Source organism: Anabrus simplex, chromosome 6 (assembly GCF_040414725.1).
Source record: "Anabrus simplex isolate iqAnaSimp1 chromosome 6, ASM4041472v1, whole genome shotgun sequence".
Classification (NCBI taxonomy): domain Eukaryota; kingdom Metazoa; phylum Arthropoda; class Insecta; order Orthoptera; family Tettigoniidae; genus Anabrus; species Anabrus simplex.
The window spans coordinates 249,862,954-250,151,311 of NC_090270.1; the positions used below are offsets into that span (position 1 = coordinate 249,862,954).

The window sequence follows — 288,358 nt, forward strand, 5'->3', positions numbered from 1 at the left end:
CGTCTCCCGAATACAGAGGCGTAGAGCTGTGGCCATCCCTCCTCTGCGTGGTTGGTCGGACGGAATGCAGACCTGTCGACCCCAGGATGAGGCTGAAACCTACTCTGCATCTGCCAATGTTTCTAAACATAAATATCCACAGCCTGTTTCCAGTCATTTGACAGGGTGAGGAATGAAGCAAGCCCCCATATAGCGGCAAAGAGAGGAATTGTGCTGGCTGCTGAAGCCTGTCTCGCTCCTCTGGGGCAATGATTAATGACTTGACAGGTGAAATGAAATGATATTGGAGAGTGTTGCTGGAATGAAAGATGACAGGGAAAAGCGGGGTACCCAGAGAAAAACCTCTCCCGCCTCCTCTTTGTCCAGCACAAATCCTAAGTGAAATGACAGACCAACGTTCTTCTGTAGCGAGTGTTAAGAAAAATGTGCTTCCTGTTAATACTTGAACCAAGCTCGACAGCTGCAGTCGCTTAAGTGCAGCCAGTATTCGGGAGTTAGTGGGTTCGAACCACACTGTCGGCAGCCCTGAAGATGGTTTTTCATGGATTTCCATTTTTACACCAGGCAAATGCTGGGGCTCTACCTCAATTATGGCCACGGCTGCTTTGTTCCCACTCCTAGCCCTCTCCTGTCTCATCGTCACCGTTGAGACCTATCTGTTGATATAGATGTTGATTCCCATAGGGGACCTGAAATATTTGTCCCGAATGAGTAAATTTATAATACCAATATAAATGGTCCGTTATTGAACATATAAATTTTCCAGCTAAGTCATTCTTGGTTGCCAGCGTTTCACCTCTGTGTGCTAAGTTGGGCTCATCAGTTGGTACCTAGCACACCCACCAAGATGCATGGCTAGTGCATACTGTGGAGGTCACTGCGTAGGCTACTTGGAGCTACCGGCAGTACCAATGCACTATGAGAGACTGATGAGCCCAACTTAGCATACGGGGGTGAAACGCTGGCAGCCAGGAATGAGTTAGCTGGAAAATTTGTAATGTCCAATAACAGACCATTTATATTGGTATTATAAATTTACTCATTCGGGACAAATATTTCAGGTTCCCTATGGGGATCAACATCTATATCATCTGATGGCCAAGCAGGCATCAATTTATGGTAACGAGACAAAGTCTGTCGTAGTGCATTGGCCCTGCCGGTGGCTCCAAGTAGCCTACACAGTATGCACTAGCCATGCATCTTGGTGGATGTGCTAGGTACCAACTGATGAGCCCAACTTAGCACACGGGAGCAAAACGCTGGCAACCAGGAAAGAGTTAGCTGGAAAATTTACAATGTCCAATAACGGACCATTTATGTTGGTTATAGACCTATCTGTGTCAGTGTGACGTAAAGCAAATTGTAAAATGTTAAGACTTAAGAATGGCAAACTGTAATTTTATTCACCAATCTGATAAGGTTCCTGCCTTTCATTCTTTTTTACTTGTAATAGACACCTTTGTATTCTAAATTTTTATGAACACCAATGTGAAAGGATGCATATCCTGTATGGAAGTTTATCTGGAGACTTATCGTAATTGGGAATTTGATCTTTTTACTTCCCAAAATATTTCAGTCAATATTGTAAGATACGTCTTTTGTAAATGCGGCCTGGATGAAGTGGCGGCAAACTACTGGTGTTCTCTGTGATCTTTGGATACCAATCCACTTGAAGTCCAAGGTTTACAGGACTGTTGTTTGCCCAGTCGCTCTGTATGACTCTAAATGCTGGCCAGCAACTGTCAAGCACAAGCAAGCACTTCATGCCATGGAGATGCGCATGCTTCACTGGTCACTTGGAATGACCCGACTAGATCATGTCACCAACCTAGAAATCCAGAAAATTGTCGGAGTTTCTCTGATTGCAGACAAGATGCGCGGGATCCGACTTTGGTGGTAAGGCCACGTAATGCGTAGAGAAGGTTCATCTATTCGCATCACACCATCTGGAAATAGGCCATGTGGTCGCCCCAAGAAACGCTGGCTTGATTACCTTAAAGAAGACATTCACCTAGTTCATTTTGTTCCAAATGATGCCTTAATAGAACAAAGTGTTTTGCAAAACAGTGGAACCTGCTTCACTGTGGGACAAACGCGAAGATGTTGGTTGTGTCTTTTGTATGTGATGTCATGATGATGCATATCTTCCTTCAGCATCTTTTCCTCTCTTATCTTCTTTTCCTGCCGCTTTTTCCCACACCTGTGGATTTGGCCCTGTTTTACGGCCGGATGCCCTTCCTGACGCCAACCCTCTATGGAGGGATGTAAGCACTATTGCGTGTTTCTGTGGTGGTTGGTAGTGTAGTGTGTTGTCTGAATATGATGAGGAGAGTGTTGGGACGGACATATACACCCAGTCCCCGAGCCAGAAGAATTAATCAGAAGCGATTAAAATCCCCGACCCGGCCGGGAATCGAACCCGGGACCCTCTGAACCGAAGGCCAGTACGCTGACCATTCAGCCAATGAGTCGGACATCTTTTCCTCTCTTATCTGGAATTTAATTTATTTTTGTATGCCCTAGATTAATTGTGATCTGTATGAAAATGCTATGTGTAAGTTAACCATAATTGCGTAAACATTATTGGTTGAGGGAAAATTTCTTGAAATATTTGTCTTAAAATATAAAAGCTCATTGAGCTATTGATCCTTTAAACGAGAAGGTGTAATATTCCCATGTTATGCACATACTTTGTACTTGATTGCACATAATTATTCTTTTTCACTAGTTACTCCTTTCCTGGGATTACTCTTTTCCTCTTGGGGGAAATTTATGTAGTCATTTTTATGAAACCCGTCTGTTTGTTGATTCTGATTTGCCAGTCTACGCTGTGTTTCGAATCAGTTCGGTTGTACAGTGTGCACGGTATTTACTTGATGGTCGCGAGGAGTTTGTTCGTGCTTTGTGTCTTGTGAAGTTAGCGTGTGATGGCTGCCACCAGTGATGGGAGGTCCCTTCTGGATATCTCCAAGATACCAGTTGAAAAGGAGATTGAGGTGGAAATGGACAATGTTTCTATAAATAGTCAATCTAATAATCAAAGTTCTCAAGATCCAATACATAGTAAACAAACCACTCAGAATACTCAAAAGTCGACATCTTTGATTAGTTCGGACGAATACACTCGAGAACATTCTGGTCCTTACATTGTTCTAGTAGAATCTGTAATGGACAAATATGTTGGAGAGCTGCATCCTATGACCTTAGGTCGTTTATTTTATGATCGAAATTTACCAGTAAAATCCATTATACGTAAGGGCAGAAATCGTCTTCAGGTGCAATTTGAGCATGCTACCCAAGCAAATAAATTTTTGAGTCACCCGTTATTAGAATCTATTTGTGCACGTGCATATATTCCAAGCACAAGCATATTCCGTGTTGGTATCATAAGAGGGGTTGATAAAAATTCGACTGAGGAATCTATACTCCAACATCTCAAATCTGACTACATTGTTAAATCTGTCCAGAGATTAAAACGAAAAGCGGTTGTTAATGAGGCTATCGAATACCTTCCTACTGGATCAGTAAAAGTAGTTTTTCGATCCCAGCAGTTGCCATGATATGTCTCTCTATATAGTGTTTTTCTGGAGGTGGAACCATGTATATTTAATCCCATAATTTGTAAAAAAATGCCAGCGATACGGCCATACAGTATGACAGTGTCGTTCGCAAACGTTCCGATGCGGCAAATGTACCTTGTCGCATGCTACGGATAAGTGTACGGAGCAGTATACCAAATGTGTTCATTGTAATGGGGACCATCCCACAGTACATGAGTCATGCCCCGAGCACAAACAACAACAGCTTATTAAGAAAATAATGAGCACCGAGCATGTATCTTTTCTTGAGGCCAAGTCCAAGAATTCACCACCTAGCTATTGCCCCCAACAATTTCCCCCTGTTGCTGCTGAACACTCCCCTCCTCCTATTTCAAATACGAGAAAACGAAAGTTTACTCAGATTATTACTCAATCACCCAGACCGCAACCCGCTCAGGGGTATGATCGAGCTGCACACATGGCTATCCTTCGGGATACCCCTAATTCACTTACTGTTCCTATGAACATTAATGCTCCTCCCCCACCCCTTTCACAGCTGCAATTCCCAGCTCCTTTAGCAAATGTAATTTCCCCCCTTCCATCTTCTGACCAGCCACAACGTCCCGTTTATCGCCAAAAAGACGACTTACAACAGGACATACATAAAATTCTTACCCTACTACTGCAGGCGGTCACCCTTCTTTACAGCATGTTATTTACCAATTACGTGACCGGCTAAGTGATATTTTTTCTTTATATGATCAATATCGTCCAATGGAATGCTAGGAGTGTCCTTCATAAGAAGAGTGATATTCAGTTAATAATTAATGAAACTCATGCACATGTTATTGCTTTACAGGAAACATGGTTTTCCGAACAAACAAATTTTCTACTTCCAGGATATGATCTTGTGCGGCATGATGGCCCGGGGTATGGAGGGGCGGCATTTCTTATTCATTTTACGATCTCATATCAATCATTACCTATACAGTATTACATTGCACATACTTTTCTTGTCGCCATTTCTTATCGGCAACTACACCTTATTAACCTTTATTGCCCCCCTGATATTTATATTTCGAGTTCGAGTTCGAGTTGGTCTCGCTTTTTCCAACAATTTCATCATTTGTCACATATTATTATCTTCGTGGACTTCAATCTCCACCATACAGCATGGGGTGGCATTAATGATACCCCACGAGGCTCATATCTCCTCACAGCGTCTCAGCAGCATGACCTAACTCTTCTTAATGATGGATCCCCCACTCGCTTCACTGTACCTGGATCTCCACCTAGTGCAGTTGATTTAACATTCTGTCGATCAATCTTGACCCCTATTATTATGTGGTCACGACTCTCAGATACCTACACTAACGACCATTATCCTATATGGATTACGTATGGGGTTGGTAGAACCATACAAGACCAGCCCACTTCAATGTCATACAGCAATGTACGTTCTATACGATCATTTGATGACCAAACATATATATCTTATATGCAATATCATCTTCGTCATAGCTCTGAGCGCATCAACACGTGCTCTTCCCTTGTGTCACTGCTTCATCAGTATCTTGATATCTATCATCCTCCCAAACCATTCGCCTCTTCTACTCCTCGCCCGTTCCAATATATCCATTGGTGGGATAAGGAATATCACCAATTAATATTAACCCGCAAGGCTTTATTCCGCACATATCGTCGTACTCTAACGCGAGATAATTATTTACGTTTAAAGAATCATATTGCCAAAACTAAACTTATCTTTAATCAGAAAAAACGTGCTGCGTGGAAGTCGTTCATCTCCTCTCTCAATTCTCATATGTCAGCTCTGCATTTATGGAACGCTATTTGTATGTTGTCGCGTGCCTCTCAACATCAAGTACATCGAATCATCCCACGTGATATCATCAATAAGTTTCTGCATTCTCTGACCCCAGACTATGTGATACCTTATTTTGAACTTCCCTCTTATAATGTTCACTCACAGTACTCCACTCTAATTCAACCCATTCAATTAAGTGAAATATCAGCTGTCCTCCATTCCGCCTCTAAATCCACCCCAGGCCCGGACTATATTTCATACACTATGCTCCGGCTCTTACCCTTGCGAGCACAAAATGCACTTCTAAATTTTTATAATGATATTTTATTGAATATGCAGTCTGGCTCCATGGCTAAATGGTTAGCGTGCTGGCCTTTGGTCACAGAGGTCCCGGGTTCGATTCCCGGCAGGGTCGGGAATTTTAACCATCATTGGTTAATTTCACTGGCACTGGGGTTGGGTGTATGTGTCGTCTTCATCATCATTTCATCCTCATTACGACGCGCAGGTCACCTATGGGTGTCAAATCAAAAGACCTGCACCTGGCGAGCCGAACATGTCCTCGGACACTCCCGGCACTAAAAGCCATACGCCATTTCATTTTCATTGAATATGCATATTCCACCACATTGGACTGAATTTCTTCTGATACCGATCCTCAAACTACACAAATCCCCAACAGATCCAAACAGTTATCGTGGTATTGTACTTGGATCTTGTATTCGTAAGACATTCTTAAAAGTATTATTACAAAGACTATTATGGACTATTGAGTATTATCAGTTAATACCTAAATAACAATATGCTTTCCTTAAAGGTAAAGGCACCCAAGATCCTATTAATATTTTTACTATTGACCTGCTCCTAGCCAAACATCGAAAGCAAAGTACTCTTTCTATATTTTTAGCTATCAAAGGTGCATATGACTCGGTTTTACTCCACTGTCTTTGGGAAAAATTAGCGGCGAAAGGCATACCTCCCGCCTTTATTGTTATCCTGCAAAAATTATATACATATCGCTCATTAAATATTAAATCATCGTATCATCACGTACCCAGCCGCTCTGCTTGTAATGGTTTGCCTCAGGGTGATATATTAAGCGGAATTTTATTTGCCCTTTATATCAGTGAATTGGAACATCTCATTTCACAATATGCCCGAGTACTTATTTATGCAGATGATATAGTTCTTTACACATCACAAGACAACATTGATGTTGCCCGACAGCTGATGAGCCAGGTCATAAGTCACGTGCATATCTGGTTTCAAGATAATGGCCTTCAACTATCCATCGAAAAATGTGCGGCAATGATATTTACTCACAAGCGTTCATATGATCACTCTCCCTTTACTTTTGAGGGATATAGTATCCCTCTCACTACTCATCAAAAATACCTTGGTATAATCTTTGATCACAAACTCACCTGGCAACGACATATTACAATGATACGTCAAAAAGTTGATGGATTTATCAAAATTCTTAAAACTGCAGTTCGTCGTAACTGGGGCGCCAACCCCAATACTGCTCTTTCCTTATACAAAGCATCTATACGCTCCATTCTTGATTATTCAGCTCACATAATAGACATCGCTTCAGTTACCTCGCTTATTCCACTCAATACCCTTCAATTTAAAGCTTTACGCCTTTGTATTGGAGCACTTAAGACTACCCCAACCAATGCATTATTAGTGGAAACGAGTGAAGTCCCACTTGTGATAAGGCGTTTACTACTCTCACAAAAATATCTGATTAAAAGGTTTGCTTTTTCATCTTCCCCGTTAATTCCAAAGCTACAGCTCTTACATGACTACTATCAACAATGTCCGCCTAGATTGGGACGCGTGCCAGCTATATATACTGCATATATCATTATCAACAGATCTTGCACTTCGATCCTTAGAACTCCTTCCATAACCATGTATTCTACTCCATTTGCAAACTTACACTACACACCCACAATAATTTTCTCTCATACATCTTTATTAACAGGATCGTCAGCTATCGCTGATCGCTCCTACCCCATGTCAAAAAGAATGTGCATATCCCCCTCTGTTATCGGTGTAGACTTTAAACACAGATGGGGCAAAACACCCCCAAGGAGTTGGTGCTGCTTTTGTTATTAGAGGCTCCAACACAATTGAACGTTTTCATCTTCCGACTACTTTCTCCATCTTTTTTGCAGAGCTATTTGCCATTCAACAAGCATTAATTTACATACAACAACATTCCTTGCCAAAAGCTACTATTTATACCGACAGTCACGCAGTGATAGTGGTACGGTACACTACTCTGCTTGTGCGAGTCAGTGGTGCGCGGTAGTGGTAATCACTTGTGTTTTCGTTCAAGTGTGGTGCGGGAGTGACAAGCAATGGAGACCGACAGTGGAGGAATGTCGGCGGTAACCGGGAATTCCTTACGAGTGGAGCGTGAAATTGTCGTACCTATGGAAGAGGAACCCATCACTAATTCATCTAGTAATACGACACGACAGCAAGGTTCTCAGTCAACTGAGTCTGATGTACAGAGGCATAATACGGAAGTGGTAGACCGTTCTAATTCCGAACAATCTAACAATCAATCCGAGGCGTCCCAAGTGGCTTCTACCCCGGAATATTATAATCGCTTTCATCATGGACCTTTCTTTGTATTTGTTGAATCTATAAACGAGCAAAACATCGGCAATTTACACCCTATGGCACTTGGTCGCCGATTTTATGAAACTAAACTCAATGTCAAATCGATCCAACGTAAAGGACGTAATCGACTACAAGTTACTTTCCATACGGCTTCTCAAGCAAACGCATTTTTGAGTAATCCTATGCTTGAAACCCTCAAAATTAAAGCTTACATTCCATCCTCACAAGTGTTAAGAGTAGGCATTATTCGTGGAGTTGAAAAAGGTTTATCGAATGATGACATATTACAGTACCTGGAATCCGAGGCACCAGTTAAAAGCGTGCAACGACTTAATCGCCGTGCAATTCAAGATGGAGAAACCCAATACCTTCCTACGGGTTCAGTAAAAATTGTTTTCAGATCACAAACATTACCCTCCCATGTCACCTTATATAAGGTGTGCATGGAAGTTGAACCTTACATCTTTTCACCCATTCGCTGTCGCAAATGCCAGCGCTATGGGCATACAATTCGGCAATGTCAAGCGAAAAACGCTCGTTGTGGGAAATGTGTGCAACAACATGAAACCCAGGTGTGTACTGAGCAATTTACACAATGTGCGTACTGTAAGAAAAACCATGTCACAGGTTCCTCAATTTGTCCTGAACATAAGTATCAGGTCACCATTAAAAGATTAATGAGTACTGAACACATATCTTTTCCCGAAGCTAAAGCCCGAATCGCCCTTCCAATTTATCATCCCTTTACATGAAAGAGCTCGAATCTCTTGCGATTCCACACGCTCGAATTCTAGCTTACGCGGATGATTATGTTATTTATTGTTCTGACTCCCACATTGACCTTTGTAGAGCCACAATATCTCGGGTTTTAAGTTTAGTCTTTCAGTGGCTAACGGCCCATGGACTTTCACTTTCTATACCTAAATGTGCAGCGATGATCTTTACACATAAACGAACCTTTGATAAAAGCCCTATTAACTTTGACACTTATAGCATTCCCTTGGTTTCACAACACTTATATTTAGGAATATATATCGATCAAAAACTCACATGGCAAACTCATATACGGCATCTTATTAGGAAATCTGATCGTTATATCACCATCTTATGAACGGTAACGAAACGTGCATGGGGTGCTGACCCCTTGTCAGCACTACAGCTATATCATGCAACCATTCGGTCCATACTTGATTATAGCGCCCACATTATTGATTTAACCTCTAAACATAGTTTATTAGCTTTGGATCGTCTCCAATTTTCAGCACTACGTATCAGTGTGGGTGCCCTCCGCACAACACCAACTAACGCTTTATTAGTAGAAACTACGGAAGAACCACTGTATATTCGCAGGATAAAACTTTCCAAAAAATTCCTACTTAAACATATTAGTAGAACGAACTCCCTTATTGTCCCTAAATTACAATTATTATATGAATATTATCAACAGCGTCCTCCCCCCAGTCATCGGTATCCCGCCATATAAATGGCTTATGCTGAAATCCACCATCTTACTGAGACTATACTTCGTACACCACGCGTTAATACGTATTCATACCACTATGATATTCAAACCTTCCGTCCTTCTATTATCATTGCCCCTTCTGATGCATCAAACCAATCAATGTCTGCACCTTATCCCACATTACACGCTCATAAGAAATTTAAAAGTCCCATAACCTCATCAGATTACCACCTATTTACCGATGGTTCAAAATCAAATACTGGAGTCGGAGCAGCATTTTACGATCCACAACTACACACTAGCTTTAAATATCCATTACCTAATAATTTAACTATCTTTACAGCAGAATTATATACCATATACCAAGCCCTCGTATATGTTCAACAGTTGCAATCCAAAAAAATAAACATATTCAGCGATTCTCAAAGTGTTTTACAAGCTCTGCAATCACTCGCCCCTCATACAAATACATATGTCTACGAAGTTAAGTCTCTTCTATTTCGACTTGAAACATCCGGTTTTGTTATAACGCTAATATGGATTAAAGGGCATAATCGGCACGTAGGCAACGATATGGCCGATATAGCAGCGAAAGACGCCAGTGCAGATACCGCGAATATATTACAAATCAAAATTCCGATTCCCGACTTCTTTCCACATATCAAAACTGCAGCTCAACACACATGGTGCACACAATGGCGATTATCTGCTCGTACGGAAGGCCAACATTACTATCAAATTCAACCGAGTATTCCCACACTGCCGTGGTTTGCAAATGGTACGCATACATGACGTCACATTACCAATATCATCCGACTATGTTTTAATCATGCCTTAACCCCAGTATATTTAACTCGATTTCACATTACGAACGACCCAACTTGTTCCTGCGGAAAATCTCAGGGTGATAGTGACCACTTGTTTTTTCATTGCCCCCAATATGCACATCACCAGGCCATTTTAATGCAGAAATTACTTAAAGTTCACGTACCTTTCCCTACACGACTTTCAGTTTTGTTGCACCAACCTTCGCCTACGATCATTACTATTTTAAACGAATACCTTGATAACACTCACATCAAATTGTAATTATGATCTAGTTTTTCAGTTGTTTTGTTCCGACATGTTTGTGAGGTGGCACTTCTATATGTTCCTGGTGAGTGGCTACTGTATCAAGGTTTTTATTACTTTCCGATCTTGTACAGTGTAACACGTTACTCCTATTCCAGCTTACTAAGTTATTTGTGTCTCTGCTCAGTACCGAATGTAATACTTCCATGAACCTACTTATACCCGATATAATATTGCTTCTTTAAGTGCATCTATCTACGTGTGATCATGCTAAAATCGGCCATTAGTGATGCAATCGTGTGCTTTTGTGATATAAGTGTAATATATTAATGGTCTCGTGACTGGGAAAGAATTTATTGAATCCCAAATAAATATCCGCAAGACAAGACAAGATTTATACCGACGCTAAAAGTGTATTACAGGCACTATCCTCTGTTACTCCATCCTTAAATTTATATATTTATACTGTTAAATCCCTACTGTATCACCTTGAACAAAATGGCATATATATTACACTCGTATGGATACCGGGACATTCCAATATTCTTGGTAATGATCTAGCGGACACTGCTGCTAAAGAAGCTAGTCGACTCCCCATGCCTCCTCTCACAGTAGCTATACCCCCTCTTGATTTCTATCCCAGTCTTAAGGACACCGCCTTCAGCTCCTGGCAAGATGACTGGAATCAAACTGCGCGTTCTAGAGGCACGTATTCTTATCAACTACAACCACATATTACTACAAAACCCTGGTTTGCCAAAGGTTCATACACACGTCGACACATCACTAACATAATTCGCTTATGTTTCAATCATTCCCTTACGCCGCAATACAAGTTTCGTTTTCATTTAGTTAATCAGCCTAACTGTGTATGTGGTGAATTAGAAGGGGACAGTAACCATCTATTTTTTTCAATGTCCTGTCTATTCTGCACCCCGGCGTAAGCTACTCGCTAGCCTGACACGAATGAAAATTCCTTTTCCTACAAGTCTTACTTGTCTATTAGTTGATCTCTCATCTGATATCATTGCAGTTCTCAATCAATTTATAGACGATGCTCATTTGATCCTATAATCATTCCACGCTTATGGTCATTTAATTAATTATTTCACTGGTATATACATTTATTCACTCATTTTCATTTGATCTTAGTTTTCTTTTGACTCCCGTTATACTTCACTTTAGTCGCTAATGTTTGTCTCGCTACTTTCCACAGCTACAGTCTTTTGTTACTCCCGTCACTCGAGCTCCAAACAGTATTATACGTAATTCCGGTACATTCATCTTTCACCAACTAAATCAGAGCATTGTGCATTACTGTTTTTAGGTTAGTACTCTCATTTCTGCACTAAATTCTTTGGTATATACCTCAACTCCTCCATATTCCTTCAATTAATACTCCTATTAGCTTTCATTTTTCCCTTTCTCCCTACTACATTTTTCATAAGTGTTTGTCTATCCCAATTGTGGGCCCAGTGTTGTTTTTGAGTAGTAGACAAGTTGCCAAGACGGGCCACTTCGGCGTGAAGTTTAGTACCTTTGTGTCCCTGTGCTTTATTCTGTGACACACACCCTTATTTCCCCCCTTCTCAACTGCTTTACATTGTTACATTCCATACGAGAATTTACATGACATTTCCGCAGCTCGATCATATTTACTGGTGCTCCATATATTTTGCTCTCTCCACAAGTTTATACCTATCATTATTGCTTTCTGTTCTGACTTCCATCTTTGAATCCAGTGCAAATTTTTGGTTGTATGTGAACAGTGAACCCTCAGACTGCTTTCAAAGACATAAGTTTTTTCAACCCTCTATAATATGTGCAAAATGCACTTATCCTATGTTTTTTGGGCTCTATTTGGAGTGTGATCTCCTTTTTATACGCATAGTGGCTGGACGACAGTATAAAAAGTCCATAAGTATCAAGAAGAAGAAGAATTTTTATGAAACCATATTATACCTTTCAGTCAAGAAACCCAAGAATAAAAGCTGAAAGGATTCACTGCGCTGACCACACACTACCGCCTGATCTGCAGGCCTTCGGGCTGAGCAACGGCCACTTGGTAGGCCTAGATCCTTTGGGGCTGTTGAGTCGTGGGGTTTGGTTTGGTATGTTATGCTTTGTTTTCTTCTACTGATCCTTGAAAAAGATCGAGTTGTGCAGTCTGAAATTTAGATGTTAACAAATTCCTGTATATTCATCATCATCATCATCATCATCATCATCATCATCAATGTCCCACTCCAGTCGCTCGGGTGTGGTTAACAAGCCTCCTCCAATTCTTTCTGTCCTTCCACTATTCCTGCTCCAATTTCAGTGCCACTGAACACCTCTGAGACCACCTTGATTGTTGTGTTTGCCGTCTGTCTCCTTCACCACACACCCTTCAACAGCTGTTGGATGCACTGCAGACAATGGCTCTAGCACATCTACCTGGTTACTCTGGGTATTAACAGGTGGTCAGACAAGTTTACAGGCCTGGGTTCAGGATACAGGAGCTGTACTGCAAAATCTGCCATTCTGCTCACTTTGGAACCATATATTTTATATAAATGGAGTTGGAACCATTAAAATTATTCAATAAATAAGGATTTCATTGAGGGAAAAGAAGTTGCTGGGACAGAAGGACTAAGTGAATCAACAAACACATCTGCTATCACCACTTTTATCACAAAGCATTATTACATTTAAGGACAGAACATAAATGACAAACACACTGAGGAAGACACAAAATGGAGAGAAAACATCGTTGTCTTTTCAAATGCTTTCATTGAGCAAATAAATACTGACTGAAGAATGTGGACATTGGTGTTTTGACACTACATAGTTGGTGTTCCTGTAGACTTGTGCAAAGGAAGATAATTTTAACAGTGTTATAAAAAAGACATCAAAAATACATTAAGTGACTAGCATAGGAAGATAGAGATATTTATTCTGTTTAACAAGATATGTACAATATTAAACTCTGTAGATTAGCAAGCTAGCAATAGCTTAACATACTTCATCGGCAAGCCTCGTCCAGGGAGAGGGGGCCTTGTATCTAGAATGGCCGTCCAAAGAAGATACAGTACTCAATCTGTAATATTGAAGAAACTAAGTCTGTCTCTTCCACACCCATTGAAGATAAAATAATTTAATATACTGTACAGTGGAACACAGACTATCCGAACTACTTGGGACCAGCTTTAGATTGGATACTCGATTGTTTTGATAAACAAACATAGAAGCCATACAGTAAAATAGAGTTGTCTTACAATGCAGTACATGCAGAATACAATACTTGATAAAAATTACACAGACCTTTACTGCATGAAGTAATAATTTATTTTTTGTTCTCTGAACGTAGACCTCAGTTTTGTAGTAACAAGATCTCAAGAACTTGCTTCTTATAAGTTTTCTAGCAGCGAGATTTGAGAGCTTTGCTCCTTACACAGTTTTTACAGTTTTCAATTATAGATTGAATTAAGGCAATGAAATTTGGTGGAAAGTACGTACCTTGAAGTCATCACCTGTATTCAAAATTTCAATTTGATGGATGACAGTTCTTTGTCAAGAATTAGCTGTTAACACTAGGTATGAAATCTTTTGCACACCATTCACAGAAATGCCATAATTTTACTTTGTACTTAGTGGGTATGAAAGCCAAGTTTTTATAAATATCAAGGTTTTCACTGTGTATGCCTACTGTAAATTTATTTTCTGTTCAGGAAATTTCAAACAAAGAAAATATATCAATATAAAATGTAAAGGCCAAAGGCAGGCATTTATACAAGTGGAGGCACATGCTTCCCCTAGTGCACCATCACCACATTGTCCTACATTGGAGGCTTGCAGTGGTGTCTCAATGGTGCAGGATCTTGGAATGGTGATGAGCCCACTGTTACACCGGGGCAAAACGCTAGTAATTGAAAAAGCCTAAAGAGCTTAAATGTTTTTAAAGAAAATATAAGTTTGGATATTGAAGTTCCTCTGTATTACAATGCCATTCTCAAATAAGAATAATATCATAAGCGGACATGTTTTAAACCAAATTATTGAAATAACATTTCTGGATGTTACATACAACTTTGGTCAGTGAACTGCTTAAAAAAAAAAAAAAAAAAAACATACCAAAAGTCATGGGATAACAGAATTTAAAGGTAATAGTTAATGGCGCTACTGTGCTGTGACGTCTTTGAAGTGCCCAGACCTGTATCAAGTGTTATCTGACATCTCGAGAATGAATGCATACCTGGCAACTTTCAAAAAGAGAAATCCGGAAGATCCTAAAGCAGATTTTTTCTTTTTTAACAACCTGCATGTGCTGCAAAGTCTTGAGACATAGTGAGAGAAGGACGGCAAGGAGGGAAATTACAAACAATACTAAGACAAGTCAATATATGTTATGATCACCCCTGAAATTAAATACTTACAGAATGTTACATTTTGATGAGTGCTCATGTGTTTTCACTTAACACTGGAAACACTTTTCTGTGATCATATAAAACAAGGAAATTAAGCAGATTATGCCTCCCTAAAAGACTGATAATATTGTTTCTTAGTTGAACTCATTACAAACACCACTAAAAATAACTAAATCGTTTACAAATTCGTCACACAATTCCACAAGTTTCAGAACTACCGCCAATGTTATTCACACCCACACACAAAGCCTTTCAGCTGCTACAAAGCACGACACAGTTACCAAAGTTGTTATATATAAATTCACAGCCTGCTACTTTTCATGCCAAGCTGAATGGCTCAGACGGTTGAGGCACTGGCCTTCTGACTCTGACTTGGCAGGTTCGATCCTGGCTCACTGCGGCGGTATTTGAAGGTGCTCAAATACGTCAGCCTCGTGTCGGTAGATTTACTGGCACATAAAAGAACTCATGCAGGACTAAATTCCAGCACCTCAGCGTCTCCGTAAACTGTAAAAGTAGTTAGTGGGACATAAAGCAAATATCATCATCATTATTATTATTATTATGCTACTTCTCACGGATTTCTTTTCTTCAAAATCACAGCCTGCTACTTGTTTTGGACCATCTCAGTGAATGAAGTACAGTTGAGGTTGAAAAGGTGACAAAAGCACGGTGATAATCGATAATGTGATTATTGATACATTTACCGGTAAAATTTCAAACACTGCATCTTTAAAATAACATTTTCTTAGGATTTCGCCAAAACTGATCTTTGCTTCAATACGGCTGATGATGATGACCCCTAGATGGGTTGAAACTAGTACCGTGTAATTTATAATTTTGTGAATATATTTTAGTATTGAAAAGGTGGAAACGTTTACGTTATTATTATTACTTATATATTATTCTCAGTTCAATACGGACCAAAAACATGAAATTCATAACCATTACCGGCTACTATCGAAAGTCAAACAAATCCGCTTTGACTGCAGAAAGTGAAAACAAGCATGGATATTAAAAATCCGTACATGTTACGGAAAAAAACAGAATACTTGGCAGGTATGGTGAATGTAAACACCATCTGTGCTGGTCGTGGCAAGGCGACATAAATTATCATCTTTCAAACAGGGTGTTATAATAGAGGCTAGATTGATGTAACATTCCTCGATGGACATTGTTACATGTATAAGCAATGGACTTCATTTTTAAGGCCTGTATTGATGGATATGACTTATTTCTTATCGAAAGGAATTTGTTATCCACCTAATCAATATGTTGACTCTTTTTTGGTAGTGATGAAGTGATAATAAAATCCTTTCAATAAGAACTAAGTCAGTGTTACATGTGTATGGGGAATACTTCATGGAAGGTATTCACAGTAAACAACGCAGTGGCCGACCACGAATGCTTAATGATTGTAATTAGCGGTGTCTGGTTTAAGTTGTCCATGGTAACAGATAACCCACATCCAGATTCATGCAGGAGGTACCAGGCACATATCCAGCAGGTCAGTGCAGCGTTCCTTAATGTCAGTGGGATATGGAAGCAGAAGACCTACCAGAGTGCCCTTGTTAACACCACGATACTGGGCACAGCGTCTCACTTGGGCATGTGATGTTAATAATTGATCCCTGGAGGACTGGCAACATGTTGCTTGATCTAATGAGTCACTGTTCCAGGTGTTTCAAGCTGATGGTATGGTTCGGATATGGCGCAGGCCCCATGAAACTGTGGATCCCAGTTGTCAATGAGGTCCCATATACAGTAGGCTGGTGGTAGCTCCATAATTGTATGGGGTGTGTTCACGTGGCATGGGCTGGATCCACTGATTCACCTGAACAGGTCATTGACCAGTGATTGCTACGCTGAACTGCTTGGTGATTACTTGCAGCTCGTCATGGACTTCACACATCCTTACAATGAGATATTCCAAGCTGGATAATGCACCATGTCATTGGGTCCAAGATGTCCAAAATTGGTTTAAGGGGTGTTCTGGAGCATTTCAACAACTGCTGTAGCTACCTCCTTCGCCTGATATGAACCCTGCCAAGCATTTAAGACATGGTAATTAAATAAATCCAATCACAACCAAGACCCTGCACCTAAAAATAGCAGGAAGCTGAGGGGAGCTATTCGAACGCCGGCTCCATGGCTAAATGGTTAGCATGCTGGCCTTTGGTCACAGGGATCCCGGGTTTGATTCCCAGCAGGGTCGGGAATTTTAACCATCATTGGTTAATTCCGCTGGCACAACTGGGTGTATGTGTCGTCTTCATCATCATTTCATCCTCATCACGACGCGCAGGTCGCCTACAGGCATCAAATCAAAAGACCTGCACCTGGCGAGCCGAACATGTCCTCGGACACTCCTAGCACTAAAAGCCATACGCCATTTCCTTTCATTTCTCCACTGTTGTTTCTTCCACTTGTGGAATCGATGCCATGATGAGTTGCTGCACTTGGCCAAGCTAGAGGATGGCCTACAAGATACCAGACCCTTATCCCATGACTTTTGGCATGTCACTGTAAGGAACAATAGTTTTCTGATGAAGCACACAGCTATCGGTTATTTGTTTCTAGCACACTGCAGAGGAGGAGAACAGACTATAATAATACTCATATTCTTCAGAGGCCAAACCTGTCTACCTGTTATATCCCATTGTCCTAGTTGACTAATGAATTTTCAAGAGTAGCCCCAATTCAACCATTAATTTTCTTCTCTTATTACAGACTCTGATTAGACTTCATCTAAAATGGGAGATAGAGTTTTATAGGTTAAAAAAAAGTCCTTTTACAGAATACATATTCCTCTTCAATCTGGTAAAAAAATATACATATCTCCATTACTTGAAAATATGTAAATATCCATATGTGTCACCTGTTCTTTTCCATATGTTTAAAATAATCAGAAATATTCAAAGATTTGTACTGTTTACAGTAAAAATCTTGTTTAGTTGCAAAAATAAATATATGCACAAATTTGTTTTTAAAATGTATGTATGTTTGGTATTCAGTCCGAAGGCTGGTTTGATCCTCGGCAGCTCTGCCAACAGCTGTCATAAATAGCCTAGGCATCACTGAAGAGGCATACTAGGGAAATTAGGAGTGAGGTAGTTTTCCGTTGATTTCCTCAACTAGCCAGCAGTTGCTAAAACATATCAGTCTGCCAAGCCCACTGAAATGCATGCACCAACCGACCCTATGAGTGATATTTTCACACCATTCATAACAGGGACTGGCTGCATAAGGAATGGTATTACTGGCATCACTCATACCTCAGTCACTTTCATATTGTCAAAGCCAAGGATGAGACTGAGACAGGTCAATGAAAGTAACAAATTTGATATAGCCCATACCAGAAGACACAGTGCACTGTAACCACTACATCTCGCCAGCAAAGGCAGGTAATTACTCTGATTACTTGCAACATTCAGACCAAAGTAGGGGAGAGATAAGAATTTGAAGTTAGAAAGTGAAATGGGAGTGTGTTGAACCTCTCCTATTTGTTATCACAATGGATGGAATACTCAAAGAAATCAAGAGAAGAGAGTGGGGGAGGAAACACTTAAAGCATGGTTATTTGCTGATGACATTGTGCTGTTGGGTGAAAGTGAAAAGGAAGTTCAAGAACAGGTGAACATACAGAACGAAGTTATTGAAGAGTATGGAATATAAATTAACAAGGTAAACAGCAAAACTGTCGTTCTTACAAGGATCAAGGATCAAGGAATGGAAGAGGTTGCCTAGATTGTTGAAGCTTAGAGTAAAATTAGCTTAACCCTTTGTTCACCGAGTTATTAATTTTTTTTTTCTGAACAAATATTTTAATATGGTTTACTGATTTGAAGACTTAGATATACAAACATGTATAAAACTATAAATATGCAAAATATTAATCATTTGAACCTAAATGTAACTTAGGACTTTAAAGTCACGACAGAATTGACGGGAATATTTTCAAGGTGCATATAAATAACAAACTACTTCACTATCGTGGAAGCCAAAAATGAATTGTAAGCCTAAAAATGAGTAAATTTCATTTCACCGTTGTGTCCGGCTACATAGCTAAATGGTTAGCATGCTAGCTGTTAGTCGAAGGGGTTCCAGGTTCAATTCCCAGCCAGGTCGGAGATTTTAACTTCCACTTCCTCTGGCTTGGGGGCTGGGTACTGGTGCGGTCTTCATCATTAGAATTCATTTTAGGTAGGATCCTATCCTTGTGGACATGCAGGTCGCCTATAGGGTGTCAACTCGAAAGACTTGTACCAGGCCATTGCTGTGGCCCACGCCATTATTTTTCTTAAATTATTCTTGATAGTAACAGTACTACAGTAGTTACTGTAGTAGTAATTATTTAGCCTTATTCCAGCAGCTGAATGATTAGACATAGATTGCCATTCTTATGAAATCTACTGTAAAAATCCTGTTTTGCTTTTCAGCATTATGGATGTCTACAGAAAAATGCCTCCTCACAACCATTACTAAATTCACTAGGAGTCAAGGGCGCCTATACCCGGGGGCAAGGTGGGGCTTGCCCCCCCGCCAAGTTTTCAGGGAAAGGCAAAAATCTAGTGAAGTCAGGAGTTTTCCTTTCAAGAAAATGATTTAAAAGTCGGTATTACGTAGAAGCGGTAGTGCCGTCCCCCACCAACAAGAAGGGGATACCGTGGGTTATTCTACCGCAGAATACAAGTCACCATTTATCTTCCAAAATACCCCTTACAAACTGTCATATGGGCGCCCATGCTAGGAGTACCTTTGTCCTCAAATATATTTTCCAGCTCATATGCTATATCAGTTACTTTGAGGCCTTTTCTGCAGAGAGCCATAACGCTGAAAAGTAAGAAACGATTTTTACTGTGGACTTCATTAGAGTGGTAATAAATCTCTATACCTAAACACTCACTGCTGCAATAAAGCTAAAGAGTAATTTGTATTTGGCATTGATGCTATTTGCATCAACAGGATGTCCAACATAATGAGAATACTAATGTAGTTAGCAAATTACAAACATAACCTCAACCACTAATTGTTGTCTCTAGTACCTGACATGACTTTGAAGTCCCCAGTATTTCATAACACCAGAATTGCACAATGCTACATAAAGGCTAGCTGCCTCTGTGGATCAGTGGTAGAGTGTCAGCCTCCGGATCCCAAGATAGCAGGTTCAAACCCTGCAGAGGTAGTCGGATTTTTGAAGGGCGGAAAAAAGTCCATTCGACACTCCATGTTGTACGATGTCGGCATGTAAAAGATCTCTGGTGACACATTTGGTGTTTACCCAACAAAATTAATTAAATCTCAGCCATAGACGCCCAAGAGATTTTCGGTTTACTCGGTCTGGCATCTAGTGGGCCTAGAGTAAAAACGGAACGTCGAAATTGATGAGCAGACAGCCAGATGGCGTCCAATTGAAATGTCTGCACACGGCAGCTGAGGCCACATGATTATTATTATTATTATTATTATTATTATTACATAAAGGCTAAGTTCATAAAAAATTTGTAAGTTTAGGTATTCCTTTAGTGGAAAAAAAAATGTTACCTTGCCATCTGAGCAGTAGAAATGCTAATGAAATGAAAATCCACAACCTGTTTCCAGTCATTCGACCGGGTCAGGAATGGAATGAATGAAGCACCGATCAAGCGGCAAGGATAGGAAATGTGCCGGCTGCCGAAGCCTGTCGCATTGCTCTGGGGCAATGATAAATGACTAATAGATGAAATGAAATGTTAATGGAGTGTGTTGCTGGAATGAAATATGACAGGGAAAACCGGAGTACCCGGAGATAAACCTGTCCTGCCTCCGCTTTGTCCAGCACAAATCTCACATGGAGTGACCGGGATTTGAACCACGGAACCCAGCGGTGAGAAGCCAGCGTGCTGCTGCCTGAGCCATGGAGGCTCACAGAAATGCTACTAAAAAATCGAATGATGTTTGCACTTAAGTATTCACCAAAAGGGCTTCACCACTACTGTGTAGTGCCACACATTTCAGCCAGATAGCTGCTGTATATTGTGTGTGATCAATGCTGCCATCTCTTACTATATTCCAAAATTATTTCTAAAGATGACTGAGAAGTCCCATCGGGTTTCCAGATAACGTGCAGTTCCTGCAGTGATTTTTAAAATGTGGGACTTTAAAGTCCCATTAGTAAACAAAGGGTTAAGATATGAAATGAGATTTTAAAGAGCACATTATAAAAGTACCAGTAATAGAAGAGTTATAACAAAAAATAACTAATTTAAAATAACAGTTTAAATTAAATAGTTGTACAGAAATAATATTAAAACTACAATAAATTACATTTGTAGAACATAATGCTCATAGCTTTTACATTACCTACATAAATGGTTCCTAGGAATACGTATAGAACCTTTTTTTAATAGCTTTGAAGATTTTCTGTCTGTCTGTCTGTCAAAACTAATACGAGATCAATCTTTCAGGTATATTCTGCAGTTAATTAAATGTTTTCTTCATGTTTTCTTTCTCAGGTATTCTCTAGTTTTATTGATCATGCATTAGTTTCAATAGACTGAAAAACTTCAGTTATATATATCAACAAAGTCAAACCTGAAAAGAAAATGGCATCCACAAAAAAAAAAAACAGAAACTTTGACAGCATATATACACCATGAATCAAAGTGTATCTTATAGCTTAACACACACACATGCCTTTAACCACTAGATGCCAGCGGAACATGAACGACTTGCTCAAGAAGGCTGCTAAAAATTTCTCTCAAGTGTGAAATGCCTTTGTCTTACATGAGGAGATACATGAATGTTCTAAGCAAGACAGGGAGTTGCTCTATTTCTGTGCAGAATGTAGTTGTAACTTTGCTATTTTCCAACCAGTTAAGACTCCTGTTATTTTTTACATATTAGAAATCACCCAACAATCCTGAGATTATGGAATGCCCAAAATACAAGAATGCCCTTGGAAGCAAAGATTCTTGCTCCATTCAGACTTGTTACGAATACCGTTAAAAGCTCTTCTGCAGTGGAAGGTTATAGACAAGTGTGTAGGATAAATACTTATTGCTATTTTATTTATGTTCAGCATGATTCACCCTTGTAGAGGCTTAAAAAGTAAAAAGTAAGACATCTATTAAATAATTCTCTAAACAAGATCTTAAACTGAAACACTCCAGCATGTCACACAGAAACAACAATAAATCGCACAAATGGAACAAAAATAAATAATTTTATAAATAAAATATATGAAAAACGTCAACATGAAAACAAGCAAAATAGTGTAATTAACACAATTAAACAACAAACTTCACTAATCATACTATAAACCACTATAGAAACACACAATAGTGAATACATCCCTCCACGTACGGTTGGCATCACAAAGGGCATCTGGCTGTGAAACTGGGCTAACTCCATACACAGGTAATCACAAGTAATTGGGAAAAGGTCAGGAAGAAGAAACAACAAATGTCTCTCAGAAAAGGCCAGGACAAAGCAGAAGAAGAAAAAACAAATGTGTCTTTGTAGTAGCATTACTACGTGCATCAGTTACTGCATTTATGGGTAATAACTTACAACAGTTAACCCTTCCACTGCAAAGCCTCCTAGAGATGGCCATTAGTAAATTAAAAGTAGTGATTATCTATTGCATTACCTTTTAAATTAAGTCTCATTAGAAATTAGTTCAACATGGACTGTTTGAAGATGGCAGGGTATGAAGATGTGAATATTGTCCTTGTTGCTTTATATTTACATATTTATGCTTCTCTCTTCATGCTCTTGTTGCTCCCCTCCCCACAATAATCTAAGGATCTCTCTCTCTCTCTCTCACATTATCCTATTGTATGATCATTTTCATGTTCCTTTCTAAACATTACATGATTTGTCACTTGTTTATTCCCTTTCAGCAGAGATAATAAATTAAGGTGTCTCTAATTTTTGGACTACTAATTTCAAGACACAGAATAATTGACGTGGTAATCTTTTGGGTTTATGCAGTGTGAGAAACTCCAGGGAAGATTAATGCTTTGCAAAGATCACGATTGTTGTAATAATGCTGAAAGTTTTACATTTTACCATTGCTCTATGGATGAAATGGTACCTTGTTCATCACCAGATGGTTCTCTATAGGTTATATACACGTTAGTCCATGTTGCCATATTTGCAAAGATGTCTGATGTTTTCTCAGCAGCGAGTAAGGAAAATAGAATTATTCATCGAAAATAGAATATATCAAGATCATCAGGCTGATAATGAGGGGATAAAAATCAGGAGATGTGAAAGGCAGGTGAAGAATGACAAAGAAGCCTTGAATCTAGTTTCTAATTTGCTGGCTGGCTGATTGATTGATTGATTGATTGATTGATTGATTGATTGATTGATTGATTGATTGATTGATTGATTGATTGATTGATTACTACTTACTGTAAATAAGATGTGCATATCAGAATAAAATGTTTTTTTGAATATGACAAAACTTGAAAGTGAATGCAAAGATAGTAACACTATATATACAGTACTTAGCAACATGAAGCATCTCTATCATGGTGCAGTTGAAGGATTATGAACTTAACACTGTTATAAGTAGAAAAGTTATCATTTTCTTCCAGAACTTAAGATATGCCTCTATATGTAATGAGGGCAAGTCAAAGAATTAAGTTTCCCTACCATATTGTAGGTGAACAGTGAAAGACAGGTCAGATCAGATAAAGGCCACTGCTTATCGTTCTTTTTTTCTTTACATAACCACCAAAGTTATCAAACACTTTGCATAACGTAACACGTGGGTTCTGTTTGTTGAACATCTATAACTTATTCGGCGTTCTCCTGCACCATTTCATCAGTGGCATTAACGAACGCATCTGATGTTAATAGACGACCACTTTGTTCTTCGTCTTTCACAGATGTTTGGCTCTCTGCAAATTTACCGCACCATATATAAAGATCACAATGCGACTAAGAACGCAATTTTCCAACCACCCTGAGCCAAGAAAAAGTTACTCTACAAAACTGATGACAACTTTTTTTCTTGGAAACATAAAATTCTGAAATTGATGAACAATGTATAAAACATCTCAAAATTTTGATTCGATCAGATGATGGGATTTGGAGAAACTTCATCTTACAGTTGAAACACTCTTAAAAACGGGCACTTTTTGCATTCCACCTGTGTTAAAAAATAATAAAATATAAATTAAAAATTTGAAAACTACATTACCTAACAAGAAAAATGATGGTACTATTACATTTTCTGTAGGCCTACTGGTTATTTAATAAACAATCTCCAAACTCAAGTACACACAATATTTTGTTCAACAGCAGTGCAAGATTAATAAAAATTAGCAATTACTTGTAGAATAAAACAAGAAATAACAGAATAAATCTAAAAAAAAAAAAAAGAAGGCATTTAATTAACAGACTGATAGGTTTCATCCTTGAAAGAACATCAAAAGATTCTGTCAAATCACACTGTTTTCAACTGTGGAGAAAGGCTTTTTTTTTTTTTTTTTCTTTTTCCATGTGGCCTCCTCGTAGCACATCAATTGTATCACCAACGTTTTGAGGTAGATTGCAGCACGAGGGGTACGACGCTTCCCTTGTTAGATACAAAGATTTTCATCTAAAATGTCAGTAAGTTTTCTTCATTCCTCCTTGTCCATTCCTCAAGCTCACAAAATTAGATCTGGTCTCAACATCATCTTAAACAGATTATATATTTGCTGTACAATACGATCCGATCACAAAACATTTCCTAAAAATTTTGTCAATTTAATAGTGTACACAAAAGAAGATTACCACTTAACTAACGACTTAAGTCCCAACTGAAAAATTCAAAAAACATATTATTTTTATAAATTCAATTAATGTTATTGGTTTTTATGTCCAACAACTTTGAGATGAGGTGCCAGAATTTTGTTCTTTAATGTGTCACTAAATCTATTGACATGATGTTGACATATATGAGCACCTTAAAACACAACTGTATGTTTATAAATGTTGCCAGTCATCTCCTAACACAGCCAAGGGATTTCCTTTTCCAAGATGTTACACAGCCAAAGACTTAAAAGTGGTAACTCTACAGGGTGAAACATGTTTGACTTATTTAAATATTGTTAAAATTAATTAATTTGATACTAGACAATTATATTATGTGTTGCTTCTTTTAGCACCAAGTCCATTTCCATGAGAAGAGGTGAATACTTAAAGATAAAAATTTCATTGTTCCGATTGAAAGTATTAACGTTAAAAATTAAATAATTGAAAGAGGTTCAACCTATTCAATACATAGGAAAGAAATGTAGTGATTACATTTTATTTAATAGTAAAAATAAATGGGACCGGTTTCGACCCTAGTCCAGGTCATTGTCAGCCGTAAAAACATGTAAAACAATGTATATGAAAAAGAAAAAGAAAAAGATTAATTAAACTCTGGATCGGTATAAGATGAAACAGTACGTAATATTAAGAATGGTAGTATGGCACACGCAATGATAGGCGAAGATTCACAATGTTTATGAATATTGGAGAACAGTCAAAAGGGTCAGTTTCCACACTCTGTCAGGCACAAAGTCACAACACTATCAAATAATATATGAATATCATAAATAATTTGAAGTCGCAGACGAATAGATTTGTAGAAGCAAACCGCCAGCTCCCGGTGATCAGCGCGGCACATTCAAGGTCATGCGCTGCGGTTTCGAACGCCAAAGTAGAATGGAGAATATCCTGAAGGTCCAGTATTTGTCTCGGTTGCGGGAAGTTAAGTACGTGTATATAGAAATATACAATGCAAATCAGTATAATTGAATGAGTATTGAATGAGTATTGAAAAAACATTGTTTTTTCAAGTCAACTGTTTTCCAAGAACTTAGCAGGAGCACAAATACTCATTCAATTATACTGATTTGCATTGTATATTTCTATATACACGTACTTAACTTCCCGCAACCAAGACAAATACTGGACCTTCAGGATATTCTCCATTCTACTTTGGCGTTCGAGACCGCAGCGCATGACCTTGAATGTGCCGCGCTGATCACCGGGAGCTGGCGGTTTGCTTCTACAAATCTATTCGTCTGCGACTTCAAATTATTTATGATATTCATATATTATTTGATAGTGTTGTGACTTTGTGCCTGACAGAGTGTGGAAACTGACCCTTTTGACTGTTCTCCAATATTCATAAACATTGTGAATCTTCGCCTATCATTGCGTGTGCCATACTACCATTCTTAATATTACGTACTGTTTCATCTTATACCGATCCAGAGTTTAATTAATCTTTTTCTTTTTCTTTTTCATATACATTGTTTTACATGTTTTTACGGCTGACGATGACCTGGACTAGGGTCGAAACCGGTCCCATTTATTTTTACTATTAAATAAAATGTAATCACTACATTTCTTTCCTATGTATTGAATAGGTTGAACCTCTTTCAATTATTTAATTTTTAAGAGGTGAACACATCAGACTGTGTTCTGGTCTAGGGCCTAAAGAAATACAAAAAGAAGTTCCATAATGAATAGCCTCAGTACTCTAGGTACCAAGCACTGGCAAAGTCCATACATGGAATCTGTAACATGGCAGAGAGAAAACAAGCCTTCTGCGCAGCCACATAACAGATGGGTGGTCCAGTGAGTAGTCAGCAACGAAAGGAATAGAGTGTGAAAGGGAACATAACACATTGATGCTGCACAATTAGCTGTTAGTCTTGTAGCAGGAAATATGTCAAAATGTGAAAATGAAAGATGTGAAGCAATATACAATAACCTTTATATAAAGATAGCCTAAGAGAATTCAGGTGCATCACACCAGAGTTTAAGTATGTGTTATGCAGGTCTGCACTATGAACAAAAGCAATATGTGGGACTTTCATAGGTGTCTCAATTCACCTGCTTCCTTCTTGAGACAAGCTGGGAGGAATTAAAAGGAATATGTGCTATCAGAATCCACCTTCCCTCAAGTGATGTTATATTTGACCATACTTCACAGATTCCATGAACAGATTTTCAATATCGTTGCAGAAACTACCATCAATATATATTCCATATTTTAAGGCAAGATGAGGTCTATTTCTACATGGTAACGACAACTTTCCAACTCCCTGGAGCAGAGTGTTCTATGAGAAGCTTAATATAAGCAATCTATGTTATATCACTATCAATAAGCTATTGCTCGAGAGAGAGGCACAAGGAACACAAGCAGGACCACATTTCACGAAACTTCTCACACGTCCACGGTATGTACCCATCAAACAAGAAGTGGAACACAAATTAAGGAAATGATGGACGGATTTCTACTTTCTTAGAGAAGATCTATCAAACAAAGTCTGCTTATGTTCTGTGCCCAATCTATTAAAGGAAAGCAAGCAATGAGAATAACAGGACAAATGTACAGAATTGGAAGCATTAGAGCTCAAGTTTACCACTCACACCACCTCTGGAAACTCAGCCGCTTGAGGACAGTAGACCATGTGCTAACTAACATGTTCTCTCATCTATAAAAGTATTGCTGCATAAAATACTCAGCACTGCATAGGACATCATTTATTTTTACCACATCAATAACACTGTTTAATGGTTAATAGTCATGGATGATAAATTTCAGATTGTAGTTTATTTCAGTGCCATGGTTAAACAAATGTCATGTTGCAAATTATTGTCGTCAATTGGTAACATAATTTATCACTCTTCTCCTTCAAGTGCCCCCCAGATGTTGGCATCACCCTGGAGAAAGCACCCCTTTCTTTAGCTAACCTGAAGAGTTGTTTGGTGTTGTTGATACAAGTCCAGCCTGTGATGGTTTGGTGCAGTTTGAATTAACAGAGAAAGAGGTCAGGTTCAATAAAAGTGTAGCTACCAAAATTATTACATTTCCGTAGCCCATTGCAAGTAATTCCCCTGTAACCTTAATCATGTAGTTTAACCCAACAGCATGTCCCCATTAGCAGGTGGACTGCCGTATTTAAATGCAACGTGCAGTCTCTGCATTGTACTACTATCCGTCGTAGGAATTGTGAACAAAGTCAAACTTTCTTTTACATGGGTATAATGCATTGTTTCCACTTCCTTATGGTGGATATATCAACTCTATTGAACATTGCCTTCTCTTCGAGGAACTTGCAAGTCATGAATTTTAGTGCTGTGATAACTGAACCAGATGGGGAGCTGTAATGTATAGCTCTGTGATAAAAGTAGTTCTTTGTTGTTGAAGAATAGTTACAATGACACAGGTGATGGTAATCTTAATTCTAATGATAGCTCATAGAGAAATGATATTACTATGATGGAAATTAAGGAGGAAAGTGGAGGCAATAGCGTGGTGCACAATGTTGAGCCATGTACGTCAGGTGCTTATGTATTCCAGTAGAAGGTATGTCTGCTCAAGTGGTTCAGAGGTAGGTATTTTGTGATCAAAAATAGAAAGAGTGTATTATATAGCACCTAACTTTTATGTATATTTGTGGTAAAACTACCAAATTAGAGCAGTTCCAATATTACACATTTTACACTTCTAACTTGTGATGAGTAGCAGCCTGCTCCTACACGAACGAGTAGCATGCGGTGTGACTGCTCCCGTGCCAAGGAGTTAAGATTTATTTTGTATGGTATGCTTTATCATAATGGCAATCCATAAAGTGGTAACTAATAAAATTTTAAAATACACTGCTGGCCAAAACTGCACAATGCTTAGGAAAATATAAGTTTCTGAAATGTATTCCACACTTACAGTAGAACACCAATAATCCAATCTCGATGGTTCAACTCTCTACATAATCCAACCACGATGTAGGTCCAGACATGTACTGTGTGTACGTACACTGTAGGCATGCTGGCACTTGCAACGTTATGTACAATACATTGTTGAGTCAGTCGGCTGGCGATACATGACCTACAAGTGCATTCTGACACTTTGCTTAGGGGGTGTTTATCGTAAAGGCAGTGCTTCTTGACAAGGTCAACAGATTTTGTATTTGACAGTAAAAATTTTATTTTGGTTTGTGTACCCGCCACTAAGCAAATGATTACAGGCCAGTCAGCATGATATTTGTTGGTTGTAAGCTTTGGGAAAGCATTCTTTCTGATTACAACATTAGACATGATTGCAAAATTACTAGTTTGATAGAAGGTAGTTCAGGTTTAGGAAAGGGAGACTCAACTTGTAGAACATGAGAAAGATACAGCAGATATTTTACATTCAGGAGATCAAATGGACTGTATCACTATTGATGTATGCAAAGCTTTTTGTAGGGTATATCTTGGGATACTACTGATAGAAATGAGGTCTATTGGACTAGACAAAGGAGTGGTTCAATGGGTGGCTAAACTTCTACAAAAATGAATTTGGACAATTAGAATAGGTGAGACATTATTTGATCCTTGTAACGTTTAAGAGGGGGTCCCCACATGGTAGTATTATTGGACTTTTATGTTTTCTTAAGTATGTAAATGATATGGAAGCACAGATAAGGCTTTTTGTAGATGATATAATGGTACACTGTAAGGAGTAACGTAGATTGGTATGATGGTAAACGGGATGAAAAGTCAGGTTGAAAGTTTTACCAAGAGGAGAAGTCCTCTCAATTATAAGTACTGTGTTGTGATGGGGTTACAGTACCTCATGGGGATCACTTTTAAGTACTTAAGAGTCAAAACAATGGGCTCTGGTTAATTCGACATGGAACAATTCAAATAAAAGTTATTCCCCTCAAAATTCCTATTCTAATCAATGCAAAAAAATTGTATAATTCAAATTATCGAAGCTTAAATTTGGATAATTTGAAGTCAGGATTTTAACACAAGTTACATTCATAATGACACTGTATAGGCTTTTGGGCTTATGCCGTGTCAAGAAAATAAGGTGAAATTCGTTTCGCAGAGAACTGTGCTCTGCATCAACAGAAGAAAATCTTGACTGTCCACGAGGGCTTCTCGTGGACAGTCGAGATTTCTCGTGGACAATTAGATTTTCTTCTGATGACGCAGAGCTCAGTTCTCTGCGAAACGTAAAGAATTTCACCTTATTTTCTTGACACGGCACAAGCCCAAAAGCCTATATAGTATCATGTCTATAAGTACGGGTCGTGATCAATGGCTACATTCATAATGGTTCCACGAATTGAAGCTCTCAAATATTTCCCAAGAATTCTCTATTTGTATTGTAGCTTCCTAGTTATGGTCAGGTAGTCGCTGTTGTCAACAGACTTAACCTTTATCTCTGTGACTGTCAATGAGCATAGGATCGGCATGGCCTTGATCATCGCTTCTCTATCGGCATCTGTACTGGTCCACCAGAATTCTTCCCCTTCCCCCACCCCGAAGTCGTCAACCTTGGAATGTGAGCAAACATTGAAAAAATGTTTCCATAAGGTTTCAAAAATTAAGAAACCAATGCAGAAATTGTTCCAGAAGAACTAGAAATGCATGTGGAACCTGGGCAATGGCAGGAAGTAGTGACTTAGGTCAGTTATGACATGTATTTAGCTGTTGATACTGAAGTTGCAATATGTGGAGATCATACAGGAGCAAGATTCTGCAAGAAATGCTAGAAAATTCCAATCCATCCCATGATGAAGAGGAGAGCAGTCATGACATCATAGAAGAGCCTGTACTGACCATGTCTGAAGCTTTCAAACTGGTAGGAAGTTTTAAAATATTTGTTGAAGCTCAGTTAAATATTTATGATGACATGTTTCAAGCTTCAAATGGAATTGAAGATTTTGTCTATCATGTAACTAAAGAAACCAAACAAACAAAAATCACTAGATTTTTAAGTGAGCAATGGAATGATTGTATTGTTACATGCCCCAAATTATGTGTTAAATGTAGTTGTTCTACTAGTGTTTATATAGTACCGGTACATTTTCATGTGAAAACTTTTATCTAAAGTACAGGAGAACATGGCAGCTGTTAAGGTACGATAGAATGCAAAATACTGTAATAATTATTTATTACAATGAATTTTGTTCAATTTTATGTATTTATACAACAATGTATTAAAATTGTTATTCTTGGTTAATTAGAATTTTGGATAATTCTTAATTTTTTTTTATTCCCCTTGGAGTTCAAATTGTAAAAAGTCCAGTATGCAAGTTGTTGTTGTTGTTGTAGTAGTAGTTGTTGTTGTTGTTGTTGTTGTTGTTGAGACTGGTTTGATGCAGCTCTCCAAGCACACCCTATCCTGTGCTAAACTTTTCATTTTTACCTAACTACAACATCCTACATCTGCTAACATAATGTAAGTAAATAAGTACCTATTCAAAGTACATATCTTCATTCAGGTAATCACTTAAATGAGATTGTAAATAAAGTTACAGATCTCTTCATATAGTTATGAGGGTATTTAGGGCTTGTAGTGAAGATGTAAAGGAGAGAGCATATAAGTCTCTGGTAAAATCCCAATTAGAGCAAGGTTCTAGTGTATCAGGCCCTGTATGCGACGCATGGGTGATAACAGATTACCAAAAAATATGTACGATCTAAAACTTGAAGACAAAAGACCAAGAGGGCGACCAAGACTCAGGTACAAGGACATGGTGAAGATTGACATTCAACAGAGAGGAGATACTTTGAAAAGCATTGAAGAAGGAGAGAAGTTCAGGGACCGCAACTGGTGGAGAAGCCTCGTTTGCCGACCCATCGCTTAAGATGGAACGACATGGGATATGTATGTATGTACAGTATGTATGTATGTATGTATGTATGTATGTATGTATGTATGTATGTATGTATGTATGTATGTATGTATGTATGTAGAAATGGTGTGGAATGACATTAGTAGAAGAATAAGCTTAAAATGGCAAAATCCCAAAAGCTTATATATTTGTCTACAATTATGAGCTGTGAAAGCATCAATCTACTGTAAACATAAGGAATGATCTTTACTGGGGTACTCTTCACATGGTTATGAGAGTACTTATGGGTTGTAGTAAGGATGTAAAGGAGAGAGCATATAAGTCTCTGGTAAGAACCCAATTAGAGTTTAGTTCCAGTGTATGGGACTCTCACCAGGACTACTTGATACAAGAACTGGAAAAGATGCAAAGGAAAGCAGCACTTTTTGTTCTGGATGATTTCCAACAAAGGAGTAGAATTATGAAATTGTTACAAACTCTGGGCTGGGAAGATTTGGGATGAAGGAGATGAAATGCTCCACTATGTGGTATGTTTCTATCTATCAGTGGAGAGATAGCGTGGAATGGCATTAGTAGAAAAATTAACTTGAGTGGAGCTTTTAAAAGTAAGATATGAAGTTAAAGTTGGAATTCAAGCAGGCAAATTGGGGCAAATATTCTGTTATAGGACGAGGAGTAAGTTATTGGAATAAATTATCATGGGAAATATTCAATAAATTTCCTAGTTCTTTGAAAACGTTTGAGAACATGCCAGGTACTGATAGGGAATTTGCACCTGGGCGACAGCACTAAATGCAGATCATTGATGATTAATTGATTTGACCCTTGTATACTTTTTGTAGAGCTTTATGTCCTCAATAATTCTTCCACATATATTTGGGGCCTATCGTTGAGAGTTTGGGCTGCATAAGCCAAGAAAATGCTCAGATGGCTCTTTTTCTCTGAAATCTGCCACTAATCAGCTCCCTTTTGTCACAGATTAATGTTACATGCACGTAAACCTTCCTTGATAAATGCTCTACACAGCAGTGCAAACCACATCAAAATCTGTTTGGTGATTCTAGAATAATCTTACTGAAGGCAACGTGGAAGGGTCTGCAATTGAATCTTGAGGGCACCAAATACTGTCTGTTCAACTATACTCTATGAAAACTAAGTTACTAGCAATAACAACATGTGTATACGAGATCAAGTATTAATTACACATTTATTTATTTAAAGACTTTTAAATATGTGGTTTCACCTTGACATTACCACATATTTAAAGGAGTTTAAATAAATAAATGTGTAATTTATTTTAAGTCAATATGGGCCTTAACCATTATGGTTAAAATAAAATTCTGAGATCAAGTATGTTGAGTTCTGCATGTTATGCAGTTTGTTATTCACTAATGTGACTACAAAAACAGATCTTTCCTGAAGGGAGAATTCATCTGAGCCAGCACCGTGGTGTAGGGGTAGCGTGCCTGCCTCTTACCCGGGGGCCCCAGGTTTGATTTCCAGCCAGGTCAGGGATTTTTACCTGGACCTATGGGTTGATTCGAGGTCCACTCAGCCTATGTGATTAGAATTGAGGAGCTATCCGACGGTGAGATAGCGGCTCCGGTCTAGAAAGCCAAGAATAACAACCATGTGGATTCGTCATGCTGAGCACACGGCACGTTGTAATCTGCAGGCTTTCGGGCTGAGTGGCAGTCTCTTGGTAGGCCAAGGCCCTTCAAGGGCTGTAGTGCCATGGGCGGGGGTTAGAATTCATCTGAAGTTTTTGTTCAAAATTACAAACAGGTTTTGATGCTCTATTTACTTTACTGGATAGTATTAATAAATTCAGACGTTATACTCTTCTTTTTATAATCGGTGCTCGTTATCGTATTTATTATTGTAGTCACTTATTACTTTAGTTATAACTTTGTTTTAATTCCTGTTTCATAGTAAGGAAATATACTTGATGTACTTTAGATCATTATTTTCTCTGTATATGTATTTTTTTCTTCTTTTCATTCTTTTTCCTTGTCCTTAACTTCATTATTTTTATTTACATATGTATTATAAGTATTGGTGTGTTAAGAAGGTACTGTATTGGACCTACTGCCTGTGCACTTTCAAAAGAGACAAATAATATAAAATAAAATGAAATAAAATAAATAAATAACACCGCATAAAGGTGGTAATAGAATACTGAATATTTCAGGATTTTACTGTATGTGTGTTTGGTTTTGGAAAAGCCTTCCAGCTGCAAATTGTTCCTACCCAAGTTCTGTTCCAAAGTGAGGACTATGAGGTGATAAAACTTATGGAGTGATATAGAATATGTTTTATGTATGTGAGTAATAAGAGATTGAGAGAGAATGTATAGCAAGATCAATTTATTGTACATACTGCAAATATTAATAACCATGAAAAAGGTGTATAATACTGTATTGACCTAGAACTATCCCAACTTAATTTTCGACTATTATCAGAGAGAAAATAATTAGGTAAGAGGTAGGGACCCTCTTAGAGGCAGCCCTGCCCAGGGAGTGGCGCCCCTGCCTATGCGAGTCCCAGAGCACACTGACCCAGTGTGCAACATCTGGTACAGGGTCCCACCTCAGGGTAACGGAGCAAAGACCTCAACGGCAGCAAAAGCGGAGAACATGGTTTGGTACAGTGGAACTAGCGGAGGAGGCAACCCATTCCTCTGAGGGTAGTACAGATGAAACCCACTGCCTTGTGGGATGAGGAGGGATCCTCAGAGGCTAAGGGAGTAAACCCCGAAAGAAAATCCTCAATTATGTTAGGCCTAGCAAGCCAGTAAAAGAACTTATTTGCAGTTGCTTTCAAAACACATAAGAACCTCAAAATGCATTTATCAACTAAATTAAGACACCATCATGACCAGACTCATGTCAGGGATGATGGTTTATGGACTGATGATAGACAGAGTCATGCAAAAATCCTGGAGGAGACTAACACGGATTGGGGCCATCAACTTACTCAGTCTCACAGGAAAATGTGAAGAACTAGTGGACCTCATGGAAAGGAGGAAATTAATGATACTGGGGCTGAGTGAAACCAAATGGAGAAGGAAAGGAATGAAGAAATTAAGAAAACAGTACACACTTTATTGGAATGGAAATGACAAAGAGATGAGGAGCAGTGTTGGTTTCATCATGAGTAAAGATCTAGAAGGAGTCGCTGACATTCAGCATGTTAGTGAGAGAATAATAATAAAGGTGACTGTGCATTTAGGGAAAGAAAAACTAACTTTGGTACAGGTGCCTGCACCTCAAACTGGATGTTGTCAAGAGGATAAGAACCAGTTTCTTGATAATTTGGAAAAGTTATCAGTAAAGAGAGAATAATCATTACAGGAGATCTGAATGCACAGATTGGGACAGATAGAACAGAATATGAGAACGTAATGGGACCTCATGGATATGGCAAAGAAATATAGAAGGTGAACATCTCCTTGACATCTGTATGAGGAATGGGTGGTAAAAAATAGTTGGTTCAAGAAGAGACAGAGCCATAAGATAATACGATGGACTACAAAAGACTGTAATTGATTATGTCATCTCAGATGAAGAAAGGAGCAGAATGGTCAGATGTCAGAGTAATACCCAGTGAGAGTCTTGACAGTGATCACCGTATATTAGTAGCGGTTCTGAGAAACTTCTATGTGCCTAAAGTACAGAACAGGAAAATGCCAAAATTCAAAGTATGGGAACTCCAGAAAACAGATAAGAGAACAGAGTATCAGAACCAGATAAAAACCGTTACCAAGAGATGAAAGGAAAAATGGAGAGGCAGAATGGACCAAACTAAGGGACACATTGGTTAAGGAAGCAACTGAAGTTTGTGGAAAGACAAGTATGAAAACAAGGGAGAAGGAAACACTTTCGTGGAATGAAAGAGTGAGAGCAGCAATCAGGGAAAGAAAGGGATCGGGATAAAATAAACCGGATCTTACTAGAGATGAGGCAAAGGTCAGAAACCTCAAACAATTATACCGAAACAAAGAACTAGATGTTAAAAGAACAGTTACAGAAGAAAAGACCAAGGCATGGAATATATTCACTCAGAAACTGGAGGAAGACAGTGGAGGCAATAAGAAACTACTGTACAGTGTTATCAGAGGTAAAAGGAAGCCAATGAAAAGGCACTCGGAGATGAAAATGGAAATCTGCTTACAACAGAAAGTGACAAGAGAGAAGTCCTGAAGAACCATTTCGACCACCTACTGAATAGACCACTTCAAGAACAAAATACAGAACAGGAAATCCAAGCATACAATGAGGAACCTCCATCACCTGGACAGAAACTGAGACAGCCTTAAAATCTATGCCTAAAGGAAAATCTTCAGGTGCAGATGAAGTGAATACAGATATGATAAAGGCATCCAGGGTATACAATGGCTGCACAGAGTACTAAATGCTGTATGGACAGACAACAAAATACCTGTAGAATGGAGCAGGGGCATTATAATTCCCTTGTTTAAGAAAGGCAGCAGACGGAAACTCACCAACTATAGAGGAATAACACTGCTGTCTCATGGGCTAAAAATTTTAGAGATCATAGAAAAAAGATTGAGAACCATCAATGAACCACAGTTAGAGAAGGAGCAATATGGATTCAGAAGTAACAGATTAACAGTGAATCTAATTTTTAGCACCCACATGCTGATAGAAAAAAACTGGGAGAAAGGCAAGAACCTGGTCATTGTATTCCCAGATATAGGAAAGGTCTATGATAGAGTTATAAGAGATAACATCTGGGAGTGCCTGAGGAAAAAAATGTGCCTGAAGGACTGGTTAAAAAATTCAGATGTTGTACAAAGACTGTACTAGCTGTGTAAAAAATTGGGGAAGGTCGATCATCATGGTTTGAGACCGAGAGTGGAGTTCAGCAAGGAAGTGCACTGTCCCCACTACTGTTCATCACTATTATGGACAATATAATGAAGAATGTCAAGGAAAAGTTAGGTGAACTGAATGCAGTGGCCTTTGCTGATGATATAATTTGGGGTGAAACAGAAGAGGAAGTACAGACCAGACTCAACGTATGGAAATCCCAGTTCCAGAAATATAACCTCAACATCAGCGAGACCAAGACAGTGGTGATGGCAGTCAACAGAGAAGGGCGTCCAGCAAGTGTAAAACTAGGAAACCACCAGCTACAGTGTGTGGATAGTTTTCCTTACCTTGGAAGTGTAATCTCCAGTGATAATTTGGTCAGAAAGGAAATTACAAACAGAGTGCAAAAGGGATCAGAATTCTACCAACAAGTAAGAACACTTATGGGATGACATGATTCTAAAACCGACCAAACTGATAATGTTTAACAGCTATTTCATACCAATATTGACCTATGGTATTGAACCAAACTGGTTGATCTCATTGGCATATAAATGTTGTAGATGGACAAAAGTAATATTATATGAGGTAGAGTTTCTATGTGAAACAGGATGTATGTTGCAATCTGGCTTGCTAAATTATATCTTTAACAGCGCACTTGTAAAGAAGTAGCAGATATTGCATCAGAAAGAGGGTAATGGAACTTTTCGCTCTAGAGAGGGAAGAAATGAGGCAGCAATAAGTGTAAATCCAGAAGTAGTGATTATTAAAGACAAATAAGACTATTACGTGTTTACAAAAATGCAACTGAGATATCCTAGCAAACTTTGATTAGAGATGTGGCTACTGTAGCCTGGATATGATTAAACTGGTCTGGGGAATCCCGAGATGATTGTTCCACGAGGCACGCGGACAGGTGGACGCCAAGCGGTGGAGAGAAGCATTCTACTCGCAATTTCGGGACTGAATGGTTCGGACGCGTATTGTGATCACAGCCGGAAAAACATTTAGACTGAGCATTTATCGATGTAAAGGAAAAATAATTTGTTTAATCCTGGATTTAATCTGCAGGGATTTTTCCCATAAGGGAATTAATTATATTAACTCATCTAAGATTGAATTGTAATGTGCCAATAGACTTGTTCGTGACGCAGCATTAAACCTAGTTATAAATTAAGTTGCGGCGCATGTTGGAGCTTGATTTACTATTGAATCACAGATTCTTGCTGAAATAGGATATTAATCAGACTGTTCCAGGAACTGAACGTGAGAGACAGAGAGAAGAATGTATTTTTGTGTTTGTAATTTGTATCATAATTAATTTGTATTTTTTGTACGCTCAGTGATTAACAAGTGTGTGCGGATACGTGTGTGCCGTACGTAAATTGTGATAAGAACATAGACCTCAAGAGGAGAATTTTTACTGACGGTTGTGTTTCCATCATGATGGAGTGAGCACCGCATCGATGGGCCGACCCGATGGGTGAGATGGTGCATGGCTGAATCATGGAGCGAACCGGACAGAGATGAGTACATCTAATTTTATCTAACTTCACTATGCATGATCAGCTAATTGTGTAAATTTGCAAATAATAACTTCTTGCACGTGATGGTTAAGTTTTGTTTTCTTTCAAAATGCAGCAAGGGTCAGGTAGATTTAGATAGTTAATTTTGTAGTACTAATGCCTTGGGGGTGTGTATTTTATATATATAATCTGCGTGTGTTAATGTTATTTTGGTCCTTAGAATATATTCCGAAGCGTGTGTTATGTTATATGATCTTCTGAAATAATATCTGTGTGCGTTAATATTTTAATAAGGATAGATGGCATTTAATACATTTCAGTAGTTCTTGGGGCATGTTAGTAGTAGTGGCATGTTGCATGATTATTTCCACTCGTCAAGAGAAATTAATTTATACAGTAGAATCTCGTTAATCCGAACTAATTGGGACCGGAGTCTGTTCGGATTAAGAAATTTTCGGATTAACCGGAAAATATTTTCTAATAATAATCTTATTGTTTTTACATCCCGCTAACTACTCTTACGGTTTCCGGCGACGCCTAGGTGTCGGGATTTTCTCCCGAAGGAGTTCTTTTACGTACCAGCAAATGTACTTGCACGAGGCTGACGCTGCGACGCCCACTGATGTGATGTTTGAGACACTGGTTTAACACTGAAACTTCGAGTAGGTTCAATCACTACGGCAAAAGAAACTAACAGACTTTGTAAAAATAAACAACCTGTGATTGATGGTTTATATTTACATTAAGTTATTCTAGTAAAATATGACTAATAAAATGCAAGTAAATCTTCATTCTACAGTATAATATGTTCTTTCACTTCAATAAGGAGAATTTTAAAAAAAATTGGAATATTTCAGTTCGGATTAACCAGACTTTCGGATTAACGGGGTTCGGATTAACGGGACTCTAGTGTATTGAGCTATGGATTTGAACCAGCGACCATCAGTGAACATTACAGTGTATATCTAGAGTCTTTGTTCATCGATAAGTGATTAGATTTTTGTCAGGTTAATGCTATGTGCTGTGAGTTAATTCATATTTTTCAATATTTCATTATTGAGTTTATTTTTGTGCCTTGTTTGAGATAGGATACTTTAACACTCAGAACGCTAGTGAGAGAAAGAGAACCAATGATAATGTGGAATGGACTGTGTCGAAGTTGATTTGAATGACAAGAGATTAAGTGTTCTCGATGAATAATAGTTGTGAATCCTAGTGGGGTTTGAACCAGTGGATATGATAATAGAAGGCAAGGTATTGTGTATTCCTGAATGTAGATAGCAAGGAATATTTTGTTACAGGCCCAGTGAAGGCTGGATTATTTGGAAGAGACTGAATGAGATTGCCTTGAGCATGGAGATATCGTCAAGTGATGACAGTTATATAGCCAAAGTGCGAAGGAAATAGATGTGTTTACGTTTCAAGTCAAGACTTCTCCACAGCACTGCGTTCTCATGTTAAAGAATAAACTCTGTTGAAATGTGGTCATCAAAGACTAGTCACGATGTCATTCTTATATAATTCTAATTGATCAGGTAGACCACAGAACACAGATATTTAAAAAGTTAACATCATTTGAGTATCACTTTAGTTAAAGGTAGGAATTTTTCAAGGCCACTGTAATGAAACATCTTGATGGATGCCACTTCGACTCTTGACCAGGTCAATGGACTTGGGATTTACTGATGACTATTACTGCTGGATTTATTTTGTTGTTGTGTGTGAATTATATTTGATTGTATTTTTGGCAACGCAAATTTTGATTTGTGGTTGTAGTAATTTTTTATTTGTGGATTCAGTTCCATGTGGTTTCTATGTTTGAGGCAGGGGTTCTACTCCCACTGCAGTAGAGTCAGTGTAGATGTAAGTTTTGGGGGAGATTTTGTGTAATTCATATTATGTAGGGCCCTTTGCTGCAGATTGTGTTTTTTTTAGTGTAACTATAAATATAAAAACAGCTAGTTATGTATGTGTAAAGTTTGTAATTTTTTAAATTCAGATTTTCTCATGTAGTAGTCGTATCCGATGTACTCGTCAGTCTGCGTTTGTTTCATTATAGTTGTTGTAGATGAGATGTAGTAAGCCATAATAGATGACGACTTAATGGACAACGATTAACGAATTAATGTACAGTGAATAAATGTACCTTAATGTGTTTAATGAAATGTCACTGAAATTAATTGATAAAGATAATACAGGTCAACTATATTTTGGAAATAATGTTTAATAAATTAATAATGAAACCCAATAAGAGGTAATTAAAATAAAATAAATTAATTAATAATTGACGTCAGCAAAATCTTGTTGCAATGAAGTCGTAAATATGGATCAACCACTCAATATGTATTACTTTGGAGTTCAAGTTTATGCAGAGAATTGTTTCTCTGTCAGTAATTTCAAGAGTGGGATTAGTTTAAATTTGAACCAGGCCGACTTATTAAACTTAACAAATAAAGCATTGGTGCTTAATGGAAAATAATATTAAATGGATGTAATCGACTTGTAACGCTGATCAATTATTTTTATGGGTTTCAGTTGATCTAGTGAGAGTAATATTTTTTCAAGTGTTATCATTTTATTTTCGTTATCACTTTACCAAAGTTTTCTTTTAAATAAATTTGTTTGCAAAAAGGTTCTCATTTTTAATCTTTTTTTTCTCTCTTATCTGTCCTGCTTAGTAATTTAAGATTAGTTTATTTTATTCGAAAATATCACCAGGATCACCCGTGTACGACCCTGGGATTATAGCCGGCACCCAAAATCAGAGGCTGGAAGGGTGAAGTATTGAAGCGTGCACCCTCACAAAAAGAGATTCATCAAGACTGCAAGCATCAGAGATGAAATTTCTTAGATCCACCATCCAGAAGATCAAGATGGACAAGTTAAGAAATGAGGAGGGGAGGAAAGAAGGCGGAATAAAGACATCCCTATTAGACAGAATCGGCACATCCAGACTACGGTGGTATGGGCATGTGACGAGGATGAAGCCTACAAGAACAGCCAGAATATATTTGGAAAGACAGGTGGAGGGGAAAAGACTTGCAGGAAGACCTAAAACCCGATGGATGGACATGATCAAGGTTGATCTAGTTACCAGAGGATGGACAGTGGTTGATGTTCTCCATGACAAGTTGTATATGGACAGGAAGAAGTGGAAGAGGCTCATTAACAGTACCCAGGAAACAAACTGTACAATGATGATGATGATGATGATGATGATGATCAGGTGGGAAATAACCAGAAAATAAAAAGAAAGATTTGCAAAAAAATTTCAAGTGGCCGGGCAGCATGTGCAACATTTCAGTTAACGGTAACACCCACGCTTCCGCACCACCTGTGCATTGGCCTTGGCTAGTCTCTCCCCTTACCCTAGATATCTCAATGCCCTTCCATCTTCTGAACTCTGCATTCCCTCACGGTGGCATGTACACCGTGTAATTGTAGTGTGTAATTAGGAAGATCCAGTACACAAGAGCCACGAGTTGTAAATATGAAGTGCTGTCGTGTACGACCGATTCATTATCGGCATAACCAGAGAGAAATTATTGGGAACAAAATTTTTTTAGAAATCCTAATTCCTTCCACAGCAAGAAGATTGGAAAATATGAAAATGTGGACCTAAAAGTTTTGCAGTGGTTTAGAGAAGCAAGAGACAACAGCATGCTGTAAATAATGAAATGATGCTGTTTAAACCACATGCAATTACGCAAAATCTTGGTATTGCGGGGAAGCATTTAAAAGCAAGCAGAGGTTGGTTAGAATGCTTTATGTCCTGAAATGGACTAACTTTGCAGAGAAGGACATCACTGTGCCAGCAGCTTTCATCAGATTATACCGACAAAGCGATTAAATCTCACTGCTTTATTGCAAGACTCTAGACATTGCAAAGACTCTGAACTCTGCGCAGTGTTCAGTCATATGACCAGTCAGCTGTGGGGGCTGATACAAAACTGTCTAAATGTGCTAATATCACATATTGTACAAAAAAAAGTATAGATTTAAGTAACTATTTTACAGTATATTTTGATTTAAAGATGCTAGGTGTTCCTTTTTCCGCTTTTAAGCCATACCAACCTAACCTATATTATGAAACATTTTCACCTCACAGAGCCAGCAGCCACTCTTCTTGGGCAAAAAGCCTGAAGAGCTTCAATACTCTAACATTCACATAACTAACAGATCCCTTTCCTTGTTCTTCACCATGTGACACTTATCATTCTATGGAAGTATCATCTTTCCTCTACTACATTACCTTTAAACTATAGTAGGATCCTGTAATTGTACTCAAGACAGAGAATTAGCCAAGAAAATAATCTTAGGGAAGTTGATAGTTTTAAAGAATAAATCATTTGTTAAACAGGAATACAACAGATGGTTAAGACTCTGTCAAGTCGAGTATTACAGGTCCCAAACCCATTTACTGTTCCCAAGAGGCTGGTTCCAGAGGGCTATGGCCACAGCTCGTTGCTTGTTAATATGAGGTATGAAGATCACTTCTTAGCTCTGGTCAATACTTCCTTGAGGAGAACACTCGTCTTCCACCTCAGGTATAACAGAGTCTTCCTCAAGCCTCTGTCTCTCTAGTAGTAGCTCCCGTCGCCTCTGCGAACAAACAGCAGCAAAGTAATACACTTAACAACTCTCTATTCCCTTTACACTGAGCTATACACTATGTAAATCACTTCCTTCCACATTAAAACATATACAGCCTCATGTGAATTAATCGGAACATGACAATAACATTCACAATTTATGTTTCTTAACATGTCTTTTCAGGGTATCTACTTGGTCCAGAGTATTATCAAGAGCCATACAGCACATACATGTGCTCTGCTGTGCTCACAGTTACCATAAACCACAGTTAAGTAGAACTTCAGAGTGTAAAATATAAGCCTATTTATATACTACATGTTTCATTTATCTATATGTGCATTTTAAACACTGTTCGGGCAAATAATAATGATCTGTATCCATGTCCAACGAATGTCTGACGCTTGTCCTGTTTCGCTATAGGGTCGGGTATGAAGTAAGATGAATGTCTGTAGCAGGTTTTTACAACTGGATGTCCTTCCTGATGCCAACCTCATCAGAGGAAGATTAAACGTCTTAATAATTGAGTAACTCCACCTTTAGAATACTGTACAATATTATTCTTTTTGATTTTATTTTAGAAAGGGACATGTTTCATCTCTTCCTTGTGAGACATGTTCAGCCTTAAAATATTATTATAATAAACACATGATATTCTTGGTCACCCAAAACAATGACTTATCCTTAAATTTATTGTTTTAAGAGTCAAGATGATTCAGTCTATCATATGTGAACAAGGTTAAAAAAACATTGAAGGATAAGTCATTGTTTTAAGTGTCAGTGGGGAGATGGCTTGAAATGACATTAGTAAACAAATAAGTCTGAGTGGTTTTTAAAAGGAGGAATATGAAATTGGAATTCAAGAGAACAAATTGGGGCAAATATTCATTTATAGGAAGAGGAATTCGGGATTTGAATATTTTTCCAAGGGAGACGTTTTATAAATTTCAAGAATTCTTTCAAATCATTTAAGAAAAGACTAGGTAAACAGCTAATAGAGAATCTGCCACCTGGGTGACAGCCCTAAATGCAGATCAGTGGTGACTGATCAATTTATTGATTGATTGATTGATTGGACTGAACGAGTTGGCTAGGTGGTTTGGGTCACATAGCTGTGAGCTTGCATTTGAGGGACAGTAGGTTTGAACCCCATTCCACAGTTTTCCATTTTTACACCAGGAAAATGCCAGGGCTGTACCTTGATGAAGGCCATGGTCACTTCCTTACCAATCCTAGCCCTGATCTATCCCATCATCGCCAAAAAACCTGTCCAAATTGGTGCGAAGTAAAACAAATAGGAAAAAAAATAGGGAGTCTTATGTGTATTTACGCGCAACAGTCAGTTTTGAGAGTCTCCTTTTGCGCATAGCCCAAATGCTTTTTATGGGATTAATGTCAGGGGAGCGTATGGGTCACACTACAACAAAAATATTATCACTAAAGAATTTATTTTAAGTGTGGCAAGGAGTAATTTTTTTGGTGAAAAATTATATCACCATCTGGACACCTTTCCTCCTTTCCAATATTTTGATGTTCTGGTCACTTTTAATCACAACATCGACTGGCACTATGAGTTTCTATAGAACACTTCCCCGCCTTGTCAATACTTTACATATTTTATTATACCTAATTCCCATACATGTTTTGAGAGCCAATTGGCTCAAAGCACCAGCACAAGGCGGGAAAGTGTTCTATAGAAATTTGAATATGTCAATACGGACAGGATTAACCAACATGGTGAAAATAATCAATTCTGGCACTATGAGTCTCATACCTTCAAACATGAAACCCCCAAAACATGCACTTCGAAGTTTCTTTCATCAGAAACCAGAGCTTCCTTCCAATGTTCCATTGTCCAATCCCGATGATTATGAGTAGGGAAAAGATTTTAAGGTGGAAAGTATGATCAGAAAAGGGGGGGAAATGTTCCGAAAATAAATACAAAAAGGTTCAAAAAAGATGTTGATGTAATCACGTTATTAAGGTTTAAAAGAGTTACATGAACTTTTCTTATCCCATTTACTGGGTTCTAATAATTAATAAACTGGTTATATTGGATTGCACACATTTCAATGTTTTTGACAGTAAGTCGCTGGTGCTTTGAACTCAGTAGATTCTTACACATAGAGAGAAACTCTGTTCAACATCTACAAAAACGAATGAAGTATATCTTGTCAGCACTCATAGAGGGAGTTCAGTCAAAGTTGCAAAAGTTTCCACATCTGGATTGTCCTTTAAAATTAATTTGAATTTGTCTTTAGCAAATCCATCAAGGTTCTCCTTTACACTCATCAACTTCTTCCAAACTCTGAATCACATTAGGCAAATACTTGTAGCCACACAGTGCATAAAGTTCCAACTCTAGGTCTTTGTTGATGATTAATTGTTGGGCCTGATTGATGGCTTCTGTGTCCGATGAGTCTAGGGCACATATGAAGCATTTGATTTTATCACAATATTTGCCCAAGAAAATCTGTTGAAACACAGAAAAAAGATTGTCTAATCTTTTCAAAACGCAGAGAAAAATGGGGGGGTTAAAAGTGCTGAAGCATGACATAGAAGGGAGAAGGTGGCAACATGTAGTAATCTCACAAAAAGAAGGTGCAACAAATTGTGTTTATTTCACTTCATTTCATGTCTCCAAATACAAACATTGAGCTATCTGTACAAAAGGTGCTGCACCTTAAAACCCTCTCACTAATTATGAGTCTGCAAGAAATTACATTGCGTCTGATGTTCTAAGTTGTGCATGTGAATCCAACATGAACTAGCCTATTATATATATTATTCGAACATGCCACTATTCTATTTACCTGGTATTATCCTAATAAATTTACAATCTGAAAGAAAAAGAAAATATTAATCAATTTCACTGCGACAGTGACTTTTACGACACAGCATTATAAATGTTCAAGTTTTCCAGTCTGTCGAAAGACCAATCTGTTTCTCAACCTGTGGATGTAATACTGTATACGGAAATGATAACGATCAAGATGTAAACGTATCAACTACTACAAGTTACAAAAAGCAGTGTAAACCTACTTTTCCAAATCATTCAACAATATTGCCATATAATTTTCCCATTCAGAAGTTGAAAGGTCGAACTCTTCAATTTCAGTTTTTTGGACTTGAAATGGTTACATGTTAATCCAGATGTAAATGGAATTACATATTTTTCCTGGAATCGTTATTGTCATCTAAATTCAAACAAGCTGCTTCCAAGATAAATGGAACCTTCATTTCCAACAGAATGTTTCAAAAGCTGGAGGAAAGGTCTAGATAAATTTCATGCAGATGAGAAATCTGATTCTTGTATTAGTTTTGACAGACTGAAAAAAAAATTATATAGAGTATTTTCTGTATGAAACTTGACCGCTTGCACACAGCTGAGGCAAGGCCAGCCGGACAGCTGGCTTCCCCTCCCACCACACACAGCCCACCTAGCCACAGACAGCCTGTAATCAGCCTTCGCTTCTTAAATTTGTAAGTCTGCATACACAGTATATAAACTAAACTAAACATCATAGCAAATGCTGGAAACGTCATTTTTCCACAGCTAAACAGACACTGTGCTAGGTAAACACATTTCGACTGACATGATTGAACATAATTTAACAATTTCATCTCCGTGTTGATGATTTACAATGACAAAGAAGAAATGCAAAAATTGTTCCTCCTGATCAACACAATTCTATTTACATGAATAAACTTTATTCAGTACTAGTTTTGGCCCTTTTTTGGGCCATCTTCAGCTTAATAGATAATCGTAAATAAAAATTTTCCATTGGGAGAACATATGATTGAAAATAATAAAAAATTTAGACATTTCTAACAACATGGAATTAATTCATTTGGTCACAAAGGGAAAATTCATTAACGTTTTAGAAAGTTCAGAAATTTATCTTGCTCAAAAAAAAAAAAAAATCACTTTGAATCAAGTTTGAATGAAAGAAGTACAGATGAGAACCCGTTGTATAAACTAGTGTTTAATCGTTTAAGGAAGAAAAGAAGAAATGAAGAAAAAGATATAATTTGAAGATCTTATATTTATTTAGGTATTCTTGTTCAACAGCATCTAAACATTAAAATTTTATGTAATGATAATTTTCCTAATACATCACTAATGTTTGTTTATTAGTTGATATGGCGAATTATGATATAATACTTCTTTAGATTTGGGCTAAACAAAAGAAAGTATTATATTGTTTTTATTCTTTGACTGTACTTCACTGATGAAGGGAATGTACTATGTTCCTGAAACATGTCTGAATAAATGATTTTCAATTATAAACGTGTATTGACAAGGTGGACCAAACACATTATTTTAAATAATTTTAATAGCATTAGACAAGTCAGTCCAGGAACAAATACAAATACCTATTATCAGTGGCGAAACTACTTGGAGTCATTTGAGGCAATGCCTACCCTAAGACATATGATTAAACATAAATATCGTAACAAATTTATCTGCTGTTGTTATTGTGTTACATCACCAATAATCTATTTTTGATATGTGCTACATGATGACAGCAGATGATGTGCTTCACTGATCGCCCTGCTAGATGGCGACAGCAGACTACTTGTTCTGACAGGGAGGCAGTCTGTAACTTGTCTCACCCAGGACTTTTTGTTTTGTTTCCCTTCCGTCAGCTTGGGGATTGGCGCGGGGTGGTGGAGAAAAGATAGGCTACCGCCCGCACTCCTCTCTCCGCAAGATCTAGACCCCAGAGAGGCATGCCTCCTGTGCTATTTGAAAGCGTAGAAACTCTCCGCGCGAAAGGTGACAGTGAAGTACCATATTGTTAAGTGTGTGTTTTTCTTTTCAATTAGTAGGCAATCCATGCATTATTGGCTTTATTTGTGGCAATTCAGACATGGACCGTTAATTGTGTAAAACGTGATTGACATCATCCGGTTGAAAATCATGTCGAAATAATGTGTGAAGTAGGCTCCTTCGGGTACTTAATGTGTCTTTTGAACTCTTTAAAACGTAAACTGTTCTCATCTTGGACTTACGACGAGAAGTGTGAAGCCAAAAACAAAAGATGTATGCCTAATTTGGATATTATTTTGGAGGTAAAGTAGTGAGAAAATGTCAATTTTCTTGGTATACACAATATTCGTTGTTAACAGCCTGTTCCAAAAGCAAGAAGCATTTTTGTTATACGTGTGTTTTGTTTGGTGGTGAAAAGGAATGGTCTTAAAATGGGTTGTTTGTTACAAAAAACTTTCTTAGAAAAGCAGAGAAGCATCAAAATTCAAATAAACATATTCAGAATAAAGAGAGATTCCATTTACTGGGGTGCGGGAGGACATAACATTCTTTATCTGAAGGTGCAAGAATTCAAGCCGTTAAATATAACAAAGCCGTGAAACAAAATAGGCTTGTTGTTGAGAGACTTGTTGACATTGTGTGTTTTCTTTGGAAACAGGAGCTTGGATTTTGAGGTTCATTTTGAAGGGGAAGACTCGATCAACAGGGGCAATTACCTAGAGTTGTTGGATCTTCTTTCAAAACAGGAACAGTACATTCAAGATCATCTCCAGTTCACATTGGGCTTTAAAGGCACATCAAGCGAAATACAGAATTAATTAATTAATTGAGTCTGTAACTGCCGTAATTCAGGATACAATCAAAGCAAAGTTAGATTCTTGTGATTTCATTGGTATTCAGGCAGATGAGACCTTAGATGTATCAAACAGATCTCAAGTTAGTGTAATATTCTGGTTCTGCTCAAAACAGGGTCCCACAGAAAGATTCATAGGCTTTTATGATGTTTTGATTGATAAGACTGCAGCAGGCTTAGAATTAATTGCTGATATTGTGCAAAAGTGGGGAGTGATTGATAAAGTCGTATGTCAAACATATGATGGGTGCTCCACAATGGTAGGAAGGTATGGGGTTGTTCAGCATTACGTTAAGCAAGTTTGCCCAAGGGCAATATTTCTACACTGTTAAGCCCACAAGTTAAACCTCGTTCTTCTTCATTGCCCCAAAACGATAAAATCAGTCAGGCTCTTCATTCATAATCTGACAGCGTTTAATTCATTTTTTAGTAGATCCTTTAAAAGAGCTCATCTTCTGAAATCCAAAGGATTCAGGCTTCCACAAGCATGCGTTTACCCATTGGAGCTTTCATTGGAGAGCAGTCCACACAATAATTTCACACTAAGATGATCTAAGACAGGTTTTTGAAGACACTCCACAGAATGATGGAGGTTGGGACAGTGAGTCATACAATTCAGCTGTCGGGTTGCTTGCCATACTCAAAAAGGCCCAATTCATTTATTTGCTCTGTCCCTATAGAGAAATTTTTATTTATACAAACCATCTCTTTGCTCTACTGTAATATAAAAGCACATCTGATGTAATTCTGTGCAATACTGAAGTTAGAAAAACTAAAAACTAAACATAAATTTGAAATAATTGATTATAAAATTTAACTCGATTAAACCAAACAAGCTTTTTTATAAATCGACCTGGATTATTTTATGGTCAATGTTCAGAAATCTGCGGATTGGTATCCTCAAGGACATGCGATCAGATAATACAGTATCCTCTTGCATTCTAAAATGTGGCAAAATAAATAACGAGATAAATGTATATGACAGGACATTCCAAATGCTCAAAATGTTAACATATGAAGTTATTGACACCTTAATTATGCAAATGGAAATACGGTTTGGCGATTTTGAAAGCATCCAGTTTGTTGAGTTGTTCGATCCAACACAGTTCATAGTTTACACAGAGAGCTTCCCTGCTATTAAAATGAACAGTCTTATGAACATTTACCCTCTTTTAATAGGGAAAGATTAGAAAATGAATTGATTAACATTTATTCTGATATAGAAAAACATTTGTCCCCTCAAAAACTTTTACATTATATTGTCCTCAATGACCTCGAACCAGTGTATGCAGAAGTGTCAAAATTGATTAGTTTAATATTAACACCGATGCACCATTGCACCGATCCAGAAGAAAATACAGGAAAACCATCTGCACTGGTTTAGGCAAGTGTTACGTGCAGAAGACAATACATTGGCAAAGTCATCGTATACACTGGAAGTCGCTGGAAAGAGGCCCAAGGGACGACCAAGCCAGAAATGGACCGATACAGTGCACAATGACCTGAAAGCTGTAAGACTATATCCAGACATAGCCTGAGATCAAATTAAATGGAGACAACAAATCCACACAGCGGACCCTGCCACCAGGCGGGACAAACACTAAAAAAGAAGAAGGATATCAACATTTCCTGTGACCACAACTTCATCTGAAAGGAGTACAAGCACTCTGAAGAGGATAAAAACATACTTGCATAATTCAATGAACAATGAAAGACTCAGCAGTCTTAGTACAATTTCTATCGAGAAAATGCTTGTGAAGGAATTGATGAGTGATCAAGTAATGAAGGACCGTGTGAGTGACCATTTTGCAACCAAGAAAACTCAACAATTGGAACTACTCTACAAGAAACTTTAAGGTAAGATTTTCTGTCTACCCATTAATTAACTAATAACTTTGCCACTGCCTATTATGGTTAAGCCATTATATGGTAGCAGTGGCATTTAGCAATTAAGTACCGAGCTCGATAGCTGCAGTCGCTTAAGTGCGGCCAGTATCCAGTATTCGGGAGATAGTAGGTTCGAACCCCACTATCGGCAGCCCTGAAGATGGTTTTCCGTGGTTTCCCATTTTCACGCCAGGCAAATGCTGGGGCTGTAACTTAATTAAGGCGACGGCCACTTCCTTCCCACTCCTAGCCCTTTCCTGTCCCATCCTCGCCATAAGAGCTATTTGTGTCGGTGCGACGTATGACGTAAAGAAAAAAAAAAAGAAATTAAGTTATGCACATGCAGTGAATAATGTAAGAAACATGTTACATTGATGCCATTCAAAGAGCTTCTAGTTTGATGTCCTTAAAAACTGAAGGCAAAAGTTGCGCATGAAGGTCAAATTATTTCTATGAAGTAGGTGGTGAAGATTCAAAGTTCAATGCGGAAACAAGTGGACTGATAAATAATAATAATAAAAGCCAAATTAGTACAAGGGCTGTTGAAAAAGGGGCCAATCAAATTACAGTATAATATGTGACAATATAACATTTTTCTACATTATTCACTGCATGTGCATAACTTAATTTCTAAATGCCACTGCTACCATATAATGACTTACAGCTATCAGAACTTTGTAACGAATGACATGCAAGTTTTAAGAATCTTCAGCATCCAGATTAATCAACTTGAATCATCCTTCAATGGCAGTTAAGTGCCTTATTTTTATGCATTTTATGCATACTTTAAACTTTTATTACCGTTGTGACTATTTTTCATCTTCAACATATAACTTTTAGCGTCAACCCACAATATTTTTACAGCATATGTACATTGTTTATGGACCCTTTGATATGTTGTGCAATTTGTGTTATTGGCTTAGGTCGAAACTAGTACCAAATAAACGTTTCATTTGTAATGTAAACCACATTGCAAAAAAAAAGAAATTTATTGAAAAGGTGGAACTGTGAAACTAAAACTTTTAATTTTCTATTTAACTACTTAATAGTGATGAATCATCATCAGTGTTCTGCCATATGGTGGCAGGTCTTCACATGGCAGCTCTCCATGCAATCCTGTCTCTTGTCACCTTCTTCGTTTCCTCATACTTGTATTGTATCCTGATACTGTCCAGCATCTGATATCTTGTCAGTCCTCTTTGTCTTTTTCCATTTACCATTCCTTCTATAGCATCTATAAGCAAGCAATCTCTCCTCATCCAATGACCAGTCCAATTGTGCTTTCTCTTCTTGATTACTTTTAATATATTTCTGTCTTCTCCCACTCTTCTCAAGACTTCTTCATTCTTTACTTTTTCTATCCATTGTACACTTTCCATTCTCCTCATCTTCTTTTCTCAATGTCCATGTCTCAGCTCCATACAGTGCCACACTCCATACAAAGCACTTCACGAATAGCTTCCTCAAGTCTCTATCCATGCCCCCACCAAAAAGTTTACTCTTCTTATTAAATGCTTCCTTCGCAATCGCAATATGAGTTTTCACCTCTTGACTGCACCTCATGTCCTCTGTTATTACACTTCCCAAGTATTTGAAAGCATCCACCTGTTTTATTATTTCCTGGCCTAACTTTAAGGTTGTCATCACTTTTCTTGTGCTTATCACCATACATTTTGTCTTTTTCTTATTAATTCTCATTCCAAATTCTTCACAGACAGCATTTAGATCTGTTAGCATCGTCATCATAGCTCATTCACTCTCTGCCAGTGGGACCATGTCATCAGCAAATCTAATACATTCTATTCTCCTACCATCAACTTTCACTTCTCTTTTTCCATTCATGTATTTCTGGATAATCTCTTCCAAATACATGTTAAAAATTTGTGGGGGAGAGACAGCAGCCTTGTCTTACTTCCCTTCCAATTGTGGCTTCTCCTACATCTCATTCCCTATCTGCACTCTTATCTTCTCCTGTAGATATAGATTCTTAATCAGCCTTCTCTCCTTCCAGTCGACTCTGTTCCTACTTAGAATGTCCATTAACTTTTTCCACTGTACTCTGTCAAAAGCTTTTTCCAGGTCAATGAACACAGCATATATTTTCCTTCCTCTTTCAATGTATCTCTCACCTAATGTTCTTAACAGTTCAAATTGCATCCCTTGTTCCTTTACCTCTCATGAAGCCATACTGTTCCTCAGAGATACAGTTGTCTAGCCTTCCATGAAGTCTTCTGTTCAGTACTCTCAATAATATTTTGGCTGCATGTGTGATCAGACTGATGGTTCTAAAATCTTCACATTTCTTTGAATTCTTTTTCTTTTCAATCGGTACCATTACTACTGAAAGAAAATCATCTGCCCATTTGCCGGTTTCAAATATCTTATTACAGAGATATGTTAGCTCTTTCACTCCTTTATTTCCAAGACTCTTAAAAAGCTCTACCGATAATCCACCAATCCCACTTGCTTTGCAATTCTTCATTTCTTTCAGAGTTTTTCCTACCTCCCCTTCCAGAATGCTGTATCCTTTTTCATCCTCTATTACTCTTGTCTCATCTATTTCTATATCATTTGTTCTTTGACCATATTCATATAGGCACTCCACATACTCTTTCCACCTTTCCCTTACTTCTTCAGGTTTATACACCAATGTACCATCATTTCTTTCTATTTCCGTATGGGTCCTGCTTTTCCTCCCTTCAAATACCAGTTCTGAAGCTAATTTATACATAATTTCATATTTCTCTTCCTTTTCTAGTTTCTCTATTTCCTCACATCTCTCTTTCATCCATGTCTTCCTTGCTTGATCTGTTTCTCTACTTAATTCGTTGTTCAGTTTTCTGTACATTCATTTCCCATCCTCAGATCTTACATTCTTCCATTTCCTTCTTTCCTCCATCTTGCTCAGCATTCCATTTGTGACCTATTCTTGCAGATGTCCCTTTCCCAACTACTTTTTCTGCAGAATCTGTGAGGTTTCCTCTCATCCTCTTCCATGTCTCATTTGCACTTTCTTCTTTAGGACCTCTACTCCATTTTGACATAAATATGTCTTCCAGCTCCTTATCTTTACCATTTTTCTTAAGAATTTCTAGGTCAAAATATTCTCTTGGTTTACCCTTTCTCTCTTTTTTCAACTGCATTTGCAAATCTCCCACCACCAAGTTGTGGTCTGAATCTCTATCTGCTCCAGGGTATGCTTTTGCTTCTTTAGACAGTTTCTGTACCTGTTCTGTATCATGATATAATCAATCTGATACCTCTCACCATTCAACCTCGATGTCCATACGTAACGCCGTCTCTTGTGATGTTCGAACAAAGTGTTCCCAATCACAAATGAGTTTTCTTTGCAGAAATTAACCAACATTTCACCCCTGTTGTTCCTTGTACCCGGTCCGAATTTTCCAACTATTTCTTTTCTTCCTTCACCAACCACTGCATTACAATCCCCCATTACAATAATGCAGACATTACTCTTCTCCTTTACCATAAGTTCTTCAATCTTTTTGTAGTATTTTTCTACTTCCTCATCCTTGTGTTGGCATGTTGATCATCATCAATATATCATCTATATAGTCCACCTTTAATACTTTGTTCTTCAGCCGTTTTCCTATCATAATTGCCATGCCATTACTACCACCAGTTTCATTTCCTGAATAAAACAACCTGTAGTCTCCACTTTCTACCTCACCACAGCTTCTCCGTCTTACTTCACACATTCCTAAGGCATCCAGTCAATTTTTCTTCATTCCTTGTTTTGCATTTTCCAGCCCTCCACCTTGTAGCAGTGTTAGAACTCCATGTTTCAATCCTTATCTTCCTTCTTTCTAACCTGCTTTGACCTTCCTTTCTGATCTTCCTTCAACTTATCTTTGGTTCGTCTCATTGTTATCCCCTCTCAGAGTTCCGATTGAGGGGAAGTTTTACTTTCGGAATCATTTACACAAAGAGCCTTACCATGTGTTTCCTGGGAAATATAATGTGGTAGTATCCCGTTACTTTCCACATAGGCAAGAAGTTGCCCAACCTAACGGGCGATTATCCCATTACGACCAAAGATGTTCACGCCCATTGTAATGGTGCCAACAAGAGCAGACTCCAATTCCTAAGCAACGCCGGTGAGAGCATGCAGAGTGCCTATCTTTATCATGGTTTCCATGGCATTGATGGCAAATAAAATAAAATGGCTGGCACTTAGGGCAAATGCAAATACAGTAAATAAATATATCGAGTGTCTCTCTTAGGGGGTATAGTAGTGTTATCTATGGATTGGAGACAAGATAAGACGACTAACGCCTATGGCATAAAAGACGCAGAAGACTTATCTTAAAAACCAATATCAAACGATCACAAATACAGCAGTCAACACCAACACACACTCAATACATGCCACAAACACTGCCAGGAAGCTGCTAACGAAGCACAGTTCCCCCTTATAGATGGATATATGATACACTAACATCACAGATGATCCTGCATTTGGCCTGAAGATTATTTTGAATTTCATCCGTATCTCAGAAGTAAAACACCTCTGGAAAAGATCATACCACCGGTTTACAATGAAGTGCATGGAGCTATTGATTCACTTAAAAAATTTAAAGCGGCAGGAGAGAATCAACAAGTATCGGAACTTTGGAAGAATGCAAATGTACAGACTATTCAGAATTTACATAAACATCTCCTTGACATATGGAATACCGAAAAATTGCCTGAAGAATGGAATGTTGCGATTATACACCCACTACACAAAACGGGTGATAGATCAGATCCTAGTAATTATCGCGGAATTTCTTTGCTGGAATCACTTATAAGATTTTTTCTAAGATTTTATATTCCAGAATTCATGAACAGCTTGATAGTGAATCTGGTGAATATCAGGGTGGTTTTCGTCCAGGACAAAGCTGTCCAGATCAAATCATCAGTCTCAAATGGATTATAAAACATCAAAGGATTAGGAGCAAAAATTTAGTGATCATTGTTGATTTTCAAAAAGCTTATGATAGTATCCAACATGAATCATTATTGCATATCCTTACTGAATTTGGTTTACATCGGAAACTTGTTGCTAGTTGTTTTATGTCGCACCGACACAGATAGGAAAGGCCTAGGAATGGGAAGGGAGCAGCCGTGGCCTTAATCAAGGTACAGCCCCAGCATTTTCCTGGTGTGAAAATGGGAAACCACGGAAAACCTTTCTCTGGGCTGCCGACAGTGGGATTTGAACCCACTATCTCCTGGATGCGAGCTCGCAGCTGCGCGCTCCTAACCGCATGGCCAACCTTACGGCAGTCACTCTTAGAAATACAGGTTTAGAAATGAAATCTCTGAGCCATCTGAAATTCATACTGGTCTTCGACACGGAGATGGATTATCTCCGTTGTTGGTCAATTGTGTGCTGGAAAAACTTGAACTGTCTGTTAAGATTGGAAGAAATATTCGACTAAATTGTCTTGCATTTGCTGATGATCTAGCATTATTAGCAAATAGTATTGAAGAAGCTAAATTTCAAATAGAGGCATTGGAACGATTAGCAACGAAGGTTGGGTTGAAAATTTATTTTGAAAAAAAAACAGAAATTGTGTGGTCTTTTCAAGTGGAGACTTCACATATTATGTTAGATAATACTCAGAAAATAAAGGTTGTAGACAAATTTAAATATCTTGGTGAGATTATAACTTGGAATGCTAATGAAAAAGCATCCATAGATAGTAGAACACAAAAACTGAGATGAGCGCAACAACAAATTACATACCGAGTTGCAAGAAACAGTCTCTTTCGATTAATGCTAAATTTCAACATTATTACTCCGTCGTTAAGCCAGAAGCAACATATGCAAGTGAAACATTATTTAAACTCAATACCCAATGATAGAAGAATTATTTGGATAATTATTAATTAAAAACACCAGATTGATGACCAGTGGAGATTTTAACCAAATTCAGCACTTTATAAAGAAAGTGAATCGATCACTGACACAATGCAAAAACTGAAGATTGCATTCTTTGGACACATATACCGCTTACCAAATACTAGACTCTTAAAACAACTTTTTTATTAGAATGAAATATTAAAAAAAACATGGTTTAAGGAAATACAAATTGATGTACATGAACTGAAAGTTACTAAAGATCAAATTGAAAATAGAGAAATGGATTCTAAATAACAAGTACACAAGACTATCACTAAAAATATTGCAGCGTAAGCAGTATGTTATATCTGCAGAAAAAGATCATCCAGAATGAAGAAGTTTTGGGAAAGGGAAAAAATTGTCAAGTGTTAAAAGTTGAACTTATTCTTTGAAGACTTCTTGTCGTATAAGGTTTGATTTTGATGCTCCAATATGGAAAGAAAGAAAGAAAGAAAGAAAGAAAGAAAGAAAGAAAGAAAGAAATAAATAAATAAATAAATAAATAAACAAACAAACAAATAAATAAATAAATAAATAAATAAATAAATGAGTGGTGTTACAAAAATGTTGGTAACTTTGAAATGGTAAGACTTGGGAGAAAGGAGACAAGTAGCTCAACTAAGTGGGATGTTCCAAGGTGTTGGTGGAGAGAGGGCACTGAATGACATCAGTAGACAAATAAGGTTTAGTGGTATTTTTAAAAGTAGGAAGGATCATAATCCATATATATAAAATAAGAGTTTTGTCTGTACATTGCTCAAAATTTGAAAAGAATGGTATTTCTGTATCGGTCATGTCCACAGCAACAAGTAAATGTAGTTTTTACTTTTCCGTAATTTCTGGTCTGTCTGTCTGTCTGTATGTATGTACACCCATCACGAGAAAACGGCTGAAGAGAATTTAATGAAAATCAGAATGTAAAGTCGAGTGATGAACCACTGCAATCTAGGCTATAAATTATTTTATTCACACTGAGTGAAATGGTAGTTTAGGGGAAGGCCTGAAATTTAATTCTCAAATATTTATGTTATTAGTGGTCGTGTCTTAACAAAAATCGGTATGCAAAGTCAGGGTAATAAGTCTATATAATCTAGGCCATAAATAATTGTATTCACACTGAGTTAAATGGCAGTTTAGGGGAATGCCTAAATTTTAATGTTCAAATATTTATATTATTAGTGGTCGTATCTTAATGGAAATTGGTAGACAAAGATGGGAAATAAGTCGCTACAATATAGGCTATAAATTATTTTATTCACTCTGAATGAAATGGCAGTTTAGGGGAAGGCCTGAAATTTAATTCTCAAATATTTATGTTATTAATGGTCGTGTCTTAATGAAAATCGGTATGCAAAGTCGGGGAATAAGTCATTATAATCTAGGCCATCAATTATTTTATTCATGCTGACTGAAATGGTAGTTTCGGGGAAGGCCTGAAATGTAATTCTCAAATAAGTTATTTATGTTATTAGTGGTTGTATCGATAAATACTACATAACATAACTAACATAACTTTAGTTATGTCGTAAGTTAGTAGTAGTTATGTAAGAAGTTATTAAATTTCCGATCACTTATGTCTTATACATTGTTACCGCACCGCATATAATCACAGAGATATTCATGAATTTTTGGAGTTTTGTTACTACGTTCGTATCACCGCCGAGTCACGAGAAAATGGGTAAACAGAATTTAGTTAAAATAGCTATGTAAAGTCTGAGAATAAGGAACTACAGTCTATGATATAAATAATTTTGCAAGACGCCCTAATATCACAGAGTCGAAAGAAAAATAATGTGAAGGCCTGCAATATAGAAGGCTCATAAACTTTATCAACAATAACATTACATTGTCCATTGTTTGTTGTGATGTGCCTTTTGTCTTCTATTTCCACTCATCCCCGATAGATAGGATTACTGCAGCGTACCAAGGTTTTTTTAAAATTTGCTTTACGTTGCACAGACACAGGTAGGTCTTATGTCGAAGATGGGATAGGAAAGGAATAGGGGTGTGAAGGAAGCGGCCTAGGCTTTAATTAAGGTAGTTTGGTGTGACTGGTGTGAAAATGGGAAACTACGGAATACAATCTTCAGGGATGCCAGCAGTGGGGTTCGAATCGAACTATCTCCCGGATGCAAGCTCACAGCTGCGTGCCTCTAACCACACGGCCAACACACCTGGTCGTACCGAGTGTAACAGCCTGCCTGTATATTGGCGGGAAGTAGCTGGGGAGTTAGATAACTTTCTTCTTTAGCATGCCATTCCTCTGGTTCATACATTTTCTGATATTACTGGTACGTAACACACTGGTTCATCATAGCATTCGAGCTATTCAATCCCTACTCCGAGGCACTGATCGGAATGAGTAGTGTGCATATTTACCGGAATAATGACAGAGGAGTGTTCACGGCAGTGACGACCTGGTTATTCCAGCTCTGGAACTTTGGACTGTTAGATTGGCACCGTAGTACTGTTCGTTGAAAGTGAGAAAGTGTGCGGTTTTTCATTTGATCGAGTATTTTATATGATAACATTGCTTTCAATCGCTACATACCTACTGACGTTTTTGTAATGACCTATGCTGAATTCAGTTAGGAAAACCACCAAGTCAGTCTTTCTGAGAATCCCGTAGTGAAGCACAGGTACATCAGCTAGTATGAAGATAAAATTGGAATTCAAGAGGACAAATTGAGCTAAATATTTGTTTAGAGGAAGAGGAGTTAGGGATTGGAATAATTTACCATGGGAGATGTTCAATAAATCTCCAACTCCTTTGAAATTACTTAAGAAAAGACTAGGTAAACAACTGATAGGGAATCTGCCACCTGGGAACTTCTCTAAATGCATGATCAGGGGAGATTGTGAAGCTGAACATACTTTCAGTTCTCTCCAATGTCTCAAAACATTCATAAGGAACAGCACAACACAGAAATGACAGAATAATGTTATGGTTTGTCACATACATTAGAATTTACCTGTCTTACTCAATCCAAACTATTACTGCAACCAGTAGTCATAGCAGAACAATCTTTGGCCTAATGAACTTAAAGAAAGAAATAGGTAAGCAGATATACCAATTACAGTACATTTTCATATGTGTATATTCATATAGATTTATAAAAGGCTACTGAACATATCACTTTTCTATTTTGTTAATAATAACATTATGAACAGGCTGAAACAAATAAAATATTTTAATTTGAAGAAATCAATGTTTAGTATAAATTATAAGCATAATATGGCATTATGTAGTTGCAGGCTTCCTTTCACCACATCCCCCACCCCCTTCTTCCCCCAATTTTAATATACCAGAGACACTTCCACTTGTTAGAAGTCTATGACCAACATTAATCACGAGTAGAATCACTCCCCTAAGTCAAGCCCACAGTGGTGAACCTGGGAGTTAATTAGCTACTTCTAAGGGGAAAACAGTCATCAATAGTCACAGTTTTCTTTTTCCTGCTGAGTGTTTTCTTTTCTTGGGTGAAAGTAGCCAGTCTGTTCATGCTGTTGAATAGGATTTAGATTTACAGTGTCTACACAGACACAAAATTTAGTAGCTATCTCTCTTTGTGTTATAGGAGCATTCTGCGATAATGCTTCAACTACACAATGCTTCCTGGGAGAGCAACCCATTAAAATCTCACAAGATAACCTCGAAATTTCATGAAAATACAACATGTGCAAATAAATACACTCTTAGTAAATACTATTCAATTAATGAACAAACAATACCTAGACAGTGTGGAATCTAAGAATAAGCAAAGGGAAAAATTACTAAAAAGAAACTTTGTTCCGATTAATTTGCATAGGACTGTATAAACCTTTGCAATAACAACAAGACTTGAGTATGCCCTACAACATACCTCATCATCAAGCACCACAATGCGCCCTTCGATTCGAGGAGTCAGTTGACAGGATTCATTTTCTAGGTCATCAAGGCTTGCTCTCCGCGTTAAACGACTTCTATGGTGAGGTGGTGATGGACTGGGTGAATGACGATTATCAGCATCCATCGTGCTGGACCTCCGTAGTGGAGGCGGGCCATCATGATCTCCAATGTCCAGCATCTTCACCAAGCTGTGTCTGTAATTTACAAAGTACTGAAAGTAAATTCCAAGTTATAAGAGCCATTATGATTTGTTTATTATAGTTGCTTCTGGAGAGTATACTGAATTATAATTCACAAGAGATTACAACAATTTCATTAGAAAAATAAGAGATAAAGAATTCCAGAACTGAAACCTTAATCTAAAATGTGGTCTCATTTCACAGTACTGATGAATGAACAAAGTGAACCCATATACTGGTGCAGGCTTTCATGACTGATCTCAACTGACAGCAATCCTCTTGTACTTCAATCAATCAATCAATCAATCAATCAATCAATCAATCAATCAATCAATCAATCAATCAATCAATCAATCAATCAATCAATCAATCAATCAATCAATCAATCAATCACCATTGATCTGCATTTAGGGCTGTCACCCAGGTAACAGATTCCTTATACAGAAAAACCTCGATTATCCGCTCTAATGCCCGGGAAGGGGTGAACGGTTCATAAAATTTAAAAAAAGATAATCCATACTACTAATTTTAATGGACTTTAAAGTACATAAAATACATACCATATAACCTTAAAATGCAGTGCATTAAACCCTCTTTAAAACCAAAATGTAGTCAAAGCTACAACAATACATACTAAATATTCACCTAAATTACCAGCATATTAAATGTCAAGATTTCATTTTGGTCCGTACTGAATCAAAATTTACAGTTACAGATAAGGATAAAGGTTTCCACCTGTTCAATACAATAAAATAGTGAAATTACTAAAATATCACATATTCATTATCTGTCATTTAGGGACCGGTTTCGGCACCTTCCTGTGCCATCATCAGCCTAGGAAATTTTGCAAGGCTTTTTAAATAGCTACATGAAATACTTGTACCAGTGTAAGAATATGAACAGAGCTTTCTAAACTAAGTTGTAAATTTTTACCAATACGTATGTGACTTAAAGTATATGTGATTAAAATATAGAGACTAGATTAATCTTTGTGGGATAATAGACAAGTCATGAGACATTTATATACATTTTAAAATTTAGAGCTCTTTGCGTTATCGATTTGATAAAATTAATTATAACACCCAGTTTTGGATAAAATCTTTCTTGTAGGGCAAAACTTATACATCTATACAGTATGTACGACTGGCCTTAAATAGTGAAAAGCATTCATTTATGTCTTTAGGCACTTTGTAAAATACTAAACAAAGAGCTGATTTCTAGAACAGTGTTCTCTTCATGTGGGTAGAATAACTTATCATTGTCCATTTTCCAATATGAAACGGTTCCTCTTAATATGCGATCTAAGAATCAACTATAATGTGCCAACTTTCTTCCGTATGAATAAAAGATCTAATGTCACAGTCTTAGTACAGTTGCTATAAAACAGCTTAATTTGATGATGTGCTATATGTATTAGCTCTGTATTTCAATGTTGATCCAATAATAAATGTAGGGCTGAGGCCGTACGTTGATTGACAAGAATATCTTGAAAATTTCAATTTTCAGGTGGATCTGATTGAGTTTAGAGTGATCTCGAACCAACACGGACCTAAAAGGAGAGACGAATTTCTGAGCTACAGTATATGTTAGCATTGCAAAATCGGAGATAGAGAAAGCGATTTGTAAAAATACTAGTAAGGACGGAAACTCACCTCGAGCGCCAAGTTGACAAGTGTCAAGTTAGTGAGGAACTGCGATGCAGAGTGTCAAGAGGCAGCCCGCATGCATCAGCTGTTAGGTGGGGCAGGTTAGGTGCGGGGAGGGGAGGTTGCGGTAGAAGGAGAATGTAGGTCAGGAAGGTGTGGATTCCAATGGGGGTAGTAAGCCAGTGTGTTATGTATTGTTTTGTGAACCGATTGATCTCTAGGTATTTTTCAATTATTTATAACCAAAATAAGCATGTCAAATAAAATTGTGGGTTTCTCGGACAGATCATTGAGATTGTAGCTGAAGTTATAATACTGATCCAATAAAATAAAACATTGCTCAGTAAGGTCAAGTAGTAGACCTTTGTTCATTGTTTCAATGATGTCCAAATCATTATTGATGCCATGAAAGCCCTGTTTATAGTCCTGTATATGCTGACTTATTGCCCAAAATCTCCTGTATTTAATAGCATTTACATGCTCGTTGTATTTAATTTTGAAAGATCTCCCTGTTTGCCCAATGTATATGCAAGAGCAGTCGTTACAGTGAAACCTATAAACACCCGGCTAATATAACCTGGAAATGGGCTAGTTACATAATATTATATATATTTCAGTCATAAAGTGTTCCAAATTAAAATTTCAATACTATAAAACCATTTATTTAAATGATAACTCTTCATTATTGTCAGCATAATTGTATCAATTACATCGGAGTTTAAACATTTAGCTTGACTATCGTGTAGTGTCGTGTGCAAGCAATGTCTGGATTAGCGTAGAATCGTATGCGAGCACTCGATTGTGCATGATGTAACAAAACCGCATGGCACTCCACAGCAACCGAGTGGTAAGCCCCGGTGTTACATGATTGTGAATAAGAAGGAGAACACTAGGAGTTCAAAATACTCTGTTATGTCTTGTTTGTGATAATAACACTAAAATAGAAGTCTTCGTCGTGAAAAGTCAAGATTTTCTTCTGAAGACGCGAAGCAAAGCTCTCTGCGAAACTTAAAGAATTTCACCTTGTCTTATTGACACAACATAAGCCCAAAAGCCTATATCATGTCTACACTCAAGCAGTCAATTTTGCAGTTAATGCTTATCTGTCTGGTATTATTAGTAATGCCCTTAAGGGAATAAGCTCAAATTATAATATTCATCTTTTACATTGTATTCCCCGCCCGGTTACTCATTCTTGCCACCCGGTTGACGAATATTTCTGGGGAAAATACTATATTTGATTCTTAGATAACATATTAAGAGGAACTGTTTCATGTTAGAAAATGGACAAGAAAATGGACAATGATAAGTTATTCTACCCATATGAACAGAACAATGTTCTAGAAATCAGCTCTTTGTTTATTATTTTACAAAGTGCCTAAAGACATAAACTTTTAAATGAATGCTTTTTACTATTTAAGGCCAGTCGTACATACTGTATAGCTGTACGAGTTTTGCCCTACAAGCAAGATTTTATAAAAAACTGGGTGTTACAATTAGTTTTATAATAGTTATATCAAATTGATAACGCAAAGAGCTCTAAATTTAAAAATATATATAAATGTCTCATGACGTGTCTCTTATCCCACAAAGATTAATCTAGTCTCTGTATTTTAATCACATAGACTTTAAGTCACATACGTATTGGTAAAAATTTACAACTTAGTTTAGAATGCTCTGTTCATATTCTTACACTGGTACAAGTACTTCATGTAGCTATTTAAAAAGCTTTGCAAAATTTCCTAGGCTGATGACGGCACAGGAAAGTGCTGAAACCAGTCCCTAAATGACAGATAATAAATATGTGATATTTTAGTAATTTCACTATTTTATTGAATTGAACAGGTGGAAACCTTTATCCTTATCTGTAACTGTAAATTATCAGCAGACCATAAATAATTGGCTGGTGTCATTTAAGTTGCTTTAAAAAATCAGTTACTTTTTTTTGCAGTCTCCTACAACTTATTTTCTTCTTTAGTCCATTCTGAGCCTTCTAATTACAAGAAGGTCCGAAAAATCCGTATCGTCCTCTTGCTCCAAGAATTCCATTAACGTTTCAGCCGACTCCAGTGCAGTCTGAAGCGGTACGCAATTGTGACGCACTCTTCTTCCCCATCCCCCTCACTTTCACTCATCACTTTGCAGCTGACTGCCGAGTTCCCGTTTGCGCTTTTATTTACTATTTCGTCATCAGTTAAAATGTGATGCCCAGACATTACATAGTCGAAACCACTCCTCAATGTTACTTTCATCCACTTCTCCAAAATGAATGTTATTTTCAATAGTCTTCAGGATATCTTTGATCATTAATCCCTCATTTTCATCAGTGAACCCATGAAAATAGTCAGCGAGCTCTTCGACTCAACATACAATTTTCTCCACAATCGAGTGATGTTCTGAGCGGTTACTAGATCCCATGATTTCTGGGCAAGATAAAGCGCTTCTTTAAGATTGAGTTTTTTCCAAAACTCAACCATCGAAGTTTCTTCTGAAAGTAAGAAGCCTAGCAATTCCCGCTTATAATGCGCCTTAAAGGTTGCGATGACACCTTAGTCCATCGGCTGAATTAATGAAGTTACATTAGGTGGCAAATAGGAAACAAAAATGTTTCCATCCTCTGATTTCAACTCTGTATCAACAGGGTGAGAGGGTGCATTATCAAGAAAAACGACGGCCTTTAATGGTAAGCCTTTGGACGCCAAGAAATCTCAAACCCACGCAGCAAACTTATTATCCACCTCTCAATACATTTACAGTAATTGCGATGTTTATAAGAACATTACAATATATTAAGAGGTACTAGTTTCGACCCTGTGTGGGTCATCATCAGCCTAGCCAAGATGCATGAACTTATTATGGAACAAAGTCCTGAAAATATTGCGTGTCATCTATGCAGATTTATTACAACAATAATTTACTGGGAAATATTTCATCACTGTTCCTTCGAAAGAACGCAGATTTTTTGCTTTACCAACAACAGCTAATTTTAATTTATGGTCACCACTAGCGTTCGCACAGCACAAGATGGTAACGCTCTCTTTACTAGATTTGTGACCAGGAGCTGATTTCTCTTCAGCAGCTGCTAGTGTTTTACTGGGCAAGCACTTCCAATAAAGTCCAGCTTCATCGGCATTGTATACTTGACTTAGAACGAAATTGTATCTCTCAATTATACGCTTAAACTCGTATCTAAAGTTTTCTGCTGCACTGCTGTCACCACTTAGTTTTTCTTCTTCGATGTTTAATTCTCGAATGCCACGTCTGTCCTTAAATATCTGTAGCCAACCATTGAACGCTGGTGAGGACCCCGAGAGCCCCATCTTTTCGTGAAAAATTCGTGCCTGACTTGTTATCATAGGACCATTAATAGGTGCACCTTCGCCTCTCTTTTGCTGAAACCACGTGAATAACGCAGCATCCAGTTCTTTTACAGATTATGCTTTCATTGTTTTTCTTTTAGCAAGTCCATGCGAACTGTCAGAACTCGCCACAAACAGCAACACTTTGTCTTTCTTTATTCTTCATTAGGTTCAGCACTGTTGTCACACCCACACTGAACTCTGATGCTAATTTTGAGACTAATTCACCTTTCTTTAACCGTTCGATTATATTAACTTTATTTTGTATGGTTAAAACTACACGTTTTCTTTTTACTGCAGATTTCGATCTCAACATTTCTCGGCTATTAGAATGGAAAATAAATATTCAACTTTATCAGTCACTCTCACATTTCCTTACTTTGCACTACAGTACAGGATGTATCCTACTTGTCTACTAATAGCGGAGGTTGACTATGACGGACCGCTAGGCTGGTTTCCAATTCCTGTGCATTGTGAAATATTTACGATACGGTAGCCTGTGGTGAAAATATTTAACCTTAACAGAGAATATGAAAGATCTATGTACAGTACTCGGAGATGTTACACGTTACCAAATAAGTTGTAGGTATCATTCTGAAGTAGAAATGACCAGCATACCGCACTCTACGCTCCTTGGGCTGGGAGAGGGCACATTACAGTACATTATTTGTCAACAATGGAATGGATAATAAAGTTTGTGACTGTTGAATTTGAATAGTATCCCTTTTCTTTCGCAACAGTTAAAAGTTAAATAATTTTACACAATATAAAATTAAGGAGTAAAAAAATTTATGAAGTCATGTCTCCAATGTCGATTGTCAGTCTATGCGCGTGTACGTACAGTAGTTACTGTGCGTTATGATCGTGGACTCAGGAGTCGGAGAGTCAATGTACAGTCGCTCCAAAACAGAATACTGTATCAAGATACCTCGACGTCAAGAGCCGGGCTGAGTGGCTCAGACGGTTGAGGCGATGGTCTTGTGACCCCAACTTGGCAGGTTCGATCCTAGCTCAGTCCGGTGGTATTTGAAGGTGTTCAAATACGTCAGCCTCATGTCAGTAGATTTACTGGCACGTAAAAGAACTGTGAGACAAAATTTCAGCACCTCGGCATCTCCGAAAACCGTCAAAGTGGTTAGTGGGACGTAAAACCAATAAAATAATAATAATAATAATAATAATAATAATAATAATATATAACTCGATATATAATAATATATATTATTATTATTGTTGACATCAAGAGTATGCTCAATTCAGTATTGGAGCAACGGTACATTGCTTTTAAAAAATAAAAAAATTTTGGCGACGGATAATCCGCAGAACGGTTGATCGAGGGGCGGACAATTGAGGTTTTACTGTATATTGTTTACCTAGTCTTTAATCAAATGATGTCAAACATCTCCCTTAGTAAATTATTCCAATATGTATCCCTTAAACAAATAACTTATTTGCCCCACATGTTCTCTTGAATTACAACTTTATCTTCTTATTATGATCTTTCCCACTTTTGAAAACTCCACTCAAGCTTACTTGACTATTAATGTCATTCCACACAATCTCTCCACTGATAGCTTGGAACATACCACTTAGTTGAGCAGCTTGTCTTCTTACTTCCAAGTCTTACCAGCCCAAAGTTTTCACCATTTTTGTAACGCTACTCTTTTGTCGGAAATCACCCAGAACAAAATCATGCTGGTTTCCTTTATATCTTTACCAATTCTCAAACAAAGTAGGCTAATACTGGCAAAGCTTCCATGGCTTCCATACACCAGAACCATACTCTAATAATTGGAGTCTTACAAGTGATTTATATGCCCTGTCCTTTACATCTATGATGAACCATATCTTGTAAACATTTTGTTTTGTTTCTACTATGGAAGTAGTCAGATTTTTCATATACCAGGGGTATGTATTCCTTAGATTGTGATAGCAATCTAACCTTTTCATTTCTGACAAGAATTTTTTTTTTTATCAAGGCCTCAAGCTGAATTATTTTTAATAAATGACATGAATACATAAAAGTTGAAAATAACATGGGAAAACCAGAGAGGATCTTGCCTTCTTGTCTTAAAATTGTTACAGTGCCTATGGAAGGTCCTAAACTGATCACTTTCTAAAACAAAATATAACTACATTATGTATAGCAAATTCAAGGTTGTCCAATATAAAAGGACAACAATTAGACAAACATCAAAATAACAATGAACGAGTAATAGAGAGTTCAAATTACATGTTTTTGGTGGTTACAGAAGATTCTGACTGGCCACTTTCAAACACCAATATACAAAGTGTAACCGTGATGATCTTACAAACTTTCAGGGATGATGGAGGACTGCAAATGGATCAATTTAAGATAAGGAGCCATATTCCGGAAACAATCGTGTCAGAAGTTAAGCAAAACTCTACTCATTTAAGTTTGTTTACCTGCACAAGGTTCACAAGCTGTTCCATTTACAACAAATTTTCAAAATGGCATCCCCTGTGTCAATGCAGGCATGGCATTGTCACACAAAGTTCTGTCATACCCGTTCGAATATCCCCAGAATCGTTTGAACAGCATCGCAGGGAGCGAGAATTCTTGCCAAGAGATTCCCTTCAGTATCGACAGGTGTCTCATACACAAGGCTTTTCACGTGGCCCCACAAGAAGGAATCAAGCGGGGTGAGATCAGGTGAAAGAGCAGACCACGAAACAAGACCTCCTCTTCCTATCCACTTTGCAGGGAATGTCTCATCCAGGTGTTCACAAACCCTCAGTTCATCAAAGTGAGGTGGGGCTCCATCATGTTGGAACCACATCCGTTAACGAAGGGCAAGTGGGATGTGTTCCAAGAATGTGGGTAGTACATCTTTGAGCACCACTGTGTACACTGCTGCATTTATGCAAGGAGGAAGAAGAAATGGGCCTATTACGTAATCATTGACTATGACTGCCCATACGTTGGCTAAAAGTTTGTGCAGATGGCTCTTCGTAACTGTAACGTGGGATTTCTCATCAGCCCAAACATGACTATTGTGACTATTTAACATTCTCTCTCTGGTGAAACAGGCTTCATCTACAGGAAAGAGTATCGACTGCAAGGCGCTGCAAGATCCACTGGCTGAACACCACTCAAGATGCAAAGTCAGCAGCACTCAAAGCCTGCACTTTCTGTGGATGGTAGGGGTGTAGCTGCATTTCATAATACTCACCACACAGTCATATGTGAAATATTCATTTCACGCGCAACTACTCGAGTGCTGATTGTAGGCGCTTCATCCACGTGAGCAAGTACTGCATTTTCTAAGTCGAGAGTCCGTGTAATTCATTGTCCTTCTTGGTCATTGTACTGTGCTACCATATGCCATGTTTGCAACAGTCGTAGAAACATGGTGTGAGCCGGATGTCTCCTACGTGGATATTTGGTCCTATACAACCGTTCGGCTTCTCTGCTGTTTCCATCTGCTTGCTCATATATGAACACCATACCTGCACATTCCGTAATTAGGTACAACTCCATTTGGATAGGGCTAATCAACGTACCACTTCAATCCATAAACATGGACTGAAGCCTACAGTACAGACATCGCACACCAATCACGTCAGTACACAGTACGCCATCTGCATTGGAGTCATTGAGTTATTACCATAGCCTCTTCTGCTCATCGGGATTGTCTCCCCTATTATACTCTTTAGCACATGTAGTGTATGGTACAGTCGCAGGTATCAAAGCGATTTTTGCTTTAACTTTTGACTGCAGGCTACAGTGGTGTAGTGGATACGGCGTTGGTCTACTAATCCCAAGTTAATGGGTTCAAACCCGACTGAGGTCAGTGGCTTTTAAGGGTGTTTAAAGGTGACAACCCCACGTCGCTGGCTTCCAGCACGTTAAAGAACTACTGCGGGATGAAATTCCGACACCCTGGCATCTGTTAAGAACAGACGGACCTTAAACAAATTATTAATAACTTTTGACTCGAATGTTTCCAGACTATGGTTCCTTATCTCAAATTGATCCAGTTCCCGTCTTCCATCACCCCTGAAAGTTTGTAACATCATCACGGACACACCCTGTATGACTACAATGAAAACCATAACTTCAGGGCTGTTCAATTTCAATAAAAATATTTCCAAATTATCGAAAAATATTATTCATGATAAACAGTTGCTATTTCTTGCATAACAACTGGTGAAAATAAAACTAAAAAATGTCCACAACCACTGTTTCATTCTGTGAGAGACCTAGAGTAATAACACTATTTGTGTCACCAAAAGAGTGCACAACTGGACTAAACACATTACCATACGAATGGAACACCAGAGGATAGGTACGACTTCTTTTTCTCAGACTTTGTGCACTTGATTGGTCAACATCTGCACTTTCATTATAATCACTCTCATTACGATTATCATTATTCTGGAAATAACTAAAATTGGAATATTCATCTTTGGATTCCAATGTGGTTGAGGTCCTTATAACCTTGGATTTGGCAAGAATGCGCTCTTTGCTGGCGGAACATAGCTTACTCGTCCCTGAAGCGGGCCTCTCTGCTAGCTTGCGTGCTGGACATCCTACAGCTGATAAAGCAAAGTATTATATTTGTAGTAATAACTCATGAATGAATCAATGGATGATCATTGGTTAACTTTCTATCTACTGCAGATGTATGTCTCACTCATAATATTATGGCAACAGCAATATTACGAGTGCAGCAATGTAAAGATTAAAAAAGTATGTTTGCTGTTTCATATGAATATTAAAACTGTTTAAACACATGTGATTTACATTAAATTGGAAGTTCATTTCGGCCAGAAAGAGTGTTTTCTACACTACAATGACCCTGATGTGATTGAAGTAATTCCTACCTCATCGATGAGGTTTGCAAGTTGTTAAGCAACTGGATAGCATGAGCAATTAGAGGTAAGCCTTGATCCATTATTTTGATAATGGTGATTGTAAACATGGAGTGTTAACGGGAAATAGAAAGCAACTAGGATGTCATTTTCAAAAATATACAGTACCTTCATGACATTACTGAACGAAGAAGACTGTTCTGTGGACTCTTTGAAGGCCAAGTACAGCAATCTTGAATAGCTTGCTAAAAAATTGTGTAAAGCAATTACGGGAAAGAGTGATGCCACAAGTAAGGAGGCTAAAGACAACGAGTTTGAGAAAGAATATACAGCTACTCAAAAGTACAAAGAGAAATTTGATGAGGTGCAGGTTATGTATGGGAACTTTCTCAGCCAAACAGACGTGTAAAACAATTCTAATTCAGTACACTCCTCGCCCAGTTCTTGCAGTAAACTGAAATTACTGAAGATAGAGTTGAAGCACTTTGAGGTGAGGTTAAAAGATTGGCTGGGTTTCTGGAGCCAGTTCAGCAGAATACACAATGATGAATCTACAAGAGGGAAGTAGTTATATGTGTAATTTATTGCCATACATTAAATAAATAAATAGCAATGTTTTCAATGTCTTACCTGCGAGACAGTGTAACAAGAGATTGACGATGCTTCGAGTGCCGTTTGGTCTTCCCAAGCCGCACGTTAATGGCCTGAAAAAAGTTCTGGATGGCCAGGCCCAGTTCAGGACATACCTCCTCGTCAACCTACCATCAATAATGTAAGAATTAGAGGCAGTTAACTGGTTTAAAACATTATACAGGAGATACTTTGTTGCAACCAAACTGTGAATAAAAATTTCCAGGATTAAAACAACAGACTTAGCATTTCTGCTTGGTTAATAATGAACAAAAAACCACAAAGTACTTGCAATTAATTCTAATGGTTGTGAAAATCTAAGGATGAATACTAATACTACAACTACTTCAGTAGAAGAACACTACAGCGAGTACTGCATATAACGAGAACTCTATTGCAATGGCAGTTTTTTAATGTCCCATGAAAATTCCTATATTACACTATGTATTATCCTTCGGTTACGAGATCAATATTATTGATTTATCTGTTATTACGAGTGACTCGGTGTACGTTAATTTTTTCTGTTATCAATATTAATGTATATTAACGTACACCAGCATTTATATTGAATGTAATAGGTCATCGTCAGTATCGATTTCTCGCTATGTGCACTAATGAGCTCTCTTGCTGACATTCAAAGGCAATGTTGAGGTCGATTAGTAATATCCAGCAACTTGCGTAAAACTGTAAAGAAACCAAACATTTAAATTTGAAATGAAAAGGGAAAACATGGTTTTGTAATAAATGCATAAATAACGTGATCGATAGCAGTTGTTAACTCGTTGGAAATCAAGGCTGAAGTAAATGACCGCTAATTTTAATACTAGACACTGAAATTAGTTTACATATTCTCATGCCTGGTTAAATTTTGGAAAGGCTATTGCCATGTAAAAATATAACCAAAAAGTTGTCATTACTCAACTGGGGCTTGAAATATGTTTTCATGATACATATACTCTTAGGTTAGAAAGGAACAAACAAGTGTCAATTATAAGTAAGACTTAGGTTAGGTGACTCTGTTTCAGTAAGAAAACTACCGAGCTCGATAGCTGCAGTCGCTTAAGTGCGGCCAGTATCCAGTAATCGGGAGATAGTGGGTTCGAGTCCCACTGTCGGCAGCCCTGAAGATGGTTTTCCGTGGTTTCCCATTTTCACACCAGACAAATGCCGGGGCTGTACCTTAATTAAGGCCACGGCCGCTTCCTTCCAATTCCTAGGCCTTTCCTATCCCATCGTCGCCATAAGACATATCTGTGTTGGTGCGATGTAAGCAAATAGCAAAAAAGTAAGAAAACTGAAGTGTTTGCCACAGAAGCCTCTGGAGTGATATTATTTTCATTCTTTAATTTTTAAAAAATAAAAAGTCGCACCAACACAGGCAGGTCTTATGGCGACGACGGGGTAGGAAAGGGCTAGGAGTGGGAAGGAAGCGGCCGTACAGCCGCTAAGGTACAGCCCCAGAATTTGCTTGGTGTGAAAATGGGAAACTACTGAGAACCATCTTCAGGGCTGCCACCAGTGGAGTTCGAACCCACTATCTCCCGAATGCAAACTCACAGTTGTGTGCCCCTAACCGCACAGCAAATTCTCTCAGTTGGAGTGATACTAATACAATTTTTAAGAATGAAATTGAACGTGCGCGATCATGTAGCGTTGGAAATTTCTAACGAGTAAGCCGCTGTATGGAAATCGTAGGTATTGAACAAACTATTTGCTATTTCATACTGATTTTAATTTTTTGGTATCTTTTCTGACTCTTATGAAATATCAGAGATGATAGCCATCTGCGACAGCAAGTACATTTTTGTCATTATGAATTTCCGCTACTACTACTACTACTACTACTACTACTACTACTACCACCACCGGGCGAGTTGGCCGTGCGGTTAGGAGCGTGCAGCTGTGAGCTCGCATCCGGAAGATCGTGGGTTCGAACCCCACTGTCGGCAGCCCTGAAGATGGTTTTCCGAGGTTTCCCATGTTCACACCAGGCAAATGCTGGGGCTGTACCTTAATTAAGGCCATGGCCGCTTCCTTCCCATTCCTAGGCCTTTCCTGTCCCATCGTCACCATAAGACCTATCTGTGTTGGTGTGACGTAAAACAAATAGCAAAAAAAATACTGCTGCTGCTACTACTACTACTACTACTACTACATTTGTTAAATGGTTTGGCTGGTGAGCAGGTAGGCTTCCTCCGCTTCGACAATTTACAAGAAGAAGAGCAAATGAAGAGGAGCTAATTTGGAATAAAATTAATGTAGATTTAATAAAAGTGAAGTGGAAGAAGCTTTTCTTAAGAAACGGCTCTTTTCAGGGTTGAATTTTGAATTATTTAGTGAATTGTGGTGCTATAACTTGGAATAGGCCTAAATCATAATTCTAGACCAGGTCATACTACTACTAAGTGAGCCTCAGCCTTAAATGTGCACACTCCTCATTCAAAATAGCCCGTCAGAGCAGGGATCGAATAGCTGGAATACTATGATAAACCAGTGTGTTACGTACCAGCAGCATCAGGAAATGCATGAAGCAGAGGAATGGAATGCTGAAGTTTTCTAACTCCCAAAGCTATCTCCCACCAATATTCAGTTAGGCTGTTATACTCGGTACACAGCAGTAATCCATGCAGTGGTGGTTCTCTTTTTTTTTTTTTTTTGCTAGGGGCTTTACGTTGCACCGACACAGATAGGTCTTATGGCGACGATGGGATAGGAAAGGCTTAGGAGTTGGAAGGAAGCGGCCATGGCCTTAATTAAGGTACAGCCCCAGCATTTGCCTGGTGTGAAAATGGGAAACCACGGAAAACCATTTTCAGGGCTGCCGATAGTGGGATTCGAACCTACTATCTCCCGGATGCAAGCTCACAGCCGCGCGCCTCTACGCGCGGCCAACTCGCCCGGTGGTTCTCATCTTGGGTTTTTCAACAAAATGGTGTTTGTTCACCAACGTTCTAAAGTTAGGCCTGTCCCATATAATTTCATCTGTTATGCTGATTTCCTGAAGGTCTTTTTCAATTTTGATTATCCAATTATTCTTGAATTTTAGGGAGGACGCATAATTAAATATCCTCTCAGTAAATCTTTCATTGTCCATTCTTTGAATATGGCCACAAAATTTCAACTGGTTTTTTTTTTTTTTTTGTAACAGTGTCTGATATTTTCTCAAAATGCTGGTATAACTCAGGAGACATTATTATTATTATTATCGTCGTCGTCGTCGTCACGGAGATACCGTGGTTTACAGAGGTGAAAGAAGGTCCGGGCATGAATGGGTGGATATATGAAAATTGAAGGATTGATTTAAAACTTTAAAATTAGAGCTATATTTCTTTCTCCATTTTTGGGGTGAGGAGGGGATCTCTTTTCAGATGTTAAATTTTAACAAAACAATTTGCTAAGTGAAAAACAAGATTTCAAGTACAACAATGAGATATAGAAGTAATATAATAAATGACAATAGCACCTTTGCTCCAGGAAACTATCTAGGAGACAAATCTCCAAACATTACACCATTCCAGCCTTCCAAAGGCACCATTTAACCTTTACATTAACACCTTTACATTAATAGGAATAGCATTATTGCTCTATCAAATTACACTTAGGAATCTATTTTCAAAAATTTCCAGGCCTATCAGAGGCACATCCTACATTTTACAAAATCAAACAGTATTCACTGTCTAAAATGCTCAACAGTCTGATATCTTTACCATGAAAAGAATGACTTAGAGTTTAACAGGGGTAGTGAGTACCCATTCTACAAGGCCTTCGGTGAAAACAAAAGGTTAAATTACTGGCCCAAAAACCAAAATGGAAAGGAGGCGAACCCTTGCAATCCTAGAAATTTACAGTACATGCATAAAACCCTATTGGGCTCATGGCCCGACGTTACAGAGGCCAAGCCTATACTATTGAGGTGACTAGATAAAAAGGTTAAGTTACAGAAATTACAAGATAGATTTTAAAGGTTACAAAATCATAGTCACCTCAAGATCAAGTTGAGAGGGAATACGAGAGGGGTACCACAATCTCTATTCCCTGATTTCGGTTAAGTTCTTTTGGCTTGTTGAAATTTACATTTAAGTTTGAAATTTACATTTTAGAAATTAAAGTTACATTACTAAAGATTTGAAACCTTCCCCTTGAGCTAGCTTTCAAAGACTATCACATAGTTAAGCCAGAACTGCCGTTACCTTGAGCTGGTGGATCTCTCGAACATGGACGAAGCGTCCCGCCTCCTTTATAAACACACACCCTATACTGGAGCAATCAATAAGACAACTTGGTCTCAAAAGTGCCAGCTTTTATAGCTGAGATGATAAATAAATTTGGGCACAACTCTCAATAATTGATTAGAAAAATTTATTAAAAACCTTCTGTCTCAACTCAACACTTAACAATACGTTGCGCAATCACTCGGAACAAAAAGACAAAAGAATCATAGTTTAAGTCATAGAGTAATAATTTAGCACGGTTCCGGTGCGAGAAGGTTGGAGAGACAATCTCTGGATAAAACAATTGAATAATATTTTAAAAAACACTACCATAGATATGAAAAATACTACATACACTACGAACTATTTTTCTCATCATGTCAAATTTTTAACAACACTAAGTACAGAAGAAAAATTATTAATACCTATACCTCCCCTTGTCATAAAAATTTCACCACAAACACAAATTTAAAAAATAAGCAACACACGTAGATAAACATGCAGATGCTAATCAACAAGTCCTAACAAGTTCCTAAATTTAGAAGTTCCCTCCCCTGACAATGCCTTTGTGAGAACGTCTGCCACATTTTCATCTGATGGTACATACATAAACTTTACCAATCCCTTGGCCACAACGTCCTTTACAAACAAATAGCGAACATCCATATGTTTAGTTTTCTCAGACACAGCATGAGTTGAGCTCACATGTATAGCACCTTGATTATCACAAAAAATTTGAATTGGCACTTTAATGTAATTACAATCATCAAACTCATTGAAAAAATTATGCAACCAACACATTTCCTTTGTGCACACCACCACTGATACAAACTCAGCCTCCACAGTTGAAGTAGCAACAATCTATTGTTTCTTGCTAGCCATATAACCAGACAACCAGCAAATTTGCACACATACCCAGAAATAGATTTCCTGTCCTCAGAGTTAGCATAATCAGCATCACAATAAACACTCATTGAATCATTACTAGCTTTGTAGCATAACTTCAAATCTCTTATTTTCTTCAGATATCTAAACACCTTCTTTATTCTTTGTCAGTCTTTTACACTAGGGTTCTTAGAGTACTGACTCAGCTTGCAGACCGCAAAGGATATGTCCGGTCTTGTATTGTTGGCTATATAAAGTAGATTGTCTACAACCTTTTGATACAAAGTCTGATTACAACTATCGGGCCTCCTCTGAAATCCTCTTGTCCCTTACATCCAACGGAGCAACACATCCTTCGGCATTTTCTAAGTTATACTCATGTATCAGATTATCAATGTATTTGCATTGATCAACATACACCGCATCTTTGGTTACAGTCATAGACATCGATAAAAAACTCTTAATTTGCCCCAGATCCTTGAAGTCTAGATAGCGACACAACCTGACTTAAACCACATGGTTCACAAACAGTACTTTTAAGACTGACTGACTTCAAGACACCATCAAAAACAAATGTTCCAGTCCTTTGAACTTCAGTATAAACCATAACTTACATACTTTTCTTTAACTTGTAGACACAGTTGGGTTTTCTTTCAAAACCACTTGGTTGCTCCACAAACACTTCCTCCTTAATGTTACTCTTTAGAAATGCTGCATCTGCATCATAATGTTGAATATTCCAACCTTTGCCAACCTTTGACAACCGCAAGAGCAATCAAGATTGTGACAATCTGACGCCTCAAAACAGGACTATAAGTATCATTATAATCAACACCTTCTACCTGCTTATAAACTAAAGCTACATGTCTAGCCCTGTAAATGTTCTCATTACAATCAAGTCCTTCTTTGATTCTGAACACCCATTTTGTCCCAGTAATATTCTTTCCTTTTGGTCTCTCTACCTATTTCCAACACTCATTTTTCTCAAAATTACTTAGCTCCTTCTCCATTGCTGATTTCCATTTTTCACATTCAGGACCAGTCAAAGCTTCCTTGGCACTCTTCGGTAAACTGTCAATTACAGCAGACACAACATACAAATGACATCCAATGCAACCCACACACTCTCGTCTGTTTCTGATTCTCTGTGACCTACGTAGTTCAGGAATTATGGGTTCTCCCTGCACTTCAGCATTGATGTTATTCACACTGATTTCAGGACCTCTATCTGGCTCATCTATTATTTGCTCATCAATTTTGCGCACCAAGTCAGATTCATTATCAGAATCAAACAAACTTAAATCTATGACCAATGGTTTCTCACAAGACTTAACAGGCAACACAGTAGCAGGTCCTTCCTTAGTTTTCATGGGAAACACTCTCCCCTCAAATACTGTATTTCTGGACAAAACAACACACTTGTTTTTCAAGTCCCACAGCCTATAACCTCTTCTATTGTCAGGATAGCCCAAAAAGACACATTACCGGGTGAGTTGGCCGTACGCGTAGAGGCGCGCGGCTGTGAGCTTGCATCCGGGAGATAGTAGGTTCGAATCCCACTATCGGCAGCCCTGAAAATGGTTTTCCGTGGTTTCCCATTTTCACACCAGGCAAATGCTGGGGCTGTACCTTAATTGAGGCCACGGCCGCTTCCTTCCAACTCCTAGGCCTTTCCTATCCCATCGTCGCCATAAGACCTATCTGTGTTGGTGCGACGTAAAGCCCATAGCAAAAAAAAAAAAAAAAAGACACATTCCTTTGCTCTAGACTCTAATTTCTCAGCTTTGTTATGTTCCTCACATGCCCAGGCATGACGTCCATATACTCTCATTCTACAAATTTCCTCATTAGACAATTTTTTGTTAAACCACAACTCATAGGGTACATTGTTTTCAATAGCAGATGCCTTATAGCTATTCTTAATGTAACAGGCAGTATAGAGCGCCTCGCCCCAAAAATTCACAGGCATACCACCATTCAATAACATGCACTGAACTAAAGTCAGAAGCTGTTGATTCAACCTCTCTGCTACTCCCATTTGCTGGTGTTCTGGTAAAGACAGCCTGTGAACAATACAACTGTCAACAAAGAACTGTTTCAAGTCATCATTATTACAATATTCTTCTCCCCCATCCGTTTGAACACTTTTCAGTTTTTTATCTTGAATATTCTCAGCCATTTTTTGAATGTAATTATTTTTTCACAAGCCTCATTTTTATGCTTTAACACACTCGCTTCACTGTACCTGGAATAGTCATCTGTCAATGTTAGGAAATATTTCCGCCCTCCCACGGTTTCAGGCTTTACATAACTAACATCAGAGTAAACAAGATCTAAGGGAGCTGGTGATTTCACTAGTCTATCTGGGAAAGGAGCCCTTTTAGCTTTGCCTTTCATGCACACTTCACACTTCTCATTACCTTTTTGCTTTCCAATCAAATTACTGTCAGGCTAATTTCCAGTGTGCCCAAAACAGTCATGCCATATTCCTCTTGTTACCATCTTGCAAGCAACTGCACACACAGATTCCTGTTCACCATCACTATCTTGACAGTCAGATTTCTCTAGTTCATACCAATCACATTTGATGATATACATGCCATCTTCTTCTCTTGCATAGGCACTGAACAAGTCTTCATCTCCATTCCCTTTGTCATAAGGAGTCATCCTTCCATTGTCTATCTCAAAACGCACATTAGTTTTTCCAAGTTGCCTCACCGACAAAATATTAGCAGATGCATCTGGAACCCACAGCACTTTGGTTAGTTTCAAAGTCCATCCACCACACTGATCACTTATTTTCAGCACTATGGACCTACTGCCTTTCACATCACATACAACACTTTTCTTTCCCACCTGCACTGAACCTGACACATTTCTTGCAAAGTTGTTCAACAATTCACGGTGAGGTGTAATGTGGTGGTTACAACCATTGTCCACAGTTCAAGTATTTGCATCACTTGACTTTTCGTCCTGTTTACATTCTTTGTCCTCAGGTCCTCTCATCAAATGCACAGCATATTTCACTTCCACAGTGCTATTTCCAATCTTCTTTTCTTCTATCTCCAGTTCTTTCTTCTCTTCATAAGTGGCAACTTTATTTTTGAATTCTCTCTATGGCTTCTTGTTGTCATGGGCATTCCCATCTGAGCCCCTATTGTCACTTGTACTAACCTCAGAGTTTCTACACTTAAACAAAGGATGTCCCTCCTTGCCACAAGTGTAACAAATCACATTTCCTCTTGACTTGGCTTCTCTTACTTTTGGACACTCTCTTGCAAAATGCCCAAGTTGACCACAACAGTGACAGGAACTATCAGAAGAGCTGAATTTTTCATCAGAAAAAATTTGTTTTTTTCTCAAAATCATGGAATTTTCCTTTGTTCTTCATAACATAGCTTCTCAATTCTTGATTTTTCTTCTCACGTCCATCCTTCTCTCTCTCTGGTCAATCTTCTTCCAGCAGCAATTTACTCTTTACATTTACTGACAATAGTTTTTCTTCATTTAACTCCATCACATGGGCAATGTGTTTGTAATTTTCTTGCTTCAAACTGTAACATGAAAATGCAAACAAGCATTTATTTGGGGATTTCCGCTTATGTATTGGAATGTTATCTCCCATTATCATACATTGTTTCGAACGCTCATCTATTTGCGCAGTCTACAATGCAAATTTATTTTTAAAACTGTTATCTGCAATTATTACAACATTGCTGGATCCTTCCTTATATGCTCAATTTGTGGATCGATAAGTGGTACGCATGCGCATCTCGGACTTCTACTCTGTGCGCGCTGGTCGCTGGGAGTAGCGAGCAGCACTTCTGTAACGGCAGTTGTACAAGATGGCTGTGTCAACCTGTGTGCTCTGGAAGACATATTGGTATAGTTGGAGCATGTTAAAGATGGAGTGGGACACTGGGTTAAACTGTGGGAGAATTAAGGCTATGCCTTAATATTATTTTGTATGCTCCAACCTGGTTTTAATTTATTAGAGTAGGAAAAAAACATTGTGTGAGATTGATCGTTACTGGCATGGCTAGCTTATAAATATGGCGTAAGTTGTGAAATTGGATATTCTACACAAATATGTAAGTACTGGAAAATCAAATATGTTTGGGAGCTCTTCTAAGGCCGTGGATTATTTGAAGTAAAAGAGCTTATCGTAAATCTCGCCTACATATTAATGGACATTTTCGACAACCGTTTGCTTACGTAATTGAACAGTATTCATGTCTGGTGGTGAAATTTCATTAAAAGGGACCACTTCACCATAAAGATTAAATTTTTAAATATATAATTACCTTGTAAATGTTTTGATTATTGCATAAAATTGCATGTTCGAATTGTAATTAAATTGTGAGGGAATTTGGAATTGCTAGTTATACGCTTATGAGGTTGTGTATTGTTATATTTGTTGAAACTTATTATCTTATCATTCGTGCTGAATCTTCAATTCATTCTTTGGGATGATTATTATTATTATTATTATTATTATTATTATTATTATTAATTAATAATAATTAATGTTATTTGCTTTATGTCCCACTAACTACTTTTTAATGTCTTCGGAGCCGCCGAGGTGCCGGAATTTAGTCCCGCAGGAGTTCTTTTACGTGCCAGTAAGTCTACCGACACGGGGCTGTCGTATTTGAGCACCTTCAAATACCACCGGACTGAGCCAGGATCGAACCTGCCAAGCTGGGGTTAGAAGGCCAGCGCCTTAACCGTCTGAGGCACTCAGCCCGGCATTATTATTATTATTATTATTATTAAATTTTTGGCCTGTATATTCCTTTCTAATTTTCTTCGTTCTTTGTACTTGCTTTCTAACGGTGCTGTTATTGCGTGTGTTACCTGATGTTTTGTTATGGGATTGTTATTTGTATTTTTCAGGGATCTAAATTATATGATATCTCATGCAAGCATCTGGCCTTCTCCAAAGCCAAAATGAACAAAGCTTTTGGGTGAACTGTTTAATGAAATGTAAATGTAATTTCGTACTGTCATCCATGACAGTAATAATAATTTTTTTTTTTTTTTTTTTTTTCTATAACTGCAAGCCTGTGAAGAATTCTGCTGGTCGCCTTTTAAATTTATATATGCCATTCGGTTAACTTTCGATTAAATAATACTAGTATGTGTTTATTTTCCACCCACCTATTCAATACAATATAATCTTAAAAATTAGGACTTTGTCCTTATTAAAAATGTTAACATAAAATTAATACATTGGATGGTACATGTTTCGCCTATCAATAGTAGGCATCATCAGCCATATTTTACCTTAGGAATAGATCAGGTACCTGATTGGAAATGACTTATGAATACTGTTAAAAACTATGCCTTGTAAAATGGATTAGAGATCGTTAAATGACTATTACAATATAAAATGTAGTATACTTTTCCTTAACAATATTTGTGTTATTATTTGAGTCTAAAAACAAAGGTGGTTGGTTCTTGATATTTAAAGATATTACCATAAAGATAAAAATCAGAAAGCGCATTCCATTTAATTGTCAAATGGCGTGTTGTTAAAAACTTGAGGAAAGTTAAGCGTTGTATTCTCCACTCACTGTACGCTGCCGCTATCTAACGATCGCGCTACTTCGAATGCCGTCACTTGTCGAGTTCAACTGTCTGTGACAATGAACTGAGATTCAACTGTCCTTCAGAGAAGAAGCATCAAGCGTCTGCTGCAGTTGCAAGTTTTTAATGAAATTTCAACTTAAAAAGGGGAGACACGGTGTGGGATTACGATCCTGGGTGAATAAATCACCATCCGGCTAAAGACTGTGGAATTTTTTTTAAAGATTTCTTGTTCTAGTTTGGAGAATATGTAAGTAACATCATCAGTCTATCCTTGGTCTCTGGGCTGAACTCAAGTAAGATCTACATACAAAATTTTGGACTATCGTTATAATGTTAGAATTGTGTTTGTCAGGATTGTAATTGTGTAATCAATTTTACATTGTTTATCAAGAAATTGCAGTAGGCAGAAAATAGTGAGTGTGTTTAAATTGCCTAAGTCTTTTGGAAGATAACTGTATTATTAGAAATGAACTTTGGGGGCTTTCCTTATAATTGCTAAACAAGTTGGATAAGATATATATACATATATATAAAAGATATATATATAAGATAAATATTATATGAGGTTGTATTTGTAGATATTACTTGTTTACTGTTTTACCTGGGAATGTCTTTTATTTTAATTCTACGGTGGTTTAGCTTGCTTAATTCTCTTTTATAATTATATTCAACTACTTTAATTCCGTATCATTACCTCAAACGGCTGATGATGCCTCATAGGAAAGGGCGAAACATGTTCCAATTCTTATTTTAATGAGGATTTAACTCTAACTTTAACATACTGAGTTGTATTGAATAGGTGGAAGAGAAATAAATTTCTTACTTTTATCATAAGTGGTATGTTACGAGCTGTCAGTGGAGAGATGGTGTGGAATCACATTAGTAGACGAATAAGTTTGAGTGGTGTCTTCAAAAGTAGGAAAGATCACAATATGAAGATAGAGATGGAATTCAAGAGGACAAATATTTGTTTATAGGAAGGGGAGTTAGGATTGGAATAACTTACGAAGGGAGATGTTCAATAAATTTCCAATTTCTTTGAAATCATTTTAAAAAAGGATAGGAAAACAACAGACAGGGAATCTGCCACCTAGGCGACTGCCCTAAATGCGTATCAGTAGTGACTGATTGATATTTTGAGAATTCTAGTTCGGTACTTGATCACGACTTTCAGCTTCTGATGTGCTTGTTTGTTTTTACAGGGTGTCCACCAAATCCAGATTTTAAAATTCCCTGACATTTCCCTGTTTTCCAGACATAAAAACCAGTTTTTTCCCTGACACAAAATGACAAAAAACAAAATTATAAAGGAAGTATCAGTAATATTAAAATACATTTTAAAAAAAAGCAATTAATGTGCATATTAAATTTCAAAAGTGGCCTTTCTCTTTTTTTTTTTTTTTTTTTTTTGCAAAGAATCTTCTACTTCCAATGCTTCACATTTCTCCTTTAGATTTTGCTACAAGGGATACTTGTAGCATGTTCTCAACTTTACTGTTGGAAAAACAGTGCGAAGCCAAAAGTGATCTAACCTCTCGTCTTTAGAAGTCAAAGAATTCACTTCTTTCAAAGTATCATTCTCACAAACAGAAGTGAACCCCCTTCGTACATGATCGGCTTCATTACCCGAGATCCATTTGTTTTCAACAAAGGCATTTAAAACTATCCTTAGCAGCCTGCTGCTTACAGGCTACTTGGCTACACTTAGATCGAAACAAGAAATTAATTTAGTCAGTTTATATGCCAGCGATGAGCAGACCCAGCCAACAGCTGGAAACTGCAGATGATGACGATGACTATGACAAGCCAGTGGTAACCTTTCCAGTAACTTCTGGCATAAAGCTACCATTCCTCTTAGACAATCTGTGTGAAACACTAACATATCTCTATCATTTAATCTAGGAGTGCCATGAAGTGCTGCTTTAGCAGCAGAACCTATGTCAATTTTAGATGCAGGCAGAAGATTTTCTTTACTGTCTAAATTCGTTTTAGGACATTTTCTGAAGACTGCAGCAACTCAGACTTAAAAAACCTTGTCATGACATTTATCATTAATAAAAGATTCATAAAGGAGTGATGCAAATGGAAGATCTGTCTGAAACTTTTATGATTTCTTTTACTGCCATTTTATATGAATTGTGCACAGTATGGAAGCCACAAGATCCAATGTTCAACAAAATAGGAGATTCTAGATCATAATTTAATAAATTACTAAAATTCTGAAGGAACTTTTTATTAACATTTGGACCATCCATTGAAATTTGTGAGTTTTTTTTAGATAGAGTCCTTGCTGTGCTTCCAAAAAAACCATTTAACAAATTTGAGGAGGTAGAGTGACCAAGAAGCATGGAATCAAAATAAGAAGTGCATACTTCATTAGAATCAGGATTTAAACTACGAACTACAAGATCCATTTGGTCCATCTGAGAAACTTTATTCAGTGACTCGTCAAACCCAACGATGAAATGTGTGCACTTACTCAAGAACTTGTTTATGGAAATAGAGAGCTAAACCATGAGTGATTCTATATGCAACTTTTGTTCTGTGCAGTTGAACTTTCGAAGTTGTTTCAGAGTCTGGAAACATTACTGGAAACAAACGTACACTAGCTTCACTGGCACGTAAAGAATGGTGTTGCATGACAGTATGCATGCACCATATAATCTCAGCTTTGGTTACTTGCTCTCCTGAAAGATAATTCTGTAGACATCTCGTCTCTGGTGAACCTTCCTTAATGGAAGAAGAAGAAGTGGAGTCATATCTGATAAAGTTCGTTGTGGTAGCTGTGACAGGCAGAGGGCAACTTGTGCGCGGCCAGGTATTATCTACTGAGTTTAAGTCTCTTGTTACTTCACTATTCGAATGTTCCTTTTTAAAATAACTTGAAAGGGATGACGAGAACTGGCTGAACTTGATACTACTGTCATGATCTTTCCTCCCATGTGACTTTTTAATGCCTGCTTCCCAATCTTGCTAACAGTAAATGATGTTTTACATATTATGCAGATTACAATATTATGCAATATGCTGAAAATTTGTCTTGAGGCATAGATTTCAACCATGTTCTGAAAGTACCATCAAGCAGCCACCTTTCATTAAACAAAGTTTTCCTTGGCTTTGATGAAGATATTGTTAGCTTAAAAAAAAGAAGAAAGATACGGATATTGTAAAAATCTTTTAAATAGTCCTAAATTCCGCACAGCTTTCTTCTAAATTGACAGTTCGTAAAACCTGTGAGCACTGCCTTATCTATGCTGCCAGCACTCTACTGCTTCAATAACAGCTGATGCAATATAACTGCGGCACACAGCCCTCGTAAAATGTAATACTGTACTACAAAAATCACACGCGAATCACTAGTGAAAACAAATTCGCAAAACCTAAGATAGTGCATGCACTTCCTAACAATATCTGACACAAACAAGAATAGGTACATTATTAATAAGAATAAAAGAAATAAATTATTTGCAGTTAATGACTGGCATAGGAAGGATGTTATTTGGCTGATCGAGACCACGGTGCCAATTTTTGCTGAGTCACATTCTTGCCACTTGTCTTTCATGAACTATACTGAGGTATGATTACACAGACTAACTATATACTAACCCACACACAGATGTAAATACAATTCCATCTACACTGAACACTATTAAACCTATACCACACACACCGAGTGAGGTAGCTTAACCACATGATGATGTAGACAATACAATTGTCAGCCAGGTTTCGAAACTGCACTCAACTGATATAAATCGATATGAATGGCAGCTTGGGATTGGCTGGATCAAGACCGAATACATCCAAACATACTTCACAAACTCAAAATCTCTTAACCAACAAACAACCTTTCATGTCGCACCGACACAGCTAGGTCTTATGGCGACGATGGGACAGGAAATTCCTAGGAATGGGAAGGAAGCGGCTGTGGTCTTAAGGTACAGCCCCAGCATTTGCCTGGAGTGAAAATGAGAAACCACGGAAAACCATCTTCATGATCATAAGTACTCGAATGAGTATTAAGTTTAAGAGAATTTCACACTTTTCTGCATTCAGTCAGAGTTTTATGTCTGTTTTTACATTTTACGAGGTAGTAGCTATCGTACAAGTCATTACATAGTAAACAAACACAGTCATCCGTTGGGTTGTGGAATTTTGTCTATATGCATATATTGTTGTGGAAGCCATGCATTTAAGCGATTAGAAAAACTGAGAACGCAATATAGGCCAAATTCATCAAGCTCGCCATTCCTCAACAACACAGAATATTCAATAGTAAGCAGATCAAAACATTGAAAATTCGATCAATCTATCATATAGCTATTGATATTATTGGTTACTTCACATTCAAGATCACACTTTATTAACTTCTCATTATGATTTAATTCCTGGCATAAAAGGAAGGCCCTAGAGTAATGTTATAAAAGCTGAAAAATGTGTTTATATTACATGGATCTGGCAGAAGAATTAATTTTCAGAATTTTTCCTGAATTCCCTGACATTTCCAGGTTTTCCCGTTATTTTTCGAATTCCCTGACATTTCCCTGTTTTCCAGGTTTTCCATACGGGTGGACACTCTGTTTTAAGATGAAAAGCATGAACTTAGGTCTTTGTAGGATTAGGTCTAAGCTGGTTTGCAGCATAGTAGTTCAATATTTTTTTGTGGGTCGTATAACATTTCTTTCCACTGTTTCAAAACTGGAGCTAAGCAGTGAAACATTGTACATTTTTCATTTAATTGGATATAACCTTACAATGTTTGTAATTCAGTGTAAAGTAATTCACTCCCTCATGCAACTCATGCAATGGTCACAATGTAAACATAAGACTTACCAGAACCTTGGCATCCCTAAACATGGTATAACCATCACAGCCCGAGTACAGGTAAGTCTTAGTGGCAAGGCGGTAACGTTGGTCAGGTACAAGGTACTCGTCCCCTATCCTCACCAACTGTGGGTCTACTCGCTGTCCTGGAGGCTTACGAGGATCAAAGGCAAAGCTGATACCTGCTACTTGCGGGAACCTCCCCTCCAACTTAGGGTAGCAATATACCCCATTCTCCAAAGCCGCTAGAATATCTTTACCTATAATATCATTACACATATTGGTCATTCAATTCACATGAAGTAAGAAAACAATTATTGTTGGTAGTACAACGTTTAAAGAAATAGCAAAAATACTGGAAAAAGACCTTGAAGCCAACATAAATATCAACCATTATCTACTAGTAACTGCCTACATTTGTCCACTACAAGTTTAGTGGCTAATGAATGTCGAACTCCAAAAATGACTCTGAAAATGCTCAGGGTAAAAATTTTTAAGGGTATCAGAGTAAGAATATGCAAGGCTGGATTTTGAAATAATTATTAAAGAGAAATAACTGGTACCCTGCCAATTGGTCTACTGGTAATGGCACTCCCTCATCCTATCACATCTTATTGGTTTTTTTTTAACAATACTGTACCTGAATAAAAATATTGCTGAGTAGTGGAGGAGAGCTTCGTAGTCGCAAATGAACACCACTGCTTCGCTTCCCTGCCAAGTGTGTTCGCTCTCTCACTTTACTGTGATGTATGCATGCTACGTAAGCTGCCCGCATTTACATTAGGCCAGCCTGGCCACAATGTGCTATCCTCAAAGAGCACTCAGCTGGGCACCTCTGCTCTACAGCAACGGTTCTCAACATTCGAGAGATCGCGGCTTGGTAAATCCTTTTCTTACAAGACGAGGGCCCAGTTCCAACAAATTTACTTGTAAATACATTTCCAAATTCTTTAATGTTCATACATTGAACTTGTAAAATTTTAAATTGTAAAATTAAAAAAAAAAAAAACACCGTTGTTTCCACGGACTTAAACACTCACTGAGAGGCCATCATTCCTGATATGGAAAGAGTGGATTAAGAAGAAAGCTGGATAAACACAAAGATCCTTTTCTCCTTCTATGTTTGTCCTGTGTTCCTGTCTGGCTCCATGGCTAAATGGTTAGCGTGCTGGCTTTTGGTCAGAGGGGTCCCGGGTTCGATTCCCGGCAGGGTCGGGAATTTTAACCATAATTGGTTAATTTCGCTGGCATGGTGGCTGGGTGCATGTGTCGTCTTCATCATCATTTCATCCTCATCACGACGCGCAGATTGCCTACGGATGTCGATTCAAAAGCTCTGCACCTGGCGAGTCAAACTTGGCCTCGGACACTCCCGGCACTAAAAGGCATACGCCATTTCATTTTCCTGTGTTCCTTTCTTTCACAAAATGTATTCATCTTTATTCATTTCTCTCATCCCTTTTCCTGTGTTTATCTGGCTTTCATCTTATCCTACACTTCCACATCTAATTTCATGTAAAATTACATTTAGAAAGCAATCGCATCTTCCTAACTAATATCAGACAGAAATGGGGTCTTTTGAAAACCACCTGGTTTATACAAATCACCCTGTATTAATACTTCAATATTGCATGATCTTAAAATGAACACCATGAATACAATGAAACATGTTGGAGAAAAAAAAAAAATCTATCAATAGATGAATAAACTTTTCTGTAGTTCCTTCAATTTGTACTAGTTTTCGTTAACATATTATCGCAGTCTGACCACCAAATTGTTGTACAACTTATAATGCTGATCGCTGTATTATTATATTGATTTTAATGATGTTAATTTGAAAAAGGAAGGTACTGGGAAAAATTATTCTACACTGCACTTCTTCATAGCAATCACTAGAGCAGGAGCAGCAGCTAAAGGATGTCAACTTAATGGCAAAACACTTGTCACATGTACATATACCAAAAGTTTTTTTACATGCAATGCATGTAATTTTATAAGTAACAACATATGAATCAATTCTGAACATAAACACAAAAATTACTCTGCTAAGAACATTTCCACCATACAATATTTATTTGTAAAAAGTGCTTAAAAAGTAAAAATATTCTAGAAGAATATCTTGTGGCACAGTAATTGATGCCAGGGCTCGGTACCAGGTCATGGCCTCGCGGCTGAGAAAAACAGCTCCTCTTCTTCTCTTCTCTCTGTGCCTATCCATTTTGGATGTTGGCAATCATGATGGCTATTTTCGTCTTGTTTGTGGCAGCGCGGAACAGTTCAACTGATGACATATTGCACCAGCTTCTAAGACTGTCAAGCCAAGATATTTGTCTTCTTCCAGGACCTCTACAGGTGATTATATTTACAACAGTACCAGTCACAACTCAAAATATGAGGTATTCTACATCCATTTCTTCTCAAACTCTGGTGAGCTTGTTACTGCTTCCAGCTTCATTGGGAAAGCAGGCATCAACACTCGTTAAGGGGCCACCTTGACAGATCTTCAGTCTAGATGTGGAAGTGTAGAATAAGATGAAAGCCAGATAAACAAAGGACAAACATAGAAGGAGAAAAGGATCTTCATGTGTTTATCCAGCTTTCTTTTTAATCCACTCTTTCCATATCAGGAATGATGGCCCCTCAGTGAGTGTTTAAATTTGCCCTTCTGATGAAGCTGGAAGCAGAAATGACCTCATCAGGGACTGAAAGGAAATAATGAAGACGAATGAAATTGCTGAACGAGTAGCCGTGTGCTTCGGTCACATAACTATCAGCTTGCATTCGAGATACAGTGGGCCCTGAAGATGATTTTCCTTGGTTTCTCATTTTCACACCATGCAAATGCTGGGGCTGTACCTTAATTAAGGCCACAGTCACTTCCTTTCCTCTCCCATCATCGCCATAAGACCAATCTGTGTCAGTGCAACATTAAAAAATAAATAAAAAGCATATGAATTGACAGATGAGGAGAAAAGCAAAGCTAATCTGAAGACAGTGTATGAAGTGTGAAAAGTGTCCTTGTCCTTTTGTGTCTTCATGCTTGCTCCTGTTTCCTATTTCTATTTTTTTTCTGCTTCCCACTCTGACCTCTCATTGTGTTTATCGTATTACTATAGTCGTAAGTAATGCGAGGGGTAAGCATTGTTGCCACGCATGCGCCTATCTCAAGTCTCAAGGCCTGACAGTAAACATCGGTTTCATTCGTGATAACTCTTGTGAATTGAGGTGGTGTCGTGAAGTTTCTAAGTGGTAGTGCAACTGTGTTATAGTTACACATCTACTATAATTAATAAATGCTGCATAATGAACAGTTTAATAAGGAATATGAAGGAGCTCACATTGTCTTCTTGACTAATGCTTGCAGCTAAAAGTGTAGTATCTCTTACATGTGCCATACCTACAAACTGCCGCGACTTCTCGACAGACGCAGATAGTACGTGTTACTTTTTATGTTCTGATCCTGATTTGTCACTTGTTTGTTCCTTTCCATTACCCTATCCAGTAGTATGTTTTATTTACATACATCTGTGTATATACACTGAATGGCCAAAAGTCACGGGAAGTGGTGTCCCATTAGAAAATGTGCCGTGTATGACCCCTGAGTGTTGCGGCTAGCTGCGGTATAGCTGAGCAGTCTGTCACAGACACCAGTGTTATGAAAACGGGAACACGTCGCGAGTTAACCGACTTTGAATGTGGGATGATTATCGGCGCGGGGTGCATGGATCATAGCATTGTGGATATTACACACGAATTCAGATTTCCGAGGTCAACAGTGTCAAGGGTGGATCTTCGATATCACAGAGAGAATGTCAACACACGCATAAACTGCTGCACGGGAAGATCACGCGTGTTTAACGAACAGACATCACGTTGCTTCCACAGAACCATACTGGGCGCTCGACGGGCTACTGTGAGTCAGATCACCGTCCAATTGAACGTTGGGAGTCAGGAACCCATTTCTACGAGGACTGTAAGGAGGTAACTGCACCACATAGGCTTCACCAGCCGGTGGCCAACTCGTGTCCCTTTGCTGACACCTTGACACAGAGCTCAACGACGTACATGGGCCCACGAACATTGGCAATGGATCATGGAACAGTGGCGGCGTGTGGTATGGGCCGATGAATCCCAGTTCCAGTTGAATCGAGATGATGGGCACATGACAGTGTGGTGTATGCCCCATGAAGCTATGGATTCTGCATGTCAACAAGGTTGTGTCCAGGCAGGAGGTGGCTCAGTTCTGGTCTGGGCGGCGATCTCATGGTCGCACTTAGGCCCCACTGTCTGGCTGCAGGGAGCGCTGACAGGTGCACGTTATGTGGACATTCTTTCAGACCATCTGCATCCCTTTCTAGCCCTAGAGTACCCTGATGGAGATCCCATGTTTCAACAGGACAATGCACCATGTCACTGCTCTGTGGTGGCACGCAGGTGGTTGGAGGAGCACTCCAGTGAAGTTACGACGGATTGGCCCTCCAGATCCCCCAATCTTAATCCAATTGAGCATTTATGGGATGTTGTCGATGCTGGTGTACGCCCCATGAACCCCACACCAACTACACAAGACCAATTGTGGGTAGCAGTGCAAGATGCATGGGTCCAGATTCCTCCAGAACGATTCCAACACCTTGTACTTCACCGTATTGCTGCTGTTTACAGGGATCGCGGAGGAGCAATTTGTTATTAACATCACATTCAGTGTCTTCCCATGACTTCTGGTCACTCAGTGTATTTTTCACTGTTATAAATAGGTCAGTTTTTCTATGGATCCAATAAAACACTAATGAATGAAAGTTATTCTGTGCTAATATCTGCTTTACAAACAAATCTGATATCTTGCCAAGCAAAGGAGTTATTAAACTAGAAATATCTTCAATTCACATCCTAGTGGGGTTGAGTACCTCAAGCTTAAATAAGAAAACAGTGGAAGAATATGAACCTGTAACTTGGATGACAACAATAGGATCCATCATGGGTACGACAGTCATAAGGTCCCTCATAACAAATGGTCCAGCGGGATGAACCATGTCGGACCGGAAAGTGCCGGAGTTGAGTATCACCAGATCTGCACCCGTAGCAGCCAGCACTACGTCGCACACCCAGTTGCCCAGGTTGGACTCCCCAGTTCGTATTTTTTCAAAGCGGCCATCCAAGGGAACAGCAAAGGAGCCCAGTACCTCGTCCATTTTTCCTTCCATAACGCCTATGTAACACAGTCAAAATAAAATACTGGGGACAGTAAGCACATCATACAAAAAATTAACTTAAAAGTAGAATTAACTGAAATGACAAGTAATATAAACTTATTACAACACACAAAACACTCTTGGGTAGTAAGTACTAACAAGTGGAAATGTATGGTTTTCTTATCTTGCACGTTATACACATTTGTTTAAAGTTTAGCATTATTCAGACTTTTTTTTTCAATTCAGAATACTGCGCATTTTAAGGAAAAATTGTAACTCATTCTGGTCAAAAATTCCAATAGTTTACTTTGTGTTTATTGATAGTATAAAGCCTACTGAACAATTCTGTGTATTATTTTCTGTTAATGTGCTTATTAAAAGCGATTTAAACCCATCTGAATGTCTAGTATGAATTGAGCCATGCCCAACTCGACTCAGAAATTTCTCTGAAACTATAATATTGATTTTACGGATCTACAGATTATTTCTTCCACTAAAAGTTTGTTGGCTGGACTGTGTTGCACTGTCTACTGTCACCCTCAGACATGTTTGTTTATACCACCGCTTAAGTTATTGTACAAGGTTAGGATATGAGGGACAAAAAGTGCGGTGCTGTACTGTATATAGTTATCAGTTCTCCCACTAGAAGCACTGATCTAAGACAAGTTTTAATGAACGTCTTCATGGAGTACTGATGATCATTTCTGAATATTTGCTAATAAAGCATTAATTATGATACTCACAAAGAAACTACATGTTCTGAACATTTCTTGTGATCTGTTTTTGGTGTGGTGCAAATAATTCCTCAATATCATGCTAAAATTTCTCACTGCCAACTTATTTTACTTCAGTACAGTTATGACCAAATGACCCAGTGTCAACTCATACAAATATACAAATATTTTCTTTGAAGTATTCAGAAAATAGGTAGTCTATTTATGGAAACATATTAACACTATTCATTAATACTTACAAAAAATTCTCCATAAAGAAATGGTCACCCAATAAATATCATATCACTTCCCAGCTTAGTTTTACACAATTCTGTTCAAAGGTTTTTTGATCATTTTGGCAATATTTTTGCACTTCAATGACATATTTCTTGTAATATTGTCCAACAAAGGCTTTAATAATTTCTGTAGCAACAATAGTAGCAATATCCAGAGGAGTGTGACAGGCTTCAGCAGTCAGCACAATTCCTATCCTTGCTGCTAAACAGGGGTTCATTAATTCCATTCTTGACCTGGTCGAATGACTAGAAACAGGCTGTGGATTTTTCAGTAGTGGCAATGTCTTGTTCTGCCAGATCTTGTATATACGTTCATTTAAAAACCTACCTTTCAGATACAAATTGATAAACAGTGTTTTCTTGGAAGACAACAACAACAAAAAGGCACTTATATAAAAGCCCTGAAGAAGCATTAGGGTACCTATCCTGAAAATGGATTAAATATACTGCAGACTCTTAGTTGAAGGTTAAGGATATTTTCTGAACATAAGGGTAATGGCTAGTTTCTTCTTCTGCTACTTTAACCATTTTTTTCTTTTTAAGTTTCAGGTCGTCTACTATATAGTTGCTTTATCGCAATTGACCTATGTCAGGCATTTGACAGGGTAGATCACGGGAGACTACTGGCAAAAATGAGTACAACTGGATTAGACAAAAGAGTGACTGAAGGGGTGGCTATATTTCTAGAAAATAGAACTCAGAAAGTTAGAGTACGCGAAGTTTATCCGATGCTGTAATAAGAGGAGAATTCCTCAAGGCAGTATTATTGGACCTTTATGTTTTCTTATGTATATATATAAATGATATGAGTAAAGAAGTGGAATCAGAGATAGGGCTTTTTGCTGATGATGTTATTCTGTATAGAGTAATAAGTTACAAGATTGTGAGCAACTGCAAAATGACCTCTAATGTTGTGAGATGGACAGCAGGCAATGGTATGTTGATAAACGGGGTTAAAAGTCAGGTTGTGCGTTTCACAAATAGGAAAAGTCCTCTCAGTTTTAATCACTGCGGTAAGGAGTAAAAGTTCCTTTTGGGGATCATTGTAAGTACCCAGGTGTTAATATAAGGAAAGATCTTCATTGGGGTAATCACATAAATAGGATTGTAAATAAAGGGTACAGATCTCTGCACATGGTTATGAGGGTATTTATGGCTTGTAGTAAGGATGTAAAGGAGAGGGCATATAAGTCTCTGGTAAAACACCAAATAAAGTATGGTTCCAGTGTATGGGACCCTCACCAGGATTTCTTGATTCAAGAACTGGAAAAAATTCAAAGAAAAGCAGCTTGATTTGTTCTGGGTGATTTCAAACAAAAGAGTAACATTACAAAAAAGTTGCAAAGTTTGGGGTGGGAAGACTTGGGAGATAGGAGACAAGCTGCTCGACTAAGTGGTATGCGATACAAATTCTTATAATTTTGTTAATTACCACCTATTCAATACAATAAAAACGTAATAAAAACTTACAAATTTATTAAGTTGTTGATATGGTATGTAAGTTTTCATTATGTTTTATTGTACTGAATAGATGGTAATTAACAAAATTATAAGAATTTGTATCACAAGTAGATCTTCAATACGGACAAAAAATGAAATTTATAACCTGCAAATAAGTGGTATGTTCCAAGCTGTCAGTGGAGAGATGGCATGAATGGCATTAGTAGACGAATAAATTTGAGTGGTGTCTTTAAAAGTATGAAAGACGACAATATGAAGATAAAGTTTGATTTTTTTTTTTTTGCGTCGCACCGACACAGATATGTCTTATGGCGACGATGGGATAGGAAAGGCCTAGGAATTGGAAGCGGCCGTGGCCTTAATTAAGGTACAGCCCCGGCATTTGCCTGGTGTGAAAATGGGAAACCACGGAAAACCATCTTCGGGACTGCCGACAGTGGGGCTCAAACCCACTATCTCCCGATTACTGGATACTGGCCGCACTTAAGCGACTGCAGCCATCGAGCTCGGTAAAGTTTGAATTCAATAGGACAAATTGGAGCAAATATTTGTTTATAACAAGTGTTGTTAGGGACTGGAATAACTTACCAGGGAATATGTTCAATAAATTTCCAATTTCTTTGCAATGATTTAAGAAAAGGCTAGGAAAATAAGACAGGGAATCTGCAATCTGGGCAACTGCCCTAAATGCAGATCAGCAGTGATTGATTGATTGATTGATTGATTAGTTCAATAGAACATTACGTGCCGCAGAGGGTAATTCTCAAATGCAATGAGAAGAAGGCTTCCACCTAATCATTACTTATTAAATTAAATTTTTAATTTAATAATAATTTTAATTTAATAATTTAATAATAAGTATTGATTAGGTGGAAGCCTTCTTCTCATTGCATTTGAGTACAATATCAATATGGAATGAAACTTATAGATTACGAGGATAATTTTCTTCACTGATGGTAGATGTGGTTAGCTTCCCCGTGATATTAATTTTTAAATTTTTTTAAATATGATCTTCTTGTATGTACACGTCGGTTTATACTACAGAAAATCTTCAAATACAGACGGAATGACATTTGGAAGTAGTGTTTATGTCGCAACGCTGACACTGGGGTCCGAGTTCTTAAAGTGCCTGCTGCAAACAATGGAATATACGCTTGATACTACCGAGTGGGTTGGCTGCACAGTATGGGCCACATAGCTGGAAACTTGTATTTAGGGTGTAATGAGTTCAAACCCCACCTTCAGCCAGCAGTCCCGAAGTGATGAAGTCTTGTGACTGTAGGCTCTAGAAATTTTGCAAGATCTTCCGCCTATAAAGGGTGATTTCTGTGCATCTCGTGCACGGATTGATCGATTCAAGAAAAAAAAAAAACAGAATTAGTAGCAGGAAGATAACTAAATTTGTTTCACGATCCCAAGTAAATGACGATGTCGAAATTGACAAAGCAGCAAAGGAATTTGTGAAGATAGCAATTTATTAATTATACCCCCTCCACATTTGAAAACATAGACCAGCATGGATTTGAGCGAAAAACGCAGTCTAAAAGGACCCAATCTTTTGTTGGTGAAAGACACATGCACAATGTAGCACAATCTATCCGCGCACCAACTCAGTCGTACACTATTATGCCTACGATCAGCATAAATGGTTACCTGTTGACAAAATTATTTACAGTATTGTGTTGCAGAAGCCTGCAGGAAGCTTCAGCCCAATAGTTTTGAAAAAGAAGTTTAAAGCTGATAATATTATTGTAACAGCTACAAAATGGGAAGCTTTCTTCCCATATTCAAGTAACTGTTATGCTCCAATTCTTGACTCCTGGACCACAAAAATACTGATACAGCATGTCTTTGTGAAAATCCACCCACCAGGAAAATCCCTCAAGTTACTTCAAATTCCTTTGTTTCACTGGAAAATCAAACCCTGGACAAGTTGTTCTTCCAACAATGGAAATCTTTATAACCACATATTGACAGAGCTTATGATATTTAGTCTGATGTTTTTACAGCCCGTAATTTTAGACAGGGTAATAACCTTTTTGATTTTTGTCGTGTCAGAAAACTAGCCAAAATTCTTCACGTTTTGTAGAGAAATTTCCTCTGCCCCTTCAGAAGAAAATCTTGTCTGTTCAAAAGCAAGACTTCTCTAATAATGAATGTTTTAATTAAGGAATACTTTACCGTTGGTCTATTGTAAGTGGTCCTCTCGTTCGCTACCAGATGACTCACTGTGTGCTAGCCTTCAAAGAGTTGGAGGTGACAACACCATGCTAACTCCAATTAAGATGTTTGTTCGATCGTATGTGCGTTTCAAAGTAAAGAGCAAGGTCATTGCATAAATGATTTATTTCTTCTATCACATTCGTTGAAGAAACTGGGCCTAACACATATTTATCACTAGTATTGGGAACTGACCATCCCTGCCCCTCCTATAACATCCCTCTCCCTCCTGTAACACTAATGAAGTAAATGTACTCTCCTAAATGTTGCTGTTGTTTGAGTCATCAGTCTATAGACTAGTTTGATGCAGATCTCCATGCACCCTATCTTGAGCTAACATTTTCATTTCTACGTAACTACTGCATCCTACATCTGCTCTAATCTGCTTGTCATATTCATACCTTGGTCCATTCTTACCACCTACACTTCCCTCAAGAACCAGCTTTAATAAGTCCTGGGTGTCTTAAGATGTGTCCTCTCATTTTATCTCTTCTTCTCATCAAATTTAGCCAAATAGTTCTCATCTCTGCCTGCTGTCATTTCTTGATGCATGCAGTACTTTTGCATCCATCTCTTGGCACAGGCCAGAGCAAAGTGTAGCTTCCACTAGTCTCATCAATGGCTGTGACAATATGGAAGCTGCTAGGGTATGAGTAATGACATTTGGAGCACATCCAGTGCGTCTGAGGGTTGTGAAAGGTGTTGCTCATAGCGTTAGTCATGCTACAATAGCACTCTCTGGCCCAGTGAGGAAAGCAATGGCAAACTATGTCACACCTCATCTTGCCTAGTATGCTTCATTTTGGTGCTGTCATTGGTTTTTGTGGTTTTCCTATAGCTGCATAGCCTTTGGTGGCACTATTTCAGGATCCAACCAGCCTCTGGGCTGATGACCTGACAGACAGACAGACAGACAGACAGACAGACAGACAGACAGACAGACAGACAGACAGACAGACAGACAGACAGACAGACAGACAGACAGACAGACAGACAGACAGACAGACAGACAGACAGACAGACAGACAGACAGACAGACAATTCTCATCTCACCAATTTGATTCATTATCTCTTTAATCATCATTCAATCTACCCATCTCACCTTTAGCATTCTTCTTAAACACCACATTTCAAAAGCTTCAATTCTCGTCCTTTTTAAGCTACGTATCGTCCATGTCCATACAATGCCACGTTCCAAACAAGTCTTCAAAAAGAACTTTCTAATTCCTATATGAATGTTCGAAGTGAGTAAATTTCTTTTCTTAAAAAGGCCTTCCTTGCTTGTGCTAGTATGCTTTTTACCTATGCCCTCCTTACTTCTGCCATCGTTAGTTATTTTACTGCCCAAGTAACAATATTCATCTACTTCTCTTAAGACTTCGTTTCCTAATCTAATATTTCCTGTATCACCTGACTTTGGTCAACTGCACTCCATTACTTTTGTTTTGGATTTATTTATTTTTATCTACATTCCTGACCCAGTCGAATGACTGGAAACAGGCTGTGGATTTTCATTTTCACTTCTTCCCCAAGACACTGTTCATACCATTCAGCAATTTCTCAGAGAATCTTCTGCTAAAATAACAAATATCATTGACAAATCTCACAGTTTAGATTTCCACTCCATGGCTTTTGATTCCCTTTCCAAATTCCTCTTTGATTTCTTTAACTGCCTGTTCTATATAGACATTGAAAAAGAGAGGGGACAAACTGCATCCTTGCCTCACTCCTTTCTGGACTGCTGCTGCTTTTTCAAAGCCTTACATTCTTATCACTGCAGACTGATTTTATAGATTGTAGATAATTCTTATTTCTCAAAATCTGATCCCAATCAGAATCTCAAATTGCTTGGTCCAATTAACATTATTGAATGTCTTTTCTAGATCTACAAATGCCATGTATGTGGATTTGTCCTTAATTCGATCTTCTAAGATCAGACGTAAAGTCAGGATTGGTTCATGTGTTCCTTAACTTCTTGTAAAGTGAAATTGATCTTCTCCCAGCTCAATTTCAACTTATCTTTCCATTCTTCTGTAAGTAACACATTTATTTTGCAGGCGTGAGATACTAAACTAATGGTGCGGTAGTTTTCACACTTGTCAGCACATGCTTTCCTGGGAATAGGTATAACAACATTGTCCTTAAAATTGGATGGATCGGGCGAGTTGGCCGTGCAGTTAGGGGCGCACGGCTGTGAGCTTGTATCCGGGAGATAGTGAGTTTGAATCCCACTGTCGGCAGCCCTGAAGAGGGTTTTCCGTGGTTTCCCATTTTCACATCAGGCAAATGCTGGGGCTGTACCTTAATTAAGACTAAGGCTGCTTCCTCCCAACTCCTAGGCCTTTCCTATACCATCGTCGACATAAGACCTGCCTGTGTTGGTGCAACGTAAAGCCACTAGCAAAAAAAAAAAAATATATATATATATATTAAAATTTTTTGTTTTTAAATGGATGGCACTTCTCCAGTATCATATATCTTACACACTAAATGGAATAACCTTGCCATGCTGGTTTCTCCTAAGGCAGTCGGTAATTCTGAGGGTATGTAATCAATTCCAGGTGCCTAGTTCCTATTTAAGTCTCTGTTGAATTCTGGCCTCAAAATTTGGTGTCCCATTTATAGCTAAATCTAATAGTCCCATCTAAATCCTACATAAACAGAGTATTTAAAATATTGCTTAGTACGACATCGCTTATTATGACATATCATATAAAACGACGTATTTTTATTACATTTTCAGAGAAATGTATCAGCTATTTTTGTTTGTTATATATTTGGGATTTGCTATAAAGCTTATTTTCAAACTCTTTTGTTCAGTAGATTGTAGATTTCAAATCAGTCCATCTGGCAAGCATCGCTGTGAAGATGTTGCAAAAGAAAGGGAAAGTGTTTAATATTGCAGAAAAATCACACATAATATGTCAATTAGAAAATGGGGAAACAAACATCAGCATTGTGAAGGAATTGGGTGCATCACACTCAACTATTTCTATGATTTGGAAGAACAGAGAGAACATCTCATTTATTAGCTAAGACCGTGTGTGACATTATTGATCAATCTGCATTGTTGCTAATTATTTCCTCACTTATTAGTGTATATTTTGCTGGCATATTATTGCTGTTCATAATGCGTAAACATTAGAAGAAAAATTCCTTTCAGTTCCACAGTCCAAAAATACTGTATTGCAAATACAAGAATTACTTCACTTATGTTTTTTGAAGTTTTCACTTTATTCTGTTAATTAACCATGTAAGTGTGCAATCTAAAACATACAGATATGACAACCTTAGCAACAACAAAAAACCAGTATGTGCAACTATCGCCTATAATGACCGTTAATTGGCAGTCCCTTCGGAGTAGTTATAGTCTGTTTCGACTGTACTACTTTATGTTGATACAACTGTTGGATACATTACTGCTATCTTTGTGCCTTGTCTTCTTTCACTAGAAGTGGTTTTCCATCTGGCTTGCCTTCTTTCACTAGAAGTGGTTTTCCATCTGAGCTCATAATATTCATACATCTAGTTTTCCTTTTACCAAAGGTTCCCTTGATTTTCCTGTATAATGCATCTACCTTTCCTAAGATCAAACAACCTTCAACATCCTTGCACTTCTCTCTCAGCCATTCTTCCTTAGTTGTCCTGCACTTTCTATCTATTTCATTCTTTTATCACCTATGTTCTTCTCTGCCCTCCTCATTTTTGGCATTCTTGTACTTTTGTTATTCGTCAATCAGGTTTAGTATCTCCTGAGTTATCCATGGATTCTTAGTTGATCTTTCCAATCTTCCTCGCATTTCTTCAGCAGCCCTACTGACCTCATTCTTCACGACTGCCCATTCTTCCTCTATTGTGTTTCTTTCAGTCTTTAGTCCTTGTGCAACATGTTCCTTCGAATAATCCCTCACACTCTTTTCTTTCAACTTGTCTGAATCCTATCACCTTGAATTCCTTTCTTCAATTTCTTCAACTTCAGATGGCATTTCAAAACAACAACTTGTGCTTGGAGTTCATGACTGCTCCTGGTTTCTGAATCTCTGCCTAACCATAATGAAGTCTATTTGATACCTTCCAGAGTATCCAGGTCTCGTCCACACATACAGCCATCGTTTGTAGTGTCTGAACCAAGTATTAGCGAGGATTAAATTACGATCGGCGCAGGATTCAACCAGGCAACTTCCTCCTTCATTTCTTTCTCCCATTCTAAATTCTTCTATAGCATTACCTTCTCTTCCTTGGCCTACCACTGCACTGCAGTCTCCCATCACAATTAGATTCTCGTCACCTTTTACATATTGTATTACATTTTCTATCTCTTCATATATTATTAATATTTCATCATCATCCACTGAACTAGTAGGCATATAGAACTGAACTATTATGGTGAGCATTGGTTTTGTGTCTTTTTTTACAACAACAATAATAATAATAATAATAATAATAATAATAATAATAATAATAATAATAATAATAATAATAATAATAATAATAATAATATTATGATGCTGGTTGTAGCAGCTTACCCGCCGGCATGTTTTCATATTCATTATTAAACCAACTCCTGCATTTCCCCCGCTTGATTTTGTGTTGATAATTCTGTAGTCGCCAGAACAATAATCCTGATATTCCTGCTAACGTACTTCACTTACACCAACTACATCGAACTTTAGTCTATCCATTTCCCTTTTCAGATTATCTAACCTACCACAATGATTCTAAATTCTAACATTTCACGCTCTGACTTGCAGATGTCAGTATCCATCTTCCTGATGATTACCTCCTCTCATGTAGTCCCCACTCGGAGATCCGGATGGGAGACTATTTTAACACATAAAGTAAATACAAAAAATTATTTCCACCTTCTCAATACATATCAATCCTGCAATGTTTACAGCAACATTACAATATTATTAGGTACTAGTTTCGGTTCTGTTGAGAACCATCCAGCCAAGCCAAGACAAGTGTAAATTATATTGCTAAAACAGATTGATGTAGTGAAATGAAATATGAAATGATGGCCTAAAAATGGGGTGAAAATGATATACATATATAAGAGAAACAGTAGTATGCGACAAAATAATTTAAAAAGTGACAATAAAATCTTTAAAAACATAGTAGTATCAACTATTACCTCAAATAGAATAAACAGCTTTAGTTGACGGAGTTGCACATTTAAATTGGTTGAATCAGATATGAACAAAGTCCAGAGTATCCTTTAAATTCTAGAAGATGTGGGTCGACATTGCGCAGAGGGAGTTTTTGTTCAAAAGTCCAGAGCGGAGGTTAAAAGATGTCAGAGCTGTAGAATGTATCTTGAGGTAAATTGAATCTTCTTGTGGTGCAAAGGAGTAATCCTGATTCAAAATGAACCTGAAGAAAAGAAAGTTTGAGTTAACGCGAGAAAAAGTAAAGTGAAGGAAAGAGGCTAGCGGGAAAAAGGAATAAACATTGAAGACTCACCTTGCGCAATGTAGAGCGAGCTTGCTGGTTGAGTGCAAATACCAGAGTGAGAACGGCATGAAGCAGAAGGGAAGTGACAGAGGCGGAGGGGAGGGGCGTAGAGAGACTTGAGTGGGGAAAGGCGGGGAATAGGAGGTGGCTAAGGTGAGGTGGTCGGGAGGGAAGATGGCGGTGTTTGTGTCGGCGGGGGACCCTTAATTGACTTGAAAAAAGAATTTTGGTCTACTGACTTGCTTTTTCTGAAATAAGTGATGTAAAGGTCAAACAAAATATTAGGTTTCTCGGTTATTTCATCGAGATTGTAATTAGCGTTGAAGTATTGGTCCAAATGGATGTAAAAATTTTCAATTATGTTAAGAAGAGGGCCTTTATTAGCTATTTGGAGGATATCCATATCTGAATCAATGTTCATAAATTTATGATTATAGTCGACCATATGTTGGCCGATAGCAGAAAATTTGTTGTATTTGACCGCATTAAAGTGTTCCAAGTATCTTATATTAAAGCTTCTACCGGTCTGCCCTATATAAGAAATATTTGAACAGGAGTTGCATTTAAACCTGTATACGCCTGATTTTGTGTACTTATTAATCTTGTTAATGTGTGACGTATTATGTAGAATGTGTGAACTGTTGTTGTTAGTTTTAAAAGCTATTTTAACGCCTTTTTTCTTTAAGATATTAGTAATCTTGTGAATTTCGTTGGTGTAGATGAAAGTAGAGAAAGACTCGTGTTTAGGTACTTCTTTTTTTTTAAAGTCTTTCTCTACTTTCACCTACACCAACGAAATTCACAAGATTACTAATATCTTCAAGAAAAAAGGCGTTAAAATAGCTTTTAAAACTAACAACAACAGTTCACACATTCTACATAATACGTCACACATTAACAAGGTTAATAAGTACAAAAAATCAGGCGTATACAGGCTTAAATGTAACTCCTGTTCGAATATTTCTTATATAGGGCAGACCGGTACAAGCTTTAATATAAGAAACTTGGAACACTTTAATGCGGTCAAATACAACAAATTTTCCGCTATCGGCCAACATATGGTCGACTATAATCACAAATTTACGAACATCGATTCAGACATGGATATCCTCCAAATAGCTAATAAAGGCCCTCTTCTTAACATAATTGAAAATTTTTACATCCATTTGGACCAATACTTCAACGCTAATTACGATCTCAATGAAATAACCGAGAAACCTAATATTTTGTTTGACCTTTTCATCACTTATTTAAGAAAAAGCAAATCAGTAGACCAAAATTCTTTTTTCAAGTCAATTAAGGGTCCCCCGCCGACACAAACACCGCCATCTTCCCTCCCGACCACCTCACCTTAGCCACCTCCTATTCCCCGCCTTTCCCCACTCAAGTCTCTCTACGCCCCTCCCCTCTGCCTCTGTCACTTCCCTTCTGCTTCATGCCATTCTCACTCTGGTATTTGCACTCAACCAGCAAGCTCGCTCTACATTGCGCAAGGTGAGTCTTCAATGTTTATTCCTTTTTCCCGCTAGCCTCTTTCCTTCACTTTACTTTTTCTCGCGTTAACTCAACCTCTCTTTTCTTCAGGTTCCTTTTGGTTCCCTTTTGAATTGGGATTACTCCTTTGCACTACAAGAAGATTCAATTTACCTCAAGATACATTCTACAGCTCTGACATCTTTTAACCTCCGCTCTGGACTTTTGAACAAAAACTCCCTCTGCGCAATGTCGATCCACATCTTCTAGAACTTAAAGGATACTCTGGACTTTCTTCATATCTGATTCAACCAATTTAAATGTGCAACTCCGTCAACTAAAGCTGTTTATTCTATTTGAGGTAATAGTTGATACTACTATATTTTTAAAGATTTTAATGTCACTTTTTAAATTATTTTGTCGCATACTACTGTTTCTCTTATATATGTATATCATTTTCACCCCATTTTTAGGCCATCATTTCATATTTCATTTCACTACATCAATCTGTTTTAGCAATATAATTTACACTTGTCTTGGCTTGGCTGGATGGTTCTCAACAGAACCGAAACTAGTACCTAATAATATAGTAATGTTATTGTAAACATTGCAGGATTGATATGTATTGAGAAAGTGGAAATAATAATTTTTTGTATTTACTTTATGTGTAATTTCAACTCAATACGGAACCAATTATGAAGTTTATAACCTTTATTTTAACTCTGGTAAATTTTACCCAGGAAGAAGCAACCATCAGTACATCATTCATACAGAGAGAGCTGCATGCCCTCGAGAGTTGGTTACAGCTGTAGTTTTCCGTTGTTTTGACATGTGTAGCAGTATCAACATAGCTAAGCCATGCTAAGTATTATTATAAGGCCATATCAGTCAATCATCTTGACTGCTACCCTTGCAACTTCTGAAAGGTTGCTACCCCCCTTTCAATGATCCATTTGTTAGTCTGGTCTCTCAAGAGATACCCATCTGATATGGTTGCACCTACAACTTGGCTATCTGCTTCACTGGGACGCACAAACCTTTCCACTGCAGTAAGGTCATGTGATTCACAGGAGAAGCTCCTAAATGTAATCTATATATATAGAACAAGAGTTTTGTCCGTACATTGCTCAGAATTTGAAAAGAATGGTATTTATGTAATCGGTCATGTCCACAGTAACAAGGAAATGAACTTTTTACTTTTCCGTAATGTCTGTCTGTCTGTCTGTCTGTCTGTCTGTCTGTCTGTCTGTACATGCATCACTAGAAAACGGCTAAAGAGAATTTAATGAAAATTGGTATGAAAAGTCGGGAAAAAAGTCGTTACAATCTAAGCCATAAATAATTTTTTTCACCCTAATAGAAATGGTAGTTTAGAGGAAGGTCTAAAATTTAATTTTCAAATATTTATGTTATTAGTGGTCCTATCTTAATAAAAATTAGTATGCAAAGTCAAAACATAAGTCTCTACAATCTAGGCTATAAATAATTTTATTCACGCTGAGTAAAATGGTAGTTTAGGGAAGGCCTAAAATTTAATTCTTAAATATTTACGTCATTAGTGGTCCTATTTCGTTGAAAACTGGTATACAAAGTCGGAAAATGAGCCACTATAATCTAGACTATAAATAACTTTATCCACGCTGAATGAAATGGTATTTTAGGGGAAGGCCTAAAATGTAATTCTCAAATATTTATATTATTAGTGGTCGTATCGATAAATACTAAATAACCAAAGTTATATAGAATTAAATTTCTGACCAATTATGTCTTATACATTTTTACCGTACCAGCTATAACAACACAGATATTCATGAATTTGTATTTTTGTTGCTAAGTCCATATCGACGCCGAGCCACAAGAAAATGGGTTAACAGAACTTAATGAAAATCGGTATATATAGTCGGGGAATAAGAAACTACAGTCTAAGCTATAAACAATTTTATTTGCCCTGGATGAAATTGTAGTTTAGGGGAAGGCGCCTAAAATTTAATTTTTAAATACTATGTTTTTGATCCTATCGAAAAAGTTACAGAGAATACAATTTCCGATCATTTATGTTTTATTCAGTTTTAATGTACCGACTATGATGAGTGATATTTCAGAGTCGGAAGAAAACTAAATGTGAAGGCCTACAATATCGAAAGCGCATAACATTGATCAACAATAACATTACATTGACCATTGTTTGTTGTGATGTTATTTTTCTCTTATGCAGCCTCTCAACTCCGATAGATGGAATTACTGCTGCGTACCGTGTATAATAGCTTGACTGAATATTGGCAGGAAAGAGCCAGGAAGTTAGAAAACTTTCTTCTTTAGCATGCCATTCCTCTGGTTCATAGATTTTCTGATACAGCTGGTACGTAACACATTGGTTCTTCATAGTATTCCAGTTATTCGATCCCTACTCTGACGCACTGTTTTGATTGAGCAGTGTGCATACTTAAGGCAGAGGTTGTCTTAGTAGTAGTAGGGCCTGGTCTAGAATAACAATTTAGGCCTATTCCAAATTATAGCATCACAATTCACACAATTAAACACTGAAAAGAGCTGTTTCTTAAGAAAAGCTTCTTCCTCTTCACTTTTATTACATTCTACATTCATTTTATTCTAAATTATCAGTGAAGGTGTTTCTCCTCTGGCTTGGAGGAAAAATTTGCCTCCAAGTCAGATAGATTTTTCTGCCGCCAGTGTAGTGAATTGATATTTTCCAACTCATTGGGTACTCCTAGGAAACAGATTAGTAAAAGGGCATAGTTTTTGCCCTGGGAGTCTCCACTATTCGACCCTTTCCCCGCCGAAAAAAGACGAAGAGTGTTCACGAATCATGGTTCTCTGCAGCTTGGTCATTCCAGCTCTGGAACGTTGGATTGTTAGATCGGCAGTGTAGTCCTGTTCGTTAAAAGTGAGAAGATGTGTGGTGTTTCATTTGATCGAGTATTTCATATGAAAGCATTGCTTTTAGGGCCATTTTCTCCAAATCGAGTTAAACCTGGTATAAATTAAACCCGTTCAACTTTAGAACCTTGTGTAAACTTGCGTCCATTTTCTCCACCAATTTCTGACACTCGTTTAGTTTAAACGACAGCTCGCCCGTTTAAATTAATGATGTCAAGTTTGCGCTAGCGTTGGCTGCACTGAAGGAATAGTCGAAGGCATGGTCGATAGAATTGGCCAATCAGAGCGAAGTAATTCAATGACCGACATTTTTGTATTAATATCAGCTGTTTGTGGCGAATTAATGCTGTCGTACGTAGTGAATAAAGAAGAAATTCGGCGGGATATTAGCTTTACTGTAAATAAATTGTTTACATTTGTGTGAAGTGTTGTGTCTTATAATTTTAGCCATTGCTGTCTACAATTTCTTGGAACGCACTTTTATATCTTATTTTTCTCTGTCATGCTTTAGGCCTACCGTGGGCCTAATATGTGTCTTTTGATGTCTGTATTGTCTTACAGAACACACGGGAATGTTGAGATATTAAAATCCTAGTCTTTCTGCAATACGGTATTCCTTTCCTCAGACAATCAAAATTTATGTGAATTTCAAGTAAACAAATTCCAAGCATGCTCGGGATCTATCTCCTATTAAAATCCATCGCCCTTGGCCGGGATCAATCTCACAAACCTCGGATCCAGCAGACAGACCACTGAGGATGTATTATTTGGAGATGTATTACTTGATTCTATATTCGTTTATAACATAACCAAGTTCGCGGTATGTCGTACTGTTTGCATAATACTCTTCTCCCTATAGCAACAATATGAAACATTTTATTACTTTTCTGATCCTATAAATATATGATCTAGTCATTAGAAATTGTATACCACCACCTCTCCTACCGTGCCAGCCAACATTCTTATGGTAAAAATGTTTTTGACGAACTGGATTCGAACCGTCTAATCACAGCTTTGGACGTTGCTGACCTAACGCTTTAACGATCACAGCCACCATACACTGCACGGGGAGCGGACGTATTACAGCTCTTATGTACGAATATTTTTATGCTTCACATTACAGTATTTATATCACCAACAGTATTTTATATAATATTATAAAAATACTGCAATTTAAGGCCTGTGGTCCCCGTTGTTAATGAGAAAATTGCCTGCTGCATAATATCTTAAAGCAACCATAATCATTGCTTCTAGCGGAATAGCATTATTTCGTGCAGTTGACGTTTTAAAAGAATCCTTTGATACTAGACAATCCTTGCTGTTCGCTTATGAATTATAAATCCATCAAAATACTCCGTTACATCCGATTTTCCAAGATTGTAGACTTTTGTTGGAATGCGGCTTCTTAACCTCACTTGAATATCAAAATTATTTCCTATTTAACCAAAGACTTCAATAAATTCTTCCTTTTTTCTAATGCTAATACTACGTTCTAATTTTAGTACGTTTTCTGTTAAAGTGCTGCAGTACTGGTATTCAAAACTAACCCTTCTACTAGGAAAATCACAGATACGTTAATAAAATGTCAAGAAGGTTGAATATAAACTTAAGTTTAAACCTACAATATAGTAGGTTTAACTTTGAACCAAGTTTAAACTTGAAACAAAGTTTAAACTAATATGGGGAAAATGAATGTTAGTTTAAACTCAGACTTCAACCAGATTAAAATAAACCTAGTTTAAACTCATTTGGGGAAAACGGCCCTTAATCGCACTATTCTTACTGACATCATTGTAATATATGTCCATTTCAGTTGGGAGAACCACTAAGAGTCTTTCTGAGGATGTAAAAAGGCAAGTGGAGAGTGAGTGTCTACCACTATAATGAAAACTCTCCAACCTGATTGTGACTGATGGTATGCAAGCGGGTCTACCATTACAATGAAAATTCCCTAACTCAGTGTTCACGTGAGAAAAGATGTTTAGTGATTTCCCAGTCGCATTTCTAGGCTAACGTTAAAATCTTGCTCACAACGTGTACACTAGAACTCCGCATACAGTGTAGAGTTCTGTAGCGAAGCACTGATACATCAGCTAGTATAGAGAGAAAATTTCTATCATTCACCTTCCAAAACTACATAATTTACGCTGAGGAGCTGTTCTCAGGTTTTATCCATTACAATTACAGCCAAATTTTATTTGTATGAAGGTAATCCCAAAAATAAGGTCTCCTAATTTTTATAAATACATAGACCTGTTTATTTCTACAATGGTTTACATCATTTTACAGCTTGAACATTTAGCTATTTTTCTACATAATCTCCATTTTGGTTGATGCATTTTTGTACATGCCGTGACAGTTTTTGTATGTCCATGTCATAACAGCTCGCCGCCACGCTGTTCAGGAAGTTGTGAGCGGCACTTCGGGAAACCTCAGGAACCAAAGTGCAGAGATCATCCAGGGTGATCCGCCGATCTTCACGCATGATTTGCTCAAATTTCACAAGTGTCTCGACGGAACTTGACGGTCTCCCGCTCCTTTGTTCGTTCGTCGTGACTTTCAGTCCAACTGGCTGCAAACTCTCTACACCACTTACGAACATTTTTGACATCCATGCACAAATCACCATACACTTCCGTCAACTGGCAATGGATTTCAATCGGTTCAGTACCTTTTGGTTTCAAAAATCGAATAACTACGCGCACTTCGCACTTGGCGGTAACATCCAACGGGAGCTCCATTCTCAACGGCTGCCAAGCGAAGACTGAGTGCCTCAGCGTGGCGTGTGCATGTTTATATGCGAGCGCAGGAAACACTCTTCACAATATTGTGACCAACAGCCACAGGAACAGAATTCTGTATTTATAAAAATATAGGAGACCTTATTTTTGGGATTACCCTCGTATATGCGAAGATATTCCAGTGGAAAATCTACATGTCCATAGATGATTTAATATGAAGGAGATAGGCATTCTAGTCCATCACAACCTCATCATAATTATCTACAAAACTGATATATGGTATGAATAACTTGGGTCAATAACTTAAGAAAGGTTCCTCAAGGTACCAATGAAGCACTCTCATTGATTCAGGAGACTAAAAAGTTCTCTATTTCATTTACAGTAATATTTACTTAAATAATAAATAGTTAAATTTGCTCATCACACAACAGAAGACTTTGTAACTAGCTTTGTACTTACTGTCATACTTTTCGAGCATTCCTTTAAGTGTTGGATCCTCTTCGTATGACGATGTCACACTGATCTCCTCAACTGAGACTTCCACTGATGTTTTCTCAAAGGAGAGAGTGACTTTGGAAAATTGGCGAAAGTCTGTTCCACTCTTGATAATGTACTTCCCATTAACCTGTAGGTACCAAATGTAGTAAAATTATCACAGAACAAAAGAACACGTACAGAGTTGAGAGGAGAACACATGCTCACCTGCTTAACCTCATAGATATGATCGTGGCCCGCCAGGATCAAGTCAATTTCCTCACAGTTCTCTGCTAATTTTATGTCATTGGGCAATCTCATGTGCGTCATAGCAATCACATAGTCACAACCCTACAGAAAGAGAAACAAAAAGAAAGCTCTTTCAAAACTACTGAGTAAATTGCATTATTATATCAACAAGGCATCAGTTTGAGAATGATTATGATTACTTTTTAAACTAAGAATAGGGGAGAGAGATAGAGCTATTGCACTGAGCTGGGAAATTTACAAATCAAAATCCTAGAGCTAGGAATTTTAGGTGCTGCACCTTAATAATTTTTTGCTATTAAAATATTCAAATTGACTTGCCTTACGAGGAAGACATGACATAAACAATCTTAACTGTGTTCTGGTTGCACCTTTTTTGCACCTTTTCTCAATGCCAGCACCTTTTTGCACCTTAACTCAATGTCAGCACCTTTTAGCACTTTCCCTGCCTCATGTTCATGCTCCTTTGCTGTGTTTTGTTCCCATAAAATTCCTACAAAGGAAATCAAACATCTGCAGTTTTATCTACATTTCTCACATCAATTTTTTTTTATAAATAGACAAATCTACTTTCTATAAGGTTTTCTTTTTTAGAATTTACTGTCTTCATAGTGGTATCAGCGCGGTCATGTCAGATGATAGCTTTCTTATTAGTTTGCACCTCAATAAACTCAGCAAACCGGGCGAGTTGGCCATATGGTTAGCGGTGCGCAGCTGTGAGCTTGCATCCGGGAGATAGTGGGTTCGAATCCTACTGTTGGCAGCCCTGAAGATGGTTTCCTGTGGTTTCCCATTTTTACACCAGGCAAATGCTGGGACTGTACCTTATTAAAAAGGCCAAGGCCGCTTCCTTCCTATTTCTAGGCCTTTCCTATCCCATCATCGCCAGAAGACCTATCAGTGTCGGTGTGACGTAAAGCAAATAGAAAAAGAAACTGAACTCAGCAACAAAAGAGGAAGGAAAAATTTTCTCTATTACTCTTCTTGTTTCAACATAGCAATTTACTGTAGACCTCACTTGAAGTGAGCAATGTATTAATGCACCATTTGGAATTGTCAGCTACATTTTATTCATTAATGTGTTAATCAATATGTTTAGGATCTATTAGTTTTCTATTACGCCCTCAGCCTCCACAGGACACCTATTTGCTATATTTAAACAAGGACTTTCAGGAGGGTGTATAAATTTTACGACTATCCATATTTTAATCTTTAAACTATTGTCAACCATTTCAATCACCATTTGTAACATCATCTTCACATTTATATTTAATTTAATTACAATCAGGTACCTGATTATTTACCTTTCAGTTGTTGTTTTTTCTGCTAGTTGCTTTACGTCGCACCGAAACAGATAGGTCTTATGGCGATGATGGGACAGGAAAGGGCTAGGAGTGGAAAGGAAGCGGCCGTGGCCTTAATTAAGGTACAGCCCCAGCATTTGCCTGGTGTGAAAATGGGAAACCACGGAAAACCATTTTCAGGGCTGCCGACAGTGGGGTTCGAACCTACTATCTCCCGAATACTGGATACTGGCCGCACTTAAGCGATTGCAGCTATCAAGGTCGGTACCTTTCAGTTTGAGATATAGGCTAATGATGTTCTTGATTGAAGAGCGAAACATGTCCCTACAGTTTTAATTTTTTTAAAAATTCTTTTTATGTATTGCAAAGGTGGAACAAATAAACTTTCATATTTATTTGACTTTAAGTGGTATGTTCCGAGCTGTCAGAGGAGAGATGGCGTGGAATAACATTAGTAGACGAATAAGTTTGAGTGGCGACTTAAAAAGTAGGAAAGATCACAATATGAAGATAAAGTTGGAATTCAAGAGGACAAATTGGGGCAAATATTCATTCAGAGGAAGGGGAGTTAGGGATTGAAATAACTTACCAAGGGAGATGTTCAATAAATTTCCAATTTCTTTGAAACCATTTAAGAAAAGGCTAGGAAAAAACAGATATGGAATCTGCCACCTGGGCGACTGCCCTAAATGCAGATCAGTATTGATTGATTGATTGATTGATTGATAATGGAATCAATAAGAATGGGCAAGGCTTACTTTGAAAGAAAGATTACTGGAAAAAGACAGTGAGCTGGTCAGGAAGGTCCCAAACTGGGAGAAGATTCTGTAAGAGAAGAGGTAGCAAGACAGACGTTTATGCAGGACGCTCGTTCATTCTTACATTGGCCTGCTGGAGCAGAGAATCGATGATGATGATGATGATGATGATGATGATGATTATGGGTTATACCTTCCATAATTTGCATCTTTATATAAAATACTATTTTACATTTAATAACTAAAATAATCTTAATTCAAACATTCTTACAGCACCCGAACTTCACTCTGTACTTTGCACATTCACTTTTAGCCTTGATTTCATGACCTGACGCACATTTCCTTTATTTTTGTCTGCATGGTAAGTTTGTATATTCTCAGTTCAGTCCAACACTTCCACTCCATTTTGTTCAAAATTGCTAATTACAATCTTCACTATGTGACACAGAAAACATACCCTTAGTTGAAGAATCACAAAAATATCTAGTGCTAGAAATACTGCTCTTTCCTCATTGTACCTTGAACAATAGAGCCATTGTAATCATTTTCCTGAAATCACACTGCTTACTATTATTTTACAATTTCTGTTAGATATTCTTGCAGACCTGGCAGGAGCTTGATTCTTGCAGTACCTACTCCCCAGACCTACATTTAAAAAAAAAAATGCAATTAGTACATTTGATAATGATTGATTATTGTTTTAAGGGGCCTAACATCTAGGTCACCAGCCCAATATGTACATTTAGTAGGTGTGACTAGCTCACCCAACTTGATCTTATCTTTAATTCTTTTCAGATTTTGAGTGATATTTTACATATTCTTATGATTTCACAAGCTTCTAGTGGTGTGTTTTCTAGCATTATTTCACCTCTACATTTACATACAACACACAATATGTACAATATGTCAATAGATGAGAACACTTGCATGCACAGAAGGGGAAAAGCACAGTGGTAGTAGGGGACAAGCACATGGTAAGAGGTGATACAAGCAAGTGTAGTAGAGTGTGCTTATGTGCTGAAGTGCTCCAGCACACTGCCTGTTGGAAAAATAAATTAGTTTAAAAATATTATCTACATTCAAATACAGTGCATTGAAAAAGACGTCAGCCAAAGAATAGGAAATTATTCAACTCCCCTCACAACCAGTTAACTACTGGTGCGCTCCACGCCGGGTGCTGTGCGACCACAGCTCAGCGAGAATTTCTAAGCTTTTAGCCGGAAACCAGGAACTCTGCCTTTTGCGCATGCATGCCCAACGTTTCCGATAAAAGGAGAATGTGTTCCGATAGGCTGTGGACACAACAGCCAAGACATCACTTCACAGAGATTCTTCGTTCGACCACAGAGAGGCAGCACTAGCACTAGTCACACTTACATTACGACCGATATGAGAAGGTGGCAGGTGGCACCCTCTTGACTCAGCGGTAGTATTTCAGAGGGGATCGCTCAAAGCAAATGGGAAAACAAAATACTGTAGAGCTGTTCCCGCCAAGTCTTAATACCAAAGAGGATAGAATACTACCAACTTGCCTAGTCCATAGCCACATTTGTAAATCGATGAACTATAAAAATTGTACTTTTCATGTTGTCAAAATAAGGACATGATATTGTGATTTGCTTTAATTAAAAATGTTGTGTTTATAAATGTCACTATAAAAACATAACATTTCATTTTGCATTACGCCGTTGCTGGTTTATTACAATGATGTTGGTGGCATTGGGAAGTTCTGTTTTTGCGCGCTCACGCTAAGTGTTTGAGTTCGTGAATATTTTGCCATTGCAGTGTTATTGTGTGTTTAATTATATAGTTTTTTATGAGAAATGTGTATATGTGTTGGGGTTGTTTGCGTGTTTGTTCAGTGTGGAAAACTCAGTGGAGAGCCTCTTGAAAACCACATACCGGTATGTTTCTAAATATTTTTATTTTTTGGAGTGGGGATGGATTACAGCACACAACTGATTTTCTGCACCAGCCGCCACTGAGTAGAGTGTAAACAAGAATGCCATGTTCAGTTAAAATATATTTTATGAGTGCACTGGATTGGTTTGTTCATTTCTAATTACTGAATACAACTGGGGTCTCAGCATTCCTAGGAATTCTCTTTGTTGTTAACCAGGGCATCATTTTTCTTCTCGTGGAGTTTGATGTGGAAGCACGAGATGACTGCTTGTAGAGGTAAGGAGAGTTTTCTATAACGAGGACAGTATAAGGTAGTAAATTGCCCTGACTCCCTTTGGATGATTTGTTAAGTCCATGGTATTATGACAACACCGTGTTTTCTGGTCTGATTTAGATCTTACGCAGGCATTCGGTATGAAACCATCCTCTCCACCAGCATGGACGATGACAATTCCGTTTCTTTCTGAAATAGATTTAAAACTGGCCCTGCAGTGTATCACTCTATCCATATGGTGCAGTATTATAAGTATGTTTTTTTCTTTCAGTGGTTTAATGTTGCACTAATACACTAAAAGGTTTTCAGTGATGCAAGGATAGGGAAAAGGCTAGGAATGGGAAGGTAGTGGCCGTGGCCTTAATTAAGGTACAGCCCAGGTATTTGCGTCGTGTGAAAATGGGAAACCACAGAAAACCATCTTCAAGGCTGCCGACGGCGAGATTCGAACCCACCATCTCCCTAAATGCAAGCTCACTATTACGTGACCCTAACCGCACGGCCAACTCACTCGGTAATATGAATGTAAGTCCATACAGACAATTGGATGACACTCATTCCTGTATTTCTGGATAATTCATAAGTAAGCCATTCATTTTGTCCTGATACTGCCTTGCTCCTGGAGTACTTTTCAGTTATTTTTTTCTTCTTCCACCTGAATCCTAGAATCAAAGAATTTTGTGGAGCGCATTTATAGTTTCTTTGAAATATTTTGATTTTGCACAAATGTTTAAAGTGGGCATTCTTTCCTCTGTAACATTGGATCACATAACACTTGGCAAACTACTTGCTTATTAATAGTGTCTAAAGTGGCCTTCCAAGACCTTCTGGGCATTTCCTTGCGAGGTGTTGAAAATGACTGACTCATCTGCCTGGACTCATTCCAGTTCATTTTTGATTCACCTGAAGGGAAAATACTATTATATGCCAGTTGCTTCGGCCATTCATTTCAGTGTTTATTTGAGTTTCAATGGATAACCATGCACAGATTCTTTCTTCATAAACTGATAAGACATTAGCAGCAAACACTTCACAGGTTTGACGGTGAAGAAATTTGCCCTTCAACTTGCTTTGTACTGGTGGCATCTTCAACTCTGCATGCATTCACACAGCTGAGCACTCTGTCTGACATGACCAGAACACATCTGCTCCTGGCAACTGACTGAGTGGGGAGAACCAGACCTATAGGCCAGGCCCACTGCACATCTTGTTCTCCTCTATTTGCATGAGCTGTAATAGTTAAATACATTCCTCCACATTGGATTGGCATTAGAAAGGGGCATCTGACCATAAAACTGGGCCAATTTGAGGGATACAAGAAAAGCAGCAGAGAAAGAATTCTTGTAGCATAAACTCAATTTCCTTCCTCTTTTCTGGGCTAATGTCACTATTATATATGAATCAATGCTTCTAATAAGAAGCTCTACTGTTTTTATTTACAGGTAATCAAGGAACTCGCTAATTTACTGAAATTAATCAAGTGGAGGCAAACATTCACATTGATAGTAGACAATGGATCAAATACCTTTTACACTCTTGTCAATGGTCTTGTTCAGTGAACCACATGCTCAGCAGCTAGTCCCCACCCCCACCCTCAATTTTCTTTAAGTTGCATTGACACAGATAGGTCAACACTTTTCAAATTGCTTCACGTCGCAAACATGTCTAATATAATCAGAAATAATGCCTTCCCAAAGCTTAAATGCAATGCATGACAAACTTACTGGCCTTTAATTTTCAGCTTTATGTCTATCACCCTTTCCTTTATACACAGGGGCTACTATAGCAACTCTCCATTCATTTGGTATAGCTCCTTCGTACAAACAATAATCAAATAAGTACTTCACCTATGGTACTATATCCCAACCCATTGTCTTTAGCATATCCCCAGAAATCTTATCATTCCAGCCACTTTTCTAGTTTTCAACTTTTGTATCTTATTGTAAATGTCATTGTTATCATATGCAAATTTTAATACTTCTTAAGCATTAGTCACCTCCTCTATCTGGACATTACCCTTGTAACCAACAATCTTTACATACTGCTGACTGAACACTTCTGTCTTTTGAAGACCCCCCCCCACACACACACACACACACACACACACCCTTGTTCATTAATGTTTCTTGGAATGTCCTTCTTGGAACATGTTTTTGCCTTAAAGTACCCTTCCCCTCCATTTTTCAATGAAATTTGTATGACGGCAATTATGCTTGTCATCATGTTATCCTTAACCGACTTCTTTGCTAGATTCAGTTTCCTCGTAAGTTCCTTCAATTTCTCCTTACTCCCACAGCCATTTCTAACTATTACTTTCCAATCTACACCTCCTTTTTAGTATCTTTATTTCTCTATTATAATAAGGTGAGTCTCTTCCATTCCCTACCACCTTTAAAGATACAAACCTGTTTTCACATTCCTTAACAATTGCTTTAAACCCATTCCAGAGTCTGTTTACATTTTCATTTACCGTTTTCCACCGACATAGTTACTTTTTTTAACTCCCTCATGCCTGCTTTATCAGCCGTCGCCCTCAGCCCAGCCACCGAACACCAACACACTGAGTCTCACAGTGACTTCACCATGGAGTCCAAACAATAACTCTGTGTCCAGCACCAACATTGACTAACTCTCCGCGGCTCGCCTCCCTTTTTTATAGCTCGGGTGATGTGAACCAGAATATTCACACTGTGGCTAGAGGTGGAACATTCTTGTTGCATCTCGCAGAAACTCACAGGTAAACCAGCCGACGAGAACAATACATGGAAAACAGGCCCCGTCCTCCCGGCTAGCTAGGAGATCCCTGGTCGTGTGACTCACTAGCCCTATCCAGGAAGTACTGAAAGGGGCTACCACAGGGCTGGCATGTAGCAATAGGCACAGCCTCATCCATTACCAAATTCATTCCTCACTTAGCGTTTATCTTCTCATTCCAAGTACTCTCCCGGCATTGTTCCTCCATATTCATATCAGTATTCATTCTTGCTATCTTCATGTTTCCTTTTTACACATAATTTGTTGTTATACATTTTCTTTTTCAGGTATTTCCTCAATTTTTTAAATTCTTAAATTAGTTCTGACAATCTGAAGAACCTAAGAGTTATAAATTAACTGAGTCGAAACTAAAGAAATCGCTTCCACTACATCAAACTATGTTAGCGTACGAACCTCCTGCTTGAGCTGGGCTCCAAGTTTTCGGCCAGCCTCAACGAAGTCCAGGAAGGTCACCTCCTCAGGATTGATGGTCGCCAGTGTGTCCAGCCACTCTTGTTCTACCAGCCCCACCTGAGAGCAGACACAGGACAACTACTTCCACATTCAGAACAAACAATTAGTGAGGGGGGAAAAAAAATCATCATAGATACATTTTTATTGCTTTAGCTGTGGCAGATGCAGACAGCCAATCAAATAATAGAAACAATGTATAAGGCTTTTTTTTTTTTTTTGACACAAGCTGCAAAATTAGCAAACGAATAGTTAAGATAAAACTTGACCATAAAATGCAGAATCAAAGTATCTCAGTAGAATGCTACAGAACTGAAAAAGAAATAGAAATTAATACATACAGGAAGTGAAGGTGAAAATGTCAGGTAGTAAAATGAAAAACAGACATGAGCATGTGTGGTGTCATCTGTGTAGGGTACTCTGCGTAGTTGTGGTGGAAAAACACACTGGATGCAAGTTCCATCATGAAAATGTTATCTCCTTATAGTTTGTTACGCCTTCAGCATTCAATCTGCAAGTCTATGTGAATTAATTATGCGACTCCACATCCTTTATTTGCAGCCAACTCTATAGCTTTGTTTTTTCTTACACCTCTCATTTTTTAAACTTATAGCCACAGTTGCCCTGGTCTCCCTCTGCTTCTCTCGGCCTTCATGTCCAAGTCCATTACTCACCTGAGTAAAATATCCTCCTCCAATCACGTCGCATGATCCCACCACCACTGCCAGTTTATATGCACAGCTTCATTCATTATAAGTTCATTCCTAACTTAGCCTTTATCTCCTCATTCTGCATACCCTCCTGCCATTGTTCCCCAGATTTGTATCAGTAATCATTCTTGTTAAGTATCCTGAGGGCATCCAACTATACAACAAAGTCGTTTGAAAAATAGATAAAGTTGAGACCAGTTTATAAATTAACTAATTTCTGCATAATTCTTTATTATACATACATTTCTGTAGGTCCTTGTAAAATATAATTTAAAATTATGTTAGTTAAAACTCATTTGCATGTAGGCTACCTCATTTATACGTACCTTGGTGTTATACGTATTAATTTTTGTTAAATGCAGTTACTTGTACCCAAAGTTAATGTCCCTGACATATGCAGATCCCCTTATCAAAACATAAGTGAGTTAGAAATGTGATACAATAGTCTGTTCTGTTGGCAACGGGACTTAAGCTGCAGATATTGGAGGGATGCAGTGGTCTAGTGAAGGTCATGGGAAGTGACCACGCAGCATTTAATTAAAAGAGAAAGATTATGAGACAACTGACTTGGATGTAACAGAGTTAAAATAATGCCATAGACTTATGAATTCCTGCAGTTGCCGAAATACAGGTAAATTAGAAAAGTGATACATTAGAGTTCAATCAATCAATCAATCAATCAATCAATCAATCAATCAATCAATCAATCAATCAATACTGATCTGCATTTAGGGCAGTCGCCCAGGTGGCAGATTCCCTATCTGTTGTTTTCCTTAGCCTTTTCTCAAATGATTTCAAAGAAATTGGAAATTTATTAAACATCTCCCTTGGTAAGTTATTCCAATCCCTAAATCCCCTTCCTATAAATGAATATTTGCCCCAATTTGTCCTCTTGAATTCCAACTTTGTCTTCATATTGTGATCTTTCCTACTTTTAAAGACGCCACTCAAACTTATTCGTCTACTAATGCCATTCCACGCCATCTCTTCGCTGACAGCTCGGAACATACCACTTAAAAATGTCAAAAACATATCAGATGTAAGGCTTTTCAGGCGTTTGCTCTATTAATCAGCGTTTCGTCTTAGGCCTGACACTAGACTCATCAGAGTGGGATGTGTCAGAACCTACCCACTGACGCTGGGGTGTATGCAAGTGAAGGCACTCATTTTTGCCAGTAGTCTCCGATGATCCACCCTATCAAATGCTTTAGACAGGTCAATCGCAATACAGTCCATTTGACCTCCTGAATCCAAGATATCTGCTATATCTTGCTGGAATCCTACAAGTTGAGCTTCAGTGGAATAACCTTTCCTAAAACCGAACTGCCTTCTATCGAACCAGTTATTTCACAAACATGTCTAATATAATCAGAAAGAAGCTTACATGCAACACATGTCAAACTTACTGGCCTGTAATTTTCAGCTTTATGTCTATCACCCCCTTCCTTTATACACAGGGGCTACTATAGCAACTCGCCATTCATCTGGTATAGCTCCTTCAAGCAAACAATAATTAAATAAGTACTTCAGATATGGTACTATATCCCAATCCATTGTCTTTAGTATATCCCCAGAAATCTTATCAATTCCAGCCGCTTTTCTAGTTTTCAACTTTTGTATCTTATTGTAAATATCATTGTTATCATATGTAAATTTTAATACTTCTTAAGCATTAGTCTCCTCCTCTATCTGGACATTATCATTGTAACCAACAATCCCTGCATACTGCTGACTGAATATTTCTGCCTTTTGAAGATCCTCACATACACACTCCCCTTGTTCAATAATTATTCCTGGAATGTCCTTCTTGGAACCTGTCTCTGCCTTAAAATACCATTGTTGGCAGTGGGACTTTAGTTGCAGATACTGAAGGGGTACAGTAGTCTAGCGAATGTCATGGAAAGTGACCGCACAGCATAAAGCTAAAGTAGAGAGATTACGACAAATACAGTAGAGACAATACTCGACACTGAGCAATATTACAGTTAAAATTGAAATAATTGATAAAGAGATTCAACCTATTCAATACAAAAGAATAAGAAATGTAGTGAATTACATTCTTATTTAATAATAAATAGAAGTGGTTCCAGATAAATGTGCAATGTATCGCATAACTTCAAACCACGCACTTATCTAGTTGTCGTAGTACAGACCCTTATTAAATGATCCATGAAAATTGATTTTAAATGTAGGCTATGAAAGATGAACCATTACAAACCTAAATTCAATTTTCACAGATAAATTCAAATTATAAAAATGACTAGTTAAGATTACATTCCTCAGATACCTAGAAAATAATGCCTCGTACTGCATTTTGTCTCCAAAATTAAATATATTTTAAAGATCCTTGTGATCAAACTTGTGAATCAATAGTGGCATCAATGAGTAAACACATAAAAGGAAAGAAATTTACAAAGTTCTGTTGAACAGAAGAGTTTTAAAAACTAGTTACAAACAGATGTAAGTGCTGCACTGAAAAATGGAGAGAACACTTCACATCCAATTTAACATACCAATCATAATAGAAACATAAACCAACAAACTGACCAGTCCTATTCTCTTGCCGCTCCAATCCACAACATGAGTGATGCGCCCGTCCCCCAGAGGACGCCCTGTCTCCTGGTCTATCACGTTAGACATGAGCCATGGGAACTGTGTCTGTGATACCCATTCGTTGAGTACCTCCAGTCCGAAGTCTGCAGTATACAAGCACAATTTAATGAAAAGTTAATGGAACTCACGAAGGAGCAGAATTTCAGTCTGTTCAATACCCACCGAAATCATGGTTGCCAAATACTGCACAGTGAGTGCCACATTCATTCAGCACAGGAACCATCTGCTCTCCCTTGGTGAATGAGCTCACTGCAACAAGAGCACCATTTCATTAAAATTTGAACACTCAATACATTAGGACACAATTATTTATATAAAAGGTTTCTCAAATCTAAATCTGCACAATGTTTATATAAAAATAAGGTTCAATTTTGTCAACTCTTAGAGAATATCAAATCTGTTCAAACAGCTATTTTAAAATGTGGCATGAATCAATCAATCAATCAATCAATCAATCAATCAATCAATCAATCAATACTGATCTGCATTTAGGGCAGGCGCCCAGGTGGCAGATTCCCTATCTGTTGTTTTCATAGCCTTGTCTTATATGAGTTCAAAGAAATTGGAAATTTATTGAACATCTTCCTTGGTAAATTATTCCAATACCTAACTCCCCTTCTTATAAACAAATATTTACCCCAATTTGTCCTCTTGAATTCCAACTTTATATTCATACTGTGATCTTTCCTACTCTTAAAGACACTACTCAAACTTATTCGTCTACTAATGTCATTCCACGCCATCTCTCCGCTGAGAGCTTGGAACATACCACTTATAATACCAATATAGTTGGTCCGTTACTGGACATTATAAATTTTCCAGCTAACTCATTTCCGGTTGCTAGTGTTGCCACTTAGTCAAGCAGCTCGTCTTCTTTCTCCCAAGTCTTTCCAGCCCAAACTCTGCAACATTTTTGTAACGCTACTCTTTTGTCAGAAATCACCCAGAACAAATCAAGCTTCCTTCCTTTGGATTTTTTCCAGTTCTTGAATCAAGTAATCCTGGTGAGGGCCCCGTACACTGGAACCATACTGTAGTTGAGGTCTTAACGGAGACTTATATGCCCTCTCCTTTACATCCTTACTACAACCCCTAAACACCCTCATAACCATGTGCAGAGATCTGTACCCTTTATTTACAATCCCATTTATGTGATTACCCCAATGAAGATCTTACACCTAGGTACTTACAGTGATCCCCATAAGGAACTTTCACCCCATCAATGCAGTAATTAAAACTGAGAGGACTTTTTCTATTTGTGAAACTCACAACCTGAATTTTAACCCCGTTTATCATCATACCATTGCCTGCTGTCCATCTTGCATCATTATCGAGATCATTTTGCAGTTGCTCACAATTTTGTAACTTATTTATTACTCTATATTAGAATAACATCATCTGCAAAAAGCCTTATCTCTGATTCCACGTCGTAACTCATATCATTTATATATATAAGAAAACATTAAGGTCCAATAATAATGCCTTGAGGAATTCCCCTCTTAATTATTACAGGAGTAAACAGGTAAGATGTAATAATTTTACAAAGATCTGTTGAAGAGAGTTTTTAAAACTAGTAACAAAAGACATGTAAGTGCAGTATTGAGAAAATGGAGAGGTCATTTCACATCTAATCCATTGCAGTGTAAAGCAGCTTCTTCTTCTTCTTCTTCTTCTTCTTCCCCCGGCCACATATGTGCCTGCAGTGTGGGCATTTCATTATTCATCATCGGCTCTTCTGATCCCTGGAGTATTTGCTTCTGCATCTGGGGAACAGGGATATCTTTTCACTAATATTTAATGGTTGTAGCTGTGATGTTGTGGTATTTACTCATAATATTATGGGTTTTAGATGTAGTTTTATTGCAGGTACTCTTAATTTAAACTTTATTCAAAGTCATCTTCAGCCTTCTGTAATATGAACATTGTGAAAAAAATTGGCACTAGGCTGTCGCTATTGTAATGGCCGCAGGGTTTCGTACACTTATTTATTAGGAATAAAAGACAAATATTACATGGAGAACAAATTTTATTCAACAGAATGTGGTACACTTGGAATATGGGTAATAACTCTGTGTAGTATGGGTCTGTGATATGAGAAATATGAGACTTTTTGTTTTCTGCTATTTTGCTTTACGTCGCACCGACACAGATATGTCTTATGGCGACGATGGGACAGGAAAGGCCTAGGAATGGGAAGGAAGTGGCCTTAATTAAGGTACAGCCCCAGCATTTGCCTGGTGTGAAAATGGGAAACCACGGAAAACCATCTTCAGGGCTGCCGACAGTGGGGTTCGAACCCACTATCTTCCGATTACTGGATACTGGCCGCACTTAAGCGACTGCAGCTATCGAGCTCGGTAGACATAATTTTAAGAGTTCAGGGGTAATATTATGAGTAAAAGCAAGATTCAATTATTAAATTTGTTATTCTATACAACTGACCACGATGTATTCACAACTGAGCACGCGAGTCAACACAGCGTACCGTATATAACAGTATGTGTGTGACAAATGTTGCCTTATTTTGAAGGGCTATTTCTTGAAAACTACGTTTCACAGTTTTTTTTTTTTTTTTTTTTTTTTTTTTTTTTTTTTTTTTTTTTTTTTTTGCAACAGGTAGCCTCCTCTTTTATCTGTCAATTGAGACATTAAACATAACAGTAAGTTAAATTACTCTTGGTGATATACGAACACTAAAAGCATCTTAATTTTTTCGTACCCATTGTCGAGGAACATAAGTCTATGTCAAAAATTTGAAACTTGCGTAACTGACATGGAGTAATTCGTGGTAAAAACTGTATCTAAAACCCATCAATCTCTTTCTCCATGATGATGGTTTCAGCTTTTCACTACCATGTTGCTCCCAGGAGTCCTCACTCTCTCCTTGGATCTGTGATAGCAAGAGCTTTCTGTACAGGATGACCGCTTGACGTGCCCACACCAACAGAATTGTCTCGGCCAAACAATCCTGGCACTGTGAAGTTGAAGAACATGTCTTTTGTCTCCTTACGGCTGATCCCGCGTCCGTTCATCTCCAGTGATGTGTCTTCACGGATTTCACTAGAACAGTATCATCCGTGTATAGCAAGATTCAAGAGGGTGCCTAGCCGAAGTGGTAAAAGTGTGCTAGGTCCACCCAGAAGGACGTGAGCTCGATTCCCTATCAGAAACAATATCACAACACTGAAACATAGGACATGATATGAATCCCCAAAAGAGACCAATAAAAATGGTCAAATTAATAAATTCCCCGTTAGAGGTTGAAAAATGTTAAGAAATGACATTTCATTCTAGGCACATCACCCAGCCTGCACCAAAAATAAGTTTAACTCCTGAGGGACAAAGGCCGTCATGAAAAGTCAAGGTCTTTTTGCAGTTGCTTGCAATCTTGTAATTTATTTATTACTCTGTACAGTATAACATCATCTGCACAAAGCCTTATCTCTCATTCTGGTTCTTTAATCATCAAGACTGAAGATCTGTCAAGATGGCCCCTGAATAACTGTTCATGTTTAACAAGACCCTTGCTTTTGTTCCCATACCATAACAGTTTCTTCAAAACTACCTCATGCCCATCTTTGAGCAGAAGGGAGATGTCTGAGAATGTGGCAACTACAGCGGCATCAAACTGACTTCACACACCCTCAAAAATTGGGAGAGCATGTCACTGTAAACAGCATTAGGAATAACAATATACATCAGTGCGATTTCACGTCTGTTATGTAAACAGATAATGCTTTTCAGACCCTGATGCATACCAACTTCAACAGGAAAACTTGAAGACACACCTGAACTAGTTTTCAATTTGGTAGAGGGATGAACATGCACGTGGCCAGCCCTACGGTGTAGGGGTAGCGTGCCTGCCTCTTACCTGGCGGCCTTGGGTTCGATTCCCGGCCAGAACAGGGATTTTCTCCTGCATCTGAGGGCTGGTTCAAGGTTCACTCAGTCTATGTGATTAAAATTGAGGAGCTATCTGATGGTGAGATGGCGGCCCCGGTCTAGAAACCCATTATTAACGGGCAAGAGGATTTGTTGTGCTGACCACAAGACACCACCACAGCGGTCGCTTGCAGGCCAAGGCCCTTCAGGGCTGTTGCACCATGGGGTTTGGGGGGGGTTATGAATTCGCACATCCTGGATGAGCCTCACATACTCCTCGGGGACATTCTGGAATTGCAACACCTCCCAGACAATCTCTCTATAATACACAGTCAAAGGCTTTCTCCAAGTCGATCAACACCATGTGGAGTTCCTTAGGTAGTACATAATGCTCTTCCATCAAGATTCATTGTGAGATGGACAGCAGACAATAGTATATTGTTGTATGTTGGGTATTCAGCCCGAAGGCTGGTTTGATCTTCTACAGCTCCACCAACAGCTGTCATAGAGAGCTTAGGCGTCACTGAAGAGGCATACTATCAAATCAAAAATCAAATCAAAATCTCTTTATTTGCAAATGAGGTGTCTACCTCGGTGGCAAATGGTACACTAAAATACATTATTGTCAAGCACTAAATATTAAATTAACAAGAGAAGAAAATTTTTCCTATAATACAATATTATACAATTTATGCCAACAATGTTTTCTATTAAACACACAGCTCATCCTTAATAAATTTATATTGTTTACAAAATTCTAATTATAATATCTCCTGTACTACTTACAAATATAGTCAACTGATATACAGTATGTGGAATTGCTTCAAATGATACTATAAAACTGGTATAACATTAATATTTACATTGCATTTATTTATTTACTTTTTTTTTTACCCGTTCTGGATCCTAAGTAGCATAACGACCTGCTGCGTCTTAACCAGAGCCCCTTTTGCCACCACTTTTCAGAGTTCCTGAAGGGCCTTCACAGCTACCGTAGCGGTCCCAGGGCCCTCGAAGTCCCCACTGTACTTCACCCCTACAGGCAGTCCCCTACTTTGGCTGTCCAAACTCCTTAGACCAGGGGATGGAATTAATTTATTCACACACATTTTTTTTTTTTTTTTTTTACAATAACCTGCACTGGTCGAATGCCCTCTAACACTTCATTTATTTTCTCTGTTGCTGTTTATTCTCTTCTTGAATATCTGTACAGATTTTGGAAAAGGATCAAACACTACCCCTGGTAAACTGTTCCACTCCTTCACACCCTTCCCAATGAATGAAAATTTACCCCAATCGCTTCTGCTAAAATTCCTTCTAATTTTATATTTGTGGTCAGTCCTGCCGATATAATTATTTTCCATCTGAAGCCTCTCACGGATATCTCCCCATGCTTCTTCTCCTGTATAGGCTCTATATAATCCTGTAAGTCTAGTTTTCTCCCTTCTCTTACTTAAAGTTTCCCACCCAAGTTCCTTTAGCATTTCTGATACACTACTCTTTCTCCTGAAATCCCCTGTTACAAATCTTGCTGCTTTCCTCTGCACACTATCTATTTCTTTTATTAGGTATTCTTGGTGAGGATCCCAAACACTGTTTGCATATTCCAATAATGGACGAACCATACTCAAGTAACTTTTTTCTTTTAATTCTTTGTTGCATCCTTTAAGTAGCCTCATTATGACATGTAATGATCTGTATGCTTTCCCAACAATGTCATCAATATGACCCTTCCAGTGCAAATTACTTTCAAATCTCACACCTAAGTATTTGCACTTGCCATCTTTTGGGATAACTACCTCATCCAAAGTATATTCAAATTCAGTTTTAAAGCTCCTGTTTGTAAAAGTTGTAACAGTTGATTTGCCTCCATTAACCTTCATATTATTTTCTTCAACCCATTGTTGGATACTTTCAAGGTCCCTTTGTAATTCTGAACAATCCTCAATGTTGTTTATTTCTCTATAAACAATTATGTCATCTGCATACAATCTTATTTTTGATGTTATATTGTTCCCTAAATCATTTGCGTATATTAAGAAAAGTAACGGACCGATTATACTACCCTGTGCAATTCCCTTCCAAACTTTCTCTTCCTGCGATACATTATTTCCTACTTTGACATTCTGAACCCTTGAATTTAGAAATGCTTTTATCCAACGTGTAACCCTTACGTCCAATCCTATTCCCTCCAATTTCTTTAATAATATTCCATGTTCCACTCTATCAAAGGCTTTGGAAAGATCTATGGCTACCTATGCAATCTAACTGACCTCCTGAATCCAACTGATCTGATATGTCCTGCTGAAATCCCACCAGTTGTGCCTCACAAGAAAATTTCTTTCTAAATCCATACTGGCTCCTCATGAACCAATTTTTATCATCACATATCCCTCTGATGTACTTCGATATTAAACTCTCCAGAATTTTACAAACTATACTGGTCAGGCTGATTGGTCTGTAGTTCTCTGGTTTCCTTTTATCACCCTTTCCTTTATAAATTGGTATTATTATAGATTCCTTCCATTCCTTTGGTATTACACTATTATTTATGACATAGTCAAAGAGAAATTTTAAATAAGGCACTATGTACCACCCCATTGTCTTTAATACCTCCCCAGTAATTTGATCACTTCCTGCAGCTTTTCCTTGCTGAAGCAGTTGGATTTCTCTGAAAATATCTTCGTTTGTGAATGAGAAGCTTCTTGTTTCCCTCTGTCTCTCTCCCTCTCTATCTTCTGTTTCGGTTTCCAACTCTTGACAATCATCTACTGAATCTCTAAATTCCCTACTAAATAGGTTTGCTTTCTCAGTATCTGTTAAATAGTGTTCACCCCCTTCTCCCACCATTGTAGGAATTTGGACTCCTTTTCCTTTTTGATTCCTGATATATGAATACAGCTTTTTCCATTTCCCTTTGTGGTCATTACCCTCTTGAAGTATGCCATTCATATAATTCTCTTTTGCTTCCTTTTTCACTCTATTCAGTTCCCTCATTAGCTGTTTTCTAGTTTCTCTACTCTCCCTACCCTCTTTGATTTTCCTGTTTACTATTCTACATTTTCTTTTTAATTTTCTTATTTCCCTTGTATAATAAACAGGGTCTGAGGTCATTTTACCCTTCTTAACAGGTACAAATCTCTTCTCTCCTTCCCAAATAATTCCTTTAAGTTTAGCCCAAAGTGTATCCACGTTACTCCCTTCACTTATCCAACAACTGAATTGTGATTTAAGGTAAGTCCCAAATTCATCAACTTTAGTATTTCTGTACAATTTCTTGTCTTGTGTAACCCTCTTATTAAGCCTTTTTGGTACGAGTCCTACATCCATTATTACAGCCTTATGGTCTCCTATTCCTTCAATTACCTCAGTTTTATCAACAATTTCCCATGGTTTAACCAAGAATACATCTAGTAAGTTATTGAGACGAGTCGGTTCTTGTACTACTTGTGTAAATCCTCCCTCCCAAATTAACTTATTTGCCAGTTTCTGTTCATGGGCTTCACTTGCAGCTCCTTTCCATTCAACTTCAGGCAAATTTAGATCTCCCCCAATTATTACCATATCATTATTATTGTTTTTATGAGTATAATCTATTATTTTTTCAAAGATTTCCATGTCTCTTTCCTCTCTTCCAGGCCTGTATGTTCCTATAATTCCCACCTCCTTCATATTATCACAAACTAATTTTATCCCTAATATTTCATCCCTTTCATCGGTAAACCATTCATGTGAACAGTAATTTTCCTTCACCAGAATAAACACCCCCCCTCCCTTTTTATCTCCTCGGTCTCTACGATGGACTGTGTACCCTTCTGGAAATACTTCTCTATTACCCACCCCTTCTTTCAACCACGATTCCACTCCTATCACCACATCAGTCTCATAAGATTCCATCAATGTACCGAATTTTAATTGTTTATTTACTACACTTTGACAGTTTACCAAGAGCAATCTCAGACCCCCTTCCTCCCTAAAACTTGACTGTTGCAATTGGGTAACTTGAAATTCCTTACTATCCTGAGTTTCTTTTTCTAGTTGACTGAGCCAGCTTGAAGTACAGCTGGCTCTTTCTACTAGTTTTCCTGGTCAGTATTATAACTCAAGGGAGTTGCCTGTTTTACAGTACATATCTTAAGATTAATAAAATCTAGAACAATATTTGCTATCTTTTGTTTACCTGAATTGTTTAGATGGAGGCCATGTTTTGTATAACAGTATCTCTCAAAACTGCTGCATTCAATAACCTGAGTATTCCGAAAATGTTTACAAATTTTAACAATATCTGTATTGACCTTGTCCACTTCAATGTTCACACACGAGTCTCTACTCAAATCATGCCTGTGGGGCACGTTCACTACAAAAACGTTAGTGTGGGTCAGCTTCCCTAGTGTATGTTTAAGTTGTGATCTTACATTCTTGGCGTCGTCACGAGCTACGTCGTTCGTCCCACCGATGATAAGCACTGCATCGCCGCTCCCGAAGTTCCTAGTTGCTGCTTCTACGTTTTCTACAACACTGCTGATAGAAGCTCCTGGATATATTTCTCTGGTTGCTGCTATATTCTCGTCGTTAATAACTCCCGCAATTCCCCTTCCTTGGCTATCACCAAACACAGCTACCTTCGCTGATTTAGGCCTAACTGGGTCTTGAATCTGAATTCTAGGCCTAAATTTTAAACTCGGCACGGCAACGGATCGCGATGATTTGGTTTCACGCGCGCGATCACTTTCTTCCAGGATTAGATTATTTAGGGCAGAAAACCTATTTCTAATGTTTATTTCCGGAAATTCAGTTGTAGATTTCTTCTTAGCCGGCCATCCACGAACTACTTGACACCACGTGCTCGAGTTTGTTACTTGTACCGGTATATCACTCGAAGAATGGTCAGTCCCAAATTCTAGCGATCGCAGTCTTTCTTTTAATTCTTGATTTTCAACTTTAAGAGTCTCATTGTCCTTTTTTAGAATGTTTATAATTTCTAATGCACTTTTATATTCCTCATCGACTGTTTTCGGTGCTTCGTCAACGCCGTCCCCAACAACAACATTCCGAACACACTGCTCACAAATCCAGTCAACATTTTCATTAGTTTTTACGTCTCTAGGGCAATTTCCGCACTTATAATGCCACCATCGATCACATGAATCACACAACATTCCATTTTTCACTAATTTTCGACATTTTCCGCACTTTTCGTCACATTTTACGGTTAATTTACTCGGAGAATAAAACACTACGTCGTCATTACCGGGCGCCATTTTGAAAAAAAAATGAGGGAAATGAGGAGTGATGTAGTTTCCCTGTTGCTTTCCTCACTGAACCAGAAGTTTCTATTATATATCAGTCTGCCAAGCCGACGGAAATGCATTCACCAACCGACCCTATGAGCGATATTTTCACATCATTCATTGATTCATAGCAGGGACTGGCTGCATAAGCAATGGTATTAATAACATCGTTCATACCTCAGTCACTTTCATATTGTCAAAGCCAAGGATGAGACTGAGACAGGTCAATGAAAGTAACAAATTGCTCTAGCCCATACCAGAAGACACAGTGCACTGTAAATACTACATCATGATGGTAAATGGAGTGAAAAGTCAGGTTATGAGTTTCACAAAGAGGAAAACTCCTCTCAGTTTTAATTACTGTATTGATGGGGTGAACATTCCTCATGAGGATCACTGCAAGTATCTAGGTGTTAATACAACGAAAGCTTTTCATAGGGGTAATCACATAAATGGGATTGTAATTAAAGGTTACAGATCTCTTTATATGATTATGACGGTATTTAGGGGTTGTAGTAAGGATGTAAAAGAGAGGGTGTGTAAGTCTCTGGTAAGACCCCAATCAGAGTGTGGTTCCAGTGTATGGGACCCTCACCAGGATTAGTTAATTAGAGAAGTGGAAAAAATAAAATAAAAATATAAATGCTGTATTTGTTCTGGGCGATATCTGACAAAAGAGAAGCATTACATAAATGTTGCAAACTTTGGGCTAGGAAGACTTGGGAGGAAAGAGATGGAGCTGCTCGACTAAGCAGTATGTTTAACAATAATAAAGGTGTTTTAATTTGTTCCACCTATTCAATACTTATATTTTCACTTATAGTGGTTACATAAATAGATTCTTAGTTACATGGGACATGTTTCGCCCTCAATTAAGGGCATCTTCAGCCTAAAAAAAATCATCAACAATACAACTAAATTAAAAGTGGAAGTTAAAAGTTTAGTCAGTTATTAAAATTCGTAACATAAAAATGTGAAAAGTGATACAATATATAAAGATGCTAATGGAAAACTGTCTTATGATTAAACCATAATCTTGTCGGAGACTAAAACTTCTTCTATTAAAATTCTAATTAAAAACAGTTTATATAAAATATTAGTGGAAAACCAAGGTGGTAATAATATAAAGCCAACGACATGAGGGCGTGAACACAAGCATAAACTTGATTGTCATGAATACAATCTTTCCAAGGCCGCTGATGAAATTCGTCAGCAAGTGAGACAGAAGCATCTGTTGAAAAATTATAAGTGGCCCTTAGCACCGGTAGGTAATAAAAATGGCTGAAACCTTGCCAGAAAATGTCAGTAGATGTAGAAATAATGTTTTCTGTAAGAGAAGGAAAAGAAGAAATAAGAAATTGAACGTAAGGAGAGAATTCGGTTTACATAAAATTGAAACAGATGAGGACTTACATGTAAGTGGAAGTTGTTATTTGTTATCTACTGTTGTGTTGATTGCTGCCCGTCTGTTGGCTCTGAGTCTGGTGTTGTAACTGTGCTGCAGAGGCGGCAGTGAACTCGGAGGGGAAGGAATAGGGGAGTGTGGAAGGGAGGAGAGGATGGGTGGAGTCAATTGTGACGAGGCTGACAAAGGGGCGGAGTCAACTGTATTGCTGGAAGTAGGCCTAATATCTGTCACAGATTTGAATCCATAGAGAAAGACTTAGCGATAATTAGAAACATACAAAAAAGGAGAATGCTGAACGAATTAGAAAGTTTATACATCTATTTAGATCAGACGTACAATAAGCAACAGAATCTTAATGAAACCACGGACAATAAAACTATGTTACATGAATTAATGTTGAAATTATTAGTCAGTTAGTTCGAATAAATTTAGGATACCTAATATATTTAATTCTTCAAACTCTAATAATCCTCCCATACCCACAGATATTAGGCCTACTTCCAGCAATACGGTTGACTCCGCCCCTTTGTCAGCCTCGTCACAATTGACTCCACCCATCCTCTCCTCCCTTCCACACTCCCCTATTCCTTCCCCTCCGAGTTCACTGCCGCCTCTGCAGCACAGTTACAACACCAGACTCAGAGCCAACAGACGGGCAGCAACCAACACAACAGTAGATAACAAATAACAACTTCCACTTACATGTAAGTCCTCATCTGTTTCAATTTTATGTAAACCGAATTCTCTCCTTACGTTCAATTTCTTATTTCTTCTTTTCCTTCTCTTACAGAAAACATTATTTCTACATCTACTGACATTTTCTGGCAAGGTTTCAGCCATTTTTATTACCTACCGGTGCTAAGGGCCACTTATAATTTTTCAACAGATGCTTCTGTCTCACTTGCTGACGAATTTCATCAGCGGCCTTGGAAAGATTGTATTCATGACAATCAAGTTTATGCTTGTGTTCACGCCCTCATGTCGTTGGCTTTATATTATTACCACCTTGGTTTTCCACTAATATTTTATATGAACTGTTTTTAATTAGAATTTTAATAGAAGAAGTTTTAGTCTCCGACAAGATTATGGTTTAATCATAAGACAGTTTTTCATTAGCATCTTTATATATTGTATCACTTTTCACATTTTTATGTTACGAATTTTAATAACTGACTAAACTTTTAACTTCCACTTTTAATTTAGTTGTATTGTTGATGATTTTTTTAGGCTGAAGATGCCCTTAATTGAGGGCGAAACATGTCCCATGAAACTAAGAATCTATTTATGTAACCACTATAAGTGAAAATATAAGTATTGAATAGGTGGAACAAATTAAAACACCTTTATTATTGTTGAACCGTAAAATTTTCAATACGGACCTAAAATGAGGTTTATAACATGTAATAAGCAGTATGTTCCAAGCTGTCAGTGGAGAGATGACGTGAAATGACAGTAGGCTAATAAGTTTGAGTGGTGTTTTTAAAAGAAGGAAAGATCAAGATCACAATATGAAGATAAGAGTTGGAATTCAAGAGAAGAAATTAGGGAAAATATTCATTTATAGGAAGAAGAGTTAGGGATTGGAATAATTTACCAATAAATTTGATAAATGTTTAAATTATTTGAAATCATTTAAGAAAAGACTAGGCTAACAACAGATAGGGATTCTGCTACCTAGGCGACTGCCCTAAATGTAGGTCACTGATTGATTGATTGATTGATTTGCAACAATTTCATAACACTAATTTTTTGTCAGAAATCACCAAGAACAAAACGTGCTGCTTTCATTTAGATATTTTCCAGTTTTTGTATGAAGTAATCCTAGAAAATTAAAAGTTTTAGTTTAACAGTTCCACCTTTTCAATACAAAATTTTTGTAATGCGGTTTACATTACAAATGAAACATTTATTTGGTACTAGTTTCGACCCAAGGTCAAGGTCATCATCAGCCAATGACACAAATTGCACTACAATATCAAAAGGTCCATAAACAATGTACATATGCCAATCAACATGAAATTTTTATTTCTTGATGAAATAATCCTGATGAGGATCCCATACTCATACACTGGAACCACATTCTAATATGCCCTCTCCTTTACCTTCTTACTGCAGCACTTAAATACCCTCATAACCATGTGAAGAGATCTGTAACCTTTCTTTACAGCCTTATTAATGTTATTACCCCAACAAGGTATTTCCTTATATTAACACCTAGGTACTTACAGTGATAGGCACTACACATTATCAACACAGTAACTAAAACTGACAGGACCTTTCCACTTGGTGATACTAATAACCTGACTTTTCATCCTGTTTACCATCGTTTCATTGTCTGCTGTTCATCTCAAAACATTGTCAAGGTCTTTTTCGAGTTGCTGACAATCCTGTAACTAATAAACTTCTGTGTACAATATAACATCATCTGCAAATAATCTTATCTTTGATTCCAGTTCTTTACTCATATCATTCTGTGGGACACCCCTTTTTACAGGATCAGATAACTCTTCACATACTCTTAATTCTCATTCTCTTACCACATTGATCTGTCATTGTGCTTATCTATTATGTGTTCCATTTCATATTTCTTTCTATACATGACTTAAATCACACGTGGAAATAAGGGCATTAGAATAAGACTCACACATGCTAGGAGAGAAGATGTCTCCACTGAACAACACCAGGGGGTTTAGATGGGAGAAAGATTTGATGGCCGCACAAAACCGAGCTGCTCCCCCAACAGGTTCAGTGTTCCTCGAGTCGATGTTGTAGACATCATTGTAATGAAGAATGGTAACAGTTGAACCACCCATGGTGCCACCTGACAGAGTATTCAGAGTCCGGCGCCCCGCTTGCCGTACTTCTAAGGATGCCTGAAACATTAAGTAACAACGGTCATGATATGATAAGAGAGAAAGCCTCAAAGAATGGTTTCATCCTTTAAGTAGGCCTTGAACATTTTCTTACAACACAGGTTCAAACTGAATAACATCTGAAGTGGACTGAAATTACTGGCACGAAATCTGCTGCAATACTCATAATATTTTCAACTAATGTACTATAAATTACAAGCTTGTTGACTCCTTGAACATTTAACCTACAGATCAAATGTGAAATAAGAGTCACTTAATGACACAGGTTGTGAAGGAAAGTTCTGTTTAGAGAGAAATACTTTCAAATACACAATCATTCCCAGAATATCTGCCCATCTTCCCAATTCTTGACAAGTCATGGTAGTGTCTCACTACTTCTCCTTGACTTGGTGTTTCCCTGCAGTGTCTGCACATCAGAGCTATAACCGTAATTTTATGAAATCATATGCAGCATTCAATTTAAGCCAAATGATCTTAATGTCAGTGACTAGTGTCTCTGAACACAGTTGACTTGGCCTTTTGCAAGGGCACTCACCTTTAACAGTGAAGTTTTAGATACTGTCTTCACCTCACTATTGTTCTAAACACTACAAGATCTTAAAGCAAACAAGTATGTGAGAAAACGCAAAATAACTAATCATTTGAGGTTTCCTTTTAATCTCCTCTAGATTTTGGATGAAACTCCATTATACACTTGGGCCCCAATACAAGAGGAATCTAGTTCCCAGAACTACTTAAATTTGATTTGATTATATATCAACAGAATCAATCCACCTGGTGGCCATGATCATAAAGGCATCAAGTCTATATTGTCTGACACTGTGGGTAGTCGATTCGAGTCCCATTGGTGGAAATAATTGTCACCATCAGAAGTTGGCCACCAGGATAGGAGATGATGGTATACAATTTTTAATCAATAGACTGCATGCCAAACACCTGGGTTCAATTCCAAACCTCCCCAGTGTTCACATGGAGTGAGGGCATACAACGCTAGTTATATATGTCCATCGGATGGACAGACCCTCAGCAGACCCCTTGGAGTTATTCAACAGGAGTAGCCTAAGTACCGACAGAGAGTTTCACCCTCTCCCTACCCCATTATCATCATCATCCCAAATGCAGACATGGAGGTCACCCATGGGAGTCAAATGGACATGCTGTACCTGCACCAGACAAGCCGTATATGTCCTCAGACACGCCTGGCACTAAAAGACATATTATGATAAATATATTTTTATTTTTTTTACAATTTGCTTTATGTCACAGACACAGATAGGTCTTATGGTGATGATGGGATAGGAAAGGCCTCGGAGTGGCCTTAATTAAGGTACAGCCCCGGCATTTGCCTGGTATGAAAATGGGAAACTAAGGAAAACTGCCAACAGTGGGGTTCAAACCCACTATCTCCCAGATGCAAGCTTACAGCTGCACGCCCCTAACCGCATGGCCAATTCACCCAGTTGATAAATAAATAAATGAATAAATAAATAAGAGTCAATACTTTTCCATTAATAATAATAATAAAAATAATAATAATAAAAGGTGATACACTGTACAATATATATACATTCACAAAATACACATGGATGATGCTGATATACATTTCAAACGACAGACTGACAAGAGCAGGAAATATGTTTCTTCAATTTCTAAATACACACAGCAGGTAACTGGGATGTCTTACAAATTTATGTCCTCCATTAAGTTTTACGGCATATTTTAATTTCTCAGGGTGTTGCTGTTGACCCTGACAGGGTTTCTGCCATTCATAAGGTACCACCCCCTAAACATTTAAAGCAACTATGCTCCTTTCTTGGTATGGTTGGATTTTATGGTAAATATATTCCAAATTAAAATCTGAACTGTTTAGTACACAAACACTTTGCACCAATCCAGTCAGAGAATCTAATCTGCACTCACTCCAGGCATTTATTAAGCATTCCTGTAAAGGAGTCCACACCTCACAACAGTATCCTATAGTCTTGATAATAAGAGTGACCAATATACTGTAGCTTTCAATGACAGAATGTATACAAAACAGCTGCAATAAAAAATTTAAAAAAAACCCACAACATATGTTGATCACCTTAAGCAGGGCCATCTACACAGCGCTCTGGCCGCGCTCTAAGCCAGTGCTCCAAGCGCTTCTGTGGAAGATAGTTTTGGTAGTGGTGGGAGGAGCTTGGCTGGATGAGCATGCGGTCTGCCCGCCGCGCCAAAGCGAGCAGCCAATCCATCAGTTGCTATTCTAGTCCAATGCGCTTTGATCACAGCATGTAACTAAATCAGTTTTGCAGTTGTCATGACTGAATATCATACAAAGAAACGAAAAAAGGAGTGGTGAAGCAGCAGCAAACACAATTGGGAACGGCGCAACAGTGCCAACTACAGGGATGATTACAGTGATTTGACAGGCACCAGTCACCAATCGAAGTTAGAAGAACTGAAAGAAAATTTCAAGCTGCATTATTCTGTAAGAATTGTTTTAATTTTAAAATTATTTTTTACAAACAGGAATGAAGAAATTATTTAATTATCTGAAGAACACTAAAATTGTGACTTGCCATATTTTTGTCTGGCAGGAGATAGAGGAGAGTGAGGTTGGTGGACCTATTTTACGAGCAAGCTACAAATGTTCGACTCGAACTGCCAAAGCTGGGAAACCCTTTGAGGAAGGGAATTTAATCAAGGAGTGCCTAATGGATGCGGCGGCATGTATTTGTCCTACGGAGCTAGTTGAGAATTTGACTAACTCACTCTTTCTCAAACTGTGGCTCGCAGAATAGACGATATGCCCATTGATATGGAACACCAATTCATGGAGAAGGAAGCAAATTTTGTATCATTTTCCATCGCCCATGACAAATCAACCGACATTGCAGACACAGCTCAGCTAGTTATTTTTATTCGAGGGGTGGATTACGATCTTCGGGTCACGGAGGATTTCCTAGACTTGGTAGTTCTCAAAGACACCACTATCGGTTTTGATATTTTACAAGCTGTGGAGGGTGTTTTTGAGTCAATGGTATTAAAATAGGAGCGGTTGACAAGTGTTACAACAGATGGAGCACCTGCTTTACGTGGTCTATACACGGGATTCCTCAGCTATGTAAAATTAATATGGATGAGAGCGGTAGCAGCCTAATGATGGTGATCCATTGCTTGATACACCAGGAGGCAATCTGTGCAAAAGTCACCAAGCTTAAAGACGTAATGGGAACAGTTGTGCAAATGGTACGCAGTCAATTCAAAGAGATCTTGGATGACAACGAAGCAGAGTATCCGGATATCCAGTACCATGCAGAAGTAAGATGGCCGAGCAAGGCGAAGGTGCTTCGTGATTTTCGCTTACAGAACGCAACAGATACCTTTTGTGACATGAAAGGGCAGCCCGAAGTTCTTTTGCGTAATCCTAAGTGGGTGGCGGACTTGGCATTTTTAAGTGACATTACTGCCCATCTGAATACTTTAAACACTTCGCTTCAGGGCAAAAAGCACAATATCTGCGATTTGGTGGAAAAATTCAAGCGTTCAAAAGATAATTCATTTTGTGGGAAATCCAGTTGCGTACAAGGAACACAGGACATTTTCCGTTGCTTGAAACAGTGAAAGAAGGTGTCAACTTTGGTGAGTACTTGCAAGTAATTTGCCAATTACAAGAATGAAAAGAGATTTTCAGAATTATCAGAACTCCCAGCAGTGTCAGATGTATTTGTTCGACCATTTTCTCTTAGTGCAGACAGTGTTCCACAGCTATTTACATTAGAGCTGATTGAACTGCAGTGCAATATTCATCTTAAAGACTGGTTTCTAATGTCACAAAGTTTAGAAGAATTTTACAGTGGCTTTCCGCAAGAAGAATGCCCTCTTTTGTATAAACATGTATGTAAAGTTCTGTCAATGTTCAGCTCAAAACACATTTGTGAGCGTTTCTTTTTGGTTCTTAAGCTTACCAAAAGTAAACATCATGCAACGATGGGTGATAGAAACTTGCACAATTGTTTAAGAATAGCTGCGTCCAGAAATATTCTACCCAATTTGGAGAAGATCGATTGGTCCAAAACTAAAAGCTCGTAAAAACGACTGAGCAAAAGTCACTCGAGGTCTGTACTATCTGTTCATATTGGTAAAATTTTGTTGAATTTTCCTCTCAGATATGTTCAAATTTCAGTTTTGAAAAACTTAACACTTGAGTTTGTATCCTGCACATTTCATACATCGAAGTACCATTCAATTTGTATATTTGGTATATTTGTTATGGCAAAACAGCCCTATCAATAAAAGGTCATCAATCCCACAAAAGCCTTCGGCCGCACGACTGTACGTACGTATCTAGTCAGCGTGGTCTGAACATCGTCTGTCTCAGGTCCCCTCGCTGCCACAGTGTAGTGGTGGTATGGGAAGGAGCGCTAGTCTGACTGCCCAGTGCTCCCCGAGCGCAATGACTGGATGGCCCTGCCCTAAAGCAACTGCAATATTCAGCAAAGTCTGTCGACGGCATCTCAGTATCTTTCCTTATGAGCCCCAGGAGATAGTTTTTCTTACCTTGTTAAACTGAGGTAGCCTGAGACCAACGGTAGTATAGAACAGGTTGTCTCATTCTGTTTGCATATGCATCATTCCCGCATTTGATGACTTATTCAGGAGACATGGTGACAGCTTAAAGTCCAGCTGGCGACTCATGCAATAATACTGACAATCGTGTTTTGTGATTGAAGTCAGTCTGTAATCATCCCAACTTACAGTGTAGTTTACCAGTTTAATTATGTGTTATACAAATGTCATATGCTGTAGGAATAAGTCTTTGTAACTGTTAAATGGAATACTCTTAGTATATTAGGGATCTTGTTGTGAAATATGTAGCAAGATCTTAAGCTTATTCATTTATATTGCAGTAATCTGCAATGGCAGCAACGAGATGTATTGTGGCTTTGTGCACAAGCAGTCACAATGAAGTGAAGTGAATACACTGACTGACAGTGACAATGCAACACCAAGGAGGAGTGGTTCGAAAGGGATGAAAGTTGGGGAAAAAACAGAGATGGCACGGATGAATAATTGATGTTTATTTCAAACCGATATGCAGGTTACACAATGCGCACGGCATCGACTCAGTAGGATGTAGGACCACCGCGAGCGGCGATGCACGCAGAAACACGTCGAGGTACAGAGTCAATAAGAGTGCGGATGGTGTCCTGAGGGATGGTTCTCCATTCTCTGTCAACCATTTGCCACAGTTGGTCGTCCGTACGAGGCTGGGGCAGAGTTTGCAAACGGTGTCCAATGAGATCCCACACGTGTTCGATTGGTGAGAGATCCGGAGAGTACGCTGGCTACGGAAGCATCTGTACACCTCGTAGAGCCTGTTGGGAGATGCGAGCAGTGTGTGGGCGGGCATTATCCTGCTGAAACAGAGCATTGGGCAGCCCCTGAAGGTACGGGAGTGCCACCGGCCGCAGCACATGCTGCACGTAGCGGTGGGCATTTAACGTGCCTTGAATACGCACTAGAGGTGACGTGGAATCATACGCAATAGCGCCCCAAACCATGATGCCGCGTTGTCTAGCGGTAGGGCGCTCCACAGTTACTGCCGGATTTGACCTTTCTCCACGCCGACGCCACACTCGTCTGCGGTGACTATCACTGACAGAACAGAAGCGTGACTCATTGGAGAACACGACGTTCCGCCATTCCCTCATCCAAGTCGCTCTAGCCCGGCACCATGCCAGGCGTGCACGTCTATGCTGTGGAGTCAATGGTAGTCTTCTGAGCGGACACCGGGAGTGCAGGCCTCCTTCAACCAATCGACGGGAAATTGTTCTGGTCGATATTGGAACAGCCAGGATGTCTTGCACATGCTGAAGAATGGCGGTTGACGTGGCGTGCGGGGCTGCCACCGCTTGGCGGCGGATGCGCCGATCCTCGCGTGCTGACGTCACTCGGGCTGCGCCTGGACTCCTCGCACGTGCCACATGTCCCTGCGCCAACCATCTTCGCCACAGGCGCTGCACCGTGGACACATCCCTATGGGTATCGGCTGCGATTTGACGAAGCGACCAACCTGCCCTTCTCAGCCCTATCACCATACCCCTCGTAAAGTCGTCTGTCTGCTGGAAATGCCTCCGTTGACGGCGGCCTGGCATTCTTAGCTATACACGTGTCCTGTGGCACACGACAACACGTTCTACAATGACTGTCGGCTGAGAAATCACGGTACGAAGTAGGCCATTCGCCAACGCCGTGTCCCATTTATCGTTTGCTACGTGCGCAGCACAGCGCGCATTTCACATCATGAGCATACCTCAGAGACGTCAGTCTACCCTGCAATTGGCATAAAGTTCTGACTACTCCTTCTTGGTGTTGCATTTGCTCTGTCAGTCAGTGTAACAAAAGTGGGCAAATAAAATGCCACACTTTCCCAAACGACATTTTAATTCGGTGTTCCAGAAGAGAATCCTAGAAATTCATTCATATACTCCAAACATAACATTATTTACAGCGACAGAGACCTATCAGCAGAACTGATGAAATTAGTTCCTAAGAAAACTGAAATTGGCTGCTACGCTCTCACATTAGTTAGGGATAACCACAAAAAGAGAGCAAATAATGAACTGTCAGTCATCATTTAGAAAGCACGTTCATAATCCAAGAAGTGTACAATTATGATCAAGCTCCAACAGAAGAAAAATGTAACTTATGTTGGCAAGGGGAAGAATGGATATTTATGGCAAAAAATTTTAAAGCTAGAGAAAAAAAGGCCTGCAATGGGAGAGAAATCATTCTTATCCTTCTTCTTCCAGAAATGTTTCTGTTTATGCAGGTTGTTCACAGAGCCTCTTCCAATCTATTTTTTTCCCCACAGTCTATCGTTCATCACTGTCTCCCATTGCAATCCTCTCCAATTTAAGTCATCCTCCACCTGATCCCACCATCTTGTTGATGGTCTTCCAATTGGTCTTCTTCCAGATTCTGTCCATTCCAGAGCTCTTCTTGGTAATCTTTCTTGTCCCATTCTTTTGACACACCATTTCAGCCTATTTCTCTCCATAGTTTCTTTTAGAGGGTTGATCTGCAGCGTGTTTTGTATTGTTTCATTTCTTACCTTGTCCCTCCTCGTTTTACCCAAGATCCCTCACAGAAAGTGCATCTCTGTTGCTTGTAATCTAATCAGATCCTCTTTGTCCAAGTCCAACATTCGATCCCTAGGTCAATATTGGCAAATAATATGACTAAAAGGGGAAAATTCTTAAACTAAAACACGAAAGACCTGATGAAACCAGAGTGTTTGAAAGAGATCGTGAAATACTTAGTACAGTTTTTACTGAAAATCAAATAAATAATCTTCTGTGCGAGAAAAAGAAAGTTAAATGGACAGACAAAGAAATATACTTTAACACTTTCCCAGAGATACATTGCCGCTTTTGTCACGGCTGTCTACACTGCAAAGGGACATCTTCCAAGGACATGAACTATTGAATCCTCCAAGATGATTTTAAAATTTTGACCATTGCTAGTTCATCCATAAGAAGAAAAGAATTTTTTAAATGTTCTGTTTTACAAAATGAAAGAAAGAAATGTAATGGAATATGATTATTTACGAAGAAGAAGTTATCAACCCACATTTATATGTGTAAGTTACAATGGTTCAGGGACTTTTTGCGCAGTGGATGTTAACTTTTTTTATGTTGGTTTTGATGTGAAAATGTGCAGCGACCTTTGAAATACTGTATTCATATTTGTAAAAAGGGGAAGATCGGTTATAGAAAATTTACTACAGTGAACTGGGGGCAGCTACAAGGCAGGTCACGAATATTCCAATTTTCATAATAAAATGTCCAAAAAATTAAAAATATTATGTTAAGTTCTGAGCAGTTTGTACTGAGGCCCACAAACAATAACCATATTAATTAGGAACTCATTATTTCTCACATTTTGCTTACAGAATCAGTATGTTTAAATCTACGGAACATGAACTGTGCTATATCTTGTTCTATCATGTGTTACTTTACATTTTATTAAAAATGAAACTAAGATGTGGCTGTACTACGTAAAGCCACTAGAGTTATTTCCTGAAAGGTCTACAAATGTCTGGTAAATGTACTTCTGAACCCATGGCTTTCTACTTTCAATTCTCCATGGCTACGAACTGCTGATCTCCATCTACAGAGCTTACCTGTTCTTTGTCGTTTGCCTTTACAAGAGCCCAGCATTGCAGGCTCAAGTTTGTGATACTCCCGTAACTGTCTCATTCCTTGTGCAGATGTACTTTTGGTCTTACTTGATCCCTTATCGAGTCCATTCCGTGTGAACACTGTTTCTATGAACTGCTTATTAGTCTTATATTTGGACATTTTTGTAAATAATGCCAAAATTAGTCAATTTTACAACTTGCTATATATGACACAGACAGTTTTTATGGAGACAATGGGACAAGAAAGGGCTAGGAGTGGGAAGGAAACAGCCATAGCCTTAAGTAAGGTACAGCCCCAACATTTACCCGATGTAAAAATGGGGAAACCATGGAAAACTATCTTCAGGGCTGCCAACAGTGGGCTTCGAGAATCCACTATCTCTCGAATGCAAGCTGGCAGCTACGTGAACCAAACCACGCAGCCACTCGAATTAGTCCATTTTCAGTAACAAAACCTTCAGTATTCCAATGACTTACAGTCACATTTTAATTTTTCTGGTGTATTCCGACAGATATCGACGAAAAACAAGTTACACCTCATTCATCCCAACGCGAAATCAGCACAACAAGCTGCAATTCACAGTCACTGGCTTTCGACCACCAGAAACATACTTTAAATGGGCGCCATACTGCGATGTCATCATGTGCATAATATCAGCGAACACGGTGGAACCTTGTGCAATCATCATCTTATTGTACGCCTCCATAACGTAATGGTTAGCACTATTAGCTCCCAACCTCGGGAAGGGGAGTCTGGGTTCGATTCCTGGTACTGCCAGAAATTTAGGAATGGCAGGAGGGCTGGCATGTGATTGAAATCATACATGCAGCTCGTCTCCATTGAGGATGTACCTGATAAGAGTTGCACCACCTCGGGATGAGGACACGAGTTTACTTATCTTCGCATTTTAAAATAAAATATCCCAGTAAGGTACTACTTTTTTGTTTTTATTGTTTAACATAGCACTAACACTTCAAAGGTTTTCGGTGATGCAAGGATCAAAATGGGCTAGGCTGGGAAGGTAGCGGCCATGGCCTTAATTAAGGTCCAGCCTCAGCATTTGCCTAGTATGAAAATGGAAAACCATTTTCAGGGATGCCGACAGTGGGATTCAAACCCGGCATCTCCCAAATGTAAACTCACAGCTAAGCAACCCTAACCGCACAACCAACACTTTCTGTGTTGCATGAGAAGTGAAGCATCAGTTCTTTTGCTGAAGACCCTCAACCCAAGTTTGAAACACGCTTCACTCCTTGGCTCCTTATGTAGTGGGTGAATGTATTAGTTTTTCATTTCCTAGTGAAGAACATTGCACTAAATTTTGAAATATTTGGGGTTAAATACCATTTTTCATACCAATCACTAATATGGTTTATATCCGACTGTAGCAGTACGCAGTCATCTATGTTTTTAATTTCCCTGAAAACTTCAAGGTCATCAGCACGAGCAGTTAATGCTGAAGTGAATTTGTGATGGCAAATCATTAACAAATTCATAAAACAAAACAAAAGGATTCCAGTAATGACACTTGTGGACTCTAGACAGGCTGGTAAGGAAAAAAATAAAACTGTCACATTTAACTGAGTACCTTCCATTATGAAGATAACAATTTAAACCTTTCAAGCAAACTTCCATTAATGCTGTATTCTAATAACTTAGAAAACCACTACGTGGCACACAGTCAAAAGCTTTGGAAATACTGATGGACACAGCATCATCCTGCTAGGAACTCTCCTGTGCTCTAGGTATGAAGTGAGAGTAAATAGCAAGACTGGTGGTTGCAGATTTTTTCTGGACAAAACCATACTGGTTAACACTCATTAAATGAACGTGAGAACTACTGGCTTCTTATTGGCAAATGAAGACCTGTCACCTTTCTTACGTACTGGAATAACATATCCTTTCTTTTCTTCATTTGGACAGGAAATTGCAAGGTCAAAGAGACCAATTGGCTACTGGGATTTCTAGCTCCTCAGCACACTCATGTAGCACAATTCCTGGAATGTGGTCAGGATCACATAACCTTTGTATCCATCAACTTCAAGATTACGCAGACCTCCGAAGCCATAGTTACCACTGATGCTAAGTTATAATTTCTCCTAAATGTGTGGAAGAAAGTTCTGAATGTTTGGGTTAGGATCCACTGTACGACTCCACCATCTCCAATCATTCAGATGGAGACCATTGCTGGGTGTACATTTATGCTCTTGGTATAGTTATGCAGCATACTGTCCCATCACTGATAACATTTCTTGGGTATATCTACAATGATCTCCAGTACATAACCCATCTTTGCAATTGATTTCACTTCTGCTTGTAGTATATGTCCAAATCACCGTAGTTGACATTTGCATAATTTCGATTGGATTACTGCAATATAGAATTGTTTCCTTGTACCAGCATTGGAAATATTCTCCAATCTAGTGAGATCAGCTTACCACTGCAGCATCATTGTCTCTACAATGCTTAGGCGACATTCAGTCCCTTTGGTCACCCAATGTTCAGTACTATAGGCTGTGACAGGACAGATGATGATGCAATAAATTTCTTCTTCAGGTGGCCTTCCAACCAGAATTTACAGGTGATCCCTGTTCTTGATTACCACTTCATTCAGGCTGCAACTAAACCTAGTGTTCACCTTTTCAATAAGCCAGCCATCATAGGAACTCAACACCAAGATATTTAAACTTCATCACTCTCATCAGGTCTTTTTTGGAGTGACCTGACTTTTTGAGGGGCCTGATGTCATATATACATGCTGGTGTTTATTTTTGATGAGTTAAGACTCTTAACTCAGGAAGTAGAACTCTGGATTCCTGAGCTCAAGCTGACAGGTTTGATCCTGGAGGTATGTGAAGGTATTCAAATTTGTCAGCCTTATGTCTGAGATTTACCAGCATGTAAAAGATCTTCTACAGAACAAAATTCTAGCACCCTGGCATCTCCAAAAAATGTGAAATATCGCGCCAATCAATTATTTCATTCTTGGGTTTGGTGATCAAGTTTGTTTCAGCAAGTAGTATGACGTTGCCAGCTGAGAAAAAGGGGTAGGATATAGATCGGTGCAGATCTGCCATAACACCATCCACGACGAACAGAGGTGCTTATAGCACTTGTTATGGTGGACACCAACTTAACTCCACAATCAAAGCCATTGAACACCTACTGCTGTGGCAGTTTCATTGAAAGCCTTAAACTTCAGACCTGGACTCCAATAACATTCGGTCATAGCATTGACCAAAAGTATAGAACCTTTTTAAGCATTTTTTTAACGGAATTTGAATTACACTTTCCAAAAAAACTTGCAGTAATTAATGAATCTTCAAAAAAGCCATGGATCACGAAGGGTATACGGATCTCAAGTCAAAAATGTAAATTACTAAGTAGATTAGCACAGCAAAGTTGTGACCAGGTTTTTTGTAAGTATGTTAAAAACTACAAATCAGTCTATCGAAGAGTTCTTAGGATGGCTAAGATAATGCACAATAACAAGAAAGTTAAAGAGTCGTGCAATAAATCACGAACCATATGGAAGGTAATCAAGGGAGAAACCAACAGACATGCAGTTGGAAATAAAGTTGCTGCCATGAAAAATGATAAGGGAATACAAATGAATGACCCTCATCATTTGGCTAATTATATAAATGATTTCTTTCTATCCCTACCATACAAACTTGAAAATGCAAATAAATCAGATGTATTACCAGAACTCCCAACCTTTGTGCAAAACTCTATGCAGTTAACTCCAGTAACAGAACTGGAAGTTTTTAAAATCATACAATCTTTGAACAACAAAACTTCCACAGGTGTAGATGAAGTTCCCACAAAACTCATTAAAAAATGTGCTCCCTATCTGGTACAGCCTTTAACTTATCTCATCAATGAATCATTTTCTAGTGGTCAGTTCCCTAATCTCCTAAAAATAGCTAAAGTTATCCCAGTCTTTAAAAGTGGAAACTTACACGATTTACATAACTACAGACCAATATCAATACTTACTGTTATTTCAAAAATATTTGAATGTGCCATGAAAGATCGGCTTACTAAATTTTTAATCAAATATAACTTGTTAAATAATGCACAACATGGGTTCAGAGCTGGCAGAAGTACTTTGTCTGCTTTATCACATTTTACACAGTTGGTCGTAAATGCTCTTGACAATGATGAAACTGTGATAGGACTATTTCTTGACCTTTCAAAGGCATTTGATACTGTTGATCATGAAATATTGTTGCACAAATTATATCAGATTGGAGTTAGAGGAATTGTTAATGACTGGTTTAGATCATACCTGAATTAACGATCCCAGTTTGTTGAAATTACACATTGTAACAGTAAAGGGCATAATGAGACATATCACTCTCAGGTAAAAAGCATAGACTTAGGTATTCCGCAGGGTAGTATTTTGGGGCCTGTTCTTTTCTTGATCTATGTGAATGATCTTCCTCACAATAATCAAGTAGAAACAGCAGTTCTGTATGCTGATGATACAAACATAATTATTAATAATCCTGACCCTACGTCTATAGAAACTACAGCAAATACAGTCCTGTCTAGGTTAGAATCATGGTTCAGGAAAAACAAATTAACATTGAACTTTAAAAAGACCCAATACATGGAATTCAAAGCATCTAACTACCATGACAAAACTGCAAAAAAACACAACCTTATATTAAATGCAAATGCAATTGAAAATACGTTGACCACAAAATTTTTAGGTGTCCATATAGATGAAAAATTAAGATGGGATTGTCATATTTAAAAAATAGGGAAGTCTCTGAGTTCTGTTTGTTTTGCCTTAAGGATTTTGTCTAATAGTTGTAGTGAAGAATATGTTAGAATGGCATATTTTGGATATTTCCATTCTGTCATCACTTATGCTATTGGTCTCTGGGGCTGTTACAAATCAAATCTTGATGTTATTTTTCGAATACAGAAATGAGCTATCAGAATTATATTGAGACGTAACAGGTTAGATCATTGCAGACCATTATTTAAGAGACTAAGGATACTCCCAGTACCAAGTATATACATCATGCAATGCATTCTACACGTGAAAAAAAATATAGATCACTTCAGAAAGAATTTTGACAATCACAATTACCAGACGCGAACAAGAAATAATATTTTTATCGAACACAAGAGTAAAACCATTGCCTTGAGACATGTAGACTCTGTTGGAATCAGATTGTATAATAAGCTTCCAAATACGATTAAAGATATTAGTCCCGTCAGTTCATTTACCACAGCTTTAAAAAATCTCCTGCTGAGTAGCTGCTTCTACAGTACAGAAGAATACATGATGAAGTGCTGGTAATGATGCTACTACTTATTAACTTGTAATCTAGTATATAGCCTTAAAAATGTGTTAATGTCACATTGACTATGTTCACATTATTAACACCACACCAATATATTTTTATTTTGTCTTGTAAATATTGATTATTAATATTATTTTAAAAAATTAAGATGTGCTGTCCTAACATTGAGGTATGTGGTGTTTCTGTTCTTCTTCTTTTTCAAAATGTTCATTGTTGTGCATATATTATTGTTAGTATTAGGAAATCACTTGACAACTCCTATACTGTTGGCATATTTCAAAATATGTAATTGTACAGTCTATGGAAGCTAAATAAATGAATGAATGAATGAATAGCTTCATGACACCGCATAAAGCTGATGCACTCGGCTGACAAGGGGGTTCACTGTACTGTTTAAGTGGTAACCATATTAGGTCATGTGGCATGGTATTGAAGGCTTTGTCGAGGTTCAGGAAACTGAGGGAGCAATTTCTTCTTCTTGCAAGGTTTCTAAACTAAGAGTTGTGCAGCATGGATTGCGTTGGCTGTGCTGCAATTTTACACAAATCGGACTGGTTCTTGGTCATTTTTATTATTTAGTGAAGTGGGATCAGACAGTAAATAGCACACTCGGCCAGACTTGCCTTCTTTTCAAAGATTGATGTAGTGATGGTTTGGATCAAAGTATACTGCACTTTGACACTGAAGGAGTGAAATCAATTACAACAGTGTTAACTTGAAAGCCTTTGTCTAGTGATTCACTGTATCCCAAAAGAATGACAACATCTGATTCTTATAAGCAAACCCTTTCCTAAAAAATGTTGCTTGATGTTAAACCATGAAGTTTTATCTTGTAGGCATTCTGAGATAATTTCATCTGTTTACATATGGTGGCTACCAAACAAACAGGCTAATTGCTGTTTATATGCAGTTTGCCCTCTGATGATGATGATTATTATTATTTTTATTATTATTATTATTATTTTACATTCCACTAACTACTTTTTACAATTTTTGGAGACGCCAAGGAGCCAGATTTTTGTTCCACAGGAGTTCTTTTACGTGCCGGTAAATCTACCAACATAGGGCTGACGTATTAGAGTGTCTTCAAATATCACCAGAACCTGCAAACTTGGGCTCAGAAACCCAACACCTTAACCATATCTGAGCCACTCAGCTCAGCTTTGGCATCTCCCCAGTGAGAAAAGCAACAAGAAACTACCTCACTCCTCATTTCCATAGTAAATTTTTCAATGCAACCACAATATGAAAATCCACAGCCTGTTTCCAGTCATTCGACCGGGTCAGGAATGGGATGAATGAAGCCCCATCTAACGGCAAGGATAGAAATTGTGCCGGCTGCCGAAGCCTGTCGCACTCCTCTGGGGCAATGATTAATGAATGACAGATGAAATGAAGTGATATTGGAGAGTGCTGCTGGAATGAATGACAGGGAAAACCGGAGTACCCGGAGAAAAACCTGTCCCGCCTCTGCTTTGTCCAGCACAAATCTCACATGGAGTGACCAGGATTTGAACCACGGAACCTAGCGGTGGGAGGCCGGCACGCTGCCGCCTGAGCCAAGGAGGCTCTTTTTTTTTTTTTTGCTAGGGGCTTTACGTCGCACCGACACAGATAGGTCTTATGGCGACGATGGGATAGGAAAGGCCTAGGAGTTGGAAGGAAGCGGCCGTGGCCTTAATTAAGGTACAGCCCCAGCATTTGCCTGGTGTGAAAATGGGAAACCACGGAAAACCATTTTCAGGGCTGCCGATAGTGGGATTCGAACCTACTATCTCCCGGATGCAAGCTCACAGCCGCGCGCCTCTACGCGCACGGAAGGAGGCTCTCAATGCAACCACAATGACAATGGAATTGTTGGAAATTTAACCAGCTTTCAGGCTGAGCACTAAGCCAATCTGCCTCTGGGCCTAATCTCTCGCACACAGTGGATGCAACAACAAAGTAGGCCAAACTTATCAGACGCATTTCTCACATGTAGAAGAAGAAAATCTATATTTATAAAATAAGAGTTTTGTCTGTACATTGCTTAGAATTTGAAAAGAATGTGAAAAGAATGGTATTTCTGTATCAGTCATGTCCATAATAACAAGAAAATGCACTTTTTACTTTTCCGTAATTTCTGTCTGTCTGTCTGTCTGTCTGTCTGTCTGTCTGTCTGTCTGTACACGCATCACAAGAAAACAGCTGAAGAGAATTTAATGAAAATTGGTATGTGAAGTCAGGGGATGAGCCACTACAATCTAAGCTATAAATCATTTTACTCACGCTGAGTGAAATGCTAGTTCACGGGAAGGCCTAAAATTGAATTCTCAAATATTTATATTATTAGTGGTCCTATCGATAAGTACTACGTAACTAAAGTTATATAGAATTAAATTTCCAATCATTTATGCCATACATTGTTACCGTACTGCCATTGATAACACAGATATTCATGAATTTGTATTTTTGTTGCCAAGTCCATATCAACGCCGAGCCACGAGAAAATGGGTTAACAGAATTTCATGAAAGTCGGTATATAGAGTCTGGGAATAAGAAACTACAGTCTAAGTTATAAACAATTTTATTCACCCTGTATGAAATTGTTGTTTAGGAGAAGGCGCCTAAAATTTAATTTTTAAATATGTATGTTATTGGTCCTATCGAAAAGTACTACATAACAAAAGTTATAGAGAATACTATTTTACCGTACCGACCGTGATGAGTGGTATTTCAGAGTCGAAAAAGAACTAAATGTATGTGAAGGCCTACAACATTGAAAGCGCATAACACTGATCAACAATAACATTACATTGACCATTGTTTATGGTGGTGTTCTTTGTCTCTTGTGCTGCCGCTCAACGTCGATAGATGGGATTACTGATGCATACCGAGTATAACAGCCAGACAGAGTATAGGTGGGAAATAGCTGGGGAGTTAGAAAACTTTCTTCTTTAGCATGTCATTCCTCTGGTTTATATTTTTTCTGATACAGCTGGTACGTAACTCACTGGTTCATCATAGAATTCCAGATATTCGATCCCTACTCTGGGGCACTGTTTTGAATAAGCAGTGTGCACTCTTAAGGCAGAGGCTCACTTAGTACTAGTAGTAGTAGTAGTAGTAGTAGTAGTAGTATGACCTGGTCTAGAATTACAATTTAGGCATATTCCAAATTATAGCATAACAATTCACTAAATAACTCAAAATTCAACCCTGAAAAGAACTGTTTCTTTAAAAGAGCTTCTTCCTCTTACTTTTATTAAATTCTACATTCATTTTATTCAAAATTATCAGTGAAGAGGGGGTTTCTCCTCTGGCTTGGAGGAAAAAATTGCCTCCAAGTCAGATAGATGTTTCCGCCGCCAGCGTAGTAAATTGAGATTTTCCGACTCATTGGGTACTTCTAAGAAACAGATTAGTAAAAGGGCATAGGTTTTGCCCTGGGACTCTCCACTATTCGACCCCCCTCCCGAAAAAAAAAGTAAGAGTGTTCACTGATCATGGCTGTCTGCGGCCTGGTCATTCGAGCTCTAGAACTTTGGACTGTTAGATCGGCAGCGTAGTACTGTTCGTTAAAAGTGAGAACACGTGTGGTTTTTCATTTGATCAAGTATTTCATGTGAAATCATTGCCCTTACGCTATTCCCACTGACATCATAGTAATGACCTCTGTTTATTTCAGTTGGGAAAACCACTAAGACAGTCTTTCTGAGGATGTAAAAAGGCAGGTGGAGAGTGAGTGTCTGCCATTATAAGGCAACTCCCCAACCTGATTGTGACTGATGGTAGGCAAGCAGGCCTATTATTACAATGAAAATTCCCTAACGCAGTCTTCATATCAGAAAAGGCTTTTGGTGATTTCTCCGTCGCGTTTCTAGGGTAACAGTAAGAGCTATGCAATTTAATACACTCTTGCTCACAACGTGTACTCTACCTAACCTACAATTCTGTATACAATGTGGAATTCCGTAGCGAAGCACAGGTACATCAGCTAGTATTTTATATGGACATTGGTCTGGAAATGCTTTATATCCATGTTAGAACTCATTTTCTACAACTCTATACAGTGCATTAATCATGGGAAACACACAGGAAAATATCATACCAGCATACCACATGAAACTCACTCTTGCGTAAAATGTTCAAAATGCCCTCCGTTAGCACTGATACACGCATCAACACACCTTCACATTGAATTTCTGATGCGGTGATGTGGTGGATGTGGGATGATGATGTACGGTGAGGGTGAAACCCAGTGTTGGCACGTAACCTACTCCCGTTGAATAACAACCATCTGATGGACAAATCACTATCAACTGTGTCATATACCCTCTCTCTATATGAACACTACAGAGATGTTTGGAATTGAATTCAGGCTTTTGGCACTCAACCTGGTGATTTTTTTTTTTTTTCTAGTTGCTTTACGTCGCACCGACACAGAGAGGTCTTATGGCGACGATGGGACAGGAAAGGGCTAGGAGTGGTAGGAGTGGGAAGGAAGCGGCCGTGGCCTTAATTAAGGTACAGCCCCAGCATTTGCCTGGTGTGAAAATGGGAAACCATGGAAAACCATTTTCAGGGCCGCCGACAGTGGGGTTCGAACCTACTGTCTCCCGAATACTGGATACTGGCCACACTTAAACAACTGCAGCTATCGAGCTCGGTAACCTGGTGATTAGAAATTGTGTAAGTTACCAAGTACAGCCAAGACAGAGGTATCTTATTTCAACTTTAATCACAAAACTGAACATCAGCTTTTTCTGATAGAGTTCTTAATCACACAACAGGTTTCCAAAATGACTTCATGTTACCTTACACCAGGCTATCATTCAAACATCTCTTGATCTTATAAAAAAATTAATGGCAAACTAGAAATAATGTCATTCAGAAGCCGTGAGGTAGTGGTGGGCAGTCTGAGAAGGGATCTCGAGATTTCTCGAGACTAGCGCAGGCACTCTTTCTCGCAATAAATCTGCGATATCTCAACAGCGTAGTCCCCACATTGTGCGGCAAGCAGCGTGTCATAGGCCTAAAAGTATATGGAGCTGAATGTTGTTTGTGCAAATTATGCAAGTAGCTAACTACGAGCCTTCTCCATTCCGTAAATACGAGTCAACAAGCAACTAGAGCGTTCATTTCAACCGAGGTCTGTTTTGAGGCTAGTATAATTATAAAGGTTATGCATTCTGGTATTGTATGCAGTGATAAGTAAGTGAACGAGTAGTACAGAAACTGATGGCTACTGTATATTGTTATCACTTATAATTTATCAGACCCCACATTTAATATCCATTTGACGAAGGAAATAATTCCTTACAATGTTATAGAGTATTCGCGTCATAATTAGGTACTTCGGTATATGACAGTGCAATATGCAAGAGAGTGTAATTATACGCGACAACTTTACAATGATGTCTGAAACGCCATAAGTCGTGGGCGTGGAATTATTTTGACGATATGTCAGCCCACTGTGTTTTTTGGTCAAAAGAAGTAAAATATGTCAGCAGAAATACTTTTGGAAAGATGTGGCACTAAAAAAAACTCATGTCACTGAAGGGGAATCGTCACAGAGAACACCTCCGGCCCGGACTGTATCACAAGAAGCTACCCTGTTGACAACAATTGCAAGGTATTGTTATTAACAAATTATACAGGGTTATTCAGCTAAGATGTCCACCGTGTGGTACTACCTGGGATTCTGCTGCAAGCATCCTGCACTCGTCAGCCTTAGAACTGGTTTCCTCTACTGCCAAGTATTGTGCTCTGATGTGGCTTAACACCCCATATACAAAGTACACTGACCCACAACTGAATACCATAATGCTCTTGTCTGAGAGTGTAAGAAAACCTGCAGAATCCTCAGCCGGGCTGAGGTTGGATGGTAGAGCACTGGCCTTCTGAGCCCAACATGGAAGATTTGATCCACACTCAGTCCGATGGTATTTGAAGGTGCTCAAATATGTCAGCCTCATGTCAGTAGATTTACTGGCATGTGAAAGAACTCCTGCAGGACAAACTTCTGGCACCTCAGTGTCTCCAAAAACAAAACAAAATTAGTTAGTGGAACGTAAAAACAAATAACATTATTATTTATCATTATTAGCAATCCTCAGCTACCTGTTCAAGACAACATACCTGCCGTCAGTCTCCAAAGACTGCAACCACAACCACCACCCACGCGTGTGAAGACATCAATCAACTTCCATGTTTTGGAGGAGTGGAAGGACTGCTGGAAGAACTCTATAGACTTAGCCTTGCACATCATCTTCACTGGAGAGCAAATTGCTAATAGTTCCCAACTGCCAGGACCATCAGGAAAGGTCATGGAAGGAGCAGGGATTCTCTCTACAAATGAAACATTGTTCCATCTCCAAGACTGCAGTTGTAGAAGCTCTGGTCTACCAAGTTGCAGGTACCACGTTTAACAGCGAATGGTAATGGTAAAATGGAAATGCCCTGGAGTTATAAAAATTCCATCTCAACCCAGCAAGCCAAAACAATTAACAGATCAATGGCTTTGATGTGTGGTGAAGTCAAACCTAAAGTTTCGTTAGAAACCGTGCCCACACACTTTGGATTGACATCTGGAACTGATGCCAGTAGTTGTATCATTCATTCATTCATTCATATCTGTATTTTTGCCATCTGGTAGGTTAAATAGAACATCAAAATCAACATGCAGGCATTCCAAATAGCATCAAATCAAATTGCCTGCGCACAACAGCAGAAGCCATAAAATTATTATTATTTCCTCTATGGCTTCCATATAATGGTGAGAGTGATTGAACGGGTAAAACAATTATGTACATACTGAGACTATCCTGAATTACTTTGATATGTTCATGGAATACAGTTCTAAAAAATTCCAAAACTCTATAATTTTGTTCTGTATACTCCAATAATTAACCTACAGTACTCTTACCTTTGTATTCTATTTTGCATTGTTGCTCATTGTGCATCGTTCATCCCATTCAGCAACCCACATCTGGTTCTTGTATTCTTCATAGTCACCAGCCCAACACCATAATCCTTATTTAATAATATACATTTCTCATCACTTTTATGTCCACAATATTGAGCAGGAACTTGAATTTCCCAGAATGATAAAAATCCTTCACCACCTTCTCATGAACAGACTTCATCCAACATTCGTGCTCAGTATCTTAAACCTTTTTATCATATTACGGTGTAGAGAGCCAAGAATAACAGCCATGAGAATTTGTCGTGCTGACCACACGACACCACGTAGTCTGCAGGCCTTCGGGCTGAGCAGTGGTCGCTTGGTAGGCCATGGTCCTTTAGAGTGTTGTTGCACCATGGGGTTTGGTTTTTAAAATTATATTACTGTATCTCTCGCATAGTTAATGCTTCCATGAAAAGTAACTAGAGTGGGTTGGAGGACACAAAGGAAAGGGCCACACTAGCCTACAAGAATTGGTACAGCACTACTCAGAGCAATATATCTCTCGGCAAATGAGTCACCCAGCTATTGCCTTTCGTGCGTGTTCCCCTGACACACAGAGCAAGCCATAAAAAAAGACCCTGTATAAGGTCAAGGAGGAATCCAAGAATCTAAATTTTATATCCCATGTTTCAGTGAGCTTCACAGGTTCAGACCAGTATTGGAAGATACAACTTCTGGCTCCACAAGTAGGGGAAAAATTCCTCGCCTTCAGTGCGACACAGTCCACCTTCTTGTGGTGGCATGCCCGCTTTAGAGCTTCCAGGGGGGATACGAAGAGCTCCATGCAGCTTGTGAAGAGACTAAATTCTCTGGACATTAAAGTGCGACTGAAATTTACCATCCAATGACCCTTATGTCCGATTGTTATCTGCATTTAGTGTACATAGTTTTATTATTAATTTTCTATTCCGGTATCATCCATATGACATACAAAAAAATACCAGGTGGTTATAATGAAACTGACAGGTATTAGATTGACGGGTGTGATGATCGTAGAAGTCTGACATTTTGTAGATAAGCTAATTAAGGAATGCACCTCCAAATCATGTAAAACAAATAACTGGGTCCAATGAAGTTAACTTTCACTTTTCTCATCTATCCTCCTTTCTAATACCCTTTCCATTATCTCAACCACCTGGGACATCCTTTCCTATATCCTTAAAATTAAAGTTTGAATCATGTGAATATCAGTTATTACATTATGTGACCTGTAAGAAAATTATTTTATAAAGTCATAATTTTTGTGCAAATTCTGATGCAATTGTTTGTACTTATTGTTACACTACTTTTAAGTGTTCTTTAATGTTCATGTTTTCCTTTTTTCCTTCTTTCTTTATGTAATTTGTCAGTTTTTGTTAATGTGTCCTATTTTGTTTTCTTGGATGTCCTCTAGTGTATGTTGAAACCAAAACAGTTAGCTCTCATCCACTTTCTCCTAAAACGGAGCAATGTCAAATCACTTTGCTATGTACATTGGAGACGTGATCCATCTAGCGATACTGGCTGACAATCTGAGCGCCTTTGTGATGCTTAGTCTACATTCTACCTCTCATGTACTTGCCCAACACTATACTGTAGAATCTAACAAGAGGAACGACATGATAATAAATCTTCTATTACGGATGGTCTTAAATCTGGCAACTGCAGGCAACATCTCTTGCTGTTCGTCACTTCATCCATGCTGCATTAATTCTTGCATTCACCTCTTTATAAGTAGGACACTGCCAGTAAAATAAAATCCAAGATACTATCATTCGTGGCAGCACCTCACTGTGCACCTGGCTCTGACGTCTACATTCAGTTTTCGTTTTGTTGAGTTACAGGGCATATTGTCAACTGATTGATTCTTCCATTTTTGGGTGAATAATGAGTAAATTCTGCAGCCTCCATGGCTCAGACGGCCTCTCACCGCTTGATACCGTGGTTCAAATCCCGGTCACTCCATGCAAGATTTGTGCTGTACAAGGTGGAGGCGGAACAGGTTTTTCTCCGGGCACTCTGGTTTTCCCTGTCATCTTTCATTCCAGCTACACTCTCCATTAACATTTCATTTCATCTGTCAGTCATTTATCATTGCCCCAGAGGAGTGTGACAGGCTTCGGCAGATGGCATATTTCCTAGTGTCGCCGCTAGATAGGGGCTTCATTCATTCCATCCCTGGCCCGGTCGAATGACTGGAAACAGGTTGTGGATTTTCAATTATTAATATCATAATAAGGAGTCAAATATGTCTGGATGGCAAAGGCAGACAGTCTCAGAGGTGGGCATCAGTAGTGTGAATCTCAGAAGAGATGGGGAGAACCTGACATCTTGGGTAAATTATAACATGCCATTTTAAACAATATCAAAATTGTTTTCTATTCCTACAGATTAAAAAACACACACAAACACAATTGTTACTTTTTTTGCAGCATCTTCACAGTTGCTTTTTTGACCTCATGGAGATCCTTCCCAGTAAAGGGATTTTGATAGCAGATTTCAGAGCATGAAAATATCTTTGTTCTTTCCAACAGAAGAGCACTAAAGAGCATCCTTGTACTGTTATTTGACTGAATATCAGTATAATTCCTCGAACAATACTGGATATTTGCTCACCTTAAGCATAACCAGTACCGCTTCCGTATTGCTGTAGTACACGTGAGAAATCCATAGAAATTGTGGAAAATCCATAGTAGTTGGCATATCTGCATGTATGCGCACTCTCTCTCTCTCTCTCTCTCTCTCTCTCTCTCCCCCTCTCTTTTTCGTTCCCTTCCTCTCTCACTAGTTATCTTGGTTAATATTTATCTACTGTAAATTTCTGAGCAATGTCCGACTCGTTGGCTGAACGGTCAGCATACTGGCCTCCGGTTCAGAGGGTCCCGGGTTCGATTCCTGGCCGGGTCGGGGATTTTAACCTTAATTCCAATGGCACGGGGGCTGGGTGTATGTGTTGTCTTCATCATCATTTCATCCTCATCACGACGCGCAGGTCGCCTACGGGCGTCAACTCGAAAGACCTGCACCTGGCGAGCCGAACATGTCTTCGGACACTCCCGGCACTAAAAGCCATAAGCCATTTCATTTCTGAGCAATTTGTTTACATAAGCAAACCCTAAGCAGTCCAACAGTTGAACAAAAAGATACTGAACCGTGGGGCCACTTGCTCAGTCATGACAATTTGCATCTACCGATTTGGCTGCTCCTACTTTCCTTCTAGTGTTCTCTCCCTAATACAGTATCATCTCATGGTCTTATTACCCTAATTTATCATATGGCTAGTACACAATATTACAATTTACAATTCACATTATTAATCCACTGAATTAATGGTGGAGTAGCCTTTAGGAAATCTCCAATATCTCCATGCTAGGATCATTCAGGACATTTTGTGATTACATGGAAGATGGTGGGGGTGATTTTTTTTTATGAAGTATTAAAGTAGATAAACATTGTTGCTTGGATATTAGAATGACTAATGATGACAGAAGGATGACATAAAATGCAGACTAACACAAGCAAGGAAAGCCTGTATTAAGAAAAAGAATTTGCACACTTCAAACATTCATGTACGAATTAGAAAGATGTTTTTGAATACATTTGTCTGGAGCGTGGCATTGTATGGAAGTGAAACATGGACAATAAATGGCACAGAAAGAAAGAGAATAGAAACTTTTGAAATATGGTGTTAGAGAAGAATGCTAAAAGTGAAAAAATGGGCAATCACAAATGAAGTAATACTGGATCAAATTACTGAGAGGAGAATGATTTGGCTATATATGACAAGAAGAAAAAAGAGAATGATAGGACACATCTTGAGACACCCTTGTTCAGTTAATTTTTGAGGGAAGTGTAGGCAGTAAAAATGGTAGAGTTGGACCAAGGCATGAATATGACAAACAGATCAGGGAAGTAATAGCTATGTAGAAATGAAAAGGTTAGCACAGGATAGGATGGCATGAAGGGCTACATCGAAGCAGTCTTGTACTGATGACCCAAACAACACAACAACTTACAGATGAGTAGAGGCACTTGTTTGTTGTAAGTTATTTTGATATATTTACACCACTTTTATTTTATCAATAATCTTGCCAGTTTTATTTCCACTTTTCATCAATAAAAGCTGAACCAAAACATAGATGATAGCATATCTGCAGTAAAACATTTTATTTTTACTTTTACACAAGAAATACCTTATGTATATTGAAGCATGGATGTTTGGAAAATGTTTATCCTGCCACTTTAACAAGTAGGGCCTAAAAAGAAAGACATTCCATGACTTCCAGATTTCTGGGAGATAGACCTGTTCTCATATCAGACATTAAGTTAAAATACATTTCAAAATGACCTCTCACTATCAAAACTAGTGACTGGGATTCATGAAACCTTCACTGCAGCTTCCACAAAATGCCCATAATCTGATTTCAAGGAAAGAAGAATGGTAATCACAATATATTTACCTGCTCTACATGAACTACCAACTAGATTGAGTGCTGTTCAAGATACTTTGATGTTGAAAGTTCTTGTAAGGTGGGAATTTGTTTTATTAGATGAGACACTTGAGCAGTTTCTAAATCACCTTTCATTGTGTTGCTTCTTGAATCACAGAGTGATTCCACATAATTTCATAAATTATTTGATGATTTTTCTTTAAGGTAAATACGCTCGTGTTTGGAGCCAAATTTGCAAAAACAGGTGCCTCTATACGCGAGACATTCTGAATCAATTCACTCTGCTCCTGTCCAGTAAAGTTAATGAAGGATGTAGGAAATTTCATATGGTAGGCAACTTGCAGCTTTAAAAATATAACTGATCACACCTAATAGTTCGCAAAACTGCCTTTGCTACACTTTCAAGTTCTTTCCCCACTAGACTATCACCCTTGGAGTATGCACACACATCAACAGTCCATCTAGTGTAGGCATTTCCAACTTAAAATTCAATCTAAGTCTCTTTCAATTAGATATGACTTCCTAAAACTTGATTTTCATGCAGTATAAGTTCTGTTTCAATGATTCAGTATAGACAATTTTTTAACTCTGCCTGAAGATCAGCAGCATATACGTAGGTGCTTTGAAAAGTTCTCGGAATATACTAGAATTAAGTATCTTACCTCGGTGGAACTGCTTTTATTTTTCAACATAGTTTCCCTGTAGACTAATGCATTTGGTCCAGCGATGTTCCAATGCTTTGATCCCATCTCGAAAATGAGATTCCTCCAGGCCTGCAAAATACCTCTCCAATTCGGCTGTCAGTTCTTCCCTTGTAGAAAATCTCCATCCACCGAGGAAAATTTTCAGCTTGGGCAATAGATGAAAGTCTGATGGTGCCAAATCAGGTGAATAAGGTGGATGTGGCAACAATTCGTACCCCAGTTCATGAAGTTTTGCTATGGCAATAACACTTGTGTGCGGCGGAGCGTTGTCCTGATGAAAGATGACCATTTTCCTTGCCAAACCAGGCCTTGTTTCACGTATCTTTTCCTGTAGTTGGTCTAGGAGGTTTGCATAGTATTGCCCCATAACTGTTTGGCCACTAGGAAGATAATTTATCAGCACAATGCCTTTTGCATCCCAGAAAACTGAGGCCATGACCTTTCTGGCCGAACACACTGCCTTTGCTTTCTTTGGTGGTGGTGAATCAGCATGTTTCCACTGCTTTGACTGCTGTTTTGTCTCTGGGGTATAGTAGTGGACCCAAGTTTCATCTGTAGTCACAAACCAGCACAAAAAATCTTGTTGGTTGCACTGAAAACGGGCCAGACTTTGTTCGGACATTTCCAATCTGGTGCGTTTATTGTGCAATGTGGATAATTTTTTCATACCCAATTCTTCGGTTAAAATATAATATACCCTTCAGAAGACATCCCTACAGCTTCAGCAATCTCCCGCACTTTCAGTCGACGATCCTCCATGACCATTTTATGCACTTTTGCGATAAATTCTGGGGTCGTAACACTTTTTGGCCGTCCACTACGCGGATCATCATCCAAGCTCTCCTGACCAAATTTAAACTCGTTGGTCCACTTGGCAAGAGTTGAAAATGAAGGAGCAGAGTCCCCCAGTGTGTTCTGAAAGTCTGCATGAATTTCCTTTGCTTTCATACCTTTCTTTACAAAGTATTTAATCACTGCTCGAATCTCAGTTTTTTCCATTGTCACAAATCACTACGCGGGAACAACAACAAAGAGTCGTCACTACCACACTCCTGCAGCTAGAGCACTGACACGCCACGTGTTCACTCACAAAGGATGTGAGATTATTGCGCTGGAACCTCGTTGCTCTAGCACTGACATCTAGCGGTGATTCCGAGAACTTCTCACACCGTCCTTGTACTTACCAGTACATAATTTCTACCTATCTGAATTCAATAATTTCAGAAAACAGTAAATGCATAGAGATGGTCAATAATGGTGGAAATATACATCTCTGGAAACTACAACTACAACTAACAACTCATTCTACCAAAGACTCCTGGTGGCAGAAAACTTTTATTCTTATTCATTGTATTAATTGTGTTTATCATTTTTATTTATTCACTCTGACCCAAACTAGGTTTGCATAAGGACAAAGAATGATAAGATTTTTTCTTTTTACATGGTTAGTTAGTTAATAATGGCTATTCTAGCCTATCTGTCATGATGAAATTCATACAAATGATTTTGAAGAATAGCTACTAAATATTTAATTATATTAGTTACAATATTTTCTTGAACTCTCTTTTATGACAGTAGATCTTGCCATTCCAATTACAGACTTAAACATAAATGGATGGAGAACGTCATGAGCTTCTGCACGCAGATGATGTTTATATCAGTGGCAGCTCTAAAGTTTGGTGACGAGGGTTCGCATATACCATGAATATAGGTAGTTGCTTCCTTCAATTACAATGGCTATTAATTCATTCCGAGCAAAATCAGACTATAAGGATAAAATAAACACTTGCCTAAGCCAGGAATGTGGATGTTGGTGTTGCAGCTGAATGTTTGTTATGAAAATAAATTTGAGACTTTAATACTAGTATCCTATAAAAAAAGAAAAAATCTATTTACCATTACAAAATTGATCCAGTGAAGTGTTCAGAAGGGGTAGGGGGCTTCCCAAAGCCTTGATTTTAAGCTTATTCTATTGGAAGACTTGAAAATTTAGTTTCCTGCAGAACACCAACACTGCCTACCTTTATGCAAAACACATTTTAAGCTGTTACTGTTACAAACATATGCAAAACATCTTCCTCATAACACCAGTTTTCATGAGTAAACAGAAATCCACTCCACAGGAAAGCAACCTTTTTAACTACTAGTGTGAACAGTTTTCTTAGAAATACATTGTCCAATTCTCACCCACACTGTCTTCCAGGTGTACTGTAAAGTAGGCCAAATGTTTCACCCCAGCAGCCACTACTGACATGAGCCAGTGGTTACAAGTCTCTTACAGGCTGAAAAGTAAAATAATGCATCAAGATGATATACTGAATGTACCGTAGCTACTGTAGCTTCACCTTCGCCTTCATTATAGATTGTTATGCCTTTCAGCATTCAGTCTCCAAGTCTCTCCACAATCCAACATCTGCAATTAGTTCCACCGTGTTACTCAGCTCTGCTTCTCTTACCCTCTATGGCTTAGTCCATTACTCCACTAGGTAGCCTATACTCCTCCATCTCTCGTGCATGACCCCACCATGCAGCCAATTTATACGCACAGCTTCATTCATCAATTTAATTCCCAACTCAGCCTTTATCTCCTCAATGAGTACATTCCACTCATTGTTCCCACATGCGTGTACCAGCAATCATTCACGCTATCTTCATGTCCGTTACTTCAAAGTTATGAATATGATATCTCAAGTCCAGCCAACTGTCATTCCCAGATAGCAAAGTTAGTCTAAAAAACTGATGTAAATTTAATTTCATCCAAGAGCTCACTGTTTACTTAAAAAGGTACATGGATCACAACTGCAAGTCACTGGATTAGCCTTGTTACACCTTGATTTGATTTCAATTGCTATAGTTCCATCAAGAGTGAATGTATTTTATCCTAAATACAGTGAAATCTCCATTCAATGATAACCAGGCAGACCAGAGAAAAATATTGTTGTAGACAGAGTTATCACTATATCACGGATTGAGCTGTAATTCGTTCTTGCATTAACAGGTGCATACACATCCTACAACTGAACAATATTAATTACCTCACATTCATAAAATTTAATTCTGACAAGGACGAGAGTTGAGAGCACAAAAGATGAAAGATATGCAAAAATTAAAACTAGAATAGCTTACCTCATGGTCAGATGGTAACAATACACTGTACACTGTTATACTATGTTAACTAATTTTTGTTCTGATCAAACATGTTTGTTTTTACGTTATTATTTATAGAATATCCAAATAGTGTGAACCGTATTTTACACGAGTATATTAGGATTACAGTTTTGATCAGTTAATTAATTATTGTTCCTTAACACAAAATTAGGAGACTAAACTATTGAAGATGTGATGAACTTAAGGAACTGTTTGTAGCAGCAGGATTTTTTAAACAGATGGTATAATGGCTTTGAGAGTTCCACACGACAACTGTTTAGGTGACACTCAAGATCGAATCTTGTCCTTCCAAACATGGCACAGTCAAACAGTAAATGGTTTGAGAAAATCTAAAAAAGCACAAATATTCGTCTGCAATATTCATTTTAAAGCATTCAAAGTACCACTTAAATTTTTCATGACCAGAGAGAAACTGAGTGAGAATGAATTCGGGCACTAATGATTTGCACTGGAGTCGGCTATATACAGTATGTTGGCAAAAAATAATTCTCCTGTGACTGACCCCATTATACTTGATGTTCAGAGGTTGTTTCACTGACTTATTAGATATGTTTTGATTTGGGTTTTTGCATAGCTTGGGGGTGATTTGTTGTAGGTAATTTCTATGTTGAACGAGGAAGCTGTGATTACGCGGATGTCTGCCTTTTCATTTTCAGGAAAACTGGTGTGCCCTCGGATCCAGGAATGACAGATGTGGAGGCACTGATGTGCTCTAAATCTTATAGTAGCAGCAACTGAGTTGCCACTGTCCTTGTCGATTGTGTTCAATGCAGCTTGTGAGTCACTTAGTATCGAGCACTACCGTTGGTGTGTTTACAGTACCCCACAGCAGACTTGATGGCCCACAGCTCGGCTTGAAATACTGAACAGCTGGATGACAATTTATACTGGGCTGTGAACACTTCGCTGTTATTCTCGCAGACAACAAATGTGCATCCCACTTTGTCAGCTTTAGCGATATTAGGTGTGCGAGAGCCGTCTGTGTAAATGTAGTAGTCATGGTTGAACGAGCAGCTATTGCAACTTTACAAAGGAAAAAATTAAATGTATCCTCCTAATTCAATACAAAACACAATTCCATCATTAGATGGAGCAATAAAATTCAAACATGTTTCGACTCGTTTGAGCCATTTTCAGGGCTGCTGAAGGTGGGATTCGAACCCATCTCCCAAAAACAAGTTCATAGCTATGCAACCCTAACCGCACGGCCAAATCACTCTGTATGCTTTTGGCAGTCTGCCATGAAAAGCAAGTAACTATAACTTTTTATCAATATTATTTTCCAAACACTGACGTACAATTCGAGAATGGCGGCTAACAGAAAGGGCAAGTAGCACATACATGTGCGTTTCCATTAACTAGAAAAATATCAATGATGAAATGTAAGAAAATAATTCAACAAGTCATGCCACATCTATAAAAAATAATACATATTAACCAAATAATACATTACACAGGCACATGCATGCAGACATATAGAGGAATTAAATACTGCACATCAAATTTACACAGAATATATAGGACTACATTCCATCAGCTTTCCATGTCACAACGGTAGCTTTGCAACAAAATTTGCACAGATGTAGTAGTTTCCATGCAGTAAGCTTGTAAAAGGAATCCTGTAGCTTTGGAGAAATAATGTTTTCTATTCAAGCTGATGGTTCTAGACATTTTATTTTATTTTCTTGCTACACAAAACTACCATTTTATATTATTCTATATTTAACAGATTTGGACTTGCTTCAATCCTATAATTTTTGGTAGCCATAAGTAATATTTTGTGTCAATGTTGAGTTTGTGGTACTGCAGGTGCCCTCCAAAATTTTGGTTATTTTTAGAATCCCATACCCCTCAGCTTTTCTTTTTTTTTTCTTTGCTAGTGGCTTTACATCGCACTGACACAGATAGATCTTATGGCGACGATGGGCTAGGAAAGGCCTAGGAGTTGGAAGGACGTGGCCTTAATTAAGGTACAGCCCCAGCATTTGCCTGGTGTGAAAATGGGAAACCATGGAAAACCATCTTCAGGGCTGCCGACAGTGGGATTCGAACCCCCTATCTCCCAGATGCAAGCTCACAGTTGCGCGTCTCTAACCGCACGGCCAACTCGCCCAGTCCCTCGGCATTTTGGAAGATCTGTTTTATTTAAATTTTGACATCTAATTCCGCTTTAGATACCAAAGGAAACAGCATATTAATGACAGTGTACAATTATTTTGGAATAAAATAGTGAAGAGACATCAAACCCATCCTATTTAACCTTGCAGTTAAAAAATAAATAAAAATATATATTATGTAATGTCCATTTAAAATGACTGTATTCTAATAATCTTTATGGTCTGATCATTTACAGTGTTAATGGTTCATATGTGATGTTCATCTAAAGCAGGCATTATCAACTGGCCTGTAGTTTTCTTTTGCGCACCACGTCGACGGCTGAGCAGCAGTGTTTGTGCAGTGAGCAGTGACGGTTCATTCACTGCAGTGCACAGAGACAGGTTACTTGACAGAGCACCAAGATGAGACTTATTGCGACAACAAAAATTTCTGTTACAATAAGCAAAGAATTAGGTTGTGTAACTGGGACAATAGAGGAGGGTCTGTTCAAAAGGTCGTGAGAAAATGAAAGAAAAAATAAAAGGTACATGGAACGTACCCATGATTGGGTATTGTACAACTTTTATGTAAATATATCTTTCAGGTCTGTATTGCCCATGGCTTTCGATAGTATTCAGCTACTGTAATGGATGTGAACGATATACCAAATTTTTTTCTTGAAGTGGTATAACACCTTTTGAACAGTCCTCGAGTTTAGACTAATGGCAGTTTATTAATTTTTAAGAGTTTTATCATTTTTGTATATAATTTCATATTATAATTTAGTTCGCTATTGCTATTAAGTGATTGAATGTGTGACTTTATTTCTAGAAAACAGATCAGAGAGAAATAGAAAGAAGCATTATCTGATCCTACAATGATGAAGAAGGGGTTCCACAAGCAGCGTTATTGATTTGAAAGTTTTCTTATATTATACACAGTATATAAATGAGATGAGTAAGGAACTGGAATCGCAGATAAGGCTTTTTGTGGATAATGGTATACTACTCTACTATAATGTAATTAATAAGTTATAGGATTGTGAGCAACTGCAAAAAGATCTTGACAATGTTATGAGATGGACAGGAGATAGCGGTATAATGAAAATGGGGTGAACAGTCAGGTAAGTTTCACCAAGAGAAAAAGTCTTTTCAGTTTTACCTACAATCTTGATGGAGTGGCAGTACCTCCTGTGGATCACTGTCCGGCTCCATGGTTAAATGGATAGCATGCTGGCCTTTGGTCACAGGCTGCCCAGGTTTGATTTCCAGCAGGGTTGGGAATTTAAACCATAATTGGTTAATTCCGGTGGCACAGAGGTTTAGTGTATGCATCATCTTAATCATCATTTCATCCTCATCATGACGTGCAGGTTACCTACGGGTGTCAATTCAAAAGACCTGCACCTGGCAAGCTGAACTTGTCTTCAAGACACTCCTAGCACTAGAGCCATTTAATTTTCATGTGGATCACTGTAAGTACCTAGGTGTTAATATACGGAAATATCTTTTTCTTTCTTTTTTTTTCTACATTTGACTTTACATTGCACTGACACAGATAGGTCTTATGGTGATGAATGTATAGGAAAGGACTACGAGTGGGAAGGAAGTGGCCATGGCGTTAAGGTACAGCCCCAGCATTTACTTGTGAAAATAGGAAACCACGGAAAACCATCTTCAGGGCTGCCGTCACTGGGATAGAGCTGGGAACAGAGCAGTTGCTCCTATGTTTGCAATCGGTAGTGCAAGTGCAGCGGTACATCTGGTATTCTCCGGTAGTAAATTGTGGCTCAGGAACCAATTGCTGCTCCAGTGAGTGAGCGGAGGATGGCGGAACAATACTGCGCGTGTGCACGCTCGCAGTTGCAGCAGTGGTGCGCAGTGGATGCGCCAGCGACGTGGTAAATATTGCTTTATAAATATGAAGAAGGCGAATATATGAAATATGAAAATATATACATTCTCATTTGTCATTCGTGTTTAATTTTTTGATTACTATTTTAACAATTTGCTTTACGTCACACCGTCTTATGGCAACGTCTTACAGCAGACTGCCTGGAGTGTAGAAGGTGTGGTAGAACTGAGATTGCTACTGTACAGCAAACCCCAACTCGCTAGAAAACAAATTTGCAATGATCCGGAGTTTGCTAGATCTCAAAAAACCAATTATAGTAGCGCTGTCCGAACTTACAAATGGCCCTCGATTAATTACAGGTGGGGAAAAAGTATTATTGTGAGCAAAAAAGATATTAAGTTTGTGGCATTTTAAAGCAGTTTCCTGTACTGTTTCAGCAGAAAATGGAAAGTTCTAAGAGAAGTGTGCTCCTTCCTCTGCCCTTTCGAAAAGATGACTGTGATGTTGTTAGGGCGATATTATATCACTTCATCAAAAATAATTCCTATGGTTCATGAGTAACCACTTACATGGTTTTCTGAGGTGTCGTGATGATGGAATTTTGTCCCACAAGAGTTTTTTTTATGTGCCAGTAAATCTGCCGACATGAGGCTGTCGTATTTGAGCACTTTCAAGTGCCACTGAACTGAGTTGGAATTGAAATTGAAACTGAAAACTTGAGCTCAGAAGGCCAGTGCTCTAATATCTGAACTACTCAGACCGGTACAGCATATAACAAAATTTCAATCAGTTCTTACCCTTCAATAATAAATAAGCTATAACTAATATAAGAGTATCATATACGTAGGTGCTTTCAAAAGTTCTCGGAATGTGCTAGAATTAAGTATCTAGGAACTGATTTTATTTTTCAACACAGTCTCCCTGTAGACTAATGCATTTGGTCCAACGATGTTCCAATGCCTTGATCCCATCTCGAAAATGAGATTCCTCCAGACCTGCAAAATACCTCTCCAATTCGGCTGCCAGTTCTTCCCTTGTAGAAAATCTCCATCCACCGAGGAAAATTTTCAGCTTGGGAAATAGATGAAAGTCTGATGGTGCCATATCAGGTGAATAAGGTGGATGTGGCAACAATTCGTACCCCAGTTCATGAAGTTTTGCTATGGCAATAACACTTGTGTGCGGCGGAGCGTTGTGCTGATGAAAGATGACCGTTTTCCTTGCCAAACCAGGCCTTGTTTCACGTATCATTTCCTGTAGTTGGTCTAGGAGGTTTGCATAGTATTGCCCCGTAATTTTTTGGCCAGTAGGAAGATAATTTATCAGCACAATGCCTTTTCCATCCCAGAAAACTGAGGCCATGACCTTTCCGGCTGAACACACTGCCTTTGCTTTCTTTGGTGGTGGTGAATCAGCATGTTTCCACTGCTTTGACTGCTGTTTTGTCTCTGGAGTATAGTAGTGGACCCAAGTTTCATCTATAGTCACAAACCGGCGCAAAAAATATTGTTGATTGCACTGAAAACGGGCCAGACTTTGTTCGGACATTTCCAATCTGGTGCGTTTATTGTCCAATGTCAAGAGCCGCGGCACCCATCTTGCGGATAATTTTTTCATACCCAATTCTTCGGTTAAAATATAATATACCCGTTCAGAAGACATCCCTACAGCTTCAGCAATCTCCCGCACTTTCAGTCGACGATCCTCCATGACCATTTTATGCACTTTTGCGATAAATTCTGGGGTCGTTACACTTTTTGGCCGTCCACTATGCGCATCATCATCCAAGCTCTCCTGACCAAATTTAAACTCGCTGGTCCACTTGGCAACAGTTGAAAATGTTGGAGCAGAGTCACCCAGTGTGTTCTGAAAGTCTGCATGAATTTCCTTTGCTTTCATACCTTTCTTTACAAAGTATTTAATCACTGCTCGAATCTCAGTTTTTTCTATTAGTCACAAATCACTACGCGGGAACAACAAAGAGTCGTCACTACCACACTCCTGCAGCTAGAGCACTGACGCGCCACATGTTCACTCACAAAGAATGTGTGATTATTGCGCGGGAACCTCGTTGCTCTAACACTGACATCTAGCGGCGATTCCGAGAACTTTTCAAACCGTTCTCGTATAATACATGTTTATATGCATGGAATGTAATTATTATCTAAACTTTGTTACCATTATTGTAAATGCATTTACAAGGACAAATATTAAATCTACATTATTCTATCCACCTCAATCTACTGCAAAATGAATTTCAGCAGATCGAAACTTTTATTCATAGCATAATGAATAATGCATCAATCTTGACACAGCTGCAGCATTTGAATGACATACGAAGGAAGACACATTCATTTGTGGAATTTGTAGTAAAACCTAAATTTTAATTCCTCCTAAGATCACCGTTACACCATTGTCCATATTAGGCCTAACACATTTGAATTTTCCACCAGTGAATTAAATTGGAGGACTACCGGAGGTCTCCTGAGACATAGCGAAAACAACTGCTCCGCTCCTACCAATCCCAGAACTACAGTGGAGTTCAAACCCACTATTTCTCAAATGCAAGCTCACAGCTGCACACTCCTAACTGCATGGCCAACTCGTTTGGTGCAAAGATCTTCATTAGGGTAATCACATTAACGAGGTTGAAAATTAAGGTTGCAGATCTCTTCATACAGTTATGACGGTATTTAGTAGGTTATAGAAAGGATGTAAAGGAGAGGGTGTATAAGTCATTGGTAAGATCCCAGTTACAGATTAGAGCATGTTTTTTTTGCTTTACGTCGCACCGACACAGATAGGTCTTATGGCGACGATGGGACAGGAAAGAGCTAGGAGTGGGAAGGAAGCGGCCATGGCCTTAATTAAGGTACAGCCCCAGCATTTGCCTGGTGTGAAAATGGGAAACCACGGAAAACCATTTTCAGGGCTGCCGACAGTGGGGTTCGAACTTACTATCTCCCGAATACCGGATACTGGCCACACTTAAGTGACTGCAGCTATCGAGCTCGGCAGAGCATGGTTCTAATCAGAGTTGGGTGGTAATTGAGAAAAATAAATCGAGTTACTTGTAAAGACTACTTTTTTATACTCCAACCAACCAGACGAAGTGGACCGAGAGAACAAGTCTATCTACCTGCCTATAGTGCCGTATTATAAGAATAAATACGAACTGGACGACATAGAAGTGAGGGGTCCCATGATCGGTGCGAGAGGGACAGTCCCTAAGAAGACTATAGAACTGATGAAGACCTTTAACATCAGTACCAAGGAGTTCATCGACTGGGGGCTGAAAGCGCTCAGGGGTTCTCTTTCAATACTCAGACACCACTTATACTTGCCAGACTGAGACATAATTTACTTATTTTTGAATGAAATTGTTTGTGTATTCTTTGTCTTTGGCAGCCTCCAAGTGGAGGAAGATTTTGAAAATGAAAATTACTTGTAATCATTACTTTTTACTTATAATTTACTCCTTGAAATAAGACTATAATCATTAAATTCTAGTAACTGATATTACAGTAGATTGCATGGAAGCAGAAATGGGAAAAATTAAAGTGGTGATGAAGTTAACTTTTCTGTTCTATTACAGCAGAGCCAATAGCTTCACCAGTGCTGGATGAGGTACTTTGTTACTTTTCCAGTCCTTGAAGAAGCATCAAACATATCCTATGATATCCGTCACTGCTGGGGATTCTCTTAAAATTAAACACATCATTAAAAGAGTCATTTCAACAAATGGAAAGACATACTTCCCCCATCGGTCGAGGCTTAACAGTGAAAATTTCAAGAACTGATTATTTTGTAAAGTAAATGGGAAATTATTTGATTAAAAATTATGGGAAAAACATGTTAAAGTTCAAGGGCTCGCTTATTGTCTCTACCAAATTAAGTAATGTCTTTCTCTTCGCAAACTTTCTTATTTCAGCCCCCATACGAAAAAAATGTCAGTGGTTTCCTCAAGATTGATTTTCTGCAAAGTAATTGTAATTTTACTGATTGCTTGTTGAAAAAATAATTTGTAAATTGTAATTGAGTAAAATATTTCTCATGTAACTAATTCATCCCAATTATTTTTTTCTTCTATTCTTCCCACCACTGGTTCTAGTATATGGGATCCTTACCAAGAATACTTGATTTAAGAGCTGGAAAAAGTCTAAAGGAAAGCAGTACAATTTGTTTCACGTGATATCAGTCAAAAGAGTAGTGTTACAAAAATGTTGCAAACTTTGGGCTGGGAAGACTTGGAAGCAAGGAGACAAGCTGCTCGACTACGTAGTATGTACATATTATAATCACATTAGCGATTAAATTACATTACTCTCTTCTGACATATCACCCGGAACAAATCTTGCTGCTTTCCTTTGGACTTTTTCCTGCTCTTGAATCAATTGATAGTGATTAAATTAATCACTATTGTGATTATAATATGCATTGAAAAGGTGGAAACTTCAAGTCTTTTTAATATGAAGTATTTTATTGTCAATACAAACCAACAATTAAGTTTTTAACTTGTAATAAGCAGTAAGTTCCAAGCTGTCTGCAGAGATAGTGTGAAATTACATTATTAGACGAATAAGCTTGAACCAAGGTTTTAAAAGTAGGAAAGATAATAGTATGAAGAATTCAACTGGCATTCAAGAGATAATTTGGGGCAAATATTAATTTATAGGAAGAGGCATTAGAGGCTAGGAATAGTTTACCAAGGGAATGTTCGATAAATTTCCAACTTCTTTGAAATCATTTAAGAAAAGACTAGGTAAACAACTGATGACAGGAAATCTGCTATTTGGGTGATAACCCTAAATGCAGATCATTGGTGTTTGATTGATTTGATTAGTAAACTAGAAGTGTCCTCATATTTCTTCAAGGTGGTATTGCTCTTTGCAGGCACAACGCCCAATGTAGGTGATCTGCACATACCTTTTTAACTGAGGAACCCTACAGATATTTATAAAAAGTCATTATTACATTTTGTCTAATAAATTAAATTATTAAACACAAGAATAATATAACCCAAACATACCAAACTTTTGGGTACTATTTAAAATATTATGCTGCTGAGAAAATCAGTGTTTTCATGTTCACAATTACTTTAAAATAAAAACTATTTCGTTTTCAACTATTTTATTTTGATTATAATTCCTGTCCCAAAATGAAAAATAACTTCTGATATATTTTCTTTTAAAATAAAACTAATTTGCCTTAATTCTTCCTCTTCCTCTTCATCTCAGCCTTTTGCCATATCACATAGGGTATCTATTAAATTGTATCTATTAAAATTATGATACCAATTCAGTGGTTGACTGCCTGACAGGATGCTACCGTTACCACCTGCTTCATTCCTCCCATCCCCTGCTACAGATATGCCGCTAAAAGACAGGCTTGTCGAGGTGAGTAACTTCAGCCTACAAGAAAGTGCACCAAGTTGCTGGCTCTTGATCTGAAGAATCAAATTGAGGATGCTTTTGGAGAGGGTAACAATGCACACAATATATGAAAACAAAAATTACGAAGTATTGATTGGTGGATTAACTGTTTAACTTTATTAATATGTATTGTAGTAAGAACCGCCAAAAGTTATAGAGAAGCATTTCAAAGTCAAAAATGTCAGATGATATAACTGTAATACTTAATGGAAAATGTTTCATGTATTTATTTCCCCTTTCCTAAAATAAAATGTACTATTTTAAAAAAAGTAGACCTTTTTGAGAAGCATGAGTCAAAAAGAAACCATATTTCATGTGCAAAATTCAATATAGGCCTACTACTCTCCACATATTTTGTTGATTTCTTTATATACAAGACAACAAATAAATTACACTACAGAATCTTGATCATCTGTTCACCTACTTCAAACTTAGCACCAGACAGATCCTCTATGAGCACAAACAAGTTCAATGCCAAAGGAAGCATATTAAACATAAGCATGTGAAGGTCGCATTGCATTATTCAAACATGATCTCTGAAGATTTCCTGCTACATGCTCAAACTATTTAAGTAAGAACTTGGGGCTCGACTAATTTTATTTTAACAATTGTAAAGTACGTCTTTGTGACACCCATACATGTAACTTGACAGTCATTCACAAAGGATGAAGGACACAATGTATGTAGCAGGCACCATATACTCTTCCACACTGAGGTTAATGCAAGCCCTACTGACAAGAATATTGTAACAATGACAAGTAATGTTCAATGTGGCATCTGTACAAGTGAACACACTGATCAGAATATTTTTATTTACTATGATACTCCCTCCAAACCAAGGTAGTCCTAAAGACTCTGTATATTCTCCTATAATCTTGTAAGTGTAATGTCTAACTATACGAGAAATTAAGTTTTTATAGGTAAATGACATGTAGCTGAGCACTAGATGATGAAATACGATCTGGTATGACAAAGATGCCATCTCTTAAGGCTCATAGGTAGTCCGTAGTTGTGACAAAACTTCTCAAATTACTTCAGTTTAACACCACGTGCACCAGTAAGGAGACCAATCACATTTAGGCCTATACTTTCCAGGTTGTACTCCTCCACGAAGTAAGGAATTGCTGGGCCACACACCACCTTTTCATTGCTGGTAGCCACCTCTGTTGATACCTTGTTCAAGCCAGACCGAAGGATGGATTATTAGCCCACATTGGAAGTTTTAGTGTAGGCAATTATGTCCAAATGACACATAGAGCCTCTGCACTAGGCCAACAATCTCTTTGTGAAAATTTAAAAAAAGGGAGAAAATCAAAATATGATAGCAGCCCCCAACCAGGGGTTCCCAAGATATTAGCCTACTAATATGTCCATAAAAACATCCAATTTAATCTGTTTGAATTATTTTTGAAGTAGGAAACATAAAATATGTATATTACAGTATATCAACCTTCTTAGTACCATGCCTATTTACATTTCCTATGTTAAGAATGCCACCTGATTTAGAGCCCAATTTTCAAGGCTGAAGAGGAGGAATAATATCACCCCCCAATTATAAAGTCAGGTATTTGAACACGACTCCAAATAGTTCAGAAAGGATAGATTTATTGATATTGATAATGAATAATGTCAGTTAAAATCTGAATTGAGGAAGAAAATATATTTTCTGGAAATTAACTTGAAGCATATTGGAATTTTTCAGCATAGGATCTACTGCTACATACAATGTGTCATTTTAGATTAAGTCCTGGAAGTTCATCCAGCAGCACTCCCAGAGGATTTGGATCCATTGGATGTTATGCCGGACGTGAAAGCTTTTTTTCTCAACATTCATTCACCTTAGAGAGTTTCAATAACTGAGAATGGAAATGTTAGTCTTGTTAATATTTTACTATCGGATGCACCATCAGTATCACCTCTTCTTGCCATTTCACAAGCCTGACACTTGGTTACGTACACACCAAGTTTGAACACTGGTAACTCCTTGTCTGAACATACTAACAACTACTGTAAATAATAAAGGATTAATATATGTTCCAAAATAAAATGATAAAAGTAAATTAATGCTATATTCTTTAAACGTAGTGACAAGCAATAGGCAATACTGGAAATTGCACCCCTTTCTTGACCTTAAACTACTAGCTTTAGCTTTGACTCCATTATTGGAGACAATACTCAGCAATTAGTCGTTAATTAGGCACTTGCAACAAGAACACGATTGTGCTTCCCGACACTCTAAGGATTAATTGAAGGAAATGTAATTTTAACTCCACTCAGGTGGAATGCAGTGATACCAGGACCCAGGATGTGGTTGACCAGAGGACCTTTTCAACATGATCTAGGAAATTTCTGTCATCATTCAGTTAGGTTCCAAATTGCCGCTGCATTACTGTATTATTAACTGATTTTGTGTTTAATTTTTAAAATTAAAAAAAAAATACAATTTGCTTTATGTCGCATTGACACAGATAGGTCTTATGGCAATGATGGGACAAGGAGGGGTTAGGAGTGGGAAAGAAGCGGCCGTAGCCTTAAAGTACAGCCCCAGCATTTGCCTGGTGTGAAAATGGAAAACCACAGAAAACCATCTTCAGGGCTGCCGACAGTGGGGTTCGAACCCACGATCTCCCGAATACTGGATACTGACCGCACTTAAGCGACTGCAGCTATCGAGCTCGGTGTGTGTTAAAATTACAGTTATTAGGGAATATCAATGTTGTCTGATTAGAGATGAGAACATTTAAAACAGTACAGGAAAATTTACACGAAAGGTATTTGTTGATTATGAAGAAATATTGTCAAGATTCTAGAGTATGTTGTTTTTATCTTTAAATCATTTCAGGAAAAAAAAACATGTAAATAATGAAAAGGCCTAAAGAGATTGAATGTTTTCACATAAATACTGTTTATATTGAACGTCCGACTCCTTGGTTGAATGGTCAGCATTGAGGCCTTCAGTTCAAGGGTCCCAGGTTCGATTCCCGGCCGGGTCAGACATTTTAATCGCGTCTGATTAATTCTTCTGGCTCGGGGACTGGGTGTTTGTGTTTTTCCCAACACTCTCCTCTTCATATTCTGACAACATACTACACTACCAACCACCACAGAATCACGCAATAGTGATTACCTCCCTCCATATAGGACTGGCATCAGGAAGGGCATCCAGCCGTAAAACAGGGCCAAACCACCATGTGCGACACAGTTCGCAACCATGACTCTACAAGTGTGGGCAAAAAGTGGTAATAGAAGTAGAAGATTGTTTATGATGCACATCTCATTTAGCAACAAATAATATAATAATAATAATAACATACATACATACATTATCATTATAGACTGTTATGCCTTTCAGCGTTCAGTCTGCAAGCCTCTGTGAATTTACTAAACGTCGCCACAATCCTCGATTTGCAACTAGTGTTGTGGCCTCATTTAGTTCTATACCTCTTATCTTTAAATCATTAGAAACCGAGTCTAACCATCGTCGCCTTGGTCTACCTCTACTTCTCTTACCCTCCATAGCAGAGTCCATTATTCTCCTAGGTAACCTATCCTCCTCCATTCGCCTCACATGACCCCACCACCGAAGCCGGTTTATGCGTACAGCTTCATCCATCGAGTTCAATCCTAAATTAGCCTTTATCTCCTCATTCCGAGTACCCTCCTGCCATTGTTCCTACCTGTTTGTACCAGCAATCATTCTTGCTACTTTCATGTCTGTTACTTCTAACTTATGAATAAGATATCCTGAGTCCACCCAGCTTTCGCTCCCGTAAAGCAAAGTTGGTCTGAAAACAGACCGATGTAAAGATAGTTTCGTCTGGGAGCTGACTTCCTTCTTACAGAATACAGTCGATCGCAACTGCGAGCTCACTGCATTAGCTTTACGGCACCTTGATTCAATCTCACTTGCTATATTACCATCCTGGGAGAACACACAACCTAAATACTTGAAATTATCGACCTGTTCTAGCTTTGTATCACCAATCTGACATTCAATTCTGTTGAATTTCTTACCTACTGACATCAATTTAGTCTTCGAGAGGCTAATTTTCATACCAAACTCATTGCACCTATTTTCAATAATAATAATAATAATAATAATAATAATAATGCTATTTGCTTTACGTCCCACTAACTACTCTGACGGTTTTCAGAGACGCCAAGGTGCCGGAATTTATTCCCGCAGGAGTTCTTTTACGTGCCAGTAAATCTACCGACACGAGGCTGACGTATTTGAGCACCTTCAAATACCACCGGACTGAGCCAGGATCAAACCTGCCAAGTTGGGGTCGGAAGGCCAGCGCCTCAACCGTCTGAGCCACTCAACCCGGCAAAAAAAATTAATGTTCACATTTGATAAAAATAAGTTACAGGTTATTACTAGACTTTTTCAAAATCTGAACATTTCATGAATGGTAATGAATGAATGTTAAGCATGCAAAATTACAAGGAACCAATTTTTTCTTCAAGTATTCATATCTTTCAATATGTTTGATATTTTGGCATTTTTCATATACCCTAACCATCTTGTAATATAAACCACCTCTATTCTCACACACCTATTAGAAGACTTGATAGGGAAAAAAAAAATACAAGCTCTGGTGTAAATATATTTTCTTATTCAGCAACAAGTCTTTTTCATATTATTTTCATCATTTCTCTTTCCCTATTCCCACACTGACCTGACATTGTGTTTTTCCTATTGTGTGTTCCATTTGATGTTCCTATCCATACCGTATATGATTTGATTTGCACTTACTTGTTCCTTTCCATTACTTATATTGATTGACCTGTTGGATTAGTCTTCTCCTTTTGGGTTTGTCCATGCTCCAAGTCTTTTATCACCTGTATTGTCTCTTCTCTTTCTCTATGTCCCTAGCTATCTTCTTATCCTACATTTCCCACATCGAGAAAAGACCTGAATGATGGCCCCTCAATGAGAGTTGAACCCTACACTCCTGATGAAGCTGAGAAGCAGAAACAATCTTATCTAGGTTGAGAAGAAATGGATAAACTGGGAATGTGGAGATTATCCTTGTTCTTTTGAGTTTTCTTCCTATTTCTCCCTTGTCCTATACCGTCCTGTGTTTTTTCTGTTACGTGTTCCTTTCCATATTCCTATCTTTCTATATATCACTAGATTTACATCTGTTTATTCTCTTCCATTACTTCTGTCTTTATTCTTATATAGCACATTATGTAAACTGACTTCCAAACATTATTCTCCAGATCTACTTGAACAATGACTATAACATGCTTTCTGTTGAGCTTCATACTAACATCACACAGAATTCATACTTATTACATGATGTTTATTATGATTGTTGTTTAAAGGAGCCGAACATTGAGGTATTCAGCTCCTAATGATAAATGATGAAACAAAATGAAATAGACTAAAATTTAAAATATACCCACTGAATAGATTTTTTTTTAAATTATGAGAATGATTATGAATTTAAAAATAGTCATTGGATCTAATATGAATGCCTTATTTTCTATATAATGATTAATATTATTCAACATAAAAGCTAGAAACATATTCAAACAAACATAGTCAAAAGGTTAAAAGTGTAATTCACAATAAAAGAAAAATTGAAACAAATAATGAATAAAAAGACCACTTCACTTTTAAAAACCATATAACACAGATGACAAGGTCTACTGATTGCCCATCATCTCATAGAACGAGTGAAATGGTACTGTGAAGTTTTAGATTATGGCCCAGGTTGGCCAGGTCGACACACTCCGTAAGGACGTGTATTGCAGTGAGATGGCCACCGCAAGTACACACTGGTAGGGGGACATCTCCCTTCAGTAAATAGGACTGTGTTGCTATTCCATGGCTGATCCTAAGAATACACAATACCACTGCTTCTCTCTGGCAGACCAAAAGAGAAGTCATACATGCCTTTGTTGTTCCTTTAATTGTTCTCAGCTCATTGGAAAGAGGGATGGCCTACCACTCCTCCTCCCAGTGGGACATTAACAGCTGAGAATTTATATCCCTGGCAGAAACCTTGTAAGACAACGAGGACAATATGACTGCCTCCTTGGCAGCCTAGTCAGCTAATTCATTCCCTGCTATACCCGCATGGCATGGAAGCCACACAAATATGACTGTAGTACTTACTTCCCACAATCCAGCTGGCAGATCGAAGATATGCTGCACCAGGGGGTACTGCAGGAAGCAAGTATCAATACAATGCAATGTGCTCAAGGAGTCAGTGCACACAAGATAATGTCCATTGGACAGCATGTACCACCCAGCTTCGAAGATGGCATAAAGCTCTGCTGAGTATACACTGCAGGTTTTGGGTAGAAATAAAGAGAAACCTATCATCGTTAACAATGAATGAATAGTCCTCTCTCCCTGCCACCTTTCAGCCATCTGTATGCAGCACACTTGATCCTGGATACCAGCTCACAATGGACCTCAAAAGCCTCCAGTATATGAAGGTGTCCGAGTTTCTTTTTGGGCAATTTCAAGATAATGTCAGGTCGGCTCATTGTCCACAGAGGCACCTTACTAGACACTCTGACAAGACAAGGAACCAAAGGTGATCATGCTTGCTGTTTATAAGGGCCTAACATCTAGGTCATCAGCCCGGAACCAGAGGTACTTTAAACATTGTGTAAATGCCATCCACATATATTCCAACTGACTGTGTTACCCATAGATTAAGCAGGATACAGCTGGCAATTCTGGTTTTAAAAATATGCAAGAATAGCTTGGGTGAAGTGGCATCTGCCACAGGTTTGCAGCATACGATAGCAGCACTTACTTGCGTCTCAGGTGTAAAAGAGGTACACCACATTCAGCGAGCAGACTGACTATGGGACTATGCTTAATACACTTGTAGCAAATTAATTCAAGAGTAAAATAGACAACTCTCTCTCATGTATTTATTGTGAAACTTAACGACTTTCCAGACATTCTGGATTGCAGTTTAACATCAAGAAAACAAGCAAACAAACAAAAATGAATTTGAACATATAGGCTAATACGCTTCATTTCATTTCTTACTCTCCATTGTCAGGTAACAATGCATGTATCAAGGTATTCATTGAGACTAAATTTACCACTGTGTTAAATTCAAATTAGGAAAGATTCCTTTATACTCTTGAGAATTAACTTGAAATCATAGGGAAGCAGGCCAAGTTAGAATATCATTTTAATTCTGCAATGTGAATTTTTATGAAATATCCATAGGAAGCTGGTAAAGGAATTGTATAGCCAAGAAAAAAATGATTGGCCGCACTACTGTCATTAATAATACTTTGTTATGAAAGCATGAAAAGCATTAGGAAATATCAAATTTTTCATAGTTTTTCCTGATATTGTTTGCGTTTCACATAAATGCCAGAACTCGGGCAGTGAGGTCAATAATGTTTTCCTTGCCTGTAACTACTATTGCAAAGAAAAAATAATATCTGTACCAAAATAAAATTTATTGAATATGCTGCAAAGCAGATTAATATTACATTCTTTTAACAATGTACTTTGTTATTTTAATATAGGCTATACTAAATATTAAATTATTACATTTTCTCCTTAATTATTATTCCTAAACTGCAGTTTTGAATGTATTTCTATATCTTAGTCATGCTTGAGTGAACCAAATTTGAAATTTATAATTTAAAAATTTTAACTACCACACTGAACTTTAATTTGTTTATCAAGTTCTTTCTAATGTTTTTCGAATTGTAACAGTTTCTGAGGACAGTAAATCTAGCAGAGCAACTTTATTAAACAGATCTTAACATTATACAAATACCATCTTTATTATCTTAATGAACTACAGTAAAAACTCATTAATTCAAGCAACCAAAAAAAGAGAAAAAGGGGGAGAAAAAAAAGAAGCAAAGTTTTAAAAGTGACTGGAAATCAACAATCACATTCATGACATTTAAGAATGTGTCCAGTGTCGTGAGTTCACACCAGTCAGTTTCTATTAAGCTTTAGTATCAAACACATCTCATTGTACAGTTCTGTATTTTACTGAACTTCAGCAAATTAAGTCACTAAGTAAGCCCTTTCCTGGAGAGAAAAAAAAAAAATGATGATGATGCTTGTTTCAAGGGGCCTAACATCTAGGTCATCAGCCCCTAATGATACTAAATGAGACAGAATGTAATGACATCTCGTAGACCAGAATGCAAAACGTGACAATGATGAATGAATGGATAAATATGAATGGTTCAACTCGCAATACTGAAAGTTAAAAATAACTCTTAAAATTAATCATCCGACTAGAATTCAAAAGAAGAGATGAATAATGATTATGAACTTAAAACAATCAGTGGATTCAACCCGCAATGCCCCACCTTCCCAGAAACTCTCATAAAACAATAGTATTACTGACCAAGGGACTGCTTCTAATGCACAATACTGAATCGATGATGCATGTTGTCTAAAGGGGTCCAAAATCCAGGTCAACACCCCCTCATAATGAATGGTACTTATCGCTAGGAAAGTAAGAACCATGGTATTTCTCATGTAGCGGTACTAATCGAGAGTAACGTAGACCTACGGTGTTCCACACACTGCGGTACTACTTGCAGGTAATGCAATATGTACAGGTAACTCAGATCTATGGTGTTGTGCACATTACGGCACAACTCATAGGCAACGCAAACCCATGGTGTTCCTCGCATAGGTGTACTAATCACAGGGGCTTGTACTATACTGTGGTATTTCTCACACAGTGGATACTAATCACAGGCTATGAAGACCCACAGTGTCGCTCATATAATGATTCTAATCAGAGATAACATCCAGACACTTGGTGTTTCTCACAATGGTACTAATCACAGGCAATGTAAGCCAGTGTGGTGTTCTGTATATACAGTAGTGGTACTAATCACAGGTACTATGAAACCCATACTGATTCATCCTCTGTTGCTACTAATCACAAACCTATTGTGTACCTAACATAGTGATAATACTTGCAAGTAAAGGCAACCCATGGTGTTCCTCGTGTGATGGTACTAATTACAAGTAGTTTCATGGTTCTAATTCAATCATCCCTTGGTCGCCCCTTTTGACAGGCAGGGGATACCGTGCGTGTATTCTTCGTCTGCATCCCCCACCCATAGGGGTTGTGTGTACGGTCCCGCGAGAGCTATTTTATTTCGCTCAAGTCCACTGGCAAGCCAGTTAGGACCCCCCCTCCCTTTCCGCCACCTCGGATGTACCACCTGGGAGTATCACCTCTCCCCCTGCTACACCAGTGTAGTAGGTTCGAGGGAGGGAAAAAATCTAGGATCAGTGTTCTCCCTAAAAAATTTCATCAGCCGGGTGGCAGGAATGAGTTGCCGGGCAGGGAACACCACGTAAAACTTCAATATGAAAAATTTCAATTCCTTCCCCTCAGGGCATTAACAATATCAGACAGGTAAACATTAACTGTAAAATTGAGCTATTTTAGTGTTATTATCACGAACAAGACATAACAGAGTATTTTGAACTTCTAGTGTTCTACTTCTCCTTTCGAATCATGTAACAGTGGGCTTAGGCCTATCACTCAGTTGCTGTTGATTCCACGCTAATCCAGACCCCCCGTCGCACACAACACTTCGTGGTGGACAAGCTAAACATATGATCTCCTGTGTAATCGATACTATTTTGCTGATAATGACAATTTATAATTTAAATTAACAGTTTTACAGTATTTGCATGTTAATTTGGAGCACCCAATGACTCAAATATGTATTAATATTATGTAATCCACACATATCTAGGTTAGGCCTATATTAGCCGGGCAGTCTGTAAAAACGGCAGGGTGGTGCGCCCATTAAAAAGGTCCTAGGGAGAACACTGTAGGATCTTTCTATTCATGAAAAATTAGAAAAAATGAAAAGGGTGCATCAGTGGCTAATATTTGTGCACAGTACAGAATGAGGAAACAATCTGTTCCCAAATTAGAAAGAAAAAGAGTTAACATTTGACATTTGTGTTAAAATATAAAATGGTGGAAGAAACATGATATGTGAATGAGAAAGCCTGCAGAACAAACCTAGATGATGCTGTGTACACAACTATGTTCTAGTGGATTGTCAGTCAGAGGAACTGAAATTCAAGCTGTCGTGGAAAGGTTGTCAAAGCAATTAGTAATAAATTTTACAGAGAGTTCAGGCTGACTTTTCAAATTTTGAAGATGCCATTACTATTAGACCCTCTGAATATACCATATTTTGTTGCTGTAAACAGTTACAATACACTTTATATTGTACTTCTAGGTTATTTCCGTTAACGTGGACTTTCGTTAATCCGGTCAACCTATCCCCCCCAATCAGTCCAGATTAATGAGGTTCTAAAGAATTATTTGTTTTCCCTTTCGTACTGAAGCTCCAATAAGAAATAAAGGCAAACAGCATAGTGATTCACCAAAATACTGTTCATATGATGACAAAGGACACCTTTAGAAGAGAAAATTATACCAAAAAATCTGAATCTGTTGAATGTGTTTTCTCATGCCCTCATTCGCATATGAAACTGACAAAACTTAACATGACTAGTAATTCAATATTGGAATTGGTGAAAACTTAGCTCTACGAACATAACAGATTTAAAATACCCATGGTACATACCTCCTTATTCATTTATAAATTTTAAACAGATTGTAACTTATCATCATCATCATCATCATCATCATCACAGAACCCTCCAGCGTGCCGGTTAGGGTGGTGCTAAACGAGTCTTCGCCATCGTCTGTCCAGAAATGCCTTCTCTCTCACCACTGATTCCCAGTTCCCTACATTTAAATTTGGTGAATAACCGCCTTATTAAATTTATGACCTCAATCTGTGATGGGTAGTAGTACAAGCTTTTAGTCACATACTAGCAGACTGTGAATACTGCTAATACGAAGGGCAATCAAATATAAACAGGATTTTTGTTTCTGAACATCAACAGTTGATAGGACTGGCCCTGCGCTTCTGCTATGCTTAGGCGGGACCGTTAGGAGGGGGAGAGCGTGCTGTTAGATATTTCCCACCATTTTGTCAGCAACGCTCATGATGTCGGAGCAACAGGTGCACCCCGTCCAATGCGCAACGCATAATTATAAAATTTCTTGCTCGTGAAGGAATTACAGTGGTGGAAATTTGCCAGAGATTGACTGCACAGTTCGGTGATCAAACATTGTCAAGGACGTGTGTATTTGGCTGGCATAAAAAGTTCAAGGAACGACGACAACGTGTGGAAAATCAGCATCACGATTGCTGTCCTCGGACCAGCATTACAGACAAAGACATTTGTGCGGTTAAAGACATTATTGATGATGATCGATGGGCGAGAGTATCAGAAATTGCAGAACAAGTCGGAATCAGTTATGGGAGCTGTCAAGCAATCAACACAAACAACCTACAGTTCCGTAAAGTGTGGTCCAGATGGGTCCCTTGCCTTCTGACCAAAAATATGAAGTTGAGACATTTGGAGGTCTGTCAGAGGCTTACAGCAAGGTTTGTGGTAGAAGGTGATGCATCGAGTCGGATCGTCACCAGCGACGAAACATGGGTCCACCACTACACTCCTGAATCCAAACAAGCCATTAAGGAGTAGCGGAGGAAAGGGGAGGCAGCACCAGTGAAAGCCAAGACTCAACTGTCAGCTGGTAAGGTTCTTGCAACAGTTTTTTTAAATTTTTTTTATTGGCGAGGCATTTTGCTGATTGAGCGACGCACAATCAATGCTGCTTACTACTGTGAGCTGTTGAACAAGGCAAGAGTGTCATATTGCCGCAACAGATTCAACAGGCCATCCTTCTCCACGACAATGCATGGCCCCATACTGTAGCTCTGTCTCCAAGCTACAAGAAATGCACTGGACTACACTTGATCATCCCCCTTACAGCTCGGACTTATCGCCCTGAGGTTTCCATTTGTTCAGACCGCTTAAAGCAGCTCAAGGAGGGCAACGATTTGAAGATGACGAGAGTGTGGAAAACTTAGTGCGCAACTGGCTGGTGACACGACCCTCTTCTTTTTATGATGAGGGCATCAAAAAGCTGCCCATACGCTGTGAGAAACGCATTTCCAAAGCAGGAAACTATGTGGAAAAATAAATTGTAATTGCCTCGTGTTTTTCAATAAATGAATTTAAATAAAAAATAAAATCATGTTTATATTTGATCCCCCCTCGTATATCCTCCTACTTAATACAAAATTCTTTCAAAGTCCAACAACACATTGTACTGATGCCACTGTCAAGAAAGAATACTGCCTTAAATGTTGGTACAGAATTACTTTCCAGCATTTCTAACAAAAATGTAATCGCCATATATTTCTGTGCAAGCAGTGGTTTTAACACTGATGATGAATTATGATGTTTTTTAAAGAAGCCTAACATATAAGTCAATGGCCCCTCACAGATAATGAGTAGAGATATCTTTGGCCAGTTTTTGACTCAGAGTGAATGGTTATCACATCAATACCATTGTGTCTCTTCAGAATACTGTGCTACAATGAATCTACAGATACAAGAGGACTACCCCTGATATACATAAAGCAAAGTCCTCTCTGTACAGGCCATGAAGGCCCTTGGAGGGGAGGAAGGTAAAGGCTTCCACTATTCGTAACTTAGGCACTTGATGAGATACAGTGGTTAGCTCTATGCCCAGCCACCTTTGACCCCAGGAATTAACCTGGTACTAATTTTTGGTGTAGGCTGAGTGAACGTTAGGGCCATATGCACCTCCGGAAGTGGAAATCTCACTTCTTAAATTTTTCAACTTCCCGGCGGGGTGACAAACCCACGTCCTTCTGGGTGAACTGAGCATACCTTTACCGCCTCGGCCAGGCAGCCCCTCCGGATACACATATCTAACTCAATTTCCTCAGCCTTACAGAATAGAACTTGGCAAAGAAGTCTGGAATCAGCCTCTTACTCCAGTCATTTAGTCAATGACTTAAATGATGTTCAGTTGGTACTTGGACCACTAATAACAAATGGAATATTTCTCAGTGCACTCATCAGAAGGTTTTTTTATATGGCCCTGTTCTTATTGTACGGTCTATAATTGAACCAGTTTTTTACTCTGAGTGAATGGTTATCACATCAATACCATTGTGCTTTCAGTTCCCAAGGTTTCTTCTCTCTCATGCAAAGCATTTACAATAGACTATTCTATTTTTAAGGTGTCTCAAGTTCTCAAGAGTTTCACTGTGTAGACAAGATATGTGTGCAACAGTTCCACACCCACTGTGGCATTCTCAACTGCTGTTTTAGGATTTGTTCAGTATGGTAGTACTACTACAAATGTTTGATGTTATCTGAGAAGTCTCTTAATATTCACTCTCTGTTGTTAAAACCTCCTGGTTTGCTATTAGCAGGTGTATACTTCTTGTAAATGTTGACACCTCTGAGTAGGAAGCAACACAAAGATTAAAACTGTTAACTTCTTTCTAGCTTTGTCGACATTATGCATCTGCCGTTAACAGCAAATTGTCCCTTAACCTCCAAGGCAAGTTTATGCTGTAGCTTAAAAGTTCTTAGCAATTTCATCATCATTTCTACCCTTTTTTACAAACACAGAGAGCTCTAAAAGGAAATGTACACTTCCAAGCATTATGAAGAACGGAAATAAATAAAAAGAAAGAATGCCGATTCTAATATATTAAAATTATGAATATGCAGATATGTAGCTATTTAAGTTTTGGTTGATTAGGAAAATGACTTGGTACTTAGAATTAACAGGTACAGTTCGACTACTCATACAGCTGGCATAATTTTAAACAATTTAAAGAGATTATATAAGTTGAAAACCTAGTATATTGGTTCCATCTAGTCAATACCCATAAGTTAATTTACCACTCAAAGTTGTAAAAATATATTAGAACAACAGGACATGTTTGGACCGCATTAGGCCATCTTCAGCTGTCTAGAAAAATCTTAAAATATATTAAAAGTTACAAAACGAAAAACAAAATAAAATTTACAGTCAAATGATATAACTGTATTTATAAATTGAAATTAAAACTAGTGGGCCCGTGCTGCTCTGCAGCATTCCTTATAAATAGGTCGGATAACTCTTCTTGATTTGCCTGTCGCAGTTATATTGTTTTGCCTGCCCTTTTCAATCGTTTTATGAACATTTAATTTTTTTTTTTGTTATATGCTTTACATCGCATCGACGCAGATAGGTCTTATGGCGAAGATGGGACAGGAAAGGACTAGGACTGGGAAGGAATTGGCCGTGGCCTTTATTAAAGTACAACCCCAGCATTTGCCTGGTGTGAAAATGGGAAACCGTGGAAAAACCACCTTCAGGGCTGCCGACAGTGGGGCTCGAACCCACTATCTCCTGAATACCGGATACTGGCCGCACTTGAGTGACTGCAGCTATCGAGCTCGGTATGAACATTTAATACTGGTAATACAGTTTATAACACTTACAATATTCTTTGTTATTCGACCAGTCAAACCCCTGAAGGGGGATGTTCCTAGAAGGTAACGCCGTCTCTCAGGCCAGGAGATTTGTATCGGAGAAGGTGAGAGGGTTGGTGGTCGTGGCCTATAATAGGAACTGTCCCGACATTCGCCTTAGTACAGAAGAATGGAAAACCATGGAAAACCATTCTCAGGACAACTGACGGTGGGGACCAGCCTTTCTCCGTCTCCCGAATACAGAGGCATAGGGCCACATGGATCTTAACATTTTCAAACGATCTTGCCCAAGATAGTGGAACATACAATTGGCAGTGGCTGAATAGTGATTCTGGTAAGTAGACACCCACTTTTTTAAGAGTTTGCCCCTGCACTTTATTAATGGTCATACAGAAGGCTAGTCGACTTGATACCTTCCCGTCTGTACGTACGTAGACTATTTTCCCTTAGCAGCATGTAAGTTATTAGGAACGTTCTGCCATCTGTTGAGTATACTCAGAAGCTGGGGAAGGTCAGAGAATCGAAGAGAATCTAGCTGAGAATAGTATTCTTCCATAATCAGAGGAAGTGTATACTCTCTGGCTTCACAGATAGCAATCAAACATGGTTGCATGCAATGACATTACTTAGATCAAAATCACTTGTTGTTGTTGTTTGAGTCATCAGTCCAGAGACTGGTTTGATGCAGCTTGCATGCCACCCTATCCTGTGCTAACCTTTTCATGTCTACGTAACTATTGCATCCTACATTTGCTCTAATTTGCTTGTCATATTCATACCTTGGTCTACCCCTACCGTTCTTTCCACCTTCACTCCCTTCAAAAACCAACTGAACAAGCCCTGGGTGTCTTAAGATGTGTCCTATCATTCTATCTCTTCTTCTCGTCAAATTTAGCCAAATTGATCTCCTCTCACCAATTTGATTCAGTATCTCGTCATTCGATCTATCCATCTCATCTTCAGCATTCTTCTGTAACACCACATTTCAAACGCTTCTATTCTCTTTCTTTCTTGGCTAGCTATCGTCCATGTTTCACTTCCATACAATGCCACGCTCCACACAAAAGTCTTCAAAAACATCTTTTTAATTCTTACATCAATGTTTGAAGTGAGCAAAGTTCTTTTCTTAAGAAAGCTCTTCCTTGCTTGTGCTAGTCTGCATTTTATGTCCTCCTTACTTCTGCCATCATTAGTTATTTTACTACCCAAGTAACAATATTCATCTACTTCCTTTAAGACTTCATTTCCTAATCTAATATTTCCTGCATCACCTGCCTTCGTTCGACTGCACTCCATTACTTTTGTTTTGGACTTATTTATTTTCATCTTGTACCCCTTACCCAAGACTTCGACCATACCATTCAGCAGCTTCTCAAGATCTTCTGCAGTCTCAGATAACAATATCATCAGCAAATCTCAAGGTCTTGATTTCCTCTCCTTGGATTGTGATTTCCTTTCCCAATTCCTCTTTGATTTCCTTTACTGCCTGTCCTATGTAAACATTGAAAAGGAGGGGGGACAAACTGCAGCCTTGCCTCACTCCTTTCTGGATTGCTGCTTCCTTTTCGAAGCCCTCGATTCTTATCACTGCAGACTGATTTTTATACGGATTGTAGATAATTCTTCGTTCTCGGTATCTGATCCCAATCACCTTCAGAATCTTAAATAGCTTGATCCAATCAACATTATCAAATGCCTTTTCTAGATCTACGAATGCCATGTACGTGGGCTTGTCCTTCTTGATTCGATCCTCTAATATCAGACGTAAAGTCAGGATTGCTTCACGTGTTCCCACATTTTTTCTGAAGCCAAATTGATCTTCTCCCAACTCAGCTTCAACTTGTTTTTCCATCTTCTGTAAATAATATGTGTTAAAATTTTGCAGGCATGAGATACTAAACTAATGGTGTGGTAGTTTTCACACCTGTCAGCACCAGCTTTCTAGGGAATAGGTATAACAACATTCTGCCGAAAATCGCATGGGACTTCTCCTGTCTCATACATCTTACACACTAAATGGATTAACCTTGCCATGCTGGTTTCTCCTAAGACTGTCAGTAATTCAGAGGGAATGTCATCAATTCCAGGTGCCTTGTTCTTATTTAGGTCACTCACTACTCTGTCAAACTCTGACCTCAAAATTGGGTTTCCCATTTCATCAGCATCAACAGCCTATTCTTGTTCCAGAACCAAATCATCTACATCTTTACCTTGATACAACTGTAGAATATGTTCCTGACATCTTTCTGCTTTGTCTTCTTTCCCTAGAAGTGGCTTTCCATTTGAGCTCTTAATATTCATACACCTAATTTCCTTTCTCCGAAGGTTTGTTTGACTTTCCTGTATGCAGCATCTACCTTTCCCAGGACCATACAACCTTCGACATCCTTGCACTTCTCCTTCAGCCATTCTTCCTTAGCTACCTTGCACTTTCTATCCACTTCATTCTTTAATCACCCGTATTCTTTTCTGCCCTCTTCATTTCTAGCATTCTTGTATTTTCGTCGTTCATCAATCAGGTCTAGTATCTCCTGAGTTATCCACTGATTCTTAGTTGATCTTTTCTTCCTTCCTAACATTTCTTCAGCAGCCCTACTGACCTCATTCTTCATGACTGTCCACTCTTCCTCTAATTGCGTTTCCTTCAGCCTTTTCATTTAGCCCTTGTGCAACATGTTCCTTGAAACAATTCCTCACACTCTTTTCTTTCAACTTGTCTAGATCCCATCTTTTTGCATTCTTTCCTTTCTTCAATTTCTTCAACTTCAGATGGCATTTCATGACCAACAAGTTGTGGTCAGAGTCCACTTCTGCTCCTGGGAAAGCTTTGCAATCCAACACCTGGTTTCTGAATCTCTGCCTAATCATAATGAAGTCGATTTGATACCTTCCAGTGTCTCCAGGTCTCGTCCATGAATACAGCCATCGTTTGTGGTATTTGAACCAAGTATTGGCAAGGACTAAATTATGACTAAATTATGATCAGTGCAGAGTTCAACCAGCCGACTTCCTCTTTCGTTCCTTTGTCCCAATCCGAATTCTCCTACTGTATTACCTTCTCTTTCTTGGCCTACCACTACATTCCAGTCTCCCATCACAATTAGATTCTCGTCACCTTTTACATATTGTATTAAATCTTGTATCTCTTCATATATTCTTTCGATTTCCTCATCACCTGCTGAACTAGTAGGCATATAGACCTGCACTATTGTGGTGGGCATTGGTTTGGTGTATCTTGATGACAATAATTCTTTCACTATGCTGGTCATAGTAGCTTACCCATTGCCCTATTTCCTTATTCATTATTAAACCAACTCCTGCATTTCCCCTGTTTGATTTTGTGTTGATAATTTGGTATTCGCCTGACCAAAAACCCTGTTCTTCCTGCCAACGTACTTCACTTATACCAACTACATCTAACTTTAGTCTATCCATCTCCCTTTTCAGATTCTCTAACCTACCACAACGATTAAAACTTCTAACATTCCACACTCCAACTCGCAGAATGTTGGTATCCATCTCCCTGATGATCGCCTCCTCTTGTGTAGCCCCCACCTGGAGATCTGAATGGGGGACTATTTTACCCCCGGAATATTTTACCCGGTAGGAAGCCATCATCAGTACATCATTCATAAAGAGAGAGCTGCATGTCCTAGGGAGTTAGTTACGGCTGTAGTTTCCCGTTGCTTTCAGTCGTGTAGCAGTATCAACACAGCTAAGCCATGTTGAGTACTATTACAAGGCCATATCAGTCAATCATCTAGACTGCTACCCTTGCAACTTCCGAGAGGCTGCTACCTCCCTTTCGATCACGTATATCAGAATATTAATGAAAGTGTTAAGTCGCTTAGCAACCTGTTAAGTACAGAATGTATTGCAGGTTAAGGGTAAGACTTCGCTTGCAATTATTGGAGTGATCATTTAACGATATGACTATGTTTACTCAAAGTTGGCTGAGCATAATGACCTGTCAATGTGTCATGATTCAGGTAATTCCAGAGAGAATGAAAGAGAAATGAAACAAATTGGTCCTGTAGAACAGCCGGATGGGTTTGCCAAAGCTGTTTGTAGTAAAATCCTTTAATATATAGATAAGTGCTTCAAGTGGCTCTTTTCATTTGATGATGTTTCAACAGTTAAATTAATAAACTTCACTGTTTTGTCTATATTGAACCAAGATTACAACCTTTATTATAATTTGGGTCCACCTTATTCAATACATAAAAATTATTGCTTAGATGTAATTACAACATATATTTCAATTAGAACTAGTTTCGACGCCCCTCTGCGTTATCATCAGCTGATATAAGTTTGTGGAAAAATCGTAAAAACGATTACGTTATAAGACGTAATTTTATATCTTGCCTCTTCAGTGAAGTGGTAGTTTATTACATTCTATTATTACAGGTCCGCACTGAACTGGGAACGTTGTCCTTAATAACATCTCAAAGGACTTATGGCTTGTTTCCACCTCACTAGGATTGCTCCATTAAAAGGACACTGTAGTTTTTACTGAATCATTTCTACTACAATTCTACATCAAGTTTCAAGAAGCGTGATAAATTAAGCACAAAGTTACTTCAAGAGTATTTTAGTTTTAAGTTGTTCTTTTAAATCCATGTTATTTCATAAGTGAGCAAACCGGTGTGCATATGTTTTTATCAGTTTATGGCTTAAGACTTGCAAGTCTTGGACTTGTAGAAAATATAGTATAATTTTAACAGATTCATGTTGTGATCAATTTTAAGAAGATAAACTTATATGATTGCCGATTTTCCCACAAACTTATATCAGCTGATGATGACGCGGAGGGGCGTCGAAACTAGTTCTGATTGAAATATATGTTGTAATTACATCTAAGCAACAATTTTTATGTATTGAATAAGGTGGACCCAAATTATAATAAAGGTTGATGTTTCAACATGCACTTTTTTAATTTATAAGTACCATATAACATAGAAATGTAAATTTTATTTTTGTTTTAGAACTTTTAATATATTTTAAGTTGTTTCTAGACAGCTGAAGAAAGCCTAATGTGGCCAAAACATGTGCTAATGTTCTAATATGATGTTTTTACAACTTTGAATTGTAAATAAACTTATAAGTATAGACTACATGGAATTAATAGACCAATTTCTCAACTTATATAACAATTGTCAATATGGATCCAAAACAAAATGATGTTTTAAGGAGATTCCTAATCAATCCAATGAGAAATGTATGGACATAGGAATAACTATTTGAAGAATGTCCTATTAAAAAAAAAACTTTTACAGGATAATACAGTACTTCTTTCTCAAAAAACAAATAATTTTATACACTTTATTTTGCATTTTGAGTAAATTTTTTTCAAGAGCAAAACAGCATGTGCAGAATTCATAAAACCTGAAAGTAAGCTTTTTGTGCATTAGTAAAAGCACTTCCAATAAATGCTAACAATCACATACTCCAATTATGAGGAAAGATTTTCCTAAAGAAATGTTTTACTGTATGCAAACAAAAAGGTTTACTTTCAGCTACAACATTGTTCTAATGAAAAAATCTCAAAGAATGGCAGTGGTAATTATTGTTTTCAGGGGAAGTACAACTAGGCAACCATCTCTTGCAAACAAAGAATGTATAGCCATAAAAATAAATTTCCCAACTGAGAACCTGATGCCAATAATTCTTTCAAAACAAAAACTATTTATACATAAAACAATACAAATTTTAAATACCTATAACTAATATGACAGCCTCCTAACATAGAGCCTTCTCTTTACATACCAGTTCACAGCACAATCAGCAGCACTTCATGCAGGATGGAAGACACTACAAGCCAAAGCAGGAAGCAAGTACCTACTCTGGGCCCCTCATCACAACTTCTCTTAGAGCCAACTATGGAAGGACAATGGAATAGCACAGCAAAAGCTTCAAGGCCAGCAATGCACCAAGGAATATGCAATACAATAACATTTTAAGAGAAACAATACATATCTATGTAATGCTGCCCATTTTCTTCTCAGACAGACCTCGTGGAGCACAGGAAAGGTGCATTCAGACTTCCCTTTGTTGCTAAGTTATTTTGAGAGTTCTCTGATATTGTGGTCCTTTGTACTAATATACTGTATATTAGAAGTGAGGAGGGTGCCTGGAGATTCAAACTGGATATTATCCCAATTCTGCTTCAATGATGAACATCATGATCAATGGTATGGTTATAGAAATTCTGGGATGTGAAACACTTGTAATAATGTAAGCCTCAACATGAAAAACTACACACTCACACCATGAATATACCAACTAGATAAATTTTCAATCTTTCTTCACTAAAAGGATTCACCTCAGATAATGAAAGAGATATACTATACCATACTATACGATACCTGCTATATGAAAGCCTGTCACTAGAGACAAGTCCTACAACAACCCTTAAATAGATGTTAATATTCTTAAAGCCAATCTACACTATTTAACACAATAATGCAATATCATAAACTGATTTAAGTCTACAAGAATACAATTTTGACAATACCACATAAAATAATTCTGTATCACTGTCAATATATGAAGTTTTGGGGTGAGAAACTGAAGTACAACACATATCACAGTCATTCAGTTTCCTATTTTTTATTTTAAGTTTAATTTTAGTTTGATTTAATAATTTCTAATTAGAGTAGCTTTTCATTCTAAATGTCAGTTTTAATTTAATTTAAAGATTTTAATTAGAATAAACAGTGTTTTTTACATGTGACTGATCTATGTTAAGGTGTGTATATTATGTTGTAACAATTAATTATGGTGTTTGTCAAAATAATTACGCACTGAAGAAGCCTATAAATAAGGTGAAACGTAAGCTTAAAAAATCATGTTATGTCTTAAGTAACATCTATTGGCAGTAAGAAGATTAATTTTTATTTAAGACTGATTATTCAATGTAGTTGAACATGACTTGCCTTTTCTATTGTATAATAACCCTACAACCAATCTCCAGCGATTACCTGTGTTCATGATTGAAACATGTATAAAAATGTCAGTGTACAACACTGTTCTACTGAACAGAAGAGGGCATTCCACTACTATCACTCCAGCTGCCTGGGCAAGACCTTTAAATCTTAAGATGTAAAACTCCCTGAAGTCTGCATAAATTAGGAAAGCAACTAGCTTTACAGATACTTTTTCCCAAACCTGCTAACAATGTCATAGAATGAAGAAGTTCTATTTTCATTTTATAGATCAGACTACCCTAGAAATCTTCCATACCTAAAGGCACAAACTAGCTTTTATTGAGACATCTCAATATCTTGAGTTAGAACAGAGGTAATCATGGTGGGCATTCTGTCCCACGGGCGCCCAGCACTGGAATTGGACAAGCTGGCAGGCGACGAGCGCAGCGTATGCTACTCAACCACAGTGATAATGTGGCTATGTCACGGGCCTTTAAGATGAGCGAAGTTCTCCCAGTCACTCTCGATCACTGCTGCGATACCAGAGTTTGAAATGGCCGCAGAAAACAATGAAAGAAAGAGGACAGAAAACCACGTCATTTTCAATTTATGTTATAAGAAAAAAGTTATTTATTTTCATTGCAGCTTATGTATTTTGATTGAATACAATAAAGAGTTAGGCCTACAAGCTCATATTTTTATAATGTACATAATGAATTACAATTTTCACTATTACATTTTAAAAGGTGCTTTAGAAACAGTTTTAATACGGAGTTAAGGTGGTTAAGCTGTTGCTTGCGGGGAATGCTTTCCGGGAATAACATCAATGAGGTTATTTATTTGAAGGCATACTGTACACCTACCTAGTAGATATATTTATGTTGTACTTTAATCGTGGATAGTAAATATCTATGTCCTCACTCGCCATTTAGCAGCTAGCTATTATTACCGGACACCTGTTAAATTTTAAATACTATTTTCCGAAATCTAGTGAAGAGGGAAAGTCACACAACACTACAACACTGTGCAAAATAACTGTTACATTATGTAATCATATTAACTTTTTGCTTAATGAAGAGAAAATTTACTTTTTCTTAAATGAAAATACTGCCATTCCCATGCAAGGAATTGTAAATCGTAGCTTGTATGCTTAAACCCTGTACCTCTGCAAATGGTAACAAAAACATTGTAACGTGACAGTTTTCTTTGAATGAATGAATGAATATAAGAAAATTAAACTGACTGTTTAAATCGAGCACAGTATAAATCCAACCGGAATATCTTGAAAAGGTCAGTTTTTTATTCCGATTATAGAGTTTTAAATAGTGTATCCCAATCAGCACTTCGGTGAGTAGTGGAGGAGAGCTTCATAATCACAATCAAACGTCAATATCACACCAGGCAAATGCTGGGGCTGTACCTTAATTAAGGCCACAGTCGCTTCCTTTCCTGCAAAGTGTGTTTGCTCTCTCGCTTCACTATGACGTATTATGTTAAGTAAGCTACCTGCATTTACGTCGTGCCAGCTCGGCCGCACTGGGCTAGCCTCAATGGGCGCCCAGCTGAGCACCTCTGAATTAGAATTGAGTGGTATTTGGATAAGGGGAGTAAGGTATTATATGGTGCATTTCATGTTAGCTGACAAAGTGGTAATATCAAGTAAGGAGTGGAATTACAAGTAACTCAAATAGCTCAGTAAAGGACCAGACGCAAAACTTGATTTTGACCCTATGTTCCTCCCCAGGAATGTAAGGAAATAACTCAAGTTTGTAAACATGTCTTCGACAGGTGAGATTACTATGTGAAAAGTACTTATGGTTCATGGTGTGGGTTATTGTAACCACATCCTAGTTCGTGAACCATGGGCAATGGCTGAGTGGCCTAGTAAGTGTTCCTGGAGTCGGAATACCAGTTGCTATGGAATGGGAGTGGGCATCTCGGACATATTCTGAGTCGTGCCCCTCCTTGTGGTCGGGCAGCTAGGACTAAACAATCCACCGGTGGTCCCTAACCCGTTAGGGGAGAGATCCTCACTTGGACAATGTGCAAGTAGGGTAGCATCCTGCTTCATGAATTTACCAAGCTCAGAACATTTTAAGCAAGCCGCGGACCTATACAAATAACGGAGTCCCACAACCCATTTGACAGGCGAGGGATTCCTAGGAAACAACTTGGCAAACAAAATGGAATTCGATGGGAAACTATCAATATTAATGGGGCTTATCGAAGAAAAAAAGTAGAACTGGTTGAGTCAGCAAAGAGGATGCATCTGGATATGCTAGGAGTAAGTGATATTTGGGTAAGGAGAGATAATGAGGAAGAGATAGGAGATTATAAAGTTTACTTGACGGGTGTTAAAAAGGGAAGGGCAGAGTCTGGGGTAGGGCTGTTCCTCAGGAATGCTATTGCGCGCAACATAGTTTCTGTTAGGCAAGAAAATGAGCGAATGATGTGGGTAGATTTGGCAGTTGGTGGAATTATGACGAGAACTGTCTCAGTGTATTCACCATATAAGAGTTCAAATGAGGATGAAATTGACAAGTTTTATGAAGCACTGAGTGACATCGTAGTCAGGGTCAACATCAAGGATAGGATAGTGCTAAAGGGCAATTTCAATGCAAGAGTTGGAAATAGAACTGAAGAATATGAAAGGGTGACTGGTAAATGTGGGGAAGATATGGAAGCTAGTGAGAATGGGAAGCATTTGCTGGACTTCTGTGTTAGTATGGGTTTAGCAGTTACAAATACATTCTTTAAGTATAAGGCTATTCACCGCTACACATGGGAGGCTAGGGGTACCAGATCCATAATACACTATATCTTAACCAACTTCGAATTCAGGAAGTCTGTAAAGAATGTACGGGTTTTTCGGGGATTTTTTGATGATACAGACCACTATCAGATCTGTAGTGAATTAAGCATCTCTAGGCCTAGGATAGAGAAAGTGAAATCTGTCTGCAAACGAATAAGGGTAGAAAATCTCCAGGACGAGGAAATTAGACAGAAGTACATGGATATGATTAGTGAGAAGTTTCGAACAGTGGACAGTAAGCAGGTTCAGAATATAGAAAGAGAATGGGTGGCATACAAGGATGCTGTAGTAGAAACAGCAAGGGAATGCCTAGGAACGACTGTGTGTAAAGATGGTAAAAAGCTAACATCTTGGTGGAATGATTGAGAGCAGCTTGTAAACAAAAAAAAGAAGGCTTATCAGAAATGGCTTCAAACAAGGGCCGATGCAGACAGGGAATTGTATGAAGATGAAAGAAACAGAGCGAAACAAACAGTTGTTGAATACACAAAGAAGTCGTGGGAAGATTTAAGTAATAACCTGGAAAGGCTAGGTCAAGCAGCAGGAAAACCTTTCTGGACAATAATGAAGAATCTTAGGAAGGGAGGGAAAAAGGAAATGAACAGTGTTTTGGGTAATTCAGGTGAACTCATAATAGATTCCAGGGAATCACTGGACAGGTTGAGGGAATATTTGGAAAATCTTCTCAACGTAAAAGGAAATCTTCCTGGTGGTGTCGCGAACAACCAAGCTCATGGGGAGGAGGAAAATGATGTTGGTGAAATTACGCTTGAGGAAGTGGAAAGGATGGTAAATAAACTTCACTGTCATAAAGCAGCAGGAATAGATAAAATTAGATCTGAAATGGGATGTATAGTGGGAAGGCAGGGATGAAATGGCTTCATAGAGTAGTAAGATTAGTGTGGAGTGTTGGTAAGGTACCTTCAGATTGGACAAAGGCAGTAACTGCACCTATCTATAAGCAAGGGAACAGGAAGGACTGCAACAACAATTGAGATATCTCATTGCTTAGTATACCAGGTAAAGTATTCACTGGCATCTTGGAAGGGAGGATGCGATCAGTAGTTGAGAGGAATTTGGGTGAAAACCAGTGTGGTTTCTGACCACAGAGGGGCTGTCAGGATCAGATTTTCAGTATGCAGCAGGTGATTGAAAAATGTTACGAGAGGAATAGACGGTTATGTTTATGTTTCGTAGATCTAGGGAAAGCATATGAGCGGGTACCGAGGGAAAAGATGTTCGCGATATTGATGGACTATGGAATTAAGGGTAGATTATTAAAATCAATCAAAGGCATTTATGTTGAAAATTGAGCTGCAGTGAGAATTAATGCTAGAATGAGTTCTTGGTTCAGGTTACTTACAGGGGTTAGACAAGGCTGTAATCTTTCACCATTGCTGTTCGTTGTTTAAATGGATCATCTGCTGAAAGGTATAAAGTGGCAGGGAGGAATTCAGACAGGCAGAAATGTAGTAAGCAGTCTGGCCTATGCTGACGACTTGATCTTAATGGGAGATTGTGCCGAAAGTCAGCAGTCTAATATGTTGGAACTTGAAAATAGGTGCATTCAGTATGGTATGAAAATTAGCCTTTTGAAGACTAAACTGATGTCAGTAGGTAAGAAATTCAAGAGAATTGAATGTCAGATTGGTGATACAAAGCTGTAACAGGTAGATAATTTCAAGTATTTAGGTTGTGTGTTCTCCCAGGATGGTTAATATAATGAGAGAGATTGAATCAAGGTGTAGTAAAGCTAATGCAGTAAGCTCGCAGTTGCGATCAATAGTGAATGAAATGAAATTGCGTATGGCTTTTAGTGCCGGGATTGTCCGAGGACAAGTTCGGCTTGCCAGATGCAGATCTTTTGATTTGATTTCCGTAGGCGACCTGTGCGTTGTAATGAGTATGAAAGGATAATGAAGACGACACATACACCCAGCCCCCGTGCCAGCAAATTAACCAATTATGGTTAAAATGCTCGACCCTGCTGGAAATCGAACCCGGGACCCCTGTCACCAAAGGCCAGCAACGCTAACCATTTAGCCATGGAGCCGGAGTGCGATCAACAGTGTTCTGTAAGAAGGAAGCCAGCTCCCGGACAAAACTATCTTTACATCGGTCTGTTTTCAGACCAACTTTGCTTACGGGAGCGAAAGCTGGGTTGACTCAGGATATCTTATTCATAAGTTAGAAGTAATAGACATGAAAGTAGCGAAAATGATTGCTGGTGCAAACAGGTGGAAACAATTGCAGGAGGGTGCTCTGAATGAAGCGATAAAGGCTAAGTTAGGAATGAACTCAATGGATGTAGCTGTACGCATAAACCAGCTCCGGTGGTGGGGTCATGTGAGTCGAGTGGAGGATGATAGGTTACCTAGGAGAATAATAGACTCTTATGGAGGGTAAGAGAAGTAGAGGGAAACCAAGACGACGATGGTTAGACTAACTTTCTAACGATTTAAGGATAAGAGGTATAGAACTAAATGAGGCCACAGCACTAGTTGCAAATAGAGAATTGTGGTGACGTTTGGTAAATTCACAGAGGCTTGCAGACTGAACGCTGAAAGGCATAATGGTCTATAATGATAATGTATGTAATGTATGTATATAAGTAATTTGAAATATGAAATGAATATATTAATGTATCTTATACTAAAATGGTGAAACATGATTAACTTCACTGAAGGAGGGTTCAAACATGACCATCTTGTACTGTTTTTGAAACCTCATCAATCAATCAATCAATCAATCAATCAATCAATCAATCAATCAATCAATCAATCAATCAATCAATCAATCAATCAATCAATCAATCAATATCACACAAGGCAAATGCTGGGGCTGTACCTTAATTAAGGCCACAGTCACTTCCTTCCCACTCCTACCCCTTGCCTATCCCATCGTCGCCATAAGACCTATCTGTGTCGACGCGACATAAAACAAATTGTATTTGGTTGACTCAGGATCAACAGTCAACACACTGCACACAATCAGGTCTACCACTGCGGGGAGAACCTTGAATGTTTTATGTGCCTACTGAGCAATAATCAATGTGTCCTGAGACTTACCATACAGCAATTGACAGAGTCCTCTCCATATACTTGCTTGAACATTTTGAGAATGTTTTCTATGGTCTCATTCTCACAACACAGGTTCCATATCAATTGTTTACCTAATCTTTTCTTAAATGATTTCAAAGAACTTGGAAATTTATTGAACATATCCATAGATAAATTATTCCATATCTTAATTCCTCTTCTTATAAATGAACATTTGCCCCAATTTTTCCTCTTCAATTCCAACTTAATCTTTCCTATCTTTAAAAGCTTCACTCAAGCTTATTCGCCTACTAATGTCGTGCCACGCCATCCCTCCGCTATCTGGTGCCAGCTTTAGCTTTCCAAACAATTTTGTTTTCTCAATATCGCTATGCAAGGCTATAGAACTTGGGAATTAACATAGTTCAAACTCATGACAATGGACAGTAATGAATGTGTGCCCCCAACATGGTGAATACGACAAATACTTCACTGAAAGAAACTTGTTCTTAAAGCTATTTTAGTATTCTGCACATACTTGCTTCCCCAAAACCCACCTGGTATAATTTTGAATTTCAAGATCCCTTTTGTTTTTGAGCCCCACAAATAGAAGAGCAACCATCATGAGAAATTTCAACTTCGTACATCAAACAATTTCAGGGGAAAGAATGTGGTTATTTTCTACTCTTAACATCCATTAAACCTCCTTATTTGTGCAATATTTTAAAAACATTTCCTACTTGAAACTGAAAACATAAATGAGCAATCATAATTTCAACTTTGCACTTCACTGGTGTGACATCACACACTTACACGCTTATTATCCAAAGCATGTTAACACATTGCACACGGTCAGGTCTACCATTGAGGGGAGAACCTTGAATGTTTTATGTGCCTACTGTGCAATAATCAATGTATCCTGAGACTTACCATACAGCAATTGACAGAGTTCTCTCCATATACTTGCTTGAACATCTTGAGAATGTTTTCCATGGTCTCATTCTCACAACACAGAAACTCTATAACAGCACAACGCTTTTGACATTCATTGAGCAAAGCGGCCATACTGAATGAGTAATATGACTGCACCACGCATGAGAAATGGTTGAACAAAATTCAAATACAAACTATAAGCGTGCTTCTATGTGCTCTATAAATAGCAAAAGTGTAGGAAAAAACAGCTTTGTGAAAAAAAAGAAGGCGACAGGGGTTACAATAGTTCTGGCATGACCATCGTATGCACAATGGTATGATTCTAAAATAACCTTACTGCACGAGTACTAAATTTAAAAACACACTCATAACTTCGTATATGAAGAACAAACTTATTGAAAGCAAATCTTGCCTTTACTTGCACTGTATTTAGTCTAATCGTTTCTGATAAAAGTTTCAAATTTGGCATTGATTTTTAACCCACTATCAATCGAGTGGGGAGCGCAGCGCTAACAATAGATTTTCTCGAGCCGCCGCTTGGTATTGTTTTGTCCTACTGGCATGTGCTGCCATCTTACTGGCCATTGATAAGTGAACTAGAGGACTGAAGTCATGAGTGCTGCACTAACATCTCAACTAACAGTGTTCATGAAATTTAAAAGAATTTGTTATTCTGTTGTCTCACAATTATTGAATCATTAGACACTGTGTGTTATAATTAAAATTTATCAGTAAATGTTTAAGGTTTTTTATTTTCTAATTCAGTGTAGCAGTCAGCAGTAAGGATGGGCCATTCAGAAACTCAGGTAATCCACTGCCAGTTAGAAGAATCGGATGACACTGAAAATGGTTTATATCAGGAGTTCGAGGATTCAGTTGATTCAGACACTGAACAATCCAATAACAGTGACCACGATAGTTTAAGTGAACAATCTGCCAGTGAAGGAGAGGAAATAACAGACCCTTACATGGAGTATACTGGTAAGGACCAAGTAATTGTTTATGGGCATTTTCATGAAGCAAGCCAACAAATACTCAGGAGATGGAGAAATAGAGTCATCAATCTCATGAGACAAGGGAGGAGTTGTAAAAAAAAAAGAAAAAACCACTTGTTCTTGATGCATGGAAAGTATTTCTCCCTGACGAAGTGATTGAAGAAATAACGATGTACACAAACAATTGACTTTGAAAAACTTGAGGTAACTACAGCAGGGAGAGTAATATTATACTGTATGTACACATCCTGATGATTGGCAGAGGTGTAGAATTTGTGGAATAAAGATTGGACTGCACCAGAATATTTACAACTTATATTAAGCTACGTATAAGCAAGTACACTTGAGGGTCCACCTGTTCAATACACAAAATCTATTGTTTATTATCTCATTAACCTTTTATTTGCAGTACATGTTTCGTTGAATATTCAGACATCATCAGCTGCTACACTAAAGACTAAGATTAAAATGAATATTAAAATAAATAGGCTACAGGTTTTAAGGAAAATTCCTGATGCTTAAGCTTATGTGAGCTATCTTGTCTAGTATATAATGATTAAAAACATTAGTCAATGAAATCTAAAACTTCATATTCTTGGTTATATCAGTCCTTAACAAAATAAACTTAAAAAAAAAAACAATTGTAATAAAGAATCTTGACTTAGATCTTGATTTTGAAGGGATTACATATCTTGTGAAACCTTATACATTGCTGGTTGTCAGGTATTAAAATGGGGCCTTAAAAATCATTGTGTAGAATAGGGGACTTCTCAAGTTATCTATAAAATGGACCGTGTACATCCTTGTAGCACAAGGTGACAAGCAGTAAGGCAGAGGCAGGCCAACGGCATATGTGTCAGTAGTGGAGGAGGAAACAAAAAGGGAGCAAGTGCAATTTACTTCAATGTTAGATGGTTCTTCCACACAAGCCTTATATTTTTACTTCAATATTACATGGTTCTTCTACACATACAAGCCCTATATTTTTAAGAATTCTTTCCTTTTTTTACAGACTTAAAAACTACATGCACAGTTTATCCACAGAAAAATGTTCACAAGAATATACATGGTCCATTTTATAAATAACTTGGAAAGTCTCTTATTCTACACAATGATAAGGCCCCATTTTAATAACACCTGACAACCAGCGATGTATAAGGTTTCACAAGATATGTAATCTCTTCAAAATCGAGATCCAAATCAAGTTCCTTTATTACAAGTGTTTTAAAAAAAATGTATTTTAATAAGGACTAATATAACCAAGAATATGTAGTTATAGGTTTTAATCACTGTATACTAGAAAAGATAGCTTACATAAGCTTAAGCATCAGGAATATTCCTTAAAACCTGTTTTTTTTTGTTTTTTGTTTTTTGTTTTTTTTTTTATAGTCATTAGTATAGTGTCTGATGTCCAAATACTGGACAAAACATGTACCACAAATAAAAGGTTAACTTAATGAGATAATAATCAAGAGATTATTTTGGGTACTGAACAAGCAGATCCTCAAGTGTACTCGCTTATACATAGTATTTATCAATTCAGATCCTAACAATGAGATTTATACGGTAACATGTAATTACAATAAGCTACCAAAGGTTTCTATTGTTGGTGAGAGATTCTTTGTTTTGATGATGCAAGGACAAGGTTGGCAAGAAAAGATTTCTTTTTTTTCAAATTTCTGAACCCATTATCTCCCAAATGCAAGCTCACAGCTTTGCAACCCTAACCGCACGGCCAACTCGCTCTGCGGCAAGGAAAGCACTTGGCAGACTAGCCCCAATTAGAAATGTTTCAAAAATTTTGAACAATGATGTGCGATCAACTACAATATTTCTGAATTGACAAATTGCTCTAATCGTTTCATGGTAGATGTAAATTTAGACAGTTTATGCCAAAAAAGCTAGGTGACTATGGCCTCAAGATAGCCTATTTCCTCTCGTAGATTCAAGAATGTTTTATTCATTGAACACAGATTTATGTGACCCAGCACCCTTCTGGGTCTCACATGTAAGATTTTAGACCCAGCACCATTGTCAAAAGACTCACAGAATCAATCAAAGGATCAAGAAGAAATATTACAATGGACAACTGATTTTCATCGATTCCAATTACACATGAACTTCTACGCCAATACAACTTGATTGTAGTTTGGACACTAAAAAGAACAAAGTACAACTATCACCTGAAGTTGTAAATATGAAGTAATGGCTGTATACAGCAGCCTATTTGCTTCCCAAGAAGATTGTACAGTTGTTTCGTATGTTCCCAAAAAGAGTCAAAAAGTTGTTCTTGTTTCAAATATGCATGATTCCAATTAAATGGTCCAACTACTGGCGAGAAAGAGAAGCCAACAATGGTGCTATTCTACAATATCACAAAAAAAAGGTGTAAATGTCATTGGTAAGATGAAGTCGCAGTACAATGTTGCCAGAGTATGTTCCCAGAGTACCTTCCCATTGGCCTCTCAGAGTTTCTTTTATACTTTTAGAAGATTGTGCCATCAATGTTCAGCAATCCTCTTCTGCAACACTAACAGCAAAATAGAACAAAGAAAATGTTTAAAAACTCTTGCTCTCACAAGAAATCATGAGGTGGCAAGACTTTCAACGGAAGGAATTCAGAACGACCTGAAGACTCGAACAAGGAAATAACCTCCAATACCCAGAAACAAAGTATAATCCTGAACCTGTAAAGAACAGAGAGGAGTTTTATTTCTGACCAAAAAGAAAAGAAAAATTTCTATCTGGTTCAGTGCAATTCTTGTAAGGCTTCAATATGTGGAGAGAAATATGATAACCAGGGAACGGATTTATATGTACTAATAATTATTGAAATATGTACATATATATTTAGTTATTTTTATTGAAATATGGAATTATATATGGACTTAAAATTACACATAACATTAATTTCTATTTAATATCAAAGTTCAAAGAAGCTAAACAAAATAGATCTACATGCAACATAATGTTGCACTTCTCATTTTAATATATTTGAAGAACACACAATCTTTTATTATCTGAGACCAAAACAATGGATTACAAAATGTTCTTTTAAGTACTGGAAAGTGAATCTTCTCCTATTATCTCCAAGGACAGATTTATATTGACTGAAACTGCATTCAACATCGGAAGAGGTAATGGGGGCATAATTCAACTTCACAATATCTGCTGGGGTTAAATCCAATGTTAATTTTACACTTAAATCTCCACACAGCATTGCAGCAACCGTTGTTTCTTCATATCCAGATTTCTTTGAAAGTACCGTGCCCATCTTCAAGTATGCTACATCTGCAACTTTACTTGTACCACAATTTAGTTGTTCCACAGTTTTATTCACAATTTCACAACTTTCAGAAAGTGAGAGATGCAAGTTTTGGAGCCTTTTCAGTTTTTTGTGATGCATTGAAAAATTATGCTGAATGTAACATAAGTCATTTCTCACACTTGTATCGCAGACAACTGTTTTTGCGGCTTCAACTGAGGCTGCATCTTATGCAGAACATTCTTAATACAGTCTATATATTCAACATAATATTCAACCGCTTGCAGCCACGTACCCCACCTAGTTAGAATCGGTTAATGCGGCAATGGAATCTCTGGGTACATTTCTTTCAAAAGATGAACTCTTCTGTGGGCTTTGAAAAAAACTTTTTTCACTGAGGAAATCAATAAATCTACTTCGGGGTAACTGCCTCTTACCACTTCTGCCACACGATGAAAGGCATGTGCTACACATGTTAAATGAGTCATCTTAGGATATACAACACATAATGCTTCTCCGGCTTTTATCATATAAGGTGCGACATCGCTAATAAAAAGTAACACTTTATTATACTTAACGCTCTATGGCCAGAGAATACCCATAGCCTCATTGCACAGTTTTGTTATCGCACTTTTCTAGATCACAGTGTAAGAGTATCCGTTTACAATAATCTTCGCTTAACAAACCAATGATTATGTTGCCAATTAGTCTGCCTTCTTTGTCTGTTGTCTCATCAATGGAAACCCAAATTGGACCATCTTTAATCTCTTGCCTTATCTTCCGAACAGTTTCATCGTATGTGGCTGAACAGTACATTTTTCTGAACGTTGACTCATCTGGGATGGATCATTTAGTCTATTTCTCGAGGAATTCCCTGAAGCACTGATTATTCAGTTTGAAGAGAGGTATGTCAGCAGAGATGAGAGCACGGCAGAGATCGGTGTTGAACTCGGACGTTACACTGGAAGTTGCTGGTTGTGTCAGAAACAACTGTCTCCGCTTAGAATCTCATTGTTTGTTAGCCTTGTGTTTATTGGTTGAAACCTGCTGTTGCACAAGGAACCTCAGAGTAGATGTCACTGTACAATGACACAAATTATAAAATAATATCTTACTGTCAGTTGATAAACCATCTTCTTTAAATTTTGATACGTAACTTTTCAATTTTAAACTTGTTGACTGAGCTATGTTAGGCATAATGTAACAACGTTAATGTCTTCAATGAATATCAATATACAACAGCAGACACTGAACATACAAGAACACTATGATCCGTCTCACTGCTAATTCAAACTGTGAATGACTGGTAGTGAACTAGATGGAGTTATGAAGCAATCAAAGGGAATCCCCGAATTACAAAATAACCCAGAAACCACTAGCACATCGTCGATAAATGAGATTTCCCCAGTTACGAAATTATGGCACAGACACAGTCGATGTTATGTAATGCAGCTCATCAGTGCTGTAAGTGTGATTCAGATAGTCACGGTACTGACCGACTGATCTCCACCACTTCCGGGCTCAACCTCTCTCTTTCTTCGCACCGCTTATCAGCTTATTTTATCAGCCCAGACGTGGACAGGCGTGATAATGACCTGCATACCAGTTAAAATATTAATTTTTCGAATATAGATTTTTAATTTATTTCTTCATTATTGAGAGGACTGCTAATTTAATATAATTTAATACTTTTTAGCCAAAATATGGACTACTATGAATACTCCATTTTTCAACTCCGCACGTCATGATTTGTAAAGATAATGCAAATAATAATTAATTTTAGCTTCCTAAAGAGATATGTATTTACATATAAATCCGTTCCTTGATGATAACCATATATAATCAGGGCTATGGTGATGTTAGCAGTGAATGAAGCAGCAAGATACCAAAGACAGTTCAGAATATAAAGTACATTTATGTGATTATTTAGTTCGCTCATACAGTATAGTGTTCTGCATATTTCATCGTTTATAACATGTGTGTGAACAGATTCCCTACATTTTTTTTTTTGCTAGTGGCTTTACGTTGCACCGACACAGATAGGTCTTATGATGACGATGTGATAGGGAAAGCCTAGGAGTTGGAAGGAAGCGGCCGTGGCCTTAATTAAGGTACAGCCCCAGCATTTGCCTGGTGTGAAAATGGGAAACCACAGAAAACCATCTTCAGGGCTGCCGACAATGGGATGCAAGCTCACAGCCGCGCGCCCCTAATGGCACGACCAACTCACCCAGTGATTCCCTACATTTAAAATAACGTTCATCATTTGAGTATGGCCTTGTCCTTTATTTGTATAATAAGGTATTTTGTGTTCATTTTGTATTTTGTAACAAAACCTAATAAAATAAAAATATTCCATAAGGTAACAAAAAAAAAAGGATACATATAAAAAACTTCCTGGCAAGAAAAGCTGTGATTGATATACGCGAGAAAAACAGAAACGGCCAAGACTACCAATTACATGACATTAGTAGGCTCAACTGACAATGGGCTAAATAAAACAATTTGGAGAGTAATGGGATCTGCAATGTTTAATCTGTTATAATCTGATAGGCCTGAAAGAAAAGAAAAAAAACTTGACATAATGGTAAAAATATCCATTTTTAAAATCTGTTTAAACTTCATTCAGAAATTAAAAATATTCTATGCCCTGAACTGAAAGCCGATAATGGATTGGATAAATGATAATATATGAGTATGTGAAGAGGCAGGAACCTACAGGTATATAAGAGTTGAATAGGACAACTGCAACGGAAGTAAAAATTAGTCCTACTAGATGAAATACCTTAAATTATTGACTTACAAAAGTAAGCAAAGTAAACACTGAGTTTGTCGAGCTTCGGCAAGGTTACATGGGTACAAAATCAATACTTAGCCTATTTGGAAATTCTCTCCAATAGGACTTGATTTCTGAGACATCAGCATTTCAATTTTCAATTGTTAGTTAAAAGCACGCCTCGGATTTTAGGAAAGAACCTATTCAGTTCCTCATGAAATGCATGAAATTATATTAGTATAGGCCTGCATACAATTTATGTAATTATCCAACCAAAACTCAAACTTATAGTGCCTAAAAGTACCTAAATTGATGGCGGAACCTATTTTTATCTATGTTACATACAAGGCACTTAGGCTTACGGCTACATAATGGTTAGAGCCCTGTGCGGATAAACAAAATAATATCCCATCTGCACTTCCTTCATCTGCACCCGCATATGGTTATCTGCATCCGCAAAATGGTTATCCGCAGATATTGTAAATATTTAACTAGAGTATATTACACCCAAGATATTGAAATGGATAGATCTGTTAAGATTATATAAATAGGCCTGACACCTGGCACCAGAACCCCTACAGCCATAGGTTCATGAGGGACTTTCTCTTGTGACAACTACTGAAGTATTGACCTTTGTTCATTACTTTCATTAAGTGAGGACAAGAACCAGCTACGCTTAGGTCAGATTTTCGGCTTTATGGTCTCAAGGCTCTTTATATATCACTATTTTCCCATACCAGTGTCAAGGGTCGCCTAACCACAAGCAAAAACAAGAGTATACCTGAGTGAAAATCAACATCATTATTTATAAATTATCAGCAAAATTATTCTCACTGCCATACAGTTTGTATTTGCCAAGACACTAACTTTGCGGATATCCACATCCGTGCAGGACTCTAATAATGGTAAGCCACACACTGAGCAATACTGAGATTTATACTTTTTCTTTTATTTATCTGCTACTTAGAGGATGGCAAGCCATTAGCAAAATAGTGTTTGAAGAAACCAAGATATAACAGCACACACACTGTTGATATGTATTGCACAAAGACACAACATGACATTTTTGTGCTTTAGTACGGTAAGCCACAGGCAAGATGGCATCTTGCAGAGGAACCAACAGCACGAGTTGTTTAGATGAAATAATGCATTCTGGAACCGATACGGAGGCAGATTATTTTGAGAGTGAATCTTCATTCGATGACAATATTACAGATGTAGAATATCAGCCAAATCCATGTGAACCATCATCACTATCATCATCATCATCATCATCACAAGCAAGCATCGACAAAATGTTATGTTGCATCCCATATAATAGCATGTGACAATTTGGATTATCATGACAGTGCACTATATGCAATATTCTTAAATAATACTAATATTTTAAGGAACCTTGAGCTAAGCAACAATTTCTAAGATATTAATTTGGAGATCATCTACCACAAACGATTGTTATACTTTCAATGGACAGCACTAGGTCTAGGTACCTGCTATAAGGGTTATTGCAGCTTGCCATTATATAGCTGTTAAATTGTTGTTTTATTCAGTGTGGTTTTGTAGGTTCATGCTATTTGTCCTTATGCATTCTTTCCTTTCTCCTGCAAGGAGCAAGACTTAACTCCTAAGGATGAACGGCATCAATGGCGGCAACGGATACCAGAGTCGAGTAAAAGGGCTAAAAGTACTGGTGTAATCTGGTATGTACTGTACTTTGAATCAAAGAAAGAAAAATATCTTATTATTTTAATTATATATATATATATATATATATTTTTTTTTTTTTTTGGGGGGTCTGAATCCTTGGTCTGGTTGAGAGGGGCCCGGGTTTCATTCCCGGCAGGGTTAGTGATTTTAATTGCATCCAATTAATTCTTCTGCCTTGGGGACTGGGTGTTTGTGTTTGCCCCAACACTTTCCTCTTTATATTCAGACAACACACCACACTACCAATCACCACAGAAATAGGCAATAATGATTACATCCCTCCACATAGACTTGGCATCAAGAAGGCACCCAACCATAAAACAGGGTCAAATCCACATGTGCAGCACTATCGCACCCACAACCCCACAGATGAATTGTGACACAATGAATGCTGTTTAATTCAAAGTTCAGTCTCCATCAGCAATGCAGTTGGGAAGAGATGAAAACATGTCCAAAATCGCTGAGATTATGGATGTGTGTGTACTGTATGTTCCAGCATAGCTCTCGAGTAAACTTTGTACAAATTTGACTTACTATCTGGAAAAAATACTGTAGGGGTAAGACATGTCTAGCACCCCTAGGGGAGGGGGTGACATGTAAAATTAATCAAACGACCATAGTTTTTGGGGTTGCTGATATGAATTGTGGCACTCTGGATGCCATTTAAGTCTAAGTTCAGTCTCCATTGGCATAGGGGTTCACAAGGGGTGAAAAAGGAAATGTTGAAAATGATAAAGAGGAGTGTTGACTCCATAGTTTTTGGGGCCCCTAGACAGATTGGTGACAGTTGGAATTGCCTACATCATATCTATAGGATGACACATAATTACTTATAACTAACACTTATTATTTGTTTGAAAAAATAAACTGCTTCCCAGACAATCCGGTGTGCTACAGGGAAATAGCTTAACGCGAAACTAAATACCTGTAATCTCAAATTAAAAACAATTTCTAAAGAGTTCGTAAACTAGTGCTTCTGTGGCTCAGGCAGCAGCACGCCGGCCTCTAACCAGTGGGTTCCGTGGTTCAAATCCCGGTCAAACCATGTGAGATTTGTGCTGGACAAAATGGAGGTGGACAGGTTTTTCTCTGGGTACTCCGGTTTCCCCAGTCATCTTTCATTCCAGCAACACTCTCCAATATGTCATCTGTCGGTCATTAATCATTGCCCCAGAGGAGTGCGACAAGCTTCGGCAGCTGGAACAATTCCTATCCTCGTTGCTAGATTGGGGCTTCATTCATTCCATTCCTGACCCGATCAAATGACTGGAAACAGACTGTGAATTTTCAATTCATAAACTACCAGTTAAGGTCACAATAAAGAAATCTTAAAAATCCAGTGCAAACAGGCAATACAAATCCTTAAACATTAAAAACAAGTACCTGAGCAAGGCCGGGCACAACAGTTAGTATGAAGATAAAGTTGGAATTCAAAACGATAAATTTGGGCAAATATTTTTTCTTTGCTTTTTTTTTTTTTTTTTTCCGTCGCACCGACACAGATAGGTCTTATGGCGACGATGGGACAGGGAAGGGCTAGGAGTGGGAAGGAAGCGTCCGTGGCCTTAATTAAGGTACAGCCCCAGCATTTGCCTGGTGTGAAAATGGGAAACCACGGAAAACCATTTTCAGGGCTGCCGACAGTGGGGTTCGAACCTACTATCTCCCGGATGCAAGCTCACAGCCGGAGGCCTCTAACCGCACAACCAACTCGCCCAGTAATTTTGGCAAATAATTTTTAGGACAAAGAGTAAGAAATTGGAATAATTTTCCAAAGGAAATTTTCAATAAATTTTGAAGTTCTTTGAAAACACTTAAGAAAAGGCTAGGTAAACAACTGATAGAGAATCTGTTATCTGTCACCCTAAATACAGATCACTGATTACCGATTGATCGACCTTGAAAAAATAAAGCCTATTTGAGAGAACCTCCGAAAAGCTTATTGATGTCCGCCATACTACAGTCTCCTTGTCTGATAAGTAGTAGTTTCTTATTGGTATCCAAAATAAATCTTAATCAATTTAATAACTTAGATACTAAGCAAGCTATACTTATTAGTGCTTTCATGCACAAATAGTAGATGCGAGATATTTGGTTTTATGTCCTGTGGAAGAAAGAACCTGTAGAGAAAATTCACATTTCGCAAAGACTTCACTCTGCTTCCATGAAGAGAACTTATGGAATTCCTGATAAGGAGATACAAGAAAAAGTATCAGCTGCTGCATTCCCTGTTCCTTCTACATTCCTTTATGTCAGCTGTGAACTGCCTAATTAAGCTTATGTGATGCCATGAGGCATAGCGTTGTTGGTTTGCTAGTTAACACACTGAGTGCTGAGCCGAGTGTAGCACACTATTCCACTGGTGTCAGGCATAAATTTTAATAGTATTCCGCTAGTGCCACAGCAATTGTACGTCTTTTAGGCTGTTTATATACTTAGGACATATTAATATGAGGTACTAAGTAAAGTTTTGCCTGCCTCTTACCTGGAGACCCCGGGTTCGATTCCCGGCCAGGTCAGGGATTTTTACTTGGACCTGAGGGCTGGTTCGAGGTCCACTCAGCCCAAGTGATTAGAATTGAGAAGCTATCTGACGGTGAGATAGCGGCCCCAGTCTAGAAAATCAAGACCGAGAGGATTCGTCGTGCTGACCACACAACACCTCGTAATTTGCAGGCCTTCGAGCTGAGCAACGGTCGCTTGGTAGGCCAAGGGGTTTTGTTTTGTTTACTAAGTAAAGTTTACCTCATCATACCAAGGTCATGTGTGACACCATATGGTGTTACATCAATTTTTACCAAACATAAAATATAGCGCGACGCCATATGGTGTCACGGAATGCTTAATATAGAACGTACAACACAAATTTCAAATGCATCAAATTAATGTGCTAATTCAAACTAACACAATATTTATGAAAACCTACTGAAATGCAAAACTAGTACTTACATTACATATTGTTACTCCCTGTGGGTGGGGGACGCAGATGAAGAATACACCCCCAATATACCCTGCCTGTCGTAAGACGTGACTAAAAGGGGCGACCTAGGCACGGACACGGATTGTAGTTTGGTACCTTGTGGTGGAACCCCTGTGGACGGGAAGGGTTGAATACAGCCACAGGTAATCCCTGCCTGTCATAGAAGGCGACTAAATGGGTCAACTTTTTTTAGGGTTAGTTGTAGATCGATTCACAATTCTTGATGTGCGTGCTGCTGTGGTCAAAGAAGTATCAGTTTGAAGATTTAGATGCTCCTGGCTTTCTGTGCCCCGACATAAAGACCCCAGTCATCATTGTTAACATGATTGTGTACACCATTTGCACCAGCACCCACCTATAATATCACTGTCAGTTTAGCCATCGTCTTCTGCATCACTCGATACATCCGTCATGTTGTCAGTGCACTCATCGTCACTTGCGTTATATTCACTGCCATCAACACTTACATCTTTCTCTCCATCAGAATTCATCAGTAATTCACAAATACCCGATTCACTAATTCTCGTCTTGATAAGTCGCTTACCATTTCCACCAAGAATATGACCAAAATCTTCCATTCTTTACATATTTGCACAACTATACAAACAGAATGATAATTTGCACGTAAACGAGGAAAAAACAATGCCTGGCACGCTTTCACTTCTGAGAATGACCACTGACCAGTCAGTGATTTTGGAAGAATACTGTGGTGCCATATGGTGACACACAGCAGCAATTCATAGCTGGAATAGACCCTGTAGTTCGCTCTTCATGCAGTACCAATTTTATGCACATAGATGTCACAGCTGATTTTCTACAGCGCATCACCCAAAACTTTGCTGTACCGCCATATGGCGTCACGCCTACTCTGATTTGAAGACCTGTGTGCTGCCATATGGCATCACGCCATCTGACCAGTGTGACACCAAATGGCAGCATGTAGCACCCAATGTGTTAAACATAAATGTCTAAGTTTTGTAGTCAGTGTAGATAGAAAACTCGCCTAGCATGCACTGTAAATGTTTGACAGCAGAATACATTGCAAGCAGTTCACTGTCAAATAGTTCTTTTGTGAGTCACTGAGTGTTTTGGAAGAGACAGTGTTTTCTCTAATTTTGAGTGCAGCACCTACTGCAAAATCAGGGGGGTATACCATTAAAACCAACAGCAATTCCTAAGAGGGATGAGCGAGAAATGTCACATTTACAAGACAGGTCTTCAGTTCATTAAATGAAGTTTGCACTTCATTTGTCATTCTTATATGTCCTGCAACAGAAATCAAGGAATGCAAACTGTTGCTGCATTAGGTATAACTGGACGGTAGAAGTTTATTAGACCAAGGAAACGTTGCAAATCTTGAACTGTCTCAGAGTGGGTAGTCCATGACTGCTTGCATCCTACCTTGCCATGAACATATATACTCGCTTCAAATATGAGTTATAATAGAAAAGGCACTTCTGTTAGCCTGAAAAGGCATTTACTAAAACTGATGTAAAAATGACTGAGGAGTTCAAAAAGCGTATGAAGATAGATGTATCTTGTGTTTATTTTCATTACTGGAAGCAATCAATATAGCTAAATGTCAATGTAGCAGTAGAAAAAATTTAAAAAATTATATAGCATTGAATTTATATATCTCAGGAAGAACTGCATTACATTTTGTAACCCAAGTGGGAGGCGTAAGAATTCAGAGTCCAAAAGGGGGTATTCACAACTGTCTTGTAAATGTTATCGGGGTGTACGAGCATGTGGTAATATGCACGCATGAGATCAATCTATGAAAATACTCCTACCAACCTGGTGTCTATGAAAACCGAAATAGTAGTTAGTGGGACATAAAGCCAATAACATTATCTTGCCAACCAGTTGACTGTTAAAATCTTGTATGTTGGATTCAGTTATCTATCAGGTTTGGTTATGTTGTTCAAGGCTCTGCAATTATCATGCGGATGCCAAGATCCCCCTGTGGGTGGGGGCGGTAGAATAACACCCACGGTATCCCCTGCCTGTCGTAAGAGGCGACTAAAAGGGGCCCCAGGGGCTCTGAACTTTGGAGCGTGGGTTGGCGACCACAGGGCCCTCAGCTGAGTCCCGGCATTGCTTCCACTTACTTGTGACAGGCTCCTCACTTTCATCTATCCTATCCGACCTCCGTTGGTCAACTCTTGTTCTTTTCAGACCCCGACGCTATTAGGTTTGCGAGGGCTAGGGAGTCATTCACTTTCACGCCCTTCGTGGCCCTCGTCTTTCTTTGGCCGATATCCTCATTTTTCGAAGTGTCGGACCCCTTCCATTTCTTCTCTCTGATTAGTGTTAAATAGAGGATGGTTGCCTAGTTGTACTTCCTCTTAAAACAATAATCACCACCACCACCGGATGCCAAGATCCATTCTCCTATGGTCCTAGATGAAGAGGGCTGGCCGAGTTATTAGAAGGTCTATTAATCTCCATGTCAGTCATCTGCTGAAATTCTGGCTTGGCAGCCACAAGTTTTTGGGGTGGAAGCCATTGTGGTTTCACTGCAACTGGATAAAAAAAGAAATGAAATAAGAGTATGGCTTTTACTGCCGGGAGTGTCCGACGACAAGTTTGGCTCACCAGTTGCAGATTTTTGATTTGACGGCCGTAGGCAACCTCTGCGTCGTCATGAGGATAAAATGATGATGAAGACGACACATACACCCAGCCCCCGTGCCAGCGGAATTACCCAATTATGGTTAAAATTCCCAACCCTGCCAGGAATCGAACCCAGGACCCCTGTGACCAAATGCCAGCACACTAACCATTTAGCCATAGAGCCAGACACTGCAACTGGATGTCCAATTGTGACAATAGTGTGCATTACATTGGTGAGAAAGAGATTTTAAAAAAATACATTTTCTCTGAAAAGATTTATAAATTGCTTTATTATGTCAGCTTATTTCTGACTGGAACGAGCGACTTGATCTCTGCGACTTTAATCAGAGTATCTACTGAGTAAAAAATGTTGTATGGCTTATAGTGCCAGGATATCCCAGAACGGGTTCGGCTCGCCAGGTGCAGGTCCTTCTATTTGACACCCGTAGGCGACATGCACGTCGTGATGAGGATGAAATGATGATGAAGACAACACATACACCCAGCCCCCGTGCCATTGGAATTAACCAATTAAGGTTAAAATCCCCGACCCGGCCGGGAATCGAACCCGGGACCCTATGAACCAAAGGCCAGTACGCTGACCGTTCAGCCAACGAGTCGGACACTACTGAGTAAGTTCTGCTCCATGAGATTGGTTTTGAGATCAATTAAAACATTCAAGTGATGGATAAAATCCTTCCCAGTAATTGACATTTAAACGTTAGCAATCCAAAAGTTCCAACAGAAATGTCTGCATAGCCATAAGTAGAGTTGTAGAAGCCATTGTTTGATGGCAGTGTTATTGACTGTATATAAAACTGCCTTTTTCCTGCTGCCTCTATTCCTTCAGAAAAGGGGGAAAACACTGATATATCAGTCCCTGAGTCCAATCTGCTATACTGCTACTAACAAACCAGCGGTGAGACATCAAACTTGTATTACCTGCCGCATCCAGTGAAGAGCAAATTAGTTGTCCAACATGGTAGTGCTGTCACTAGCCATAAAGTGGTATGGTCACGGATTTTCCATCACTAAATTTAAAACAAAACCAGCAAAATGATCCCTTCAGATTATACAGACTTGGTGTGCTGGAATGTGACCTAAGTTTCTTGTTCTTGAGGGTACAGAGGTTAGCTGCATTATCTGAATCTCTGTGACAAACTATCTGTTGGGACACAATTTGAGGAGTTTGATCTCCATGACTAGATGGGTTAGCTTGTGAGCTGTAAAAATACTATCCTGGAGTCAGAAATTCAATAATTTCATCCACCATAGTTGCTAGATTATCTAAAATGTCATTACTAGAAGCTAAAATTGGGTGTACAGTGATGAGCAAGCAATAAACGAGAATAGTCCTTAACAAAAATATAAATTAGATTATCAACTAAGTTATGCATTTCTCTGAGAAGTTGTGAAGATTTATTGTCTCAGTTCTAATTAGGCCCTATGTGATCAATTTGTTAACTTTCCTCCTCTGCGATTCCTCCAATTCTTGAATCAGATACTTTCTTCAAATCCGTGGAGATGAAATAGGTTTACAAAGGAAATCAGGAATTAATTCTGCTACGTCCATTTCTAATCTTCCTAAAACAAGGTTAAACTTCACAATTCCTGTTACCACTGCTACATAAAACTAGACGTCTATTTGTTTTAACCATACTTTTATATTTTTTACCAAATCAGAGGTATCTTAATCGGAACACGCTCTATTCCGCATCATTATTTTGTAGTTTTAAAATGTACCTGGATTTTATCCCTCACTGTTTACCACAAAGTTAGGTTCACCAGTTTGGATTCCTTATTGAATAATAAATTATATTACACTTGATATTGTACAAAGTATGGAATTTATTGTGTTAACTACTTTTGGTATTCTGTACCACAACAATAAACAAACAAACTACAGAAACATTAATAAAACTGTCTATTCTTTGCTGATCCTTTTTTTTTTTTACAACTTGCTTTACATCGCACCGTCATAGATAGGTCTTATGATGGCAATGGGATAGGAAAGGGCTAGGAGTGGGAAGGAAGCAGTCGTGGCCTTAACTAAAGCAGAGCCCCAGCATTTGCTTGGTGTGAAAATTGGAAACCATGGAAATCCATCTTCAGGGCTGCCGACAGTGGGGTTCGAACCCACTATCTCCCGGATACAAGCTCACAGCAGCGCTTTGCTGATCCAAAATCATCATAAGTTAATATTAAAAATAATGTATAGGCATACTGTTGCACAACAATGCAAGTAACTGTGTTCTTGTTTCAGGACCCCCGTGGTCACATACTATTTTGTAGGCTGATATCTCTCTTGCAGAATACATAAAAACTATTTAATTGATATATAAGTAAATTATACAGGTTATATTTCACATGCTGATAACATGTTTCTGCCTGTCTTCTGTATGGCATAATATTTTGAAATACCTATATCTATGTCTGGCCAGGTGATTCTCTCTTAGGAGGTTGATGGTCCCTTGGAGGAGGAAATGGCTCTGGATCCCATCAAGTAGCATCTGTACCTTAGGTTAAGGGTGGCTACAAGCGTGTCTATTCTCCAGGTTAGGAGCAGCCTTTTAGATCACATGGAAGGTAGATGTCTGTAAGGGTATGCAATCATAAAACTTTGCTCCAAAATCAACAGTAGATGCAGTCAAAGGCTGGCAACTGTTCATGATTATGATCTTGTCATTATCATAGGTCTTTTTTCTCCAAGTAAAATACTAAAAATTACCTTTGCCTACACAACCTTAGTTTTTTACAATTGGTTTTATGTCGCACTGACACAGATAGGTCTTATGGCGACAATGGAATAGGAAAGGGCTATGAGTAGGAAGGAAGCAGCCATGGCCTTAATGTACAGCCTCAGCATTTGACAATGGGGTCTGAACCCACTATCTCCCGAATGCAAACTCACACCTGCGCGCCCCTAATCGCACAACCAACTTGCTCGGTACAACCATAATGTTGGCCATAGTTGAGTCCTTAAAAATTATGAAGTCTTCAGGTTCAATGAGGTACTACAATTTTGACCCACAAAAGCTCCTTTACTTGTAAATAAATATACAAACAAAATGGTCATGCCCAAGTACAGCAAAATACCACTAACCCAAGCAGGGATCTAACTATAAGAGTAGAATTTGAAGGGTTAGCAACACTAAACAACTAGAGCATATCAAGCCAAGGATCAATTATTAAATACTCCTTCAAACATCAGAACAGAACAAAAGGCAGTTTGAGTAATGAAATGAAATGGCGTACCGGTATGGCTTTTAGTGCCGGGAGTGTCCAAGGACATGTTCGGCTCGCCAGGTAGAGATCTTTTGATTTGACTCCCGTAGGCGACCTGCGCGTCATGATGAGGATGAAATGATGATTAAGACGACACATACACCCAGCCCCCGTACCAGTGAAATTAACCAATGATGGTTAAAATTCCCGACCCTGCCGGGAATCGAACCCAGGACCCCTGTGACCAAAGGCCAGCATGCTAACCATTTAGCCATTGAGCCGGACAATTTGAATAGAAAAGAGTCAATGAAGTAGGGGAGGGAATATACTCAACACAAAGATAAAGTATATTGAGAGCAGGACCCACATTAGATGATCTTCCTCCAAACCTTGAGAACAAATTTGTCTGTCTGTATACAGAAACCAGATGAATATAAAATACGGTATCTGGTCCTACATACGCCGCCACAAAAAAGGAAAAGAAAAAAAGGGAAAATAGGGAAAGTGGAGGTTAGTGAGGATTCTTCTCTTAAAGCACAGACTTGGTAGTTTACAGAACCACAATAGTACCATACATGTACCCTAACTGTCCCAGTCTTACTTTCACTCAGGAGTCTACTGCACCATTCATGAACAGAGTAGGTCTGCCTTCAATAGTGTTTCCCTACAGTACATACAGCTGTATACAGTGGGGGAACTGGTCATAGGAAAAAAAGAGGCTTCTAAAACCCCTCCATCTTAAAAAATGACAAGGATAGTGGACAGTTACTCTCATCTAACTCCCCTTGCTTAATAATAACAATAGTAACAGAAATAAGTTATGGTAATGCAATTTCAAAGAGAATCATGCAAACACTTACAACAACTAACACCAATACTCTGGATCACCACTCTCCCTTCCCTGTTCTCACACAACTCTGACACAGCTACAAAGTAAATAAGAACCACAGCAAGCATACAGGTGCTGAATAAAGAAGATCTTGAGAAGGTGCAGAAACAAAGAGAAATGCAGATATGTTTTAACCTGTTTCAGCCATCCCACCACACTTCGCACGCCAGACGATACTTCTCCAGGAACATCAAACGAAGAGGATTCAACCAAATTTGTCCACTTGGACCTTAGAGCCGCTTGAGCAGCAAAACTTGCCATTGTGTACTAAAGGTGAAGTTAAAAATGCTCCAAAATATATCCAAGGTTACCAAAACAAATTTCTGAAAAGTAATGTATATACCCAAGATTACTGAATTACAAATAGGGAAAATTACATGTTAATCAAAACAAACATCAGATATTATGGGACAGGATGAGAAACCACACACCATCCTGTACAAAACCACAAATATCATTTTTAGCCAAACAAAGACTGTTATGAAACAAATTATTGTTTGTTATACAGTTCGTCAATTTTGAACACATTAGGGTACAACGAACAATACTGATTTACCAAAATCTATTACCCAATTCACCATTATTTCTTTTAAAATCAGGTGCTACATTTAATTACCGAGCAGGTTGTCAATGAAGAAATCTAGGTCAATACTCCGTTCTTTTACTTCTTTTCCAATTGAGTGCTCGCCAGATGTGGTAGAAAAAGCTACTCTACATTACTGTCAATATTTTACTAAAATATTATGCATACTCCCGAATAAACCAATCTTCTAACTGGGTTAGGAGATATGTTACAAAATTCTGGCGATTAATTTTCGTAACAGTTACAACACTATTGCGTACTGTCCACGCAACCTCGGCAGCAACGGCTTAGTATATAAATTAGTTCAGCTTACATTTAACACACGAGAGACTTCAGCGGGCACTTTTAACTGAAGCGGAACTTATTCAATGACATTTTCTGGACCAAAATAAGCCGACAACACAGGCACGGTCAAACATCTGGCAAGCACCACCATGGGTCGCACTCGCACCGGTCGAAATCAAAATACGAAGTCGACCACATCGTCGATTGTACAATATGTGCATCGATTTCACAATAGTACAGATCCGGTCTTGCTTAGGGCACCGCCGTCTCGGACGGCGGTGGCTTAGGGAGACTGCTAACCCGCAAAAGTTTATTATTATTATTATTATTATTATTATTATTATTATTATTATTATTATTTGCTAGTTGCTTTACGTCGCACCGACACAGATAGGTCTTATGGCGACAATAGGATAGGAAAGACCTAGGAGTTGGAAGGAAGCGGCGGTGGTCTTAGTTAAGGTACAGCCCCAGCATTTGCCTGGTGTGAAAATGGGAAACCACGGAAAACCATCTTCAGGGCTGCCGACGGTGGGATTCGAACCCACTATCTCCCGAATGCAAGCTCACAACCGCGTGCCCCTGACCGTATGGCCAACTCGCCCGGTCGCAAATGTTTAAGCATGATTAGGTACCATAATGGTATTCAGGCACCTGGAAACTTAAGATCTATTTAATAATAATAATAATAATAATAATAATAATAATAATAATAATAATAATAATAATAATAATAATATTGAATTTACGTTTCACTACCTACTTTTATGGTTTTCGGAGACTCCGAGGTCCCAAAGTTTTGTCGCACAGGAGTTCCTTTTGAACCTACCGGTAAACCAACCCAAAGAGAATGCAACCAACCGACACGAGGCTGACGTAGAATAATTTATTTATAAAGTATGTGATTCTGTTATGGTGCAAACAACTTATGTTTTACGGTACTGTATTTGTGTCAGGAAGGGTATTCAGCCTTAAAACCCCACGAAATTTAAAACGTGGTTCGACTGGAACGAGGTCCGCTCAGCCTCGGGAGATCAACTGAGTAGAGGGTGTTCGATACTCACCTCAGCCATCCTCGAAGTGGTTTTCCGTGGTTTCCCACTTCTTCGCCAGGCAAATGCCGGGATCGAACCTGAATTATGCCCACGGCCGCTTCCTTCCCTCTTTCTTGCCTATCCCTTCCAATTATCCTATTCCCAAAAGGTCCCTGTTCAGCGCAGCAGGTGAGGCCACATAGGCGAGGTACTGGTCCTCTACCCCAGTTGTATCCCTTACCAAATGAAATTCTAAATTATCACCTTATTCTAATTTGAAATATCATTAACATATCATATTAACATTATTACGATACTGTTATGCACATCAATACATATTTAAACAAAAGGGAGACGTGATTAGCTCAATGGCTTAACCGGTTGGTTCCCACCCAGAAGGCCGTGGTTCGAAATCCAATCGACCCTAGGTTCAGATTTTCGTTTCAAAATACACGTGGTATCAGGAAGGGCAACTGGACTTAAATCGCCGGCCAAAACCAAAAATGAACCTGGGTGGTTCCCGTGAGCTAGGACAAGGTGAAAAATGTATGAGCTGTTTAAACATAGCCAAATATATGCTTATTTATAACACTACTCTCTTAATTATTTATATACCAGCGAGTAGCTTTATATTACATAAGTCATTTTCTTTTTCTCCTTAATCCGTTTACCGTCCAGGATTCCTTCCCTCGGATCCCACCTCTGCCGCCTCGAGGGCAGTGTCCTGGGATACAACTGGGATGGAGGACCAGCACCTCATCCAGGCGGCCTCACCTGCTATGCGGAACAGGGGCCTTGGGGGGAGGGGTATGGGAAAATTGGAAGGGATAGACAATGAAGAGGGAAGGACGCAGCCGTGGCCTTGAGTTATGTACCATCTCGGCATTTGCCTGGAAGAGAAGTGGGAAACCACGGAAAACCACTTCGAGGATGGCTGAGGTGGGAATCGACCCCCCACCCCTCTACTCAGTTGACCTCCCGAGGCTGAGTGGAGCTCGTTCCACCACTCGTGCCATTCAAATTTCGTGGCAGAGCCGGGAATCGAAACCAGGCCTCCGGGAATGGCAACTAATCACACTAACCACTACACCACAGAGGCGGGCAGTAATTTTCCAAACTTTTAAAAATGAAATCCATGTCCACGTACGAGGATCAGACTGTTTCGGATGCAGAATTAGTGATTACTTATTATCCTGATCACAGCCGATAGTCCAGCTCTTTGGCTGAATAGTCAGCATAGTCGCCTTCAGTTCAGAGGGCAACGGGTTCGATTCCTGACAGGGTCGGCGATTTTAACTACTGTATATAAATGGTTAATTTGCGTGCATCTTCTTGAGGAGTCAGCCAACCCCGATAAACCATGCATTTGAAAATACTTGTCTTCTCCATGATTTTTTTCAGTTTTTGAAAGTTCACATCTATTTTCACGTCCTGGTAACGGTACATTTTTTTCGTGTAGACGGGTCTTATTATTCTTCATATGACATACCGATACGATAAGTTAATTCTAAAACAAATTAAACAGAGAAAATAATACACCTTGACTACTCACCAAAATGCTCTGAATCACACAACAGACTAAATGACTAGATAAACACACTGTAGTCACCGTAAACAGTAGCTTACTAGTGGCGGGAGGATGCTCGCCAACACTAGCCAACGCCAACAGTGAAGAGCAAAGAGGATGAAGAGTGAAGCAGTGAAACTCTGTTAGCGCCGCTGAGCGCTGATAGCACTCGGGGATTCACACGCCGCCCCGCCAGGTCTGACACATGACAGCTTTACAACAGTTGTTTAAAAAATGCAATAAAGCTGGAATCAATAAATTTGACCATTTTTGTTCTTCAATTGGTCCGTATTGACTAAGCTCATGAAAAATACCACTCTGTCAATATTTATTATAACATTCATAAGTTTACATTATTATTACTCGTACCGGTACATGTTTCGAGAGATGGTCCACTCTCTTCATCAACGAACTTAACATCTCAAAACAAAATTCCTCATATTCCAAGATCTATTAATACTAACTTATACTAAAAACATAAATAGTTAAAATCGTAAAATATTATTTTAACACACACTCAAGAAAACTTTTCAGTGTGTGTAGCATGTAAAGGAGAGGGCGTCTGTAAAGACCCGAATTAGAGTATGGTATGGTTCCGGTGTAAGGGACACGTACCAGGACTACTTTATACAAGAACCGGAAAAATATCGAAAGGAAAGCAGCACGATTTGTTCTTGGTGATTTCCGACAAAAGAGTAGTGTTACAAAAATGTTGCAAACTTTGGGCTGGGAAGACTTGGGCGTAAGGAGACGAGCTGCTCGACTAAGTGGCATGTTCGAGCTGTCAGTGGAGAGATGACGTGGAGTGTAATTGGTAGATAAATACGCTTGAATGGATTTAAAAGTAGGAAAGATAATAATATGAAGATAAAGTTGGAATTCAAGAGGATAAATTGGGGCAAATATTCATTTTTAGGATGAGGAGTAAGGGAATTATTTAATTTATTTTCCGGGTTGAACCGTGTTGTACTTGTACGCATATCACGTACAGTTTGCCGACGTTTCGAATACATTGCAGTATTCATTGTCAAGGCGACTGAAATACCCCTATTCGATCCGAGGTAATCAGTCTCCCCGGCAGAGTTACACTACTAGAGTGGCCTTGATCTTGGCCTTTTATATCCTAGCCTATCTGGCTGGCGTAAGCCCTGGCTGTCTCGCGAGGCTTCTGGAAAGTTTATGTCACAGCCAGGTAGTGGGGGCTTGCCCGCGCTGTTATGTAATGGGGTTGCGGCCCGTGTGTTTATGTTGTGGTCTGTATGTCTTAAGCTATGAATGATGGGCATCCAAGAATTACTGATTTTGTATCCTTCTTCTAAATTTATGTTATTCGGATGTTTCTTGATTTCGATAGCCTCGCGGATTTTTCTTTCCAGGTTCCAAGGGATAGCTGCTAGGATCTTGGTCTTGTCAAATGATATTCCGTGCCTAGTTTCGTAGGAGTGCTTGGCTACTGCTGAAATATCTGTGTTTTGGTTCTTGGTGTGACGGATATGTTCTTTTAGGCGGGTGGAGATAAGACGTTTTGTCTCACCTACATAACAAGCTCCGCAGCTACATTCAATGTGATACACTCCAGGGGCCTGTAATTCTATTGTGTCTTTTACTGGTGGTAGATAACGGGCTAGCTTACGGTGAGGTTTATAGATTTTTTAAAAAATCAGAAGAGAAGAAAGAAAAGACCGCCGCAGGAGAAAACAACGGGAAAGAAGAACTGACCCGCCAGAAAACAGCGATACTGCCATACATTAAAAACACTACAGACAGGATCGGCAAGATACTGGACAAATACAACATAAAAACTATCTATAAACCTCACCGTAAGCTAGCCCGTTATCTACCACCAGTAAAAGACACAATAGAATTACAGGCCCCTGGAGTGTATCACATTGAATGTAGCTGCGGAGCTTGTTATGTAGGTGAGACAAAACGTCTTATCTCCACCCGCCTAAAAGAACATATCCGTCACACCAAGAACCAAAACACAGATATTTCAGCAGTAGCCAAGCACTCCTACGAAACTAGGCACGGAATATCATTTGACAAGACCAAGATCCTAGCAGCTATCCCTTGGAACCTGGAAAGAAAAATCCGCGAGGCTATCGAAATCAAGAAACATCCGAATAACATAAATTTAGAAGAAGGATACAAAATCAGTAATTCTTGGATGCCCATCATTCATAGCTTAAGACATACAGACCACAACATAAACACACGGGCCGCAACCCCATTACATAACAGCGCGGGCAAGCCCCCACTACCTGGCTGTGACATAAACTTTCCAGAAGCCTCGCGAGACAGCCAGGGCTTACGCCAGCCAGATAGGCTAGGATATAAAAGGCCAAGATCAAGGCCACTCTAGTAGTGTAACTCTGCCGGGGAGACTGATTACCTCGGATCGAGTAGGGGTATTTCAGTCGCCTTGACAATGAATACTGCAATGTATTCGAAACGTCGGCAAACTGTACGTGATATGCGTACAAGTACAACACGGTTCAACCCGGAAAATAAATTAAATAATTCTTCACACCGTGGAAGCTTCACTTCTAAGATAGGAGTAAGGGAAGTTCATTGAAAACGTTTAAGAAAAGGCTAAAGAAACATTTTATAGGGAATTTGCCACTTGGACAACAGCTCGAAATGCAGATAGTTGATGACTGATTGATAATGAAGCGATGTTTCTGCCTATTAGCGCGCGCTGAGCTGCCATGGCTTAGGTTGTAAGGGTGTACAGGCGACACTTTTTCCTTTTATAATTGAAGTTAAGTTACCCATAGATTTCAGTGGAAAACACTCATAGACGTGATCTGAATCCCATTGTCCGCTCTCCTTGAAATGGTAATTTTCACGAAATAATTTAATAACATTATTGTGTTTACATCCTAGTAACTACTTTTAAGGTTTTCGGCAGTGGCGTACGCTGAGTCCAAGATGTGGGCTACCACTAGACTTAAGTTATCCTTTTTCGATGGTTGGTTTAATGAATGTCAACAAGCCTTTTAAAAGTTTTGAGCTGCAGCCAATAGCCAACGGAGTAGCCTGGTGCGTTGTCAAGGCTGTTTCAGAAACTACTTTCCTGGTGTCTGCTCCTGTCAATACTCAACAGCTGATCTGTGGAGATGGTAGCCTATGGTTTAGCAAATTAAAGTCAGGCTTTGTGGCTAAATGGATAGAAAGCTTACCTTTGGACCGATGGCCCAGGTTCAGTTCACAGAATAAACCCCCTCATACTGTTAATTCCCCTGGCTTGGGGACTGGGTATTTATGACGTCTTCGCCGTTCATTTCATCCTCATTAGATCACCACCAAACCTACACAGATGCCATGTACAACAATAATAATAATAATAATAATAATAATAATAATAATAATAATAATAATACAGATTTTGAATTTTACAGCATTACCAGAGGTCGTACGTATCACTCACTGGTTTATTAGTTTCCTCGCGAGATCAGTGGTGTTGTCCGACCCATGATCACGGGTTCGATTCCAACCAAAAAAAGAAAACACTACACCTGAAAGATTGCATTTCATTTTATCAGATCTACCTATAAGAAGAAAACTATATTATTTCTATAACAGCAACCCTAAAGTGTCTTCGTACAAGGATGTAGAAGTAACGGAAGTGAAATGTCAGCACTCTGTTATCTATGAGTGAGAGGTGAGGAAGTATATACGATGAGGAACGCATGTCTGTTAGTAAGCAGAGGCGATCTGATGGACCGAAGCCTAGCATACCTATCCCCCCGGTCCCCGCACCAATTGAGCATACATCAGCAAAGCCACGAGAGGGGGGGTCGAGGGGAGAGGCCCGCCGAGTCTGGGCTGCAATATCTTTCTCCGATGCCTTACTCTCAGAAATACGTGCGATGTTTTTTCGCATTGCTTTGAAGTTTTGTAAATGGAACGATGTGTCAGATGCTTACATTATAATGTGCTTTAGATTTCCATCGTTCTCACGTGAGGTTTGGGCTTTACCGATAGCCTTGGTAGCCCTCGGTATACGCCACTGATTTTCGGAGATGCCGAAGTGCCGGAGTTTTGTCCCGCAGAGTTCTTTAACATACCAGTAAATCTACCGACACGAGGCGGACTTTCGAATACCACCGGACCTGAGCCAGGATCGAACCTATCAGGTTGGGCTCAGAAAACCAGCGCTCTGCCGTCTGGGCTATTCAGCCCGACTTTCACGAAATAGGCGTGAGTGGCCATGAGTGGCGATCACAGCATCTACATTAACGACTTTTTTTATAATAGAGAGATTATGCACAGTATTGAAATGTTGAAAATAATCGAGGTTAGTATTGAAATACGTACTTACACTATTCAAAAAATAAAATTAACTTCGACACTTTTTATAAAGCAGTTGTAATTCCAGCAATTTCATTCGCACTGGATGGAAAGGCAGTGAAATATCTCATGTGTCCAATTAAAACGAAGCGACGATCTGCAGCCGTTTCTTTCGAGACGAAATGGACAGGTTTTAAATATTCACGAACCGGAACAGCGATATGGTTCATTTAAAGCTCTAACTCGGGATACATGCAGGGTTGGTGTCTCTTTGAGGTCAAAGCTGCTTCTCTCCTATTCATAGCCTTGATTTTGAAAACATTGCACTACAGTAGACTAGCAGTGTGGATATCGTCCCACATTGAGTCCTATAGAATATTAGTTAATTTTATATAGCATGTTGACTATTTATCGTATGGTTTAAAATCACATCACAATAAATGTATTTTAAAATTATTTTCACGTCTGAACACATTACATCACAATGTCAGATTGGTATCTCTAATATAATTTAAACCGTTTTGAGTAGCCATCAGGAACTCGGCTGGATCTCCTGAAAAGGCTGATAGAGGGCATTCTTGGATAATATGCTGAACAGTTTGTCTTTCAGCACCACAACTACACTCGGGAGATGGAATTTTCTTCCATTTATAAAGGGAGTCTGCACATCTACCACAATTAGTTCTGATTCGGTTTAGAGTACACCAAAGTTTTCTGGCGAGCTCAAAACCTGGTGGCTTAGATGTGATGCATGGCATAGCTTGCTGTTCTGGTGTTGCAGAGATCTTCCATAATTGCTTCCATCTGTCAATCATGTTGAAATTACTTTCAGCAAGCTTCCTTGCAGTATTCAATGGAGGGTGGCGAGAGCGAAGTATCTTCCTGTTAATAACAGGGAGGTCAAGATGTACAGGAAGAGAAGAATTGTTGCACATATTATTGTACACCCTGATAAGTGCTTGTTCTCTTCTCACGGATGGAGGTGGTATGTGACTTAATGATGGCAGCCAGTATGTTGGAGTACATCTGATTGTCCCTGATATTAAACGCATGGTTTGGTTGAGCTCAGTATCAACAAGCTTAACATGAGCGCTGTTTATCCAGATTGGAGCACAATATTCAGCCACGGGATAAACTAGTCCAAGGGCAGAAGTCCGAAGTGTAGAAGCTGTTGACCCCCACGTAGTGCCGCACAGTTTCTGCAGGATATTATTTCTGGTTCTGAGTTTGGCGACAGTTCTGCTAAGATGTTCTTTGAAACTTAGAGTCCTATCTAGAATGACTCCTAGAAATTTTGGATACCTGGTATGTGAGAATAATCTGCCATCAAAGTGAACTTTCAGTTCTCTATTCGCTTGTTTATTGTTGAGATGGAAAAATAAATGAATAAATAAATAAATAGCATGTTGACTATTATAACAAATTGCACCATCAATAGATAAGAAAACTAGGCCTACTGTTTTTCAAAAGTAAAGGAAATTACTAAGTGAACGTGACACAGCTTACTAGTTGCTTACCTTACTCCAGCTAAGTACCCGCAGGAACTCCTCGTGCTCTTCATTTTCACCAGAACTGTCACCACAAGAATATCAGCACGTGACTCATCGCTCTCATTTTGTATATGAAGAAATAGATTTATAAAGTTTTATTGCAGCCAATGGCCATATATAAATTGATTCTACTCTTTATTATATTCATGTAAGGTATTTTTTCTTTTGCTACACTTATTGAAGTGGTATCGTTCACATATTTTCCCACATAATTTCCACACGCATTCGTCGCTTCGTTCGTGATATACTGTATCTCTTTTACACATAGCTTATGATGAAATCCATGTACAGTCAGCCTGTTGATAGCACTGCGCATGTTCTTATTTGGGCCCATCCAGTCCTGCTTGTCATAGCATCCGTCACGTAAAACTCCGGCCAGATTTCTTCTCTTTTGCTTAACCTCAGATTTAGGTGAGCAATGGCTTGAGGTGTCGATGGTACAGAAAGATATCTAAGGTCCTCGATAAAGAAAGACTCCTGAGCTAACTCATAAGGTAGTCTAGATGGAGATGTCTTAGAAATACCTAATATTCTTTTCAAAAAGGTAGCTTTCACTTTTTCAAGGGTAGTTAGGTCTGATGTTGATAATTTGTCCCAGATTAAATCTATGCCATATGTCAGAATGGGTAGTATCTTTGCATGAAAAAGTTTCATTGCCGAGCCAATTGATATTTTGGTTGGGTCTTGTATATCATAAATTCCCCTTATTGCTGCTGCTGCTGCTCCTTCCCTCACATGTATTTTGAACGAAGATCCTGACGTTTGTAGAGTGATGCCGAGGTAACGAAATTTATTTACTGTAGTCAAGTCTACCCCTGCATATTAAATTCTATCTGTCGCTGCTATTCTTCCTCCTTTTCTTAAAACCATACAGACCGTCTTGGCCTTGTTAACCTGGAAGTCGTTTGTTTCAGCCCATTCCTGTAATCTATCTACCGCGATCTGAAGGTCTTCTCTGTTTCTCGATCCTATTATTATGTCATCTGCGTAGGCATAAAGGACTGTCGATAGATTATCTGTTATTCTTTTGATGTCTGTTGTAGCTACGTTAAAAAGCGTCGGGCTAACGGGGTCTCCTTGTAACACTACCGTTTGTTTGAGTGATGGGGGAAGAGAGTGATACCCCATCATCTATTCTCACACTATTGTAGGCTAGAAGGTTATTTATTACAATCTTGAATTCATTGTCTGCCCCAACCATACCGTCTGATTTTCCCATTAACTTCGATCTGTTCAGCAAGTCAAAGGCCTTACTGAAGTCAATGAATACAGCATAAAATTTTCCTTTTTGATGCCTAAGTGCTTCTTGCACCTCATCTAGTAAATTAGCGACAGCTTGTAGAGTTCCTCTGCCTTTCCTGAACCCGAATTGTTCCTCTGGAAGATGATCATCTATTAATTCGTTAAGTTTTTGATTGATGATTTTTGGATATACTTTCATGATGTTCTCTAGCGCTCTCCCTCTATACGAGTTTTCATCATCAGGCTCATTTTTCCCTTATATAAGTTTTTATGTAGGACGTCCTCCAGCTCTCCGGGATTCTACCCGTTTCTAAACAGTTATTGAATAGTTTGGTCTAATAAGGTGTTAGCAACTGTAATGTGTCTTTTAGATTCTCGTTGTAAATTCCATCCGGACCGGCTGCTTTGCATTTTTTAGTGTCTTGAATTGTTCTCGTCACCTCATCTATTGTTATTTCTAGATTTTTTGTCGAACTACATTTTAAGACATCTAGTGCTGATGATCGGCCTCCTCTATTTAATACATTATTAAAGTGGTTTTCCCATTTATTCATATTTGATTTCATGGATTCACCCGTTTCCTCTTTAAAGCCAGAAAAGAAGAAAAACGCTGAACTTACTACATATAGCCAGAAGACTTAAAACTGTAACCATCTTACAAGCTTTCGCGATACAACGAAGAAGAAATAGATTTATGATGATCGGTTTCATGAGTGTGTCCAGCATGACGTACCTTCCGTAATCTTTCAATTTACAGCTGATATATATTTAAAGCTTTTGCTGAAGTGGCAGATTTCCTATCGCTTGTCTAGACTTTTCTTAAATAATTTCATAGAACGTGGGTATTTATCAAATATCTCCCTTGGTAAATTATTCCCCAGCTAGTTCTCTTGAATTCAAGATTTATCTTTATATTAGTTATAGTGCCCGCTGTTGACGGGACAATCACTTAGCATGCGCATGATTACATTTTCATCCACCCCTCATATTGTTCCTCAGATTCTGAGGCACATGAGTGTGCATGCCTCTCTCTCTCCCTGTCAGCAGCTAGTCGTAACGTACTCGCTTCCTGGCTCTCTGCAGTAGCGGCGATTGGGAATTACAAGTGGGGGAGGGGGGGCTATACACATCAAAACTGAACAAAAAACTACAAAATGTTAGGTTTTTGATGATCTTTGGGCGAATTTCGACAGAATAGGTTGACAGTTTACTAACTTAAGTGCGGCAATAACAGTTTTTTGAGATTTTGATTCAATACTATACGATAAAATGTTCACCAAAGAAACAATATTACACACGTATTACAATTAAATAGAAGTACGGCGTGATTATAAAATATATTTGACTACACTCTAAGAAACTAACAGACAATATTAAAGAGACTGCCAGACTGACGAATGCACGCGGCAAGCAGGTGAATCATACCTCAGTGTCCACGGCCTTGGCAAAAATATACCCCTATTGCCCTTCCTCATAGCATTTGCGAAGTTTCCATACTTGCTGTGGTGCTATACAAATAGGTTAGCCGCGACAAACGACATTTTGTGCGTATTTTCGATAATTAAACATTTGCACGCATTGTTTTTTAATAATTCCTAGTTTCAGCCGGCTAAAATGGAATAAAAATATAATGTTTTCTCTAAAAATGGGGGACTGCCCCCCCTCGCCCCCCTTAGTCGCTGCTACTGGCTCTGTGGCTCTTTGCAGTTTCGTTTTTTTTTTTTCCTTTCATTATTACTATTCCATGTTAAGAAAATAGTATTGCTCTTATGACAACAGGGTTGCCATATCGAACAACTCTGCTCAGCAACAACACGGGAAAACGGCTGCACACAGATTTGTGAAATTCAGTAGGTATTTAAGTTCGAGATAAAAAGCAGAAGAAACTAAAATGCACATTATTGTTATAAACTAAAGGGGACGGCGGTTTATAGGGGCTATTTTTGGCTTGTACAGAATCAGAGGTACGGTACACTACGGCACATAAAATACATCAGCATTGAAGTGTAAGGCAAATTAGGAGAGAAAATAGAAAAATAATACTGTTAGGGGCTCGAGGGTAAGGGATGCATTTAATTGCATTTAATACATTTCCCCAGGCAACGCGGGGTATTATTGTACTGTCGTGTCGCTCAAACAATAGTAAAAACTATAGTAAAAATCAAATGCGGTCGTAAAAATAAGTGGTAAAATTAAAATGCGCTTAAGAAAGAACAGCTAAATAACTAAACCAAGCACAAATAAAACACCCGGCATTTTTTTTTTATCAGTACAAGTTATGCCATGACGATCCCTGCAGACCACAACACCAAAATCTTCAGTAACAACTTCTGTACAGTACCAAAATAATAGAACACACACAAATACTATGCAATATACAACCAACTCCCACTCAACACAAGACAAGTACGCACTGATTTAAAGCCTAAAATCACACACGCAACAAATAAATACGGTACTGTAGGTGACCTCACTACAGAAGTGAGCTGCCGGCGATTCACAGAGTGAGGGACTACACGAGGCTTGTGCCAGAGTAACACAGAAGAAGGAAAATGAAGGAAGGCAACGAAGCGATGGCTGTTCCTGCCATTGTGCTTCCTCCCTACGAATATGTTTGTGAAAAATAAAATGTTATGTAGTTATTTTAATAACTCATGGGAAAAAAATGCCTCATTCTTTTTATCTGTCTTTCATAATACATTACAAAGTACAGTATGATATCCCTTAATCACGAAGAATTATGGGAGTCTCAGAGGGGGTGTGTTCACTCCTTGTAGTCCATAAGAGCAATACTGTTTTCTTAACGTGGAATGATTATCATTATCTCTTCCTTTCAGTATAAAATTAAAACAAGTATTGACAGAAATACTGACAGATGTATAAAGCCTTTTAAAACGTTGCTTAAACTTCCACATGACTGCCACTTAGATTTCCCTTATTTTATAATGTTACCAGAAAAAGGTATATAACAAAGTTCCCCATGAGCTATTTTCGTGTAAAATCAACTGTAAGAGAGATACGGTACATTGAATTTTATACATTAGGCCCCTTCTGAACCACCCCTTCTGCTGACATTTTATGAACAATTTACCGCCAACCTAACTCGACCTTTTCTGAACTGAAATACCAAGTTTCATTAAACTCCATCCATCCATCCATCCATCCATCCATCCATCCATCCATCCATCCATCCATCCATCCATCCATCCATCCATCCATCCATCCATCCATCCATCCATCCATCCATCCATTCTTCCGCGATGTAACAGACGCAGACAAATTAATATCAAACTGTCATTACAATGGCGTCAGAATACGATATTAACCAACTAGAATGACCCGGCTACAGACAGCGGTGGACACCTTCTCGCAGTGTTGACAACTTACAACTAGTGTTAGCCAAAAGTTGCCAAATTCTGAAATAAGCTAAATCGAATTAATTACAATAATCCACTTACCGTTTATTTGTATGATACCGGTATTTAATAATTTAAAAATAAACCAAATTGAACGTACTAGTCAGAAAAAAAAAATCATTTTACAGCTCCTCTACAGCAGACGACGAATATTGCAATTTTTATTCACCCCTCACATTGTTCCCCAGATTTTTAGACACAAGTGTGCATGTCTCTCCCTGCACTGGGCCATGTGTACCCTGACATCGTACCGATTTGATGTACTGTACATCATCTTCTGGACGTTCGTACGAATAACACGCTTTTCCTAGAATCCTGAAGAGCATTCCTGCAATGTTACAGAATCCCTGCAACAGTTGAACACATACAGGTACGCTGATTCCTAAGCTTTATTCATTTGATTGCTTCCCCATAATAAACACATTTAATTCACTAGCACTTCTGTCCGACTCCTTGGCTGAATGGCCAGCGTTGAAGCCTTCGGTTCAGAGGGTTTCGGATTCGATTCCCGGCCGGGTCGGGGATTTTAATCGTCTGATTAATTCTTCTGGCTCGGGGACTGGGTGTTATTGTTCATATTCAGACAACTCACCTCACTACCAACCACCACACAAACCGGCAATAGGTAGGAAGGGCATCCGACCGTAGAACAGTGGGCGACCCCACAGGTGTGGGAAAAGCGGTAGAAGAAGAATAATTCACTTCTAATAACAATTAAGAACACTGTCACTGCAACTACAAACAATACATGAGTATTTCAATTTGTGTGTCTATCCCTTAGTCCCGTTTCCTGATACGGGATCGGGGATGAGATGAGATGAAATTCCTGACGCCAACCTTAATTGAGAAGCTAATGAAGATGAAATGAATGATGGTGGATGAAACTGGGTAAGGACGTGGAAGGAAGGAACCGGCTGTGGCCTATGGATAGTAACTGTCCCGGAATTTGCCTGGAAGTGAAAATGGAAAATCACAGAAACCATTCTCATGACAGCCGACGGTGGGATTCCAACTCACTTTTCTCCCGTTAACACGCACGGCCACTTTACATCGTAAAAAATAAAATTTCGTGTGGCTATTTCTAGCCGAGTGCAGCCCTTGTAAGGCAGACCCTCCGATGAGGGTGGGCGGCATCTGCCATGTGTAGGTAACTGCGTGTTATTGTTGTGGAGGATAGTGTTATGTGTGGTGTGTGTTGGGGACAGCACAGACACCCAGTCCCCGGGCCATTGGAATTAACCAATGAAGGTTAAAATCCCCGACCCGGCCGGGAATCGAACCCGGGACCCTCTGAACCGAAGGCCAGTACGCTGACCATTCAGCCAACGAGTCGGACACTTTACTTCGTATAATATTATAACACTTCATATGTGTAGGCCTACATCTGTACATGAAATACTACCCCATAAAACCAAACCAAACACCATGGCACTACAGCCTTTGAAGGGCCTTGGCCTACTAAGCGACCGCTGCTCATCCCGAAGGTCTACAGATTACGAGGTGTCGTATGGTCAGTGTTGTATGTCCGGCGCTCCCGTCTCGCTTCGCCAGCCAGCTGCACGCGCGCCTGTGTATCATTCTGCTAGCTTCGACGCGCAGCCCTCAGTGCGCGTGCCTGACCATCGAGTGTACTATAAATAGGAGCTCCCTTCCTGCTCAATCGCCCACTTGCCCCGGTGTCCAGCTCCAGAATACACCCTACGTCGAGCACGGAGGCTACTCCTCTTGAAAATGTGCTTCGACCAGGTGGACTGAATTTCTGGCAGTACGAGGTTTCACCTCTGGTCACCGCTCCCTTACCTGTTTCCGCTGCCTATGTTCCGTCATTCTTTTACAAGCCATTTTCATTCCCTAATTTATGCAAGCTCCCTTAGTTTCGCTAGGTGGAATTTCTTCAATCAATTGAACTTGCTTTTTAGGAATTCAGGCACTTCAACAAACAAGGACTCTCAAGACATTTATGTTAGTGTGCCAGATAGTTCTCGACTATCAACGTGTCAATTCACAAAGACTATCTTTTCAAGATAGAAGTGTATATAAAGACTGCAAACCTGTACATATTGTATAAAGACAGACTTTTCTCAAGATTCAATATTCTTTTTTGCTTCAAAATAAATTTCAGTTATTTGTGTAAATATCATAAAGTGAAGCAATAAAAGTTGTGTTCTGTAAACTTCAACCTTGGTTACAACACAACTCTATGGCGACGAGGTAAAAACGCGCCACTACAATTCATCAGCCAGTCGCCAACTCTATGGCGACGAGGTAAAAAAGCAACAAACTACAATTCTTCGACCCCAGTTGCCAACTCTATAGTGACGAGGTAAAAGCAACAAAATACAATTCAACGGGCCCAGTTGTCAACTCTACGGCGACGTGCTATACAACAACGACACTCCAACCAGTTCTGACACACAGCTTACCTTACTCTTTCTTGCACGCATCTCGCAATGGCTACTGCGGAACAACTCGCTACGGTCTTCCAAGCCTTACAGCAGCAACAACAACAGTTTATGCAACAACAACAGGCAGCATTAATTCAGGCTATTCAAGCTATTTCTGTCTCTACACAGCCATCAGCTATTCCTCCGTTCTCTGCTTTTGATCCAGCTAAGGAAGAATGGTCAGTTTATTTAGCCCGCTTGCAACAGCATTTCATCTGCCATTCTGTCACAGATGATCAACGCCGCCGCGCACTATTTCTTAGTTCGGTTGGCAATGCTACGTGTGAATTACTACGTAAATTAAGTCCAGAAGAACACTTATCTGAGGTACCCTTCACGCAGCTCTTAGCCCGTCTCACGGAACACTATGCCAAAGCTCCTCACATAGTGGCTGCTCGCTATAAATTTTTTCAGAGCAGAAAGCAACCCCATCAGACACATACTGAATGGATAACTGAATTGCGTGGTCTAGCTAAACCCTGCCAGTTCATCTGCTCCAAGGACGGTTGTGGTTCATCCTACACTGATTCTCTCATTCGGGACATGATAATTTTACATACTCCTGCAGACAAAATACGTTTTGACGCTGTCAAGCAGAGTAACCCTTCTTTAGAAGACGTCCAGCGTATTGCTACGGTTTATGAGCTTACTACCAAGACTGCCGCAGCCATAGCTTCTCCACACGAAGTTTCACAAGTCTCTCCTCAGGCCCGCAAGTCCTCTGCTACAGTGAACCGTACGGATAAGGCGCTCTCAACCAAGCATTCTCGCCAGGTTCCCTATCGTAATGCTACACGGAAGCCCAATTCTAAAAGCACCTCGAAACTCCTGCCTTCCTGCCGAGGTTGTTTCAAGCATCATGAACGTCGTGACTGTCGTTTTTTCAAAGCTACTTGTGAACGATGTAATAAACTTGGACACATTCAGACTGTCTGTCAAAGTTCACTCCGCCCTGCTAAGACTACTGCAGCGCGCCGGAAGCATATACAGCCCCGCCAAGACATGGAAGTTGATCAGATCAATCTTATTCTTCCCACAAAGGATTCTCATAAAATCATCATTCCTCTCTCATTCTCTGATCGATCTGTCGATTTTCAATTAGACACTGGATCACCTGTCTCTATTATTAACCTGACTACCTACCACGACTTAGGTTCACCTTCATGCTCTCCAGCTGACATCCAGCTCGTGACATTTAACAAGAAGGAAATTGACATCAAAGGTCAAATTAAGCTTCAGGCTAGTTATAAAGGAATTCAGAAGGCCATTCCTCTTCTCGTAGTTAACAACTACACTGCATCAAACATTATGGGCATGGATCTATTTAACTTATTTGGTTTCCAGATACATGACAACATTAACGTCGTATCTACATTGCATCCTACTTCTGACGTTACCGCTCTCCTAGCGCAGTTTCCTGAAGTCTTCGATTCTCAGCTCGGAACAGCCAAAGACTATACAGCTCACATACAGCTGAAATCCGGAGCTAAGCCTCGCTTCCTCAAAGCTCGTCCAGTACCCCTAGCACTTCAAGACCAGGTCACGAAAGAATTAGAAAGATGGATACAAACTGGAATTGTCGTACCAGTTACTTCTAGTCAATGGGCTACTCCAATTGTGGTAATCAAAAAACCTGATGGTAATGTTCGACTTTGTGGCGATTTTCGATCTACAGTCAACGCACAACTCGAAACCGATATCTTTCCTATTCCACGTCCAGAAGACTTATTCCGTCGTCTCTCTGGTGGACAATTCTTCTCTCGAGTTGATCTTAAAGAAGCATATCTCCAGCTACTTTTAGACGAAGAATCTAAGAAATTTCTCACACTCAACACTCCTCTCGGACTGCTCCAGCTCCAGCGGCTCCCATTCGGTGTTTCATCCTCAGCGGCTATTTTTCAGCGCTATTTGGCTCAACTCACCGCCTCAATTCCCGGTTGTGCTAACTACCTGGATGATATTATTGTTACTGGAAAAGATCATCAGGAACATCTAACCAATCTCCGCCTTCTTCTCCAGAAATTGAAAGACAATGGCCTACGAGCGAATCTCGCTAAATGTACCTTCTTTCAGCCTCAAGTTCACTACCTCGGACATATACTTGATAAGAATGGAATTCGTCCTAGTATGCAGAATGTCTCCGCGATAGTAAACATGCCAGCACCTCAGAACCTCAAGCAGCTTCAGTCCTTCCTAGGCAAAGCGAACTATTATAATAAGTTCATTCCACGCTTCGCTACAGTGGCAGCTCCATTAAACGCTCTACGTAAAAAAGGTGTTAAGTTTCAGTGGACTCCGCAATGCCAACAGGCATGGAAAACAATCAACAACGCCTTAATTCAAGCTATACAACTCACTCATTTTCAGCCCGACAAGATCATCACGCTAGCTACTGACGCTTCAGACTATGGTGTCGGTGCAGTTCTCTCCCAGAAGGATCGTAATGGACAAGAACGCCCCATCGCCTTCGCTTCGAAAACACTTAATGACCATCAACGTCGATACTCACAGATAGAGAAAGAAGCTTTAGCCATCATCTTTGGTATTCGCCGTTTCAATGAATATCTTTATGGCAACCATTTCCTGATCATTACCGATCATAAGCCTCTCGTACACTTATTCCATCCTGGTAATAAGATCCCAGAGAATTCCCTCAGAAAGCTTCAAAGATGGTCCATGTTCCTTTCTGATTATTCCTATCAGATTGTATATCGAGCCACATCCCAGCATTGTAATGCTGATGCCCTCTCCCGCTTACCCGTTGGTCCTGATACTGCCTTCGATTCTCAAGAATCTGAATGTCTTCAGTTGGACATAGAACTTGAAGATACTGTATCCAGTTTTCCTATTGATGCTACCTGCATAGCTAAAGCTACGGATAAGGACAGTACACTTGCTACTGTACGTACTTACATCCGCAACGGTTGGCCTCTTCAGAGCACACTTCCTGCCAACCTGGCACCTTATCATCGTATGCAGCATCGTCTCACGACTCGTGCCGGAGTTGTACTACTAGAAGCAGGCACCATCTTCCGAGTGGTTATCCCACTTAGCCTACAGAAACAAGTTCTCGAATTATTACACCAAAGCCCTTGGGGTATCTCCAGAACAAAGCAACTCGCCCGTCAACACTGCTACTGGCCCGGTATGGATGCCGCCATCGAAAAGTTAATACGTCATTGTGAGCAATGTCAAACGAATCAGCACGCCCCGTCTTCTGATCTTGCTTCATGGCCTCCTGCTACTACTCCATGGGAACGAGTTCACATCGATTTCGCAGGTCCTTTCCTCAATTCCATGTGGTTAATAGTCATTGATTCACTGTCAAACTTTCCATATGTCGTGGATATGCATTCGACTACTACAACCGAAGCTACCATTCGTGCTCTCCAGAAAATCTTTACTACAGAAGGTTTACCGCAAGTACTCATTTCGGACAACGGACCTCAATTTACAGCTACTGCTTTTCAGAACTTTTGTACACATAATGGCATTCGTCATATCCTAGCACCACCTTTTCACCCTCAATCTAATGGTGAAGCTGAACGCTTCGTACAAACATTTAAAAGAAGTATGAAGAAAGCTGTCTCTTCAGGCTTAACTAAAGACCAAGCCTTGCTCCAACTATTAAACAATTACAGAACTCTACCCGGCGCTGATAATATCACTCCTGCACAGAAGCTCCATGGACGACCTCACAGAACTTTACTTTCTCTGTTACAGCCTCTTCCGGCCCAGCATAAGACCTCACCAACGAAGTTCTCCATCAACGACAAGGTCTACACCAGGACATTCAAATCCAACCCACTCTGGATACCTGGAGTCATCTGCAGATCTTTGGGTCATCGTCTATACGAGATACAGACTACGGAGAAACGTATCTGCCGCCATCAAGATCAGATACGTCTACGCTACCGCCCCTGTCCAGCCATTGATGCTATTGCTAAACCTGATAAATCTATTGCTGAACGCGCTTTAGATCATTTCATAACAATGGGTTCCTTTCAGGACGAGACAGCGCCACTCCGCCCAGTTCCAGCTCCGGACAATACAACAGAGTCATCAGCAGCTCCGCCCCAGCATCGCAGTCGCCGCCAGCGCCGCCGCCGTTTCACGCCGTACCGGCGTATTTAGGAGGGGAGGGTGTTGTATGTCCGGCGCTCCCGTCTCGCTTCGCCAGCCAGCTGCACGCGCGCCTGTGTATCATTCTGCTAGCTTCGACGCGCAGCCCTCAGTGCGCGTGCCTGACCATCGAGTGTACTATAAATAGGAGCTCCCTTCCTGCTCAATCGCCCACTTGCCCCGGTGTCCAGCTCCAGAATACACCCTACGTCGAGCACGGAGGCTACTCCTCTTGAAAATGTGCTTCGACCAGGTGGACTGAATTTCTGGCAGTACGAGGTTTCACCTCTGGTCACCGCTCCCTTACCTGTTTCCGCTGCCTATGTTCCGTCATTCTTTTACAAGCCATTTTCATTCCCTAATTTATGCAAGCTCCCTTAGTTTCGCTAGGTGGAATTTCTTCAATCAATTGAACTTGCTTTTTAGGAATTCAGGCACTTCAACAAACAAGGACTCTCAAGACATTTATGTTAGTGTGCCAGATAGTTCTCGACTATCAACGTGTCAATTCACAAAGACTATCTTTTCAAGATAGAAGTGTATATAAAGACTGCAAACCTGTACATATTGTATAAAGACAGACTTTTCTCAAGATTCAATATTCTTTTTTGCTTCAAAATAAATTTCAGTTATTTGTGTAAATATCATAAAGTGAAGCAATAAAAGTTGTGTTCTGTAAACTTCAACCTTGGTTACAACAGTCAGCACGACGAATCCTCTCAGCCGTTATTCTTGGCTTTCTAGGCCGGGGCCGTCAGATACCTCCTCAGTTCTAATCACGTAGGTTGAGTGGACCTCGAACCAGCCCTCACGCCCAGGTAAAAATCCCTGACCTGGCAGGGAATCGAACCCGGGGCCTCCGGGTAAGAGGCAGGCACGCTATCCCTACACCACGCGACCGGCTAAAAAATAATCCCCCATAAGGCTTATAATTGCTGGCGCGTTTAGAGCTGATTTGGTCAGAACATCCAGATGTTGTTATGAACTCATCAGTCTCATCACGTGGAAATTAAAATCACATATCTCCATTCCCTTACAGGAAGTGTGTGACTGGGACCATCGGTCTCGGATATAAGCCTTCCGAAAATAATTAACTCATGCTCCACACATGTGAATGAGTCATCCGCTCAGATTCCATTACTGAGCAAAAAAGCAAATGCATAGATAATATATTGCACCACGCGCCCACTCACTAAATTTATGAAGTAATACATTAAAATTCGTCAGAATTGCCTCTAAATTGCTCCCAAAATCGCCAGAAAAGTCGCTAGTCGCTATCTTAGAAATTATGTCACTAAACGACTTCAGATTTTAGAGTTGGCAATACTGCTTTTCTGCCGTTTTCTGTCAAGTGTGAACACTCCCCATACTTACAGTATCAACGCCTCATAGTAGGGATCGAATAGTTGAAATACTATGATGAATCAGTGTGTCACGTACCAGAAGCTAACAGAACATGTATGAACCAGAGATACGACATGCTAAGAAAATAAAGTTATTTAACTCCCTAACTACTTCCCGTTAAAATTGAGGCAGGCTGTTCTATTTGAGTAGGTAACGATTTCATCCACGGTCATGCGGCACGCAGCAGTAATATGCCATCTCTCGGAACTGAGTGTCAGCAGAAGAGACAAAGCACAACAAACAAAACAGGTAGTAAATTAGCCCAGTTTATGGGCTTTCGATATTTATTTTTCTTCCAACTCTGTGATATTAGGCATCCACTCTAAAAGGAGCCGTCCTTCCTCTTTTCACGACTCCCTCTTCTCTTAAAAAAAAAAAAAACTAAAACAAAACAGATCAGATGTAAGGCTTTTCAGGCATTTGCTCTATAAACCAGCGTTTCGTCTTAGGTCTGACACTAGACTCATCAGAGTGGAATGTGTCAGACCCTACCCACTGACGCTGGGGTGTATGCAGGTGAACTTTTCTTTTTCATTTCAAAAGGTTATTTCAACTCCTAACCCAAGAGGATTAGGCGGGCCTCAGCCGAACGGGCGGCTCTTAAGCCATAGAGTAGAAAGAAAAATTAGTAAAACACGTAAGTATAGGAGTATGCATTGTGCATACCTATAAAAAAGGAAAGAATATTGTAAACCGGCACAGAGCCCTGCGTAAACATTTACAGCAACAGAAAGAACATATACAAAAGTTAAGAGAATACAACGAATATGGGTAATAAGTCAGTACACAGATGAAGTAAACGTGTTGAAAGGTTTGAAGTGAAAACACGTATTAGAAAAACTCAATCAACACCATTAAGGGCACTTAACAAAAAACAGAATTTAACAGGGGAAGAACGAAGTAAGGAACAACACTGCGAAAAAAGGACGGATGGCATGTCGTTATTGTAGTGATGAGATTATGGGATGGGGTAAAGTCTGACGTCGTAAAGGTCGATGTTGTGGTAGTTGTGTGGTGGGAGGAAGAGGAGGGCGGTCTCAAGTTCGAAGAATGCACGACACTAATACCTACCTACATGGGACGCCTGCAAGCGCCTCATCGCCACCGGAGTGACCATTCGTCACCGTTTTTACCAAGTCGAGCCTACCCCCAAACCCATACTAGTTCAGCTCTCCGCGGACCCAACTATCCTGTCCGCAGTAACCGCACCTCCACTCCAGACCTCGCAACAGCCAACACCGGACGGGTAACCAAGACAGAACATCATGTGCTTAGCTCCATATGCAACCAGTATCACGCATCAGTGGAGCGTGTAAGCTAAAATGCCCGAGTTTGCTCCAATTCGTTCGACAGGTCATGTTCGAAGCGAAGCTTGCTGACTAGGGAGGATGGCCTTGCTCGCTTTACTGACGTTGCGAGCAATGTGGTTTTTCCAGATATAGGGACTCCCTTGTCTACATACAGCAAAGCCCGGGATTTCGGAGCTATAAAAGGGCGAAGGAATGGTTGAGTTATCCTTTTGTTTTGAACTGAAGTTCACCATGACACGTGAATCGACGGACAGCGTTATGACTAACATTCAAAGCAATGAATATAAACTAATCAAGAGAGATGGGCTCAGTTTTGATGTTTGGAAGAAGTTCCTGCCTGTGGTCACTGCAGATAGTCAGCAGACATGGTATGTTTCCTGTGAAATGTGCAATGCCCTGTACAACTCATTTAAAAAGAAACACGTTTGCAAATTTAATGCTGGCTTTTCTCGCCAAGTATTGCCCGGCATTACAAAGCAAACCGTAACTAGCGCGTGTGGTTTCATGTGTGCCAAAAATTTCTGACCGTTTAACAACTGTTGCCGGAGAAGGCTTTAAAGTATTAGGGCAAGAACTGATTAATATCGGTGCTAATTTTGGAAAAGTAGATATTATTGATGTGTTACCGCATCCCTCCACCATTAGTAAAAACGTCCAAGCAAAGGCAGATGAAATGCGAAGCGAAATAATGCCGCTGATTATTTCTGCTATGCACGACAAATGTTGCTCGGCTACTGTTGATATGTGGACTGACCAATACACCAAATCCATTATCTGACGCTGACTATGCAATATATAGACAGAGAGTGGAAGCTGATCAGTAATGTGGTTTTTACTACAAAATTTCCAAATACAAAGAAAACAAGTGCAAGTATAATTGAGGAAGTTCACGAAAGAATGTCCGAGTTAAACATTCCTCAGTGTGAATATGAAGACATGTTTTTGTAACAGATCAGGGTTCAAACATAAAGACAGCTTTCGAAGAACATAGACGTGTGTGCCTTGTGCTGCTCACTGCATAAATACAGCACTTGCGCACGTATTCGATGAAACGAGATTTCTTATGAAAGATGCTCCAGTATCTGCAAACACAATAAACGCCACAAAGGCAGTAGTGAGGTACCTGAAAAAAGCGGTCTTGCTGTCCAGCTTCAAACGGTACAGCAAGTAGTAATGACGACGTGAATAGTCTCTATACGATGTTACAGTTTGTTTTTAAGCAGGAGGAATACACGTGGCAGCACGTGAAATTCATTAACCATTTCTCCGACAGGAGCAATATTTACTACATTCTTTTCCAGTATTGCTTACCTATATACATATATATACACGAGGCCGCCCCCGTTCAGTGTATTTTAGAATCACAGTCTAAAAATACGAGTTTAATTATTGACAGTTACATGCTCAGTCACAAGTCTACCATTGAGGCAAAAGCGAATGTTTCCATGGATAAAGGTGCGCGAGACAAACAACAGAGTACGGCTAAACAAGAACGAGGAGAAGCGAGCTCGTCTACCTGTGCCTGAGACAGCGCGTGAAGGAGCGAGTATGAAGGGGCAAGTTCGAACGAACACGGCTCGCCTCGCCTGTGAAAAGCGAGGTTCGGTCATGCCAAATATGAACCGAACATAGAGCGCGTTTTGCACGACACTAGTAGGTATAGAAGGATCTTCGGTGATGCTGAAGAGGTGTAGCCGTCCAGCAACCGATAAGCATAGTCCACGGGGATGCCGGCGGAGCGAAGGTGGCTGGTGATATCATCTTCCGAAATGGTTGGATCAACAAAGTTGATAATGCAGGTGAGCATATTGCAGGGAAGGCCGACTTCCTTTGCGGTGTCAGGCCGATGTGCTTTATTGGCGTTGGCAAGGTGCAAGGTAGAGTTGATGCGGCACCCGGCCAGCCAAAAAAGTGCAGCGTTGATTTGGAGATTTGGATGTCCACAAGAAGAGGTCTGTGGTTGATCCAGGTGAACTTATCAGAAGCCCATTATAAGAGGCACAGTTTGATAACTGCATACGGGAGATAAATCTCCACAATGGAATTATTGCCCGCCTAGCAATTCCGAATGGAAATTCTAAGTTCCCATGGAAGGAATTAGATATTTTTCCACCAATAGAGCATGTCAAAAAACAGATCAGATGTAAGGCTTTTCAGGCGTTTGCTCTACTATTAACCAGCGTTTCATCTTATGTCTGACACTAGACTCATCAGAGTGGGATGTGTCAGACCCTACCCACTGACGCTGGGGTGTATGCAGGTGAACATATCAGAAGCTCATTATAAGAGGCACAGTCTGACAACTGCATACGGGAGATAAATCTATTGGTGGAAAAATATCTAATTCCATTCGGAATTGCTAGGCGGGCCACTCCTCAGTTAGCTCCACCCTACACAACATTTAACCCGCTCTCCTCACGTCACTTACCTCTCCTTCCAATACTCCCCGCCCACCGCAAGTGCCTTACACACGTACACAGGACTCAGTTAACAACACGACATAAGGGAGGACGTCAAATACGACACGACTGACTATAAGGTAATCAAATCCATTATCCTTCATTCTCGCGAACATACATTTTTAACAAGGTTTTCTCCTTAAAATATTTTCTTACTCATTCTTTTCTCGTTTCAGACTCATTTCAATAATCTAACCACAACTCAACTTCAACTACGGTTATTTTATCAAGAGTTCCCCCGATAAATATACATTAAGAAAATCTTGTATTTCTCCAATTTATCTTCAAGATTAACAAAATGTACACGTCTCCAACATGAAGAAGAACCTTATCGCCGTTTTTACTTCGTCATTTGAACACTGACTTGTTGAATTTTTAACCAACATGAATGAACTTTATTTCATCATCATAATTATATGTTTTAATCTTCGTGCCATTTTATCATATCTTTTAGCTTTTGTATCATCATAACATCAATGTGTTTTAATTGTCTTGCCATTTTGTCAAATTTTAGCTGAAGATGTTCCATAATCGGAACGAAACATGTACTAGAGATTATATGGTTTATATTATGTAATTAATAAACCTATTATATAGAAATTGATAAGTATTGGAAGGTGGGAACCTACTCATAACTTAACCTTAGTTGTGCTGAGCCAATACGGAATAAATATGAGATTTATAAGCTGTAATTAAATACCATCCGTCATATATTAAAACCGTCCACATGCACCTCCCTATTCCACAATTCTACTTCCCATCTATCTAACTTTTCCTCTTCGAACTGAGACAGTATTAAATTATGTGAGCCTCCCCCTTATAAACATTTTGAACTGGCCTGTGAGCCCTAGTATATCTGTGTCAATGGACTGCTCGACATACCGTTTTAAACTAATGTAGGCCGCGCGCAGTATCTCCTAGCTCTGTTTGGTTGCGCATGCGCAGACCTACTACCAGGCAAAACGGGCCTGCTGCTTGCTTGCCGACGCGAGAGTCAGTTCGCTTGAGGCAGCCATGTTGAGCTGGTGTGTATTTGTGTCCGGCGTCATGGAGTGTTGGAGTACCAAGAAACCACCGTAAATTGAATGTTAACGGGGATTTTCCCCAGGTAAACTAGTTGAAGACCTCCTGCCTTTTCTTCTGAGCGTTTTTTTGGATTTATTTTTCGTCTGGATACTTCACAACGAGGTCTGGATCCCGGTGGCTTGACTGTATTTCTTCGTCAACAATGTCAGGTTAAAAATTCTTCTCATTTCTTCATCACCTAAGGTACGTACCAGTGTTTGACACACTTTAAACGTCGTCCTGAAGAGGATTTTGATATTTTCGAAGATTTCTGGAAAAATAATAATAATAATAATAATAATAATAATAATAATAAATATTTGGACTTCGCCGTTAAATTTATTCCTATTTGCGTGTGTGGTATCGAAAATCTGGAAAACTGTTTCGGCAACTAATCACAGTAATGTGGAAGGTTCACCATGAACTAAATTGGAATTATTAATTTAAAATTTTACTGATCTACTTTTGGCACTTCCAAATTGTAACCTTCTTTGTAAACCAAGGTACAGTCTCCAAGGTACCGAGCTTTACCTTTTCGGCTTTCTGTTTGCTTTCCTGTGTTTTGTTTTCTAATTTGTTTGGTATGTTTTCTTCTCCCCTCCTCCTCCTGGGGTTTTTGGGTGAATTAAATTGTTTTCTTTGCCTGGTTTCCTCCGTGTTCTTGGAGGCGTTGCTTTTGTTTTGGTGGTTACCTTGGCAACGGTTCGTGTGTGGATTGTTGTCGGGTTAAGTGTTGTCTGGCGTGTCGAGCCTGTGTGGATCTTGAATTATATATATTTCGGGGTTGAGTGTATCGTTTACTGTTTAAATTAATTTATTTATTTTCTCCTCCTTTTACCTTGTGTTTCCATTTCCTTGCCCCGCGTGAGGAGGTATTTTAACGTAAAATTCTGTTCGTCTTGGAAACTGTCCTTGGTGGAAACTGAACGATTTCAAATTTGGTAATTATGAGAAGCGACCGCGTTGAAGATCCATTTTATGGAATAATTGTTAACTTAATATTTTTTTAAATTTGTTTAACTATCCGTGATCGATCACATTTAATTTAAAGGTAACATTTATGTAAGAAAGTCTATTGGTTTTCCGTTGTTTTCTGATCACATTTAATTAGGTACGGAGGTCACCCTTTCTTTCTTGTTGTTTTCATCAAGTTCTCTATTTATTATCTGTTAAAGAGTATTTATTTTCATTAATTGTTATTTAGTAATGAATTAATTTTCTTTTAAACCCCACCTGGGTATATTCTAATTTATTTTACTTATTGTTAATTTCCTTTTCCATTTTTCAACCTTACGTTGATTTTATTTACATTTTGGCATTACGTTTTAAAAATAAACTTAGGCTTTATCATCTTAATGACTTGGTTTGTTACTTACTATTTGCCCTTCCATTAAGTTTTTTTAAACTTCATGTAAATGCTGGTTTTCATTCGCCACGTTCGGTGGAGCACTGCCTCTGATTTACTTCCACGGCCTTTTAGTCGTCTTCCTCCGCTGTTTCCGGTAAGTTTTCCATGGTTTCTTGTTTTTTTAATATTGTGACTGTACTTTGTTGTTGTTCTTCTTGTGCCCATCTTCTTCCTCGTGTTCGCTATTACTCCCATTTTGGGGCGGACACGCTAACAACCTTCTCACCAGGGTCTCTATCTCTCTCTCTCCCCCCCTCTCTCTCTCTCTCTCTCTCTCTCTCTCTCTCTCTCTCTCTCTCTCTCTCTCTCTCTCTTCGTCCTTTTTTTTCTCTCTCTCTTTTTCTCTCTCCCTGGTGGATAAGGTTTTTCACCTCATCACCCCTAGGTGGTACCGGGGTCCTAGAGGGTGGTGAGCGGTGAGAGTGGTATCAGAGCGGTGGTTGTTTGTTGTTCCACTGTTGTTGCTCTGCTGCCTAATCTCTGTTGTTTCTGCCTTGTGCAGCCTAATTTTCCTCCCTTTCTACCCTTGCTTGGTGCAGTGCTGTAGTGAATGTTGGTGAATGAAAATCAAAGACTTAAGAAACTAAAAGTGTTGTTGTCAATAACTATTGTAAAAGGAAATGCAAGGATCTCGTGTAATTCCCTATGTTATTTGTTTCATGTACCTGTGTTTTGGAGTTCCCTGTTGCTTTCAACTGTGTTTATGCTGAGCTGTATGGACTTATCTACTTGCTGATTATGATTTTGAAACCCTTTGGGTACCTGTACTGTGAATTCTGCTTCTGCTTTGCTGTTTCGAGGTGACCTGTAAATTTTTTCCTTCCTTTTCCTGGCGGATTTGGTGAGTGATTGCATGTAATTAATTATTCTGGGTTGGTGGAAGTTGTAATTATTGAACAACTTGTAATAGAGTATGACTTGGTTGACTCAGGGCTACTGGTGTACTACCGCTTGGTACATGTCCTGTATTATGCGTACTGGCTGTCAACCTTGTATTTTTGCTGCCTACCTGCATACTGTGGTTGCGATTTCGGTGGGAATTAATCTGGTTTTATCGTGGAGAGCTTTTCTGATCATTATGTTATGTGAAGGTTGCTCGGTTGCTTTTGCAGTGTGACATTGTGTGTCCTGGGATCACCTTATTGCGTTATCTGTTCTGGCCTTGCCTTGGGCTCCGAGACTTAATGTTGTTATTATCATTTTTAGCATATTTCCTGTATGGTACCTCGGTGGTGTACATGCTAACCGTTTATTTGTCTTCTAAATTTAATACCTTCTTACTGCGTTAACTCTGGTGTGTGGTTCTGATCATAATTTGACCTGGCCACTAAGCATGTCCAAATATGCCTACTTATATGTGTAATCGGTTATGTGCTGAGGTGTACGGTGATCTGTTATGCCCTTTCATGGTTTTGAAATGTGACCTGGTGTTATGGCATTGATGGTTGTATGTGCTTTTCATTTAATTGGTGCTGTGTGGGTAAAGTTATTTGCCCCTACTAACTTATGCCTAACCTCTGTTGTTTCCATGCCAGTAACCGTTCTTGGCTGTTAGTATCTGATAATCTAGTGGGCAACATCATGGTATTTTGGAACTTATCAAGCCTGTAATCCTTTTGTTCTCTTTGGTTGGTTTTTAAGTTGGAAATTGCTTAACCTCACTTGTCTTTTATTATTTCTTTAAATTTGGTTTAGGTTACTGTTATCTGAAGTGTAGTTGGCTTTTAGTGTGGCGTTAAATATGCACCCTTGCGAGATCATGTCTGGTTTATTTGACCTGTTACTAGAGAGGTGTTCCCATCCTTGTGTGGAATTTGGTATATTGAATCTGCCTATATGATGTGCCTCGATCTTTACCGAGCTTTGTGTGTTTGTGCCTTGGATGAGTGCTGTGTGTTGTTGGCTTGAGTGTTCATTTCATCATCCCACCCGTGAATATGTATGTATGTCTGGTCTTGGTTTGTGATTGGAGTTATCTTTTCTGTCAACTGCTCGTGAGGCAGTCATCAGTTGTGGTTGGGCCATGTTGGCCGGTATTAGGTTGGGATAACTGGATGGCCTTGTGCCTGAGCTATTATAGTTTTAACTGGTTTTTTCCTTCCTGATTTTTGGTCGAGCGTGTTTCACAACTTCTGGTGTGTCGTGAACCATCTTCCTCGTGTAACCTATCAACTAGTTCAAGGATATTTATCTGGTGTCTGGGCCACTTCAAGTTTTGCTACTCGTAACTTGCCTTGCTGTGTAGTAATTAATCTGACTGACCTTTTCTGAACTACTGCTTTGGATTTCATCCTGCTGTAAACATTACTTGGTGGTTTAGTGTTTCTTATGCCCGATTATTCACTCCATTTTGGTATCGTGCACTACCGCGGTAATTATAGGCCTAGAATATGTGTTGTCAAAATTTTGTTAACCTATTGGTACTTATCTAATTCCTTTGAGTTGTAGGTTCTAGTATTCCCTACCATATCTGCTTGTTGGGTCTTGTGTTGTGTTGTTGATGATCCTCTGCCTGAGGGGTGGTATATGCCCTTTTGAACCTTCATTGGGATGGCTTTGGACATATGTAAGGTGGTTGTGTTGTGACGGTACCGTGGATTATTTTTGGGGAATTATTTTGGGGTGGCATGAGAACTTCACGGCATGTTGTTGAGGATGTTTGTGTTCCTTTAATCCCTTTGTGGAGCTGACGCATGTCCGGTGTGGTTTGTCATGGTTGGGTTATTCTTTTGTGTTGTATTATTTGGTGATGTTGGCACCTTGGTATGGGCAATGTTCGTGTCTGTCTTTGATTTACCTCCGTGTTCTGTGGATATGGCCATTTCTTCTACATGAATCTACTACTCTCAGAATTAGCTTGTTGGTCTTCAGTAATGTGTCTGTTTGGTTTACTCGGGTTTTCTTTCCCTGTCTCCCATGCATTTCCTATTGATCTGATGTCGTGTCTGTAATTTCTTCTACTGTAAAGCTCATTTTAATTTTACCTACCACTCTATGGTGTTTCATTTTTCTCAGTGGATCTCTTAGTGTCTGTTGACATTGGTGTTTGTCATCTTACCGTGCTCTGGGTTTGCTACTCTGGTATGGGACGGAGTAGTGCTCCCTTGGTCGGTACTGGAATCTTCCTGCGAGTAGATTATGGGGTCTTCTTGTAGAGTACTGCCTTCTTCATGCTACTGTGAGCATTTTCCATGGACTCGCCTCGTATCCCGCCACTTATGTTTTATTTGCTTGCTCTCCTGGTGGGTAGGAGAAAGTACCTGTTGGCTGTAGAGCGACAGTGTGATGGAAAAGTCACGTATTTGTAGACCGGGTAATGCCGAGACCCTATTGGGTATCCGGTGGTGTACGTTGTGTGCGTCATTGCTCGATATTTTCCATTTTGGTCTTCCGATCTGAGGTTTTACTTTGCCTTTTAATTTGATTGGCTGGCCGTTGTGAAATTAATTGTATTTAAGGTTCTGTGTAGTAGGTTGGTTACTGATTCCAGATTGTGTTCCCTCCTGTGATTCTTCTATCCCTATTTCTGTTCCGTTAATTCCAGGTTGCTTATTTGTGACTAATGATATGTGCAGTTGCTTGGTGTTGCTTGGCTGATTTGTTGTCGATGACAGACTGTTCGCGAACCCTCCATCTGGATACCTTAAGAAGTCTCCAACAGGTCCAGTCAATCCTTCCCTTGCTCTAAACATGTTTACCCTTTTAAGCCTTGGATTTTCCATATTTTATATCCTAACTCTGACTTCTTGAAGCTGGATTTATCTATTGCGTTTTGGTTTCTTGTCCTCTCTTTTACTCAACTAGGTGGTGTATTTTGATGTGGGAAGTTGAACCTGTATTTGAAATTTTTTTTGCCCTAATGCTCTTGTCAGTGGATCTTGGAATCTGTTAGTGGTCGATTCTTCACTGTGTCTTAGCCCTGTATCTACTAAATTCAATATCTTGGACTTAACCTGCTTTCATTGGAGTATGCCTGTGTAATGACCTTTGTCTAGATGAAAAACCTTCTCGACCTATGTCATATTTATTTATGTTTAGCTAGTGACGGTAAGCCGTTGTACTGTTGTGATGGTACTTGTAGGGTAGGTGTTCTTTCACTCTGTGCTTCTAATTTGAGCTCCTGTGGAAAATTGCCTTTGGCACTGGGGTTATGGCACCTTATGTTGTGGTTGATGCTCTTGATTATGGGTTGTTGTTTTGCGGTGATTTTAATTCTGGGTATTTGATTGCTAACCGAATCGAGTGTTGAAGTTTGAGGTATTGTTTGGCTATGGTGATGGGTGTGGTTGCTCGTTCCATTCTGGTGTTATGGATACTCCGTGTACTAACTGGTGCTTACCTCGTTGTCTACCTACTGCTGTGTTTTGAGTGGTGTACCGTGGCCCTGACTCAATCAAGCGTAACAAAACTGTATTGATCTAAAATTGGCGGTTCACTTATTTTGAAGATTTCATTCACCAATTGCGCCTTTCTTTGGTCCTCCCCTGGTCCCGTTGTGCGTTTCTTTCCCCTGTTGTCACCCTTTTGCAACTCGAGATCATGCATTCCCTTAATATCATAGGAGACTTGTAAAGGTATTCATGCATTAAAAAATTAATTTACCACCGTGCTTGAGAAAATAACCTGGATGCGTGGACTTATAACCATGTGGTTTTTGTTTAATTTTGGTCAGTATATCTGTGATTAGTGTGAGAGTTGCCAAACCTCAAGGTGAACTGCGTCATGTGTCATAACCTATATCATTGTGTGATGCATTGAAACAATGTGTATTGGGTGAACCTGAATATTTGGTGAACTCTGGTCATTGTGCTCTCTATTCGATGACAAACATTACTCTGGTGATTTACCGAGTGATCGGTTAACGTTTGTGGACACTGATGTTGATTGCACCCCGCCAATTATTTCTAAAAACTATGTGATGTGGAACTGTGTCTTGGTCTATTAACCTGGTCATGTGAACTTCTAACTAAAACTAGTTAATCTTGGTGGTCGTTTTCTGTTGGACAACTCCGCCCAAATTTAGTGTATGTGTGACCACCTCATCATTGATGGCATGTGCATGAGATTTTGTCGTCGATTCGGGGCGGGAGGGCTGAGACAGTATTAAATTATGTGAGCCTCCCCCTTATAAACATTTTGAACTGGCCTGTGAGCCCTAGTATATCTGTGTCAATGGACTGCTCGACATACCGTTTTAAACTAATGTAGGCCGCGCGCAGTATCTCCTAGCTCTGTTTGGTTGCGCATGCGCAGACCTACTACCAGGCAAAACGGGCCTGCTGCTTGCTTGCCGACGCGAGAGTCAGTTCGCTTGAGGCAGCCATGTTGAGCTGGTGTGTATTTGTGTCCGGCGTCATGGAGTGTTGGAGTACCAAGAAACCACCGTAAATTGAATGTTAACGGGGATTTTCCCCAGGTAAACTAGTTGAAGACCTCCTGCCTTTTCTTCTGAGCGTTTTTTTGGATTTATTTTTCGTCTGGATACTTCACAACGAGGTCTGGATCCCGGTGGCTTGACTGTATTTCTTCGTCAACAATGTCAGGTTAAAAATTCTTCTCATTTCTTCATCACCTAAGGTACGTACCAGTGTTTGACACACTTTAAACGTCGTCCTGAAGAGGATTTTGATATTTTCGAAGATTTCTGGAAAAATAATAATAATAATAATAATAATAATAAATATTTGGACTTCGCCGTTAAATTTATTCCTATTTGCGTGTGTGGTATCGAAAATCTGGAAAACTGTTTCGGCAACTAATCACAGTAATGTGGAAGGTTCACCATGAACTAAATTGGAATTATTAATTTAAAATTTTACTGATCTACTTTTGGCACTTCCAAATTGTAACCTTCTTTGTAAACCAAGGTACAGTCTCCAAGGTACCGAGCTTTACCTTTTCGGCTTTCTGTTTGCTTTCCTGTGTTTTGTTTTCTAATTTGTTTGGTATGTTTTCTTCTCCCCTCCTCCTCCTGGGGTTTTTGGGTGAATTAAATTGTTTTCTTTGCCTGGTTTCCTCCGTGTTCTTGGAGGCGTTGCTTTTGTTTTGGTGGTTACCTTGGCAACGGTTCGTGTGTGGATTGTTGTCGGGTTAAGTGTTGTCTGGCGTGTCGAGCCTGTGTGGATCTTGAATTATATATATTTCGGGGTTGAGTGTATCGTTTACTGTTTAAATTAATTTATTTATTTTCTCCTCCTTTTACCTTGTGTTTCCATTTCCTTGCCCCGCGTGAGGAGGTATTTTAACGTAAAATTCTGTTCGTCTTGGAAACTGTCCTTGGTGGAAACTGAACGATTTCAAATTTGGTAATTATGAGAAGCGACCGCGTTGAAGATCCATTTTATGGAATAATTGTTAACTTAATATTTTTTTAAATTTGTTTAACTATCCGTGATCGATCACATTTAATTTAAAGGTAACATTTATGTAAGAAAGTCTATTGGTTTTCCGTTGTTTTCTGATCACATTTAATTAGGTACGGAGGTCACCCTTTCTTTCTTGTTGTTTTCATCAAGTTCTCTATTTATTATCTGTTAAAGAGTATTTATTTTCATTAATTGTTATTTAGTAATGAATTAATTTTCTTTTAAACCCCACCTGGGTATATTCTAATTTATTTTACTTATTGTTAATTTCCTTTTCCATTTTTCAACCTTACGTTGATTTTATTTACATTTTGGCATTACGTTTTAAAAATAAACTTAGGCTTTATCATCTTAATGACTTGGTTTGTTACTTACTATTTGCCCTTCCATTAAGTTTTTTTAAACTTCATGTAAATGCTGGTTTTCATTCGCCACGTTCGGTGGAGCACTGCCTCTGATTTACTTCCACGGCCTTTTAGTCGTCTTCCTCCGCTGTTTCCGGTAAGTTTTCCATGGTTTCTTGTTTTTTTAATATTGTGACTGTACTTTGTTGTTGTTCTTCTTGTGCCCATCTTCTTCCTCGTGTTCGCTATTACTCCCATTTTGGGGCGGACACGCTAACAACCTTCTCACCAGGGTCTCTATCTCTCTCTCTCCCCCCCCCCTCTCTCTCTCTCTCTCTCTCTCTCTCTCTCTCTCTCTCTCTCTTCGTCCTTTTTTTTCTCTCTCTCTTTTTCTCTCTCCCTGGTGGATAAGGTTTTTCACCTCATCACCCCTAGGTGGTACCGGGGTCCTAGAGGGTGGTGAGCGGTGAGAGAACACATACCCTATCATTTCTCACTTCGTTTACCCACCTTCCCTTTTCCACACATCTCCTTGACCCGCCCGCACCTCTTGGCCAGAGCAAGGGCGTAACCCTCTAGGTGGCCCGCCCCACCCCTTCAGGGTGGGGAATGAAAACGAGAATAGTAATAGTAGTTCACCTAACGAGGACTACACCCATCACCTCTGCATTCTCGAGGAGCTCTGGTTTCAAAAATCTCTGAAGGCTCTCCTCATCATTTTTGTTGCCGGCCGGGTGGCTGTACATCTTTAACTCAGCTCCCCGCCGGACTCAGAAGGATATAGGCCTGACACCGAGTTGGAAGTCAGCCATCCCAAGACCATGCGCACCTGCGTCATCCCCGATGTTCATCCTGCCATATCCGAAGAAGAGATTTGTTACGCCCTCCACACCGCTGGCTACCCAGTACACGATGCCCACCGGATGTTGCATGCCTCAACTTCATCACCATCATCGCAGGTTCTTCTTTTTCTACCTACATTGGACGACTGGAAGTGCCTCCTTGACACCGGAGTGTCTATTCACGACCGATACTACGTAGTGGAGCCTACCAGCCAGCCAATCTTAGCCCAGCTTACAGCAGATCCCACCACATTGCCTGTCGTCAACGCACCTCAACACAGGCCTCTTCTACAACAAACATTGCCCTCCTTTCCCCCTCATCACACACCTCCCACTACTACCACCGCGGCCACTACGATGTCAGCCACTACCCTCCACCATATTCCTGTTACTACCGTTACGTCATGCCATCCTTCACCTGTAATGATATCCTCCCTCTCTTCTAGCCTGACTTCTACACAACCATGTCCCCAGCAAATTCCTGACAACATCCTAGACTCCCTTACCGTTTCACCACCAGACAACACCGCAACAGCCGCCACAACATCTTCGCAACAGTCGCAACCACCACCTCTGGACACTATGTCAAGCTGTGTCATCCATGGCGTAGAACCTACCATCTTGGAACGGGACATTGTCCAAGAACTCCAGGCAGCAGACATCCCTGCTCATCGTGCGTTCAGGATTTACAACGCTTCTGGCCCTACTTTTATGGTACAAATACACCTTCCCACCGCCAATGATGTGGAACAACTTATCAACACTGGTGCCTACATCTTTCGACATCGCTTCAAAGTGGAGCCCTCACGTTCCCCACCCCAACCTTTTCGCCATACTTCCAACACTCCCTTTTGTCGCCCCCAGCCAGCCAGTCCTTCATTTCAACCTAGTCAAACCGTCCACCCACCCCTATGCCCACCTAACTTCTTCTATCAACCTCCTCCGCAACTTGAACTCCTCAGATTCCTCACCACCTCATTATGCAATATAACCACAACATTACACCTTCTAACTCTTCAATTCCATCCTAGCCCTCTCATCTAAAACTTGTCAACCATTGCACTCTCCTCTGAATATTTAATCCTTACACACATCTCCGATAATTAAATGCTATCCGCACACACCTCGTAATTCCATACATCAAATTACCCACCTCCCTCTTCCGTCACATCTTCCCAACCCGCCTGCATCTCTTGGCCAGAGAGAGGGCGTTACCCTCTAGGTGGTCCGGCCCACCCCTTCAGGGTGGGGAATGAAAGCATAGTTAGTTAATTAGTTAGTTAGTTAGTTAGTTAGTTAGTTAGTTAGTAGTTCACCTAACACAGCACAAGACAGGCGACAGAAGGCACAACGCACAAAAAGACCTGCAGCAGAGATCCTCTATTTTTTTTTTGGCCGGGGTGACGCCTCATCGGTAAATTGCACCTCGCCGAGCCCAAGCACAAAAGGCTGACACCACAATTGGAAGTCGGCTATATTCACTTGCATCCTCGATTCTCTCCAAATGGCATCACCACTGCACTTCTCCCAACCGGCCCACATACTGCCTTCACGTCTTCCCGTACAGCTGATGGACCCAGCGCCTGCTCTGACTACGCCTGTTGCACCGCCGCTGACATCGTCTCCAACAATGCACTTCTCCCGACCGGCCTACATATATACTTCACGTCGTCCCGCCCAGCTGATGGAACCACTGCCTGCTCTGTCTACACTTGTTGCACCGCCATTCATCCCAGCTACTACCACCACTACCACCATCCCTATCACCACTACAGTCTTAGTTTCTGCGAATTCTACCTTTCCTGCTACCACTACCATTATGTCTCATCCATTCCCTGTCATGATGTTTCCTCCTCTTACCACTCAACACTCTGCTCAACGGTCCGACTCACAGCAACCGCCTGTCGATGAAGCTGCAACTGATTCCTCTACTGTTCCTGAGCATCCACCATTGTCATTGCCGTCTGAATGCACTGCCAATTATACTTGTGTCGCCTGTGGTGTTGATCCTGCTCTTCCAGTCAAAGTCATCACTTCTGCCCTTCATCAAGCTGGACTTTTTGTCACTGGGACCTCCAGGATATACAACTCCACTGGACCTACGTTTTAGGTACGTCTCCACTTCGCTACACCTGAAGCCGTCAATCACCTGCTCACACATGGACTTCAACTCTTTGGGCGTACTTATCGTGTGGAACCATCTCGTTCTCCTCCTCGTCTTCAATTTCGTATTCCCCCAACCCGTCGGCATCCCCGGCCTTCTGCATCTCCTCTTCACTCATCTCGACAACGTCTTTGGTTCACTCCACCTTCCCACAGCTCATTTTCCCCATCCCCACCTTCAACCGATCTTTTCCGTCTTCTCTTAACCTCTCTTGCTACATTCTCCTCTACCTTCTATCTTTTCCCCTATCACTCCATGTAACTCTGCATTGTACAACATGACTCTGTATCACTGTGCATTTATGTAACTAACAAAATACCAATAATATTATGAATTAATATAAAAAACAAAAAACAAAGGGAACACAGAAAGAGGAAAACCAAGACGCCCCCCAATCATATCTCCCATTTCCATCACCTCTATTTACCCTCTCCCACATAAAGCAAATCACCTTTAATCCCCACAACTCTCTTGGCCAGAGAGTAGGTGTTCCCTACTAGGTGGCCCGCCTCCCCCATCAGGGGAGGAATGAAAGCTTAGTTAGTTAGTTAGTTAGTTCGCCTGCATACACCCCAGCGTCGGTGGGTAGGGTCTGACACATCCCAATCTGATGAGTCTAGTGTCAGACCTAAGACAAAACGCTGGTTAATAGAGCAAACGCCTGAAAAGCCTTACATCTGATCTGATTTTTGACATGCTCTATTGGTGGAAAAATGTCTAATTCCCTCCATGGGAACTTAGAATTTCCATCCCTCTTCTCTTATCATTCATTCACGACTTTTTTCTCATTTTCATTGCTATCTTCATAATTTTCCTTATCGATATGGACAGCATGATCACGCGGGTTTTCACATTATGACAGACATAACAAAACCCACCACCATCGCCAGTTACAGTAACACAATTTAACCATGCTCGGCATTTTTATATGGACTAAGCAACAAAAGTCTAAATTCATGAATATCTCTATCATAGCTGGTACGGTGGAATTACACTGCCTGACAAAAAAAAAAAGTTACGCACCTAGAAGGAGAGGTCCGACATTATCCCTTTTTGGTATACACGCATACCGCTGATGTGTGAGTAACTGATTAGATTTACAAGGATCTGTAATGTGTAGAATGCCCACCAGAGTGCATTTGTGATGGCACCGTCCTGTTGTTGATAAGTTGTTACCAGTCAATTGCTTTGAGTCAGACAGTTAAGCAAGATGTGCAGAAAGGACTACGTACAGTACGAAGCACCCGCGATGCCTCGCAGACGCATTAGACAGCCTATCCACCAATTGACGTCACTTGGCAGAGGCCGCAATGTGGGACTGCATGAGGCTGGTTGGTCGTACTGTGCAATTGCCAGGCACGTGGGCCATTCAGATGTCATAGTGGCCCATGTTGGACTCAATGGGTAGATGAGGGCACCCAATCACGTTGTGCAGGTTCGGGTCGACCAAGAAAAACCATTTCAATACAAATAAATGTTATAAGTTTATTTAAAACATATATTTACACTTGGAACTAGTTTTGATGCTGTTTGGTGTCATCTTCAGCCAAAATGTGGGAAATAGGCATAGGCGTAAGCATGCAGATATTTACATTATACAAGATGTTAAATCAGTGCGATTAAATAAGAGACATGAAATAGTGAATTACAATGTCAGTTTACAAAATGGTCATGAAGGGTGAGTCAAAATTGTATATACATAAGTTAGGCCTCAAAAACATAATCACTTGAAAAACATATAAACCGCAATAAAACCACGCGGAAGTTTGAGATGAAAATGGCATTGGAGATTTAAATTATTTCAGACACTCTTCTATTGAATGTTGCCTGCTGCGAGTGTAGTATAAAACATAGGTTAGATTTCAACAAACACAATCGTCTCAAAAATGCACATAACATTTTAAAAATATTTTTGGGTTGAGTTCAATACGGACAAAAAATGAAATTCTTAGATTTAAATAAAACAAGAAACACCACCCTGAGAGAGGACCGTCGTATGGTGCGACAAGCATTGTGGGATCCCATAACTTCGGTACCCACCATCCGCGAACATGTACTGGAGACTCTACAACATCCTGTGAATTCCTGCACAGTGTCTCGACAACTAGCATCCGCCTGATTGGTGTCCTACCGCCCCATGCGTCGGTTGCCATTGACACCAGAACTCCAATACCTGCGTTTGGAGTGGTGCCTTGCCTGGGAGTTATGGACAGAGGACGACTAGCATCACATCACGTTTAGTGATGAGTCCCCTTCTCCATAACCTCCGATGACCATCCTGTGTGGGTTTGGCGGCATTGAGGACAGAGGACAGATCCTGCCCATACTGTGGAAAAATACATAGGTGTAATCCTTGGCATCATGATGTGAGGAGCCACAGGATATGTTTAAAGATAAAAATTTCATTGTTCCGTATTGAAAAGTATCACAGTTAAATTGAAATAATAAACATGGTAGTTCAACCTATTCAATACAAGTAAATAAGAGATATAGAGATTACCTTCTTATTTAATTAAAAGTGGAAATGGTACCGGTTTCGACCCCTGTCTGGGTCATCATCAGCCGATTATAACTCGAAAAACAATGCATAAATAAGAAAGAAGTTAACGGTCAAGTCCACACAATATCCACTTCGTCTGAATTTTACAGTGCCTACCCCCGTCATTTTTATATCGCCTCTTCAACTGATATTGTGTGGACTTGACCGTTAACTTCTTTCTTATTTATGCATTGTTTTTCGAGTTATAATCGGATGATGATGACCCAGACTGGGGTCGAAACCGGTACCATTTCCACTTTTAATTAAATAAGAATGTAATCTCTACATCTCTTATTTACTTGTATTGAATAGGTTGAACTACCATATTTATTATTTCAATTTAACAGGGATTCGTCACAAACGTTCTGCATCCGCACGTCCTACACTTTATGGCACAGCACCCTGGAACAGTGTTCCAATGTACGTCCACACACAGCATGTGTATCTACGGACTGCCTAGAGTATGTTGAGGTCCACCCGTAGCCAGCATGATCCCCGGACCTCTCCATCATTGAACACGTGTGGGATGACATTGGAAGGGGACCCCGTGTCAGTACCAACCTGCGGGATCTGGAGGGACAGTTGCAACAACTGTAGATGAGTTTGCCTCAGGAGAGCATCCAAAGGCTGTTTGACAACATTCTGAACCACATAACAGCATGCATTGTGGCCACAAGGGGAGGGTGAGGAGGCGCACCTTACTGACCTGGCGCCAACATTCCACCGGTAACTGCCAAAAGCCTTGTCTCTTTCATTCCATATTGTAATCAGTTCAGTAGAGGCACATGGTTTTTCAGCATATGTAGTTTAATTCACTTTCAACCACTCCTTCTGAGTGCTTAACTTTTTTTGTTGGGCAGTGTATATTAGACATAGAGAATACAATTTCAGATTATTTATAACTTTAGTTACATAGTATTTATCGATAGAACCACTAATAACATAAGATATTTGAATATTAAATTTCAGGTCTTCCCCTAAACAACCACTTCACCCAGTGTGAATAAAATTATGTATTGCCGATACTCTAGTGCCTTATCCTTACATATAGATTTTAATTAATTTTCATCCATTTTCTTGTGGCCAGGCACTGATATAAACTAAGCAACAAAAGTGTAAATTAATGCATATTTCTCTTATAGTAGGTATGGCAAAACTGTCTAAGACATAAATGATAGGAAATTGTCTTCTCTACAACTTTTGTTATGAAGTATTTATAGATAAGATCAGTAATAACGTACCATTATTTGAGAATTACATTTTAGGCCTTCCCTTAAACTACAGTTTCACCCAGCATGAATAAAATTTTCATAGAATGAATTTTAGAACCTTATTCTCTGACTTTATATACCAATTTTCATTAAATTCTGTTCAGCCATTTTCTCGTGATGGAAAATTAAAAACTGCATTTGCTTTTTACTGTGTACACGACTGATACAGAAATACCATTCTTTTTCAATAATAGTGTCCCACTAACTACTTTTACAGTTTTTGGAGACACCGAGGTGCCTGAATTTAGTCCCAAAGGAGTACTTTTATGTGCCAGTAAATCTACTGACACGAGGCTGTCAGACTGAGCCAGGATCGAATCCGCCAGGTTGGGGTCAGAAGGCCAGCGCCTCAACCGTCTGAACCACTCAGCCTGGCCCATTCTTTTTTAATTCTGAGCAATGTATAGACCAAACTCTTACTTTATATATGTAGAATATGATCTTTCCTACTTTTAAAAACACCATTCAAGCTTATTCATCTAGTAATGGCACTCCACTAACAGCCTGGAACATACTGGTACCACTAGGTCGAGCAGTTTGTCTCCTTACTCCCAAATCTTCCCAGCCCAAAGTTTATAATACTTTTGCAACACTAGTCTGAAATTTTACTGTAAACTATACTGAATGAAGACTAGAACTTCAAACAATTCTCTCAAGACTACAGTATTCAACAAGTTATGACATGAATGACACAATTTCCAAGTATGGCCTGAAGAAGTATACAGAGCGAAGTGCTGGTTGATTTTGTCTTTGGCTTGAAAAATCATTTACATTCTTGGAGAAAACTAGTGTGACTGGAACCTACATGGCAAACAATAATCCATCCACCTTTCTCTACTGGGACTTTAAAACTCCTGTATCTCCAGTATCTTGCCAGATTTTTGTCGGTACATAATTCTGGTTGACATAGGTTTCATCTACATAAAATATGTGTGGCAAAAGATACAATAATTCTTAAGAGATGATTTTTTTTTTCTCAAAACCTATTACTCTAGCAGAAACTATGTCACCTCTTTCTAATAGAAATCTTCTCCTGTTGTTGCTCTTTTGTACTTGAAACCCATTACTTGAGTAATCTCCACAAGGTCGTTTTTCCCCCATTATTTTCAAGTTTATATCATTCTGTAAATCAGTCAGTAACTTGTTTAATGTCAGATATTCCCTCTTTTCATAATACCCAAGAACAGTTCTCCTTATAACGTCCTTATTGAAGCCGTCAACTATATTCATTACAGCACTTCTTTTGATCTGCTTACACGGTAATTCAAATAACATGGTGCCCGATGACTCAAGACTCTCTTTACCTTTCTTAAACGATATGTAACAGTTTCCATGCTAATGTTACAAGCTTCTGACACACTTTGTTGTAATTCAGACACACTTATCAATGGGGCCTTATTACCTGCTTCCATTAAAAAATATTCATGAATCCAAGAGTTTTGGTAGGAAAAAAACAAAAACCAGAAAGTGGCGAAAAGAAGAACAAAAGTACAAATTAAGTCGTGTACACAAATAGTTTCATGCACTATGCATTGTCTAGAACAACCTCATAAAACTTACTGGAAAACTCAAATCGAGGGGCTAACAGAAGTAGACAATCGTATTTGCCTTTGCTGGCAAGACCTAGTGTTTACAGCACACTTGCACTATGTTTTCTGGTATGAGCTAGAGCAATTTTGTTACTTTCACTGATCTGTCTCAGTATTATCCTTGGATTTGACAATATGAAAGTGACTGAGGTATGAGCGATGCTAGTAATGCCTTTCCTTATACAGCCAGTCCCTGGTATGAACGGTGTGAAAACAGTGCTCATAGGGTCAGTCAGGGCGTTCATTTCAGTGGGTTTGGCAGACTGATATGTAATAGCAACTTCTAGCTCATTGAGGAAAGCTACGGGAAACTACCTCACTCCTCATTTCCCTAGTATGCCTAAGCCATCTATGACAGCTGATGGTGGAGCTGTTGAGGATCCAACCAGCCTTCCAGCTGAGGTCTGAACATACATACACTATTCATATCCCCCCCTCCCAAAGGAATAGTTGTATCTACGCCACTGACTTGCAGTCCCACCGCTATACCGACTGCTGCTGATTGGTCCAAGCAGAGGGCATAACAGAATGAAGATCATTGAAGGGCATCCACCGTAAGAGTAGAAAAGATCTATAGTGATGACGAAGAATTTGATCATGAAAAGAGCTAAAGGAGCATGCAATTGATGACTTAATATTTTATTGCATATATTTACATTAAATTGATAAAAACCACAATTCACATTTTTTTTTTTAGGTTTTACTACTGCATTATAATGCCAGAGTTTGAGGTTCTTGGGGAGGTACTTTGATGCGTAGATGCTTCTGCAGGAGTGGTAGGCCTTCTCAAACTTGGTGTACCTGATGTCTATGACTAGGTTCTCATTCTGTTTTGCTGAGATCCACTTTCCTAGGTAGTCGGCTGCTGGGATCTTTCTGATGGCGGTGTCTTCTAGTAGTATTGTAGAAGGGGCTTTCTTGGTATTGGTCATGAATTCAGTCTTCCTGATGTTGATCTTCAAGCCACTACAATGTGAAGGCTCTGTAGCTGGTGGCTAGCCTCCTCTATACTGTTAGTACGGTGAGGTCATCGGCAAAGATTAGGTACGTGACATTAAAGTTGTCTTTCTTGTACCCTAGCTTCAATCCTGCTCCTGATGGTAGTGTTGCCATCCATTCTCTTATGACCTTCTCCAGGATGCATTTGAAGAGAATGCAAGACAGTCCATCTCCCTGTTGGACTCCTGTCCTCATGGGGAAGCTTTCACAGAGTTCACCTCTGAACTTAACTTTCAAAGTGGTATCCTTCAAGGTGCCCTGGACTAATTTTAAGGTCTTCTCACCAAGGCCAAGTTCTTGCAGGCTGAAGAAAAGGGTCTCTCTGTCCACCGAGTTGTGTGCTTTCTGGAAATCTACTAAGACAACTACCCAGGTATGTCCCCTTCGATTTTTAAAAGTGAGGATGGTCTTGAGATTTTGTATCTGCTCTGGGCAAGATCTATTGGCCCGGAAGCTGGCTTGATATTCATGATGTGGTGTAGTTATAATTTTAATTTTGACATCCCTCGCAGTTTTAACTCTACTGAATGCCACATATAACTGACCATAGCTGAAAGTGCACAGAGAGAAGTAAATACCTATTTTGTCAAAACTTTGACCCTGTGTTTTGTTAATGGTCATTGCAAAAGCAAGGCGTGACAGGAACTGCTTCCTTTTAAATTTGAAAGGCAGGTTACTGTCAGCAGACACCAACTCATTCCTAGGTAGATAAATTACCTGATTCTTGGAAACACCTGTAATGACTTCTAATTTTATAATTCTGTCATACGTTTCTCTATCATACGTACTCTGTTTACTAAACCAAAGGCCATGTACATATTTCTTATAAGCATTACAATTGCACCAACTTTCAATTTTAATACATGTGGAGGCTTTCCAGATGGCATAATGGAGTGTAGGTATTCTATTGGTATGCTGCTTAGGAAATCTGCATCAACATCATCATCTGAATAATAACACAGTAGAGGTTTCCACCTATTCAATATTATTCATATTCACGGACCAACAACATGAAATTCATAACCCTTAACATCATCATCTGACAGAGTATCAACAATATTGTATTCCTTAAAACTTCATTTATGCTGTTACAGTCATCATTGAAGGGACTTGCAATTGCTTTGTTATAGCAGCTGAAGAATTAAAGTCCATCGATTGCCAGAAATGTGGCTTACCAATGAATTGTTACTTATTAAGTCGTTGCGAATCCTTATTTTATAATTTCATATTTCACTTTTAATTTCATGATTTCCTAATTGTAGTAGCAATGCCGCAAATTCTTTTTTGGAAGGCTTTGCACGCATATTTGTTTTCAAGTCAATCCTTTAATTTTGAGCATTCTGGATATATGACTCAATTTCCTGAGTTCTTCAAACATTCAAAACCACACAAAGAACTTGGCAAAAATCTCCCCCAAATATGACAATTTTACCATCCATTTCTTTTTCACACCCAACAATGTCCTTTAGTAGGTGATCATTGCAATTTACTGCTAATGCAGGAATCATCAAAGCTTCGTCAATAATAATGGCTGATTTTTGCAAAACACATGCTTCTGAGCTGTTCTGTTTAATACACGAAACTGAACTTTCTGTTATGGAACAGACAAACCAAACGTTTTGTGAATTGTCTTACCATCTGGTAATAACAAAGCTGCAATTCCTGTCCATGCAGCAGCGATTGCAATCTGACCTCTGCTTCTAATCATGTGTACTAAACTTAAACATATATTTTCCTGCAACCTTCTGGAGCTCCTAAAAATAAAAATATGTTCTGATTTGATTTCACAGAGCCTTCTATTGGACTAATATAGAAGGATCTGCATAGACAACTTTTACAGAGCCCTCTATCAGGCTGGAATAGAAAGAACAGCAGACAACTTTCATAGAGCCATCTACCGGCACAGACAGATAACTGCAATGAAATGACCTAAGCATCATATTCTTCAAATAAATGTCTGGCTCATGGCTAAATGGTTAGCATGCTGGCCTTTGGTCACAGGAGTCCCGCGTTCGATTACCGGCAGGGTCGGGAATTTTAACCATAATTGGTTAATTCCCCTGGCACAGGGACTGGGTATATGTGTCGTCATCATCATCATAATCATTTCACCCTCATCATGCTGCACAGGTCGCCTACAGGCGTCAAATAAAAAAAAAGACCTGCCCCAGGCCTCTCCGGAGGCCACACACCAGAAAAAATAATTCAAATAAATGACTATTTTACACGATTAAAGGACTTAGTGAAATAAATAATATTTTTCTAGTAATTCTGAGATGGTGACCTTTCTTTTGATGTACAACACATAGGCATTAGTACTGCGGTTTTCTCACAGTATTGTGTTACACGTTCAAATTATGTACAGCATACAGATTTTGGGTGCAACTTTATTGGCAAGCTAACATAGGTGAGTGTGGTGCCTGCAGTGAGCTGAAAGGGTTGAATATATCCTGAAGAGTTTAATTCATTTTACAGAACGAGTAAGGAAACGATAAGTACTCTGATATTTCTCCGAAAGACTGAAAAAGAAATTAAAACTGAAGTCTGGATTGCCTTTCATCTATAACTCTTCCACAGCAGTTACTTCAGTACAATGCATACTGGAATAAAGCAGACTTCATTTAAAAATATTTTATGCAATACATGATAGATCACTCACTCACTGCCACTTGCTGACTGATGAGCAGTGGTTTTGAGAAACCTTGGCAAACATGCAGCAATATAAACAAAGAATTTAGAGGGGCAAAACACTGTTACACCACCACACCACAAATAACTAAAATTTAGACATGATATGGGTTTTTGAGCTTATGCTGTGTCAAGAAAATAAGGTGAAATTCTTTATGTTTTGCAGAGAACTGTGCTCTGCGTCATCAGAAGAAAATCTCGACTGTCTACAAGAAAGACTTCAGAAAACAATGAGCTTTTGAATTTAGAAGTTATAACAGAAGTGGAAATGGTACGTTCATTCATCACCAGATGGCTCCCCGGACGCGGTACAGCGCTAACATTCGAAGCGGAAGCTGACGGAACCATCAGAATCAGTCTAAGAGCGTCACATAACATGTGTACGTAACATATGACATTGACACAAGCCTGGAATGAATCATCTGGCGGTGAGGAACGTACGAATTCGGAAAACACCGAGATGAAATAACAATAGTGAAGGGACAGGGAAGGGAACTACCTATGTAAATCCTTGATGACTGACAACCAGGTATTACTTAATTGATAACCAGTGTCCCTGTTGAAATTGTTAGGATTTCTATATATATCCACAGATTCCCGTATAATCCTGGACCTGTAGTGTCTAGTGTGGGTAAGAACTCAAGCATCTTGGAACATGATATCATGACCCGATGATAGAGCTTGCCCAGCTATTGCTGATTTGTCTGGCTGGTTGAGACGAATATTACGTTCATGTTTCTTGATACGGGTACCAATGGACTGGCATGTTTGGCCGATGAATACCTTACTGCAAGTACAGGAAATTTCGTATACCCCAGGATGTAAAAGTAGGGACAATTTGTCCTTGGTTTTACCCAGACTGTGAGCAATTTTAGTGGCAGTGCCAAACACGATTTTTATATTGTGTTTGCGGAGGACCTTGGCAATTCGATCTGTGGTGTTGTGAATGTAAGGCAAGTAGGCAGTTCCCTTCAGTTCTTCCTTCTGTGAGCTTTGCTTGGTCATTTCTCTGGGATGCAGGGCTCTATAAATCTGCAAATCGCTGTAATCATTACCCTTGAACGTGTCCATCTCCACTTGGATATTTGATGGCTCACAAATTTGTCTCACCCTCTTGGTTAGTGTTGTGAGAATGCCTTGTTTTTGTGCTGGATGGTGGTGAGAATCTGCATGAAGATAGCAATTTGTGTGGATAGGCTTACGATAGACGGTATGTCCTAAGGAGCCGTCCAATTTCTTTCTTACTAGAACATCCAAGAAAGGAAGGCATCCGTCCGACTCCAACTCCATAGTGAATTTAATTGAAGGACGTTGCTGATTTAGGTGGTTTAGAAATAGATGAATTTTCTCAGTACCTTCTGCCCAGACCACAAATGCATCATCAACATACCTCCACCATATCATAGGTTTGACAGGCCCCAAATCAATAGCCTCCTCCTCAAAAGGCACCTTAAAGAAATTAGCCACTACGGGGAAAAGTGGACTTCCCATTGCCATTCCATCTGTCTGTTCGTAAAAATTCCCACCCCACAAGAAATAGCTAGAAGTCATGCAGTGGTAAAATAGCTTAATAATGTCCTCAGGGAACAGGTGTTCAATGAGAGACATGATCGAGTCAATCGGCACTTTAGTGAAAAAGGGCTCCATATCGAAACTCACCAAAAGTGCATTAGGATGAAGGGTTATGGTTGACAGCTTGTTGACGAAATACCGAGAGTCCCTGACGTTTGATTCAGTACGTCCTATGTGTGGCTGAAGCAATTTGCTTAGGTATTTAGCCAGAACATATGTAGGAGAACCTATCGCGCTAACAATAGGTCTGAGGGGAACAACTTTTTTATGGAACTTGTGATAGTACATATATCACACCCCCGAATTATATGTACAAGTTAGAGATATTATTGTCAGTATTTGATTTATTATTATTATTATTATTATTATTATTATTATCATTATTATTATCAGTATTTCATTTGTATATTTTGCCATTTATATTGGTAAGCTGGAAGATATCCACATATGTAGGTATGTGTAATTTGTTTTGCACGAGTGGGAAAACATTGCTTTAATAACTCTGGTAATTTGGTTGAGTCATGTGGCTACCCCAGTGTTTGTTGTGATGTACTTGTGTCGGGATATTCCATGAGTCATGTATATATCCCAGCCTGATGAGATGAGCTTGTTGTTGTATTAGGGAAGTTCATTGACTCATCTGAGGCAAACCCCAGAGTTTGTTTATCTCTTGGGAGCAAGGTCTTGACAAGAGGTTCACTCATGATTGGCTGGCAAGCACCAATCCAGACGTATCATCTGAGAGGAGGGGGATGTTGATGTCTATAAAGGTTGATCATATGGCGGCAACAGGGGACATTGTAATGTAACTACTACAACTACAAGCAGTAACACTGTATGAAGGAACGACAACCGACACTGTACGGGAAGGAAGTGGTGCTGATACACGGTACTGGAGTGGCACGGCTGCAATGGACTGGACTTCAAACGTTCGTGGAGCGTAGTCTTGTTATGTTCGTGGAAAATGGCTGATTGTGGAGAGTGCTTGCGCATTAAGTATTGTAGCACTTGTGGCGGCCTAGCATTATATGTTGGTGAAAGCTATCTCAGACTTTCCATAATTTATCTTGAGGATCGACAGACGTATGTATATATCTTTACAACAAGTGTTAAAATATGTGAACACAGTAGTACAAGGTACAGTATCTGTGTGATGTGATAACTGCCGATTATGAGAATCGGTAAGTCGAATTGATATAGAGACAGTGAAGGGTATTTATCTTCATACATGTACATTGTTCATCGGACCATCTACAAATGGTAGCTTAGTTCTCGCTTTCGTTTTCCCACGATTTTCATTATTGTTGTTGTTGTAAATATGGAGTCTTCCAGCAATATTTTATGTGTGTATTATATGTATAATGTTGTATGTTGATGAGGTGCTCATGCACGGAATTTGTTAAGAATATAGTTAGCTATTTTAGAATCAGTGTTATTGATGAACCTAGGTGCAGTTCCTACCTAATTAGTCGTTTTCAGGAGGTTAGGTAAGGCCTGCAGCAGATGTACCAGTACGCAGCATTATGTACACGCCCAGGGATATACAGTTTATCATGCTCTTATCTAAATTCGAGGGATCCATTCTGGTGAACTCTGGCGCCCATACTACGGACATTTCGGTTAATTGTGCTTATTAATTTTATTAAGTTTTTGAGTAATTTTATTTATATATTTTTATTCATGATTTTATTTATTAGTATTCATCAATAAAGTTACAAGGCCTGCAGCAGATGTACCAGTACGCAGCATTATGTACACGCCCTGGGATATAAAGTTTATCATGCTCTTATCTAAATTTGAGAGATCCATTCTGGTGAACTCTGGCGCCCATACTACGGACATTTCGGTTAATTATGCTTATTAATTTTATTAAGTTTTTGAGTAATTTTATTTATATATTTTTATTCAAGGTTACAATTGGCTTCCCAACCTAGGGCTGAATGATTGGTACATCTGTTAGGCTTATAAGCGGAGGTGCACTTGTCAGGTGTGGTTGGAATTCTGCAAACTATGTGAGTGAAGTGTTTTATATGTACGTGATATGTGTGTTGGAGTATGAAGAAATGTTGTAGCGAGTTGAGTATTATAAAATTGAGAAGTAGAGAGGTTGTTAAAGTTGTTGGTACTATGAATCAGGATAAGAGAAGTCAAAAGAATTCCACCACATTGAGTCTATCGAATTTAAGTGAGAGTAGCGAAATGGCTGATAGTAGGAAGGATCTATTGGCAACGATAGGTGAGGAACAGAGTAACCCGTCTCAAACTCAGAATGTAGGGGATCAAGGGGCGACCTTAACTCTTAGTATGCTTCAATCACTATTTAATCAGTTCAGTAATGAGTTGAAGGGTAAATTAAATGCTGTTAACAGTAAAATCGATAATCAGAGTGTTGTTTCTAATAGTAAGAGTGATGAATTGTCCATTAAAATCGATAATAATAATGTTGAATTGTCCAGTAAAATCGATGATAATAATAAGGTTGAATTGTCTAGCAAGATTGATAGTCAGAGTAAAGAGATGAAGAGTGAATTGAGTTTTTTAAGTAATGAAATATACAGTATAAATAGTGAATTAAATTCAGTTAGTACGGAACTGTCCATTAAGATTGAGAATCAGAGTAAGGAATTAAATTCAGTGAGTGTTGAATTGTCTAGTAAAATTGATAGTTTAAGTAGTGCTGTGAATGGTAGAATAGATGAATTAAACCAGAAGTTTGACCATCAAAGCAGGGAAATTCAGGAAGTCAATAATAAGGTAGAATCTCAACGCTTGGAATTAACTGAGAAAATCGCATGCCGATTTAATGTAGTTAGGAAGGAATTTGTTGAAAACAGCAAGGAATGTGATAAAAGAATAAAAATAGTGGAAGATAAAGTCGAAGAAATAGATAGAATTAAAACCAGCCAGAATGTTTTAGCGAAGCGAATAGATGAAAAGACTGAGAAATTGGAGAAAGACCTCAAGTCAGTAGAAGGAAATGCCAGAATGGTAGTTGAAGAAGGAATTAAAGCATGTCATGTAAAGTTAAGGCAGGAGATCAGTCAAATCCAAGTAGGTAGCAATATATGTAATAGGTACGTATCTTGTACGAAGGACTCTGAATTACCCAAGTTTACTGGTCGACAGTTTAATCCGATGGAATTCTTGAAAACGGTGGAGAAACGGTTTTCTAAGAATCTTGACGATGGTTTGATTGTTGGAGTATGGTTGATGAGCTGTTGGATGTTAAATTTGCTGGAGAAGCGAGATCTTGGTTTCAAGTTTATAGACTGGGTATTTCGAGTTTAGAGGAATTTAGGGAAAAATTTAGTTCTAAATTTTGGAGTGAAGCTATTCAGGGAAGGGAAAGAGATCGTGTGCTATTTGGCAAATATAGACCTCAGGAAGGTGTGTCTATGACGGAATATTTCTTGGCGCATGTTCTGATCAGCCAGAATATTGAAGGTCTAGCATCGGAGAGAGATACAGTCCGCCAGATGTTGAGGCATTTTCCTGAGAAGGTCGGATTAGCTGCATGTATGCAGAATATTGTTACGATTAAAGAATTAGAGCAGCTGTTAGAGAGGTTTGATGCTTTGGAAGGGCAGGGGAGGACTAGGCAAAGTGAAGGTAGAAATTACAGGGATAATGGGAGACAAGGTAATCAGGTAGCGGGAGATAGGAATAATCAGAATTTCAGTCATTCTAGGCAAGGGAATCAGGGTGGTAATTCTGGAAGGGGAAACAGACAGTCTAATCAGGGAGGTAATCACCAGGAATATTCTGGCAGAAGACCTAATCAAAGGGAATCAGAAAGTAGGGGGCATACGGATCAAAGACCTCCAGATCAAGTGCAGAGACATGATAATAGTGAACAGTCCACGTCAAGTAATTTCAACCGGAATCGGACTTCTTAGTTGGGTCAGATAAGCAGTCCGATGCCAAAATTCCTATTCACGCGATGAAACAGGTAAGTTACGAGGTAGACGTGAAGGAGGAATTATTGTATGACCGTGTGTTTTGTGTTCAGGGAGATTTTGAGAATAGGGGGCGTGATGAAAGTAAGAAAGATGTGTTGGATGTCTTACTTTGTGCTAGTGGTGATGGTAATAGCGGTGTTGCGACCGATAATCTTGTGGAAGTTTCTGAAATTGAAAGTGAAGTTTTTTGTGAAGTTGATGAAGGTTGTTTTGTGAGTGAAGAGTGTTCACGGAGTATACATCATAAGGATGTTTTTGTTGATTTAAGTGTGCATGAGGAGAGTAAAGTTAGGTCCATTATGTGTGAAAATGGTGACTTTGAAATTAATGAAACTTCTGATATAAGAACGAAAGTAGCAGTGCTGTTGGCATGAAAGAGGTGCAAGTAGGAGCTGATATGGAAGGTGGTGAAGATGACTTGATTGTTGGGTCATTAAGTCATTAAGTAGTAATGACAGCAATTTCAAAGTATATTATGGTAAGAATTTCAGTAATAGAGTGAGCGTGTGTGAGAATGGAAGTGAGCGTGAGATGAAAGAAAGTCTATCCAAGCGACTGTGTTATGTTTTATTTAAGGCTGAGAGTTGTGTGAATGATTTGAATGACGTGCTGAGTGATATCGAGGTGGAATGTGTGAAAAAGTATGTGATTTGTTTGCTTGCATTAATTACGAGTTTGTGGAAGAGTAAACATAGTGAGATTCCCGCATATTTCAGAAAGAGGGATTTCTTTGTTATGAATGTTCTGAATGAAAGTTTGTATAATTCTTGTGTGACTGTATGGGATGAATGTTTGTGTGTGAGATAGAGTGGATTCTAGATGTAGTTAGATTTTATTGCGGTACGCATTCCTCGTCTATCGATGCCAATGTTAAGTTTATGTATAGTTTTTTCATTTATATCAGGGTCCGTATACTGTAGACAGTAGAATAGGCAAGTGTGCTTATAGGCTCCTAACCGCTGAAAATAAGGTCCTTGGGACATTTAATATCTATAGCCTTCGCAGATATAAGAGATAGGATCTGCACCTTGGATGTATATATCATCAATTATGAGTTATGTGTACAGTAGTAAGCAGGGATTGTATTCAAAGCTATATGAAACAATCAGAGTTGTGTGTATATAGCCATATTATTATTATTATTATTGTTTGGACAAATTGTATTTCGTGTGTGCGAATACAATGCAGTAGACGCAATGTATATATCATTATTACAGTAAATTATGTGTTCAGTTATGTCATTATAAGGTTATGTATGAAGTTCTGTTTTATGGTGAATCATAATATGTGATATCATCGATTCACCAAGGGGGCGTTATGTGATAGTACATATATGACACCCCCGAATTATATGTACAAGTTAGAGATATTATTGTCAGTATTCGATTTTTTATTATTATTATTATTATTATTATCATTATTATTATCAGTATTTCATTTGTATATTTTGCCATTTATATTGGTATGCTGGAAGATATCCACATATGTAGGTATGTGTAATTTGTTTTGCACGAGTGGGAAAACATTGCTTTAATAACTCTGGTAATTTGGTCGAGTCATGTGGCTACCCCAGTGTTTGTTGTGATGTACTTGTGTCGGGATATTCCATGAGTCATGTATATATCCCAGCCTGATGAGATGAGCTTGTTGTTGTATTAGGGAAGTTCGTTGACTCATCCTAGGCAAACCCCAGAGTTTATCTCTTGGGAGCAAGGTCTTGACAAGAGGTTCACTCATGATTGGCTGGCAAGCACTAATCCAAACGTATCATCTGAGAGGAGGGGGATGTTGATGTCTATAAAGGTTGATCATACGGCGGCAACAGGGGACATTGTAATGTAACTACTACAACTACAAGCAGTAACACTGTATGAAGGAATGACAACCGACACTGTACGGGAAGGAAGTGGTGCTGATACACGGTTCTGGAGTGGCACGGCTGCAATGGACTGGACTTCAAATGTTCGTGGAGCGTAGTCTTGTTATGTTCGTGGAAAGTGGCTGATTGTGGAGAGTGCTTGCGCATTAAGTATTGTAGCACTTGTGGCGGCCTAGCATTATATGTTGGTGAAAGCTATCTCAGACTTTCCGTAATTTATGTTGAGGATCGACAGACGTGTGTATATATCTTTACAACAAGTGTTAAAATATGTGAACACAGTAGTACAAGGTACAGTATCTGTGTGATGTGATAACTGCCGATTATGAGAATCGGTAAGTCGAATTGATATAGAGACAGTGAAGGGTATTTATCTTCATACATGTACATTGTTCATCGGACTATCTACAAATGGTAGCTTAGTTCTCGCTTTCGTTTTCCCACGATTTTCATTATTGTTGTTGTTGTAAATATGAAGTCTTCCAGTAATATTTTATGTATTATATGTATAATGTTGTATGTTGGTGAGGTGCTCATGCACGGAATTTGTTAAGAATATAGTTAGCTATTTTAGAATCAGTATTATTGATGAACCTAGGTGCAGTTCCTACCTAATTAGTCGTTTTCAGGAGGTTAGGTAAGGCCTGCAGCAGATGTACCAGTACGCAGCATTATGTACACGCCCTGGGATATAAAGTTTATCATGCTCTTATCTAAATTCGAGAGATCCATTCTGGAGAACTCTGGCGCCCATACTACGGACGTTTCGGTTAATTATGCTTATTAATTTTATTAAGTTTTTGAGTAATTCTATTTATATATTTTTATTCATGATTTATTTATCAGTAGTCATCAAAAGGTTACAAACTTAGGCAGTCAATATAATCTACGCGGCACTGCATCCCCCAGGGACAGATGTTTAGCCTCCTCTTTTGGAATTGTAGATTGCCTCAAGAGCTTCACGGTGGCATTGGATGCACGAGTGGTGCGGTCATATAAGCTCGGCCTGTAAACAGGCTTTGATAATATAGCCAAGATCTTATTCTTATACTCGTCAGTGTCGAAACCACTGTCGCATTACCCTTATCAGTTGAGAGAATGGTCAGTTCAGAATCATCTCTAAGTTCCTTCAGAAGTTTCCTCTCGCCTCTTGTTAATTTGGATGCGGGTTCAACAGCGGACACATTTCTGTCTTAACTCCTCGGCCTCATCTGTAGGTAGTTTGTGGATGGCTGTCTCAACGGAAGTAATTAACTCCTCAGTGGGAATTTTAGGAGTGACAGCAAAATTAAGGCAGGCCGTGAAAGCATCAATGGCAACTAAAATTTATATGGTGTCTATGGGACCCAGTGTGCAGTGAGGTTTAAAAATACTATGATTTACAGATGATGTCTGAGTCATCAGTCCATAGAATGGTTTGATGCAGCTCTCCGTGCCACCCTAGCATGTGCTGACCTTTTTATTTCTACGTAACAGTTTCATCCTACATCTGCTTGTCATATTCATACCTTGGTCTATCCCTACTGTTTTTACCACCTACACTTCACTCAGAAACCAACTGCAAGTCGTGGGTGTCTTAAGATCTGTTCTATCATTCTAGCTCTTCATTCGTAACGTACAGAAACAAATGAGAAATCCTTTTGGTTATAATAGGTACTAACAAGGATGTAACATCTGACAAAGTGGAGCCGACTGTGTTCATCTGACAGTAACATGGCTATCATGTCACTGTAACACCTTATCAGTCCAGTGGGTGACGGTGCATTTATTTATATTGGTATAATCTAGGGAATGGGAATTATCTTGCTTGACAGTCTCAAGCCTGGCAACCAAAATCCCGAGAATCTCGTTAACCTCTCTTGATGGAAAATTCTAAATTGCCATGGAGGGAATTAGATATTTTTCACCAATAGAGCATGCAGTTATCAGACTGTGCCTCTCATAAGGGCTTCTGATAAGTTCACCTGTATACACCCCAGCGTCAGTGGGTAGGGTCTGACACATCCCACTCTGATGAGTCTATTGTCAGACCTAAGACAAAACGCTGGTTAATAGAGCAAACGCCTGAAAAGCCTTACATGTGATATGTTTTTGACATTTTTGACATGCTTTATTGGTGAAAAATATCTAATTCCCTCCATGGGAATTTAGAATTTTCCATTCGCAATTATTAGGCGGGCAATAATTCCATTGTGGAGATTTATCTCCTGTACGCAGTTATCAGACTGTGCCTCTTATAAGGGCTTCTGATAAGTTTACCTGCATACACCCCAGCGTCAGTGGGTAGGATCTGACACATCCCACTCTGATGAGTCTAGTGTCAGACCTAAGACAAAACACTGGTTAATAGAGCAAATGCCTGAAAAGCCTTACATGTGATATGTTTTTGACATTTTTGACATGCTCTATTGGTGAAAAATATCTAATTCCCTCCATGGGAATTTAGAATTTTCCATTCGCAATTGTTAGGCGGGCAATAATTCCATTGTGGAGATTTATCTCCCGTACGCAGTTATCAGACTGTGCCTCTTATAAGGGCTTCTGATAAGTTTACCTGCATACACCCCAACGTCAGTGGGTAGGATCTGACACATCCCACTCTGATGAGTCTAGTGTCAGACCTAAGACAAAACACTGGTTAATAGAGCAAACGCCTGAAAAACCTTACAACCTCTCTTGAGTCGAAGTGAATAGTGTTGAGCTACCTGTGCGGGTGTGTGACCACAATTTGTTGTAAACACTTCACTCTCAAAGTGAGGGACTTGAGCTGTTTTAAAGGATCACATTTATTTATATTGGTTTAATCTGAAGTTGTATGCTAGATACTTATCACTTGCCAGGTTACATGCCATATCACGTGCCATGGTACTTTGGTGGTCACTTAGCCTTCCAGACCAATTCTTGAGTAAGAGGTGAGGTTAAAGTCATTAAAAGCAGTGAACAACTTTGGTAGAAAAGAAGTCACATATTGCTTGCTTTATTTTGTGTTAAATCTTATATGTATACATATGTTACAACTATGTACAGTATATATAACAACAATTACAATGTACATTTACAGTAATGAAAAATGCAAAAATCATATTCTGAATGAATGAAAAATACTTGTTGATTCTTCAAATAAAGAAGAAGTTGTGTATACTTTGTACAGGATGATACGTTATAATACATATGTTTAGATGATATGGACAGCTATCAAGAACTGAACTCAGTAATCTGATATGTAACATTATGTTAAAAACATAAAAGGGAACATATTAAAACGTTATAACAACACTGGCCATGCTGCCACGTAACACATGTGAACACTGTAATTTAGCACTTTCTGCTTCTTCAATGCTGACACATAAATCAACTTCCAGATTTTTAGGACAGTGAAACAATATCTTTAACAGTATTAAATCTGGTAAAAATATCAGTTATTACAGTATATGCAATCCTTGTAACTCATAGCTGAACCAAAATCTGACACGCTTGGTATATAAAAAGACCTGAATTTGAGAAGAATCATTTTAAAAAATGTTTTAAATTTAACACATCATGTTACCTTATTTTCAGTTGATTGTATTAGATTTCTAATTTTGTTCAATGAACAATGAACACAATGACAAATGTAATGCAGTAACATATGTAACTGCCTGTAAACTTTTGTGATTTCTCATGCACATAGCACCATAACATAAGTGTCATTAAGTAACATGATGGCAGAAGTTGATTTTGCTCTTAATTTATTATAAAGCATAGTCAAATTGTTCAACCTCAGTTTTAAAAGTTCACACTCTCTGAAGCAACTCAAAAGGTTTTAATTTTATTGAAAAATTAAAAGAAATATTATGAATATAAACGTGACACAGGTTAGCTTAAAACTCCAGTACATAACTGAATCAGCCATATTAACTATCAAAAGGGGTTGAAAAGGAACAAGACTCATTTCAGATATTAGATCAAGTTCTATTACTTTAGCAGTGTTTTCAACTATAATTTTACAATTTTTCACTGTGTCAGTGGCAACATGATCAACGATCTATTAACACATGATCCATGAGCAAATTGAAATTTGTCTGTTTAATTTCTGTAACAGGTTTAGTTTGTTCAGTTTCCCATCATGCCAGGTTTTAAGTACACATTCGCTGGAGAATGGAGCAGTAAATGTCAACATACTGGGGGAATTCTGGGCTGGTCAACTACAGTGTCTGACCATAAACAGATATCCAATATACATTATAAAATATTGACCTACCCTTCCCTTACTAGAGCCAAGGTTAGTACTGTTTTTGTCCCTAATCAGTATACACTCATTCCTATGAACTAGTTTTACATAGGCAGCACCAATAATCAGACAGAGTAGATGACCCTGATATCAACGATTAACAACATTAAGCTTTCCAGAACACAACAATAACAATTAATACAAAGCCAGTGGGAAGGGGAAAAACAAATGCAAGAATGAACCGTATAATAATACTACATAAATATTACACAGTGTTAGTCTGATGTACCATGGTGCTCTCTCTAGTCTTCCAAACTCACTTGTCTTTCACTGGCCTACATATTTCTTCTTTAATAACAAAGTTCAGACTCTTAAAACATCAACCATAAGACTATGAGGAAGGACAAGAGAGTTGTAAGGATGTGACTTCTAACCAGAATAAGCTTGCCACTCAGAACAGAACATGTCGTCGATTATCGTTGTTCAGAATTAGGGATATAAGAGATGAATTGCGAAATCAACATGGGAAGAAAATGTTTATTATTTTTTGAATTATGAGCCTTGGAGAAGAGTAACTTTGCTGAATTCACACTTCTTTCCTCTTGATAACAAGCTCTGAAGTAAATTGAGCAAAGATTTTGTGACGTGGCATGAGTACGAAGGGTGAATGCAATAGCTCTCCTCCTTTCTTACATTTACTCCAGTTAAGCTTCAAAATAAAAGAGCCAAAAATAACTCTGAAAAATTCTGTCTTGCAAGTGAAAATAACCAGCAAAAATTGTACGACTGTCCAATCACCATACCATTCACAAACCTACAGAAATACAGTAGGTTACTGCCAAGGTCTGTTTAACATGGAGCACTTCTTTTGATCAAAATCACCAATGCCCAAACTCGGATAACACGCGAACAAGAGAATGACAACAGAGACGACGAAATGACAGACCAACAATAAATGACATACAGTATTTGATCATTTGTAATAGATAATTTAGTGGGTCCTGTGTTGTAGCTTCCCAATTTGTTTATTAGAGATATTCAAACCTCAAAATATGGAGATGAGCAAGTCGCTGTGGTCACTGGGACTAACTTTCTTGGACCATGTCAGAAAGAAAGCAGTGCGATGTAGACTCAGCGTGGCTCCAATCATACAAAAAACATGGGACGCTCAACTCTGATGGTATAATAACGATCCTCCAACTTGAACCAGGATGACACCAGCCATGAGGGAGACTGCCGAAGCGGTGGATGGACAACATTGTAGAAAACATGCACGCTGTGGACCTCAAGGCAAAACAGTGGTTTGATGGGAGAAATGCTAGTAAAGAGAGAGGGGGTTCTTCTTAAAAATATTATAAAGAATTCAGAAAGTAACAACTCATTATGTAGTTGGATTTTAGAAAATAACACAAAACAAATTCCAAAACACAACATTACGAGTAGTGGCAAACATCTAAAAGTTAACTAGAGGCAAACCTTCCTCATACCCATATGCAGATTAACACTGTGTAACATGCACATTAAACATTTAACTATGATGTAAAGAAGCATATAAACTTAAAAAGACTTGGCACAAAATATTAGAATATCGGATACAACAATAATTTGAGCATAACACAATACATGGTATAAATAGTCTAATCTAGAAACTCTTTGTAGAGCTCAGGACAAAGCAAACAGCTGCAGCAGATACTGTCTCGAGTAGGCAACAAATTCTTTCGTGTCAAGGTGGAGGAAGAGGAACAGAACTTGAGAGGCAAAGACCACTTTTCCAGGTTCCTCCAATTTAAACAAAAAAGTACGATTTTTGGATTTGGGGAACAGCTTCTGCTCCATTGAGAATGGTATAGCATACATGTCGACCACTGCCTCACTCCTAACTTGTAGTTACTTGTCAGCACATCTCCAATGGAACATGTGCAAATACCAGGACACACTTAACAGATTTCTAAGAAAACCAATGCATTCATGGAAGCCTTCAACCTCATGATTTTCAACACTTGTTAAGCGAAACAATCTGAACAAATACAATAGCTGACATAAAATTTATGGTAAATATAAGAAAAAATAAATAAATAGTACACTCTACAGTACTGTTACCTCATAAGCAAAATATTGGTTAAAAAAATATACAAAGTCACTTCAGCAAAAGTTCACAACTATATAACTTGGTGACAGATGTATTGCAATACAATGTTGCAACCGAAGGACTAAATTTGTTTCTCAATATTAGTATTCATATTCCTTGACCATGTTGAACTGTTTCCAGTACCTTACCGTAAGTTTTCCTGGTTTTGATTTAAAAATAGAAATTAGAGATGGGTTCCTGATACTTCTGATACCTTGATACTCGAGAGGAATCACTATTTAACGATACTACAAATGAGTAATACCAATATAAATGGTCCGTTATTGGACATTATAAATTTTCCAGCTAATTCATTCCTGGTTGCCAGCGTTTTGCCCCAGTGTGCTAAGTTGGGCTCATCAGTTGGTAAATAGCACACCCACCAAGACGCATGGCTAGTGCATACCATGGAGGCCACTGTGTAGGCTATTTGGAGCCACCGGCAGTGATATACATATATCATCTGATGGCCAGGCAGGCATCAATTTTTGGTAATGAGATAAAGTCTCTCATAGTGCATTGGCACTGCCGGTGGCTCCAAATAGCCTACGCAGTGGCCTCCGTGGTAATGCACTAGCCATGCATGCGTCTTGGTGGGTGTGCTATTTACCAACTGATGAGCCCAACTTAGCACACTGGGGCGAAATGCTGGCAACCAGGAATGAGTTAGCTGGAAAATTTATTATGTCCTATAATGGACCATTTATATTGGTATTATAAATTTATCCATTCGGGACAAATATTTCAGGTTCCCTATGGGAATCAACATCTATATCACTACAAATGAGCTCGATAATTTTTCAATACTATGTTAATAAAATACTAAATGATGTAATTAATATTGTCAACTTACCAGAAGCAGTAGATTTTGAAACTGGTTGCAAGGAGGGCTGTCTCAACTCTTAAGTTTCAAAACAGTAGATATAGCAGGAAATTGGGTTCGTAGGACAAAGTTCTTTAAAGTCATGTACCAGGGCAATAAAATGTGCCGAATGGTAGCTTGAGGAAGATATTTTCAAACGTGATATTGCACTAATTTGAAGCATTATTTATTTTCAATTTGGACGGTTATGGGAAAACATGCCCTGCCTAAAAAATCCTAGTTCTCAGTGTAACAAATAACAGAGAGTTCCAGTAAACAAATCCTAGGATCTATTTAAACTATCAAATTATAAATAAGAAAGCAACTTATTGTAAAATTATCAGCACCTTTAACGAGGAACCTGATTTTGATTTTAGACTACTATTTTAAAATTTAAAGCTGGTTGTTATTTTGAAGTGACAGAAGCCGGTGTTTTTTATAATCTATCACTTTTGGAGAATATGAGTTAAGTATGGAACTATTTCCAATTGGATCTTGTCAGTGATAACCATGCCATTTGCTGCATTTGCGAAAAGAGTTTCTTGTGATGAGGAAAATCTCCTGAAGAAGCATGTCGCCTCCTTTCAAAAAAATTTCTCTGAACATGAACATCCCAATAAAAAAATTGAAAAAGCAGTGGAAGAACCTGTGCCTGTTCATTCCATTTCGAATTCATTGTCTTCATTATCATCATCATCATCATCATCATCATAGTATTCAAATACCAGCAGGCCTACTCTCACACCTTCCCCGGACAGTAAATCCTAATTTAAACTGGGAGATAATATTGATCGAAAGTAATTACTAAGAAAACATGATATACAAAGACAACTAGTCATTTAGCGTTATGATAGAGAAAGGATTTAAGCAAGTGAACCTAGATATACTATGCCTACTGGTAAGCAGATATCAAATGACATTCTTCCAAAACTTTCCAGTCTGTCAACACACAACAATTTCAATATAAAGTATAACACCATAAACATACCTGTAAAAAATACACACTATTACACAAAGAATGAAACGTTTCGTTCTACAAGAACATCCTCAGATTCTATCAAATATCTTAAAAACATGCTTATATATGTACAGTATTGTTTATGTTGCGTAAACTTGTCAATGATAGAGAGATCTCTCATTATTGTCATCAACATCATCACAGTATTCAAATACCCGCAGGCCTACTCTCACACCTTCCCCGGACAGTAAATCCTAATTTAAACTGGGAGATAATATTGATCAAAAGCAATTGCCACGAAAACATGATATGCAAAGACAACTAGTCATTTAGCATTATGGATCTCTCTCTCAATCACTGAAAAGTTTACGTAACGTAAGCAATACGGTACGTATATACGCATGTTTTTAAGTGATTTGATAGAATTTGAGGATGTTCTTGTAGAACGAAACATGTCATTCTTTGTGTAATAGTGTGTACTTTTTACAGGTAAGTTTATAGTGTTACAATTTATATTAAATTGTTGTATGTTGACAGACTGGAAAGTTTTTATGTTACATTTGAAGAATTGACATATACAGGTGAAAGTATTACAAATTTCTTGAAAAAGTCATTAGAAACTTGGAGTTTTACAAATAACAGTGGCTGTGATTCCTGAGAATGGTCATAATGTAGTAAGTACCATGACTTTGGGAAAATTTCCCCATTTGCTGTGCATAGCACATACGCCAAAAACTTGTTTTGAAAGAGGGACTTTTCAGTTCAAAGAATATTGAAAATCTCATTGCATTATGTATGAAATTCCTCAAAATCCAAAAAGATTCTCAAAGCTGCACAGAAACATTTTTCTTTATCACAACGCCACCAGAGGGGCTGCCTGGCCGAGGCGGTAAAGGCGTGCTCCGTTCGTCCGGAAGGACGTGGGATCGAATCCCCGCCAGGAAGTCGTAAAATTTAAGAAACGAGATTTCCACTTCCGGAGGTGCATATGGCCCTGAGGTTTACTCAGTCTACACCAAAAATGAGTACCAGGTTAATTCCTGGGGGGCAAAGGCGGCCGGGCGTAGAGCTAACCATTCTACCCCATCACGTGCCGAGGTTAACAATGGTGGAAGCCTTTACCTTCCACTCCTCCAAGGGCCTTCATGCCCTGTATGAAGGTAACTTTGCTTTGCTCCAACACCACCAGATTCCAGATGAACCAACACGATGGAATTCAACTCTTTATATGCTAAAAAAGATTTCAGAAACAGAAGACAGCAATTTTATTCGTATCTGCCGATTTCACCCTACCAGTAAATCTTACAGTATCCCAATGGGAACATATTGAATTATTAATCAATACATTAAACATTTTTGATCAAGGAACACATGCCCTAAAGTTCTTCTACAGTGACAGTATCCAAGACAATCCCCATTGTGAACACTGTCATATTGCATCTTTGCAAGCAATCGCACAGTGTATCAGAAATTGTGACAGTAAGACAGTCATTGCTGGATGCAATTAACATGCAGAATGAAGACACAGAAGAGAACGAAATATGTTCCATCGCAATGCTGTTGGATCCCTGCTTAAAAAGGACATGTTTTTGTAGTACAAACGCTTTCCCTGCTTTTACAGACAAAATTGCTGCAACCTGTTAATCAGCAACAGGGTTGAGAATTTACAACTGACGAGGTAAGCTAGTAACTCCACTTTAATATAAGATATATAATATAAGATAATATAAAATATAACATTTTAACATTTAAAATATTTCAGTTGATCCATTTTTTTGGAGCCAGTAATATTGCTTGGTATGTGATGTTTGTATGGCAGTATTATGCAAGAAACTTACAGAACAAATTCATTGTCAGTTAACACTTCTGAAGATGAAATCACCAGATACATGAAAGAAGATATCTTATTGCCCTTTCAAGTAGTTACGAATATTGGAAAACAAATACAAACATTCTAAAGCTGGAAAACAAGCTGTGAAATATTTTGTAAACCGCCTGCAACAGTATTTTCCGAAAGACTGTTTAGCACAGCAGGACTCATATGTGACAGAAAAAGGAGTAGGCTCGAACCCAACAGAGTGAGAATGCTTGTATTTTTGAACAAAAATTTATAACACCTAAGTTACTATTTTATCATTTAGTTGAGATTTATTTCTTTTAAATAGTGTTGAATACTTTTAACATTTGGTTTGTGAAAAGATGCAAAACTACTAACCAAAACTACGTATGATAAATTTTAATTGAATTCAATTTACAATTATACAAATACTGAAGTGTTAAAATAAAAATGCCAATTTAATAAATAATATTGTATTTAAAAATTTGTACTTTACTATTTCATTTCAAGAATGAAAGTATCTGAGTAATCATCATCATCATCATCCATTTCCCTAGTGAAGAGTATTGAGACAAAAATCATATATTAGTATCAAGTATCGACCCATCTCTAGTAGAAATATTTTTGAAATAACGAGATAACTGTTTACTCCAGATTATCTCAATAAAAATATAGGGCACTGCGAGGAGACAAGACTACTACTGAGATGTCATCAAATGGCAACTATCGGCTTCCAGATCAACCATAACAGGTGTGTCTAATTCTAGATCCATTCTTTTGCCTTGCAGGTGTTACATTGGACTGTTCCTTTGCCAATTCAGGGAATGAAACTAATGCAGAAAATTCACAAGTCTAATAATTGTGTTCCTCCAGCGACTCATTACTCCAAGCTGCCAACTCCATGTGTTTGACGTGGGAATAATTGTACAGTAGAAGTCTGCTATAGCGAGTATGGCATTAGGAGGATACTCTCATTTTTCACCTTTGTAAAGTGAAAACCGTCAATACGGAATGATTCTAATATCTTGTAATCTGTACTTGTCATAATTTTAGTTCTATTTTTATATATTTTTAAAAAAAGTTTAGATTTGTTTTCTGATTGAAGTATAGTGTATTTATAGTTATTTTCTTTCAGAAAATACTGACAGCATATTGTATGTTATTCAGTCTTTCTAAGGTTTCTTATGCAGATTACTGCTGGCATTTTTTTTTTTTTCAATCACCACAATATTGTAAAGGCTGTAGTCAATTTAAAAAAAAAATTGAGGATCAAGGTGGTCATACACTGCTGAGTGTACCAATGTTGTTTTTGAAATATAGCAGTGCATAAATAGTACAGTAACTGAATGAAATGATAAATGTTTTCTGATTCGTGCTAATATCTGTTCTCTAGCTTCAATTCAAATTTCTATAAAGTAAGTCACAACAAAAGTAAAATTTACAGATGCCACTATCGACAACGATTCAGTCTAAAAAATTTGTTCAAAATAAAATGACAAATTGACACTTGCATGGCAAAGAACAGACCCTTTAATGGTTAAATGTCCTACATGGCATGTTTCAATATGAAGATCGGGACAAGTATATATAAAAAAAAGAAAACCACCCACCAAGGTTTGTTATAGCATGTGAAGGTAGAAATGTATGCACCAAAGAAAACAGAAAAGGCTTGTAATACTGATTAAGGTCTTTCTGATGCACACAGTAATGCAATTTCAGCACAAGCTACTTCTCCCTGAAACTCTCCTCTCTGTGTAGTCAGGATATAACGGCTAAAAAATTAACACTGCAGTGTTGTGAAAGCTGCAAGGCATGATCCATTACTTCTAAAGCAGTTTTAGTTTATGGTTTCTAGAGGGGTCAAAAAGAATCGAGATTGAGTGTAATAGATCATATACAGTACCATCTCAGTAATCTGACCCTCTTGAGATTAGAGGGGTGCTGGATTATTGGGATTTAATGGCTGTAACTTCTGGTTTTACAGCAAGAAAGAAAGAAAAGAAAGAAAGAAAGAAAAAAAAGTAAGCATTCTAAAAGAAACCATACATAAAGTGCTTCATCAACTTTTGGGTTATTCCCCATCTTCATAGAATGTTTCCCACCTGATCCTCATAAAACAATTGTAACAATTTCTTGATTTTTGTCTAGTTACCGTACTTATGCGAATAATACATTAAAAAAAAAAAATTGAGGCACGAAATTGGGGTGCAGGTTTTATTTGCGTCATTGTTGAGACCTTTTTTTCAAAATCAGCCTTCCTAAAGTTAGGGTGCGGGGATTATTCGCATAAATACGGTATGTTTAATATCGTTGTGTGTTACATGTCGAACACTATACTGATTTACTAAATCATTCTGTCTCTCACCTCAATTCGGTTTCTTAAGAATATACCTCTTTTCATTTAATGATATTTTGTGCTTGCGTTCCTCAGAGTTCAGCATTGTTAAAACCATAGTTGATCCAACAAAAACCTAAAAATATACAGCGGAACAAGGAACACAGAACTGCAGCATACAGTACGTGTAGCAACAACAATCTAAGTGAACGGCAACACAGAAGATTGTGGGTAGTTTTGAAGGCCACACTACAATAAGTCTGAATTAAAATCTACATATGCCAGACGTTGAAAAGGCCAGATCACTGGACATGCCAGTTTACTGAATGGCCAGATTTTGGATTGTGTCCTGGATACAGAATGAAGTTAAAATAAGAAAATCAGAAAATGTTAAGAGGGGCATTTCTCACTTTCTGTGAAAATTCTTTTGTTTCTTAAATATTCTGTTGCTGAACAAGTTTAATGAAACATTCATTTGCTTCTCAATAATAGTAATACATATTTTCAGCCTTGAATAACTTCAATGAGAAAAAAAGATAATAAAATTGCCCATTAAGGATCTAGATGTTTCCAGAAGAACCAATGGTAAACCACAGCATAAAGAAGTAGGCTAAAACACACGTTACATACGGCTATACTTCGATCATGGCATGAGTATTTACAACTAAATGTATAACAACAACAAACCACAATCGTATTACAAATTTTAGCTGAAAAACAAAATATATATCAGATATAAAAACTGCAATAGATGAATTCCATATTGGCAATAACAAGATCTCTCGAGCAAAAGAATTATTTAGGTGAATGGATTAGAGCAAACTGTAAAGAAAAGAAAACCGTTTAATCGAGAATTCAGAAAATGGAGACTGCTTTTAAGATTTAAAAAAAAGTCTCTCTTGGAACTGCAAAATCCGACTTTATACAACAGTAAGTAAACCTGAAGCTCTCTACACAACTAAAACAATTTCCCTCTAACATAAAACACTAAAAGAGTAAATAGAAGTGAAGGAATGTAAAATAATGAGAAAAATCCTTGGACCAAGGACAAAAGACAGAGTACATCACCCAAAGCCTAATGCAGAAATATATAGCATAAAAAAACATTTCTAAAATCACAGACACAACGCGTAAGCGAAGAATCCAATTAACGAGGCATTTACGAAAAATGGACTCTCACAGACTAATTCTGAAAATCCACACATTTTAAACTCAATGCACCCGAGCCATGGATCCGTTCCGTGCTTTGTTTTGGTGGATCGAATCCCGGACCTCGGAATTGAACCGTTGTCTCATTTTACTACATAATTCAACTTCCCCTCGGGAGAGGCAGAGAGAGTCGCATTTGTGATTTGTGTAGAGGCTCTTTACCTCCAATGTTAAATGATCTTTGCTAACATACATCGATAGCGTGCTTGGTAACATTAGTTTGAAGTGGGCTATCTCTCGAGTTTGAGATTTACCTGTAAACAACATGGCTGCCAATAAAAGACTGAAAGTTACCGATAAACAATTACTTTTGGAATGTGATGATAATCAGGTTCTTTCAGTGAAATTAGCAGTAGTTGGAGGAGCATCAGAAACAGTTCAGAAGAACAAAGTGATGTGGAAATCGAAGAGGAAGTGCAAGGAGATGACCGTGCAACAACTGGGTTTGGGCCAGTGATGCTAATAAAATAAATAAGTACTGCTTGTTGCGTGGTTCATAGTGTGAATGCTGTTTCACATGACCTTATTCAATTCCCATATTGTATACCAGAATATTGTTGGGTAAAATGACGCACTTCACTTGCTTATCGTATGGCTTTTAGTACCGGGAGTGTCCGAGGACATGTTTGGCTCGCTTGGTGCAGATGAATACTGCACTTTCTCGCGTAATTAACGCACTTTTTGATGAAAAATATAGGTGAAAACTACAGATGCGTAAATTATTCGAGGAATTCAGACGTTTAAAACAATATTTACAATTATTTACATTTAAAAGAGACATCAAAATTAATATACATGCAATTAGTTAAACTCATTTGCAGTAAAATCGTCATTTGGTGTAAAATTCCGACATGAGATTCTTTCTGGAAAAATCAAATAGGGTAGATCAGGTAAGTTGAATATGGCCTGAAGTAAAATAAACATGTACTAATAAAAGTACAATTCATGTACATAATAATGACATATAGGAAAAAAAAAAAAAAAACAAAACACAGAGACCAACATGAGAAGGGCCGGGCATCAAAGGAGGGACCCCTACTATATTTCCCCAAACAGTTCGTATCCAATCTTGTACAAGTGACATGTCTATCTACCCTTTTTCTTGGATATGAATGTGGATCCCTCGCGGAAATTTTACTTTAGGCATTGTTTTTCATTTTAGAACAACATAAGATGCAAGCTATCTGCCATCACCTGTTACAGCAAGCACTGCAGTACATTGTTCTTTTTCGCTTCCGGTAGCGCGTATGATAACACTCGACAGCCCTTTCTTATTGATTGTTCGACTTCGTGGCAAGCGGAAACTGACTGGCCTCTGACCTGTGGTTCCTATTTGGGAGAGCAAATGTTCTTTAACTTTACGCTTCTCAATTACAAAGCGATGAAAATCAATGGTAATGGTTGAAATCATTTGTCATTTTGTGGCATAATGTTGTTCTTCGTCGAAGAGAAAGTCTATTTCTCTTCATAAAATTAATGAAGCCTCGGCTAATCTTCAAATACGAGACACTGATTCCATGTGCAGCAGCTATTTCTCGTCCTTTAAAAGACAGCATTTTGCAGGAAATGGCACATCCGATGTTGCGTAACAAGATCGTACATTTAAGCGGATCCTTCCCTACTTTCGGAAACTTGCTACTTTTTGGTCCGCAAAATACTTTGCGAGACTTGTTGTTCCCTTGAAGTGCACTTCTCTGTTACCACGGTAGCACACGTTGCATTCGGACACTGAATACTTGCGGCCCACTGCCCTATTCCCACGTTTCGGCGAATTTATATGATGCACTATTACTCGAATACTTGCTCACTGTGGACTAACAAAAACAATTCTGAGATCACATAAAACACATGTCCCATACCCGAAACACTCGTAAAATACGTTTGTACCAGACTGGAATAGAGCGTCACTAGTCACTTCTGCGCGGATTCTCTCACTGAACTAGTGCAGTGGTATTTCCTACCAGCTGATAACAGCACGTTGCCCAGTATTTGGAATGCCTGGTTTTGCAATAGGTAGGCTGCTACCGGAGTAGCTGACATCTTTATTTTGAAACGCATCCGGAGCTGCGTGATGGATGTTCGAAGAAGTGGGTGCATGAAATACGTGAACATTTCCTTTCTCCACTTTGGACCCAAAAATATTGGGATGTGTAAATTATGCAACGGTGTTAATTATGCGAGAAAATACATGATGATGCTGATGAAAATTACCATAGGCCTATCTTGAAATGGTGAATAAAAAGCTTTTAAAAATTTCTTACGATCCCCATTATACTGTAATTCTTAATTTCTTCACTTTTACAAACATTTTATATTTGACCTTTCTTTCGTTTT

The 288,358-nt window shown here is 38.7% G+C and overlaps 1 protein-coding gene across 1 annotated transcript; it reads right to left on the reverse strand.

The window, feature by feature from the left end:
• Positions 1-42,157: 42,157 nt before the first annotated feature.
• LOC136875701 (mannosylglucosyl-3-phosphoglycerate phosphatase) lies at positions 42,158-219,073 on the reverse strand. Its single transcript, XM_068228111.1, has 12 exons — positions 218,989-219,073; positions 133,169-133,397; positions 120,106-120,192; positions 119,878-120,026; positions 116,564-116,680; positions 109,119-109,241; positions 108,876-109,041; positions 90,914-91,177; positions 85,981-86,231; positions 70,463-70,590; positions 59,787-60,006; positions 42,158-42,513 (listed from the first exon to the last, which is right to left on the reverse strand). Exons 2-12 carry the CDS (start codon positions 133,335-133,337, stop codon positions 42,409-42,411), a joined length of 1,779 nt encoding a protein of 592 aa, XP_068084212.1. The 5' UTR covers positions 133,338-133,397; positions 218,989-219,073; the 3' UTR covers positions 42,158-42,408.
• Between the last annotated feature and the right edge of the window lie 69,285 nt (positions 219,074-288,358).

Bases quoted from the DNA above. Each gene is read 5' to 3' on its own strand.
- LOC136875701 (XM_068228111.1), bottom strand. From the start codon at position 133,337: ATGGGTGGTTCAACTGTTACCATTCTTCATTACAATGATGTCTACAAC. The intron at 116,681-119,877 runs GTCAGTTTGTTG...GTCTGCTCTCAG, and splicing joins GCGGCAAGAGAATAGGACTG to GTGGGGCTGGTAGAACAAGA. The intron at 42,514-59,786 runs GTATGTTGTAGG...GTTTGTTCGCAG, and splicing joins TTGTGGTGCTTGATGATGAG to AGGCGACGGGAGCTACTACT.